Source organism: Leiobunum rupestre, chromosome 8, assembly GCF_980474605.1.
Source record: "Leiobunum rupestre chromosome 8, qqLeiRupe1.1.hap1, whole genome shotgun sequence".
NCBI classification, from domain to species: Eukaryota; Metazoa; Arthropoda; class Arachnida; order Opiliones; family Sclerosomatidae; genus Leiobunum; species Leiobunum rupestre.
In genome coordinates, this window is record NC_143391.1 from 28,078,278 (window position 1) to 28,366,635 (window position 288,358).

The 288,358-nt window shown below is 37.4% G+C and overlaps 14 protein-coding genes and 1 long non-coding RNA gene across 21 annotated transcripts; 5 read left to right on the forward strand and 10 right to left on the reverse strand.

The window, feature by feature from the left end:
• Positions 1-30,252: 30,252 nt before the first annotated feature.
• Positions 30,253-34,049, reverse strand: Ntan1 (N-terminal amidohydrolase 1). Of its 2 annotated transcripts, XM_090155309.1 has the most exons (11): positions 33,918-34,049; positions 33,369-33,465; positions 33,177-33,279; positions 33,044-33,109; positions 32,867-32,975; positions 32,721-32,794; positions 32,603-32,656; positions 32,263-32,423; positions 32,085-32,198; positions 31,809-32,022; positions 30,253-31,753 (listed from the first exon to the last, which is right to left on the reverse strand). In XM_090155309.1, the coding sequence occupies exons 2-10, from the start codon at positions 33,450-33,452 to the stop codon at positions 31,852-31,854; spliced, it is 936 nt and encodes a 311-aa protein (XP_090011435.1). In that variant the 5' UTR covers positions 33,453-33,465; positions 33,918-34,049; the 3' UTR covers positions 30,253-31,753; positions 31,809-31,851. The 2 variants fall into 2 exon arrangements, with proteins under 2 accessions (XP_090011435.1, XP_090011434.1); XM_090155308.1 differs by having other exon boundaries at positions 30,253-32,022.
• A 423-nt stretch (positions 34,050-34,472) lies between these two features.
• Positions 34,473-35,854, forward strand: sta (stubarista 40S ribosomal protein SA). The gene is made up of 3 exons (XM_090155163.1): positions 34,473-34,605; positions 34,779-35,560; positions 35,619-35,854. Exons 2-3 carry the CDS (start codon positions 34,811-34,813, stop codon positions 35,799-35,801), a joined length of 933 nt encoding a protein of 310 aa, XP_090011289.1. The 5' UTR covers positions 34,473-34,605; positions 34,779-34,810; the 3' UTR covers positions 35,802-35,854.
• A 2-nt stretch (positions 35,855-35,856) lies between these two features.
• On the reverse strand, positions 35,857-91,612 carry LOC149933001 (uncharacterized). Its single transcript, XM_090155162.1, has 5 exons — positions 91,390-91,612; positions 77,156-78,694; positions 38,014-38,199; positions 37,696-37,882; positions 35,857-37,618 (listed from the first exon to the last, which is right to left on the reverse strand). Exons 2-5 carry the CDS (start codon positions 78,507-78,509, stop codon positions 36,796-36,798), a joined length of 2,550 nt encoding a protein of 849 aa, XP_090011288.1. The 5' UTR covers positions 78,510-78,694; positions 91,390-91,612; the 3' UTR covers positions 35,857-36,795.
• A 1,712-nt stretch (positions 91,613-93,324) lies between these two features.
• On the reverse strand, positions 93,325-95,611 carry l(1)10Bb (BUD31-like protein). Its single transcript, XM_090157536.1, has 5 exons — positions 95,506-95,611; positions 94,622-94,718; positions 94,421-94,543; positions 94,187-94,353; positions 93,325-93,526 (listed from the first exon to the last, which is right to left on the reverse strand). Exons 2-5 carry the CDS (start codon positions 94,713-94,715, stop codon positions 93,476-93,478), a joined length of 435 nt encoding a protein of 144 aa, XP_090013662.1. The 5' UTR covers positions 94,716-94,718; positions 95,506-95,611; the 3' UTR covers positions 93,325-93,475.
• Positions 95,612-96,415: 804 nt separating this feature from the next.
• On the reverse strand, positions 96,416-98,196 carry LOC149933003 (histone H3.3A). Its single transcript, XM_090157537.1, has 3 exons — positions 98,052-98,196; positions 97,274-97,566; positions 96,416-97,136 (listed from the first exon to the last, which is right to left on the reverse strand). The coding sequence occupies exons 2-3, from the start codon at positions 97,553-97,555 to the stop codon at positions 97,008-97,010; spliced, it is 411 nt and encodes a 136-aa protein (XP_090013663.1). The 5' UTR covers positions 97,556-97,566; positions 98,052-98,196; the 3' UTR covers positions 96,416-97,007.
• A 318-nt stretch (positions 98,197-98,514) lies between these two features.
• Positions 98,515-105,546, reverse strand: unk (RING finger protein unk). 3 transcript variants are annotated; one of them, XM_090155363.1, is made up of 14 exons: positions 105,281-105,545; positions 104,981-105,190; positions 104,038-104,357; positions 103,834-103,969; positions 103,642-103,759; positions 103,473-103,557; positions 103,140-103,408; positions 102,913-103,072; positions 102,722-102,841; positions 102,455-102,645; positions 102,138-102,389; positions 102,002-102,076; positions 101,742-101,939; positions 98,515-100,127 (listed from the first exon to the last, which is right to left on the reverse strand). In XM_090155363.1, the coding sequence occupies exons 1-14, from the start codon at positions 105,352-105,354 to the stop codon at positions 100,029-100,031; spliced, it is 2,307 nt and encodes a 768-aa protein (XP_090011489.1). In that variant the 5' UTR covers positions 105,355-105,545; the 3' UTR covers positions 98,515-100,028. The 3 variants fall into 3 exon arrangements, with proteins under 3 accessions (XP_090011489.1, XP_090011488.1, XP_090011490.1); XM_090155362.1 differs by lacking the exon at positions 98,515-100,127 and adding an exon at positions 100,910-101,493 and having other exon boundaries at positions 105,281-105,546; XM_090155364.1 differs by lacking the exon at positions 98,515-100,127 and adding an exon at positions 101,453-101,591 and having other exon boundaries at positions 105,281-105,546.
• Positions 105,547-107,062: 1,516 nt separating this feature from the next.
• On the forward strand, positions 107,063-174,862 carry LOC149933005 (uncharacterized). Its single transcript, XM_090156392.1, has 5 exons — positions 107,063-107,593; positions 108,082-109,171; positions 111,847-112,160; positions 172,288-172,436; positions 172,951-174,862. Exons 2-5 carry the CDS (start codon positions 108,224-108,226, stop codon positions 173,097-173,099), a joined length of 1,560 nt encoding a protein of 519 aa, XP_090012518.1. The 5' UTR covers positions 107,063-107,593; positions 108,082-108,223; the 3' UTR covers positions 173,100-174,862.
• Positions 174,863-174,953: 91 nt separating this feature from the next.
• On the reverse strand, positions 174,954-178,632 carry LOC149933006 (uncharacterized). The gene is made up of 7 exons (XM_090156303.1): positions 178,526-178,632; positions 176,765-178,326; positions 176,590-176,701; positions 176,452-176,527; positions 176,229-176,392; positions 176,007-176,166; positions 174,954-175,947 (listed from the first exon to the last, which is right to left on the reverse strand). Exons 2-7 carry the CDS (start codon positions 178,264-178,266, stop codon positions 175,487-175,489), a joined length of 2,475 nt encoding a protein of 824 aa, XP_090012429.1. The 5' UTR covers positions 178,267-178,326; positions 178,526-178,632; the 3' UTR covers positions 174,954-175,486.
• A 997-nt stretch (positions 178,633-179,629) lies between these two features.
• On the reverse strand, positions 179,630-180,969 carry LOC149933007 (28 kDa heat- and acid-stable phosphoprotein-like). Of its 2 annotated transcripts, XM_090155560.1 has the most exons (7): positions 180,883-180,960; positions 180,780-180,799; positions 180,515-180,633; positions 180,323-180,436; positions 180,128-180,258; positions 179,912-180,063; positions 179,630-179,845 (listed from the first exon to the last, which is right to left on the reverse strand). In XM_090155560.1, exons 2-7 carry the CDS (start codon positions 180,796-180,798, stop codon positions 179,781-179,783), a joined length of 600 nt encoding a protein of 199 aa, XP_090011686.1. In that variant the 5' UTR covers position 180,799; positions 180,883-180,960; the 3' UTR covers positions 179,630-179,780. The 2 variants fall into 2 exon arrangements, with proteins under 2 accessions (XP_090011686.1, XP_090011685.1); XM_090155559.1 differs by having other exon boundaries at positions 180,780-180,969.
• Positions 180,970-181,146: 177 nt separating this feature from the next.
• Positions 181,147-186,994, reverse strand: LOC149933008 (katanin-interacting protein-like). The gene is made up of 21 exons (XM_090156888.1): positions 186,587-186,994; positions 186,110-186,291; positions 185,921-186,050; positions 185,651-185,863; positions 185,482-185,587; positions 185,151-185,422; positions 184,961-185,069; positions 184,749-184,896; positions 184,490-184,687; positions 184,271-184,408; positions 184,046-184,195; positions 183,899-183,977; positions 183,523-183,830; positions 183,291-183,463; positions 183,163-183,227; positions 182,976-183,086; positions 181,920-182,059; positions 181,746-181,847; positions 181,562-181,683; positions 181,421-181,494; positions 181,147-181,358 (listed from the first exon to the last, which is right to left on the reverse strand). The coding sequence occupies exons 3-21, from the start codon at positions 186,012-186,014 to the stop codon at positions 181,306-181,308; spliced, it is 2,655 nt and encodes an 884-aa protein (XP_090013014.1). The 5' UTR covers positions 186,015-186,050; positions 186,110-186,291; positions 186,587-186,994; the 3' UTR covers positions 181,147-181,305.
• An 898-nt stretch (positions 186,995-187,892) lies between these two features.
• On the reverse strand, positions 187,893-192,163 carry LOC149933009 (eukaryotic elongation factor 2 kinase-like). Of its 3 annotated transcripts, none has more exons than XM_090156891.1 (12): positions 191,359-191,498; positions 191,016-191,212; positions 190,792-190,954; positions 190,482-190,704; positions 190,245-190,416; positions 190,045-190,194; positions 189,715-189,975; positions 189,335-189,586; positions 189,140-189,274; positions 188,757-189,079; positions 188,534-188,700; positions 187,893-188,468 (listed from the first exon to the last, which is right to left on the reverse strand). In XM_090156891.1, exons 3-12 carry the CDS (start codon positions 190,943-190,945, stop codon positions 188,356-188,358), a joined length of 1,950 nt encoding a protein of 649 aa, XP_090013017.1. In that variant the 5' UTR covers positions 190,946-190,954; positions 191,016-191,212; positions 191,359-191,498; the 3' UTR covers positions 187,893-188,355. The 3 variants fall into 3 exon arrangements, with proteins under 3 accessions (XP_090013017.1, XP_090013016.1, XP_090013015.1); XM_090156890.1 differs by lacking the exon at positions 191,359-191,498 and adding an exon at positions 192,143-192,163 and having other exon boundaries at positions 187,894-188,468; positions 190,783-190,954; XM_090156889.1 differs by having other exon boundaries at positions 187,894-188,468; positions 190,783-190,954; positions 191,359-191,497.
• On the forward strand, positions 191,654-192,523 carry COX6B (Cytochrome c oxidase subunit 6B). Its single transcript, XM_090156892.1, has 4 exons — positions 191,654-191,812; positions 192,030-192,116; positions 192,194-192,308; positions 192,377-192,523. The coding sequence occupies exons 2-4, from the start codon at positions 192,046-192,048 to the stop codon at positions 192,428-192,430; spliced, it is 240 nt and encodes a 79-aa protein (XP_090013018.1). The 5' UTR covers positions 191,654-191,812; positions 192,030-192,045; the 3' UTR covers positions 192,431-192,523.
• A 9,960-nt stretch (positions 192,524-202,483) lies between these two features.
• Positions 202,484-203,073, reverse strand: LOC149933011 (uncharacterized). The gene is made up of 3 exons (XR_016473126.1): positions 202,880-203,073; positions 202,695-202,816; positions 202,484-202,638 (listed from the first exon to the last, which is right to left on the reverse strand). It is a non-coding gene; the product is annotated as an uncharacterized LOC149933011 (long non-coding RNA).
• A 10,643-nt stretch (positions 203,074-213,716) lies between these two features.
• Positions 213,717-215,169, forward strand: LOC149933012 (glycine receptor subunit beta-type 4-like). Its single transcript, XM_090157220.1, has 6 exons — positions 213,717-213,739; positions 214,099-214,190; positions 214,234-214,395; positions 214,453-214,595; positions 214,638-214,787; positions 214,852-215,169. Exons 1-6 carry the CDS (start codon positions 213,717-213,719, stop codon positions 215,167-215,169), a joined length of 888 nt encoding a protein of 295 aa, XP_090013346.1.
• Positions 215,170-237,130: 21,961 nt separating this feature from the next.
• Positions 237,131-238,352, forward strand: LOC149933013 (glycine receptor subunit alpha-2-like). The gene is made up of 5 exons (XM_090157222.1): positions 237,131-237,240; positions 237,305-237,387; positions 237,451-237,618; positions 237,680-238,005; positions 238,068-238,352. Exons 1-5 carry the CDS (start codon positions 237,131-237,133, stop codon positions 238,350-238,352), a joined length of 972 nt encoding a protein of 323 aa, XP_090013348.1.
• The last annotated feature ends 50,006 nt before the right edge of the window (positions 238,353-288,358 follow it).

Consider the following 288,358-nt stretch of genomic DNA (forward strand, 5'->3'; position numbering starts at 1 on the left):
CTGGTATTTTAGGTGAACCGTTAGGGTAAAAATAAAAGTTTAAATATATAGAGTGGTAATTATGTCAGAGGAGGGTAAAATCCTAAACTGTATTTAAAGGAAGAAGAAACTAAATTATTAGCTGATCCAAATGTTTTCCCCAACTCATCTGCATTTGTTTATTTATTTTCCAAAATAAATTACCAATTTAAATTTCGTTTTCTTATCACAGATATATACGGGATATATACGTTGTTGGTCTTTTTTACCTCTTCGACGTTGCTCAATATATTTTGGGCTGTTTGACTAATACGTTTTAAAATATTCAAAACTAATGATAATCAAGTTTTTTTTTTAAAAAGAAAAGGTTTTAGTACAACTAAATATACGAGTATTTTTAGTGAAGTAAATTATATACAATTAAAATAACCACATTTTAAATTCTTGAAAATATAACGAAATGTGTAACTATGCTTAGTAAAGTAATTTATATACTATATAATAAGGGATAAATATAGTTCCGCGGATAATATGGGAGCAGCGCACAGTTTACCTAGTGATTTCCAGAAGAAAAACCACGCTCCTGCGCCTTACGTCATGCAATTGTTACCCCATTATCATCTTTAGGCGGGGAGATACTACATATTCCTTGTTAGCCAGAATTCATATATTTATATACTCTTTCTGGCCGAAAGAGTATATAAATATATAGAAAGTTTCTGCGTTGAGTTTGCAAGTTATATGATGTTATAAAAGTGGACAAATATTTGGAAATTTAACTTCAATTTGACCATAAATCGAAAGTCGATTAAAAGTGGGTCTTCTTGAAGAAGATATGTCTTATCGTTTCCACGTTTCTTTGTAGATAATTTTATCTTGTTGTTAATGGCTTTAATTTTATCAGATTTCTTTTTTTTTGTCTATTAAAAACAGTAATATATTCAAACTCTTTTATTATTATTTTAATAACAAATTGATTAGTAAATGTAGAGTCCATTTTCAGTACTAGGCCTAGGCGTAACTTTTAAAAATAACTGTGACCTGACCTCTACTAGCAATTTTCATTTATTTTCCGGTTGGAAGTGACGTGTAAGTGACGTTTCACTGACGTAGGGGGACCGACGTTAAACAAGTTGGGTAAGCGTAATGAATTTATAGAAAGAACTATTCGCTCTTACTCTGTTGATAAAATCTTTTTCATAATGGTTGTAAACACAAATTGAGAATATTTCAGGTGGGGACAAACGCAGCTCCCCTAGTAGAAAAATTAGGAGGGAACATTGTCCCCCTGGTTGCTACGCCGCTGACGGTTATAGTAAGTGTAGGGAACTGTTGGCTAGCTCACGTGGCATGAAGGGCTTGCCACCACCCTCCAACGAAATTTAACCCGGACACTTGAATTAATGGTATTAAAAGTCGCAAGATGACCTAGGCCTAGCTGATTATTATTATCATTATTAAAACCTCTGATATTATGGAATAGAAAAACCGAAGTACTCTGATGAAAACTCTAGTAACAGACGCCGAGAGAACTTGCTTTAAAATTAACATTGACCTCACAATAAAATATTTGAATTTGAATTTGAATTTTCTAACCACTCCGCCACCCCGCCATACGCGAAACACTATTATTAAAATTATTAATTTTGTTACAGACATTTTCTTCGTTATAAACAAAAATGCTAAGGAAAATTATTATATAAAATATTATTATTGTATTAATTAATTTAATTTTCAACTAGTGTATTATTATTTTTGGCTTATAACTAAAAGAATGTCTTTAGCAAAATTGATATTCTCAATTTTCATAGTGATTCCGTTTACGCACTGAATACTTTATTAGCTCCTAAATTTGCTAAATGAAGTACGAACATGTATTAAGTATATTCTGACAGCAGAGAGTAAAGTTCACACACGAACAAAAGTTTTTGACCAACTTTGTTTGCCAAAGCTTAACATTTTCTTTCACACGATCCACGAAAGGTTGCCGATGTTTTAGAACTTAACTGACCAAGGAAAACATTTTTGAAAAACATTGTTGGTCAACACGGGTTTTTCTCAAAATGTTTAAACCATAATTTTCACACATCCTTATAATTACACAAAACTAAATTAAATGTTATTAATATGAAAAACCTTTTTTAATATAAATTGACATATTTTGTAGTCAAAAACTATGCACATCCACAAAGTTGAGCAAAAATGTTGGTTCGTGTGAATAAACCTAAAATAATTTATCCGTTCATACGGATTTAACGTGTATTTTCGGCTTTTGCGTAAGACTCGTCTAAGGTTTAATAAACCCGATTTTATAGTTTCGATATACGAAATGGCGTATTACTATTTGAAATGCTGAATCGACTCTTCCTCTTTCTGAGAATATAATTTGAAACTTATATTTATTGTCTTTAAATTTAGGACACTGTTAGACTAGGGTTTATGTCATTTTTTATACATCATCGTACTAGGGTTCAGAAAAGCTTTTTTATTTTATTATACGAAATTTGTGAACACGATATATTTAAAGGAAAAAGTATTGCAGATCGAAAGGTTAAAATTTTTAGATTCTTCATTTTGATTTTGAGTTTTCGCCATGACGTCTAAAAGATTGGAAACTACTTAAATTTTCTTCACCGGTGAAGATATAAATTAAGTTGGTTTAAATAGGCTTAAATGGTGAAAAATAAAGGCGTTAATTTAACAAAAATAATTTTTTATTTCGTTGTGAAACACTGTACAAAAACTATGTATATTTTTTTGTTATTTTCGTTCTATATACAAGTAAAAATAATTTTTTTTTATAACAAAAAGAGCGACCGCGTAGGAAGAAGTTCAAAGTAGATTTTCCTCAAATATAAATTGGAAGAATGGCTCCTTTCGCAGCAGATTTGAGAATTTTTCGTCGTTGGTTGGTAAAGAATGTTCCGCTCCTCGAGGTAGCCACACCTTTCACCAACTCAATAATATCATACAGTAACACTTAGGATTTGCAATCACACTTGGTAAACGAAAGACGCTAATTTCGTGGGAAACGGATTGAGTGGATGGTTTCCTTTACCACCATCCACCGCCACCGCCGCCGCCGATGGACTTTCCGCCACCGAATCCGCCACCTCCAAATCCACCACCATGGCCGCCGCCACCGAATCCACCGCCGCCAAATCCTCCCTTTCCGCCGAATCCGCCGCCGCCAAATCCTCCTCCGTGGCCACCGCCGAATCCACCTCCTCCGAAGCCTCCTTTGCCACCGCCGCCGATTTGACCGACATTGGTCAAGCTCAAGCCGACAACGTGAACGTTTCCGCCAGAAAGTCCACCTCCTTTTCCACCGCCGAACCCACCTCCACCGAATCCACCTCCGCCAAATCCACCTCCGCCGAAACCTCCCTTTCCACCGATGCTTCCGCCGCCAAATCCGCCACCGTGGCCACCGCCGCCAAAACCACCTGTGTAGCTTCCGAATGACTTTCCGCCGCTTAGTCCTCCGCCGTGGCCGCCTCCGCCAAATCCACCTCCGCCAAAACCTCCTTTTCCGCCACCGAAGCTTCCTCCGCCAAAACCTCCTTTTCCACCACCGAAGCTTCCTCCGCCGAAGCCTCCTCCGCCGAATCCGCCTCCTCCGAAGCCTCCTTTTCCACCACCGAGGCCTCCTCCGCCGAATCCGCCTCCTCCGGAGCTGACTTTAACGGGAATAGCGATGAGAGCGACTTTTCCGCCGCCTCCACCTCCTCCCTTTCCGCCGAATCCGCCGCCGCCGAATCCACCTCCTCCGAATCCACCTCCTCCGAAGCCACCTCCTCCGTGGCCGAAACCTCCGCCACCTCCGCTAGACCACGGACCACCACCTCCTCCTCCGCTGATCCAAGGCCCGGAGCCCGTGGCGGCAGCGATCAAGTCATCGCCTTTCTTCGGGACGACTTTGGTGGCTGCGCAAGCCACGACGAGCGACGCAAAAGCTAGAAACTACGGAAAACAAAAAAGAAGGTTCATAAGTACCTCGTAACAATCGCTAAAAAAGCGACGATTTGACGCCAATTCGGGAGTCTAAAGAGAGCCGAGTTATATCAATCGAGAGTAAAAATCCAAAACACGGTTTCTCTTTGGCATCCCGAAGAAACCATCCAAATATCTCGAAAGTGTCGAGGAAGAATCGCTACCTTGAAAGGTAGCATGGTGTATCACTTGCGAGCTGAATCTTCTCAGCTTGAGAAACGATTTGTTTCTGTGGTTTCTTACCGCCGATTCCACTCCTTTTATACACAATTCGACCAGAACACAAAGAAAGGATTCCGGGGGGAGGGAGGCTTGGTGGACCACGACTCCCCCCCCCCCCTTCGAGAAAGGGGGAGTCAAACGTCTCCTACAGCACGCGGCTTTGACGGAATCCACTTTTGATAATACTGTAGGTAGCTTACTAGAGAGAGAGCAACCCTTATTAGCTTAGTAACCAATCCCCCTTTTCCCTATTTTATATTTATTCTTCCTCGAGAAGCCAGTTTGGTCGGTTACCATCCGCGATTCGATTCAGGCAGACTTCACTCCACCGTCGCCTTCGAACGAAACAGTCAGGTACGAATAATCGTAAAAATATACGAGATAAACGCCCCCACTCGTCGTTTAATTCAAACTATATCTTACTGGCGAATAGCGATGAAATATTCCCCGAATCAAATTAAAACTAAAAATATCCCTCTCTCATTCAAGTCCTACTTTCCCAGCAACGGGTGAGAACAACGAGATAAGGCTCTCGAAGAAATTTCATTGGTCACGATGCTGACCGAGGGGGCCCGTGCAATAGGTCATTAGAGCAGCGGATAGAAAGTAATCAAACAAAGAAAACGCGTGGTCGATAGTTGACGGATTAAAAAAATTGTGATCAGGATAAGCCCAGATTAAGAGTTCTCGGATGGAACCCTTTGTTTTGGTAGTTATTAAAATTGAAATGAGGAGGCAGGTTTTGACAATGTCCCAAAGCTATTGCTAAAACAGAGGAAACGTTACACGACGTAGCGAAAAAACCCACTATATCTATTTCCAGATTAATTAAAATACCCCTAAGGCTGCTACGAAATTACTGATAATCTTCGACAACAAAGAAGAGTGTCTTCCGTTCCAGAAATATGATATTTATGAAATAACCGGATTGGTTTTTAAACTTAAAAATATTTTACACAAAAAAACACCCACGAGTTAATTGATTAATAGGGTAATTTGCTGACATTGGGGTTATGGATTACTCGTCATTAAAAATATACGAAAAAATTGTAAAAAGTAACATTAAAGATAAGAAAAAACGTCAGAAAACACATTAAGATTTTCCTTTTAAATATAGTTTTTGAAGGGTTAAAAGAGATGCGAAGGGAAATTACGTAAAGAACGTGCCATGAATCCTTAAAAAAAGAACTTCACGACAAGAAGAAAAAAAAACAGATTTATAGTTTCTCTTTCGGGAGTAATATAAGAACGTATAAAAAATGATGATTCCGCCTCTGGTGAAACTGAAATATATACATCGATCGAGGACGGTATTTCATTTCCATCATATAGCCTCAAACGAACGCAGACTTAACCCTACCCGATGCGTTTGACCTACACTGACAATTAAAATATAGAGAGAAAGTGTACCTTGTAAGGCGGGGAAGTCTTATCAGCCGCGTATACTGAATAGTAATTAACGGGAAATAGATGGTGCGAGGCGCTAAGGGTCCCTCCAGAAAATCTTCACTTCCGTTTCAGCTATTCCGCAATGTAAGCCAATATTAATAAATATAAAACTAAATATATTTAATTTCAATTTTTATTTTTATTTTTTCGAACTCAAATATCAATTAGAATAATATTCTAATTCAAATGCGTTCAAAGGACTCGCCCCTACTTAATGTAAAGTTAGCGGTCTAAATATTCCCCCAAAAGTTCTTAAATAAGTACGATCTCCCTGGGTATTTTACCCGCTCATAAACTATAAAAAAATTCGAGCGTGGGTTTTGGAAAGTTACGCAGTTCATAGCGTTTTTCTCATCTCGTAAACATATCGCTGCACTGCTGGAGATACGATTTTTATTTTGGTATATATAATATCATAGTTCACAATTTAACCCAACTTTGTATCCTGTTCGTACTGGAAAAACTAAGCGCGAATAAAATAATATTATGTATAGTAATAAGGCTAAATTAGCCGTTAAGAGCTTCTTAAATGCTAATTAGCTCGTCGAGCCTATGAATGAATGAGTATATTGGGAGCCATAGTAAGATCTCGTTTATAATATGCCGCTAATTACGGTACAACTAGCTAGAAAAATACAAAAGGCAAATTATAGTTTTTACAACAATAATTGAAGGAAGTGACACTTTCTTGGTTTTACCAAGAAAACCAGCGAGACAATGAGTTGATTCAAAACTAGTTCATTGCAGACTCGCGTTAATGTTTCCGCTTTCACTAATTAGTATCAGAATTAACGGCTTTAAAGAAAGGTAATTTCCCAAGTATCCACTATTGTTAATTGGCGCGTTAATTAATCAGCTAAAATTACTACTTTACAAAGTTTTTGAAGTAAAAAAATTAAAAGACACTTTTTGAACTGGCACAGATACTTTATAACGGCAAGAACTTATTTAGGTGTTCAAGAACCTTGAACCGAGCTGTTTAGAATGGCCATGCCCTAAAATCCCCATGTGCGGGCGGGTTGCAAAAATGTTTTTTTAATTAAATGAGACATGCTGAAATCCACGTAAAAATAATAATTTTTAAATTTATTATATTTACAATAAAATTTCGATATTTTTAGAAGATATAAACTATTTTTTATTATTTTTCTTTTAAACTATAGGAAGCTAGCAGCAACCATATTCCGTTCTCTTTTCGTATCACATAGGCTTTTTCGCCCGACAATTTTCTCCCTCACCCCTGAATCGCGAGCCCCCGCTGACGGTGCGGTCTGCGGGTCGGACTGGGGATTTGCGGACAACCATATTCCGTTCTCTTTTCGTATCACATAGGCTTTTTCGCCCGACAATTTTCTCCCTCGCCCCTGAATCGCGAGGCCCCGCTGACGGTGCGGTCTGCGGGTCGGACTGGGGATTTGCGGACAACCATATTCCGTTCTCTTTTCGTATCACATAGGCTTTTTCACCCGTCAATTTTCTCCCTCGCCCCTGAATCGCGAGGCCCCGCTGACGGTGCGGTCTGCGGGTCGGACTGGGGATTTGCGGACAACCATATTCCGTTCTCTTTTCGTATCACATAGGCTTTTTCGCCCGACAATTTTCTCCCTCACCCCTGAATCGCGAGCCCCCGCTGATGGTGCGGTCTGCGGGTCGGACTGGGGATTTGCGGACAACCATATTCCGTTCTCTTTTCGTATCACATAGGCTTTTTCGCCCGACAATTTTCTCCCTCGCCCCTGAATCGCGAGGCCCCGCTGACGGTGCGGTCTGCGGGTCGGACTGGGGATTTGCGGACAACCATATTCCGACTGGGGATAATAAGTGTGGCACTTTCTTATCGAAACCGTGTTTGGTCAAAAGTAAGAAGTGTGGCACCGTGTATGGTCAGAAGTAATAAATAAGTGTGGCACTTTCTATAGCGGTACAAGTAGATTGTTAACTAGTAGTGCCCGTAAAGGCAGGAGAGATAGATCCGTTAGACATTGCAGCAGAGAGCATATAATATTATATAAAAATAATAAGTGTGGCACTTTCTTATCGAAACCGTGTTTGGTCAGAAGTAATAAGTGTGGCACTTTCTTATCGAAACCGTGTTTGATCAGAAGTAATAAATGTGGCACTTTCTTATCGAAACCGTGTATGGTCAGAAGAAATAAATAAGTGTGGCACTTTCTTAGCGAAACCGTGTATGGTCAGAAGTAATAAATAAGTGTGGCACTTTCTTATCGAAACCGTGTATGGTCAGAAGTAATAAATAAGTTTGGCACTTTCTTATCGAAACCGTGTATGGTCAGAAGTAATAAATAAGTGTGGCACTTTCTTATTAAAGGGATAGTGACCGAAAAAAAACCAGTTGGTCTCATTCGATAGAACTCTTTAACGCGCACGCAGTGCCGTTAATTTCCGCCCCCTCCGACCAACCCCCTTAAAGGGAGAGTTACCGGGAAAACAAGTTGATTTCATGAGGGTGGGCGGTGGCCACTCTTTAACATAGGATGGTGAATTTTATTTCAAACAATAGGAAATCACATGGGCCCAACAGATTTTTTATTAGTTTGCCCACCCGGGTCAGCTGATGGTGGGCGGCATCCACTCTTTAACTTAGGGTGGCAATTTATTTATAAAAAGATAATAAATCACGTAGCCTCATTAGCTTTTGTATTAGTTTGCCTACCTGTGTCTACTAAGGGTGTATATATTTGTCCACTCTAATACACTGATGTGGAACTAATATTTCGGCCTGGGCCAACTTGTTTCCTATTGAGTGTTAGCTTAGACCAAGAAACACAGGGACGTCGCACGGTAGATATTTCGCGCCCGAAGCTTCGTTGCGGCTGCCTATTTCCTATTTATCTCGCGCTGTGTCACTAGTAGCGAACGTGGGTCAATTTTTATTGGCTATTTGAGTCACGTGCACAGCCCTACAATCTGTCAGCACGTGGCCTGCAACAGCGTGGCTCCAAAAAACGAAATTTCTGGTATGTTTTTTAATATTTGTGTCCCTAAAATATTAAAAAAATATAAAATAATTTAAAAATATGTAACTCTTAGCTGATTATTTTTTTTTCAAGTTCTTTAAAAAAACGTTATTTCTATCTCTCATGGATGGCGCCTATTGACTATCTGTATCACCTAGCCCCCCTCTCCCTACCGCAGCCGCAACGAAGCCCCGCCGTAAAATAAAGCGTTGGGTATGCTATGAGCGAGACGTCCCTGTGTTTCTTAGTCTAAGGTGTTAGTTCCCTATTAAAAACTTTAATTTAATGCGTTTTCAAAATGCACGTATAAAACGTTTTAGAAACTTTCATTGCAATAAATTGTACCTAGTGAATCAGGGATTTGAACCGGGTTTATTCAAAAACAAAAGTATCCTAGTTTTGCATTATAAAGGCAGCAGGAACCTTACGTTACTAAGTTCTCGGGTAATAATAATCGGCTAGGCACCACCCTAGGCCCAAGTCATCTAGCGACTTTTAAACAGGTGGCCGGGTTACAATGCGTAGGAGGGTGGTGTCAAGCCCTACACGCCACGCGACCGAACAGCTCCCTACACTAACTATTACCGTTAACCTCTACAAATTTTTATGGAAAGGGGAAACCGAAGAAGTCGAAGGAAACCGTTTTAACCAGTGGGGAGCGAACTTGCAAACTCACCCAATGCCTCAGTTGGGAATCGAACCCGGCTCTACTTGCTACGAGGCGAAAGTGCTAGCCACTCCACCACCCCACTTTAGGCAACATTCAATCAATCAATGACCATCAAATGAAATAAAATCTCAATTGAATATGAACATGTAGAATTTTTATTCCCACGAGTCCCTTAAATTTTAATTACCCCCATTCAACCCAAATATTGCCACCTACACCATGTCCCGTCAAAAAGTTACAAAAATTGGCAATATTTCAAAAGAATATCCCCTTTTAAAAATGACAGAGGGTTGTACGGAGTGTTTGACATAAAGGCAACCAAAAAAACCCGCGAGAACCGTTACTTTCTCAGAGTAAAATGTGCCATATTTGTCGACAAGGTTCTTCCAAAACCATTTTTCATCTTTCTTTTTTCGCAGCTCATTCATCTAATCAGGGAATTGCCCTTTTTACAGAAATTGACGCGCGCTCTCTACGCCTTTAAACCGGTCGAACCTCTTTAAAAGAATCCTCTGTCTTCAATACGCCGTTAATGTATACAGCGCCAGTCCAATGAACTTCGCCTTGAAGACGAAAGGATCATCTTCTTAGAAAACCGACACTCTAAAGTCCCTAATAGGACGAGGTAGATTTTACCCTCTATCCAACCTTTGACGGTACCGTCAAGCTATATAGGTCAGTTTCGAAAAATGAGCCTAAATTTTATCCTACAATGACGTCGTTGTTAAAATAATATCATCAGTTATGTCCCATTCCGCCGCGTCTACAACGATAATAATACGAATATATTCTCGGGTTTTCGGAAAGCATTTAACAAAAAAATAAAAGCTTTAGACTCGCCGAAAAAGTCTTAAAATAGTTTCGAATAATGGTTTATTATAAGGCGGAGAACATCTTTCCGCAAACAACGAAAATTTATGGAGTGTTTTATCGAGACACGCGATGAAATAAATATAATACAATGAAATAAATGTCGTACAAAGAATAAATGGGATTCGTACAGAAACGGGAAAACATTTTTGTTTGGCGATTTGTGTTTGATATCAATCCGTTTCATTCTCGACAAATATTTGTTTTGTATTATTATTTACATATCATTCGGTATTATCCGTTAACTCAAATACATTGAAGCCTCGATCACGCGCCGAACCATTTCCCTAACAATTAGAGCCTCTGACAAACTTACGAAATTTTACGTTACTTATGATCATACTGGATATCTTATCTCCGAAAGTCAGAAATAAAAATAAAAATAAGAATTTCTAGCGCTCAAAAGTGATAAAATGGGGTTAGGTCGTACTTTAATGGATTTCTAATAATAACCGCGAAATAATATGAAACTTCGTTTAACGATCAAGGTCGTAAGTCAAGAGGTGAGGACCCCGTCGAGATCGCAGCCTTAATACGAAACAATGTCAAACGAGTACAAAAGATTCGGTAAGAGAGGGATGTCAACCACCCACAAAGAAAACCGCAAATATCCAACTGTCAAACCCCCTTGACGGTGGAAGGTCAAGGATTACGTCAAGGGAATGGTTCTTACGTACCCTACAGAATAGTGACCCAAAATTACTCTCCCTGGTTTTAAAAAGCACCTAAATTTATAGCGGGTATTAAGGCCCAAAAGGGGGGGGGGGGGACAATATTTTAGGCCCTCTGCGCTTTCAATCCCGAAATGGAATCCTTCCATCTAAAAACGTTTCCTTCGAGCCAATTCGAATACGAGGCGGGTTGTTCTTTGGCGCAGGGCCGAGCGCCCAAGAACATTCTATAAAACTAATTTATAGAGAAAAGATAAGAATGTTTTTTGAAACGGCCGGACACCTTTCGCCTTCTTATTTCTCGGAAGAAACGCTTTCGAACAAGACGCTTTTTTGGAACAGTGGAAAAACTTCGCCGATCCGTTTTAGATCGCATTCGAGCGTTGTCTAACAACCGTTTTGATTATTTGAAATCATATATTATGCAAACATTTTCGGACAGTTTTACCAAAAATGTTTTTTTTTCAATACTTAGTTATGTCGAAGATAATATGGAACTCCGTACCCTAGTTGATTGACGGTTGTGTATCGAAGCGATTACCCACTACCGGCACGTTACCTCCGAAAAATCTTAAAAGTTTAATTAGTTAGAAACAGAATTCAGAACATGTGTAAATTGGGTAAATTTTGGGTAAATATACGTAAATTCGGTAAATTTTGGGTAAATATACCTAAATTGGGTAAATTTGGGTAAATATACGTAAATCGGGTAAATTTGGGTAAATATATCTAAATTAGGTAAATTTGGGTAAATATACGTAAATCGGGTAAATATATCTAAATTTAGTAAATTTGGGTAGATTTTGTTAAATTTTGTGTAAATATAACTAAATTGGATAAATTCGAGTAAATATACGTAAATCGGGTAACTTTGGCGTAAATATACCTAAATTAGCTAAATTTTGGTAAAAATACGTAAATCGAATAAATTTGGGTAAGTATACGTAAATTGGGTAAATTTAGGTAAATATATCTAAATTGGGTAAATTTGGATAAATATACGTAAATCGGGTAAATATATCTAAATTTAGTAAATTTGGGTAGATTTTGTTAAATTTTGTGTAAATATAACTAAATTGGATAAATTCGAGTAAATATACGTAAATCGGGTAACTTTGGCGTAAATATACCTAAATTAGCTAAATTTTGGTAAAAATACGTAAATCGAATAAATTTGGGTAAGTATACGTAAATTGGGTAAATTTAGGTAAATATAACTAAATTGGATAAATTCGGCTAAATATACGTAAATCGGGTAACTTTGGCGTAAATATACCTAAATTAGCTAAATTTTGGTAAAAATACGTAAATCGAATAAATTTGGGTAAATATACGTAAATTGGGTAAATTTAGGTAAATATATCTAAATTGGGTAAACTTAGGTAAATATATCTAAATTGGGTAAATTTGGGTAAATATACGTAAATCGGGTAAATATATCTAAATTTAGTAAATTTGGGTGAATTTTGGGTAAATATAACTAAATTGGATAAATTCGGGTAAATATACGTAAATCGGGTAACTTTGGCGTAAATATACGTAAATTAGCTAAATTTTGGTAAAAATACGTAAATCGAATAAATTTAGGTAAATATACGTAAATTGGGTAAGTTTGGGTAAATAATAATAATAATAATCAGCTAGGCTAATACCCAAGGCACCACCCTAGGCCTAAGTCATCAAGCGACTTTTGAAGCCTTTTAATTCAGGTGGCCGGGTGTTGAAATATGGATAAATTTTTTGAAATGTGGGTAAATTTGTTGAAATATGGATAAATTTGTTGAAATGTGGGTAAATTTGTTGAAAAATGGATAAATTTGTTGAAATGTGGGTAAATTTGTTGAAATATGGATACATTTGCTGAAATGTGGGGAAATATGTTTAAATACGGGTAAGCGTGTTTAAATATGGGTAAATACACGTTAATTTGGTTAAATATGGGTAAATACACGTTTGTTTTGGTAAAAATGGGCAAATGCAAATAAATTTGGATATATATAGAATGAGGGAAGTACAAAATTGATAAAGTAAAATTTATAAATTTAAATGAATCATTTTATTGGGATAAGAAAATGAAGTTAGATAAACCAAAAACAGTGAAATTGCACTACAATAGAATTTTCCCATTTAATGCGTATTTGCCCAAATGTACCCAATTTACACATGTTGTGAATTCTGTTTCTAATTAATTTAACTTTTAAATTTTGGAGAAATATTTAGGGACCCTTAAAATATTCGATTTTCCCATGTTAATTTCCGTAGAAAAAATTTGGTTTTAAGTTGTCAACAACATTTTCGGTTGTCATGGCAAAACGAAAGGATATTCTTGTCCACCCTTTTCGGGCCTGTACTTATGATTATACAGTATTCGTCATTGTTTTTGTAAAGTGTCGTACTTTTTACACCAAAAGAAATAAACTAAGCGACGAGCCGTAGTTGTTGGGAAAGCGGAAACGTTTACCTATTTTTACAATTTTCTCAACTGAAATAAACAGCGTTGTTTAAAATTTGAATGAAATCTCTAATCGTTTCCATCAATTATTTTCTAGAAGAATAGATTGGAAATGATTAGAACAAATACATAACGCTTAGCGCTATTAGGTAATAGAGCTATTACTCAAAATACAGATAAGAATGGTTCCTCTTTTTCTATAAGCAATTTAATATTTCTCAATACGAACAGTATACAAATAGTACGGTTTCTAGAATTCACATCTCACGCTCAATTTAATTTCGCCCTTTTTATTAAAAGCAAATCTTTGTTTTCCGACTATAAATTGAAGATTCAAATATGGATTACACTTTTCACTCTCCGTGAGCAGCGGTGCGGATCCCGTGACACCATCGCCACCGTCAAATTGACGCTTTTTTACAAACAAGAATATAATAAATACGGAGATACGAGCGTTCTCTAACTAATACATAAACACGACGACAAGGTAATTTCGTACGAGGGATCCGAATTCCGGTGGTTTTATTTTAATTAATGTACGAATCTGAGTTCCTTAGAAAGTTTTGTTCCGAGGAATTCAAAATGTAGCGGACTCCAGTCTTTCATTTATACCAAAAGAGTTTGAATAATGAGGGCGTGTTCGGAATCAAACTCGACAGCGGAATGAAAAGGAAATACCCCGTGAAAAAACATCTCGAAATTCAGTGAACTATGAGAAAGTTTTGGTTCAAAATTTAAGGTCTATATAATTTTTATAATCCCGGTATATTTCATATTTTTTTTGGCTTAACTTTAATAGTCGATATTAAAAAGCTTGTTGACAACGCCAATTCCTAAAGTTCACGTATTTACGTAAATATAATTGCTCGTACAATCACGAAGTTCTAAAAACTCAATGGAGATTTAAATAAATGTAAAACATTAAGTTGTTATTTAAAAGGGTTATTGCAAAATATATAGCGTACTTCGTAATTTCACGGATCCCCAGGTTCAATAAGCATAACCATTTCGACGAATTCTAAATCACGGGCAGTTTTATTGTTATTTCCAAGCGTAAAATATTGTGAAAGTAATATGTGAATATAATCCTCTAAAGGCGTATTATTCGTTTTATTATTGCGTTAAAAAAGACAAAAATGGACTGTAAAAAGATTTGAAAGGTTAGGAGAACGACAGAGTTCGATTGAATAACAACCCGAAAAATTGAGGATACTAATAATTCCTCTGTTGAATAGAACGCGCAAGAAAAAAATCAGAGTATACAAAACCTTAATTTTTACCTCTCCGAGGGGACTTTGTACCCTAGGAGGGGTTATACAACCACCGTGTCTGTCAGGCCTGCGAACGCGTTCGCATTTCCGGGGCAAAGGGTAATCACTGCGTACCCAGTTTCTTAGAATCAGGGAAAAGGTTTTTCCAAAAGCGCCCTGTTTTTGTCATTGGGTGTAGTATAATTTTTTAATCGGCCGGGATTCGAACCCGAGCCTTCTTGCACGACAGGTGAGCGTTCTACCGCAGAACCACGGATACAGTTACGCTTCACTGAAAATTAAAAACTCTTCCGAGGAGAGGTATATTTTGGCTTGCCAACTTGTTCTTTAAAAGAAGTGTTAAACCCTACACATCTTCATTCCCTTTAAAAAGTTAAATCTTTCGAAGGAACCCTTTTAAAAGTTAAATTATAGGGTCGGGTTCGTTTTAGTAGCGGACGACAAAACACAGCCCTTCTACTCCAAATACAGTTGAGACGTAACAAAACAAAAACTAAAGTTCTTTCCTGATGCAGACCAAATCATTATAATAACGAGTTCGACTTTGCGGTATAATTTTAAAATATTCCAGATACAATGAATTGATAAGTTAGAAGAAAAAAAACACCAGCGTCTAGAACGTAGACTTCAAGTCTAAATTTAGAAGAGCAGCTTCGCTTTGAAATAGGTGACAATCGGAATTTGTAAAATGAAATCGAATGAAAGCGATAGCCTAAATGAAAATGGCAAACTCTACTTTATAAAACGTAAATATAAGTTCTAAATGAAATGCGTAACCTCCAAAACCTCCCCTAAAAAGATACCGAGTACTTTTAAAATTTCGAATAAAGAATACATTTTCTAAAAGATTTTTTTGGTAGGGGCCAACTACGACCTACATTCAATAAAAAAATCCGCAGGGAGCTAGATAGGCCGTAAATAAATACATTTCTGACACCTTTTACGACCCTCTGAACACGTACCGTATAGACTTCACCTAACCTTCGAGCAACAGTGTATATAAATCCATTTTCTAAGATGGGAGATTATCTCGGAACACTGAGGAGATCCCACACAGCGGACAACCATCCCGGACAGCGTCATCGCCCTACTTCCGCTCTTCTCCATTTGACCCATCTTTTCGGAAAACCGAAATTTCCGCATCTGGGAATCAACGAAGGTGAAGAGACTATATCCAAGTAAATTAGTATTATATAGTTAAAAATTGACTATATCCATATTTTCTTCCTGATCTCCAATATTATCGCAATCAAAATCGTAATAAAAATATCAAATAAATCGTAGACTCAGACCCGAGGCTAAATCTGATATTTAGCCGGCAATTTAATAAGCCTCCTACTCTCTCGGTTTGTATCTCATTAAGGGTCTAGTTTTGGGGGGTTATTAGTGTTTCACTTTTTCTTCGATCGCGTTATCTCTCTTACTGGAACTAATAACGTCTTTATTAGACGAAGTAGGAAGTGTTTAAAAAGAATACAACGGAATAATTGGGAAATTATTGATGAAACTGGTCGGTGCTCGTTCATTTATATAATTACAAATTATAATGGAACCCCTGACCTTATTGGTTAAAATTAATTTTGTTAATTTATCGCGTATTCATAAATACCCGAAAATTGGATGCCGCGTTCAAATTGTTTTATTTTTTTATTGATATTTTTATATCAAATTAGTAAATGCACAGTTTAATATAATACCTGTAAACGGACATTTGAATATAATATTAATAAACGGACATTTGAATATAATATTAATAAACGGATATTTTTAATATGATATTAATAAACGGACATTTGAATATAATATTAATAAACGGATATTTTTAATATGATATTAATAAACGGACATTTGAATATAATATTAATAAACGGATATTTTTAATATGATATTAATAAACGGACATTTGAATATAATATTAATAAACGGATATTTTTAATATGATATTAATAAACGGATATTTGAATATAATATTAATAAACGGATATTTTTAATATGATATTAATAAACGGACATTTGAATATAATATTAATAAACGGATATTTTTAATATGATATTAATAAACGGACATTTGAATATAATATTAATAAACGGATATTTTTAATATGATATTAATAAACGGACATTTGAATATAATATTAATAAACGGACATTTGAATATAATACTAATAAACGGATATTTTTAATATGATATTAATAAACGGACATTTGAATATAATATTAATAAACGGATATTTTTAATATGATATTAATAAACGGACATTTGAATATAATATTAATAAACGGATATTTTTAATATGATATTAATAAACGGACATTTGAATATAATATTAATAAACGGATATTTTTAATATGATATTAATAAACGGACATTTGAATATAATATTAATAAACGGATATTTTTAATATGATATTAATAAACGGACATTTGAATATAATATTAATAAACGGATATTTTTAATATGATATTAATAAACGGACATTTGAATATAATATTAATAAACGGACATTTGAATATGATATTAATAAACGGACATTTGAATATAATATTAATAAACGGTTATTTTTATGTGATATTAATAAACGGACATTTGAATATAATATTAATAAACGGACATTTGAATATAATATTAATAAACGGACATTTGAATATAATATTAATAAACGGACATTTGAATATAATATTAATAAACGGTTATTTTTATGTGATATTAATAAACGGACATTTGAATATAATATTAATAAACGGTTATTTTTATGTGATATTAATAAACGGACATTTGAATATAATATTAATAAACGGACATTTGAATATAATATTAATAAACGGATATTTTTAATATGATATTAATAAACGGACATTTGAATATAATATTAATAAACGGATATTTTTAAGATGATATTAATAAACGGACATTTGAATATAATATTAATAAACGGACATTTGAATATAATATTAATAAACGGATATTTTTAATATGATATTAATAAACGGACATTTGAATATAATATTAATAAACGGATATTTTTAATATGATATTAATAAACGGACATTTGAATATAATATTAATAAACGGATATTTTTAATATGATATTAATAAACGGACATTTGAATATAATATTAATAAACGGATATTTTTAATATGATATTACCACTCTCCCAAGATTAAGGAAAGAAGACGTTATGGCGTAGGGGAAGTGAATCTTCACAAGATGGGGGAAGGGAATTTACACCAACTATCTTTTGCAATAGCTCTATAACAGTACTATCCATTCAGAAAACTATAAGAGCCTACTGCACTTGAACGTTCTTATGGACCTAAAAACGTTCTTGATATTAATAACGTACACAGGGAGTTTTAATTTGATCGCCCCGGGTATTTTGCTCAAAAACTATATTACCTAGAAATGTGAAATTTTAAGGATGCACACTATCGGGGAAGATCGTTGTTAATTGTAAATGTCAGCAAAATCATGACTTTTTCCACAGTTTTTAAATTTTTATTTTGTTAACGCTAGGTGGTAGACTAAAACTGTCAATGAACAAGTTGTAGAGCATACTCGAAAACCCTAAGTTAATTTTGGTTTGGTCGGAATAGGTCAATTTGTCACTGAAATATTAGGTCATGAAAAATAACAAGTTGCTAGTAGGCGGCCCAAACCTTTACATAACTAAATTAAAAAGAAACCTATCATAATTGTAATGTTTGTATGACTGCTAAAAACGAACGTTTATTAAACTAAATTTTTAATTGGTAATTGATTTTGAGAGAAAAAAGCAGTCTAATTACACACTTGAGTATCATAAGGATTTCAGGGCTTGGCTATTCAGAAAAGCATAAGAGCCTACGGCACTTGAACGTTCTTAGGAATATTAATAACGTATATTTTAAAACTCTCCGTACTACATATTATACACTTGAGTATCATAACGATCATGATATGATCCCGCACATTTACCCCTATTGCCTCCCCCCTCCCCCCGCCTGTGCAAATCGCACCAGCACGTACTTTATAAAACTCATTTTATAAAACTGGATAGTCTATTTCAGTAGTAACAGGAAAATATACTTTCCGTTACATTCGAGACTACGGCTGCAGATCGTTTATTAAAGGTTGAAGTTAAATGATTTGGGTCACAAGCGAGAGGGGGGAAGCGTGGGGGGCGTGCGGGGTAGTTTTTGCGATGGGAATAATAATAATAACAGGCTGAGCAGCCCCCCTGGTCCACCCCAGAACATCCTCCAGGAAGGACTCTTCGAAAGGAAAAAAAAAAACAAATTCCTTTTTCAATTTTACACAAAGACTAATCTTTTTCGGGTCCTTTTTGTTAAGAGTTTTATTGAATAACTGGGTCTATTTTAAATAGAAAACTGCACCCGAAAGATATAATATCACCCACGATGACTGAATAGAAGGCGTAGCGTCAAAATCGGTGACAGACAACAACAAAAAAAAACAGAATTATAAATATATATGGGACATATCATTTTTGGTCACGATCTACAGATAAGGATAATATCATTCCAGTTTGTCATTAAAAAAGAAGTAATACTTTATACGGTTCTCGAAATTTATTTTAATTGAAGACGAATGTTTAGTTTCGTCTCCGCGGGTTCCGGTATAAAAAAATAAGGTTTTTCCAACGAAAAATGAATCTACCACGAAATATCGTGACGCCACAATCGCGTTGCTTTGCATATTAATAAGACTAATATGACACCAATTAACGCGTCTGGATACCTTTGACATCACCGAAGATCTCAACCTCTAGTGCCTCTAATTACGGAAAACCAAATTAACGTAAACGAGTTATATCTTGATTTTTTATTCAAATTCGTCTAATGGATAATTTGCCCCTATAAACTGGAATGACGGGAAAGCTAAAATTTAAAACTACCTCGACGGAGAACTTATTTTTTATTTATTTTTTTATTCTTTAATTTTTCAAAAACTACACGATCTGGATTATTTTAAGTCTAGATAATTGGAAGAGTAATATTAAGTTCCAAAATTTTGTAATCGTTTGAAAATGAAAACCGTTTAGGTATACACAGAAAATAGAAACGAGAGAGATAATAAACGAAAACATTTAAGTATCACAAGGTCTATAAATAAAATACAGATTTTTATTTATTTTACGTTTTAAGCCTCGGGAAAAGAAGACCAAATTTATTATAAATTCCGTATTTCTTCCTTCCCTTAAATTAAAATACTCTCTTCTTTTCAGTAATATACGACTTTATTAAAAACAAACAAAATATAAAAAATACATATTTTCCTTTACAACGTCAGACAGTTAATAGCAAAAGTAAATGGAGAGTCGTATTTGTGGTTACGTGAGCTTGATATATATAAATCATAAGAAGGTCAATTAGTGTAAATGAACGTTAAATTTCAATTGCGCTGTATCATTACCGTATATTCTAATCATTAAAAGATAATTATAAGCAGTAAAACTATTATCTCATTTAAGTTTCCTCTTTCCCAAACTATTAACTGGACAGTTTGGGCAGCTTGCGTTAAAAAAAAACGTAAAAGACTTTTGTTCAAACAACTATCAAGTAATTTTATTATAAAGACACGCAATGGAAAGAAAAATAGGAAATTGAATATCTAATGAAATGTTGTTTACAAGATACCCACATCTGCAAAGTAATCACGTAGCGTGAAGTTTTAATAGAAGCGTAAGTTACATAACATGTAAGTATGACACTGAATGATTTATGTTAATGGTAGTCGGTCACTGAGCGATCGCGTGACTGGAAGTTCTCGAACGGTGAAAGCGGAGTCAATAGCGTTTACCCACTTCCCGCCGGAACTCCGAAACAATTAGCTCCATAGTTACCAGGGTAACCAACTATAGATAAGACTACGGCCATGATAGTACAATGGCAGCGACCGATGGAGGCCAATTTTTCGGAGGTCACGTGACGGAAGTGGGTAAACGCTTCGTTACAAAACCGTCAATCGGAAAGTTCTCAGAATTCTAATATAGGGTACAGAGTTCTATATTATCTTTGGTCTGATAGCGATAAATACGAATGAAAATGCGATTCGGTCTCAAATTCCAAAAATAATATACCTATATCAAACCGAAGATATTTTTTATTATAGTAAATTTTATGTTCCGACCCCACAATTCATCATTATATAACCCAAAGTAAGTTTTTTTTACTTTTGAAAGCATTTCAATTTTCAATAAACCTTGGATCTGCATTCAAACAGGCAGAAGGTGGAGATTTCTCACTTAAGATAATGTGTCACTTAATATATTAAGTTACTTATGATAATGTGTCACTTAATATATTAAGTTACTAATGATAATGTGTCACTTAATATATTAAGTTACTTATGATAATGTGTCACTTAATATATTAAGTTACTTATGATAATGTGTCACTTAATATATTAAGTTACTTATGATAATGTGTCACTTAATATATTAAGTTACTTATGATAATGTGTCACTTAATATATTAAGTTACTTATGATAATGTGTCACTTAATATATTAAGTTACTTATGATAATGTGTCACTTAATATATTAAGTTACTTATGATAATGTGTCACTTAATATATTAAGTTACTTATGATAATGTGTCACTTAATATATTAAGTTACTTATGATAATGTGTCACTTAATATATTAAGTTACTAATGATAATGTGTCACTTAATATAATAAGTTACTTATGATAATGTGTCACTTAATATATTAAGATACTTATGATAATGTGTCACTTAATATATTAAGATACTTATGATAATGTGTCACTTAATATATTAAGATACTTATGATAATGTGTCACTAAATATATTAAGATACTTATGGTAATGTGTCACTTAATATATTAAGATACTTATGATAATGTGTCACTTAATATATTAAGATACTTATGATAATGTGTCACTAAATATATTAAGATACTTATGATAATGTGTCACTAAATATATTAAGATACTTATGGTAATGTGTCACTTAATATATTAAGATACTTATGATAATGTGTCACTTAATATATTAAGATACTTATGATAATGTGTCACTTAATATATTAAGATACTTATGATAATGTGTCACTAAATATATTAAGATACTTATGGTAATGTGTCACTTAATATATTAAGATACTTATGATAATGTGTCACTTAATATATTAAGATACTTATGATAATGTGTCACTTAATATATTAAGATACTTATAATAATGTGTCACTAACTATATTAAGATACTTATGGTAATGTGTCACTTAATATATTAAGATACTTATGATAATGTGTCACTTAATATATTAAGATACTTATGATAATGTGTCACTAAATATATTAAGATACTTATGGTAATGTGTCACTTAATATATTAAGATACTTATGATAATGTGTCACTTAATATATTAAGATACTTATGATAATGTGTCACTAAATATATTAAGATACTTATGATAATGTGTCACTAAATATATTAAGATACTTATGGTAATGTGTCACTTAATATATTAAGATACTTATGATAATGTGTCACTTAATATATTAAGATACTTATGATAATGTGTCACTTAATATATTAAGATACTTATGATAATGTGTCACTAAATATATTAAGATACTTATGGTAATGTGTCACTTAATATATTAAGATACTTATGATAATGTGTCACTTAATATATTAAGATACTTATGATAATGTGTCACTTAATATATTAAGATACTTATAATAATGTGTCACTAACTATATTAAGATACTTATGGTAATGTGTCACTTAATATATTAAGATACTTATGATAATGTGTCACTTAATATATTAAGATACTTATGATAATGTGTCACTAAATATATTAAGATACTTATGGTAATGTGTCACTTAATATATTAAGATACTTATGATAATGTGTCACTTAATATATTAAGATACTTATGATAATGTGTCACTAAATATATTAAGATACTTATGATAATGTGTCACTAAATATATTAAGATACTTATGGTAATGTGTCACTTAATATATTAAGATACTTATGATAATGTGTCACTTAATATATTAAGATACTTATGATAATGTGTCACTTAATATATTAAGATACTTATGATAATGTGTCACTAAATATATTAAGATACTTATGGTAATGTGTCACTTAATATATTAAGATACTTATGATAATGTGTCACTTAATATATTAAGATACTTATGATAATGTGTCACTTAATATATTAAGATACTTATGATAATGTGTCACTAAATATATTAAGATACTTATGGTAATGTGTCACTTAATATATTAAGATACTTATGATAATGTGTCACTAAATATATTAAGATACTTATGATAATGTGTCACTAAATATATTAAGATACTTATGATAATGTGTCACTAAATATATTAAGATACTTATGGTAATGTGTCACTTAATATATTAAGTTACTTAAGATAATGTGTCACTTCAGATAATGTATCACTTAATATATTAAGTTACTTAAGATAACGTGTCACTCAATATATTAAGTTACTTATGATAATGTGTCATTTAATATATTAAGATACTTATGATAACGTGTCACTTAATATATTAAGTTACTTATGATAGTGTGTCACTTAATATATTAAGTTACTTATGATAGTGTGTCACTTAATATATTAAGTTACTTATGATAATGTGTCACTTAATATATTAAGTTACTTATGATAGTGTGTCACTTAATATATTAAGTTACTTATGATAGTGTGTCACTTAATATATTAAGTTACTTATGATAGTGTGTCACTTAATATATTAAGTTACTTATGATAATATGTCACTTCAGATAATGTGTCACTCAATATATTAAGTTACTTGTGATAATGTGTCACTTAATTTATTAAGTTACTTGTGATAATGTGTCACTTAAATATTAAGTTACTTATGATAATGTGTCACTTAATATATTAAGTTACTTATGATAGTGTGTCACTTAATATATTAAGTTACTTATGATAGTGTGTCACTTAATATATTAAGTTACTTATGATAGTGTGTCACTTAATATATTAAGTTACTTATGATAATGTGTCACTTCAGATAATGTGTCACTCAATATATTAAGTTACTTATGATAATGTGTCACTTCAGATAATGTGTCACTCAATATATTAAGATACTTATGGTAATGTGTCACTTAATATATTAAGTTACTTAAGATAATGTGTCACTTCAGATAATGTATCACTTAATATATTAAGTTACTTAAGATAACGTGTCACTCAATATATTAAGTTACTTATGATAATGTGTCATTTAATATATTAAGATACTTATGATAACGTGTCACTTAATATATTAAGTTACTTATGATAGTGTGTCACTTAATATATTAAGTTACTTATGATAGTGTGTCACTTAATATATTAAGTTACTTATGATAATGTGTCACTTAATATATTAAGTTACTTATGATAGTGTGTCACTTAATATATTAAGTTACTTATGATAGTGTGTCACTTAATATATTAAGTTACTTATGATAGTGTGTCACTTAATATATTAAGTTACTTATGATAATATGTCACTTCAGATAATGTGTCACTCAATATATTAAGTTACTTATGATAATGTGTCACTTAATATATTAAGTTACTTGTGATAATGTGTCACTTAATTTATTAAGTTACTTGTGATAATGTGTCACTTAAATATTAAGTTACTTATGATAATGTGTCACTTAATATATTAAGTTACTTATGATAGTGTGTCACTTAATATATTAAGTTACTTATGATAGTGTGTCACTTAATATATTAAGTTACTTATGATAATGTGTCACTTCAGATAATGTGTCACTCAATATATTAAGTTACTTATGATAATGTGTCACTTCAGATAATGTGTCACTCAATATATTAAGTTACTTATGATAATGTGTCACTTAATATATTAAGATACTTATGATAATGTGTCACTAAATATATTAAGATACTTATGGTAATGTGTCACTTAATATATTAAGATACTTATGATAATGTGTCACTTAATATATTAAGATACTTATGATAATGTGTCACTTAATATATTAAGATACTTATGATAATGTGTCACTAAATATATTAAGATACTTATGGTAATGTGTCACTTAATATATTAAGATACTTATGATAATGTGTCACTTAATATATTAAGATACTTATGATAATGTGTCACTTAATATATTAAGATACTTATAATAATGTGTCACTAACTATATTAAGATACTTATGGTAATGTGTCACTTAATATATTAAGATACTTATGATAATGTGTCACTTAATATATTAAGATACTTATGATAATGTGTCACTAAATATATTAAGATACTTATGGTAATGTGTCACTTAATATATTAAGATACTTATGATAATGTGTCACTTAATATATTAAGATACTTATGATAATGTGTCACTAAATATATTAAGATACTTATGATAATGTGTCACTAAATATATTAAGATACTTATGGTAATGTGTCACTTATTATATTAAGATACTTATGATAATGTGTCACTTAATATATTAAGATACTTATGATAATGTGTCACTTAATATATTAAGATACTTATGATAATGTGTCACTAAATATATTAAGATACTTATGGTAATGTGTCACTTAATATATTAAGATACTTATGATAATGTGTCACTTAATATATTAAGATACTTATGATAATGTGTCACTTAATATATTAAGATACTTATGATAATGTGTCACTAAATATATTAAGATACTTATGGTAATGTGTCACTTAATATATTAAGATACTTATGATAATGTGTCACTAAATATATTAAGATACTTATGATAATGTGTCACTAAATATATTAAGATACTTATGATAATGTGTCACTAAATATATTAAGATACTTATGGTAATGTGTCACTTAATATATTAAGTTACTTAAGATAATGTGTCACTTCAGATAATGTATCACTTAATATATTAAGTTACTTAAGATAACGTGTCACTCAATATATTAAGTTACTTATGATAATGTGTCATTTAATATATTAAGATACTTATGATAACGTGTCACTTAATATATTAAGTTACTTATGATAGTGTGTCACTTAATATATTAAGTTACTTATGATAGTGTGTCACTTAATATATTAAGTTACTTATGATAATGTGTCACTTAATATATTAAGTTACTTATGATAGTGTGTCACTTAATATATTAAGTTACTTATGATAGTGTGTCACTTAATATATTAAGTTACTTATGATAGTGTGTCACTTAATATATTAAGTTACTTATGATAATATGTCACTTCAGATAATGTGTCACTCAATATATTAAGTTACTTGTGATAATGTGTCACTTAATTTATTAAGTTACTTGTGATAATGTGTCACTTAAATATTAAGTTACTTATGATAATGTGTCACTTAATATATTAAGTTACTTATGATAGTGTGTCACTTAATATATTAAGTTACTTATGATAGTGTGTCACTTAATATATTAAGTTACTTATGATAATGTGTCACTTCAGATAATGTGTCACTCAATATATTAAGTTACTTATGATAATGTGTCACTTCAGATAATGTGTCACTCAATATATTAAGATACTTATGGTAATGTGTCACTTAATATATTAAGTTACTTAAGATAATGTGTCACTTCAGATAATGTATCACTTAATATATTAAGTTACTTAAGATAACGTGTCACTCAATATATTAAGTTACTTATGATAATGTGTCATTTAATATATTAAGATACTTATGATAACGTGTCACTTAATATATTAAGTTACTTATGATAGTGTGTCACTTAATATATTAAGTTACTTATGATAGTGTGTCACTTAATATATTAAGTTACTTATGATAATGTGTCACTTAATATATTAAGTTACTTATGATAGTGTGTCACTTAATATATTAAGTTACTTATGATAGTGTGTCACTTAATATATTAAGTTACTTATGATAGTGTGTCACTTAATATATTAAGTTACTTATGATAATATGTCACTTCAGATAATGTGTCACTCAATATATTAAGTTACTTATGATAATGTGTCACTTAATATATTAAGTTACTTGTGATAATGTGTCACTTAATTTATTAAGTTACTTGTGATAATGTGTCACTTAAATATTAAGTTACTTATGATAATGTGTCACTTAATATATTAAGTTACTTATGATAGTGTGTCACTTAATATATTAAGTTACTTATGATAGTGTGTCACTTAATATATTAAGTTACTTATGATAATGTGTCACTTCAGATAATGTGTCACTCAATATATTAAGTTACTTATGATAATGTGTCACTTCAGATAATGTGTCACTCAATATATTAAGTTACTTATGATAATGTGTCACTTAATATATTAAGATACTTATGATAATGTGTCACTTAATATATTAAGATACTTATGGTAATGTGTCACTTAATATATTAAGATACTTATGATAATGTGTCACTTAATATATTAAGATACTTATGATAATGTGTCACTAAATATATTAAGATACTTATGGTAATGTGTCACTTAATATATTAAGATACTTATGATAATGTGTCACTTAATATATTAAGATACTTATGATAATGTGTCACTAAATATATTAAGATACTTATGATAATGTGTCACTAAATATATTAAGATACTTATGGTAATGTGTCACTTAATATATTAAGATACTTATGATAATGTGTCACTTAATATATTAAGATACTTATGATAATGTGTCACTTAATATATTAAGATACTTATGATAATGTGTCACTAAATATATTAAGATACTTATGGTAATGTGTCACTTAATATATTAAGATACTTATGATAATGTGTCACTTAATATATTAAGATACTTATGATAATGTGTCACTTAATATATTAAGATACTTATGATAATGTGTCACTAAATATATTAAGATACTTATGGTAATGTGTCACTTAATATATTAAGATACTTATGATAATGTGTCACTTAATATATTAAGATACTTATGATAATGTGTCACTAAATATATTAAGATACTTATGATAATGTGTCACTAAATATATTAAGATACTTATGATAATGTGTCACTAAATATATTAAGATACTTATGGTAATGTGTCACTTAATATATTAAGTTACTTAAGATAATGTGTCACTTCAGATAATGTATCACTTAATATATTAAGTTACTTAAGATAACGTGTCACTCAATATATTAAGTTACTTATGATAATGTGTCATTTAATATATTAAGATACTTATGATAACGTGTCACTTAATATATTAAGTTACTTATGATAGTGTGTCACTTAATATATTAAGTTACTTATGATAGTGTGCCACTTAATATATTAAGTTACTTATGATAGTGTGCCACTTAATATATTAAGTTACTTATGATAATGTGTCACTTAATATATTAAGTTACTTATGATAGTGTGTCACTTAATATATTAAGTTACTTATGATAGTGTGTCACTTAATATATTAAGTTACTTATGATAATGTGTCACTTCAGATAATGTGTCACTCAATATATTAAGTTACTTATGATAATGTGTCACTTAATATATTAAGTTACTTGTGATAATGTGTCACTTAATTTATTAAGTTACTTGTGATAATGTGTCACTTAAATATTAAGTTACTTATGATAATGTGTCACTTAATATATTAAGTTACTTATGATAGTGTGTCACTTAATATATTAAGTTACTTATGATAGTGTGTCACTTAATATATTAAGTTACTTATGATAATGTGTCACTTCAGATAATGTGTCACTCAATATATTAAGTTACTTATGATAATGTGTCACTCAATATATTAAGTTACTTATGATAATGTGTCACTTCAGATAATGTGTCACTCAATATATTAAGTTACTTATGATAATGTGTCACTTAATTTATTAAGTTACTTGTGATAATGTGTCACTTAAATATTAAGTTACTTATGATAGAAGTTATGAGAGATCTGTTACGAAGTAACGCTCGACTACCTTAACAGGGAAAGTAAAGCCACCTAATTCGTCGTTCAGAACACGTAAATTTTCGGGCAAATGTCAAATGAGAGTTCCTGCGTTTTTTAATTGAGCCGAACATGATATAAATGAGTCGTGAAAAATTAAAAAGATTGTCTTCCTTGGGCGCAAAAAAGATAAGAAGACTACAAGTGGGGTCGCTTTTAGTCCTAGTTACTCCCTGACCCGTGTGAAAGAGTCGGGACGACTTAAACTAACTAAAAAAAAAAAACAATTTAAAATTTTTGGGCGAAAAGATTATTTATAGACATGAGCTCTTTTTACGTTTGCCATTCGTTATGTCAACGGGTCAACAGCCGCCCTTTTTAGGCAAAGTTTAATTATTATCTTACATAAACATTCGTACATCGAACCGGTTTACCGTTAATTAAATCTTGGAGTAAATAACCGATCTATTTGAAAAAACTCGCTGGGAAGCCTACACTTTCACTTGCACAGACGAGGTATTTAAAGTAAAGGTTATGGTCGTAAGCTTAAAAGCTGATAGACCATTTTGGATTATTTTACGAAAGATTGCGAAATGGCTAAAATTTTATCAAACGGGGAAGCCGTCGCCATCTTGTGGCGTTTAAAATCAACCCGACCACCCGCTTGCGTTCTCGGCTTCCGGTGATTTAATAGAAGCTTAAATAAAACATCTTCAAGAAAATCGTCCAGAAATAATATTTACAAGAGTCAGGACCTGCAAGTTATTGTTTGTATAAAATTAATGGAAATTATTAAAAAGTTAAAAGTCAACCAATAGGCCGCCGGAGGTTGGCCGTTTATTTCCAACGAAATCAACATTCGCGCCGCTACTGACAAATAAAATTACAAATGAAATTAGATATAATCGAAATTAACACTTCACTTATTGCTATCATAAGTCTATAATATATTAATAAGTAAGACACTATCAAGTCTTCATAGGTTAAATGTTTACTAAACGTTTTTCACGGCACAGACACCCACCGCACCCCCTAGTGACGTCGCTTAAATAACGGGTAACAAATTGTGGAGAGATGTCAGTTCTTAGCATAGAAATCTTATACTTTCTATGGTTCTTAGCAAAGTTATGATTATAACCTGGCCACCTGAATTGATGGCTTTAAAAGTCGCTTGATGACTTAGGCCTTAGTTTATTATTATTATTATAAACACTCGGGCTCGTCTCAGGGCAAAAAGATAGTAAACGCCAATTTTGAAAATTTCTAATAAGTAATAAATTTAAGTACATATGGGAATCGTACACCTACTGGAAAAAATTTATTTTGCCAAAACAAATTCCTCAATAAAATATACCATAAGAAATAAAAAATTAAAATCAAAATAAATAAACTGAATGTTTACTATGCTGAAAATGTTATGTGTATTTCTCCGCTTAACTATGTAAAATTCAAAAATTGCACTGCCCAGAGATATTTATTTACTTATAAACCATATTCTCCCTCAAGAATAGTTTTAGGAAATCATTAGTTCTTCTGAAACGTTTTTAAAATAAGTAGCGGGAGTCAATATTATAAGCACTATAGAAAGACAGTTACTTCTCTTTAAGATTATCTTATATACTTCTGGTAATCCTTAATAATTATGTTACTTTTGCTAAATTGTTGTCCATGGTTCATCCATTCCCGATTATTCAAACCAAGAACTTCACTAGAGGGAGCTCATGTTTGGAATTTAAAAGAATATTTTTATTGGCTATGAGAATGAATACAAAAATAAAACAAAATAAAATACCATTATGCCTATTTACATAATATGAGGGGAAAAAGCTTTTTATACAATCCATACTAAAAAATGACGCAAGCCATTTTCAACACCATTAAAACTATGATAAATTACAAAGCAAAAATAAAATGTCAGCTAAGATTTTAATTGTACACTTAGACAGTGGTGATAAGGCCTTTGGTCGACACCATAAATTATTTCTCAAAAAAAAATGGTGAAAATATTAAGAACTTTAAACAAAGCCATTTTACCATTTCTTAAGGCACATTTTTATCAACTTTCCGATTAAACTTTCATATTTTTCATAAAAATTCTTTCTCGTGGACATTAACAAGTGAATTGTGGTGGACATTATTTTGATTCTTTTTAGAACTTTGCATTCTATCACTATTTTTATATAGATTCTTATAAAGACCTATAAGTACCAACCGATCGATCACAACTTAACTGAAAGGTATTTGAACTGATCAATTTACAACTTTTCTTATAAAGATTCATATAGAGATCTACAAATACTAATTTTTTGATCACAAATTAACCGAAAGATATTTGAACTGATTAATTTACAAAATTTTCTAATTACTAATTGAACAAATTAAAGAATTACATTTGCACAGAGCTGCACTGCCAAAAAACAGGCATTTTCATTTGTAGATTTTACAAAATATACCCTAATTACTATTATATACAAAGTAACTTACACATGTGATGGTCGACCCTTTTAAATTAATTCAAAAGAACCTGAAAGCCGCTAAACCTAACAAAAAACATTGATTGAACTTCAATAGTTTTTAAATTTACTGGCATATTGAACCACACAAAAACCATACTCTTTTTGCCTTTTTGAGACTGTCAGTCGTCAATTAAAGCTACGCTTCATTCTCGATGTTGGGGCGTGAACAAATTGTTATAATAATAGACTAATGTTAAATAATAATAGACTAAAGACTAAGTACGATAGAGGGCGCTAGATCAGTAGGTGATCACATGGTGGCTAGAGGAGTGAGAGAGGCAACCGGTGAATACCAGCAGAATAACGATGTAACTAATACTGCTGGGGATAACATTAGTCTATTATTATAACACAAATTAGTTTGACAACTTTGAATTTAAATTAAGATACTGGCCAACAAAAAAATAATAATATCATATACAAAAGCTGCCAATTTTGGCTTAAAGCGAACATAACTGAGCATTTTGCAAAATGGGAGAAACTTTAGGGCGGTAAATACTTTACAGTAAGTTGAAATATTGCGAAAAAATTTACCTTATTTCAGGTGATCTATTAACTAACAATCAAAGTGTCCGTTCTAAAAGCAATTTAGCATAGTAGTTTAAAATTGTCTAAATGTATTATTCCATTGTCAAAGAGAGTTAATGAATTATTTCAAGAATATTGTATGTAAATGCCCAAGTATCTCCCAAAGACATTAATCTCAATATTGGGTGTTGCTACGCAAAAAAAAGGTATCAACATTTCACAGCCTTTTCCAAAAATACTCAATTCACTCAATTTAAAAATTAGAATAGTGCATTTAAATTAAGTCACTCTAAAATGTTTACGGAATAAATCAGTAGCAGACAGGAACCCAGATTCCATGCTCATCTTTTCGGAAGAAATGTGGCCTATTATCTGGGAAGACCGTCACTCCCGGAAATGGATTTTGCTGGATGAATTTTAACGTGGCTCTAACCTGCGAGGTAAAACTAGGAGGCTCGACTTCTGGTGATGTCGACAAATGCTAAGAAAAATGATGACTTTTAAAAAATCCCAAGTAAAAGAAGCGACGTAAAAATTACTAACTTGTCGTATAAAATCATCACTTTGGGCTAACCATAAGTCGACTCCTCTTAGAGGCTCGTAGTTAAAGGGACCAATTCTAAGTAGAGATAAGTTACAATCGTAGACGTCTAACATCTAGAGTAAAGAAAACTCGTATTCAAAATGTCCGTCATAAAAATAGATAAATAAGCTTGATTACCTCAATTTCGTAGCACCTAGTGAAATGCCTGGCACATCTTAGCGGCGTATCAGGGCCTTTATCCGGGAAATTGGCAGGAAACATTTCTCCATTCTTAACATTAATTCCAATTCCGTATATTACTGGCCAATTAATGTTGCCTCGTAGAGAGTTATTTAGTTCTATAAAAAAAATATGGGTAATTTTAGAAGACACAAAAAGAGGGGGTATTTTAGAAGACACAAAAAAGATGGGGTATTTTAGAAGACACAAAAAAGATGTGGTATTTTAGACGACAAAAAAGATGGGGTATTTTAGAAAACAAAAAAAAAGTAAAAACTTATTATTAATATAATATAACCTCCTATACAAGCTGTGACTAAATGAACAGGAATTGGTTGTTTCTGGAATGAGTCTGAAAAATGACGAAAACATTTATTATAATTAAACTTATGTAGGAAAAAAAGCTTGATAATTACAAATTAATTGTAATGAAAGCTCTTCCGAATATCGTCTATGATCTAGGAAACCTCCAATTATATGAAGTTCAATTCTTAAAGGGAATAAAACAATTATTAACATAACTTCACAACACTTTTAATAAAAAAATGGCATTATATTGTACCTGCCCTCTACATTATTCATAGTTAACTCCTGTACCCTTCTGATCATACTATTAACACCTTGTTCCAGACCAGCACCATCAAAGTGGCCAACAGCAACAGCACCAGAACCTTAAAAACGGGGTTTCTTTATCTTTAATAGGCTTTATTTAGAGCATTTGGTTAAATGTTTCATTTACCAGAATGCCTTAGCACGATCATGTGACATGTTGTGGCATCATCTGTGCCTATAACACTAACATTTTCTGTAAATTGTAAAGGAAGTGAGTATATAACGAATCAGTTGAAAGTTTATGATGATGGGAGACTAACTATCATGAGGAATTGTCGCAGCGTATTCTCTTTGAGATAAATACAGAAGTCCCACAGGACCAACAACTTTTGGAATTTGAGCAATTAAAGCAGCTGCCGCATCCTGTCAGTAGGTAAATAAATAAGTTTTATTGATTTAAACTAGTGAGCTATTTTGTTTTTATGTTATGCAATATTAAGTGGAACACTCACTTTAAGGTGGGGATAGCCTTCAATAAAAGTTCTTGTGTCGGGAGGGACACTTTCCATAACCACATTATTGATTAAAAGAGGCATTTTTATTTTTTGGCTAATGAAAAAGAATAAAATTTAATTAGACAGTTATACTTTAAATAAAACTAAATTATCCTAAGCGTAAGTAAATATTTCACCCATTACAAATTTAAGTTTTTACAGCTGAGAAAGGCTTAATCTGAAACTATGTATATTAATGCTTTAGGTCCATAAAGTCATGGGAAAAGGAAGAACATAATGATCATGACACAAAGAGGTCATTTCTTAATCTTCAGTATTTTTCAGCTTTGAAAGAAAGGTCGGGAGAAAAGTAACTGAACTGGTTTTGAGGCCAATTTCCAGGACTTTACATGCGGTAAACAATCAGGTTGGGGGAGGTTTTACTAACTTGATCTAAGGTACATAGACCCAAGAATTTTGAAATCTACTATCAAATAATAGAGTAAGCCTTGGTCGCGAATAAAATCCTATTTAAATTTAAAACAAGAAAATACTAATTAAACTTACATTTCAAATGCATAATTATGTCATCACTTTCTAAATGCTTCTACTTCACCATTTATTTGAGTACTTATTTTAAATGAAGTACATAATTTTATAAAATTAGTACCCATAAATCTCATCAATTGTTAGTTACCAGACTCACTATGAGTATGAGCATGGACGGAGTCGGACGAATAATTATTAGTCCATGCCATAGACTAAACAAAACCACCGAAACTTACACTGCAATTCTTTAAATATAAATAAACTATTTTAAATTAATTACCTATTTAATTAATTACCTCAAGAAAAATTAACTATTTGAGTATTTGACTATATTGCTTTACCTGAGGGCAAAGGTCAATCAAGTCTAAAAACTCCTATTCGGAAAAACAGATTTTGGTTTTAAATCCACAATTATGACAATAGCGCACTAAAAATGGAACTTATGGAAGTATACGAATAGAAGGCCACTTAAAAATACCAAAGATAATATAACTACGTAGTTATATTATCTTTGAAAGTGTGTAGCGATAGATTTCGCCCTTTCGATGTGCCGCCCTTCCTTAAAAAAGGTTTTGAACCCAGTGAACTGAACTGAAGAGCTTCACAAAGCGGCGAAAGCGCCCTCCTGTAGCATTCGTAGAAATATAAAACACAATTTTCTCCATTCCACCACGTCTCTTTACTATCCCAATTGGCATCTGCTTCTGTGAGTTCCTTCTCCTCAAAATATTTATAATTATATTATAATATGTAGGTTAAAATGTTTCATTAGTTTTAAAATTTAAAAGCAAATTCTTTTTGTATTAATTTTAGTCTGATTTTAGGCCGATGCAAACAGATTTGTGCTTGTTATTTCTTAACCCTAATTTCCCGCATTAGGTTGACCACCGTTACTTAAGGACAACTGCAAGATGTCGGGAAGTCTAGGAGTTTTATCGTTGAAGGAGGATGATGTATCCAAGCTTTTGGCCAGTAGCACTCATTTGGGTACCAATAACATGGATTTCCAAATGGAGCAGTATATTTTCAAAAGACGATCTGATGGAATTTACCTGATTGATTTACGTAAAACATGGGATAAACTCCTGTTGGCTGCCAGGGCAATTGTAGCAATTGAAAACCCAGCTGAAATATGCGTTATTTCTTCTCGATCATACGGCCAAAGGGCTGTCTTGAAATTCGCTTCGGCAACTGGAGCCACTCCAATTGCTGGCCGTTTCACTCCTGGTACATTCACCAATCAAATTCAAGCGGCCTTCAGAGAACCCAGGCTTTTGGTAGTTACAGATCCTCGCATTGATCACCAACCAGTCACTGAAGCTTCGTACGTAAACATCCCAGTTATTGCTTTCTGTAACACCGACTCGCCTCTGCGTTATGTGGATATCGCCATTCCATGTAATAACAAGGGTGCTCATTCCATTGGTCTGATGTGGTGGATGTTGGCTCGAGAAGTTTTGCGTATGCGTGGCTCAATAGCCCGAGGAATACCATGGGATGTTATGGTAGATTTGTACTTTTACCGCGACCCTGAAGAAGCTGAGAAGGAAGAACAACAACAAGCGGCCCAAGTTCAAGAGAGACCAATCAAGGAACCTGGCGAATTCCAGTCTGATCAATGGGCTGGAGATGTACCCCAAGTTGCGGCGGAAGTTTCAGATGTATGCCTATAAAACACAATTAAATAATGTAGATTTTATAATATTTTTGTTCTCGCAGTGGGGTGCTGAAGTTCCGGTTGCAACTCAACCACCGATGGGAGCTTTCCCTCCGACTGAAGAATGGGCCTCGACACCAGCAGCAGCGGCTCCAGCACCTGCGGATGACTGGTCTACTACTCCAGCTGCACCCGTGGCACCTACTAATGATTGGGGTGGTACTAGCAATGAAACTTGGTCTTAAATACAAAATTATTTTGTACACCAAAATGGTAAAATAAAAATCACAAGAATTCATTTTGTCTTTCATATTTTATTTTAGTAATTGATAAAAAAATGTTTGTCTGTACAAAATATTCCACCAATAATGGTAATACAGTGGCAAATACTGTAATGGTAGTGTTGACAATTTTACTGCAAGAATAAAACTTTTGGTAGGAGTGTGTATGTACAGTTCTATTTACAAGAAACTGGATTTGTTTCTCCACAACTTGTAGCACAATATTAGGTTCTCAAAAAAATTTTAAAATGCACATTCACGCTAAAAGGATTTTTTAAATGTATTTCTTTTAAATGGCACAAAAACATTGTGTAATAGGAGAATTTAAACTCCCCTTCCGAATTATTTTGGAATTCCGTTTAATATTAGTACACACATCAAGATTTTACTAAGTAAATTAAACGCGAGTCAGAAGGGGTCAAAGGGGGTTGTCTAAATATCATGGCTTTTATATTATGATATGTAGGAAACAAGTTAAATTTAAGAAGCAAAGAGATGTTCTCCCGAATAACCCTGTTTCCCTAGCTAGGAAAAGGAGATTCAAAATGAGTTTTTGGTTAAAAGTTTGTATTAATTTAAAACGTTAAATATTTCTATCAAAGGAATAAAACTTGTAAAAATGCTATTGGTATAGAAAACTAGTAAAAGTTTGTATCATATTTATCAGGAAGAAGTAAAGATCGGGAGCGTAAACGGAACCTTAAATTTTTAACATTAATAAAATTTGGGCAATGTCATTTTTAATCTTTCCTATCATTATTAGCTACATTAACCAATAATGTTAGGACAGTGGGAACGGATTTTTCGTACTCCCACTCCAATTTATATTCTCCCCAAAATATCACCAGGAGGAAGAACGCCAAATAAATAGTTCAGTTTTTGGGAAGAGAGTGAAATATTTGTCCGTATTGCGTTTGCTATTCGTGGAAAATGATCGAGCTATACGCGGGGATCTGTGTCATACTTGAGCTAGTATTTGCACTTCGTTTTTACTAGCTTTGTAGCCATCGGGTCCGATCTGCATTTGCACCGAAGGCAGCGCGTTTCTCAACCCGGAACTTCGATTCGGATTCGGGATGACTTGTTGGCTGCCGGTAACAGCCACGATAACAGTGTCCTGATTGCGCACTTGCGAAGAATCAGTCGTTTGAACGATAGTCACGGTGTTGATGTCCGGGTGTTTATTACCCGTTCTGACTATAACTTCGGGAGAGCCCGACCCCAAATGAAGTTCGGAAGTGACGTTGGTGCTAGAAGGCGAAGTCCAACAATCTGGCGGCGTTATCACTAAAGGCATGGCTACAGCCACTGGGCTATCGTCGCTTAGACCAGCCGTCACGGAAGTCCTACTTTCGCCACTGGGAGACGTCAATAACGGAGGCCGCTCCAAAGTAGAACGATCTAAAGTCGATCTGTCCGTAACGGATCGAGCAATGTCCGCGCTGCTCAATGGTAAGGCTGAATGAGCGGAATCGTTGAACATGAGAGATTCGTGAGACAAGTAACTTAGCGTCAGAGACGGGTCTCTGCTATGCGAATGACTAGGAGGAGTGCCCGGCATAAACGCCGAGCTAGGAGTATTTGTTCCTGGTGTGTTCGCGTTCCTGTTCGTCGGGCAGGAATCTGGAAGATCACCGATAGTGTCGTTTCGAGTGAGTCTGGAATCCAAAGTGTCCGAAGAGGCGTGAGGCGCTCCGCCCCTCAAAATCGCGACGGAACTCGCTCTGGACCTGTAACTCGGCGGCCGGCTGTAGTCCCGATCCACGAAACTCAGCGGAGGTCTGAAAAGGAAAACAAAACGGGCATTTCGTTAGGGACACTCGATGCCATTGTGCCAGTACCCCGGACAGTTATAAACCTCGAATGAAGCGTGGAACTCGCGTGAGACCTATAGGTTGGAGGAGGAGAGACCGGTGACAGGGCGTTTGCCGGTACAGTTGTCCCTTGTTGTCTGTCCAGCAATAAGAGACGCAGCCTGTATTCTTGCATAGAGGCTTGGTACGAAGGCGGAGGTGGCCTGTATTGAAATTCCGGATACAACATGGCTATACGAAAGAAAAATATACTTTGTTAGAATGGCTGTCGTAAAACTCTCTAGGAAGCGAGTACGAAACTAGAAGAGGCATTTTATCATATCCCAACTTCTAATTGAATACTTCTTTCGAAAGCAACTTACCAGCGTAAGGATGCGGAGGCCTTCCGTAGGGTGGCACCCTGGGTAGAAAACGCCTGTTCAGATCTGGATTCGCCGTGGCTCCGGAAGAACTGGGTTGCAGGCCGAGCATGGCACGACAAGAAGGCGCGTCGTGGGAAGTCAAACGCCAGGCAATGCCACTGACTGTGATCAATACGATCCCAACGCCTAAGGGTGCGACAAAAAAAACGTTACTTTCACACGAGAGCCATTAAACAAACAAAAGGATAAAGAGCGTCTTCAATACGAAGCCGAAACAATAGAGTCCCATAGCGCGCTCGAAATGGGAAAGAGGGGGGGGGGGTGGAGGCTAAAAGGGAGACGAACCATTTAGTGACCGCGGGGTGTTCCCCCAAAACGTGATAAAATTATGAAAATGGAAGCGAACCGAAATGCAAATTTATCGAGCCGGAGCGTTCTCGGTTCCGTAAACGTATACGGTGGTAGGTCTGCCAGAGAGGTGTCGGGAGAGAAGAAAGGCGGGATTCCCAGCCTCTTCCACCGCGGAGAGCGAGAGAGAAGGGAAGCACTTACCCCGAAGGAATAATTACGCCGAGTCTTATAGGCCTTTCACGGGGGAATAATAACGAGTCCGCGGGAATCTCTCCTCAACTGCGACATGCCCGCGAAACCAAATGGAGGAGCTCGGCCCGGCTCAAACCAATAGGGTTCTCGGCGCGTCGAGAATCGCTGTCATTTATCATTTCGAGAGAAGACACAGTCACGGCGAAATCCGCGCGTTCGCCGGAAGAATGTCTTTCGGGGAAGAATTTGCGCCATTATATAACTTCGGAGATTCAATTACTCCCGAGTTATTATATATATACCGGCATAGTTTCTCTCTCGACCAAAACCCCGAATTCATTATCATTAACGAAATGGAATACGCCGTTCGTTTTATATCAGATGCCTTCAATTCGGACGCAATTATTATTTGGAATTTAAATAAGCGACGTTGCTATTCGGAATTTCGGGGGCCGCCGAGTCATACGTCACGGGAAGACGCGTTGTCGCGGCCTTCCAATAAAGGCAATTAATTATTGGTCGGATACGAAACGTTCACCTCGCAGCGGGTTTCGCGCGGCACCCCTTTCGCGACCAATAGCGAGCGAGAACGCGCTGTTACCGCGGGGATGATTTACCGATCGGTTCGAGTAATTAACTACTAAAAACAAATCTTGGACAAATAAACTATTGGGGCAATTCTGTAAAAAATCGACTGGGAATTCGATCTCGATACCCTATACCATGTCGAAATCGACTTCGACAATTTGCATTGATTTATGCTTATTCGAAATCTATACCGAATACCATTCGTCGAGATCTCGAAGTTCGAGATCTAATTTTCGATCGAAAATTGGATTTCGAATATTTACAGAATAGGCCTCCTGGACCCGTATCTAGATTGCGCTTCTTTTAGGGCTGCGACGCTCCACGGTGCGCGATATTGGAAAGATTTCCACCCAAATATTAAACACGTGTCTATTAATCTTTATCTCGTCGTCGAAAGTTTTTACTAGGGCTGAGCATCGAATACCCGACGATTTTTGAATTCAGATACTCGAACTCGAATAAGAAAATTTTAAATACTCGTCGATTATCGAGTATCAGAAATTTGCCCTAATCGGGTACTCGAATAAGCCACCTTACGAATTGTTTTTCCCGCCGACACTATATTCGGGTAATCGACCACTCGTCGGGTACTCAACAATAATCTCTTTGTCATAGCCAGTCGCCCGGTAGAAAAACGGGGAAAATAAATCCAAACGAACATCCCTTTATATGTTTTTGGTTTTGAAAGGGCTCGGAATTCACTGTGTGGTGATTGCCTGATTAATATTCTTAGTAATTAGTAACTAGTAGGCTATTTAAAAAATTTCTTAATTACTCGACTACCCGAATAGAACTCGTTGATTAATCAAGTACCCGAACGATTTTACTAACTACTCGAGTACTCGAGTACCCGAACTGGTTTTTCTGACAACTTGACTACTCGAAGTTCGGACTCGAACAAGGAAAATTTTTAAATAATGGAGTACTCGACTATCCGATGAAAAATGTATTAATACTCGAAAACCGACTCGATCGCGTAAAACCACTACTCGCGCAGCCCTAGTTTTTACTCAAGTGCTTTTAATTTGGGTGGAAAAGATTCGCGCTACTCTCGGTAGGAGCGCTGACAAGCGATGTAATTTAAAGAATGGGGTTTTCGCTTATGATGCCAGTCCATTAGTTTATTTGTTCAAGCAGAAACGTTTCGCCAGAAAGAAAGCCCGTTTCCTCAAAGACACGTATAGGCCTAAAAATGGGTTCTCGATTACCACCACAGTCATAAACTGGATTTAACATTTTCCCGCCGCTTTCGGTTCTTCCTATTTACGTGGGAATGAAATGATGGAAGATAACCAGACGATGACCTAAAATACAAATCGTATTTTCATTTATTTTATTTATTCTCTTTTCGTTTCTGGAACTCCTCTTTATTTATAAATTTTTCGTGGATAAAAGCATTTTTTTTTCTTACGCCGCTGGCCATTCGTTCAACTTTCGCCCGCCGTACAAAGTTAAAGAAAAAAATATATATTGGAACTTTCGTGGCCCCAAATGAAGACGATAAACAAGTCTCTAGGACGTAGCTGTGTGTGTCAAAATATTTAGCTCGATTGTGGGTTTATACGTCCCATTTTTCTGGCGAAACCGGCCACGCGCATTCGCCCTCCGGACGACCTTGGTGCCCGTTTCAGTTGCCTGTCACCACCAGTCTCACCGTCGTTACGGAAAAAAACTAATACCATTTTTTATTCTCTCCCGAAAGTAAAGACCGGTATCTTACATCGAGAGCCGCGTAAAACGTGGCTCCAAAAATGAACTAATGAAGCCGAAACATAAGTAGACCAGGTGTCACGGACATTTAAATACGCGCAGTCCCCCGATGTATTAAACATATTTTAAATATGAAATTTAAATTTCAACCAATTTTCAATCATCTTGTACTTACCTGGTTTTAGAAATAAGGTAGCGAAACGCGAATACGGTTATTTAAATATATTTTTAGACAAAATGAATTTTTCGAGTTACCTGCTTTTGGAAATAAGGTAACCATGTTTTTTGGAGTTAGATGGCGCCTGTATCAATTGGTACGAAATTCAAATATCACAATAGCGCGTACGTGGGTTATGTGGTTCCGCGAAGTGGCCAGAAATCTCACTTCAAACTAAAATTTCTTAATGCAACCGAAACGTAGTTCAGAAATGATCAGTACTAACTTTAAATATAATTTTCAACCAAGTCGGTCTTCATTTAAAAAATATTAAAATAATATAGATTTAAAATCGAAAATCGCGAAAAACCAATTAAATGGAAAAAGGACTAACTTTGGGCTACGATATCAAATATTCATAGCGGGCTACCGAGGGCGTGATATTTCCTTTCGATTAAGATATCATCGACCCTTCTAAGCCTAATTCTTGTATCGGCTACCACCATCCAAATTGCATCGCCCGAGAGAATCGCGAAAAAATTCCACCCAAATACAAAGAAATCAGGTAAAACAGTTTGACGTCGTGTGTAATCAGGGTTTCCAGTTTTGTTAGCGCCCATAACTATTTTTGGACTTTGCCGGGTTTCCCCCGCCCATTTCCGGAAATTTTCCCTATCTTATTTCATACCAAAATTAAGTATATTTTAGTAAAAGTTTAATATTTGCGACCAACATTAAATTCCCCGATAATTCCTTGAATTTTATACTTATTTTTGAAATTCCTCGACTTTTAGAGCCATATTCAAATTCCCTGTCATTGGCAGGAATTCGAATTTGAGGTTTACCAGATACTGTAGCAACCCTGTATGTAAATTCTTTTCAATATTGGACAGCGTGGCGCTACAAGCGTCGCTGATCTAAAAGAACAAAATGCGCAATCTAGTTTCTGGTCCAGTAGTTTATTTGTCCAAGGTTAAAAGTTGGCCATTCAAAAGAAAAATCGAAAAGCTAAAAAGCCAACGAACACGATATTACCAAACTGACCAGCGAAGCTTATTCTGTAGAAATCAAAAATGACAACGCGCGTGTGCAGAAGAGGCTGCTATCGAAATATCAAACTATCGATAGTATTGGTCCAATTCAAAATCGTGGCCTTCTGTAATGCCGAAGTAAGTGATCTTAATGAAACGCTTCGAACTACCGTCGATGGCTCCAATTTAAGCCTTCTGCACCAGAAATAAACAGATATTTGTCGTCCGCTTAACCATTTAGTTTATAATTTCACTCAAATACCGGACATATAGTGTAACAGACTGCCACTACTTAAAATTGAACTTACACAATTGATAGTTTGATATTTCGATATCCGCCACACGCGCATTGCCATTTTTGACGGATCGATATATTTTTGTCATCCCAGCGCGAACCAAATTTTATTCCTCGCCACAACCAATACTATCTACAACGGATTTAATTTTATATAATAGTTAATCTTACTTTTAAATCTGAATTCGAAATTTTCCCCTTCTTTTTTCTGGTTTATTTTCGTTCGGTCTACTAGAGAACCGGATTCTTAACAAAAAAAAAACCTGCCGCCCCCCTCTGAGTAATGCTCAAATGGCTGACTAATTGAGGACCCAAATTCCTGATTAAACTCGAACCAAGGTCATACGCCTTTTGCAAGCAGTCGCGTAGGCAACTCGATCGGTGAATGTGCCGAAACATATGGGTATTTGTAACTCCACGGCTCGAAAAAACCAGCCATTTCGTAATTAGCATAACTCGTTAATAAAAGCACCTATTCAACCGCGAAGAGAACCGATTTATTTATAATACAAAAAAATTAAGACGCTTAATTATCAATGATATACTAAATATCGCGTCCATTGTCCGATAAAAGTTTTTTTAATGGATCTTTCTCGCGATCTAAATTCGCTTATTTGGCGTCTAAATTTCAACAGCTGATATTATCCGAGCGTCGATACATGGGGGTTTAATAAAGGCCACGGATTACAAATTACACGGTCCCCACTCAAATCGATAGGAAAAATAGGATTATATTTCTAAACATATATGACTTTCTAGGACTATATATGCTATTTCGTTTACTAACTTTATGCATTTAAAAACAAAATCTTTATTTAGTGAAATAAATCTTTGATTTTCACTTAAAAAATATAAATTATATCACCATTTTATCATAAAAATATACTAGTAGCTAACCGGACTAGAATGACTTTGTATAGGAATTTATCATATAGATAAATCTAAAGCAATTTAACCGACAAAATTATAGGATTTTATACGACTTTCTGGGGATTTTGATAAAAATATTGGGTGTTATAGGCCTTTTTTTTTTTTTAAATATAGGATTTTATACGGCTTTCTGGGGATTTTGCTAAAATATGAGATGTTAAAGGACATTTTTGAAAATATAGGATTTTATAGGAATTATGCAGGGTTGCCACAATATTTTCAGATTCAAATTCCCTGTTTATTTTAAGAGATTTTCCCTGACTTTTTAAAACAAAATTAGCTTTATATTTTACTTTTATCAGAAGTTTATAAATTGAAATCAACCTACATTTCAGTACAAAAGTATTATTGCAACGTAAAAAAAAATAATAATCATAGAATTTGTCAGATAACTAGAGTAAAATTGCCTTCAAAAAGTGTTAAGATAAAATTTTATTCCCTTACTTTTCCCCGAGTTTTTACAAATTCTTAATTTTCTGCCCTTTCCCTAAGTTTTTACAAATTCTTAATTTTCTGCCCTTTCCCTAAGTTTTTACAAATTCTTAATTTTCTGCCCTTTCCCTAAGTTTTTACAAATTCTTAATTTTCTGCCCTTTCCCTGACTTTTTAAGCCCATTTATCAATTCCCTGGTGTGTGGCAACCCTGTTATAGGAAAGAATTGTTCTAAATATCACGGTCGATAATTATTGGCATTCACCGAACAAAAAGTATTTCCAAACCCAAAAAGTGCTATTGCAAAATTTAATTTCGGCTTTGATAAAAACCACAAATTTAAATTCCCAACATCTGGTAAGAGGGCATTTAAAAGATAAGAATGTTTATGGCAGGAAGAGTCCCGCAATTATTTCAGCCCCCCCCCCCCCCGTGTGACATTGTTTAACAAAAAAATATATAGTGGCGGAAGCGAAAATAAGCTGAAAACAACTCTCTCGCAGTTCAGTGTGAAAGAAATAATGCTGGTGAACAGTGAACGGAGCAGACTCCCGGAAGTCGACGGCTTCCTCTTTTAATTGGTACTTTTCCAACCTTGAATTGGCCGCGCCCAAGGACAATCTTTTTCACGCACATGCGGTACGCCCGGAGTTTCTCGCGTATTTCAATTCTCGGGGCTCATTGCGGCCGACTGCTAATGGTCGCGAGTACGGTCAAGGAATATCTAAGAGGAATTTCTTTTGTAGTTTTTATTAAAGACGAACCGAGAGATTCGTGAAGGTGACCGAAAACAGGGATAACGATACTACTGTTACGTAGAAGGGAGACAATTAATCAAACTCGAGAAAAAACTTGTTTTCTCCTTCTATACTCAAATGAGCATTTTTTAATTTTAAAATATATATCTTTTTTTAAAATACAACGGGTTTGTCAGCCTAAAAGTAACCTGAATATCGCTTCCCTATTGCTAATAATAATAATAACGATTGGTTTCCAAGCTTTGAATAAGCATTTTTTTTTAAGTAGTAAATTCAAATGAAAAATTTAGAGCAAAGGCGTAAATATTTTCAATCATAAGGCGCTCAAGATATTCGTAAACAATACTACGGTTTAAAATAATTATTTGTTTACGTTTCCTATTTTAGGAAATTAGGACCGAACGTATCTCGAAATTGGCGGCGACCCTGAATTAAATAAGCCTCGGGGTACAATTGGGGTGCAATTCCAATGTGAGAAAAGTCATTTCTTTGTGTAGAATAAACAAAAGAATTTCTGCGAAATAGCTGGCGTACATAATAGTTTCGTAAAGAGACGTTTTTCACCTTGGCCCATTGCGCCAAAACAATGAAGCGCGGTGTATATTTTTCACCAAACTAGGTATACGGTTAATATTATTACTACAACACCATTCAGTCATATTTAGTAACTCACTTAAAATAACCTTGAAAATTTAAACAGGTAAAAACCTTTTTTCAAGAAGCAACTCTTCCGAAAGTTAAAGTTCAAACCGCGTAATGAAAAAAAAACAGGTTTTATATACATTGAATATATTTTTTCCGTGATAATTTCGACCTTAAAATATAACCATAAAAATACACCCGTTGAATATGAATAACAGCGGATTATCGCCTTGACTTTATTAAAAACAAACACCGATTTAAAATTGTTAAAAAAATTACAAACGGCGCTTTAAAGGAAACCTTATAAGGTTATCGAAGGGTCAAAATCGAGGGGGTCACCGTCATATAATAAATTTCCGCGTGATTAAAAACGCCCTCTAGGGGCGGAAATAAGAAACGGAAATCCTGGAAAGTAGGTTGCGTGCTTGACTTTTTATTTATCCTCCCTGACCCCAGAGGGCGTGACTAGGATTTATTTATTTATTTAAAAAATAAATATAGGCCCCAACTCGAATCTTCAATTTTTTATAGGAAAAATAGGATTATATTTCTAAAAATATAGGATTTTATAGGACTATTTTTACAAAATTATAGGATTTTATAGGACTATTTTTACAAAATTATAGGATTTTATAGGACTATTTTTACAAAATTATAGGATTTTATAGGACTATTTTTACAAAATTATAGGATTTTATAGGACTATACATGTTATTTAATTTACTAACTTTATGCATTTAAAAACAAAATCTATACTAAGAGAAATAAATCTTTAATTTTCACTTAAAAAATAGAAACTATTTAACCATTTTATCACCAAAATATACTAGTAGCTAACCATGCTAACAATAACAAAAGTATAGACTAGAATGACTTGGTATAGGAACTTATCCTTTAGCTAAAATAGCAATTTAACTACAGAGTGGTTGGATTTGAAATGGGCAAAATATGAAAATTATAGGATTTTATAAGACTTGTGGGGGATTTTGCTAAAAATATAGGATGTTATAGGACATTTTTGAAAATATAGGATTTTATAATAATTATAGGACCTCTGGGGGCCCTGTATTTATTAAAAAAATTATTTGTCGGCTATGGGAGACTATGGCAAAATACGTCGCGTAAATCGATACCAAACTATTAAGCGTATTAATATTTCGTAGCGAAACGAAAATGGCAAACTTGAACTGACTTGTATCCCCGATCCACTACAAAGACGTCAATCTTAAGAAGGAGAGTAAACTTAACGGGTCAAACCGTACGTTAAACCGTGGACGGTTGACTCGTTCGACGTCTCGCTATGTTGACTGAGGATTAGGATGGCAAATTTTTTTATTATTTTTCACGGAGAAAAAGTGCCATTTTAGGCTAAACAACGGAGTTTTACGGAGCGAGTTTCGCTTTGTTGACTGCCTCCTTCGGCACGAAGTCGCGTCGACAAATTCTCTATTGTTCAGTGACTAACTAGGCTTATGAACTTTCTTGGTACGGGAAGACAAATAATGGACCCCAATTCTCCCATTATATTCGTTCGCTTTGGACCGACAATCTTGTCAATAAAATTAATTTGTTTCTAATAAGCGGGATTCGCTATCCGCTCAATAATATCGAAAAGCCAGCCCAGCTCTCATTAAGCACGATTAGGAAACGTTGCTCCCGTGACTAGACATTTTTCTATTCTCAGCCTATTGGTTCAACTAATTGGGAATGCGTTTACACCGCGTGGAAGGGTGATGAGAAATCCCGAGACTAAAAGATATTGGAGTTCAGTATTGCCAGTCTAACTAGTCTACACGGCTGGAAAGCGCGGTACGAGCGCACACAACGCGGCTCATAACGTCCGACTCTCATTCTATTTATGTTTATTATATAGTAATTAAACTGGAATAATCAAATTAGATCCGCGTGAACAGACCCGAACATAATCCATATTTCAATCGGTTACATAGTGTATTTAAAACTTCGTCGTGGAAATGTGTTCACGCCGTTTTTCCTATTTGTTAAATACTATGTATTCCAAATATTTGATGGTTAAAAATGTACCGAGTCATCATAGGGTTATAAATTTATCGTCATCCACGCTTATACCTTAAGATAAAAAATTGCACCCCCAAAATGGCGGTCATGGCTAAAGGCTGCGGAGTACTACTACTCTATCAGGGTTGCCACAAAATTTTCAAATTCAAATTTCCTGAATATTCCCCGACTCTTTTTAAGGGCAAAATTTTATTTTATACATTTATTAGAAGTTAATAAATTTAAATGGACTTATATTTAAGTAAAAAACGCTATTGAAATGTTGAAAAATTAGACAAACTTTCAAGGAAATAAATGATAATCATAGAATTTATCTAAGATCTAGAGTAAAATTACTAGTGTTGTAACTTTAAAAATTCCGCAGAAAATATTCCGTATTTATATAAATAAAATAAAAAGGTTTCATTCCATGATTAGTCTAATATATTGTTTGCAAATTTAAATAAAGCGGCATTTTCGCCCATTTTTTTCGAATCTGAAAGTAAAACTAAACCTCTTGACTAGTTTAAACTGATTAACATGGTAACACTATTAATGTTTTGTAGTATGTTTACTGATATTAGACATTTTATATCAATAAAAAGTTAAAAACATTAAAAACCCTTAAAAAGTAATTTACGTTTAAATTTGCGGAAAATTAACAACAATAAAAATTACCTTCAAAAAGTGTCGAGAGAAAATTGAATTCCCTGACTTCTCCCTGACGTTTACCAAATTCTTAAAATTATCTGACCTTTCCCTGACTTTTAAGGCCCATTTTAAAATTCCCTGACGTGTGGCAACCCAGACTATACATAAATGCACGCCCCGAGTCTGTCTCGAGCTCAATGTACACAATAAAATTCCCTGACATTCCCCCGAGCTTTAGACCAATATTCAAACTCCCAAATTTTCCTATGAGGTTTAAACCAATATTCAAATTCCCAGATTTTTCCCTGCGTTTTAGACCAATATTCAAAGTCCCAGACTTTTCCCTGCGTTTTAGACCAATATTCAAACTCCCAGACTTTTCCCCGAGTTTTAGACCAATATTCAAACTCCCAGAATTTTCCCTGCGTTTTAGACCAATATTCAAAATTACCAAAATTTTCCCTGCGTTTTAGACCAATATTCAAATTCCCAGACTTTTCCCTGCGTTTTAGACCAATATTCAAACTCCCAGACTTTTCCCTGAGGTTTAGACCAATATTCAAACTCCCAGACTTTTCCCTGAGGTTTAGACCAATATATTAAAATTCCCTGATTTATCCAGATACTGTGACAACCCTGTAATATCTTTCTATAAAGTAACATGGCACTCTTACTTTAACGTTTGGGTTCTAACTTCTACAATGCTACTTGTACTCAGCCGCCATAATAAAGGCCATTTTTGAAACAAAACCTCCAGCTCTCCCACCGAAGATATTAGTCTCATCTCGGGATCATAGTTTTCCAAATATCACGCAATTTCATATATTCTTTGTGAGATTTATAAATCACAGTACGGTACTGAAATAAAGCCAAATTGTAGAGTTCGTATATTCCATCTATCCATAGCGTGACTGGTAGGAATAATTCCCTCAGTCATCTCCGGCCAATCAACATTAGCGAGAAGGGCCTCGGACGGATTAAGTCCTCGCCGTCGATTGCTAAGTGGGGCTCAAATTCGTTAGTCCCTTTTACGAGCTAGTGAATCCAATCCAATCGCCCCCTACTTGACTACCGCTTCTGCTGGCTGGCCAAATACGAGTACAATCACCCTAAATGTCTTTACTTATTACGTAACGACCAGTAGCTTCTCGATATTGCTATCCATGACCGTGGGTAGGCGGTATTACCCCTGAGAGGTTCGCTCAGCCGTCTAGCGCGATAACCCGAGGGGGAAGGGAGAATATAGGGGCGGATAAAAGCTAAAAAAATTATCGATTCGCCGAAATACGGTAGTGGGTCAATACAAAAACTGCAAAGTTTAAAGAACAATATTCGAAGCTTTTTACTCGGATTTTTTTTCCTCCAAATAGTTTTTTTTTTATTTCGTGGTGTTTTATTTCAACCTCGTAATCTAACTTTAAACTTACTATATAAGACTTCGTAACAAAAATTAATTTTACCTAAATATTTTAAGGGAATCTGAGTTGATTTTTCCCTAAAATTAAAAATTGATTTATTTTATTATATAAATTGTATTTTTAATTGATTTTATTCCCTCTTTGTCTTGACAAATTGATTATTAATGTAAATACATCGGTAAAGTAACCTACATTTTAAATTAATTTCAAATAAATTAAATTTTCATTAAAATCTAAATTAAAGTTAGTTGGCTCCGAGTCTAAATTTAATAATAATAATAATAATTATCAGCTAGGCTAATACCCAAGCTGATACTATTTCAACAGCTGATACGATTATCCTAGCGTCGATATAAGGGGGTTTAATAAGGACTACGGATATATAAGTAGAAATTCAGCTGGAAATAATTGTTCTAAATATCACGGTCGATAATTATTGGCATTCACCGAAAAAAAGATTTCCAAACCCATAAGTGCTATTTTAAATTAATTTCTTATGTAAAATATATTGAAGTATTATTGGTGATTTAAATAAATGATTTATAAAAAAAATCACTTCATTTATGCTAGACAACAATCAGCGAGATGTTACTAAAATAGTATTTCAAATTATGTAAATATTTCAAAATAATGAAGTCAGCGGGAAAAACGTTTTCGTGATCTACTCTATACTCACAGTTCAAAGCGTTTAAAAAAAACTCTTATAAATCAAATTTGAAACGAAAAATTGCACTTAAAAGGGAAATTTTATTTTGGTCGATTGAACCTCTTTGGAAATCAAGGATAAAGACCACCAATTATGAAGCACGAAATTTCCCTCATATTTTCAATAAAAATTGAAAACAAATTTAGGAGGAATGAATGAAGTCGACGTTTTCTAGTACATACACGTCTCTAAAAATACATTACCACCAAAAAATAGAAAATACATTAGGTGTTGAAATAGAATCTAAAAATGGCCTCCATCGTACAATATCAAAGAGATCAAAAAATTCATCAAGCGAAAAAACACAAAAAAAAGTAGAAACTACGGGGCCATTTGGTAAGGGGAGTATTTTGGAGTAGTTTATTCCCCAAAAAAAAAACCCCAGCGATATCCAAGCCTTGGTCTCGCATGGACGAATTCCCAAAAGTTTTTATTTCGATTCTGGGACGAGGTTAAGTCGAGAGCCGATATCGAAATTCGACGCAGACGGTACCTCTTTCCCCGCCTTCGCGCGCTCTGCCGACTAAGCTATATAAAGTCTAGAAAGAAGAAAAAAAAATTACGATTGTAAAATAAAAACTCCCCGAGTATATACTTTTTGAACGCTCGTAAATAAAATAACTCTCTCGGATTCGAGTCCCTTTTTGAAGACGAAGTGGAGCGAAAATGGTTTTACTACCCTAACACACACACACACACACACACACACACACACACACACACACACACACACACACACACACACACACACACACCCTCCACCCTTTCGCCCCCGCCCAACACGATAAAGTAGTAGTTTTAATTTTCAAAGTAAAAAGGCCGAAAGCGCGGATTAAGTTATAATACGGGTGGTCAGAATGAGAGTAGACTATTTAACGGCTTCGCCGAAGCGCGCAACATCATCCAAATCGGTTTAATCTTCCTCTTTTGTTTATATTTTCTTCTCATATTCAATGGACTTGCAAAATCATTTCACGCGTTTTTAAACAAAAGACGTCAAGACCCGAAAGACATTTTTCGAGTCTGCTTAAATAAGGCAATAAAATCAATTTACAAGTTTTTTTGGTTGTAAAATGTACTTCGAATGAAAAGTAAATTAGGTTATACGTCATTTAATTCTACGCTCGGTTGACTTTAATATTAACTTTGCGTTATTTTATTTACTAGTATTATTTTTAAAATTAGTGTTATTTTCGTACAGATATACGCTATAACGAAATAAATGGTTAAGATAGTTGGATTGAATCAGAAGTTTACATTTTACATCGTTAGTTGGAGTCCATAATGCTTCCAACAAATTCTCAGAAAACAATCGCGTTATTTAACCCCGAAAAAATAATTCAAAAATATTAGATTATCCGTATTTACACTAAGATATACAATCAGTTTATACTAGGGTTGTTAATTTTCCGGAAAAATAAAATGCGGAAAAATTTCCAGAAAATTTTCCGGATTGCGGAAAATTTTCCGCAAATCGGAAAAATAAAAAATTAAAACATAAACTAATTTTCAAGGGTTTTTAATGTTTTAAACTTTTTATCGATTTAAAATGACTAATATCAGGAAACATACTACAAAACATTAATAGTGTTACATTTCAACCAGTTTAAACTAGTCTATAGGTTTAGTTTTACTTTTAGATTAGAAAAAATGGGGTGAAAATGCCGCTTTATTTAAATTTGCAAACAATATATTAGACAAATCATGGAATGAAAACGTTTTTAATATTTTTCGGAAAAATACGGAAAATTTTCCGGAAAAAAGGCCTCACTTACAACACTAGTTTATACGGATCAAAACGCAAAACAAAGTTTAAAAACTAAAACTAATTTAATTATAAATCGACAGACAGAAGCGGGTTTCAAATACCTCGCAGCTATAGATTTTGCATATCCACCGATTAAATTATTTTGGAAATTTTGATTTGCTTTCCAAAAGATTATATATACTAAAAACAAATCCGTTGAGGTGAATTATAGGATATCAGTTGAAATCGGATTTTTGGGATAATAAAAAAGATACAATTTGAGATCAGATTGCTGAGTAAGGGGAATATAAACGATTAACCCATTCTGCCTAACTTCGGAACGTCTGAAACTTACGACCTGAATAACTGATCAGTTGCACGTTGGAATCATTAGGGAGGCAAATCCACATTTTATGGGATTATCAAAAAAAGCCCCAAGCCTGAGAAAATTAAGTACATGTTTAATTTTTACAGACAATCCTAAGGATTTGTGTGTATTAGTTTAACGTACAGAGTAGCCGATGCCGATGATGCCGCCGTGTCGCGCATATCATTTCAACGGTTAGGGCTAGAAGAGTCAATGATATATCTCGTTCGAGTATACATAAATCGCCATGGATAGCCTTTCATAATTTTTTTAAATCGTAGCCCAAGAAGTTGGGCATTTGCCCAAATTACCGTTTTCGGTAGTTTGGCTTTGTGTGGTTGATATTTTGTTAAAAATTAAGTCCGATAACGTAAAATATTATTGGATAGGTTAGGATTCATTTAAAGTACAACTTCGGTTATATCAGTAAATATTAATGTTAAGTATAGTTTTCGGGGTTATTTACCGGACCCCAATGTTCGTGGTTTTATATTTCCGCCTGAAAATCGAAATAACGTTCCTTAATTTAAGTCCGATTTTCATGAAAGTTATATTTTTGAATAGCTGTGGTTTCCATATAACCTAGAATTGCAATTACGTTGCTTAATTTTAATTCTAAGTAAGCTTTTTTGGACAGCACCCCCCCCCCGCCCTTGAGCTTCTTCGATGGGCCCTACAGCTACGGGCCCTCCTCGTGGGCCCTTTTCGCCCGGGCCCCGGGGATTCCCCCCCCCCCTCTGCACGGCCCTGCTTTCAATGCAGGTCTGTCTTAAAAGTGATTTCACAGGATTCGTACCAAATTTCCGGAATTAAATTCCCTGACATTTCCATTTTTTTGGACATCTTAGGCCTAAGGTGGTGCTTTGGGTATTAGCCTAGCTGATTATTATTATTATTATTATTAATTTATTTGCCGCATTTTTTTGGGGTCATTTTAAAATTTCCTTCCTTTTTTGGACCATTTTAAAATTCCCTGACCATTTGGAAACATTTTCAAATTCCCTGACTTTTCCAGGTATTCCAGGTCGTGTAAGAACCCTGTTTTAAATGAAGATTTCAGTTTACCAAAAGGAACGCTTCTACAACCTTTAACGCGTCACTTTGAACCACCCTGGACACTCATTTATCAAAATTAATTTAAACTAATTATATTTAATAATAGTAAAACGATAAGAGATATTTTATGTATATTGTAAACAAAAAATGACAACATAAGCAGCCGACGTTCATAGACCAATAAAAAAAAAGGTTGGTAGTTGTAAAAATCAGCCGTAAGATGTCGCTAATATCACGTGACTGGGCTGGATAACCCCCATTTTCTTCCCCTTTTTTCAAAATACCTTCCACGTGAAAATTGAAGAAAAACTTTCAAACAATTTCTTTACTCGTCTATTCGTATTATATACTTTTGGTAGCACTAATACTAAAAATAGAATCAATGTTAAACTACACATTTAAAGAAACAAATAATTATTTTTAGTAGTTAAGTAATGTTTTTCCTGGGAAATGTGAATATTAATTACAAAGGGGCGCGTATCGCTCGAGTCCATCTCCGGAAAAATGAGCCATTTCGGGATAAAAGGAAACGCGCGCCTCATTAAAAGAAGACTACAATAACAACAAAAAGGAGAAACCCGGCTCGCGATAAAATACTGGCGACGAGAAGAAGAAAATGTAGAGCGAAACATTGGCGTGGTCGGGAGAGAAGTAGGTCTAAAGCAATTAACGATATTACAGAGGGACAGTATCCTCCCAACGATATTACAGAGGGACAGTATCCTCCCAACGATATTAATCTCGCTTCAAATTTAAAAGTAACGTATCCCTCTCATTAGTATAAAATCATAAAAGGAGATACACGCCTAAGCTCGTCTTCCAAGCGGAGAAATATAATGACGCGGACGGTATAAACTTTACCTCCCAAATAGCCTGAAACCGAACCACCCGGTAAACACTCGTAACGTATTCGATAAATACGAAAAACAAGTTCCGCGAAATAAAAGCTAGGATATGGAATAAAGAAATGTTAATCCTCGTACTAGAGTTGTTTTCGTAATTTTTCAAAAGATACGACTGGGGTCCGTATACGAAACCAGTATTTCGCAATACGGTTTATCGCGGCTTAGGACGGGGTTATCGTAACGACCACGATAGGGTCCTCCTTCGTAACACCCCCATTTCTTTCGAGAATAAGGAAATGGCGTATGGGTTTGGCTTTTTCCACTTTATACGACCTGGAAGCGGGTTTTTTTTCGGCGTAGAAAAGAGAATACGGCGTACCGTATCGGGGATGAGCCGAAAGACGCGTTGGGAACCCCGCCACTTTAATTAAACCGCGCTAATCGTCTCCAATGAAACTCTTAATTATTACCGTTCCCCCGAGAAGGATTCGATCAAATATCATTCGCCGTAGTTGAGGTTCTCGCCTATATAATTTACATCCTTAATTGGGAAGGTAATTCTGGTTTGAATCGAGACTCGATTGACATCTTTGTATCCAATAATGCCAGGGTGAAAGAATCGCCCGGGTCAAGTTACCACTCTCATTAGCTCCGAGGCTAGTTTCACTTGGCCGGGTACAAACCTCAAAGACTGGTTTAAGATTGGATTAGTACAAGTTCGTTAACAAACGCGGTAAGAGATGGTTAGGTTACGCCATCAAATTTCCCGACCATTACCAGATAATTTCCCTGGCCTTTCAATTCAAAATTAGGTCATTAATATTTTAATAAATTGCTTCGAGCTAAAATTAAATATAATTATATTTCCCCGGCAACCTGAAGTTAAGATGGCGTTAATTTATTGAAGCGTCTAATTACTGATTTTTAGTAATAAAGACACATCGATTAAGAACTATATTAAGGCATAAAATGGTCTTAAAATGTTAATAGTGAACGCTTTAAAATGATGTCAAAATCAATAGATGGTGTGTTGATACTTAACAATTTATAATTACTTACGGTATAAACGCGGTCGTATATATAACAAACCAAGTTAGCCGAAACTGCCGAGCTTCACGATTTACGGCTACTAAACCAATAACGTACGGGCCATTTCCAAGGTCCCGAAATCGTGACTAATATAAAGTGAGTGGCCAAAACAGGCTGCCATCGCGGATAATGAAATGGCGAATTTATTTTGGAACCTTCCAAATTTTTATTTATTTTTTTGTTAGACTGTAATATTCGAGTGAATAACAAAAAAAACTCTTTCGGGGGCTAGGAATCTCGCGGTCTACCCCGGAATGTTTCGGCCGTTCTTCTCCGAAGAAACGAACGAGAGAATGCATCCAACAGCGCGTTACCGCGGCAAAGGCACCCCGAGGGGACTCGAAAACGATCGAGGAAGCGGTTCTGGCCGCGACTCCTTAATTACCAAACAGGGACTAAAAAAATAGCCGCCGATTAAACGTTGGGTTCGCTTCGGCGAATCATAGCGCATTCGCTACGAGCGAAATGAAACCGAACCCCGGGAACAACGCCCAAAGAAAGAGCGGACATGACGTTGTGACCGGTTCGCCGACGCTGAAACGCGCCTGGACGAAAGAACCCGAAATCATGTCGCACCGAAGGACCTTGAAAGATACATCGGGGAGAGCGTTTCTTCGGAATTACCACGACGCCGATTACGGAGACGCCCCCTGGAGGTTCACTTCACCCTGGCCACGAAATTAATCTGGTTGGAAAACTCCTCGCGCGATAAACTTTAACCTTTTTATTTCACCGTAATTATAAAATATTTCGTAAATAATAGATTTTTTTTTAATATTGTTAGGGCAACTTTATTTCGGATTTAAATATGTATTCCTCCCTGTTTTAAAATTTATTTGTACAGCACATAAATAAATTAATTAATTCATTCAACCTCGGACCAATTAAAGGCCGACTACATAAATCTTCGGTTTACTCTGTCTTTCACTGGAAGTAGGCTGACTGCAATACACGTGTGCCATGCAGTCAGCCTACTTCCAGTGAAAGACAGAGTAAACCGAATATTTATGTAGTCGGCCTTTAATGGTTTCCTACCCGACTTAAACAAGATTTGTAAGTTTACAAAGAGCGAATAAATATTGATTCGTGATAACTAAATTATTTGTGGCTACTTGCGCGTAAAGAAAGTAAATAAATGTTTAAAAAATCAACGTTATTTATTGTGCACAGTATTTAAAATTTTACAACCTATTTTAAATACTGTGCACAATAAATACCGTTGAATTAAAAAAATAATTTAGTTGATTGATTCACGCATTCAATCTTTGACGAAATAATAACTAAAAACTCTAAATATTATAAACAGCCGTAAATATATTTATAGGGATGCACCGATATGGGTACAGCCGATATATCGGCTAATCGTGGCCGATAATATCGGCCGATATATCGGCCGATTTTATCGGCCTAGGATAGCCGATATATCGGCCGATATTAACAAAGTTACCTATCACAATATTATGCTTTTTTGTTTACTCTCGTAACCACCTGTTAAATAGACTAAAGCCGAGTGTTGTGGAAGAACTGGCCTTTTTAAAAGGAAATGTAAGGTTGTGGCAATAAATGTTTTCCATTAATTAGTTAGTTGAGTATCGCCTTTTTTTAAATTTTAATGTTTTTCTAATACCAGAAGTATCGGCTAATATCGGCCTCGCTTAAGCCGATATTGGCCGATACCGATATTTGAAAAATTAGCCGATATATCGGTTACCGATATATCGGTGCATCCCTATATATTTATTAATAGTTATGAATAATTACTATGTTGAGACGATTATTAGCGTTGTTCCTAATCAAATCACGCTCGAAGAGCGCACCCCGGTGACAGTTTCATCGAGTACCCGAATTCGACCTCGAATAAGTAAATGGAGAATACTCGTCCATTACCGAGTACCAAAAAATTGCATATTCTCGAACACTCGAATAAGCCGCTCTCTAAAATCGTCGAGTATTTGTGTTTTCTATTCTCGTGGCTTCAAAGTTCAAAGAGGGGTTTTTACAACTTTTGGGGGCAATAAACGGTACCTACAAAGTTGCGGAAACTGTGGTTCATTTAAATTAAAGGAATATTTTCAGAATTAAAAGTAACTTTAAACTCCTTTTAAATTTAATTTCATAATTTATTGAATAAAACTAGCTCCTAATCAAGTACTCGATAACCCGACTCATTAAAAATATTTATCGAGGTTTTTTTAGTTACTCGAGTCAAATAAGAGAAAGTTTCCCCTTAATCAAGTACTCGATTACTCGACTTCAATATTACTCGACTCGAATGCTCGATGAAAAAAACTTTGATACTCGATAACCGACTCGATTGTCTAAAACCACTAATCGCACAGCCCTATATGATTCTCCGTACGCATAATTAAATACTTTATTGAAACAGCTAAATACAGTAAATATTTTAAACAAAAGTGAATTTTAAAAAACGTGTTATTTTATTCATTCTTTAAAAAGAATTTCACCGACACACTATGCTTTCTCGCGCAACATGAATAAAAATACCATTTATTCATTCTTCTTAATACGAACTTTACAGCCAAGTTGATCAAACTAACAAAAATGGTAATTTACCTAAAGTTCGTAAATTTAAATAAGACGGGGTAATTTCAAATAAGCGTCTACGATTATAAAAAGGAGTATTAATTTCAATATATTATCTAATATTACGTCAACACCGTGAATAGTCCAAGTGCCAGTTTGTTCATTTTTCGAGAAAATGAGCCCAATTTCTGTATAAATACATATTCCTTTTTATTTAAAAAAAGACGCCTTAGCTGCGGGTAGCGAAAAAGAAACCAAATACCTGTATAATAATTTTCTTCGGGTATAGAATCGTCGACGCGTGAAACCCAAACCCCCGGCCGCCTTCCTCCCAAATGTTTGGTATCTCGGGTATAACGGAATGAATGAAGCAATTAGAAATTCGAATTAGGAAATTTCTTAATAGAAGCGACAAAGCCAATAGTATAATTGAATAAGGGAGCCGAGACACCCTAGTTACCTCGCGCGATTGTAATACACTACCGGGTCCCGCCTCAATTGACACTTACCCATTACAAAGAGGAAGGGGTAGAGTCTACGCTTTCCAAAAGGAACGCGAAATACCCGTTAAATTCGGGGGGAAAAGACGAAAATTGGTACGAACAAAAGAGAAGGACTTTAAAAACTACACTCGAATACACACGGCTGACCCAAAAAAAAATCACGTCGGGGAGGGGGGGGGGGCAGGGACACACATTTTTTTTCGAGCCACTGATAACTTGGTTCATTAGAGTGCAAAGTCTCTTGGCCGACAATATTGACTGAGTGCAAACGCCAGGGGGCAGCAGCGGCGTCTCTCGCATATTTATGAACGAAAACAAAGTTTTCCGAGCTCCGATCCCGACTTAGCGCTACACACGGACGAGAGTCGCTAGCGAAGCCATTAGAAGAGTTCCTATTAGCAGCCATTTTCCCCCAATATAATAATACCCGTAAAGATTTCAGCTATCGAAATTTAATAATATATAAACTACAAAGTTCCGAGGCCTGAGCGGGTTTCTAAGTTTGGGCTCAAAACTGGATTTGGGGCCAGACTAAACTTTCGTAATGAAAGAGGGGGAAGGGAGCGAGTTTGTCGCCCCCCCTCATCTTCTCTTCATTTGCATAATACGTTGTTCCGCGCAGCTGATATCGGGAGGACCATTAATAAGAGGCAGCAATATCTGTCTCCGAGAATACGCGATATTCCACGACCAAAGACTAGAATCGAAAAAGCTTTATCAAAGTTAAATAAATAAACGTGCATAGTCAAACATTTGAAAATTAATCAATTTTGTGGTATAGAAATAATAAAAGTAATTTTTTTTTAAACAACGGTCAAGTCAATTAAATAAAAATAAAAAATTATATTTGGTTATTTTAATTAATTTTACCATTATGCTATAAACACCGTTTTTTTTTAAATTCGTTTATTATTTTATGAACAAGTAGCCATAATAACTTAAGGTTTAGAATTAAGTTAGTTAGTGGAGTTATAGTTGTTACATATGAAATTAATAATATTTACAAATTAAATGATTTAATGAAATATATATGATACGAATTGTGATGGTCGGAAAATACGTGAAATATAAACAATAACCATTCTACGAAATAAATTAATTTAAAAAGATGAATATTATAATGTGATACAATTAAACGAATTTGCGTGACTTTGAGGATGATGTACACCCGTTTGTACGAACGATCTGGGCGGAAATGGGGCACTAAAAACTAACAGTGACACATGGGCTGTGGGAACTATCCTAATAAATTTGAGATAAATGTATTGACGTCATTCAGAATGGTCAGAAAGATGTTTAGGTGGAAGACTTTACCCGCAGCTGGACGGTAGGGACAGTCCTTTGTCGGATACGTATAAGGGTCAAACTGAGTCAAATGACGTAAGCGAGTACAGTAAACGCCACTGTGTGGTATCTTAAGTACTCTTTCTGATCGTGAAGGCTGTGTCAAGGCTTCCAAATTTAAAAGATTTTAGAGCGGGAAGATCAATATTGCCCATAAAAAGCCTAAAACGAAAAGCTTAGTTTAAATGTTTAAACTATTTATTTTAGAGTATAGCATTATACTTGAATAGGGTAATGACACTTTTAGCAATGTTGGCAAAAAAAATTTATCTATAGGAAAAAGCATGGATTACGTTCTATGACGTTACAGTCCCAATAGTTCTTTTTATAAAATAACCTTGGCCATCTTGTTGAAATGTTGCCTCCCCGCTTCAGCTGTGGATCCGTTTTCTCTCCCACTAAATAGCTTATGAACTCATTCTTAGGCATTGGCTGAACTATTCCGGGGCAACATTTCAACAAGTTGGGCGAGCGTTAAGACATTTTATAAAATCAACTATTGACAAGAATACTACAAAAATAGTTAAAAGTACAAATTAGGTTGCTAAATCTTTAATCTGATTTATAAATTTACGTATTTTATTTAATATTTTTTTTATTGTCCACTATTTGCCACATTGGCCAGTAAACTCATCGTCCAAATCAAAAGGCGGATAAATCCCAAATCAAGAAAGCCGGTTTATCTAAAACGTCGAGAAAGGTATCAAGTACGGCTTTTTGCCAGGTTAGAGAGAGTCGGATTCTAGGGATTCCGGATCGAAGAGTACCATGACAGAGGATATTCCTAAACCATTGAACAGTTCCCAAAAAGACGAAATTTTGTCGGATGTATAGAGAGCTGTTGGCTCGCGTGGAATGAAGGGCTTTGCCACCTTGTAATTCTAACCTGGCCACCTGATTTAAAGGCAATAAAAGTCGCTAGATGACTTGGGCCTAGGGTGGTGCCTTGGGTATAAGCCTAGATAATTATTATTATAGTTTAGCGCCGTGTTATTAGATAGGACTTTCACATCCACATTTTCTAGAGAAAGTGTAAGTTTACAATAGTCTTTGGGGTAATTCGAATGACAAGAATGCGGATTCTTCGTTAGGAACCGGGTTGCCAATAAATCGATTTTTTTTTAAATCGGATTTTTATTGATTTTTTTTTGATTTTTGGTTTTATATAATTTAGTATCATAATTTTACCTAAAACAAATGTTTTAATTTTTAAAGACTTAATCTATATATATATGTATAATGAATTTGTTAAATTTAAGCTAATAATCATATAGAAGTTTTTATTTACTAAAACCTATTTTGGTACTTTACAAAAACAATTCGGCAAAATCTCCACCCACAGGTAGAATACAATGCAACATAAGATTATATTTAAACCTAAATTATAGCAATTGGCGACGTTTTTCTTTCTCAAAAATACTATATAAAAATTGATTTAAAACAATGATTTTTTTTGAAAATAAAAAGGAATATGTATTTATACAGAAATTGGGCTCATTTTCTCGAAAAATGAACAAACTGGCACTTGGACTATTCACGGTGTTGACGTAATATTAGATAATATATTGAAATTAATACTCCTTTTTATAATCGTAGACGCTTATTTGAAATTACCCCGTCTTATTTAAATTTACGAACTTTAGGTAAATTACCATTTTTGTTAGTTTGATCAACTTGGCTGTAAAGTTCCTATTAAGAAGAATGAATAAATGGTATTTTTATTCATGTTGCGCGAGAAAGCATAGTGTGTCGGTGAAATTCTTTTTAAAGAATGAATAAAATAACACGTTTTTTAAAATTCACTTTTGTTTAAAATATTTACTGTATTTAGCTGTTTCAATAAAGTAATTATTTATGCGTACGGAGAATGGGTGTTGAGATTATCGACGGGCATCATATCGGGCTGGGCGATTAGCGGTTTTAGACAATCGAGTCGGCTATCGAGTATCAAAGTTTTTTTCATCGAGCATTCGAGTCGAGTAATATTGAAGTCGAGTCGAGTAATCGAGTACTTGATTAAGGGGAAACTTTCTCTTATTTGACTCGAGTAACTAAAAATACCTCGATAAATATTTTTAACGAGTCGGGTTATCGAGTACTTGATTAGGAGCTGGTTTTATTCAATAAATTATGAAATTAAATTTAAAAGGAGTTTAAAGTTACTTTTAATTCTGAAAATATTCCTTTAATTTGAAAGAACCACAGTTTCCACAACTTTGTAGGTAACGTTTATTGCTCCCCAAAAAGTTGTAAAAACCCCTCTTTGAACTTTAAACCAACGAGGATAGAAAACACAAATACTCGACGAGTTTAGAGAGCGGCTTATTCGAGTAATCGAGTACCCGAATATGCAATTTTTTGGTACTCGGTAATCGACGAGTATTCTCCAATTACTTATTCGAGCCTAAATTATAGCAATTACCGACGTTTTTATTTTTCAAAAATTATATATAAAAATTGATTTAAAACAATGATTTTTTTTGAAAAAAATCATTGATTGAAATCGCGATTTAAATCAGCCAACCCTGGTTAGGAAATGGTGAGTACACGAATGGGAAATCCGTGTGGGCAGGCCGTGATATGATTGGGTTGGGTGGGCGCAGATTATCAAAGATTAGCAACGCGAAAGCCGCCTATTCTGTCCGTAATCGAGACTATAGGCAACTTGCTCTGGGATTGTATCCAGTGAACTTTATCCCAAACGAAACCTAACAGAAGATTAAAAACGTTTATTTGTTTTTTGTAACTGGTGATGAGTAACTTGTTGGTATAATAGTGAGTGTAGGGAGCCGTTGGTCCGCGTGACGTGCAGGGCTTGCCATCACCCTCCTAGTACGAATTGTAACCCGGCCACCTGAATTAAAGGCATTTTTTCCTAGCTGATGATTATTATTATACATTTTGGTTAACATTACCAATTCACGCAAATTATCGAAAAGCCCAAAGGAAAAAAAGGAGAACAAAAATATTGAAAAGTCAATTAAAATCAGATTGAAATTGAAACATAAAATTAACCATTTCATATTAAAATGACTATTTGGAATTTCGGAAACGAAAAAAGAAAACCCAATGAAATAAAAAAATCAATTGAAACCAAGTCCAAAAAATTACAGCCAAAACTATTTCAATTCGTTCTGCAAATCCTTTAAGATTTCCCGTTCCCGCCGAGAAATCTCTTTCTTTGTCATCCGCCGGGAAGGGGACTTTTTCTTGAGGAGACACTAATACTCCTACCGAAATAGAGAGAGGACCCCCCCACCAAAATAAAAACTGGCGAGTTCAATTTGGAACCATAAAAAGGTCATTTAGAATTTATTATAATCGATCTAGTTATTACGAATCGTATAAATGGACAGAATGGGTCATTAACCTAATTGTCCAAATAGCCTTCCCCTTTCAAGGCCCTTATTCTGATCTGCCTTTGAGCCATGGACGATATCTTGACTAATTTGGTTTTTTTACGAAATTTTATTAATTGTATTTTCAGGGTTCCCATTCAATAGTGCTCAAAAATAAATAGCAATTATTATAGGATAAACATTTCCAAATTTTAAGATCATTATAGGACTAAATTACCAATTTCAATGAGTTTTATAAGATTTATAGTGTATTCAAAAGTAGTCATAACAATGTAAGGCCGATCAGAAAAGAAAATTGGAAATATTTTCGAATCTGCTCCTTCATGATTCCAATTTTGCACGAGAAAATTGTTAAATTCGATATTTCCTGTAGGTGTATAAATCTTTTTAAATTTTATAAGTTGGGTTGTAACCGAATATGCAAAAAATATTGGAAATAAATGATAACAATGAAATTATAGGATTTTATAGGACAATTTCAGAATTATAAGAAACTCTAGGAATTATAGGATCGCTGGGAGTACTGTATTTTTACTTCCAAATCATCATCATATAGGGTGTATTCTCGTGACGTCATCATCACTTTAGTGGAAGGCATAACTATCTACCTTAGAGCAATGGCCGCCATCTTCTCGTGAATACCACCTATACGTATTTTACGGAGTTTCTTATTCACTATAAAATTATTCTTCAATGAGCGGATGATTAAAATTTGCTAAGCGACGAGTTTATAGCTGGTCGGAAAACTATCCTATTTAATGTAATTATACATATGACCATTTTTTCTGAAGAACTAATTTCGGGTTTTCTCAAGAGAGGGTTTACACAATTGGTGTTTCCCGGAACATTTGACTAAATTAGCGAGACAAAACGGGAAAACCTACAAGTCATTTCTAACAGGAGACCAGCGCAGACATACTGTCACCGCATTTAAAAAAAGAAAAAGGTTCGGAAAATATTGCCAAAAACATGGAATAATATCCCCAAAGTCCCTGATGCGACTGAAATTTAAATCTACCTCTACATAATTACTAATTATCAATAACAGAAAATGAAAGTTTTCCGCAAAATAAAATAATTTTTCAATGTGAATTTCCCGGTGAAAATTACCCAATATTACACACAGTCACGACCTAATAATTGTTACTCGACTAATAAGTAATAAGGAAATTAAACGAGCTGTAATTTCCCGTATTTATATCCAGCTATAATAGAAGAAATTAAAAAAAAACGATTCAATTTTATCCTCGTCCGTCCACTAAATAGCGTTAAATTGATTTTAAACGCTTTATGGTAATGCGGGAACAAATACGAATACCCATATCGTATCGGAGACGTCGCCACGCGGGGAAAACCCAGTTATCGGAAGTAAAAAAAATATCGTTTCTAGACAATGCGTTTAATACACTTTGTTTCTCTACATTTAACGTTGTCAACGGAATTAGAATTCTATTGCGTCACACTAATCAAAAACATATTTAGTTATACTTTTAGGAAAATGACTAAAAATACAATCCTTCCCTAAAAAGTTAATCAATGATATACCGGACCGATTTGATTGCAGGGCTCCCACCTTATAGGACTATTTTTTCAAAATTATATTATTTTATAGGACTATACATGTTATTTCATTTACAAAATTTATGCATTTAAAAACTAGATCTATATATAGTGACGATTTTTAATTAAAAATCAAGGTTAGTTTGATAATTATCCGGCGAAAAAAATCATTGTTGGCGACACATGTTGAGCTGGATTTGGCAGTACGAGTTTAATTTCAAGGCAATACTAACAGATTTTAAGCAGTATATACAGCAGTATTTATATTTACAACTATCCAAATAGTCTTAGTCGATAGCTACGCCGCAAAATTTTCGTTTTGAAAACGAAAACATTTGAGAGAGTTGGCCGTTTTCGGTCTATCGAAATCTGGCAGCCTTGCCTGCCTTCCGGCCTGTATCTCCATACCGAAAATGGCCGACGATAACGCCGACGAAATTATTTTACTAAACTGATCGGCGGCGTTTTTGACCGTTATTTTGAATTATCGACTAAGACTATTGAATTTTATATACTTTTAAGTTGTTTTCTATGTAATTAGTCTCATTTCGGAGTGAGGGATAAGAGTTTAAAGTGTCATTTTTATTTATAGGAAGAAACCAAAGTATCGTTTTACTCCACATAGAAATGTGAGGACTCACATCGGACGAAATCGTACATAAATGCGGTTAAAAAGGCGCTGATTTGTTTTGTTTTTTTTTTTAAATCGGATAATTATCCTATAAATCGGATTTTTTTATTTTTTCCGATTTTTTTTTGCTAACCCTGTTTAAAATAGAAACTATTGAACCATTTTAACACAAAATATACTAGTAGCTAACCGTGTTAACAATAACAAAAGTATAGACTGGATTTAATTTGTATAGGAATTTATCCTATAGCTAAATCTAGCAATTTACCTGATGGGCGGGATTTGAAATTAGCAAAATATCGAAATTATGGGATTTTATAGGACGTTTTGGGGATTTTGCTAAAAATATAGGATGTTATAAGACATTTTTGAAAATATAGGATTTTATAGGTAATTATAAGACCCCTGGGGGCCCTGGATTAATGAAAACTGACGTCTTCTCGCAGAATCGTGTCGACACGTAGTCATTCTCCAGAAGTATAAATAAATTCTTGGTAAAATATTAAAACAAAATTATTCTTAATGATTAATGCCTTAGCAAAGTTTCTCTCGAAATAAATTTGAGAATTATGTCAAACGCGCAAGTTGTAAATGACTAAATATCAACGAAAGTGAAGGCGCGAATATAAAGGGCATCCTTAACCAACATCAACAATTCCATCGGAAACTAATCTGACAGTAAAGCCGATGACGAATGGGTAGACAATCGGGCCGTCGTAGGAAGCGTCGGGTGAGCGCCTTAAACTGGAAACGCGCGTTACCATGGCGACAAGAAGCGCGGGAGCAACAGTGGTCTTATATCGGGTTTCTTTTTCGTTCGGTTTCCTCGTATCGTTATCTCCTTCGCGAAAGTGGGTCAAAATGACGTCACGACTCGGAGGGGTCACGGCACCCCCGGGCCGCCCTTGGTAGTACAGGCCACTTCCGGATGAAAGCCAATGGGATCGGGAGAGGCAGTCGCCTTGGTAACGGGGGGGGCTCTCTTTCCAATCTCCATCCTCCCGAATCGCCATCGAGATCGCTCAATGACATTTAGTGGGCGCTAAATCCAATTGATTTGGCCGTTTTCATTTCGCGCCACTCCGAGGCCTCCCCCCCATATACAACGCGTTACTACGTAAAACGCGCGCCCTGCCCTCTATTACGCGCGTCTATTCCGATATCCTTTTCATTTCTCCGGTTAACATTGAGGGGAAAAAAACCGCTTCCGTACTAAATCGACGAAGCTATTTGGAAACGAGCCGACGATTCATTAAAACCCGCGGATCGAACCCGGGCTTTGGCCGCGATTGCTCTCCGGATCCATTAAAATGAAACTAACAAAATCCGAAAAAAAAACCGTTCGCTTTTCCCAAATGACTTTTCTTTCCGAAATCGCCAAGAAATATAAGCCTATTTCTAAGCCTTAATCCGATTGGGAGAAGTGAGCAAGGTTAAGGACAAAAATACGTCTAAGAATCAGGGTTGCCTGAACTTGATTTAAATCACTATTTGAATTTAATTTTTATATAGTATTTTTGATAAAAAGATAAAACCTCGCCAATTGCTATAATTTAGGTTTAAATATAATCTTTCTTGTACTTTCCCCCTAATGTTGCATTGGATTCTACTTGTGGGTGGAGATTCCGCCGAATTTATTTTGTAAAGTACCAAAATAGGTTTTAAAAATAAAAACTTCTATATGATTATTAGCTTAAATTGAATAAATTAATTATACATATACAGGGTTCGTACGAAAATTTCTGATTTAAAATCCCTGACTTTTCCAGGTTATCCCTGACCAATGTTTCCTAATATTCCTGACCTTTTTGGTTTAATTTTTTTTATATTTTTTTTATTATTTTAGGTCAAAAATTCTTTGTTAATGTGTGGTTTGGTTGACTAACTAAAATCCCTGACTTATCCCTAACTTTCTACGAAATTATTTAAATCCCTGACTTATCCCTAACTTTCTACGAAATTATTTAAATCCCTGACTTATCCCTAACTTTCTACGAAATTATTTAAATCCCTGACTTATCCCTAACTTTCTACGAAATTATTTAAATCCCTGACTTATCCCTAACTTTCTACGAAATTATTTAAATCCCTGACTTATCTCCTCTATTTTACAGATCCCCGACTTATCCAGGTTTTCCAGGATATCCAGGTTCTGTACGAACCCTAATATATTAAGTCTTTAAAAAATTAAAACATTTGTTTTAGGTGAAATTGTGATACTAAGTTATGTAAAACTTTGAAATTTTAATTAAAATCAAAACAATTCATAAAAATCAATAAAAATCCGATTTAAATAAAAAAAATCGATTAATTTGATTTTTTTTAAATCAAAAAATTGGCAACCCCGCTAAGAATATCGGCCTATTTTAAGTAGATTCCTAAGCGTAACACGAGTCGCTATATTAGGCTTAGGAAATAATCATCGTATTTATTAGCCTTCTTACGAAGGAGGGGGGGCTTCCTTTCAATAAACGTAAACATTCGCCAATTTGTTTGGATTTGGGCGATCGACTGTTTACTTACGGAGATTTTACGTAAATATTCTTAACGCGGCAATAATAACATTTATTTCCGCTTGACGGAGTTCGCGGAAGAAACTGGGTTATTAGTGAGTATTTCGGAAGCGTTGCCGCCCTAAACGCGATAAATGCCTAATCGAAGAATCAAAGCGAACGGACGCTAAATTGTAAGGATGAAATTAGCGCTCTGTTGCAAGCGGAAGCGCACCTCAGGGTTTCTCTCACTCGAGTATTCAGTATGAAAATCCAGCTACCACCGTGACCCATTACCTACGAGCGTAAACATTAAAACAAGCGCTAAAACTGAAGGTCGTTTTCGTGCCATCTTGCGCAAATATATCGCGAAACCACAGTTTTTCACAATCACAGGGCCCCCACTCAAATCTTCAATTTTTGTACAGGAAAAATAGGATGATATTTCTAAAAATATAGGACTTTATAGGACTATTTTTACAAAATTATACAAGTTTGCCACAAAATTTTCAGATTCAAATTCCCTGACTATTCCCTGTTTTCCCTGACCATTTTAAGAGATTTTCCCTGACTTATTAAGGCCAAAATTGTTCTTTTATATTTTACTTTTATCAGAAGTTAATAAATTTAGATGGTTATTGCAATGTTGAAAAAATTAGGCACACTTTCAAGGAAATAAATGCTAATCGTGGAATTTGTCATACATCTAGAGTTAAATTACCTTCAAAAAGTGCCCAGATAAAATTGAATTCCCTGACTTTTCCCTAGATTTTTACAAATTCTTAAAATTCCCTGACATTTCCCTGACTTTTTAGGCCGATTTTTAAATTCCCTGACTTTTCCCTGACGTGTGGCAACCCTGTTATAGGATTTTATAGGACTGTATATGCTATTTAATTTACTAACTTTATGCATTTAAAAACAAAATCTATACTAAGAGAAATAAATCTTTGATTTTCACTTAAAAAATAGAAACTATTTAACCATAATAATAATAATAATCAGCTAGGCTAATACCCAAGGCACCACCTTAGGCCTAAGTCATCATGCGACTTTTGAAGCCCTTAATTCAGGTGGCCGGGTTACAATGCGTAGGAGGGTGGTGGCAAGCCCTACATGCCACCAAAATATACTAGTAGCTAACCATGTTAACAATAACAAAAGTATAAACTAGAATGACTTGGTATAGGAATTTATCCTATAGCTAAATATAGAAATTTAACTGTGTGACAGGATTTGAGATAGGCAAAATATCAAAATTATAGGATTTTATAGGACTTTTTGGGGATTTTGCAAAAAATATAGGATGTTATAGGACATTTTTGAAAATATAGGATTTTATAGGAATTATAGGACCTCTGGGGGCCCTGCAATCAAATTCCCTGACTTTCCCAGGTTTTCCCTGACCATCTCCGGAGATTTTCCCCGACTTATTTTGTGTCAAGATTTTGTATTTTTAATCTATATTTTAATAAAAGTTTCCTATTTGCAACCGAAATTAATTCCCTGACATTTCCCTGATTTCTAGACTAATTTTTAAAATTCCCTGACTTTTACCTGATTTTTATACCCATATTCAAATTCTCTGACTTTTCTAGGAATTCCAGGTTTCCCAGGTACCGTGGCAACAAGCCTGTAGTCAAGCCAACATTCCTCAAAACTATATAGGAATTAAAGGGCAAAATTTATTAATTTATGGATTTTATTGGAGTAAAATTACTTATTTATGGATCTTATTGGAGAAAAATGACCCATTTATAGTATTTTCTCGAGTTGCTAATTTTCCGGAATAATTAAATTTTGACTAAATCGGAAAAATAAAAATTGAAACATACATTACTTTTTAAGGATTTTTATTCTAGACTAGTCTAGAGGTTTAGTTTTACTTTTGCATTCGACAAAATGAGCCGAAAATGCCGCGAAATTTTAATTTGCAAACAATATTACGCTAATCATGGAATGAAAACTTTTTTTCCTTTTTTTTCGGAAAAATACTGAAAATTTTCCGGAAAAAAGACCTCTGTAATTTTCCGACTTACAACTCCAGTATTTTCATAGGAGTAAAATTACTTATTTATAGTAGTTTTTATTGGAGAAAAGTAACCTATTAATAGTAGTTTCATAGGGGAAAATAACCTATTTAAAGATTTTATAGGAGTAAAATTACTTATTTATAGTAGCTTTTATTGGAGCAAAATTATTTATTTATAAAACGTTTTATTGCAGTAAAAATTTATAGTAGTTTTTATAAGAGTAAAATAACCTATTTATAGTAGCTTTTATAAGAGTAAAATTACCTATTTATAGTAGTTCAATCGGAGTAAAGTTACATATTTATAGTAGTTCAATCGGAGTAAAATCACAGATTTACAGCAGTTTATTCGGAGTAAAATTACCTATTAATAGTTAAAACTATCGAAATATAAAGATTTAAAGGATATTTAAAATACGTCAGACAGGAAAATTTCAGTAATATTTCGGAATTTTGTCGGTTTTCAAACCAATTTGCTATCATCATACGAAATAAAGAACAATAAGAACAATATTATTTTCTAGGAACATATGAGAATTACAGGATAATTCGTAGGCTATAATTCCGTTTACGAAATCAATTTCAAAAAGTCGAAAGTTGTGATACTAAATTATATAAAACTTTGAAATTTTAATTAAAATAAAAAAATCAAAAATATTAATAAAAATCCGATTTAAGGGGGAAGAATACAGTAAAAGCCTATTTTTCGTTCAAGCTGAACGTTTCTGTTTTAACAATTACAGAATTGAATTATATTTTTCTTATTAGGCTGAACCTTCCTCTAGTGCTTAAAATAATTTTGATAATTCTAATATTAATAGTTAACGAGATATAAGGTCCTAACTAAAGGGTAGTTTGGGCGCTTGCCCAACTTGTTTAGCTCCGGGGGTCCGAATTAAAACGTAATAACTTAAGTATTTAAACTTTAAAATTTTAAAAATTATTTTAGTAACTAAACAAGAGGCTGTTCTACACTTAAATATTAATTTTATAAGTTAAAATACAAAATTAAAAAACTTCAGCTTGAAATAGCGCGAAAGTAGGCAATGACCACTGTAGTCTTCTTCCTTAAATCAAAAAATCGATTTATTTGATTTTTTTTAAATCAAAAACTTTGCCAACCCTGCCACTTTCGCAGGGGGGTAACGAAGTCAGCACTTTTAAAAACTGTACCCCTTTTCATTTTTAATGACAAGGTAAAACCGGAGAGGGGGTTTTCGTATTCCATAAAATCCCGAAATTAAAACAATTACAAGAACCGCGATTCGGGTCACCCATAAAACTTTAGACGCGGCGACTTCGGCCCAAAGCGAGAGCTCTGTTTGATAAGGCGCGCGAAGACGGAGCGACGGTTGAAAAAAAAGGCGAAAAGCATCTTTCGGCGTATAATCTAAAGGAAGGCAACGGAGCAGCGTGGCGCCCTAAGCACCTTGGCTTCGCGTCGAGAGAGAACCTGAATTAAACGAGGAAGACCCGCTTTCGACGCAGACCCATATAATATGGCCCAAAGCGCTTTCCGCTCAAACTTCGTCGACTAACCCAACACGTTACCGCGAGACCTTGAACGGGGGTACAGTTTTCGTCTAACCAACGTCAATCCAACTCTCAATTAATCCCTCTCTCGTCCCACGTCTTCGAATACCGCGGTAGGTATAAATGTCTCATCTATAACTTGATACGAAAATAGTACGACGCGTGATTCTATGGAAATTTAATACGGTAAGTGGAAGACCAAGAATAGGCGATGATCGTTAAAAACGCCCAGCGTTGTCAGACGTACGATAATTATCGCGCAGTGCGATAATTTCATCGACATTTTTAGGGCATACTATAATTTTCATGGCGTACGATATCGTACCATTATTTCGTTAATTCTGCCTCAACGTACGATAACTTTTAGATTTATATAACTTCCACTTAAAAATGAATGAGATACATTTTCTGCCGAACGTGCTGCGTAATCCTGAGTGTGTGTTTATTACTCCTAGCCAGTGGCGGCGCTAGGGGGTAGGCCAGGTAGGCCACTGCCTACCTTAAAATTTTGAGGGGCCCCAAAATCACCCTATAAGGGGCCCCAAATTGATCTAGAAAGGGTCTTAAAATTGTCCCAAGAGATAAAATTATTTATAAATAACAATGAAACAACTGTCGATAATGTATTTAGAAATTTTTTAGGTATCTCCTAGTAAATAAAACCAGTTCTGTTATATTTGGACTCGTTTTACTGTTGTTAGAATTTTTTGTTCGTCATGTACATCAATACTTTATTTCATTGAAGGATTTCGTTGAGAAAAGGGGGGTCCCGGGTCGGGGGCCCATTTATTTGGTTTGCCTACCCTCGCGAAAATTTCTGGCGCCGCCACTGCTCCTAGCTGTTACCGCAATTTTTTTAATACATTTTTAAACATATTAAGTTTGGTTAATAATGATAATAGGCATTTTGTTTATTTCCCTGAAATAAAACTCCCGTAGTGCTTTCAAAATAATCATCTAAATTCAACGCATTTGCGTATGAATTCAAATTTAGCGCCAAAAAGAAATGTATGATAATTTTCCAGGAAAATCGATAATTTTTTGGCTTAAATACGATAATTTAAGATTTTAAGATTTTCGATCTGGCAACGCTGTTAACGGCACTAGTCTCTGTTGGGACTGCGAAGACACGGATCCCATCGGCCGCTGTACTTCTTCAGAGTCATTATTCCAGCGCGTCGCTCGATGTCGTCCAGACGGTCTCTGGGGGGGGGGGCGGCTGTTTTTAATGTGTTTTTCCATTTTGCGCGTATCGCTCCTTTGACAAACGAGCTTCGTAAATTCTCCGCTCATAATGATTTCATCGCTCTCAGGGACGAAATTTCGCGTTGCAAATTTCATTTCCAATGCTAATAATATTTGCGAGGATAAAAACGAATATTTTCCACATTTATATTTTCGAAATTATTTTAAGTCGGGCATGGTCGGCTGATTTTTATCAATTCGATTTAAAGCGCGATGTAAAGAATAGAAAAATTGCTTCTAAAACAGTTAGAATACGAAACAAATTCGAGTTTAAAACAAGTAACAGGGTTGGCAATCGATTTTTTTATTTAAATCGGATTTTTATTGATTTTATTTTTATTTTAATTAAAATCTCAAAGTTTTATATAATTTACTATCATAATTTTACATAAAACAAATGTTTTAATTTTTAAAGACTTAATCTATATATATGTATAATGAATTTATTAAATTTAAGCTAATAATCATATAAAAGTTTTTATTTTTTAAAACCTATTTTGGTACTTTACAAAATAAATTCGGCGGAATCTCCACCCTCAGGTAGAATCCAATGCAACATTAGGGGGGAAGTACCTAAATTATAGCATAAATACTATATAAAAATTGATTTAAATCAATGTTTTTTTTTTATAAATAATTGATTTAAATCAAGTTGATTTAAATCAGCCAACCCTGAACAAGTTATTTCAAAAAATCATTGATTTAAAACATCTATTATTCAATGTTATTATGGAAATGTTGCAATGTTAATTCTGATAAAATTTAATTTATTTTTAATTAATAATAAAAATTATTGGAGATTAATTTACATTACCGTTGCAATCAAACTATTAAAAAATAGTCATAAAACCTTAAAAATAATGATAATCCCATTTTAATCAATGTTTTTAAAAAAATCCCTGAATTTGAGCATACTAAAAAATTAAAAAGTAATAAAAATAAATTGAAATTGCATTTAATTATAGATTATACATCCGATAGAAGCCAGATTAGGTACACTGGAAATGAGCCATTATTTAAAAATCAATAAAATTCGAAAACTAATTCGGTTAAGTTGATGTTACAAAAATAATATAAAAAGTGCCTATCCACATTAATTCATTTACTGTACGAGCATGATGTCTCAGTTGCAGATAATATTGATCCCTAATAAATGTACCAGTGCAGCGTTGCCACAGTATTTTCACCGATTTTCACAATCAAATTCCCCGACTTTTCCAGGTTTTCCCTGACTTATTTTGTGCCAAGATTTTGTATTTTTTCACCTATATTTTAGAAAAAGTTTCCTATTTGCAACCAAAATTAAATACCCTGACATTTCCCTGATTTTTAGACTAATTTTTAAAATTTGCTGACTTTCAGACTAATTTTAAAATTCCCCGACTTTTAGACTTATTTTTCAAATTCCCTGACTTTTCCCTGATTTTTATACCCATATTCAAATTCCCTGACTTATCCAGGAATTCCAGGAACAAAGCATCCCGAACCCGATTTTTTGTTGATACTAAAGGTATTCTGGAATAAAATGTATTCGTTGACCTTTAGGATATTGGCGAGGGGCTCAATTTAAAAGCGAAAAAATGTGAAGTTCGCGCCTCTGCCTGTAGAGAGTAAATACGACTTCAGAGTCTGTGTAATATTTCACAACACACGAGGGCCATTTTTAGCCGGGTTGGGCAAATAGGCATCAACGCCGGAGTTTCAAAAGGAGGAAATAAATACAGCGCGAAAATGGTTCGACTCAAGAACGAGTATTTTTAACGCGAGTGGTAACGGGGGGGGGGGGGGGGGTTATAAATTGGCCACGTCAATATAGCAAAAAAAACCCCAATTTTATCCGTTTCCTCCCGCAGACAGGAACGTGCGGGTGGGGTGTCTGTGTTACGAAATCAAGGTTGAAGTCATTTTCGATCGACAAGGCTTGCCCGTTTGTCAGCGCAATTTTTTTTATATTAAAATATTTCATTATTTATTACATCAATGCCATTCTATTGAAATAATTTATAACAAACTAAATTGTTCCTGGATTCGTGGTAAAGGTAATTGGAGATTATAAACAAAATAGTCAATAACACAAACAATATTCAGAGTTAATGCAAAATTGTTAGATTCAAATTTTTCCCCCGAGATTTTAAAGGTTAAAAATAACAAAATTTTTCATTTTATATTTAACTTATAACAGAAATTAAGGAAATAACTTTAGCTTGTATTGTTGTATAAAGTTTATCAGTGGCGTAGCCAGAAATTCGTAAAGGGGGGGTCGAGGTACATGGATGTTAAGAAGGGGGTCGGGAAGGGGGTGGAATTTTAGTACAGTCAAAGGTACACACAGGGGGGTCTGGACTCGGAACCCCCCCCCTTGTCTACGCCACTGAAGTTTATGTTTCAACTAAAAAGTTGCAGTTTACAAACTTTAGATTTCTATAGATAACCTCCAAAAAAATTGCCAATGTAAATTTTAGTTCTCCGACTTTCCCTAAACCTAAATTCTTAAAATTCCCCTAATTCCCCGTCTTAATGTTTTCCCTAATCTGTGGTAACCCTGTTATTAAGCCGCATAAGCTTTAAACTTGGTAGAAAATAAAAATAATATCGATCATTGACGAGGAAAGCTATCAATGAAAATGTACGCGTTTAAATTTTTAATTGTTACCTAGCCAAGTTAGTTCCGCGTGAACGGGTTCAATGTAGGATTATCAGGCGCCTTAAACCCACGAGTTTACTTACTACTAACCAATTCAAGGTTTCAAGTGGAAGTTCAAAGCTTAAAGCTGATAATTTAATCTGCGAGACGAGAAGCCAAATGGAAAGTCGAAAGGATCCCATTTTGGAAGCGAATGAACTCGAAACATTATCATTAAACTAGACGTAAATCACTATCAAAATGTGGTATAGGCGGCCCAATGAAAACATACTCTCCGGGGAGATATAGTCGGTGACACTCTTGCAGGGAGCCGATCGGTTCGGGGGAGCTACGACCATCAAGAAGTAATTAATGAAAGCCCAAAGCCGGATTATAATGGTACAACAAAGCTTTAATAAACCCATCGTTAAGAGGCGGCCCATAGCGCGTCGTTGAGTAATTAAATCGGCCCAAACCCCTGCGGATAAGCGAAAACCATCTTTTGTGTAGAAAAATCAGTTTAGAAACGGCCTTCAACAAAAAAGGTTTTACAATGAAATATTCATTTCTTGTTTGAGATATATCGCGCGCTTCTACTAAAATAATAAATTTAACCGTCTCCGCTCCAATAACGACAGGTTTTTATTATTTAGTACGCTATTCTCGAATAACAAGTCGAAAAATTAGTCTGTGGTAGAAAAATTGCTAAAATTGGTAGCCACCATATTCTCAGATTCAAATTCCCCGACTAATGTCTAACCATTTTGAGTTATTTTCCCTGACTTTTTAAGGTCAAAATTAGACAGTTTTCAACTATTTACATTTATCAGAACTTAATAAATTAATTTATATTTCAGTACAAAAGTTATTTCAAGGATCTAAAAAAAACAAGAATTTGCTATAGATCTAAAGTAAAATTACCTTAAAAAAATGTCAAAATGAAACTGAATTCCCCGACTTTTTAAACCTTCTTAAAATTCCCCGACTTTATAGGCCCATTTTTAAATTCCCTCCCTTTTCCCTGACGTGTGGCAACCCTGTAGCCTATCTACGGTATGATTTTAGGATTAAACTTTTTATCATAAGAAACAAAAAAGTTAAATATTGGCGAATGTAACAACAAAGAAAAATAGAAAAAAAAAGCTTTAAAACGCTAAGCCTCGGATATATAAACTGTAAAGGGCAGAGAAAACTGGTTTAGGCGTTTCTAAAACGCTCGCGAACCGGAGTACGTATGCGTGCGGCGATATTACAGGAAGAGAACAGGGCGAAATATCGTGATGCGGCATAGATGCATTTTCAGATTCTTTTTAACGTATTGTAAAGATACGGAGATGGAGATAGTCAGCGGGGAGGGAGGGTATGATGAAACTTATTTTACTCCATCTTCGCGTTACGGGGGTGTCCAAAACGAGGGGGGGGGCGAAAGAGAGAGATTCGTAAGGTGCAATCTCAAGTCAGTAAAGGAATGAGCTGGTACTCCAGTACTCGCGAATCCAGTTTAAGCTCCTCTACAATGGCCAGAACCAGGGCCAAAAGTTAGGCCTACCCACTTATAGTTTTTTCTCTCCTCTCTTTTTTAGCAAAGATTTTTTTCTCTCGCGAGAACGGGCTCGCTTTTGAGGAGCGTCGTGGTACCTGTTACCGAATCTTCGAAAACGTTAATGTCTTCGGCGTGAACCTGCCGTTCTTCCGTCACTCTGTAATTTTGATAAGAAGCCCCTATTTTTTCAAAGCTCTATCACCCTTCATTCTATCAACGAAAAACTAAAGTGTGATTGTAGGGCAGTGAGGGAAACGATTTTTGATGTACATTTTCAGGTTGGGGGGCTCTTGACTTTGAGTCGAAAAAGAAAACAACGAAAAGCATAAGTTTCCCTTAATCTGTCTAAGACAGGATATGGCGAATCTTTTAGGGTAGCTTTAGAAGTTATTAAGGCGGTGGGACAAAAAAAATAAAGGGTTTTAGTTTTCCTGTCTCAAACCCTCCCCTCCATCGTTTCCGTCTAAATTCGTGGTAAGGTATGGTGGGAATTCTAAGTATGGCTTCGCCTCAAAGACTATAATATTTTACCGATTACTATCTTCTCGGCCATTCTAAAGGGGGGAAACGTCCGGAATTCAATGGATAAATCATTTGAACGCGTGAAATATTTGAATCACGTGACGCGAATAAACATTTTGGGCCAAATAGACGCGTTTTTCGAATTGAGCGGAAAACAATGATAAATTGGGCGTTGGGGCTTCGTATTTTCGGGGGAATGGTAAAAGATGGAAGGAAAATTGCAACTCACCGATCATCAGAAGAGAAACGGTGAGATGTTCACGTCCAGTGGCCTTCAAGGCGCCCAAGACGGTGCCCACGATGGCGCAGCAGAGTCCGACGAAAGCGATCATGACGATAAACCATCTAATGCTGATGGACTGCGTGACCATCACCCCGCAACAGTGCTTGGGTTCCTCGCCCTCGGAGCTGACGCCGCCGCCGTGCAGAGGCGGGTGGTGGTGCGGAGCTCCGTGGTGGTGGTGGTGAGCGGCCGAAATCGCGGCACTGGCCCGAACTGACCCGGCCGAAACCCCTCGCGGACGTCCGCCGTTCCCCAGAAAGGGGTTGAAAGAGTTCCCTCGCCCGTTGGCGTTCCGCGCTGACCTGTTGCGACTGGTGATGGGTGGGGGCGACGGCGGACACTGCCCACCGTGGCACGCGGGTTGCGGGGCCAGGTGCGGGGGCGGCGGCGGCGGGTGGGCGGGAGGGGGCAGTCTCCTGGCCCCGGGGTTATTAGTCCTGTCATTGGGGGGCAAAGTGGAGTAAGGCGGCGGAAGGTGAGAGTGCAGAATATCCGGTAAGGCGTCCGAACGCTGACGAATCCCATTATCCAACTGAGTTATTTCCTCCTGTTGGTGTCCGCCGGAGTTGCTGGTCATCCCCACGATGGGTGGGAGCTCGGTTCGAGCGGGACAGCGCCCGGAACCCCCGTTTCCGACATGATGACGCCGTCCCTCGGCGCTGGGCATACTCGAAGACGCTAAGGCCGAAGCGGGCCTCGGATCGGCATCTCCATTCTCCGAGTTCCCGGTTTGACCACTCGGATTGAGCGACGGGCAACTTCGCGAATCCGGATTAGGCCTCGATCGGCGATTTCGTTGTTTCGACTTCAAACGCACCGGGGCCCGACGAATGAAAAAATTTCGCGCGGCTAAGGCTGCCGCGGGACTGGCGCGATGGTTTCGAGAAGACCGAGGCCTACTGGCGAAATCCTCGGCGACGGCGCTGTTGACGAAGCAGGCGCTGCTTCGGCCGCGATTTCTCGGCAGTAAAAGAGTCGTTCCTCGCTCGCTCTCGGGCAAACTGACGCGCGACAAACAGCGAGAAAAAGATCGCGCTTGATTGGGAAGGGTGGAAGACGCGTATTCTCGATAGCCACTAATCGATTCCCGACTGGACTTTTTAGAATTCTTATTACGACGGTCGTTTTCCGAAGAGACGAACCCCGGATTAATAAAACATCGAGCGGCGGCCTGGCGTTCCGCGGCTAATCCGACTTCCACTTCTATCTCTCCGCCGACGGCTTCTGAGCGTAAAGAGGACGCGACGTTTTCATTGGAGGAGCTGGCGCCATCGCCCGCTCCGTCGTTGCTGGGCGCCATCTAGATGTCTTAATTTCCCCTATTTCGGGTTCGATAAGTGATATTCCGCGGGGACCGAGAGATGTCGTCGACTACGGAACGAGGTCATTCAACTACTTTTTATTATAAATTTGGCGGTAACGCCGAGGGCCGAGAAAGAGATTCCATAATATCCTCCTCGGATGTCTGCTTTCGTTCGCTAAACGCTGCCAGAGAGAGGAAAAAAGTCAATAACGATCATGATCAAACGCACTTAAAAAAACTTCGATTCATTTAAAAGAACTTTAATATCAAACGCGTACAACGTAAACCTTTTAAAACCAAGGATCCTTCGTTAAAAAAACTGCCCGAAATTACGAGGAATCCAAACGAGAGGAGCTAGTTATTTTTTTAACGCCGCGGAAAAACACAGCCTCCCACGACGGTAACGTGGGCTAACTTGATTTCTTCATTCTCAGCTCCGTAAACATCATCTCAATTAAAACTAGTATAACCTACACTCGTCCCAGAAGTTTTATTTACGCGGACAAATACGTGATTTGTAACGAAATAGCAGTTTTTAAAACTAGATTTTCGAAATTAAATTAGATTTATCTTAAAACAAAGAAAACGTTGATAAATTATAACAAATAAGGTAATTCAGAAACGTACAATAAACCGTTTTTGGAGTATCTAACTCCCCATTTAGCCTATTTTAAAGGCCTTATAAGCTTCGTCTATATATTCAAACCAAGCTTTAGAAGTTTATTTATCTTTATAAATGTTCTTTCTTCCTACATGGTACAATTAAAAACAGGATTGTCTAATTTCAGTGCTTCAAATCCTTCAATGTATTTATGAAAATGTACGACGGAACAAATTTTAGAAAAGAGTAAACTCAATTAAATTTAATGGAGATTAATTAAAATTTTAATTTAGATTCCGCTGTACTCAAAATATTAATGAATTCTTCAAGAAAAACCAGGTATAAAACCTTAAAAAATAAATAAATTCCTATTTAAATCAAATCAACAACCCCGATTAAACATATTTACTTCGTGGTTTAATTTTTTTATTTAAAAACTTTGGGAGCTTTAGTACCGCTATTAAGTCGAGACTGACGAAGGACCATGGTCCGAAAGACAATTAAACAATTTTAAATTATTTCTCATTGTTGACAAAATAAGTACCAGGTTACCTTGAAAGGTGATAAAAACGCGATTTTTATTTCAAATTTCAAAATACGTTCTTTCAGAAACAAAACGAGTGTTTACGAAATTCAATTTTTTCAATTATATTAACGAAGTAAGCTTTATTTTTTTCTTTTGGGAGCGCTTTAATTTTCAATAAGCCTTCGTTTCAAGCAAAAATTAGCTGGTGAAGCTAGGCTAATAATCAGCTAGGCTAATACCCAAGGCACCACCTTAGGCCTAAGTCATCAAGCGACTTTTGAAGCCAGCTCATTTACGGCGAATATATGAACTTAAAAGCTACTCTGTAGTGATATCGAATTAGGAATGTTTATAAACTATTCCACTTGAAATCTTAAGAAAACGGAATTATTGACGCCCTATTTTATGGCCATTTCACGGCCTTTTTTTCAATTACGTACTGTCAAAGGTAGCTCGTCTTCTCGTCTGCTACTCTGAAGTAATATATGAAATAGGGATTTAGATAAAATAATAAAATAAAGAGTCTAGATACTTCATGACTAATTTTTTTATTTTTTTTTAATCTAAATTCTAACGCCATGACACGTAAAATATTTCAAATAAAAGATGAAATAGGGATGTTTATGGTCATATAAACTGAATTTTGTATCCATGGTTAAAATTTTTTTATAATAAAATTAAAATAACACGACTGATACTTCATGGCTTTAAAAATTTTAATGTTATAAACGTTAAAATTGCGAGCTTTCGGGTACGTGACCCCTTGTCAAGCACTAGGTTTACGGATGTTTATAACTATTCCACTTGAAATCTTAAGAAAACGGAATTATCGACGCCCTATTTTATGGCCATTTCACTACCTTTTTCAATTATGTACGTCCACGAGTTTCAGTCCGTAGAAACGACGTTACAAGAAAAACTTGTAGTTTGATGTCCCCGATGGGGAGGGAGTTATTTTCTAAACCTCTGCTATCTCTAACTAAACCCAATGAATGACTCGGTTAAATTGACCGAACAACGAAAAATTAGCTCGAAAGAAACCAAATCACATAGGCCTACTCTTCAATCGCAATTAGTAAGAAATATATGTTTCTTTTTAACCCAGTAAAGCTACAAAAATTCTGTTTAACTTGAATCGATTTAGAGTAGCGAGAACTTTACCAAAAATGAAATCGCAAAACACGGTAAAAGGGTTCAAAACGAAACGTCACCTACTTCCCCCTTTTTTTGCGGTATAAAACGACGTTTTCGCGCAAGAATTGTAAAGCCTAGTTCGCGTTATAAACGACCTCCCACAACGTAAATACTTTCGATTTTACATTTCCCGTTGGCCAGCGGGGGAACAACACTGTATTTTTAGTCGCCAGAGACTATTAATCTTGTCTGCCGTGTCTACGAGGAGGGTAAGGGAGTCAACGCTGGGGTGCACAACACTCTCTTCAAAACCCCGAAACATTCCCAAATAAAAAGTTAACTTTACTCAGTCCGAAAACCACGATTAGACTTCGCGATAAAATTAAAAAATAATAATAATGAAAAGCAAATTTAATGATTATTACCAGAAATGGAACAAATTTAGGCTCCCTACTTCGCAATCCCCTTTTATTTTCAAAAGTTATTCATCAAGTTAATTACAGAAACTCTTCCCTCCACCTTCTATCCAAACAAAATAAAAAATTCACTTTTACTCGAGGGAAGTTAGGGAACAATATATTAATCATTTTGGTTTTTTGAACCCTTTCCGCTACGTTATCCAGAACGCGCGTGCGAAGCTTGCCAAAAAATAATATTTTTCCCATCATTACGAGGATTGAAAAATTCCTGAGGGGGATTCCCCCCCCCTCGTACGCGTGGCGGCATCTATCGGACGTAATTTGTTAGCGGGCGTTAAAACGTCGCTTTTCGGCATTGCACGTTGGTGTATTTTCTGGAAAAACACCTATAAGGCGAAGGGTCACGAAAAAGGTCGTGTGTCTACCCCCCTTCCCCCTTTTACTAATCGCGTTAAAACGCATTTCCTTAATTAAAGAGCGTCCTATCATATTGGATTTTGCGCTTTCGGTCGGAAGCGAAAAATTAACGCATGTATATACTATGTCGTCTGCGGGTCTTGCCCCCTAGATTTGCATATTTGCCCAGAGAGAGAATCGGATCGAGAAAAAATAAGATATAATTAAAAAAATATCGGCGGTGTTTTTTTTGTTACCCGGGAGATTTTGTCATTAATGAAGGACTGAAGATTATAAGGCTACTTATAAGAAAGAGGCAGGGTTAACCTGGCAGCAGATGTTTGCGAAGTCAGCCTGCAAGCTTCCGCGATAAATCAAAAGCATATGCTAGAAAGAATTTGGCACGTTAGCGTAACCAGCCAGCCGGAACTATAAGCCGAACTTAGCTTACAACGTACGCGGATTGTACCCCTCCGGTGACCATTAGTACCCACTATCAAGTTGGAACGACGCGGGAATCGAAAGTTGCGGGCGAGCGAAGTCGTATCGGTTGTTGGTGTAACGCGCGGATTGCAAATGGAGCGTAACTGTCGATGTAAACGTCGATATTAGGCAAGGCAGCGCGCTCTCTGGATGACAAACTTTTGACCCCCCTCCCCCCCGCCACTGCATTATTATAATGGCGCTTGTCTACGAGGTCCAGCCTCTGTAGGTAAATGAAGTGCCAATTAGCCCGACGAAAACCCGAACTGTGTGCTAACACATCATTTATAAAGATATTACGCTAAGATATTAACAATGACAGAAGAAAGATAACCCTTCCAACCCAATATTTTCTTTTTACGAGGCTAGTGAGGAGGTACGACTGGGATAAGGGGTTTTACCTCGAGCTCTTCGGTTTCCCCTTCCATAAAAACTTGTTGAGGTTAACGGTTTATAGTGAGTGTAGCGTGGCTTGCAGGGCTGGCCACCACCCTCCTACGCATTGTAACCCGGCCCCCTGAATTAATGGCTTCAAAAGTCGCTTGAGGACTTAGGCCTAAGGTGGTGCCTTGGGTATTAGCCTAGCTGATTATTATTATTATTATTATTATTATTCGAGGAAATATTTTAAATCAGAGGTATTTAAATAATTTAATTATTTAAGGGCAAACCCGGCGAATGTCACGATTTCCTGCCGTTTGGTTCAGAACTTCAGAGTAATTTTCTGATTAACCCTTTAGTTATTTAGTTTAAAAAATATTAAACTAACTAATAATAATAATAATAATAATAATCTGCTAGGCTAATACCCAAGGCACCACCCTAGCCTAAGTCATCGAGCGAGTTTTAAAGCCTTTAATTCAGACATATATTTGGTCATTTTTTGATTATGAGAATGGCGTAAAATAAATGGATGGGGTTTGTTTTATTTTGTTAAGTGGGTCAGCGGTTCCTAAAAGGTGTTCCGCGGAAGAGTCACAGGGGTTCCGAGAATTCGCAGCGCGGCCATCTTTGTTTGTGTCAAGAGTCTTTTAAGATCAGTAAAAAAAATGAGTTGGGGTTCCGCCAGAATTAGGTGGCTGATATGGGGTTCCATAGCAAAAACAAATTGGGATAATAATTAAAAATTTGTCCAAAGCACAATTCCAATTTACACATCTGGTGGCAGAAAACGGTACTAAACATTCACATGGTTTCCCCTTGATTTGATAAAAAAATAGATGAATTAATAAAAAGTAAACGTTCTTTTATAAGGTAATTTCCCTTTCATTAAATTTATTGATTTTTAAACAATAGCTCTTTTTCAATTTGATTGGTATATTACGGGTTATAATCTAAAATTAAATTATTGTTTATTTAATTATCATTTAATATTTGAGTATGTTCAGATTGGTTAGGTTTTTTTTTGTTATTTGGTATTCTTTTATAAATACGAAATATTATTTAAATCAATGTTTTTTTTTTTTTAAACTTCACTCGATATAAATCAGCCAACACTGCGTTACGATTACGTCTTACAAATTTACGAACTAGATAATTTAAAATGATTAGGAAATTTACAGTAACCCAATCATACCACCACGAATGAACAAAGAACACTTAATTACGGACAAGGCAAACCCATTAGGTTGACGACATATATGTAGCGCGTCCTTGAGTGATACGGGTCTGTCGTAAATGGCTTTCGGGAAACAGAGCCGCCGAAAATATCAAAACAAAAGCGTCATCTAACGCCGTGACCCATTATCGGCGCATTTACTGTCGTATTAGAATAACAATACGATAGAGAAATAACTCCCCGCAAGAAAGCATTGTCACTTCTAGCTAGGAGCAACAAACACAAGGAGAGCGCAGCGAGCCTTTAAACCCGCTAACGCCGTGTTGTGTACAAATTTCATTGGACGAGCCTTTACGCTGAACGTTATAGGGAAAGGGGGAAGACAATTTCCGAATTTTCCCCTTCCGACGGCAGCCGGCGCTAATGCGTCTATCCAATGAAAAATGTACGACTTTTAATGGGTTGCGTTATCCTTGTGAGGGGTGCAGTGTTTGTTACTCCTAGCTTCTAGAAATAAGTGAAAGGTTACGCCCCCTCACCTCCCCCCCCCCCCCCAAACTCTAACAAAGAGTATAAAGAGTATATTAGGAGGAATTTCCAACTAATTCAGCATTAAATTTTCCTGATAGAAATTTCTGTTTTGCTACTAGACTATACTTTTCCGAAAATTTACCGAGAAAAGAGGTTCGTTATATACTTAAGAAAGGCGGAATAGTCCATAAATATTCCGGAGAAAAAGAACGAAGAAATGAAAATGACAGTGTTTCCGCTGAATTTTGAAGCAATTCTTTTCTCCGTCTATTTTCTTTTTCGTATTTTCAGGAGCGTCAAGAAATAAAATAAAATAGGCACAAGCGAGGAAGCCACTATATTTATGGCTAGTGGCTCGATACAACTCCCTAACGCCTAAAATCGATACGAGGGCCACGCCCACTTCCGCGAAATTTGACTCTCGGGGTGAAAGGCAATACGGTGACGCGTTATGGATTTGCAGCTTTCTTTGTCTATGTTTCGGGCTGCGTGGAACGACTCGGAAAAGATTGAAAAGCTTCCGAGAAAAAGACAATTCATTATTTTATCGGAAATATTACGGTGATGTATAGTAATTGCTTCCAGGTTCATATTTTGAAATGGCGATTCCTTCAAAGGGAAGGAGTGGGTTAAGGCTGCGTTTGTATTAACGGAGAAGCTTTACGTGTCGAATATTATTAATTATTACTTCGATCACAGACCACCTACCCCAAGAAGGACTCGCGTCAACCTCGAAAAAGGTGTCTAAAAAGTGACGCGGATTTTTTTACAGAAAATAGCGCGTGAAAATCGTGAATTTTACGAAATTAAAATAAAAAAGTCGGGCGTGAACCAGCTTCTACAACATGATTTTTTAACGTCGCGCGTACTTACCTTCATACCTATAAAACTGCCTCTACTTTCCGTGAGATGGCGCGCTGTTAAAAAAGCCGCATCACATTCGAGAGATTAAAAAATTAAATTACTACCGGCGATACATGTCCCGTTTAGGGTAGGTGGTCTGTGCTTCTATTAAGTAATAAGTAAATATATGACCATACATAATGGTGCAAGTATGACGAAACCTATTTTCCCAACGCAAATTTTCTGAATGTCTAATTTACCAATAACCATACCAATCAGTTCGTGGCCATGTTCTGAGTTGTGTCTAGTCTTTGGACCTGCCTCGTAACTTGAAGAATTAACTTGCATTAATTACGTTTTGCCGCCTTTTGACAAATTATAAATATCCCACAAAGTTTTAAATGTTAAAGGCCTAGTTTCAGATAATTTCATCCCCCAGTGTCGAAAAAGGGTTCAAACATCTTTTTGCTTTTCCCTTCGCTATCCCCGTATTGATAGCGACGGTCACCTCGTCATTCGGACTTCGCGGTTCTCAAGGGCATTGTCACTGCTGACAATTTTGACAGCGCTAACAATGCCGGACTTAATCCTTCCACATGGAGAGGTCGGGAGAGCGAGCTGACCCGTCGCTATCAATGGTGGGGTTTCGAGGGGCAAGTAAAAAGGATGTTTGAACCCTTTTTTGGCAAAGAGGGGTGAACCTAGGCCTTTAAAGGGGTAATAAACAATTTCCGATCACTTAAAATAATATTTTAAATATAAAAAGGATGGAGCTACTCTACTTTCACTTTGAAATTGTTATTAAAAATATCATAACTTAAAGTTACTTTAAAATAAATGAACTTTCTTCAAGCAAATAATCTCCATTATCATTATGAAAAATATCGAAACTGCAGCTTAGGCAATTTCTCCGCTAAAAACTGTGATTAACCGATATGGTTTTGTCAAAAAAGTATTTATTTATACTTAGGGATAATGACTAAGTTGAAAAGTTTTTTTTTCCTTCAAATCAGCCCAAGTCGCCGGGAGTAGTGGCTCACTCCTGTAATCCCAGGCGTCCGGGAGGCAGAGTTTGTGGATGGTCGTGTGAGGACGACTACCAATTCCCCAACTTCCGCCACGGGTGTCCCCACCCCTGTCCCCACGTATCCCCCCGTTGGCGTGGCCGTTACACATATCTCGCCCTGTTTAATCAGATCTTCGCCGGGCTCGCGGTCTTCTCAGACTCAATCAGCCTTTCTTCCTTGGATTAAAAAAAAAAAATCAGCCCAAGTCACCCCCCCCCCTCTAGTATAAATAAATACATTCTTGGTAATATCATAAGTATATAAAAATTTTACATAAGTGTGACGCTTCCTATTCTTCACATGTAAAAGTTTTACTGAGAGCTATTAACAAGACAGACTGCATTACGCGCTTCGTCGCCGTTTTGCTAACGCGTCACGGGTAACCTTTGACAGCGCCTCGCAAGGGGTCGATTTTTGTCTAGTGATGACGTCACTCCGTTACTAGCTCACAGTAAAATATTCCCCAAAGTGACAAACAACGTCACTCCGTTACTAGCTCACAGTAAAATATTCCCCAAAGTGACAAACAACGTCACTCCGTTACTAGCTCACAGTAAAATATTCCCCAAAGTGACAAACAACGTCACTCCGTTACTAGCTCACAGTAAAATATTCCCCAAAGTGACAAACAACGTCACTCCGTTACTAGCTCACAGTAAAATATTCCCCAAAGTGACAAACAATATTATAGACGTATGGTAATATTTATGTTTATTGTGAAATGACGAAAAAAAATCTTAAATTAAGTTTAAATTCGAAAATTTAAAGAAACAAAAATATGAAAACTATAATGGCAATATTCCTTCCATAAATTACAGAGAAATTTGTCCCTACATGACGACGCAGCTGCGCTTAATATGCTAATATGGGAGAGAGAATTTCCGATGGACTTGTCCTAGAGCGGAAACAGATGTAAAAATGTTTTAATTAGTCGGAAGAAACAAGTGTTAATAAGTAAATTACTTCCAAACATCGCGGCGAGAGTTGGAAAACGGCATCCGCCATGTGTGATATCCGCGAGAACTTGGAGCAGCGCGTGCCGCTGTTAATTACATTCAGCCGATGCCAGACTAGCCCGGCTACACCCATTTAGCGCGCCCCGCTGGCACGAGCGGGATCGCGCGACGGACGAGGAACAAACCGTACCCTTCTTCCGGCCTTAGGGTCAACTATTCAGTAAGCCCTTGGGCGCGATACCACCAGCGCCGCTGATATATTTCGGGAAACTTACCAAGCACGTGGATTTTTGAGTCTAATTAATTTTTTGGCGCCGGTTGCCCCAAAACACAATCGCGAGACGAAATATCCTAGAAAATATAGCAACCCCCCCCCCTCCGGATTCTCTTCTAAAACAATCAATTTATGGTAAATGACGGACGAACGGGATTTGTCGAGCCGCCCATCCACCCAAGAGACGACCTTGTGGCCCTCTTCCCTGAATTCCAGATTTTAACCCCATCGTTATATGTTATACGCTTCAGATATTCCCGTTTCAACATAATGCGTCAATTAAAAATAATGTCCCGTTTGCCGGAATTAAAAAAAGTCATTATAATTAAGGCATTGTGTGTGTTTTTTTCCCCAGATATAAAAATACTGAGAAAAAACTACTTGATTATACTTTCGAAAGGACTTTTTATACTCTTTGGGGTGGAAATAAAGCTCACTACAATTTATTTTATATTTTAAATATCGCAATTAAATTGAGTTCAATTTTACATTTCTACTGGCCGGTTTAATAGAAGATATGGGATGGTTAAAACTTATATCACTCATATCCAACGCCACTGGTCAAACTCAACACTAAAAATATTCGTTACCTTAATAAATTTTGGTAGTGGTATAATGTTGATACCTTTTTATTCATAATAATTCTTAAAATATTTAATATTTGAACTAAATATTAATTAAATGAGAATCTTCAAAGCTATTATTTGTCTAGTACCTTCAAAACACAGAAACTTACAACAGATGTCGCTTCACTAGTCGCCTTTCCATGAGGATAATTTATCTATGACAGTTTCAACTAGGGATTTGAAAACTCGATCCTCCTAGGTTTCAACTCCTTTTAAAATTTAACCACTTATCTGTAAACTCTGTGTATGACGTTTATAAAACTGACCATTTCGAAAACGTTTTGCAGCGGAGCGAGCGAAGCAACTAAATCATATCTTGGAATGACAATTTTTGGTACATAACGCTCAGAGTCATAACGGAACTCATATCGGAATTAGACCCATGACCGAAGATATTCGAGGTCAAAGATTGTCCTTACGTATACGTGTATGGGTATATTAGGAGCTTCAACTTTCGCCTCGCAGCGAGAGGAGCCGGGTTCGATCCCAGCTTGTGGCACTGGGAAACACTCCTGCATTGAGTTTGCAAATTCGCTCCCCCATGAAAAATTGTTGAGTTTACGGTAATAGTTAGTGTACGGCGCTATTGGCTCGCGTTGCATCTTGGAGTTCCTCCAAGATTGCACGAAGGGCTTGTCACCACCCTACGCACTGTAACCCGGGTACCTGATTTAAAGGCAATAAAAGTCGCTAGATAACTAAGATGGTGCCTTGGGTATTAGCCTAACTCAGCGGTTCCCAAAAGGTGTTCCGCGGAACCCTGGGGTTCCGAGAATTCGCAGCGCGGCCATCTTTGTTTATGTCAAGAGTCTTTCAAGATAAGTAAAAAAATTAGTTGGGGTTCCGCCATAATTAGGTGGATAATTTAGGGTTCCATAGAAAAAAAATTGGGAACCGCTGGCCTAGATGATTGTTATATAAGGCAAAATATATCTCTATTTGACCAAGAATTATTTTTGCACACTTACCAATTCGAACACCATAATTTTGGAATTTTCAACCCAAGATAAATGTTAAATATACGGAGATTATATTTCTGTATAATTGTAAGTCGCTATACACCTAACTAATGAGCTAGTTGATATTCTCCCACCTTTGGGCCACTCAATGACTTCCTACCGATAATGGAAACAATTTAGTTAAAACGTCAAATAGAGACGATGTTGCTAACGGTATAATTACAAAAAGAAGTCGTGCTTTTATTTCGAGCCATTTCAATACGCGGAAACCGAGTTCTTTCGTAAGAGTAGCGACGCCCATGCCGAGAGAAACGCCAACAGCCCGCGCTAAGAAAAAACCATTGGGCAGCGGGTTTTATCTGAAATGAATTATATTGTCGGAAGCCCGAACCATTGTTTCGGATTTTCTTTCCCCCCTCCGCGCGCGCGCAACACGGGACTCCGTAAGGAGGGAGGGGTCATAGTTCATCCGGCATTGTAGTCTTTAAATGGAGAAACCATTCTATTTGGCTCCTTTAAAGAGTGTGTTGGTGAGTGAGACAAAAAAGAAATACATTGTTGCGTAATGGATGGGGAAATAACGCCGGGGTAATACGCGAACAGCCAGAGCTTCGCTCCAAATAGCCGGAAATCGTCGGTATTTAACCCGTTGCGCCATCTAACGGAAACGATTCCAAGTTCGCTAAACAACAAAATACGAGTTTAAGCGGTTGCTTTCCGCCCCTACGGCAACGAACGATAAAATGATTAAAAGCGACACCCTAAAGAGACTTATCCGAGTCTAGAGACATTTGACGCCCAAATTTTTCAATATTTCTCAAATTTAGTGGAGTAAGATGACAACAATTGAGGGACTAAAAAATATATATAATACGAAACGCGAGACCCTGACAACAGTGGCGCCATAATCAACGGACAGAAATATCTCGAAATTCTTCAGCGTCACGTTAGTTAACTGACAGTTTAAGGAAAGGTAAATAAAAGGTGAAGTCGGCACTGTACTGTCGGAATAGCCGATTTTTGGTCTCACCTCGAAAGACGGGGGCTACCCTCGCGAGTACAATTGATAACAGCCGAGAACTCCCTCGCCTCAGGGGCTAACGCGCGCCCCCCGAAATACCAAAAGGACTTCTGAGGGTTGCCCCGAGCGACTTTGGTTCTCGCTACACAAAAGCCTTCTCCCCAACGTCTTTTTACGCATCCCCAAGTAGTCTCGAAGCAACGGTTATAACTAGAGAAGATAACCGCTTCTGAAACATCTTGGCCCTTTCTTCCCTCCCTTCTTCGTGGAGTCGATAAAAACCTTCTCTAAAGCCTATTCTCATCGAACGCTCGCCAAGACGAGCCCGGACAAGAATTACAGCCACAAATATAACACCTTAAAACGCGAAATCAACTTACACGGAAAATCGGTACGGAAATTACAGTTGTTGTCGTTAAATTTCACTTATTTTTAACCGATTTCTGAAAATAGCAAACACGACGCGGCAAAAATCTAAGGTCAAAACGACGGTAACAAAGGACCCACAGTGTCAATGACTTCGGGGCATTTTTATTCGTTAAATTATTAAGATAATATCTCGAATAATCCGCCCTAAAATGAGGGGTTAACCTTGGTGACAAACCGATATTCCGCAGCTGATCTAACAGTACCGCTTCAAAATATTATATTTGTCCGAGTCTGGAGCGAATATTTTCGAGAGTATAATAGGATCGGCGCTATTGTGGCGCTTATTCAAAAGGCAGCCGGCTATTCAAAGTAGACCGTTTCCATCCCCCATCGCGTCTCTTTCCGCGGTAATAATAATCCTCAGCATCCCGACACGAGAGGGCAGACGATACAGGAGAGAGATGCGGATGATGGTGACTCACGATGAAACTACAAACAGATTTTCACTCCCTCAGTGGCGTCGACGCGGGCCTCTTTCGCAATCGGGCGCGGGCCGGTTGGAATTTACATTTTGACGACTAGAGACCCCCCCATCCGTTCCTCAAATCTCAAGCCGTTATAAATACACCACCCTCAAGTTCAACAAATTAGGGCGACCGCCCATCCGTCGCCCACGCCGTTTACAAATTAACCCGAGAAAATCTCGGTTTAGGTAACTACTTTTGTTCGTGAAATACCGTTGTCAGCTACAACCGATACTTTAAAATTACCATGTAATTCTGTCCCGGAAATTTCAAAATTTTTAAATTATTTATTTTCAGTCAACTAAATCTAATCTGAACATTCGCTGACTATTTATTGTTTCATACATAACGCCCTTATTTGCATTATCTTTAGATACGCGTGTTTTAAAATGCATTGTATTGAAAATGTCCATGTCAGCTACGTAACTGTTTACGAGGTAAACAAGTTTAGTTACGATTCGTCGCAGAGGACAGAAATATGAATATTGAGTTTCATAAACTATCGCAATGATTCCCTAACCTTAAAAGTCTGGCGCGCAGTTAAATACAATGACAACTAAATCCAAGTTAATTAAATTTCATAAACTTACCACTTCTCCAAAAAAAACTTAAGTAGGCGTGTCTTTTTCAACGTAGAACGGTTGTTTACACTTTGTTCCTACCCCCTATTTTAATCGGGGAAAAATCGTACGCGGCTACATATCAAAAAACTCTTCTGAGAAACAGTATCGATAAGGAAAAAGCGTCGGTCAGTTCGGTAGACATAAAAATACTTCTTGCCCGTTGGTTTTTTGGCCTACGAATGACGAAACGGTACAGGCACATGTGGTCTCTCTCCCTTTCTCACTCTCGCTTGCCTATTTTCCCTCCAATTTTCTATCGGCCCCCGATTATATATCACGTGTCGGGGGAAAACCGTAACGTGATTGGTCCATTGACCAATTAAACTGAAAAGGGAGCAGGGTAGGAGGGGGGGGCTTTGGAAAAGGGCCCGGGACGCCGAAGGAAAATAGATACAAAGGCCTTCGGGACTTACCGAACTCTGAACCCCCGCAGCGATAGAATCCCCGGAGGTGAAAGCATAATAGCGTACTTTTTCGGAAAAGATGAAATCGATGTAAAAAAGAAGCGTTCTTTTTTTCTACGACTTTTTTCTTTTTCACACAAAAATCGCGACTGGCGTTTTTTCGCGTTAACTGCCCACCACCCCCGTCCAGGATTTACTCTAAAAATTTTCCACCTTCAAATTCAATCGTTCAACAAAACGCAGATCCATCGCAAACCTTACAGTTTCCTTCTCTCAACCTAAGTGTCAGGTGAGAGAGTTAGAAGACTTTGTTACCTGACATTTTATAAACCTATTTATATAGAGTGGAGTAAACGAGCTAGATAAAATGATAATATAAATGGGAAAAATAGATAAGTTAATAGTTTTGCTTAGGACTATTCACTCTCCCCAAACAAGCTGTGCTTATAGCCGCGTAGCGAGTAAACACTGCAGTAAATGATACAGCAGACACAGTTAGAAATTTTTACAATTAACGTAAATTATAAAAAGTCGCCAGATGGCGTAGAGATAAATTATGGTACAAAAAGGTAGTAAAACTAGAGAACGCAAATCCAAACAACCAACTAATGTCTCTTGATATTAATAATCAGCTAGGCCAGGGTTATAAATAACCCTGGCTAGAGCAACTAAGCTAATCAGTGACGTAGCCAGAAATTAGTCAAGGTGGGGGGGGGGGGTTGAATTGGCGCACCCAAGGGCCCCCCTAGGCTTTGTTTCATTAAAAGTCTTAAAATTTTCTCAACTTAGTTCATAGATTAATCTGGGCCCCCTCCATAAAAAATTATGGGTGCGCCACTGGGGGTCGAAGTATGTGAATGTTAAGAGGGGGTTGAGAAGGGGGTGGGAATTTAGTACAGTCAAATGTAGGCCCAAGGAGGGTCTGGACCCGGAAACCCCCCCCCTTGTCTACGCAACTGAGGCTAATACCAAAGGCACCACCTTAGGCCCAGTCACTGAGCACAGTGTTTCAATGCGTAGGAGGGTGGTGGCAAGCCCTTCCATGGGAGCCAACAGCTCCCTACACTTACATGAGCACATTGATTAGTTCCATGGAAAATAGGTGGTTTCTTTTCGCAGGTTCTCGGACTAAAAGTGTACTCTTTTTACTCTAAAACGTTTTATTCGCCTGTTCCGGGGATGAGAATTACTCCGCCCCACAAACTATTCGCTTGTTCCATAGTATTCGGGCTACTCTTTTTACTCCTGAAAAGGAGGTGTAAAGGAGTAAATTGGATTTTGTCGTCTGCAAGCCAGAATTTATCTGCTATAAGGGCCAAAAGCAGCCATCTTGTAAGAACGTTTTTACTCAGAGTCAAACTATTCGCCACCACAGAATCCCAGTGAAATGACGTCATAACCTTACTTTTCTTACCCTACTCCGAAATCCCAGAACAAGCGAAAAGAAACCATCTGATCCATGTTTTTTTTTGGCAAAAATAAAAACTAAAAAACTTACTTTGAAAAAGATTCAATTTATATACACAAAACCAAAATAAAAGTTACATGGTAGACAATTACTGTTTTAGTACATTTAGTTATGATTATAGGTAGCTTAAACATCCAGAAAAGATCTTTATACACCATTTTGAAGAAATTGAAGCTTTACATTAGCCAGAACAACCTCTGCAACCACAGTGAACACATTCAACAATTTTGCCCTAGAAATAAAATTTAATAAGTCTTATGGTAAAACTGTGAAATAAAAATTAAGAGATATGCGAAATATGGTTTATACAGGGTGACCAGGGAAAGGCTTGGAAAATTTTATAGGAAAATTAGGAATTTAAGAGGCGAATTATAGGAAAACATAGGAATAGAAATAAGCGAATTATAGGAAAATAATAATAATAATATTTATTTCGCAAAGAAAAGAAAACCATGCAGGCAACCACGGAGGCAAGGCCTATATGTGGTGGTAATTACTGCATATCGGTATACTTTGACTCGAATCACCTTGAATATTGATAATTTTTTGTACACTGCTTTCTTGCATTATTGGATCACTTAGCGGATTTCAAGATTTTGTTCGAAAGTGGCAGTTTTTTCACTACATGTTCTATGACAGGTACTTAAAAAATTATCTCATTTTCAAAAGATCGTGAAATTATAGGAAAATAGGTGAAAATAAAGGAATTTATAGGAAGGCATTAAAAATATAGGAAGTCTGGTCACCCTGTTTATATTTACATAGCTCTTTTGAAACGTACTTCTAAATATATATGATTAATTTTTAAATTAAGCACTTTGCGCATTTAAATAGTACTTTTCGCATCTCTGATTCTCATTATTAATTTAAATAAAAAATATTTTAAATTTACCTCTTCTAGCTTGCTTTTTGGTACTCTACATATGCAGTTTGTGCCAAAATTTGTATCTCTCGCTTGTATGCAACGTAAACAACACAGACTCTCGTAGCCTTGCTTCCTCCATTTCGCAATAAGGTTTTTATCAGCGTAGCCTTCTTTGGTACAAAAGTCATAAAGTTCTGCAAATAGTTTTAACACTCAATAATGGTACATTTATTAAAGACTAGTAGGAGTTCAATTTATTACCTCTACTAATTGCTTTTCTTCTGTAAAAGAGATCGTAAATGTACCGAGATTTCTGATGGTGGATTTTGAATATAGGCCACAAAGACTCAACTTTTCTCTTGCCTTCGTGTGATTCAGTTTCAGCTAAAAATATATTGAACTTAAAATTTGGTTCGATAGTTCCAAGTTTCAAGTTCTAAAATTAAAATTTATATTTTTAACCTTCTCTCATTTTTCCATCTAATTCTTCTAAAGTTGGTTCGATTAATTCCCATCCTTCGGGTGGAGGTTTTTTGCTTCGTCTTACTTTCGGCATTACCTAATAAAACATTATTATCTTGAAAATTAAATATTTGGTTTTGTTAATTTTTGATAATTAGTAAATTAGGCAAAATTTAACCATAGCAATTTTTTTTCGGAAATTAATACATAAGAAGATATAGTTAATTAAAAATTGTCCAAAGACTATACATTGGCACCTGACAGCGCCGAGCACTGGCTTAGCTCGAGCACTGGGGGACCAGACCGGCGCCCCCCAGCCCAGTTCTTTATAATTATGGGTGCGTATATAAACCCCACTTACTGACATCGTATTTAACGGCAATAATTCCTTGTAAAAAATGCTATAATATTGCACAATCAAAACAGATATATAGGAGGGGACCCTATTCTTGAAAATAGCCCAGATATCAACGGTACTGGTAAGCCTTGCAATACTAAAATTTATTTAATTTTTAAGAATATTATTATTAATTTCCGCCATGTTAATTCAACGCTACTATCATTTCTACATATCAAGGAACAATATATAAAATATTGGACATATATAACGGGAGGAGCTAGTATTACATTTAGCCGTAATTTATTAGCCAAGTACAGATTTCTTCGAAATAGGCTAAACATGGAACTAATAATAATAGGCGTTAAGAGTTCCATAGGGCTAAATACTAAAATAAAGTTAACATTACAAGTTATTTTTACCAAGGCTTAGTAAAATGCTATTCGGGTGGTAATATACTCTAATTACATATGCATAACTCTAGTTAATCAAATATTAAATATTGTTTTCTACTATACTTTTCATCTTATTAAATTTATTAACTTACGAATTATTTCTTTTAAGTTTTCAAAGTTTTTATGATAAAAAACACAAATGACACAAAGTAGAGCTAAAAACAAAATGCAATTTTGCAAACGTTTTTCTGCTAAGTGATAACAGAGCACAGACTCGCCTTCTAGCGGCTAACATTTGCATCAAACAAAACTACAAAAAACTTTTACTTAAATAAGAACTACAATCTATCAATTTTGCTGCACTCATGAAGACTACATAAAAGAGTCATATTTTGCTACCTTGGTGTCTTTTGTCATAAATATAAATAGCGCATGGTGTGAATGCCTCGATGCCATATGCACCAACCTACACTTTCAATTAAACAAAGCCAAAAAAAATGGTAGCCGCTATGCTTTTATGTAACACTTCAAGAATTTTCTAATTTCAGTCAATTTAGAATGTCTGTACCAAAGATACTGCGCAGGATTAGTATCGTCAACTATAAATTGTTTAGTAATATTCGCCAAATTAATTATCCAGCGTATCATTTCAGGTTAATGCAATTAAGTGGTATGCTTTAAGAGATTTTATAATTAATTTCATTTAGATATATTGGATATACCCAAGGAAGAAAATCGTTTCCTAAGAGATGGTTTTCAACTGAGAGTGAAGAAAAACCCCTTTCCTACAGCGCAAGTAAAGCTGCACAATGGAAAACTAAAGACTCAATAGCGGGTATTGCAGTAAATAATGACCCTCCACCAAGTCAGCAGTATGTTATACTAGCCAGTATAGCAGTATTTTTAATATATTTCTGTATTCTTCGGGAAGAAAACGATATTGATTTAGTGCTAGACAAGCAGTTGTCGGAACACATACAAGGTTTAGATAAAACCACTGTGCAAAAATAGGCTTAAAGGAGTTAGCATCAAATGTATATTTATAGTGAAATAATAAAATAATTACAAATGAACGAAAATTTAATTCTCACACCACTACTAGAGATACATTCGAATTATGACTTTGAATAAAGATCAAAATAATATACACAAGTGGTATCTAATACCAACTACATTTTATAATTAGAACATTAATTAAAGCAAAACTCGTTGGCAGTGAGTGATGAAGTTGCCAGAAAAATATATCAAAAATTGCCACAAATGTTTGGGGAAATTTTACACAAAAGGACTTGACCATCATAAAAGAGATGGGGAACAAATTTTCAGGGGGACTAACCAAACCAGATGATGAAACCCCACCTACACCCAAATGAAAAATGGCTGCTAATTTGATTTTAGATCCATCAGTAAAGATTCTTTATACAGGGGATAACTCAAAATAAAAAACTTGACAATTAATTATTAAAGATGGTGACTATCTAGCAAATGAATTGGTCTGTTTTGTGAATATATAAAAACATTCTGGATACAAATGACCCTTAAATTTTGATGAAAATTTGATGTTAAAAATGAAAAGATGTTGAAAACTATTCCTCCTCCATTCACAGTTTGTGTATTCTTTTAAAATTAAATGAAAGAACGAGAGGGGGCAAATTTATGCCCTTTCACCACGGATTCGTCTTGCCAGTTGGATATCTTTAGGCATGATGGTCACTCGCTTGGCATGAATAGCACACAAATTGGTGTCTTCAAACAATCCTACCAAATAGGCTTCACTCGCCTCCTACAACAGAAGAATACACAGTTAATATTGTATTAATAAAAAACTCAAATGCTTAAGAATCTAATTTGACAGATAAGGCAAGAGCAGGAATAGTACCTTAACTTTTAAAATGGAAAATCTGTGGAGGATATACTCACTTGCAAAGCTCCAATAGCAGCACTCTGGAAACGAAGATCAGTTTTGAAATCCTGGGCAATCTCACGAACTAATCTCTGGAATGGCAACTTCCTGATCAAAAGCTCAGTGGATTTTTGGTAACGACGAATTTCTCGAAGAGCGACGGTACCAGGTCTATAACGATGAGGTTTCTTAACACCTCCAGTTGATGGAGCACTTTTCCTGGCGGCTTTGGTTGCCAACTGTTTACGTGGGGCTTTACCTCCAGTAGATTTACGCGCAGTTTGCTTTGTACGAGCCATTTCTTACAAATCTGAAATTAGAAATTGAGTAGGTATGAGGTCAACGACTTATTAAAGCCTAGGACCTACGACATGGAAAGAGTCGCTAAGCCTATCCTCATAGATTTATATAAATAAATACCAAAACTACGATATAAAAGCAGCTACCTTCGCTTATTATCCTACCAATGTTAATAAATATATATTTAACAAGTTACGTGTAAAAATTTGAAAGCTGAAGATAAAATCCACTGACGATAAAAAAAAGGCGCTAAAATTAAGCCTAAGCCTAACTGTTCTTCGAATATTTTCCCTTAGCAACAAAATGGCGGAAAAAGTTGAAACGCAATTTACGGAACGGTTTTAGAAGCAAGGGAAATTTTACGAGGAAATCATTAAGCCTAATGGCAAGTTAACTGACAAATACTCGCGAAACAAGCCCAATCCCGAAAATAAGTTAAATTATTTAAACTATATAGTATGTCGCTATAATAAAACTTAACCAAGAAATTCTTACCGAGGTAAATGTAGAAATCAGATACTTCCTTTTCTGTTCACACAAATAAAAACAAGGGATTGCTGTCAAGAGACTCAAATAACGAACGATATGCTATGGCGCCACTTCACAGACTGAACATACAATTTATAGTACGAATTTGTATAATGATGTCTTCGAATCGCCACTCACAATTGGTTATTGTTTAGCAACGCGGCATGCTTATTGGCTAGAGATATACTTCGATTTTATTGGATAGTTCACTGGAAATCCTGGTACCTCATTGGATAACGTCCTCGTCGTTCATTGGATTTAAAAGTTGTCTTTCAATCCGCGTTGCTCGAAAATCGAAAAATTTTGTTAAAGCGCAAAATACGATTGACATTATTTAAGAGACAAAATTAATTATAGGATTGAATAATAAAAATTGAGTAAGGTACAAGGTTTACAATTTATTTAGTATGTTTACATTCATTTGCCAAGCCCATTTAATTGACTGATATTCTCTTTTTTGACACTTTTATCAACAATATTTGAATGTTTGATTTTTTAATGCTGGTACCCAATACAGAAATTTTTAAAAAGCTTTAAATTACTAAAAACCACAAAATACAACAAATGGAAACATTTTTTGCGTATTGACAATGAAAGAAGTGTATAACTTAAATGGTTCTACCTAAGTTATTCCCTAATTATAAAAAGTTAAATTAAATAATACTAAAATATATACCTAAATGACAATTTTAAATTAAAACTCCTAAATAATGATCGTTTTACTAAATTGTTTTAAATATAACTTGCAAATAGGGTAGAAACTCAAAAGTTTTTTATTGCTGCCTATTTAATTATAATATATTAATCAATCAGTGAGAAAAAGGGGCGCAACATCGTCACAAAACGTGTAAAAATAGTTTATCATTAAACAATTTTTATTTAGTACCTTAAATCGTATTATTTTGACTAAAGGTTTGCGTTAACTATGCTATTACATTATACACAAAGTTATTCTGTCTATATTTATTAGACCTAAAATATTTTCTGCTCAATCTCAACCCAATAAAAAATGAAATTTCTTAGATCTGGGTTTAAACAACGGGGTAGTTTACAAAAAACTTCTACAAAGATTTGGTGTCACTAAAATATTTTATTTAAACATTCCTAATTTAGAAAATACTGCTCCCACCTCCTATTTCTTGACTTTGTTTCCTTTTTTTTTAAGATTCAATTATTTTATCCTATTTTCATAAAAAAGTATTTAAAACAGATTTGATATTTTGAGCAGAATTAGTTTTAGTTTCATTTGTACCAGAATACAAGTGTAATTTAATTTAAAATTTTAATAGAAGGTAGAATGTTCTTTTAAAAACTGCATCACTATAGGCCTATTGCCTTTAAAATTGGCCAAAATTCACCAATTCAAATATTACAAACCAATACATTTTCAGACCTCATTATAAGGGTAGCCTAAGATAATGAATCGCATACATTCTTAGTCACATTTTCTGCGCAATTGGTCAATTTACAAAATAATTATCAATTTATTGGTCAATTTAGAGAATTATTCCCATAGGTCCAAAAATGCAATTGAATTTATTTTTAAATATCTATTGATTTTATTATTTAGGCAACAAATTTGTGTAAATTATAAATCGGTACTATATGTTATAGAAACGTTTTGCGTGTATACCTAAAAACTATATTTAAAACACTTTAAATTTTTTTAACCTAATAATAAAAAACTGCAGTGCTACTATTTAATAAAATTGTAAAATTTCTAAAGAGATATTTATCTAAAAGTTTAATAAAAACAATATAAGCTAAACCACCTCGATACGAAAAATATTTACAATAATTCTTTTTAAAACTAGATTCTCCTTCAGCGTTAAAAAATAATGTTTTGACATTTCTTGATTGGAAAATACTAGACAATTTGAATATAATCTTTTACATTTGTTTGTACGAAATGGGGTCCTAAAAATTCAAGAGTGGGTCTTTTGTTTACTCTTGAAGCAGATTGTAGCTATTGAAGGGGTCAGTTTTCCTAGTCAAATGCGTCAAAGGAACATTTCCAGTATTCATAGATCCTCCACAGCATGCCTGAAAGTAAGGGAGCCCTTTCAATAATTTCAAGATTTTTGACAGAAATGCCACTGATTCGAGAAAAGTGGGAATAATTTTTCATAATATTACGGAATAGTTAAAAAAAATAATTAAAATTTAAAAGCTCTGATTACAAACATATTTATTTGAAGTTACAAATTTGTTTTGGGTAGCCTAAATTTTATACACAAAGTACTAATCTTAAAAATTCTTCGATACCATATATGAAAATTGTATTAAGCCATTATGACCTCCAATTTAAAAAAAAAAAACTAAGTATACCAATACAGAACAGAGAAAAAGTGAAGTAACCAAAAATCTATTTTCTTAGAGCTAATTTTTTTTATTACTTTCATGCTATAAATAAAATTATAGCTGTAATTTTTTTTTACCATTAATGGGAGGTTGAGAGAGATTTCAGAGTTATCAAATGTTTCATTAAATTTTAAATTTGTCAGGACATAACATTATAGCCAAATTCTAACCATACAAAGATAATTTCAAATGAGCAATTAACTCCCTTGGAAAAGGCCACTGAAATCCCTAACTTAATCACATTAACTATTCCCACAAAATAGTGAAAGAAAACAGTATTTTCACAAACTATAGTATTAATTTCCAAAAAAAAAACAAGATAATTCCTTACAACTTGTATAAAGTATGTACTCTATAATATTTACAAAAATGAAAACATCTAATTTCAAACTTTAAGAAAGTTAAGACAACCTCTCTTGGTTGGTTAAAGAATTTAAAATCAGTGTGAAAAAGCCAATTCTAGAACTTCTTTATCCCTATTTTAGCATTATCCACTATTTTTTAATTTTATTTACATTTAATTTTTTAAATTTTATAAACGACAGGGACAATTTTAAATTCATCCTATACAATTTTACTTATTTTTAATATTTTTTTTATAATTTGTATAAGTTAGGTTTGTTGTAACTCATTTTTAGTCCTCAAAAAAACTACCATTTTGTACTTTTGTAAGACAAAAACTTCTCTATCTCAGTCTATATAACACTACAGGAAAATAAGTGTCTATACCAACAATCGGCAACAAAAACAGAAGACAAAAGTGTATTTTTTTAATTCAAATGCCTATATTAATATCCTTAGTAATTAGAACCATTTTGATAGAGTAGATTAGAATAAAGCCTATAATTGGAATAGATCATAGCGAGGTTACATTCGTCGTTGGCATGGAGATCTTCCAGCTATTTATAAATGTACCACAACTGGGGCATTGTTTCAGGTCTAACACGCACTTAACACAGACTACAGCGTGGTTGCAAGGCGTTAAGAGCGCCCTTCTATCACCTTCCTGGCAAACTAAGCACTTGGATACAGCCTGATGAACCAATGCCTGAAGAGGGAAAACCAACACGCACATTTACCTTCCCATCTAACGGTGTTGCTGGTTCTTATTTGTTTTTAACTCATTTTAAGGTCAAACAAGGTTGTCTATAGGTTTTCCACCCATATAATAAAGTATCAAATCCTAGTCAAGAAGCAAGGGATAGCTGCTTTTTCACGAAGGAGGGTGCCAAATTGCGGTAAATTCCGCTATTCAGCTATCCCTTGACTAAGGTCAGAAAATAACAGAATACCAACCTGATCAACTTTATCCAAGTCGCTCCTTAATTGTTCTTGAATCTGCTTTAAATGGCCCAATGAAAGATTTTCTAAATCACCGACGACAGGTCCAACACCAAACAAAAATGGATTATTGGCTTGAACCATATTCGACGTAATGTTGTTACCACCAGAGTTACTTAAGCCTTTTTGCAAATTGTTTATTTTGGCCAATGCCTAAGCAGAATATCAATGAAGTTCTTAATCATTATTTAGAGAAAGTGCCAAAAACCCTGTACCTCGTCTCTTTGTTGCTCCGCTAACTTTTCTCTCCTACTGGCTTCCTCAGCCTCCCTTTTCCACGCTTCGCAAGCCTAAAAAGGAAAACTCAACATTGAAGGCCCTATCATTGATGATTGAATTCATATAACTTACACTCCTTGCCTGAACAATTCCTTCCTCCCAAGACGCAATCTGGGCTCTACTAACAGCCAGTTCGTCTCTTAATCTCTTGACTTCAGTCAGTGAAACAGGATCGATATTTCCAGAGCTAGACAAGCCAGAAGGACCTGATGAAATTGTTCTAGGAGACATGCTTTGCGGCAGATCGTACATGGCGGGAGAAAAATGCGAATAATGAGCCCCATGACTTCCGAATGAATTGTGACCGTAAAATGCTGCTGCAGTCTATAAATGTTTGTAAAAATTTCAAAGGTTGCACTTTCAACAGCTGCTAAAAAAGAAAAACAGACTTTATCCATAGTGGAACTGTCTTGTCTGCTTCCGATAGAGCCTCTATGAGTTCCTAAACTTGTACCAAGTCCCATACATTGCCCTAAAGATCCTAATGGAGAATTCATAGTTGGAGATAGGTTCCCTAAGCCAGAGCTGTTATGTAACGACGAGCCAGGTATCGTTACTGGCGCCGAAGAGCCTAACATTCCTGGAACAGTAAAAGAAAAAAAATTTGCACTTCCTAATTTTAAATGAAATACGATAAGCTTGGGAGCTATATTTACCAGAACCGGTTAAAGAAGGTGGTAAAGAATTACTAAAAGAATTTGGATCATTGTCTAAATCTTTGTCTATAGAAGCTTCAATGTTAATGTCATCTAAGCTTAAATCGTCTAACGCATTCCCTATGGGCGTTGAAAAGCGTGGTTAAGTTCCAAACCTTCAAAAACCAATAAAAAATAGGATAGATACTTACCAACAACAGATTCAACAGTATCAGACGCAGGGTACAAATTTGAAGAGAAAGAGTTCATGACCGAACTAGGAGTCATACTGAGACAATGGCTCATGAACATGTTTTTCCTATCTACAGTGTTTCCCGATTCGAAAATTTGAAGATGCCTACGGATATTAGTCTATCGGAAAAAAATGAAGATGTTAAGAGTTGAGGTGGAGAAGAAGGATGGATTGTATGACAATTACTTCTTTGTCTTCTCTTTCACAGCCTGGAGCTTTATGGTATTGCAATAGCGAAACCGATGTATCTATATTTTGGGGATGTGTAGAGGTGCTGTACGACCGTGGTCTTCCCACAGGACCAGGAGGAGCTGTGAAATTTTCACAGTCCAGACTGGCTGACAACGGTTGTTGAGATTGGGAATTTCCACTCGATGGCAAGGCATTTGACAGAATTGCGGCTAAACTTGTATTACTATTTTCAGAACTGATATCCCTTATCGCAGACATTTCCTCTGTTTTGAAAAAAAAAGTTAGAGCCACACCAAATGCTAAAACCACGATGGTTGTTGAGCTTACTGTCAATATGGGCAAACGCACAAAAAGGTCCCCTTGGACAATACCCAGTTTGTTGAATATCATTACATTTTGTTGATTTATAAATCTGTATTGGGAAAATTATAAAATTAAGCCAATAAACCAAAGCAACTTCAGCTAAAAACTTTGAAGTGTGTAAAGACATAAGTACCTCTGGATGAAACTGTTGTTCCGTTCTAGTATGACAATAAGGACAGTTATCACCGTTGTCACAATTTGCTGGATCACCCCATTCATCACTTTGTTTCACATTTGGACACGGTGTTGATCTAATTATAATTACAAAGTCCTTTTTAAACTGGTTCGCAATTTATCATTATTAATTATTATTAAACTGAATTACCTATATTTGAATTTTTTGGGACTTCTTCTCCTATCTCTACTATTATGAAACTGAGGGCAAGCGTAACCCTGCCTACATAATCGCGGAGGCCGTTTACACGGTTCAGTCTTATAATTTGCTAAAACATAATTTGTATCTGCGGGTTAAAGAAAGAAAACATTAACCAACAGATTCAGCAGATTTTATGGATCAATGTTTTAATACCTTGCCACTTAGGGTCTTCATTTAAAGCGTTTCTTTCTTTGTCTAAGCTATTTGGCCCTGTGGCGATTCCATTTAAACCATCTTCCAATCCTAAACCACCCATTGATCCTCCAGTCCCACCCAAGTCCAATCCTTGTATCTCTCGAACATCATAAACTGGGTTACGTAGGTCATGAATACCATGTGCGAATGCGCAATGAGGCCCATTTTTAACACAGTACCCTCGGCTGTCAGTGTCATAAACACAAACGCCAGTTTTATAGTATCTTAAATGGTATCTGCGTTCAGTATCACCGGCTGTCCTATGCAAGAAAGGACACCTAGAAAAATGGAGATAATTATTTAACAACACTCGAGGGATTAAATATAGCAATATGTATTTGTTAAAAATTTATTTCATTGTAAGAATATCCGTCAAAGTTGTTTACGGTTCAAGTTATATTTTGACAACTCTGAGCATGTGATTTTTATGCTAAGAAAAAATTGTTTTGGTTGCTTAAAACCACACCTCCCCAACAGATAGGACTGCTAGCAGTCACCTTGGAAACAAGAGCCAGATGACGCGCGTCATTTTTCGCAATCGCGATTGGTTGAGAAGTGAAACGTCATCGGAAAAGGAGAAACATGGCGCGAATGAATTCATGGCCGACTTTTGTTTACGAGGGAAGCTAATGCACATGCTAGTAACATATACGGAGATGTCTGTGACCTTAAAATGAGAGGGTCACGCCCAAAAACACATCCAAATTTTCGGATTAGGTTTTCGAGAAAATAAATATTAACTAATATAGGCAAGGACGAGCTTCCTTACGTAACTACTTTGTTGAAATTAAAGACCCGGGGAGCGGGAGCTCTAGGGCGGGAAAACATGGCTACGGGTGACGCGTAATCGACTGGAGCCGAGGATGCAATTTGACAAGTGAAAATTACTAAGCCTACTCACTCTTCTCCTTCGGGACATAGGCCTGTCGTTTCGTCATATTTGGTACAATAGACATCAGGACTGTAGTTAAAAGTTCCGTCTCTTTTCCGAACGGGCCTACGTCTTCTCTGGTTCATAAAATGCCAATAAAAACACGTAAAGGGCTTGTGCTGTGTACACTTGTGTTGAAGGAACAGCGGACATTGATCCACACGAAATTCTTTTAAATATCTAGACCAAAAGGAAGTGCGACACCAATCAAAATCGTTAACTAAGGGTAGATTAAACATTTTGGAGAACAATCGCGATGAAATAACGTACGTGTAATGTATAGGTTTTTCAGTCTGAGGCGCTCCAGAAGTAGGCCCAGTTTTGGAATCCATCGAGGAAGGCATTTTTTGGATTCAATACAATCTTGCGCGCGCGGCGCATTTTACGTTTTCCGAGAGAGAAAGCCACGATTGGTCCTTCGCGGTCACGTGGCACTGCTGTTTCCATCCTACAGTTTCCCGCCAAAAGATGTTCGTGTTTCGAATCCTTGACATTGAAATTTTTTTTCGTGCTTTTCCTTCGTCTCTCAGACACCACAGACCTTTTAATTTTATCAACGTCTACACAGTTACAAATTACATGATCCAACACGAGATATTTCTTTTTCCCAGAAAAATTTGCGATTGGGGATCTTCAACTTTGTTTACACGTAGAATAAACGTTGTTGCGAAATTTTGGATAGCACAGTTTAGCACTTTCAGTCACTGAAATGAAACTATCGTTACACTACGTATTTGTGTAAATTATATCACGTTATATGAATTCGTAAAATAGATTTTCCACACAGAACAATGCTTGCAACAAAAATATGGCATTAAATCGCAGAATTTGTCTAGGGTGTTGTTTTCATCTAGTGGCTTTGTAGTCCTTCGGCGTAGCCAACTATTAAGTTTTTCAAATAAAACGTTTTGAAAATAGACTAGAATATTGTGAAATATGGCTTTAAAAATTGCTACATTTGATTGGTCGCATCTGCTATCACGAGGTATCGTATCTACTATTCAGGCCGAATTTTTCAAATGATTCTGTGACCTTTTAAGTAGAATAACTTTATACCGTAAAATAATAAGACAACTACAGAGATTTGAAATTGATGACGTTTTTAAAATCTGGCGACGTCACGGTGTTCACCGTTATATAGAAATTATATTCCCCGATGGTAAAATAACGTTAGTGACGTCATACGAATGAAGTAAATGTTGAATTCTCCCCGCGGCAGTATGTAAAAATTAAAGGATCACAATAATGGAAAAATTGCGAAAGAAAAGTTAACTTCCGGGTTCGTTAAACATTATGATTTTACTCATTGGCACTGACTGTTCGGATCCAACCCCCCCCCCCCTCACCCCCGAAAACCATTATGACGCGATTCTCTCTCGCTCTCTTTTATGGCAGTTGGCGCACCCCATTTCCAACTTTTTTCCCTTTTTGTTCGAAGCCCTAAAAGTCCCAGCTGCTGAGGGCCCCTGAAATAACCGTTCTCCTCCCCTCCCCCCCCACCACCACAGCTGATGGAGGCGCACGCGCTCTCGCCGCGCTGAAAAAGTCCAAACGAACAATATCTCTCAAGTGGCGAAAGAGCCCATTAATTACATTTACAATGGCTAAAAAAGGTACAAAATCGCTCATGCAATCGAATTCACCCCCCCCCCCCCCAAATAAAACCAAAGGAAAATCGAATAAATCAATGAACGATGAATGGCCACTAATTCGGAGCATTTGAAACCATTTACGCCATTGTAATTCGAACGAGAAAAGTAAGTGGGGTATATTTCAGCAATAATCCCAAATCAAACTAATCATTGGATAACTCATTCGCTTACGAATAAAACTAATGGCATCTCCTAAATTAAAAATTGAAGCGGATGAGAAACAAAGTTTCGAGGGAAAAATTCGTTTAAAACAATGTATTTTTCTTATTAAATAAAATAAGAATAAAAAGTATCCGCAATGGATGATTCCGTCGTCATGGTAACGCTTTACTATCGATCTTCTCTGTCGCTTGGCGACGGAGTGGCTAGTGGCGGATGGCGCAGACGCCGTGCCAATCGCGTCAGCTCTCTACGGCAAAGCGACGGCATTCGCAAAGATTACGGAGCGAGAGAGAGAACTGGTCCAGCCAAAGCGAAGGCCGCGACGACGAGCGGGAGAAGTCGGAGACAAAAAGAGAGACGGAGGAAGCGGCGCTCTCGCTTGGAGCGTACTATAAAGGAAGGAAAACTACAGCGACATTCGAAAGGAAATAAGGAAAAGTTGCCACCACCCTCTCTCGTCAAACTTTACGAAACTCGAGCGCGGGAACAAAACGGATGCGACGTTCTTCCAAATTGGCGACGCCCGAAAGCGGAGAATTACGCTGAATCTCCGCAGTCCACCAACTAGTGAAATATCGCGGACTGGAGTTCGAAGAGATTACGAAAAAAACCAAGCGTTTCTGGTCGGGAAGAATATGATTGGGAAAAGAGGTCGCGGAAGAATCGTGAACCGCGATCCCAAAGAGGATTTGGAGAATGACCAGATCGAAACGACGTCGGACACTAATAACTGACCCGTCCCCTCAGACCAAATGGATCGAGTCTAAAGGTACGTGCGTTAACTTTTTTTCGCCCTCCCTTACAATTTTAATGAATTTAATACACCTGGATATAATTGGAAAAGTTTGATTGAATCGAGGGTTGGCGAGGGAAACTAGTTCTTAATAGAAAGTAGACGAGTGCGCGGGGCGAAGGTACTTCGCGCTAGATTGGACACGATTCGAGCCCATTCGCGCGGTTCAGTAGACGCGTACGCGTGGCGTTCAATCGGCTGCATGAGCGACTACGCCGGCGGTTGACTGTTGTTTCTGCGCGCCAAAAACCCGAAGTGTACGGGCTAATTTACTCGAATCCACGGGTTGTTGGGTTCGAGCGCCACTCCCCGTCTAAATACGACTCGATTTTGTCATGTCATTAAACTTCGCGTTCGATTTGGCACGCCGATGATTTCGGGCGGCCGCTGACTGCATTCTTTCGACAGTCGGCTTCGTTCAAGAGAAAGTTTGAGCTTTCTAACTTTCTTTTTTCGTTTAATAGCTTGAGATCCGATCGGAAAGCGAGGAAGAAATCTGCTCAGCCAAATATCGACGCGAAAAAGTGGAGGTGTCATGTCCTACTCTGGAGAAGAGACCACCGGACCGTAACCATTTCCTTCAAAACAAAAGGCAAACATAGCAAAATGTCCGCCGAAGTTAGCTTCACCAAGAGAGCGGCGGCCGAATTGAGTCGCTGCTTTAACGGTTTGACAGTTCGAGGTAAAGGGTCAGCTGTGACGGCCGGACCAGGAGGAGTTCCGACCGGGGCCATGGTGCCGGGAACGGGTCTCCCTACGACGGCCAACGGGGGCCCCGGCATAAGCGGCGGGAGCCTGGTCGTAGGCGGCGGGGTCACCTCCGCCAAGACCATCGGTGGCGGGGGTCAGTTGACCATTCGGACGGACGGCGTTGTAGGCGGGGCCAGTAGCCCGGCGATCTTGGAACGCCGGAAACTGTCCAGAGGCGAAAAGTCCTTTCGGGTTCGCGAATTCTGGGCCAAACTGGCCAAACCCACCAGCGCCCGCGAGTTGTGGGCGGACCAAGCATTCCTGGAACACTTCTTCGCCTACTTTCCGCTGACGGAACGCTGCGGGTTGGCTCAAGTCTGCAAGGCTTGGAGGGACGTCTTGTACGCGACGCGCTTCTGGCGCCACCTGGTGATAGTGTTGAGGTGTCGAGAACTCAAAAGCCGCATCAACGGGGACTTGGCGGCTACGGCCGAACTCAGGAAGAGACTGTACTCTAGCCTGGAACGGAGGTCTTTCGACGGGGTGTGTCTCTTCGGGGCCAGCGACGACGACGTGTACGACCTGGTCAGCAACTGCCCCGTGCCCTACCTGCGCCAGATACGACAGATGAGTTTGCGCTGCTGCAGCGTGACGGACAAGGGCCTGGAAACCTTGATGGAGTCCTTGCAAGGGACCTCGCAATTGGAGTTGGCCGGATGCAACGAGTTGACTGACGCCGGTCTCTGGGCCAGCCTCGGACCCCGAATCGTCTCCCTTTCGTTGTCCGACTGCATCAACGTGGCCGACGAATCCGTGGCCGCCATCGCTCAGCTCTTACCTTCCCTCTACGAACTCAACCTACAGGTTAGTATACGCGGATACGCCTCTTATTCTAGGTATAAGTATACTCGCACCGCGGCTACAAAAATAAAAACCAATCTGAGCGAAGTAGGACGCAAACTACGCGATAGAAACAATGACAGACAATCAGCTGACAAATCAATGAAAAACCACGTTCGAAGGAAAGATAAAGTAGGCCTAATGATATCCAGCGTATACCTTTGACTAGTCTTTCGATTAGCTCCCGTATATAAACAACATCGTGTTATATTTCCTTACCCGGAAAAGCAGAATCAATACACTCAAAATACGCTAAAATTTGCATTTATTTCGCATTACCTCCCACAAACTGTCAATACCCAGGCGTTAATCCAGTTCAAACGGTGTTAAAGCCATGTCCGCGTCGAAATTCTAAGTTCTTCTACCTGGAATACAAAATTACTGCGAGCACCACGAGAGGGCGCGGAACGCGTCTCTCGAAAGAAAAGAACTGGCGAAAATATAGACGATTATAAAAACTGTATTAGGGCCCTTCAATTTGCTTAATTTATTTGAAACACACTTTATTTAATGAAGATACTTTGCCCAGCCGTAAAATAAAAAGGGGGAAGAGTATAATACCCCCCGCGCGTTTCTTCCCTGGCATTAAAAGCGTAGCGACCTAGAGAGAAAGTGACTCTAATAAAAAGGGAAGATGATCCGACTAAATTGGGGGAGGGAAAAGGAATCTGGAGAGACTCTCAAATTGACGGGGATAGACCCCCCTCCCGTCCAAATTTCATTAAGCCATTATTATAGACGAAAGTCGCGTTTTCCCGCTCCGCCTTTGAACTGGCTTTTTTTGAATTAAGCCTATAGGCCTTGGCAATATTCAAAAAATTTAAAAGCGATACATTTGGGGGATTCTCCGGCTTGAATAGCGAAGGAGAGGTTAAATGGTAGCGGTCGCTTACGCGTACTCGGGGCCCGGGCTGCCTCAATCGATTCAAAAAGCGCTGACCTCCTTTACTTTTATATCAAGCTATAAGGACTAGAAAAAAGGGCGGAGATGTTCGAGGTCCCGCTAGTCACCTTCGCTTCAAACGGCCTCCTCCCTCTTTGGGCCTTGTACCAAACTTTCATCCGAATTGCTGGTAGCTTGGTAATTAAGCGGGATTGGACGGTAGTTACTTTTTTCTTTAGAGCTCATGTTTTTAGGTACTTGAATTGTCAACAAACGAGATAGCTTACAAAATTAAGTCTAATTTAATTACGGTCGCGAAAGGTGTAGTCCACGACATTTAAAACCATTTACTTTTTATTCCGGCGAAAATAGGCCTACAAAGGGACTTTTGGAACAACTTACCTTAAGAAAAAACTTGTTAACGACCAATTTGGAAAATTTCGAGTTAGTCGTAAATTCAAGTACACCTACTTGAAAATATTTTCACCTGCCAAAAACATTCTTGGATTAAATAAACCAGTAAATACCACTTACATTACCATTATAAATAATGTTAATCAAAAGAAACTAGATTCTACTAGTGTTGTAAGTCGGAAAATGACCGAGGCCTTTTTTTCCGGATATTTTCCGTATTTTTCCGAAAAAAAGTTTTCATTCCATGATTAGTCTAATACATTGTTTGCATATTTAAATAAAGCGACATTTTCATCTAATTTTTCTGAAAGTAAAACTAAACCTCTAGACTAGTTTAAACTGATTAACAATGAAACACTATTAATGTTTTGTAGTATGTTTACTGATATTAGACATTTTATATCGGTAAAAAGTTAAAAACATTAAAAACCCCTAAAAAGTAAATTATGTTTCAATTTTTTATTTTTCCGATTTGCGGAAAATTTTCTGGAAATTTTTCCGCATTTTATTTTTCCGCATTTTATTTTTCCGGAAAATTAACAACACTAGATTTTACTATGAGACAGAAGTGTTATTGAAACCTTTAAAGGGCCAGAATATAATTTTGAAAATTTATCCTATATTTCGGGTAGCTCCTCCCCTTCCGTGACTACGAATTTTGTCATTTTTACAGCCTTAACTCCGGAGAATAGCGGGATAAACTAGTAAAGTTCAAACTAATCTGCGGTTCTTTAAATAATCTTAACATAAACAGTTGAACAGGTTTAAAGAATACCCCTTATAGTCGACTCTCCGAAAAGTCCCGATGTATTACCGAGAAACATCCTCCTTTTCATTATATAATTTGAAAGTCAACCCATAAAGACAGCGCGTACGACAGGGGATTCTCTCCATTCAGCAGTAGCTTTAGAATATAGGCACTGCAAGCTCGCATTCGAGCGTATATATGAGGACTTCTTGGTAGATGGAGAACGACTAATATTTCTCACAATTTTGTCAGTATCGGGAACGCGGGACACGATTAGCGAGGGTGAAATATAGCCCGAGACGTCTTGATAATATAATCTCCATATATATTAAAGGGAATCATGACGAGCGGAACCGCGTTGCTGGGAGCATCTTGTCGAATTAAGAGGCGGTACGGGTGACAAGTAGTCCGAAATAGAACTATTCCTTATAATATTGGCGGGCCCTGAAAATTGCATCGATTACCCGCCAACGGGGAATGCGTCGATCGATAATGTCCCAAAATGCGGGTGTCACGGGTATATGTAATGGGAATATAAATAATAAAACGTCGGAGAGGGGGCCATTTTCTAATGGTGTTTTCTTTTTCGCGCAGGCGTACCACGTGACGGACGCGGCGTTGGCCTTCTTCGGCCGTCGCCAGAGTGCGACCTTGTGCGTCCTGCGTTTGCGTTCGTGTTGGGAACTGACCAATCAAGGCTTGCTGAACCTGGTCCACGCTTTGCCCCATTTGACTGTCCTCTCACTGTCCGGCTGTTCGAAGGTCAGCGACGACGGAGTGGAGCTAATCGCCGAAAACCTCAAGCAGCTTCGCTCCTTGGATCTCAGCTGGTGTCCTCGCATCACCGACGCCGCCTTGGAGTACATCGCTTGCGACCTGGCCCAGCTCGAAGAACTCACTCTCGATCGGTGAGTGGACTCATTTTCCGTAAGCGAGTCGGAGCCATCCACGCTATCGCTATTAAATCCGGCGACTATTTTCCATTTATTTGGGAATATTAATCTAGAGATCCAATCAAATCTGCTCCCCGCGAAACAAGTTTTTGAAAATTACGAATGAGCCGTCTCCTCTAAAATGACGAGAAAGCTTTATCATATGACCCGTGGCGCCATCCATTATTTTTGAAAAAAAAAATTGCCGGAAAACGCGTCTTTTTTTTTCAAAAATAATAAACTTTATTTTGGTGCACATGACAACTAGGCCTTCGCACCATACACACCCTGATACAGATACTCAAAAACAAAAGAAAAAGAAAAAATATATATACAGAAAGATAAAAGTTGGCAGTCCTTTCTACTGTTTTCTCTTCTGTGTTTTTAACAAAAAAAAACAAAAAAAATGACTATTTATGTCTGCTTTGTATTCTACTTGCGCTTTAAAAAATACTGGCCGCGCGAAAAATAGCACAGATATCAAAAATGATTGCCATGTCTCCGTTTTGGACCGCGGTTTTCACCCCTTGTAGAGTTGTATCATATCTGCCTGTGTTTAGGGCATGAAAAAGTCTTGGCCTAACTGGTTGACCACGAACACAGGAGAACGCGTCTTATTTGAACGGTTCATTGAGAGATAGACGGCGCCACGGGTAGAATTATAAAGTTTTCTCGTCATTTGGGAGCAGACAGCAGTATTCTTATTTTTTAAAAACTCGTTTCGCGAAATACTAAAATCCGTGGTTTTGGGATTAATATTCCCAACTCAATGCTATTTTCCAACCTCGAGACGACCCGGGTCAGTAGGTCATCCGCGATTTCTCCCACCACGGTTATGTTCGTTTAAATATAGGCCAACGAGGGCCATTTGTCCTCTTACCTCCGGTCGCGTGGGGAATACCCAGTATCTCGAAGACGAGGCGATTCTCTCCTAAGAGACTACTCTCTTCTCGAAGTAGTCGCCGGGGCAGGGGAGCTCAATTCGATAAAACGTGTAACTCGTCACAAAGCCGCCTTAGTGACGTGAATGGCGCGGCAGCGGCACGTGACCGCGTCACCGTTGAAAGAAGGGATGCACTGCCGTGCAAAGCACAAAAGCATTAACGACCAAAACCAAAATATGGAGAAAACCCGCGAAATTCAAACTTTCTTTGCCTTAAGATTCCCCAACTTACTTCTTTCAAGTTTATATAGTAGACTTGGATTTTTCAACTCAAATTCTATTCTGGTACTAAACAATTTACAAGCCAAACGATATTTCAGAAATATCATTAAAAACATGTCTTAAAACGCGAAAAAAATGCGTTTTGATTTGACTTTTAAAGAAAATAAACACATGGTTTGAAAATAATGCAAAAACCTAAAATAATGCGTTTTGCAACAAGTCATTTCTCTAAGAACAAAAATTTTAAATTCGAAAATTAGTTCAAAATTGAATTTAACGTATAAAATAAGGAGAAATAAAACCAAAATCTGTAAATCGAAAATTTGGTCGTTAATGCTTTTGCGCTTTGGACGGCAGTGCATCGCTACCGAATAAAACAAGTTCTCCGGAGACACGAAGAATTTTACCCTTCCCAAGCGCTTACTTTAATGGTTCACCTTATTCGGAATCTTTATAGCTTTCTAACGTAATTAACGCAAGAGCGCGATGCCGAAATGATAACGTAATTACATAAAACGTGGAAGATAATTTTGTCGTCAGTTGGACGTTCGCGTCGGAAAGCGGCGAGCCCAATCTCTATATCGTTGGCGCGATCCATTAGAGACCGATGAGACATAAATTGTCTTCGCTGACAATCCCCGTGGAAACCGCGCTTTAAGTTATAAACACCCCGTAAAGGTCAAAACTACAAATACGTACAACGTATCTCTTCTCGCGTTAAATCGCCTTCCAAGTACAAACAGGTACATTCCGAGAAGACGTTCTACTGGTCGATACTTCGAGGGTAAAGGGCTGATACGAAAGAGAGCCCGGGAGAGATAGAATCCGCTCTATATCTCTGGCCAAAGCGCGTTCGAAGGGAGGGAGATCCTTAATGAGTTCAAGTCGCTAATAGTTTCCCGCTAATGGTTCCTTGATGCGCCCTCTACTTCGTATCATCCGACTCATTTCTCCATCCGTAACGGTGAATAAAGTCAAAAGGAGCCTCGCGGAGTAAACGACTGGGACTGCCGATTGAAGTTTCTCCCTCCCTCCGATCGAATGGACATACAAGCAATCATCTTTTCCCTCCGCGAATGGGAATCGTACGAAACCATACGGTACTCGCGAAGTCTCCATCGTTTGAGAATTGATTTGTAAGACGTAAACTTCACCTAATCTTCGCCTTCAGTCGTAACCGTCAGCTAAGTTAGAGCGCGGAAGGAGAGAGGGTGGTTGTTCCGTTCCTTTATGACGTCGGGCCGCGGTCGCGTCTGGCGCGAGCTACATTCCCAACCACCCGCTCTTTAATTTAGCAGACGCTTGCCAGAGCCAAAATGGCCACGCGGTGCCACTGGGGAGGCGAAGGGACCTTTTCGCGTCCGGAACCCCGACCGTGAATCATTCGCGTCGATTACGGACGACAGCTCATTGCCATTCACCAAATTCGCGCTCGATAATTTATTCGATTAATCGACTTTCATCTCACCTCGATATTTCTCTTCAAGCCCGAACTTGAACTTCGGATATAACGGCGCGAATGTCAATCGTTCTAAACGTTCCGGAGGGTACGTAAACTTCAGACTGTCGTACCGCGAGAAACGAATCTCGAGACGTTATTACGTTTAGTTTGAAAATAAAATAAAGGGATCTAACAATCTTTCGCGACTTATATAGACGTTTTGACTTTATTTTTGTCAAATAAGAAAAGACGCCCAGAAGCAAAACTCGCGGTCGACAGTGTAGTTGTCAACAAAATATCACTGGGCGAATCGCGATCCGATCTAGACCAGGCGAAACCTCACGACGCGCAGAGGGTCCCTAGGCCACGAATTTGGCTATATTTTCTGAAAATTATTAAATCTGCCTTCAATATGAAGCAATTACCAACATTCTAGTCCACTTTTTTAGATTTTTTTTTGTGTTTTACAGTACTTAGTAATAAAAAATAAAAGTATTGATACGTTAAAATTTCAATTTAGATTATAGTTGATATTAGGGCAAAATATATTTGTGGTTCTCACTTTAAAATAATCTTAATTACTTGTGTTCGTAGAATTCAAAAAGAAAAATTGCACATATAATCAGCTAGGCTAATACCCAAGGCGCCACCTTAGACCTAAGTCATCGAGTGACTTTTAAAGCCTTTAATTCAGTTGGCCGGGTTACAATGCGTAGCAGGGTGGTGGCAAACCCCGCAAGCCACGCGAGCCAACAGCTCCCTACACTAACTATTACCGTTAACCTTAACAAGTTTTTATGGAAGGGGAAACCGAAGATCTTGGGGGAAAACCTCTAAACCGGTGGGGAGAGAACTTGCAAACTCAACGCGGAAGGAGTTGTTCCGAGTTTTCACCCAGTGCCACAAGCTGGGATCGAACCCGGCTCCTCCTATTTGCCCCTTTATTAGAAAAACACCTTAAATGATCCCCCTATAGAATACGTTATGTTAGAAATTTCTTTAAGGCTTAATTATAAAGAGCATAAAAATTAAAAAAAACATTTATTATCTGGTTATTTTATATAAAAAGCCATTAATTTTTCGCCACTGCGCGACGAACGAAGTATAAGCGTAACGTTAGTCAACCCATTTTACAATAAAAATTCACGATCATTAGCAATCGAATGATTTTTACGAGGCTTCGAAAAGGAGATTACCTTCGCCATTAGGAAGAGTCATTTCTGACGCGAGTATACTTTAAATGACACGACTAGATCGAAGAGGGGCACCATCGGCCAGTTGCGCTCGGACCTCGCCTTTAGTCACGGTTCCTATAATCGAAATCGAGGACGTATAACGGATGGCCGTATCGACGCCTCTTACCGAAAATATATAAAAAGAGGGGAAAATGGGGATTTTCGAGCTTTCTCCCGGATTGAGTTTCTTTTCTTGAGAAGTGAAGGCGGCGAAAGGGGTGGCCCGAGAAAAAGACATTGCCGAAATACCGAAAAGAAATGGCGTTATGGGAAATATAATCCTCCTTCCCGAAAGAGTAAGAAAACCGTCGAGAAGACGCGAAGAACGAGGGATGAACGGCGCCGCTTCCGAACGACTTTAAAGTTTTCCGGGACTGCGCGGGCTCAACGGCCGCTACTTTTGGTACAGTCCGCGAGCCGAGGCTTAGCGATAGGTTCGAGCGAAGCCCAAAGGGGCGAAGCCTTTATAGCTCATCACTTATCTCTTCGTTCTTTTTGACTCGCGTGTCTCCACTACGAAATAGGCGAAAAGAAAATTCGCTCGTTCCAATTTCGGTCAAAGTTATCGAATTGGCCGCTGGATTCGGCGCTATTTGTTAGATTTGAAATTTTCTCGCCTGTCGATTTCTACGTATATATATATATATATATATATATATATATATATATATATATATATATATATATATATATATATATATATCTATATATATATATATACTGTGGAAGAAACGTAATAGGATTTGTTTGATTTCCTGCTGAACTCGGATTGCGATTTCAACAAGACTCGAAATGGTCGACATGATTTACTCAAAGAATGGATTGGTTCACCGCTTTCTGTTGTTCAAATTAGGCTTCAACAAGGACGATCGATTAAAAAAAACATTCAACTCAAACTAAAATTTCAAAGCTTTTGAAATATTTTCTTTAACTCGAAACATTACGGTAGATGTCACCCGCCATATTTGAAATTTTGAATTTATGAGCGAAATTACGTTTCATTAAATAAATTTTAAGCGATATTTTTTTATTTATCGGCGTTGGGGAGTACTTGAAAGCTAAGGGATTTTTTTAAATCGGTGGAATTCAAACGTAAAAATCAGTGGAACCTCAAAACCTCAAAAATTTGTAAAAATATTAACGTTAAACGAAGTAATTTTTCAAAGCGAAAGTAAAATTTCCAGTTATTTAAGTACTGACGCCTGGTAAATCGCTTAAACGTTATACGCCTCGACTTTTGGGAGAGTCAACTTCCAGGGACCAAGCTGTTGAAAGCGAGGTTGAAAGAGAATTGTTTAAAATGATTTTTTTTAATGTTAATGTCCTCAGGGTTGTTTGATTTAAATCGGGAATTAAATTAAATTATTTAAGTTACTTAAAAATACTTCATTATATTAACGAAAATGTAAAAAAATAGTTTATGTAGCAACGACAATTCAGAGCAAACTATATTACCAGTAGTAATTTTAATTTAAATTACCGACGTATGTAAGTTACAAATTAACTTGCCAGGAAAAGTAAATGTTTAAAGAAATTAATAAACTAAAGAGTAATTAAAAGAAATAGGTTTAAACAGAACAAATATATTTTTCTACTTAAAGAAAAAATCAACAAATTTGAAATTCATCCGTTTACCTAATTTCTTCGATTAAGATTAAAATCAAGATGTTTGCGAAGAGAAATTATGCAAATACGACTGAACAAAAAGGGTTTACTTTTTCAGTGAAAGGAGCGGATCATTCCGCGCAAACGTAGCTGGAAAGAAACGCGCGTAGAAGAATATACAGGGTGTTTCAAAAGGTTATGCAAAAATTTGAAGGAGTTGTAGGGGGTGAGTTGAGAAGTATGCCTGTTTTTTCCCCGTTTTCCTACGACGAGTAGGCTGCAACAAGCGCAAAACCAAGCAGCAGGGACTTTAAATACCGTTTAAGTTTACTTTTTTACGCTGGTTACCTCGATTTGTTTACAAAGTCCTTTTTTACTTATCACACGAACCCAAACCTTAATGTTCGCGTTTCCCCGCTGCTTGGTTTAGCGCTCGTTGCCGCCTACTTCCAGGGGCTAGTAGGCCACACTTTGAAGCTCTCTGGCGCTCTTTTAACTCATCGTAGGAAAATGGCGAAAAAACAGGCATACTTCTCAACTCCTTAAAATTTTGCATCACCTTTTGAAAACACCCTGTATGTAGGATATTAAAATCTATAAAGACCCAGTTTCGTGACGAATCAACTTTACCCGGCGCGTGGCCTTTAAGCTGCGGTCTCGATCATTTCAACCGGTAAAGAGCAAACGTAAGAAAGACTGTTTGTTGAGACGTCGCGTCGGTTCGGAGCGAGCTAATTTACGCGCGCAGGCAGAAAGAAGCGGAGACGGGATCTGTCAAGAGCTTCGCTTTATTGACTAGGCTGGGGCCCATTCGTTACACCGAGAGCAACAAGAGAGAGAGAGAGAGCTGACGTTTGTTTTTATACTTTCTTCGAAGGAGACGGTGCAAAAAAGAAAGAATGCTCGTAGAGCGGAACAAACTGCGACAAAAGTCCCCAAATTTCTCATCCGAAGGTAGAGATCATTCCGTCCGTTGACAGTCGCGGCTGACGGTTGAAGGGCGGCATCCGTAATCCCTATCCCGTCTTTCATTTTAAGGTCAACTCAAAATGACCAAAGTCGAAACAATGAGACGCATTTCGCTGATTCGGTATAGCGAATGATAAATCGCCCCTACAGCGAGGACAAAATCGCGGAACATTAAACTGAATTAAGCGCTGTAACACGGGATATTATTTCTCTCGCTTTTAGATAAATGTGGTTCTCGTTAAAATCTAGATTTTTAAGAATATTTTGTACCAAAGAAGCATACGCTTATCGATGGTCAGTCGCACCAAGTAGCTTACTGCAGTTGATGCAAATTTGCATACAGTAGCTTACTTTCGTTGATGGGCATTTGCACAAAGTAGCTTACTTTCGTTGATGGGCATTTGCACAAAGTAGCTTACTTTCGTTGATGGGCATTTGCACAAAGTAGCTTACTTTCGTTGATGGGCATTTGCACAAAGTAGCTTACTTTCGTTGATGGGCATTTGCACAAAGTAGCTTACTTTCGTTGATGGGCATTTGCACAAAGTAGCTTACTTTCGTTGATGGGCATTTGCATTTGCACAAAGTAGCTTACACTCATCTATGGACATTTGCACAAAGTAGCTTACTTTCGTTGATGGGCATTTGCACAAAGTAGCTTACTTTCGTTGATGGGCATTTGCACAAAGTAGCTTACTTTCGTTGATGGGCATTTGCATTTGCACAAAGTAGCTTACACTCATCTATGGACATTTGCACAAAGTAGCTTACACTCATCTATGGACATTTGCACAAAGTAGCTGTTGTATAAATAAAACATATGTAAACGAAGTTAGATAAGTTAAATAAAAAACTAAATTAGCTAGATATATAAACGGCCACCGAAATATCAAGGGCATTCCCCCTTGAGTCTTGATCAAATGTAGTACTTTTAAATGTATATATCTGTAATTAATAAAAGTGATTTTAGACTATAATGTGCCGTCTCATCAATCGACTTGGACATAACAAAATGGCGACGGGGATGGGATGCTGAAACCTTTACGTTGGATGTACATGAGTGGAGAGGAATCGACAAGAACAAACCAGACTCAACAAAATCCAAACGAGGTCCGTCGGCAACAATTTAGAAACATGGCCACGATAGGAAGATTGGAGATCTTCGATGGTACAACAGAGCCTTGGAATCAGTATGCAGAGAGATTAGAGGCATATTTCCTGGTGAACGACATCACATCGATGGAAAAGAAGAGAGCAGTACTTATGACCATTCTGGATCCCAAGACGTACGCACTTCTACGAAATTTGATCCTGCCAGTAGCTATAAAGGACAAGCAGTACGGCGATCTAGTCGGAGAGCTATCAAATCATTTCAATCCAAAACCATCAAGGATGGCCGAGAGATTGCGATTTCATAGGCGAGACCGAAAACCTGGAGAATCCGTGGCAACTTACGTAGCGGAACTAAGACGCTTAACCGAGCACTGTCAATTTACCACCAGATTAGACGAAGAGTTACTGGACAAGCTGGCATGGGGCATAAATGACGATGCAATGCAGAAAAAGTTACTGGCCGAAGAAGACGGGTTAACTCTGGACAAGGCAGTAAAACTACTTCAAGCAATGGAGATGGCCACAAGAAATACCAAAGAGATGAAAACTTCGAATAGTGACTATCAGGGGCAGAGCACCGTCAACTTCGTGTCACAGAGGCATCAGGGAAAGAAAAGCTCAAGTTTCAAGGGTCAAACCCACAGTTACGATCAGCGGAAATCTGAGAAATGCATAAGATGTACCGGATCTGGTCATAAGAGTGCAGACTGTCGATTTATAAAGGAAGTTTGCCACAAATGTCAACGAGTCGGGCACATTGCGAAAGCATGTCTAAATCCAACAAATCCAAAATCGCACAAGAAAGACGATACAACCAAACGGAACAATTTCAGGAGCGGAAAAATCAATCAAGTCAAGGAAATTGGCGAAAAAGGGTCTACATTGGCGGAATACGATGTTCCAGTATACAACATATCGGTGGGAGACTCTGACGAAGAAGTTCCTCCACCAGAAACCATATGGCTGGATATCAACGGGAAGAAGATCCAATTTGAATTGGATAGCGGGTCGGGTCACGCTATGCTCACTGAAGACGACTTCGCATTACTACCGTACCAGCAAGAAGTCCAAGCGTTTTCAAGGAAACTACGATCGTATACTGGACATGCAGTTAATATTGTCAAACGCACAAGAGTCGATGTCAATTTCAAAGGAAGATCAGCTGAGCTACCAGTACTGCTAGTAAAAGGGAGCGGTCCGAATCTTTGTGGACGAAAATGGCTCCAATCATCATTGAATATTACAACGCCAGTAACCCAGATAAATCACCTGGAATCCAACCAAAGAAATATATCTCTAGATCAAGTCATGGGGAAGTATGAAAAACTATTTTCACCTGGTCTAGGGAAGCTGGAAGGCGTAAAGGTCCACATCCATGTCAAGAAAGATGCAGTCCCGAAATTCTGCAAAGCAAGAACGTTACCGTTCCACATGAAGGACAAAGTGGAAGCTGAAATAGAGCGCATGGAGCAAGCGGGAATCATCAAGAGCGTCCCGTTTTCCGAATTTGCATCACCGATCGTACCAGTACGGAAAAGCAACGGCGAGATTCGCATATGCGGAGACTTTAAGACTACCGCAAATCCGATCGTCGACACCGAGATATTCCCTCTGCCACGTGCTGAAGACATCTTTTCTAAATTGGCTGGCTGTACAGTATTTTCGCGATTGGACTTGAAGGAAGCGTACAATCAACTGGTTTTGGACGACGAGTCAAAGAAGGTCACAGTCATCAACACCACCAGAGGACTATTTCAATACGAACGGCTACCAACAGGAATATCATCGTCATCCGCAATATTCCAAAGACATATGGAGATGCTACTAAGAGGACACAAAAGGGTATCACCGTTTCAAGACGACATCCTATTGGGTGGAAAAGACAATGAAGAAAATCTACGTACTCTGGATTCTGTGCTGGACATTCTCTGCAAGAACGGGATCAAGCTAAGAAAAGAAAAATGCAAAGTTTTGCAAAATGAAGTTGAGTTCTTGGGCCACAAATTGGATGCTGATGGTCTACATCCACTAGAAGAGAAGATGATCGCCATCAGAGACGCACCAGACCCAGAGAACATTGGCCAGCTACGATCCTTTATTGGTCTTTTAAACTATTACCAACGATTTCTACCCAATAACGCCACAAAGCTGGCACCATTGTACGACTTACTTCATCAATCAACACCATGGGAATGGGCAGACGTGCAGAAGAAGGCGTTCAGAGATGTCAAAGAATCAATTCTGCAGTCAAAAGTCCTAACACACTACGATGTATCCAAAGATGTATACCTCGCCTGCGATGCGTCACCAATTGGAATTGGAGCTGTCATTTCCCACGTACAAGGCGAAGAGGAGAAACCCATATCATTTGCGTCAAGAAGTCTTACAAAAGCTGAAAGGAACTACTCTCAACTAGAGAAAGAAGCCCTCGCTCTCATATTTGGGGTAATCAAGTTCAAAGACTATCTATACGGCAAAAAGTTTTACCTTTTCACAGATCACCAACCGCTTGTAACATTGTTGGGAAATGACAAACCGATCCCTCAGACAGCAGCAGCAAGAATCCAGCGTTGGTCGTTACTGTTATCGGCATACAACTACGAAATCCGTTTCAGGAAAGGAAGTTTGAACGGGAACGCAGACGCACTCAGCCGGTTGCCACTTCCGACCTCAGACGAGAAGACACCTGTTCCGGTCGAATACGTATTCCTAGTCAAGGAGTTAAACGAAGGTCCGATCTCAGCGTCAAAGTTGGAATCATATACCAAATTGGATTCGACGTTAAAAGAGGTCCAGAATTACATGAAGATCGGTTGGCCTACACAGAAAATGTCTCCTGAATTGGAAGTCTATAGGAAGAAGAACTCAGAATTGTCAAACTTTAATGGGACGATACTACGAGGAAACAGAGCAGTTATCCCAAAAGCTTGTCAACAAGAGTTACTGAGGGAACTGCACAGTACTCATCAGGGGATTGTCAAAATGAAGGCGGTCGCAAGATCGAGGTTATGGTGGCCAGAGATCAACGACGATATAGAGAGAGTAGTCAAAGGTTGCGCCATCTGTCAAGAATTAGCACCAATGCCTAAATCACAACATCAAGCATGGCCAGCGTCAACCAAGCCCTGGCAACGAGTACACGCAGACTTCGCCGGTCCAATTGAGGGGAAATACCTGCTCATCATGGTCGATTCATTTACTAAATGGATCGAGGTCAAGATAACATCAACAACATCGACAGAAGCTGTCACTACGACCTTAAGAGAGAACATTGCAAGATTTGGCATCATGCAGGTCCTCGTAACCGACAATGGTACCTGTTTCACAAGTCACGACTTTCAAGAATTCCTCAAGCAAAACGGAGTCGAGCATTTTCGTACAGCACCATACCATCCTGCATCTAATGGACAAGCAGAGAGGTCAGTCCGCACCATCAAAACAAGCTTAAAAAAGATCAGTGGTGGAACGAACGAAGCTATCGACATGATCAATGAAGGATTGGGGACATTCCAGAAAGGAAGCCTTCACACACGCTTGGCAAGAATTCTTTTGAACTATCGTAGAACTCCAACAGCAAGGGGACTATCACCAGCGGAGATGATGTTTGGGCGCTCAATTATTTCACGAATCGATCTCTGCCATCCAATGAACAAATTTCAACGAAAAACAGAAGTTCCTCATGCGCTAAACTTTGAAGAGAAGGAGGAAGAAGAGACTGGAAAGCAGATTAAGCAGGAAACTGAAAAGCAGACTGGAAAGCAGACCACTAAAAGAAAGCAGACGTATCAGATCAACGACGCCGTATACGCACGGAATTTTGGAAATGGTCCAAAATGGCTGGAAGGAACAATCCTTTCAACTCTAGGACAAATGATGTTCGTTATCGAAACATCCACATCAGAGCTCCGAAGGCATCGAAACCAGATACGACATCGTTTTCTGTCGCTGAGAGAAAAGACAACGTCGGCAGCTTTTCCAGATCTGATCACTCCAACACCAAGCACCGAGGAAGATCTATCTTGGACACCAGAATTTCAACCAAAAGTTCCTGTCCCGATAACCAATGCCGTGTCATCAGACAACGTTCCAGAACCTTCTCAAGCCAGAATCACCGGATCGACAACGAATAGCAATCCATATCCTGACGAATCATCACAGGGAGGACAGAGCCAACAACGAACTCTTTCTTTACCCGAAGAACTGCGAGAACCGAGTCAATTACAACCATCAACGGACGTTCAACAACAACGATCTACTGAACCGATCAGCAATTTAAACCCTCAACGTCCGCAACGAACTCGAAGTAAACCGCTTAAATTTGAAGATGAATTCCCACAAAGCATCCACAAAAAGAGGGGAAAGTAATGTTGTATAAATAAAACATATGTAAACGAAGTTAGATAAGTTAAATAAAAAACTAAATTAGCTAGATATATAAACGGCCACCGAAATATCAAGGGCATTCCCCCTTGAGTCTTGATCAAATGTAGTACTTTTAAATGTATATATCTGTAATTAATAAAAGTGATTTTAGACTATAATGTGCCGTCTCATCAATCGACTTGGACATAACAGTAGCTTACACTCATCTATCGGCATTTGTACCTAGTAGCTTACTCTCATATATGGGCATTTGTAACAAGTAGCTTATACTCATCTATCGGCATTTGTACCAAGTAGCTTACTCTCATCTATCGGCATTTGTACCAAGTAGCTTACTCTCATCTATCGGCATTTGTACCAAGTAGCTTACTCTCATCTATCGGCATTTGTACCAAGTAGCTTACTCTCATCTATGGGCATTTGTACCAAGTAGCTTACTCTCATCTATGGGCATTTGCTTGATGGCCATTTTCATTTGTCGCGAGTAAGTTTGCGAGGGACTTTACTTGGCTTTTGAATAACACCCATAATTTTCGCTTTCCGCGTCCATCTGTTTCCGCTTCCACTTATCAAAACCCGATAAATTTTAGCGAGATACGCCTTGGATAAAGCCCCATTTTCGCTAGTAATAGAAGCGAATTTTACGCGCTGCTAGCTATAGCGTAGAAATGACTCTTAAGCCTACACTTTCACGTGAAGCCCGATGCTTAAACTTTATATTATTTATCATTCGCGTATAGTTATAGTTCTCCGGTGAAAAATTATGGATAGTACGCGAGATTAACTATATACACAGTCTGACCATTTCTAAAATCATTCTTTTTAGTTTTAAAGCAACTGTCGGCTCTATCATTGCCACCTGTATTATGAAAAGGCCCCTGTTATTAGAGATGGCCATGAATCTATCCGATTCTTCGAAAAAAAAGCGACTTTAATGGAGAGCGTTGTGCCATCTATTAATGGCAAAGGAAGTTAAATTCAAAATAGCCAAATGATAACGTCGCCAGAGAGCCTTTGTGGAGTATTATATTTAGATAACTTATACTTTATTTAGTGGGCTTTAACCTAAACTATATATCCTAATGTAAAAAATATTGTTTAAAATTACTGTAATTTACGTGATTGACCAATTTACAAACCATCCAATGAACGCGAGGGGTTGAGTACCCGGGTGGGGTGCATTTGGCCAACTCCGCATTTGGCCGACTCCTCATTTGACCGACTTTTCATTTGGCCGACTGCTCATATGTCCGAATGCCCATTTGGCCGACAGCTCATTTGGTCGACTTTTCGGTCGGCCAAATGAGCAGACCATATGGCCGACTACTCATTAGGCCAACTACTCATTTGGCCGACTACTCTTTTAGCTGAAATTCTGGTCGGCCAAATGAGCAGCCCGTTTGACCGACTGCTCATTTGTCCGACTACTCATTTGACCGACTGCTCGTTTGGTCAACTGCTCGTTTGACCGACTGCTCGTTTGGCCGACTGCTCGTTTGGCCGACTACTCATTTGACCGACTGCTCATTTGACCGACTGCTCATTTGGCCGACTGCTCATTTGAACGACTGCTCATTTGAACGACTGCTCATTTGAACGACTGCTCATTTGAACGACTGCTCATTTGACCGACTGCTCATTTGACCGACTGCTCATTTCACTGACTCTTATACTATAGCCTGTCCTTATCTATGTCTTTAGTGTTAGGTTGACTTATAGAACGGGCAATGTATTCTAAGTATTGGCGCCTGACGGCGCCGCGCACTCGCTTCGCTCGAGCGCTGGGGGGCCGGACCGGCGCCCCCCCAGCCCCGTTCTTTATAACCAAGCTGGGCCTTCTAAAACGCGACCTAGAGGACAGTACCTAGCCAAACACACCTAGTATCGTCTAAATGACATATGAGCAGTCGGCGAAATGAGTAGTCGGCCAAACGAGTAGTCGGCCAAACGAGCAGTCGGCTAAATGAGTAGTCGGCCAAACGAGCAGTCGGCCAAACGAGCAGTCGGCCAAACGAGCAGTCGGCTAAATGAGTAGTCGGAAAAATGAGCAGTCGGTCTAATGCACTGTCCATTTGGCCGACTGCCCATTTGGCCGAATTCTCAGTCGGCCAAATGGACAGTCGGACAAATGTTCAGTCTGGACAGTCGGCGTAACGTGTATTTTGTGGTCGGCCAAATGAGAAGTCGGCCAAACGAAACTCTCCCGAGTACCCGCCTTTTGGGTAAAAATGTAGCTTAACTAACTTGTTTTGATTACGACGATAGCGACATCCGTTGAAAAATGGGCTACTTGACGTCGAGCCGACATTTGCTTTAAAGGGAAAATAATTTTCGCACGAAAAATACTTTTCGGAGTAGAACGTTGCTTTAAAGCGCGTTTATCGGGAGCCTGACTATAGCTGTCATCCTGGGAAATCTCCTTGAAAGGCAAAAAGGAAAACGCCGTTTAGGTAGATTTCCCAGGACGATGAATATCACTTAAAACTTCCACTCGCAGTACGGAATCACCGTTAAAGCCGCTCTTCCCAGCTACCATACGCACGATTTTATACCGAGTTAAGGCCGGCCAAATAAATAGGCCTACCAATGAGAAAAAAGGGCGAGGGAGACCATATTCTCCCATTAACCTCAACAAACAAATTAGCGCCAAGCCCGACGCGTACCTAGAAATAAAAAAGGACTTACTCTATACCCCAAAAACAATCAAGGCCTAGTTACAAAAAGGATTAGCGGATTTGGAGATGACGGGCCGGCAGTCACCCGCGCGTCCGCCGTAAGTCCAGAGTGTATACCTTGTGTTTAGCGTCGAAGGCGCCGCTGGATGTAAAGTTTGCGTAGCCTCGGGCCAGTTTTGAATAATCCGCGTCTAATATCCGCCGGTGTTACTCTTAATCCTCCGGAAGTGGAAAGGCTTAACGGAGAGGCTTAACGAGAACCTCTTTCGACGCTACCTTATTTAATCATTCGTCTAATCGAAGCCCTATCTATCAACTCGAGGGAATCACGCTTCTAAATCAACTCTTTTTTTTCGCTCTGGATGTAACCGAGCTCAATTTCAACTTTGTATTAAAATTTTTAAAAATTTAAGGTCACGATATCGGGTATGAAGTTTTCACAATGAAAAGTAGATTTGCTAATCCCTTTGGTAGCAATCTCAAGGACTAGATTATGGACAAATACGTCAATGGCGGCACCGTCCTAAATCTGGGAGATCAAAACGCAATTAAAAGCAAAGAATTATTTAAAAGCTAAGCTTATTAATTCTCCGTCATTCTCGCTATACGTGTATTTAAAAGCATCGAAATTTCGAAACTGATCTCTTTAGAAGGATAATACATTAAATTTGAATAAATTTAATAAAAGGACTCGAATATGGGGCGGGAAATTGCAAGGGGCCGAACAAAACGAAGAATTCATACACGGTTTAGAAAATTTGCGGGGTCAAAATAACTATAGGAACAAAAAAATAAGAAAAACTAAAATTGTTTTCTTTGTTTTCAATAAAAATTCCAGCGCGTCTCGTCCCGGAATGAAATAAGAACAAGTTACCAAACGGATGAATATAGTGCGGCGCTTAAATCCCCATCTACATTCGCTAAGCCGAACATTCGACAAGAAAAGCACATTTTAATTCAAATTCCTAGAACATACAGCGACGAAGCGAAGTGAAAAGCCCTCTATACATTCTCACTGTATACACGAGAGTCAATTTGTAGATATACAAGGGTCCCTCTACCTTTGGCAATGGTGGCAACTAAAACGAAATTATTATTTTTTTTAATAAAATTTGGAATTACACCTTCCGCTTTGAGTTTGCAAGTTCTCTCACCTCTGTAAAAACTTTTAGAACTTAACGGTTATAGTGCATGTATGGAGCTGTTGGCTCGCGGGGCACGAAAGTCTTTCCACCACCCTCCTACGCATTGTAACCCGTTCTTCTAAATAGGCCTTTCTATAAAATAAGCTACGCTTGCTGAACTTGTTTTTATGTAGCTCATTCGTCACGAAATACGTAGAAGTTCAGTTTATGCTTAAGAACAGGGTGCCTCGTCGAATTTACTCTTATGTCCAGGGCTTTTCGTAGTGAAAAGTCATGGATACGTCATCCGTGACGCAGCAGCAACATTAAAACAAGAAAGCCAATGTTGCTTTATAGAAAGGCATTAAAAGTCGTTATCTGACTATTATTTTATTATTATAAAATTCGTCCCTTTATCAGAGAGTAATTCTGGCGCCATAGATGGCTCCAGACTAAAAAGAAGAAATATAACAAGAAGCCGCGGAGAAGGAAGACTGTTTTTTTAAGCGGAGATAGAATGATGCTCCACACGTATTATTTTGCCTTTTGGCAAACTAGTATTTTCGCCAGTAATGAACGACGGTTTCCATCTGCCTTTTTTCCCCAACAGCGGTATAATGCTCCTTCGCTTTTTTCAATGTTTTATTCCGTATATTTTAATAAAAGCGGTGCAAAGATTAAATAAACGGGCGCGGAGAGAACGAGGAGAGGGAAGAGAAAATTTGATTCCATGCCAGCGGAAGAAAACCAGAAAATACGTAGAAATTAAATGACTGAGACCATAAGTAACATAACAAACATAAGTATGACACTTTCTATTCATCCAAATGCCATTTTTTTAATGATAGTCTATTTCGCCAATGACAACGTAAACCATTACGTACCGACGGACTGACAACTCTCCGCGAACTGCTCCTATAGGAGGATGCCCATAAAATCGCCGACGGTCAGCCGGCCACCTTTTCGACGGACCAGCCAAGGCCTATTGAAAATTGAAATGCTTTCAAAGGTGTAAATAACGCTTACTTTCGGAAAAGAATGATGAATTATTGAATCGGAAGATAGAAATAACTATTAAAAACACTGGCTCCATTTCAGAAGTTAGTTATTTTCGAATTTCAAAGCTAAACGCGTGTACGCTCGTATTTCTCGCCATCAAACTAACCAACTATTTTGCCAACGGAAAGAGTAGGAAGGGATGAGTTCCCTGTTCGGAAACTTCCTATTTCGCAATCACTCCGCGACAGACTATCATTAGTAGAGGTCGGTGATGGTTAACTTTTATTCAATAGATAAAGCTCTCAAAATTATTCGTAAAACGTTTTGATCAAGTAATTTATATTTCTGTATTATCCGATTAATTTTTTGATAAATTTGTAAATTTAATCGAAAAAAACGAGGTTTTTTTCGATAAAAAAACTCAAATTTTACGAATAATACATGTTTTTTAATTATTTTCCGAAATATTAACCGGTAAATTTCTTTGTTTACATTTTTTTCACCGAAAAAAATCAATTTAATCATGGATCAGTAGCGGCGCCAGAAATAGGCCGGGGTAGGCCTGGGCCTACTTGAAATTTTGGTAGGGGCCTCCAAAAGTCGTCTTAAGGGGCCTCCAAAATTTAATATATGGGCCTCCAAATTATTTAATATAAAAAAATTATGTAATTTGTTTGCGAAATAATTTATTTATTTATTAATTTTCCAATATTCAACGCGAGTGATTGGCTTAACGGCACTGCTGTTTTTATTCCTTTTAAAGGTACGGGTAACTTTTCTTTGACAGTAGTTCATTTTTTAGTTTTAATTTTTCGTGAGCGCTACTATATACAAATTGTACCTTTAATTTAATCTTTACAAATAAATGGTTCTTAAACTTACTTTACTTAGTGTACCTACGTACATTCATTTTCGTAAAGTTGTAAGTTCTGATGTAAGGGATGTACATGCGAAGTACCGAAGGAATGAATGTAAATTGATAGACTAGAATTCCGTGGTAGAAATATGTAAATAACCACTCATTTCTTAAGTGTTATCGGTACACAAAAAAGGATCAACACAATCAGTTTTTAGTAATGTTTAAATTCATAATTTTTCGTCGCGTACCCATTTTACCCAAAAATTTCACCACTTGCTTCAAAAAAATTAAATAATCCACGTGGATGGATTTGAAAAAATTGTGGTGGGGCACCTCCATAATTTTGGTGGGGCCTCCAAATAGTTGGCCTACCTCCCCAAAAATCCTGGCGCCGCTACTGTCCCCGACCTCTAATCATTAGGCAAATTCTTTCTGTGCCATACTTATGTTTATGATGTTACTTATGCTGAGAACTATCGCTTCCAGAGAAAGAGTGCGGGGTGCAATCCCTTAAACATTCGAAGAAGATGCTCGTTTAGAAACGTCGAAATACCTCGAAAGAAAGCGGCGGGACGTGATGATGACGAGCTATTTCGACAGCGCGCTTTTAATCCGCGTTTTAGCGCGGCCGATGACGTCCTAATCTTCCATCTTTATCGCGATGATATCTTCTTTATTACGTCAAAACGAGTCGAGCGTATTGAAATTACTCGTTTGTTAGAGGTGATTGCGAGCTAATTTTAACCTTCCACGTGTATAATAATTAACCTGGCTTTGGAGTCGTAAGGACTCGAGAGTAGAGGTCGGCGTTTGAATAAGAAATTATACGATTGTTTATATTTATCCATAACCGAGAATTATTCAGAAATATTCGAAAAAAATGATTAATTTTGCATGTTAAATCGTTGTTTAATCGTATAATTTATTCGTATAAATCAAATAATACTAATTTTAATGATTAATTGAAATTTTTGCAGTTAATTTATTTGTTCCGCTGACCTCTACCCGAGAGGCGAGCAAGCCCGGCTTCGCGCCTAATTTTAACAAAACTAATTTTAAACGGCAGATGATAGATGATAGTCGTGACGTCAAAAGTAGACTTCAATGAAATATACCTTCAAACGTATACAAAGCGGTACCGCCGCCATCAACTCGTCCAGGGGTCAGGGGGAAAGGGTTCAGTCTATGTAAAATTTAAGGGAAGGTTAAAATTTGGCACAGGCAAAGCAACATCCCCTCCCTTTACGCCCCTGATACGGGGTAAATGGTGAGACAACCCAAACCACGAGGTCGTCGCGCTTGTTAACGCGTCTGATAGTTTCTATGGCCAGTGGCGGCGCCAGGAATTTTCGCGAGGGTAGGCAAACCAAATAAATGGGCCCCCGACCCGGGACCCCCCTTTTCTCAACGAAATCCTTCTATAAAATAAAGTAGTGATGTACATGACGAACAAAAAAGTTCTAACAACAGTAAAACGAGTCCAAATATAATATAACTGGTTTTATTTACTAGGAGATACCTCAAAAATTTCTAAATACATTATCGACATTTGTTTCATTATTTTTTATAAATAATTTTATCTCTTGGGACAATTTTGAAACCCTTTCTAGATCAATTTGGGGCGGTGGGGCCCCTTATAGGATGATTTTGGGGCCCCTAAAAATTTTAAGGTAGGCAGTGGTGTACCTGGCCTACCCCCTAGCGCCGCCACTGTCTATGGCAACCACTATTTAACTAGGTCACTACCAATTCAAACCAGGGTCGGGCACTTAAGAATATCATTCGAAATAAACACTCCCGGTTACGATATCTAAATATTGGATTTCGTAGGTTTATTTTATAATATCTCTGAAATGCTAAAATGTCTGAACTAATCGATTTTTCACCGTCTCCTCAGCCCTCAGGCCCGTAGAAGGGAAGCCCGCTAGAATTACGAGGGCTAGTGCAGTTTGAGGGTGGGTTTGAACCCTTCTTTTACGATTCTCCCTGAAAAGTATAAGGACTTTCTTTTGGCCCGTAATTAATGTTTTACATGGGACCCGGTGCCAGATCCGACAACGTCGCGATTTCTTTAAAGTGTTGGTTGCATACAATTTTAGCTATGGATAATTAATAATTAATTAGAAAGAGCAAACATTTTAGAGCAAGTACAGAAAATTTCATCCAAATCGGTTAAGCGGTCTTTGAATTATAATATAAAAAAGTCAAAATGGTGGAAATCGAGTTTTTCGGCTAATTTCCAGACTTCTAAAATTATTTTCGGTACCCGTGACGTCAGAAAATGCGAAGCGTATTATTGGCTAATTGTCTGTAATAAATTTATTTACATCTGGGATTAAAAGTAGGTTGATTTAACACCCAGGAAAAATTCTACGCAGTAATAATTGAAATAGGCATACACAAAATTGATATGAAACCGAAGCAAGCCTTGCAAAACTGTAACTATTTTTTATTTCGATACTAAGCCTAATATTATGATTAAAATCTCGGGTTTCAAAACTTCTACAAGTAAACCTAATCCCTCCAATTCAGGGGGCCTATTCTGTAAATATTCGAAATCCAATTTTCGATCTAAAACTACATTTCGAACTTCGAGATCTCGACGAATGGTATTCGGTAAAGATTTCGAATAAGCATAAATCAATGCAAATTGTCGAAGTCGATCTCGACATGGTATAGGGTATCGAGATCGAATTCCCATTCGAATTTTTACAGAATCGCCCCCCTGTTCCTTCTACAGCTTCGATTTGTTCGTGCTACAGCGGAGAAAGATTAGCGCAAAATTTCAGGATTTTGGGGAGCGAAAAAGATCAGTTTCCGACCTAAAATGAGTACACGGCGGATGCACACATAGCCTTCGCGCGCGAAATTTCGCTGGCAAATCGCGTCGCGTCGCGTGACTTAAATAGAATGGAAGTCATGGCGCATGGGCGCGTGCGCGAAGGCTATGTGTGCATCCACCTTTAGGCTTGAAATTTGTTTCGACAATGACATTTTTGAAAAGAGAACTTCCATGGCTTCAAAACAAGCCCTCATTCGTTCGATTTTATTTCTATCGACTTTTCGCGCCACCAACACTTTAACACCTTCCAGACTGTGGGGACTTGCTTTTCTAGCGGCGCACCAGGATCACATCCAGAAGAAGAAGAAGAAGGCAGGCAGGAAGAGACTCGAATCAAAAGAAGAAACCTCGGGGAACCTTGGCAAGCCGCAATTACTCCCTATTCAGTTTTCATTCCGCATTCTTTTCCCATTAGCAAGACTCCTCTCCCTCTATCGGCGCACCATCCAAGAAGGAAGTCTCCGTGTCTCAGCCGTCGCAGAATCCCCGACGGAATACCTTCGTCACTTATGAAGAGCGAAACTTTCGAGCGCCAGGCTCTCTTTCTTTCGAACCCCAATAAACCACTTTCTTTCTTCGAACCGATAAAAAGTCGATCACTTTTTACGAGAAGAGCAAAATCACGGAGTAATCGATCCTCTCTCGGCCTTTTCTCTAAGTTCAAACGTCTCCCCGAAAAGTTAATTCTCTGGTCCGCCGCTAATAGGGGATAAAATAGGTCAAAGGCTGTAAAATATACGAATCTGTTCCATTGCGCCGAATCCCATTCGACCGAAAAAGCCGCACTTCTCCGGGTTTAGGATTCGGTTTTACCCGTTTCAGCATTTGTCAGAACAGCATGCAGTGTTACCTAACCTAACCTAACCTAACCTAACCTGAAGGAGTAGAAAGAAAAACTATTTTTTTTTGCGGTCGCTCATTTGTTAATATTGCGTCGGTCGATTAGAAAAATACAAAACCCGCCTTTGGGCTAATTTCATCAAAAACATTGGCGGAATTCGGTCTAGTGGGAATTCGGTCTAGTGGGAATTCGGTCTAGTGGGAATTCGGTCGAATGGGATTCGGCGCAATGGGAAGATACCAAATATACCCGAGCCCATCGGTCACTCGCGGACTTCACCCTCTAGAGTCGTTCTTTAAGCCGGACCAGTCCGCCTTTGACGCGTGCCGGATAAACAACGGTGGAACATCCCTCGGAAAGGATGGACAAAGGAATTTAGGTTTCCAGCGAGATAAAAGCGAGATGCGGATAAGGAAAGGCAAACGTGTTCCAAACAGCAACGGCGCCGTGTCATCTTCATTTCTGTCTATTCGGAACCGGACACAAAGGCTCTGGTGGGGTTGCTATATCCAAAGACACGCTGTTATCCGTTTTCTACACGCATCTATTACGAAGAATACCAGACAAAGGAATTTTATACGCGAGTACGCGCTGTTGAAATCCATATATGAGCTCTGAATATACTTTGATGAATTTTTTTCTCTTCTGGCTTTCCATTTAAATTGGATTCTATAGCAGCGCCATTTTTATGGAAATTTCGATGGTTGAAATGTGGGGATATCTACGCCATATATTTATATATTTACAAGGGTTCGCTGCAATCGTAACTCGGAAGGGGGCGTGAATTGGGGAAAGCTGGGTTCGTAAAAATGATAACAGTGTAATCAGAAGTAAATGAACCGAAGTTATCAGACTGCTATACTCCCCATGTTGGAGGCGTTTTCCTTATGAAGTTACATTTTGACCTCGAATTTGAAATTTTGCGCGCTCCTAAGCCAAAAAAAAGCTTTTTGTTTTTATGAAACCATTTTTTATACATAGAAATAGCTATACCCACAATTCCCGAGTGCAATTTATCGCGTCAAAAGACGGGGAAGGAAATTATCTTTTATCTGGCTCGATTTTCTCATCATTTTCATTAGGAAAACGCCCTCCGACTCTGAGCGCTATTTCGATAACTTCGGTTTATATTTACTTCTGGTGTAATATAATCCGAATATTCACACCAAGAACGTATTCGTGTTAACAGAGAATATGTAGCCAAAGCTATAATCTCTCATTTCACGATGCTTACGAGAGAAAGGCGGAGGGGCGTGGCCTTCATCTTCTCCGTTAACACAGTCTCGATAACACTCGACCAAATTTCTGCGAATAAGCAAAATTCAATAAATTATGAATTTCGCTGCCTTAAAGGGTGCGGAAAGAATGAAAATTTACTACCTTATTTTATTTTCTCAAAAAGCGATTAATTTCAATCAAACGCTCGTAAATTGACGTTATACGCTTTCGGGAATACAATTACGTAATTTCTTCTTCCTGCGGCCACAAATTGAGCCTTACGGGTTGACGTAGGCGGAATAAAATATAATAAAATAACAGCGAAGAGGGCTCAGTACGGGCTCTTCTCGGCCCTTACCCGCGAATACATTCCCGCCAAGTACGCTTTAAGTGTCTCATAATCTCGAGTAAGGTCCCGGGGAACGCACCATTGACCCCCCATCCGAAGGAACGTGTCGGCAACAAAGATTTTACGACCTCTCAACTACTACATAAGAAAATGGAAGTTAGCGCCTCGTGCATAAAGAGAGCGGGAATTATGAATAAAACCCCCCGAATCGGCTGACGGTACGCCGACGAACTAGCGACGCGGTACAGTCTGCTGACCAAGAGGGTGCTCTTGGAAAAAATAATTCCAGTGCGGGGGGGGGGGAGAAGGTTTTTAACACGAGTGAAATCGATAGTAACGGGCCTCGGCAAGAACGTAACGGCCGGCGCGAGAAAAGTCGGTCGGACTCGCCGAGATACGAGAAAAATTGCTCCTGAGAGTTGTACAAAAGAGCCACGGTCACACTAGAGCTAAAAACCCAGTTTAGGTCGGTTTGAATGCCAGTCTTGACCGCCGACGATAATTCTTGGCTCAAACTGGCGAAATCGCTTCACCCCGGTTCGCGTATAGCCAAGGCTTAACGCCATTTCAAATTATGACCAGAATTTTGGAAATACTTAAATGTATCCCAAAACAATTAGTTAATCATGATTATTATACATACACTAATATTATTTGACATTATTTCGATATTTATTCCCATTATTTTTGAAAATCCGAGCAATTTTTCTTCCCTGCCTTGCCGTTTTGAAAGCGAACCAAAACCAAGCGATTTCTCACGCTGGTTTTTAAAACTAGTCATCTAAAACGAAGTGATTTTAGGGGTAAGTGTGAACCTGGCAAAAGAACGAGGAGTACACCCGGGCTGATAGGACAAAGCGGAATGCTAGGGGCTACTTTCCCTTCTGCCCTACCATCCCTTTCTTTCCATTTTCGGCCGATTCCCGATGACGTCATCGAAAGCTGTCATAGCCACATTTGGTGGCGAGATTTATTCCCTGGGCCTACGTCAAATAAATTCACCTCCATGACGCCATTAAGAGGTCGCTCGCCGGGGTATTTTAATTTTCTTTAATTTTCGGGACTTTACTTTCTCATCTATAATGAGAGAAGATTCTCAGGTCCGTGAACCGACGAACCGTTCTCTTAATGAAAACGACAAGGCCCCGCCGAAAATATATCGCCGACCAACGGGTAATTACTGGCGGTAAACCTTATTATTCCGTATAAATTTCCCAAAGAGTCGATATCGAGGCTGCTTCCCAGAATGGTCGCTAATGTACGTACGAGCTAATCACAAAGAGCTACTCTGGGCTTTCTCTGTAATTGATAATATTACTTAATTTATACAATTATGTTTAATCGGTTTAAAAATCTCAAATTTCATTTTGGAATAAATATTAAGATTTGTAAAAAATTAAAATATAATAATAAATATATTTCGTATTACATTTCCGAGTAAATTTCTAACAAAATTTCCAAAATACATTTATCGCAAATTTCTAACAATTTTCAAAATACATTTATCGCAAATTTCTAACAAAATTTTCAAAATACATTTATTGCAAATTTCTAACAAAATTGTCTAAATATATTTATTGTTAATTTGCAACAACATTTTCAAAATAAATTGGTCATAAATTTCAAACAAAAATTTAAAAATATATTTAAAAAAATTTTAAAAATATATTTAAAATAATTTTAAAAATATATTTCTTATAAATTTCAAAAAAAAATTAAAAATTCATTTTAAAAAATTTCCAAAAAATGAAAAATACACATGTTGCAAATTTCTAACAAAAAAATTAAAAATACACATGTTATAAATTTCTAAAAAAAAAATTAAAATACATTTGTAATAAATTTCTAAATTAATTTCTCATAAATTTCTAACAAAAATTAAAAACCCATTTATAGTATTTCTAACAAAAAATTAAAAATACATTTATAGTAAATTTCAGTTGTATAGGCAAGGTGAGATTTGGATTTGAAATTTCTTATAGTATATGGACTGTAATAAATTTTCAATCCCAATAGACGCTAAAAGAAATTATTCGCTCCAAAATAAAAACCGTCAAAAGGAAGGGTTTTTAAATTAAAAACGCGTGAATCTCGATGATATCGCCCATTTTTTCGTCGCACGTGTAATTATTTATTCTGATAATAAAATAGAATCACGTGGGCTTAGCAATATTTATCTGCATTTGTCTTAGCCAATAAGATTATCCCTTCCGAGCAAGCACGCGCCAATTTACACAATGAGCCGATGAAGATTTTCAAATCAATTTCTTTTAAGATCTATTTCGACCTAGCTAATTTCCTTTAATGTCAACAGGATCTTTTGAAAAATTAGGGTCGAATTTCGGGTTGTTCCTTCCGACGCGTCACACGGGCGTACCTACCCGCTACGAAAAACACGAGATTCCGTAGTCCCACCCTCAAAATTCAAATGATTCCGTGGCCCTTTAAATGACTAATAAAACAAAGATGAATCGTTACCATGACGACGAAAGCCCGTACAAAAGTAGCGGCGAGTGAGGCCAAATCAGAGCATAGCGCCGATTTGATTTGGGGCGGCGGCGGCGTTTCACGAAAATCACCCGGCGGCGGCGCGGCGCGCTGATTTCTCAAAAATCCTCGGCGGCATTAATTTTTTTCGGCGGCGTCGGCGCGAAGGGGTAAAAGTTTATCCCCCCTTTTGAAAATTTGGAAAATAAATTACAAAATTTTTTACATATAAAATCTCAAAATAAATCCGGCGACGGGATCAAAATTTATCGGGGGCGCGCAGAAAAGTAAATGACTCGGCGGCGGCGCTAGGCTCTAGGCCAAATGTCTCGCACCGACAAGCCTCGAAATACGTAGTGCTCGGAATTGTTTATTCATTATCCACAAATTTTCCGATTTATTTAAAAACGTTGGTAAAAAGAATATCATTTTAACTTATTTAATTATGTTTTTTAACGCAACCAAGCTTTCATTTGAATAAAAGTGGCATTTATTTGAATAAAAGTGGCATTTATTTGAATAAAAGTGACATTTATTTGAATAAAAGTGGCATTTATTTGAATAAAAGTGGCATTTATTTGAATAAAAGTGGCATTCATTTGAATAAAAGTGGCATTCATTTGAATAAAAGTGGCATTCATTTGAATAAAAGTGACATTTATTTGAATAAAAGTGACATTTATTTGAATAAAAGTGACATTTATTTGAATAAAAGTGGCATTTATTTGAATAAAAGTGGCATTTATTTGAATAAAAGTGACATTTATTTGAATAAAAGTGACATTTATTTGAATAAAAGTGGCATTTATTTGAATAAAAGTGGCATTTATTTAAATAATTGTTTGTTTTATTTAAATAATAGGCTTATTCACTTTCGATAATTTAAAAATTTTACAATTTTTATTCAATTATTGGTTATTTAAATAAATATTATTTAAATATCGCCGAGCTTATTTTATTCGTGGATAAAAATTAATCGAAATCCGAGCACTAGAAATACGGCGTAATATCTATTCGCGACTGAATCTTAGCGAATATTAAAAATATATGAGAATTGGAGAAAAATAATCCTCTTTTCATCGGCGGAAGGCACCACCCCTAGATGGCGCTTTTCTAAAGTATTCTCCGCGCGTCAAAAGAATCGTCTGCTCAGCGGTTTTCGGGCGCGGACATCGTCTTTAGTGCTCACCCGCAGATGTGGTCCCCCCCTCGTGCACTCGCGAACGCAGAAAGATTTCTCTCTTTTGAAAATCAAATAATAGCGACCTACTTTTGGGCGAGCGCCTCCGCTTCTTATTAAAATTTCCTCGACTAGAAAATAAAGAACGGAATTTCCAATTAGAAGAGCGATAAATGAGGCGACGCAGCCACGTAGACACCCCAAAACAAACAAAGCGAATATCGAAACCTCACCTGCCACTAATACTAATCGAACTCGACCGCATCCCAGATACGACCTACGACTATCGGCTGATTATCCCGACGCTAAGAAACGTTCCGAGTAAGAGTCATTTGGCATTGGGATCAAAACGCGGGTGAAGTTATCGCGTTCGAACCTCTCCGAACAGGCGGAGAATATCACCCGGAAGTCCCGGAAAAACAGGCAATATTCTCCGTTAACAAACATTAGCCCGAATTCATTCTCGGTCGGGTTCATTAACAGCATCGGTTCCTCGAACCTCCGGAAGGCGCACTTTCCCTCGTCGCTGGGAAAATATTGTTCACGTCGCGAACAAACGTAGTTCGAATCGCCCACGGGACATTTAGTTTTAATAACGCGCGACTTAATATTCTTCAGTCTAATTGGACGGATTAATTTAATGGAATAAATACATACGTAGATGAAGGAGTTACGCTAATTCCCAATCCATTATTACAAATTATTTCTACATTTTTTTGGATTGCCTATGACGAGTTAATAAGGCTAGTTCCCACTTGGCGAATTTTCGAGACGAATAAAATTTTCATGCAATGAAAAAAGACGCGTTTTTTCGGTCGCTGGGGAAGCGGTTCTCACTTTAGCTTGAAAATTTAAAAACGCTGAAAACAACTCGCGCGGGTTTTTAGTAATGTTTTAGGCCTAACATAAAACATCAGTTCAAAATGAACCAAATGGATGTTCCTGTTGATAATTTCAATAAATAAACGATTCTATTCGTGAGATAATTACCTTTACTTCAGTATCTTGGTCAAGTTGGCCGAGCCGCTTTTCTAAAGACCTAGGCTTAATAAGTGACGGACGGGAGCGGAAGAGATCGAGGGAACGCGTTTTCTGATTGGCTGAAGCTTTTTATCGCCAAGGTGTGGACGTCAAAAAATAGAACATTCGCTAAATACCGCGGAGACGCGACTTTAGCGGCGAATTTGAAAAAAATCGCAAATTTTATTGGCGAGCGTCAATTTTCAGCGCGAAAATTGTTTTTTTCGCTAAGTGGGAACTAGGCTTTAATCGGATTAGAAACGCCGGATAACGATACTCTTCTACGTATACACGCGAAATTATTACAAATCGAATTAAATCCGAAAAGGCGATTTCAACAATTAATATATTCACCGTCGATACGTATTAAATTTCGTAAGAGTATTTTCCACCGGAATAAAGCGACTTCATTTACATATCCACCGAGAATATAAGTTCCGTCATAAGTAACGTAATAACTTTAAGTTTGACACTCAACGATTTCGTAAAGTAAAGCGTTATTTTACATTTGAAAGCTTTTTAATTTTCGATAAGCCTTGGCCTATCCGTCTGAAAAGCTGGAAGAACCCTTCTCTATCAGAATCTCCGCGGAACCACTGTAATTTTAGGAATTAAACATTATCTCGGGGGTCGGTGGGTAAAGCCCCCCTCCCCCACGTTTTGAAAAATCAATTTTTGAAAGCTAAAACGCCCCAGATTTCAAATATATGTTTTTTTATTTATAAAGAAATAAATTATTATTTATAATAATAATAATATTTATAATTATTTATAAACAAAAATGCTGAATTATAAATTTATTAATCAAAACATCAAAAACATATTATCTATTATAATATTAATAATAATATAATATTTATATATATATAATATAGATGATAAATTTGTTATTTTAATTTTTGAACTTTTCATTTTTTTTTTAATGGTTCCTCGAAACCCCAGTGTTCCGCTGTACACAGGTAGAAAACCTCTGGACTAAAATATAGTTTTCAGCCCTGGTGTAATTTATATTTGGTCCATTGTTGAAACGAACTATCTATAAAAAAATGAGCGTTGACTTATTGTTATTACGTTACTTATAGTTCCATTGCTATGTAAAGTCAGTCACGAAAATGGCAAGTTTTAGTTTATTTACATTTTTGTCGGTTTTCCGAATCGCCGAAAAGCGACCGTTTCGTCATCGAAGGAATCCAGGGGGCGCGACAAACACTCGTTAGCCACTCGATAAAAACCGTGGCCAGTCTACCGCTGCACGATTTGGAATTGACCAGTGGTTATTACAGTTTGTCCTTCCATACTCGGTAGTGTAATTTCAGTCTGGGAAAGAAGTAAAGTCTACGCGATAGAAAGGCAGGGCTTAACTCCAGGTTGACGTCGCTTGACCGCGCGAATCGCGTTTCCAAAGCCATTAAGCTAGAGTTATACTTCTCCGCCATTTCTTCCCGGGATATAAAAAAAAGTATAAAAAAATGTGCATTTTTGCGAACGCGTGTCCCCATAGGCTGGTCCTCGGCAACCATTAGCGAAAAGTCCCCGGGTCCACTTGGCTAGCTCTACTACCGTCTCAACTACTACTACTACTTTTATATTAAACGGTAGCCCGTACTTCCCTGCCATACCGCATTTTTACGTGTCACAAAAGCGCTACGCTCAGTTGGCAGTGACACGACGGAGTGTTCCTAAATCGCCCGCGCCTCGGCCCAAACTACCAGGTGATAGAATAACGGGCAGTAGACGTGGCGTGTCTCCCCCCGCTGAAAGGAAAATGTACCTAGACCAGATTATGGAAAAGTAGGCTATAAAGGTGGTACTGAACAGGAGCGGGGGAGTAATATCAGTCGTAACATTGGGGGATTTTGTAAGGCCCCTCTTCCAGGGTGCCTCCCTCCGCCGCTACCCTGGAATACGTTCCAGCGCCGTTGACTCACACTCGTTTTTTTCGTCATCCCCCCCCCCCCCCTATGGATATCGAAGTCGGAGTGTTCGTTTCTGATACGTAAAGAGTACCTGCTGGCGCTGATAAAACCATTGAGTTGGGAATATTAATCTAGAGATCCAATCAAATCGGCTCCCCACGAAGCAAGTTTTTGAAAATTACGAATGTGCCGTCTCCTTCTAAAATGACGAGAAAACGTTATCATATGACCCGTGGCGCCATCCATTATTTTTGAAGAAAAAAAATTTTGCCGGAAAACGCGTCTTATTTGAACGAACCATTGAGAAATAGACGGCGCCACGGGTAGAATGATAAAGTTTTCTCGTAATTGGGGAGCAGACGGCAGTATTCTTATTTGTTAAAAACTTGTTTCGCGAAATACTGAAATCCGACGTTTTGATTGGACCTCTAGATTAATATTCCCAACTCAATGGATAAAACCTATCAATCGGGAACGAAGGCTGCTTCCATGAAATTCAATTTATACAAGAAAAGATATATACAGGGCGTCGCTGATAAGTGTGGCCTTAGACCAAAAAATAAAGGACAGCACACTCAATATTCAAGGACCACGGAATCGTTTGAAAAATTCAGCGTTAATTTTAGGTTGCTCCTCCCCTACCACGTGATAGCGGATCTAATGCTAATTATAATTTGGCATTTTTCAAACCCTTTTTCCAAAATTCAAATGGTTTTGTGGCCCGTTACAAATTGCAACGCGTCACGTTCGTCCTTTGTGGTAGGGGTTTCAAATATATTTACTCTCGTGTCACGTGGTTAACTCCGACGTCGTGAGGATCAATTATTTAAGTAGATGTTTTACCAATTAAGTGTACCGTCCCTTATTTGTTGATCTTAGGTGTGGTGCTAATTCCATGTCGCGTCAAATTAGAAGAGAATAACGAAAATAATTAACGAATAGCAAGTCCTTCAGTACTCGGGGAGATGGCTCCACAAAAACTAACCCTAAGCCACGATATAGTGAAATCCGTGAAGCTTCGAATTTTACCTCTTAAAGCGAGACTGGGCTTGTTTTTGTGGTTTCCAGTTCCGCCAAATAGCGGTTGTACAGTGGTTTGGGGAAACATTATTCCGTAAAATGTGAAAACAGCGGGAAAGTTGAAAGAAACCGAGGCGATAGCGGCATCGCGAAAGTCCAGGGAGTAAAGATTACGCGTGATTATCCTAATTGTAGACCACAATTGCTAAAAACAAAATTATATATTTTGGTTTTTTATTCTTTATTTATAGTGATAATTCGCGTTTTTATAAAAATTTTCACTATTTTGTGAAAATTCGCCTATAATATGGGCAAGAATTTGGGATATTTTTCGACAAAACCTTTTGACGGTGGTCGTTTTTTTTGGCTAGTCACTTATACCTGGCAACTCTCGAGTCTAACCGGAAAAGAAAACGAATCGTAACTCTTAAAAAACACATTATCTACTACAATCTCTGTTGATAAAGAAAATTTAGGTGTGCACCTTTTCATATATTAAAATTATTTCTTAAGAACTTTGCGATCCCCAACGGTCAGCCTTTGTAAATTACACACAATAATCAAACCAAAACTTTTAAATTTAATTTCCAAAGTATAACACAGGCCTACTAGATTTTTACTGACAGTGATTCACTGTTAGGTTTAAGAAATTGTTGGTACAGTAGGATACGCGATGTGGCGATGAGTCAAATTACTTTAGAAGTAACTAAAAGATACATAACATTAAATGAGCATAAATAATATTTACCAACTAAAGGCTGTATGGCTGGCCTTTCCGGGCCCCGAAACTGGTTGGGGCCCTGGGCAGTAGCCCATTTAGCCCATGCTTTAAGACGACCCTGTTTAACTTACTTTTGTTCAATCTAAAACATATTATAATTTACGATTAAAATTTACCGCCAGGCCTCGGTCATAAGATGGTGAACGTGTTAAATTCGTGAAACTAGGACTGGAATAGCGACGCATAAAAGGGCCGTTCGAACGCTTCGGAAATCTAAACCAATCGAAGAGGAGTTGCCAAAAGCGACATCTATGGTGCCATCCAGGTACTACATTACAGCCGCCACTTACTTTAAATTGAAATGAGTAAATATGCCGGGAGTAGTGGCTCACTCCTGTAATCCCAAGCGTCCGGGAGGCAGAATTTGTGGATGGCCGTGTGAGGACGGGTGGTTGGAATACTTCCGCCACGGGTGTCCCCACCCCTGTCCCCACTTATCCCCCCGTTGGCGTGGCCGTTACATATATCTCGCCCTGATTAATCAGATGGACGAAGAGGACTGATCTGTCCCACACGTTACAATCGAATAAAAAAAAAGTAAATATTCAAAATATGTACTTCAAAGAAATCTTGTTTGAAATTCAGGGTTCCACTCCGAAATCTGGGATTTTTCACGATAAAATTAGGGTAAAATTATATTGTACCAAGAATTCATTTATTTAAAGTATAAATAATTATATTCTGATACCATACATATACATTAAAGAATATAGTCCAGAACAAATATGTGTAAAATAAGCTGAACACGGGCAATTTGAGATTCAAGATGTAACAAAAATTATAATATAAGTCCTCTCTAAGTCACGTTTTCCTTGTCGATACTTTACAATAATTTTCATTGCAAATTTAGTAAAAATTATATATTTTCCACGGGATCCACAAAAATTAAAATTCCAATGGTAAATACTACACTTTTCGTATGCTTTTTTCAACACCATTTTATAAATATGGCGTTCATTTAATGAAAATTTTGTACAAAAATATCTTTTCTTTTTTTAACGATAGTCGCTAAATTTTCTTGGCCAGAAAACCCTGTTTCTTGACCAGGTGAATCGTTTTCCTGATTAAAATCACCGTTTCTTGACCAGGTGAATCGTTTTCCTGCGAGGGGCTGATCACTCCGCGTAATCGGTGTACAGAGCCGTACCTTTGACTGTACTAATGGGATTACGCGCAATCTTTGAAGTCCCTGCCTTTGGCAGTGCTAATCTAAGCGTAATCCGGTGTACAGATTTTCTAAGAGTGGTTAGCCCCTCGTTTTCCTGATTAAAATCTCCGTTTCTTGTTCAGAGATCTCGGTTTTTGTCTAACCAAATTTGATTTCTTGACTAAAATACTTCTTGGCTAGAGATCTCAGTTTTTGTCTAACAAAACTTGGTTTCTTGACTACAGATCTCATTTTCTTAGCTAGAAAATTCGGTTTCTTGTCTACAGAACTCGGTTTCTTGGCTACAGATCTCGGTTTCATGTCCTAAAAAACTCGGTTTCTTAGCTAGAGATTCGGTTTTTTGGCCAGAATAGCGTTCACCAAATAATTAGTAGTTTTACACAAATTGGGAACAATCTTCAATTTTTTCAAGGAATTTTATTAAAATGGGTAATTTACTAATTTTCAACATTTTTTGGTGGTATTAAGTAAGTTTAACAATTAACGGCGTTGGCCGATTTGATTGGACGAATATGACAGGTAATTTGTTAAATTCTAATAGCACAGGTCTGGTTATATTCGATAATTTCTGACAACTGTACCCTTTAAAGGAACACAGTACCGTTTGAATTTCAGAAGTTTCCCGCGCTAGTCTCTAGAATTTGATTGATTCGGAGAGGAATCTTGAAATTCGGGTCGAAATTTTCAAATGATTCGGTGGCCCTTTAAAGATAAACTAATAGAGTATTTTGCAAGTAGTAATTTAAAAATCATTAAATAGTCAGCCATTTTACCAGATGTATGCAATTGTAACTATCGTACCTCACACATTTCTTTTCCTACGTTAAAAGGGTGTATTAACCGTTGAAATTTAGTAAAAAAAAACTTTACCTTGAAAAGTCCACCATATTGTAAAATGGCGTCAAAGCACGCGTCCGAAATTTTTTCCACATTCAGATCAATAAGAGGATTTATTTACAATTTTAGAGACTATCGTTGGAAATAGATAATTTTTAACAAAATTTTGCAAGAAACGGCCGCATATTGAAAAATGGCAAATTTTTTTTGTAAATTTCGGCTTTTATTTTTAACTGCCCCGGCTTGGTCTATTTTTTATTTATTGGTCCTAAGTAAAATTCCGCTTACATTAGGCCTATAGCTTTTGCTATTAACGTCTGTTGTATAGAGCAGGGTGTTTCAAAATGTGATGCAAAAATTTTAAGGAGTTGTGAGGGGTGAGTTGAGAAGTATGCCAGTTTTTTTTTTCATTTTCCTACGATGAGTTAAAAGAGCGCCAGAGAGCTTCAAAGTGTGGCCTACTAGCCCCTGGAAGTAGGCTGCAACAAGGATAAAACCAAGCAGCGGGGAAACGCGAACATTAAGATTAGTGTTCTTGTGATAGGTAAAAAAGGACTTTGTAAACAAATCGAGGTAACCAGCGTAAAAAAGTAAATTTAAACAGTATTTAAAGTCCCTGCTGCTTGGTTTTTCGCTTTTTGCAGCCTACTTCCAGGGGCTAGTAGGCCACACTTTGAAGCTCTCTGGCGCTCTTTTAACTCATCGTCGGAAAAAACTGACATTTTTCTCAACTCACCCCCTACAACTCATTAAAATTTTTGCATAACCTTTTGAAACACTATATTTATGGTTACATCAAATACTACCAATGTACAAACTTTAACTGGTTTCTGTTATATGTCCGTGCACAGAAACGGCCTTGTACCAAAATGTCCTACACCCTATTCAGAAAGCCCTTGAAACACCCGAATGAATGAATATTTATACAAACCCATTTTTTAACAAGTCTGAAACCGTTTAGCTGCGATTCGCGTGTACAAACAAATTTAAAAAAACCAAAAACTACGAGAACATTTCAACACATTGTAAAATTGCGCAGTCACACGAGTTCGCGAAGAAGCCGCTTTCAGAGGCTCGGTTTGCGCCTACGCTCTCGCTTTTGCTGGCGAGCTCCCTGATTAGGCGAATACTTTGTAACCGTGAATGAAATAAGCTCATTATCGATAAACACGTGACCGTCGGCCGAGTTCATTGAGAAATAGCATCACGAATGGACTTAATAGGGCTTCCATTTGGAATTCTTCGCGCTAGGAGGCGATAAATCTAAACCTCGCTTTTTTCGGCGCGTAAAGGCTAGTTCCCACTTGGCGAATTTTCGAGACGAATAAAATTTTGGCGCAACGAAAAAAGACGCGTTTTTTCGGTCGCTGGGGAAGCGGTTCTCACTTTAGCGCGAAAATTTAAAAACGCTGAAAACAACTCGCGCGGGTTTTTAGTAATGTTTTAGGCCTAACATAAAACATCAGTTCATTAATGAACCAAATGGATGCTCCTGTTGATAACTTCAATAAATACACGATTCTATTCGTGAGATAATTACCTTCAGTATCTTGGTCAAGTTGGCTGAGGCGCTTTTATAAGACCTAGGCTTAATAAGTGACGGACGGGAGCGGAAGAGATCGAGGGAACGCGTTTTCTGATTGGCTGAAGCTTTTTATCGCCAAAAAATAGAACATTCCCTAGATACCGCGGAGACGCGACTTTAGCGGCGAATTTGAAAAAAATCGCAAATTTTATTGGCGAGCGTCAATTTTCAGCGCGAAAATTGTTTTTTTCGCTAAGTGGGAACTAGGCTTTATCTTTTAACGCCCATCACGCGGTATTTATAAATGGTGGCGATTATTAAACGCCCTTTAGCGAGAGGCCACTTTCGACGTTCAATTTCGTCAATAAAGAAGCCCTAAAAAACTACAGAGCTTAAACCAAAAAACGCAACTTCGTAACGCCAGCTAATCTTCATTATAGGATACTGCAGACACGTATAGGCGATAGGGGGGTTAAGACTAGGGGAGGGGTCTTAACCGGGAGAGTGTCATGCACTGGATAAGAACAAAAAGAGTGGGTGGGGAAAGGGTACGCGTGGGCAATATTTGATGGGGAAACCGTGTATTCGCGGTGAAGAAAAGCCTTTCGTTGATACAAGAACTTATTCGTTTCCGGCAGTGGCGCGCGATTATCGAGAGCAAAGTTTCTGCCGCGATCGTGTTCCAAAGCGTCTCCCGAAAAAGTATATATATAAGTCTCTTCTCTTCCTCGAGAAGGAGTGAATAAAATGAGATCCTTTTCGGCAGAGTTCAAAAAGCCGGATGAGCTCGCTAGTAACAAACTTCGAAACGAAATGGAGAAACGAGATGAGGGCTTAAGCTTGGAATCGATTTTAGGGGAAATTCGCTGGGGTCACCCCGAAGCCGAGACCTTTGGCTTATGTTACCGTCATTCTAGACGCGCCTTTAAATTAGCCACGGACTTTTAAAAGTCCCTCAATTAACCAACGGCATACGCTGATTTAAATTTACCCTGATTTAAATTTACGCAAAAATGCTACTTTTCAGTTCGAAAAGCCTTCTACTATTTTTGTATTTATTCTCCTAAAAACGGAATAAAGTTGAATTTAATACATTGTAGTAGACTTTTAAATAAAACCGGTTAGGCGATTGCCTTGAAGTAATAAAATAGAAAGCCAGGACATACTTGTAAAAGCGTTATATTTGAAAGCGCGCGCCGCTTAATATTTCAATACAGAAGGGCTCGTTCAATTTCGCAAAAACAATTCACGCACGCTATCAACTTACGCCTTACAAATAAAACTAACATAAACAAGTGACTATTTTATTCAGTGACTCGCGCATGCGCGTAGGGGAGTAATGAAAAAGAGAGCGACATTTATTGAAGCACCTATATTGGATCAATACTTTCGATTGTAATTTTCGTATTTGGATCTTCCCAATTTTTTAAATCATTTTGGAATTAGATTTTATCCACCTACACGTCGAAAACAAAACGAATGTAGGTGTATTAAATTTTAATTAGGGAGATTTCCTCGCTTATGACGTAACTCCGTAACTAGTTCTCAGTTCAGGGTCACACTTACCGATCAAATAAAATATACTTACGATGTAACTCATGGTTAGAGGCTACGTTTAAAATCCTCCGATGAAAGTCCGTCTATATACTTTCTCATGGACGACGTGTGATTTGTCACTTTTCGGGAGTGAGTTTTTGAAACCGTAAATATAGAGCGAAAAACGTCGCGGTATTGCGAAATTGTCGGACCTACATTTCCGCTATTCCCTTCACCAAAACGCTATTTCAATCGGAAACCACCAGCCCCGAATTTTAAACAAGATGCCCCGGACATTTAAGTACACACAATCCCCCCGATGTATTAACTATATTTCAAGTATTAAATTTAAATTTCCAATCATCTTCTACATTAACTTAATAAACTCAAGACGAATTTTACCGAAAATGATTTTTTCAAGTTACCTGGTTTTGGAAATAAAGTAGCGAAATTCGAACACGTTAATTTAAATTAATTTTTAGACAAACCGAATTTTTCGAGTTATCTGGTTTTGGAAATAAAGTAGCGAAACGCGAATGAGTTAGATGGCCCCTGTATAAATTGGCACGATATACAAATATGGCAATAGCGCGTACGCGGGTTGTGGGGTCCCGCGAATTGGCCAGAAATCTCACTTACAATTAAAATTTCTTAATGCAACCGAAATTGTAGTTCAGAAATGACCAGTACTACCTAAAAATATAATATTCAATCAAGTCGCTCTTAATTTAATAAAATAAGTACATTTTAAGGCGAAAACCGCCCAAAATCCCTGAAATGTGCAAATGCCCCACTTCCGGGGCCCCGATCTCACAAATGTTAACAGTGCCGACGAGGGCACAATATTTCCAACGTACACCGGCGGCGCTGACGACAGCGGCGGCGGCGGACACCATACGTGAAACTAATACACACAAATCCCCAACGGATTGCGAGTAAAAAACCTTCATCTTCCGGGGAAGGTTATAAGCCGTCAGTTCGGGTATGGGCCGAGAAAGGGTGAAATCTGCCCGTTATCAGGTAGAGCGCCGGTGGCTGGTAAATAACCCCCAAAGGAGGCACGCCAACATCCAACCATTCACGCTTGACGCATTTTTCCACGAATGATAGTGGAAAAAAGTTTCTCTTTCTAGCATTTTTTTATCCCAAAACTGGGGAAAACGTTGGCGGAATCGACAAAGGAAAAGATTGAAATATGAGCATTTGCGCTCATTTTTCATCCCTTAACGCCACCTCGCAGCGAGACCGGCGCGTTTTCCCAAAAAGATACCTTTTAAAAAATGGACCAAAGGAATGTTACGCGTGGAATATTATATCAAGAGGTTAAACGTTGGACGTTACGAACGTCTCTAGAAGTCGCCGTTAAAACGTCAAAGGGAACTTTACTTAATCTCTTTTCGATGTTCTCAATGTCGTGTCTGAATTCCCGACTAAACTTTCCGGTAGAAAAGTTAACTCGGTTTAGTTTCTTGATATGACGAGATTAAATAATCCGTGAAAAGGAAGAAAAAAATGGTCGTCAAAAAAAAGCGATCAAAAATGTAAAAAAGTTAGATTTTTCCCGTAGACTAGATTCAGTGTTCCGAAGTGGTAAATGTCAGGTGTCAAATAATGTGGCAAAAAGTGGTAAATACCGACATGGCGAATAATACTTTTTCTGGCTAAAATGCCAAATAGTGGCAAATAATAAAAAAAAAACATACCAAAGAAAAAATTTATTTGTGCTAGAAACTCAATTATAGGCCAATCTAGTTATTTCTTTTGGCTTTTTTTAACGATTTTTCCTGAGTTTGAATTCGTCTGCTATATATCTTAACGGTGTTTTTTTAAAAATGTTTAAACTGTTTGCAATATTAAATACTTTTGATGATAAAAACGTTTGTGACATAAACTTTCAATTATTTATTTACTTTATTTAAATGCATTTACTGATTATTAGTCACTATTTGTCACTTTTTGCCATATTTGCCGCTTTTTGCCACTGACATGGACTTTATTCTAAAGAAGTAACATTTAGGTAACACTGACTAGATTGACCTAGTACAGCGGACACCGTTGAAGCATTCCAAACCGTTTGAAATAAACGTAATTCGTATTTGTAACAAGAAATTTAAAAAACTTTAAGTCTCATACAGGTTGTAAACCAAAAACATATCCAGTGCTAATAAGCTCAAATCTATTTTTAGTACGGATTTTAAATTTTCAGGTCACGTAGTTCGTGCAGGGGGACATTTGAAACGGAAAATTTCAATGACTTTCAACAGGAATCCAAACCTCTACTTGGAATGCTTATCGCGGCAGATTTTCGTCTCGATGTGGCTGACGGTTTTTTTGACGTCACAATGTTAACTTAACAAACAACTGCGTGAGAGGGGAGCACGCTCAGAATGGATTTTTTTCTCTCGTAGGCGGGGCCAAAGCCGTCAGAGTGATCTTACCATACGCGATACGGCCGGATAAGCATTCCAAGTAGAGGTATGGATTCCTGCTTTCAATCACGTCTTCAAGGTCGTTGAAAAATTATCTTGAGAAATATCGAATTTAGAAATTTAGTTCCAATTAGAAAAATGTGCGTCATAAAATGTTAAGGTCAAATGGCTTTAAACGCGTGCAAATTGGCCAATCAGAAGCCTGTAAATTAAACGCAAAAACAAGAAGGTCATGGTGAAAATAATGGCCAAAAGGCAAAACTGAAATATTAGCAAGTAAGAAACAACTCGCCTAATTTTAAAAACATTCAATAAAATAAGAACATAAAATGTCGTGGCACCTAGGAGCAACAAACACAGCACCCCACACAAGGAGAACGCAACCTGTCAAAAGTCGTGGATTTTCTTGCGTACGTTTTTCATTGGTTAGACGCTTTAGCGCCTGCTGCCGTCGGAAGGGGAAAATTCGGAAATTGTCTCCCCCCCGCCCGTAAAACGTTCAGCGTAAAGGCTCGTGACGCCCGTCCAATGAAATTCGTACACAACCCTTCGTTAGCGTGTTTAAAGGCTAGCTGCGTTCTCCTTGTGTTTGTTGCTCCTAGGTGGCACACACATTTCTTATTGGAAATAATTTTCTAACCTCAACGGTCCCCGAGATAATTTTTGAATGACCTTGAAAACATGGTTCAAGGCCATTCGACATTTCATTATCAAACGTCCCTTATCGTGATAATTTTATGATTTAAATTTCGATTAAAAAAGAGAAAGGTTTCTTAGTTATTCGGTCCAAGCCATTTGGCCTTAAAATATCATGGCGCACACTTTTCTAATTAGGACCAAGTTTCTAAACTTAACGGTTCTCGAGATAATTGATAAATGTACGCCCTTGAAGACACGATTGAAGGTCATTAAAATGTTCCCTTTCAAATGTCCCCCTGCACGAACTACGTGACCCGAATATTTCAAATTCGTATTAATAATAGATTTATAACTTGCACTGGATCGGTTTATGGTTTATATCCTGTATAAATTGGATTCGTTTCAAAAACATTCGTCTTAATTTTCCAAAAGATATAAACAAAGAAAATAAAAACCGGAATATAATTTCGAGAACATTACGCTCTCTCAAAGTATCCGCTTTAAACGGTGTAGTCGAGTGCTACACTCGAACCGCGTTGATGCGGGCTTTTTTGTGACGTAAATCAACGAATTTTGACGTATGACGACACTCGGAAGCCTCGGCGAATCGGGACAGACCAAAAAAATGAGAAAAATGCGAAGGAAAGGGGCGGAGCGTCGTCATCGACAAAAGACGAAATGGGCCGAGATGCTGTTTTGATTATCTCGAAGGAGAAAGCGCAATGCGCTCTTCAATGTTGGATACAACGATATATTCGAAACGGTTTCGACGTAAAGTATTTTCAATATGGCGGCCATAGTCGAAAGGCTCTTACGTGGTGAGGGAAAGGGGGTGACGCTAGCGATTGACTACAGACGCGATGAAAGCGACGTATAGTCTTGTTCTTTTCCTCCATTAAGAAGAAAAACAACAGTTAAGAACGATTTGAAATTTCCACGTAAGGTTTTACGAGTTGGTGTTTTTATAACCGAGGTTCAATTCCAAATATTTCAATCTAATACTTTCGTACGCATCCCAGGGCCCCCACTCAAATCTTCAATTTTTTAAAGGAAAAATAGGATTGTATTTCTAAAAATGTAGAATTTTATAGGGGTATTTTTTCAAAATTATAGGATTTTATAGGACTATGTATGCTATTTTATTTACTAACTCTATGCATTTAAAAACAAAAGCTATATTTAGTTAAATAAATCTTTGATTTTCACTTAAAAAAATAGAAACAATTTAACTTTGAATAGGAATTTATCCGATAGCTAAATCTAACAATTTCACTGACATTGTGAGTGGCGGGATTTGAAATGAGCAAAATATCAAAATTATAGGATTTTTTGTTGGTTTTGCTAAAAATATAGGATGTGATAGGACATTTATGAAAATATAGAATTTTTTAGGAATTATAGGACCTCTGGGGGCCCTGGCATCCTTTTGATTGAATGAAATGGAATTAAAATATCAATCTTGGACACCTATATTAAAGTAAATTTACATATTTTGTAGTAATAATAATAATAATAATAATCAGCTAGGCTAATGCCCCAAGCAACACCTTAGGCCCAAGCCATCTAGCGACTTTTAAATTCAGGTGGCCACACTGGCCAGGGTTAAATTGCGTAGGAGGGTGGTGGAAAGTCCGCGAATGCTGATGATGTACATGATATATTATGATTACTTAAACTATTATATCGGAAAATACGATTGATAAATAAGCAAATATCCTTACGCACTGTAATTTTTACCTTCCACATCGTCTGACGGATTCCGTAAAATTACGCCCATTCGTGGGGTAACTAGGGTCGTTACCCTCCACCCGCGAAACTCGTTTCACGGGCCCTTTTTATCAAGGGCTCCATTTTTTCGGAATCTTTTGCGGGCCCTTTGCATCAAGGGCTCCATTTTTTCGGAATTTTTTGCGGGCCCTTTGCTTTCGGGGACGGGCCCCAAGAGGTCCATCGGAAACTACCTCGGGCCCTCGAAGTTACACGGCGTATTTCGCGAACTCGGGCTCAGCAACAAAGTTAATAAAAAATGTTGTCTAGAGTGAAAAACAGTGGTCTGGGTATACGCGAGATTTAGAGGACATAAGGGGAGTGGGAGGGGACCCATTAACCGTATCCATCGACGGAGTAAATCCGATAAAAGCCAGCGTCGATTGAGATTAGTCGGCAGTTTCCCGGGTTACGGATCTCTAGATATTACGCGAGAAAAGACCTTGGAACAGCTTATCGTTTTATATTGTTGGCCCAAGGAAAGATTAGTCACGGAAAATTACGAGATTTACGTCAATGGGGTTCAAAAAACAATAACAAACGGATTAATAGCGAATAAATACCTCGGCTAAGACGAAATAATTCATCTAAAGGATTAGACCAATCGATACTCGTCCGAATGTATTCAGTTAGCGCCAATATAGGAGTAAAATAAAATATCCCTAGAGTATATAATCGGCGGGCCCATGTCTAATTCAAATATAAATGAAACGGAAACGAACCAGACAGCGGGTAGACATTCAAATTACGCGCTGCCAGAAGCGAAAAAAAAACCCATTGTGTAGAAAAGTAAAAAGCCTCCGATGATAAAAAGGTGCCTTTAAAGATAGAGTGAATGAGATGCGATTAGAAGAGTGTAAAGCGTTGCAAAACGAGCAGGCGAAAGTGGTATAAAATTCTTGTATAATGAATGAATGACCACACTTTTGGGGCGTGTGTTACGTATCTTTGCATTGCAATCCATAGGTGGTTCATGTAGGATATTTCCAGGCCTTTTTTACTTATTTTTCGTAAAAAAGAGGTTTAAAAATTTCCTTGATTTACCTGTTTTACACAAATTATTTGGACTTGCCCTGATTTATCTCGGACCTAATTGTGGGCAATATATTTCCCTGATAGTTCCAGGTTTTCCAAATTTGGTACTCTTTGCTCGTCGTCCCAGTGAGCTCGTGCCTGGTCACAAGACCCCAGTATTTTAAAGTGGCTTGCTAAAGGGCCCTTATTTTAATGGGCATGACGTCAAATACACGTCACTTCACACGTAGTTGCCAGTTAATATATCGACTAACAAAGCCATTTATGGAAAATTACTATAGACTTACAATATTCCTTTTAATACGTATTTTTCTTAGGCCATTAGGAAAAGTACCGCATTTTTTGCTACGTCGAAGATTCGACGTTTTTCAGCGCTGAAACTTGGGGTTCTTTTGTCTATCAGTCTTTAACGCGTAAGTTAAGCGGGTAGCTTTCAAAAGCGGCAGTGGCTCCGACTTTGTCGCTAAAACTGTCCGATAACGGTCAAACTAAAACGGCCGCGACAAAAGGGAGAAAGAGACCCCCGCCGGATCAAAGTGGTCAATAGAGCGATCGAATTCCTTGATGGACAAGAAAGTCGCTCCCCCTCCCGCGCTTCGACCGAGTTAAGCGGGTAATGTTTATCCCGCGTATACGCTCAAAGGAACGAAAGGGTGCTTCGATTCGAGAAACCGTCTGGGAAGGAAGTACATTACGGATGAGAGTCGAGAGCGACTTCGAATTTCGTCAGGCGTTGATTCCGCGTTTCTTCCCGTCACGGAATCGCAACGAGATAGTCGACGATCCTTCGATATAAAATTGGCACTGTGCCAGTAGCGGCGAGGAAAAGAGACCATTCGGGAGAGTAAAGGCAAAATGAGACGAAAGAGAGAAAAAAGAGTTCGTAAGCGTCAAAAGAGGAGGCGTACAGCCCGGAGAGGAGATGGAAGAGGCCGGAAGGTGACGGGAAATCGGGAGCGCGGAGAGAACCGCATCCGGATTCACGAACGCCGGAGAATGACAGCGACTGAAAAAATCCTCCGGTCGTTCTCGTAGAGAGAGAACAGCGCGTAGATCCAATATTTTCGGCGGAATTAACGAACAGGGTTATGTCTCGTTTAAATCGAATGGAAAACGGAGAAACAAGTTGGACAGCGACAAAATATAGTTTCGCCGCGCGTCTCCGGCTGAGATAAGGCAATACCATAAGTCTATAATATTGTTCCATAAGTTGGTCACTTTGGGGAATATTTTACTGAGAGCTAGTAACGAAGTGACGTCATAACAAGAAGAAAATATCTCCCTAGCGAGGCGCTGCCAAAGGTTACGCGTGACGCGTTAGCGAGCGGACGTAAAACGGCGACGGAGCCCGTAATGCAGTCTCGTGAATAGCTCTCAGTAAAACTTTTGCGCAGGGGCGTAGGAACCGGGAGGGGCAATGCCCCTCCCTAGAATTATGTTGGGAGGGGCAACTAATGTTATTGCCCCCTCAATTTTGGTCAGTCGAAATTTTCAAAAGGCTCAAATTATCATTTTAAAAGCGTATACAGATTATAGAACCTCAACTGTGTTTAAATTTCAGTCTTTTCCCGCCAATTTACATAGTAGTAAACAGTACACACGCATTCGGAGAAGCTACACCCCATTAAAAATTCAAAACCATTCTCCAGACCACTTTTCGTTTCTCTTTGCCCCCTCCAACTTCTAGAACGTTCCTACGCCCCTGCTTTTGCGTGTGAAGAATTGGAAGTGTCACACTTATGTAACACTTATGGCAATACGTAACGGTGCAACTACGACAACAGTCACGATTCGTAACTTTCCTCGTGAAAATTCGAAATAGATGGGCCAAAGACGATCTCTACCGGCAAAGCGGCGTCGTAGTTCCTCGGGAGTCGCTAGTGGCATTGGCATACCAACATTTCTCTTCGAAATTAGAAGCTCGCCCACCCGCTTAAACAAAGACGCGGATACCCCGAAAATAATCATTTTAAACAGCCCGACTAATTTTAAAATGTTAAAAAAAACTTCTAAGCCGAACAGACTCCAATTAAAATTTTAAACGTAAATCAACAGAGTGGAGTTAAGGGGTTTAAATAAGTTACGAATTATTTCAAAGTACAATAGTTCTTTTTATAAAATAACCTTGGCCATCTTGTTGAAATGTTGCCTCCCCGCTTCAGCTGTGGATCCGTTTTCTCTCCCACTAAAGAGCTTATGAACTCATTCTTAGGCATTGGCTGAACTCAAAGACTATTTAAGCTATCGCTACATAGACTGGCGTGTTCTGCGGAGAAAAGGTTGACCAAGCATCAGCGCCCTCAAGTTGTCGCGGAAGGAACTTTTCGTTAAAAAATTGGCTCCCGGCGCCGGTAAAATCGTCTCTTTAGTCTTCACGTGTTGTTGTTTTTAACCGCGCTTTACTTTGTCTCCGTTGTTTTTTTAAGTAGGCTTAATATTTTTCAAAACTTTTGGTTTTCTTTTGAAGCGATAGCTTATATAGTCTTTGGCTGAACTATTCCAAGGCAACATTTCAACAAGTTGGGCAAGCGTAAAGTCATTTTATAAAATCAACTATTATAACGTCATCTAGCAGCGAAAAGAAAGAGAGACACTCGGAATGACAGATGGAACAAAGAGTGACGTTGTTTTCTTAATTTTATCGTTGTCTCTGGCAACATCGGCGGAGACACTGAAATTCGAGTCGGAAGTGGCTGCAACCGGAGTCTTAATTAGTGTCCTCGCTCGCTAACTTCGAAAATGCTATAAATGCGGTGGGCGGGAGGCCCCGGGGTTGGCAAGCACCGCCAGAGGGCGTGACGAAGAAACTGTCAATTCAATTAAGCAAATAAAGGAAAGCGGAAAGGCTCGTATACGCGTACGAGGTTCGAGAAGAGTTGAACGGGATTTCAAGTCAGAGTGATTATAGGAATCTTGGCACCAATGTTTTGTTCGAGGGGTCCGACATTTGCAAATTTTGCGTATGGGATTTTGAATCTCAAAGTTATTTCAGAAATCAGAAACTGATTTCGAGATTTCAATTTTCGTGTTGATTTCGGGGTTTTTTTAAAATGATTTCGAGGTGTTGGAACTGATTTTCAAGTTGATTTCCAAAATCATTTTTCTCAAGAGTGTTCTTTTTACGAATGTCGGACCCCTCGGTTTTGTTTCACACCGTTATGGCAGCCAAAATGGCGTCGACACGAAACGAGCGAATAATACACTGCAATTTACGAATTCAAATGTAAATTTAATTAATTAAATTAATTAATTAATTAATTAATTTAATTTATTTAATTAATATTTATTCGCGCTTTGTAAATTTACAAATCCCTTTTAAATCACTGAGGAAACCATTTATGGTTCCACGAGTAGGTTATATAAAATTTACTATTCATTGTCATTTACGGAAACATATTTCCTAACTATTTTAAAGGACACTATGTTTGCCAATTTTTTTTAAGAAAAAACCAATATTAAAATTAAAAGAATTGGCATAAACTTTAGGAAAATTAGAAAGACAACATCAAGAGGGCCACTACGTTTCAAATTTCCCAAACGAGCCAATATTCGCTTTGTCACCACCATATCCACCCACTCCGCAGACCCCAAGTCGGTAAATCCCCCCCCCCCCCCCCCGGGAAACGAACCGCCCGTCATACACCGGCGCCAAGCGTGTAGAACACTTCTACAGGCGTTCAACCTATTTTGGGTCTACCACGGAAAACATGTTTTTATTTGCCAAAATGGATTTTTAAACATCTTTCACGCAAATATTACCAGAAGTTTATCACTTACGAAATAAGTATCCTTCGAGGTTATTTAAGTGAAACACGTACCTTCGCAGGCTTAGCGCTGATTCAATTGGTCACCAATTTTCGACAAAATGCCGATGCGTATTCGGCATAATATTACCAGAAGTTTATCACTTACGAAATAAGTATCCTTCGAGGTTATTTAAGTGAAACACGTACCTTCGCAGGCTTAGCGCTGATTCAATTGGTCACCAATTTTCGACAAAACGCCGATACGTATTCGGCATAACGATTTAATATGTAACGCGTGTATTACTTATATAACATTAGCAGTTTATACTTTTCAAGTATTATATACTTTTGATATTACGTATATATGCGCGTACGAATTGAGCAACAATATTCGTTACATAATATTCATAGTCGAAGATAAGAAAATTTGCATACCGAAAAACAAGCCACGACGTTCCATTAAAGATTTCCAGGAAAAATGAAACTAGTCTATTTGCGTATATTCCCCGACCCTCGGTATATAAGAGAAACGAATATTAGAGCACTGTGAGATGATAAATAAGAAAATTAAGAAGGTGGTGGCTGTCTGACAATTGTCAACCTACTTAGCTAACAAAGAAATCGCGGGGAAAACAAGACGTCACGGACATTTAAGTACACACAATTCTCCCGATGTATTATCTTTATTTTAAATATTAAATTTAAATTTGAACAAATTTACATTCATCTTCTACATTATCTTAATAAACCCAAGAGGAATTTTACCGAAAATGAATTTTTCAAGTTGGCTGGTTTTGGAAATAAAGTAGCAAAATTCGAACACGTTAATTTAAATTAACTTTTAGACAAACCGAATTTTTCGAGTTACCTGGTTTTGGAAATAAAATAGCGAAACGCGAATGAGTTAGATGGCCCCTGTATCAATTGACACGAAATTCAAATATGACAATAGTGCGTACTCGTGGTTGTGGGGTCCCGCGAATTGGCCAGAAATCTCACTTACAATTAAAATTTCCTAAAGTCACCGAAAACGTAGCTCTGAAATGATCAGTATTAACTAAAAATATAATATTCAACCAAATTTATAACGGGCTACCAAGGGCATTACATATGCTTTCGATTGACATATCACTGACCCTTCTAGACCTAATTGTTGAAAAGTTATGTGGAATACGACAGCGGCGGCATAGGCATCGGCTACACTGTACGTGAGCCCAGTACACACAAATCCCTGAAGGATTGTGTGTAAAAAGTAGTGTGGTGTAAAATAAACGCGAGAAGGGGTACTATTAAACACGCGAGAGATACAACGCGTAACAGCTGCGTTGGAGTTTAGTCAGTTTTTAATTTCTCAAAGAGGGCGTTGCGTGTAAGAGACAGAAGGTCAAAAGGTCGCATGTAGGAGGAAGGAGGAGAAAGGGGGGCGGCGGAGGGCGCGGGAAAGGGCTCTCCATTTTGCTCCGTAATTCCGCTCACTTATTAATTTCTCTTCGTGGAAACACCAGCGAGTAAAGGCGCCTTTTATCGCCAAATTGAGAATTTATAAGACGCGAAAGAGCTTTAGTTTATCGAAAGAGAATTAAACACCACTATATCTTTTTTAATAAAAAAAAAGCAGATGACGCAATGAATTAAAAACAATGGCGAAACTAATTGAGAAGAGCGAGCTCTAGATTGTGAGAGTGATTCGCGTTTTTGTAAAATGATTAATGAGCTTGGAATGTCTCCCCTTTAATCTATTTTTTTACGTTGTGTACCTTCAACTTTAAACGCGTTTTTTTTCAGGAGGAACCGGAGGGGTCAAATAGACGAAAAACAATAGCCCCCCCCCCCTCCGTTCAGAGAGGCGACTGGCATCCCTAATGCCCTCAATTGACATTCACAAAGACAAAAGGGTATAACTCTAAAATGAGATTATTTCAGTCGCAGCTTTTACCTCGAGCCCCGCCTTCGACCAGAAATTGGGCGAGGCTAAAATCCGCTATCCGGATCTTCCTCGATGAGTCACTGCCAAAATAATTAGTTTCACTTCGGGGTAGCGGGTGCCTGGGTTCATTTCCTATCCCTTTCTCACTTCCCCGAAAAATGTTAATGGCGCTTAGACCACTTATCTCGACTTACTGCAAACGGCACTCGTCACCTTACGGATTCAATTTAGTGGCGCCATCATTTGTACGTTAATGTAAACTTATAAAGCTCCTTTTAAACATAATTATTCATAAAATTTTAAAAAAATGAGGTACCTTCAATTCGGAAACGTTAATATTTTAACTAACTATTGCTTCGTGAAGCACCTTTAAAGCTTATAGATACTGACAACAGATGTCGCTGCAAACGATCTTTACAAAATGATCCGCGTTTCTACGAGAAGAATGTCTCTGTGTACCGCCGTTAGAGATACAGTGTCCATGGTACCGCGCTCTGTGTCAGCTAACAATAACACCATTTGAGAAGCAACGGTCTAGGTTTTCTATTTGGCCCTACCGCCCTGGTGGGTAGAAAATGAAACGGAAGTAGAGTTCGGAAATAAGCGGGCCGATAAAAAAAGGAAAATAGCATAGTCGGAGAGAAAACGAACTCTTCCGTTGAAAATCCACTCTTTGTCGTAGCGCTACCTACCGTGCAAAGGCGAAACTAAATGGAACGCGTATCGAGATAAATATAAAAATTAAACCAGTCAGAGCCCAAATAGGCTTAGGTAAATGACGATAACGACCGTCAAAATATTTATATCGGAAATATACTAAAATCTTAATATTAAAAAATAACGACTACAAACTGGGAGATTTCGACCATGAAAATGGCCACCTTTTAATTTGGAAATTTGAGCACCCCAGCTCTTACAGGGTTGCCACAATATTTTAAAGCCCAAAATTAGATAAATTTTATCTTTAAATTTTACTTTTATCAGAAGTTAATAGATTTAAATCAACTTATATTTCAGTACAAAGGTTAGTAAATAGTTCAACTCGATATATATATATATATATATATATATATATATATATATATATATATATATATATATATATATATATATATATATATATATATATATTATATCAAGATAAAATTTAATTATCTGACTTTTTACAAATTCTTAAAATTTCCTGATATTCCCTGACGTGTGGCAACCCTGTCTTAAAAATTTATCAGTTACCTTTAAATTTTACCCACAAACCAACGGGACAGAAACGAAACAAGTCGGTCGCAACCACATGTCTTGACCCCTTTTTGATTCCCCTCATTTACATTTTTAATTTTTAACACGTATCCCATAGTAGCCGTTCATATTGTCGAATATTTCTGGCTTGATATACTTTTGTCGTTAATTAATTTGTTTCCGCCGTTTCTAGTTGGAAGATCCCTCAGGGTCGATTAGCGTTACGTTTTCCTTAAGTAAACGGACGAAGTTGTCAGTGAATACAGCCGGGAGCGATGGACAAACTTAATTTCGTTCTCCACAATCACACTGAGCGTCCCAAAAAAGGGCCAAAGTTTCGGGCAAACGTTTTAGGCTTTTATTACATCGCCAAAAAGTGAGGCGACGTAAGGGACAAACGTCTCTTTTTCAGTTGTCCGGAATAGGCGAGCACCCGAGGGAGTAAACACCGCGCCGATACAATCTTAATCTCGTCATCGTCGGATTCGTAATCTACTGCCGCCATAATTGATTAGGCTTCAACTCGGGGAACAAGAACGACGATTAGTTTTATACCCCTCGGGTTCTCGTTTAGCGGTTTGGGCTAAAGTTTGGTTCACATGGGCAGTGTTTTCCTGATTTTCTCTATCTTATCGATGTCACCTATTCCCGTTGTTCTGGCGCACGGGAAAACGACTGTACACACGCGCAAAATTTGCCGGATTTTACCGCCGCCAGTGCGCCTGGTAAACGAGAAAACGGTTAAAAAAATTTTGAAATATCTCTACTTAATTTTCCCGGTTTTTACACACAATCCCCAGTAGCGGCGCTAAGGGTGGGCTGAAGTGGGCTTTAGCCCCCCTGCATTTCTGAGAGGGGCCACTAATTTATATTAAAAGGGCCACATAGTTATAATTAAGAGGCCACATATTTGAATTTAGGAATTTTCTTTATCTCTAGAAATTGGTTTTATTGCCAAGAAACGTTTTTCTGGGAAAAAAATCTTTCAAAATCAATTCGTTTACTCAAGAAGATAGTAGACCATAAAGAGATAGATTCGGGAGGAAGGGAGCAGAAATAGGGACTTGGCAGCATGACGTAGATAATACGTCACCCATGCTTTTTCCAATTGGAAAAAATGGTATACCAGCATGGCGGCCATGGCCAAAGGTACGGCGTGACGTCATGCTGCCAAGTCCCTATTGAGAGAAAGTTGAATGGACAATAGAAAGAAAAGAAAAGGGGAATTTAGAGAAATACCCCAGACATGCTCGTGTCCCCTCCACATCGGATATAAGGTCAGTAGGGGGTCCAGTAAAGGTGACGAGAGCTGCTTGCTCTTCTCGCTTCCTGGAAAATTTTCGTTTTTTTTTTCGGTTTCACCACTTTTGAGAAATATGGTTAATCCAAGGTTCCCGCTAAGGGCCACAAAATTGTTAGGGGCCACAAAATACTTAGCCCACCTGTGAAAAAACCTTAGCGCCGCTACTGAAAATCCCTATGTCACCTGCTATGTATATAGGGATGATACGTTCACGTACAGTGTAGTCCACCGCTGCCGTTCGTTCGAATACTCTTGAACCGCTTGCAATACAAAATCAAACGATACGTCGGTCGATTAGACTTAAAAGGAGACATCCCGAAGTGTAACCCACCGATTTTGTTCAAACTCGGGGGATTGGTAGACCTTCATGTATCATGAAAAATCCTAAAGGGAATTTATTCAATGGGCAACCGTTTTGCCATGGCAACGAAAAATGTTTTTGACAACAACAAATGAAAATTTTCCCTTTGAAAATAACATGGGATTCTGACCGATTCCTAGCCCCTGTGAAAAATTTCAACAAATTTAAAAATTTCGAAAATGCCAAAAAACGAAAAAATAAATAAAAATTGACAAGAAAAACATCAAAATTGTTCAACTTTTGATCAACTTTTGATAAATTTGAGGTCAAAATCCCATGTTATTTTCAATGGGAAAATTTAATATTTCGTATTGTCAAAAACATTTTTCGTTGCCATGGCAAAACGGTTGCCCATTGAATAAATTCCCTTTAGGATTTTTCAAGTTACATGAACGTCTACCAATCCCCCGAGTTTGACCAAAATCGGTGGTTTACACTTCGGGATGTCTCCTTGTTAGAAAACCCTCGTCACCATTGCCAATTATTTTTAAATCGGGTGCTAAGAAGTTAGTCATTTGCCCAATTTAGTGGCGATTAAAATTTGAACGGATTTCGCGTTATTACTCTTAATCCGTTTGCGTTAAAAAAACACCAAATATGCCAATCGAAGGGGACTATTAAAACCTAGCTGCCACTGTTAACAATTTTGAAATTGAAAAACACTTTCCAATGGGACAGAATCCAAATTTCATCGAATTTCGAATTTCCCGCAACACCCAACATAAACCAGATAGCTTTTAAAGAGGTATCAATTAGGTGTTACTAGACTCTTATTTATTTCACGTGTTCCTGTTAATTATTTTATCCGTTCTAAAGTTCACGTTTGCTACTATTTTTGTTTTTGCTATACACGGTTGTTGTGGGTGAATGAATTTTTTTCTTTCAATTTAATAGTCTGATTTGATACATTTTTTTTCACAGGGTGAATGTTTTGTATCGAGCTGTGATTATTTACTATGTTGTCGACTTTCTGATAATTCTGGTGCTAATTTTGATATAGAGTGAATGTTTTATTCCCACGATTTTATATCGGACTATGATTATTTATTATGCTCGAAACTTTCAGGTGCTAATTTTGATACAGAGTGAATGTTTTATATCAGGCTTCATTATTTACTATGCTGAAGACTTTCAGTTGCTAATTTTGATACAGGGTGAATGTTTTATATCGGGCTTCATTATTTACTACGTTGGACACTTTATGGTGCGAATTTTGATACAGGGTGAATGTTTTATATCGGACTGTGATTATTTACTATGTTGGAGACTTTCTGATGCGGATTTTGATACAGGGTGAATGTTTTATATCAGACTGTGATTATTTACTGTGTTGGACATTTTCTGGTGCGAATTTTGATACAGGGTGAATGTTTTATTCGGTCTGTGATTTTTGGAATCTGGGACAGGGGTGAATGTTTTATTCGGACTGTGAGGATTAACACATCAGCGGGATTGTGTGTACGGAAATGTCTTTGACATCTTTTTCAAGCACTTTGAGCTCGACCAATCTATCACGTGACGGCATAATGCTCGGTGATTGGTCAAGCCCAACGCCCCTCAAAAAGGTCCTCGGTTTTCTCGTTTACCGGCAGCGCTCGCGGCGGTAAAATCCTGCAAATTTTGTCCGTGTGTACAGTCGTTTTTCCGTGCGCCAGAGCAACGTGTAAAGGCGGTAAAACTACAAAATAGAGAAAACCAGGAAAACACTGCCCGTGTGAACCAGCCTTAAGGCTTCGGAGTTTATCATTAGCGTTTTTCTCCTAAAAAAGTAACTATACGCAACAAGAGGGAGAGCGGAGAGATTTGGGTTTACTAATTTTGTTCTCGGAAAAAAAATCATGCGACCGGCAAAACTCCGGCACGGGCGTCGAGGTCCTCGTGGCAATGTGGGAGTGAGTTCGGAGGCGCCGCCGGATGAAAAATGGACCGATGGTGATCCCACTGCACCGTACTTTTACCCGATTAGGCGTGGCTCTATTCCGCGCTGCTCCGAGATAATCTCAAGCTAAAAGATATGGATAACATTTTCATGGAAATTTAACAAAAAAATATAAAATAAAGGTTATTATAAAAAATTATAGGTTATAAAGAATAATCAACTATACATTTCCAACGCGCTTTACTTTTTTTGGTCGACAAGTACATTTTTGTCAATATTTGATTGCTCCTAATAGGTAAAACTATAAAGTTGGTAGTCACGTGACTTTGTGGAGAACTTCAGAGCCATCTATTCTAATTTTATTTATTAATGGCGGTTTAAATTTTGATCGATTCATCTAAATTATCTAATTATTATTATTTAAAACATCTTGGCCGAGAGTAGTGGCTCACTCCTGTAATCTCACGCGTCTGGGAGGCAGTTTGTGGATGGCCGTGTGAGGACGACCACCAATCCCCCAACGGGTGGTCGGAATACTTCCGCCACGGGTGTCCCCACCCCTGTCCCCACGTATCCCCCCGTTGGTCGTGGCCGTTACACATACCTCGCCCTGATTAATCAGATGGTGTCTTCACCGGGCTCGCGGTCTTCTCAGACTCAAATCAGCCCTTTCTTCTTTGAATAAAAAAAAACATTTTGTAATAGAAAGGTGGAAGTTAAATAGCTGTCTGCAGTATCTGAAAGGAATATTTTTTTCTTTACCGTCACACGGCCAACTATGAACTCGAGTTACCGAATCGAAGTTAGCTGTGATATGGTAGTCACGTGATTTGGTTTTCCTATTTTAAGAAGTTGGTTAAGACCAAATTTACTTTATAGTTTCGCCTATTAAACTACATAAAAGTAAAAGAGTCAAACATTTATTTGGGTAAAAAACGCGAAACTTGGTTGGAAAAATTTGTGGTATTTTTTACTTAAGTCGCGTTTGCCCAACGGTAGTTCCCGTTTTTACCCTTTTCAATTAAGCTGCGTTCTCCTAACCTTTGACACGTTGCGGGCGCTCGCAACGTTTGGATCCCGTGACCCCGTCGTGTGGACAGTTACCGTTGCGCGTCCCAGCATTACAGATCGCTTCGTCGACCGGGAGAGTTTCGTTTGGCCGACCACAAAATACACGTTACGCCGACTGTCCATTTGGCCGACTGTCCATTTGGCCGACTGATCATTTGGCCGACTGCTCATTTGGCCGACTACTCATTTGGCGGTTGGACGATACTAGGTACGTTTGGCTAGGTACTGTCCTCTAGGTCGCGTTTTAGAAGGCCCAGCTTGGTTATAAAGAACGGGACGGGGGGGGGCGCCGATCCGGCCCCCAGGGCTCGAGCGAAGTGAGTGCCCGGCGGCGCCCTCAGGCGCCAATACTTAGAATACATGGCCCGTTCTATAAGTCAACCTAACACTAAACACATAGTATAGGACAGGCTATAGTATAACAGTCGATCAAATGAGCAGTCGGCCAAATGAAAAGTCGGTCAAATGAGGAGTCGGCCAAATGCACCCCACCCCGTCGACCATTTTGAGAACGACTCGTGACGTCATCGAGTCGGTTTTTGTAAATCATGACCTTTTATAAGAAAATCGAAAATAGTGGATTTTTTGTGCCTGATAAAAATGTTATGAATTTTTTAGAAGCAAACAAATTTCTTCTGGGTGCATGCATTTTTAATTTTTAGAACGTAACTCAAATGCGTGAGCGGACGAACTCCTAAATAAAACATCCTTCAAGGAAATCGCCATGGAGTAATATTTCCGAGAGCCAGGACCCGCAAGTACAGTGCTTGTTGAAATAATGAAAACCTTTTAGAACGTCGTGTTTTTACTAAGCCTCAATATGTCAAAAAAGCTACGTGGTTGTAAGGTAACACTGGTTGCGTACCGTATATAGGGTTGTTTGATTTAAATCAAGTTGATTAAAATCAGCGATTTAAATCGCGATTTTAATCAAATGATTTTTTTTTTAAAAATCGTTGATTTAAATCAGTTCCTATAAAAGATTGTTTAAAAGGTATTGAATTTCCATAAATGAGAGATTTACTATTGAATTATTATATTCTAGACCAATATTGTCATTATATACACTATTACCTATCACTACCACGATCCCTTCCCCACCTCATTTTTGGTTCTTTGAAAATAATGGACTCTCCCAGGCTGAGAAATAAGGAATTGTTTTAAACTGGACCTGTGGCCAGTAGAGCCTAAGTAGTTTAATTAAAAAACTGGACACTGGCCACTTACCATTTTTAACCTTCAAAATCAGGCTTTCATCATTTATGGTCAAATTATCTACTCTTGAGTCTTGACAATATGTGCTAGGGCATAGGCTTAGTAGGTTAGTTATTATGGGTATTTCAAAATTTTGGAGTGTTAAATAAAGAACTATAAATCTTGAAGGGAAGAACTTAGAATTAATTAAGTGGTCACCAGGGCCACTAACACCCCAGGCATTTCATTTTTAAACTGGCGATTGGCCTGTGATAGTGCCTTATTTCTCACACTATAATTAGTTTTACTTTTCAAGGTTACTCCTGTGATACAAATATACTTATTTCTTCGAATAAATATTTTTTGACATGATAAAACTGTCTACTATTGAACATTATTTATACAAAAATAAAAATTATATCAATAAGCTTATATATTGCTTTTAAAAAGTGACAAAAACCTAAAAATTAATAAAAAAAAAATCCAAAAATCAACAACCCTGACCGTATAGTTGAAAAGTTTCCATTATTTTTACAAGCACTCTATAAACAGTGACTTGTAGGTCCTGGCTCTCGGAAATATTACTTCTTGAAGATGTTTTATTGAAGCGTCTACTGTACGACTACACTAAGCGTGCCCAATTTCTTTGTAAATTGACTGGAAATCGAACGTCCAAACAAACAGATTTCCAAACGCTACGAGCCCCCGCGAGATTAAAACGAGGCAAAACGTTTCCGATTGTACGTGGTTTTACGCATTTTAGCCGTGACTCTTCCGTATACGAACACGCGAAAGGTAGGATGTCTGGTCATTCCGATACCTACACAATCGTGCCGAGTTTGCTCCTACGTGGGAAGGGATTCGATTCCACTCTGTGTCACTAAACCGACTCTTTCTATCAACAAGAGTTGAAACCTCGGAAACAGTTCCCTTAGAAATGATATCCGCCATAGAACCTCGTTACGGAATTGGTCGCCAGTTATATCGCGGCGATACGAGTGGGTGTTTATAAGCCTCTGATTCCGCTCGTAATACCGGAGGCTTTATACAACGATATTCCCCGCTTGCGCGCGAACGGATTTCAGACATTTTGACAGAAGTCTTTAAGGAAAAGCGCCTTAGAAGGGGGATCCAATAAAGGTTTCGTCGCTCAGAGTTTCAACGCGGAGTAACTATACGAAGTTCAAGGACCCCAGCCGACTCTATAAAAAGTAACCCCAAAAAAGCCCCCATCTAGACTTAGGTGTAAAAATAAATCACGCAGCCCCGGTAACACGCGGAGTTCTTCTACCGTTATGACATAATCTATCCATCTCTCCGTAGAAAAAAATCCCGAGAAAGATCGGAAGAGTCCCTAGGCTCCAGCGCGCGGGTCCCCTCTCAGAGCCGACGTTCCCCGAGGTACCCGAGACGAAGTCAACTAATCTATTTGGCCAACGAAGGGCCGCTGAATAGGCCATCTCCTATTCATAGAGATTTAGGCGGACTCGGAAGTCAACATTACGGGCGCCACGCCCCCCTTTTCAATTTGGAGGCGTATGATGGCAGAGTCAACATCGGACTAACGTTTTCGTAGAAAAGCTATTCTTCGGCGTCCTCGGGGAAGGCGTCGGAACTAGGCAGCGGGATTTGTCCAAAACATTCCCTTCAGACTCGACAAATTTGGCCAACAAACGAGCCGGGGCGTTATAGTTTTAAAAGTGCCGGCCGCTTCTTTTATAGGGAACTTTAAATAGTTCGTTTTCCAAAAGGTCTCGTCTTTCAAATTGAACGGAGAGGAAATCCCGGGAAAGGGGCCCCGGTTGCCATGGCAACGACGGAGTCTCTCTCTCTCTTCGTAAGAGGGGTTCACGCTCGCGGTGGTTGCCGCGGTTGACAAGTTTCTGGTGGCCAAAAAAACCGGATTCCCGAGTTTGGATGAAAGATTTTACGCTCTCCCCACACTTCGCTAACGGAGGAATCTACCACATAAAAGACTATTTATTGTCGCCTTCCTGGCTCTTTTTTCAGTCTATGGTATTATATCGTAGGTAGATGGTGATAGGATCTCCACAGAACGACGAAAAATAAAAAAATACACTAACTTTGACCAGTGCTACTTACAATTAGACTAACCGAGGTGGTTATCTCCGATTTGGTTCAAACTCGGGTGGTAAGTAGACCTTCGTGTAACTTGAAAATCCCTAAAAGGGTGGACAAGAATGAGCTTTCGTTTTGCCATGGCAACCAAAAATGTTTTTCGCAACTTAAAAACTTATTTTCTCTATGAAAATTAACATGGGAAAATCGAAGATTTTAAGGGTCCCCCTAACAATATTTTTCAAAAAATTAAAAAAGGTTCATCAATTAGATACATAATTCTGATCATGGCTAAATCTGGTACATTTGGACCAATATACGTCAATTTTGGTTAATATGAGTAAATATACATATATTGGGTAAATACGAGTAATCAGTTTTTAAGTTGTGAAAAACATTTTTGGTTGCAATGGCAAAACTAAAGCCCATTCTTGTCCATCCTTTTAGGGATTTTCAAGTTACACGAAGGTCTACTTACCACCCGAGTTTGAACCAAATCGGAGATAAACACCTCGGGTAGTCTCCTTGTTAGTTCCTCCGTTCCTCACTACGAGGCGTTATTTGTTGGTTTTAACTTCCTTCCCTTCCCAAGGCATACTTTCCCTTCTCCCCTCCCAACTTGTATTTCGCTCGTAACATTCATTAAGAAATAGGTCCGAATGACACACTTTTGGTAATTATGCCACTTTTGATGCCGATATACAATTGAGAAAATATAAATTCCCCGTTGATGAACTCTCTTTTTACTTTTCCCTCCTTGGCTTTATTAAAAACCAATATTAGGTGGTTTCTTTTCGCTTGTTCCGGGATTTCGGAGTAGGGTAAGAAGAGTAAGGTTATGACATTATTTACTCCGATTCTGTGGTGGCGAATGAGTCGGAGTAAAAACGTTTTTCCAAAATGGCTGCCTGTGGCCTTCTTAGCGGATAAATTCTGGCTAGCAGACGACAAAATCCGATTTTACCCCTTTACACCTCCTTTTCAGAAGGAGTAAAAAGAATAGCCCTAATTACACCGCAACAAGCGAATATATTATGGGGCGGAGTAATTCTCATCAACGGAACAGGCGAATAAAACGTTTTATGGTAAAAAGAGTACACTTTTAGTCCGAGAACAGGCGAAAAGAAACCACCTACAGGAAGTTGGAATGTAATAGGGAATAGCGGTTCTAATGGGAACGGAAAATAATAACAACATCATCTTTATTGAGCGTATCTTAGTTACCAATAACAATTTTACACCATTTCGTCACTTTAATTTAATTTAAATTACCAAGAATTTAGTCACAAAATGATAACGCATGGTCGCGAAAACACGCATTGTAAAACATGTTTGTTCATATTTCCCAAAAACCCCTTCCAGGGAGCCCAGCTACAATTTCAATTCCTTATAGGAATTATTTTTCTCGAATTATAGGATTATACTGGACACAAAAATTTACTATATAAGATAATATCATCGTACAAACTTCGTGTAAAAAATACCCTTAAAGGTTTATACAGAGAAACAACGATTTTCGCGACCGAAATGAGTATAGGTGTCGCCAACTTTCAATAGGCCTTTCTATAAAGTAACATCGGCCTTCTTGTTTTGATGTTGCTGCTGCGTCACGGGTGACGTATCGATGACGTTTTACTACAAAAAGGACTGGACATGGTTAATTCGATGAGGCATCATGTTTTTAAGCATAAACTGAACTGGCGAATGAGCTACAAAAAAAAACAAGTTCAGCAAGCGTAGCTTATTTCATGGAAAGGTCTATTATCGATAGTAGTTAGCTACTTAAAATGGCGTAAAATACGTATTTGCGAATTATACAGGGTGTTTCAAAAGGTTATGCAACAAATTTAAGGAGTTGTTGGAGGTGAGTTGAGAAGTATGCCTGTTTTTTTCCCATTTTCCTACGATGAGTTAATAGAGCGTCAGAGAGTTTCAAAGTGTGGCCTACTAGCCCCTGGAAGTAGGCTGCACCAAGCACAAAACCAAGCCCGATTTGCTCATGCTACGGAGGAGAAAAATTCGCGCAAAATTTCTGGATTTTGGAGAGCGAAAAAGGACATTTTCGGACCTAAAATGAGTACACTTAGGCTTGGAAATTTGTTTCGACAATGACATTTTTGGAAAGAGAACTTCCAGGGCTTCAAAACAAGCCCTCATTCGTTCGATTTTATTACTATCGACCAACACTTTACTATTAGTTTGTTCTTTTCACAACAAAGGAAAGCCTAAACTGCCGTCATAGTTCCCCTCCTTGTCTGCTTTTCGGCCTAACCGCGTCACATTGAAACTCGCTTATTAAAAGATAATATAGGATTTTATAGGAATTACTATTACCATATTACCATATGTAACATAATTACTCATAAGTATGCCATAAAGCATTTTCTTTAATGAAACCTTGTTCACGGGATATGACGTAGATTACGTCACTTATAACTCCGTGACGAAATACGCGTCATCAACTTTACTGATGGGAAACGGAAGTTAGGGAGAATTCCTCGCGCGTTTCTGGCTTTGCCCATGTCAAGATTAGCTCGTGCCTCGCGATTACATGATTTCATTTCCATGGTAACCTTTTCAATAGCGCAAGGATTATAAGCATTTTTGCACTTTTGGGTCCGGTCATTGTATGTTCCGTGTGAAACAAAGTCTCATTGAATTTTATTCAATGGAAATGTTATACAGAGGCATACTTATGAGTAATTATGTTACATATGCTATTACTACTAAGCGGGGTAATTGTAAAAAGGACCCGCCAAAGTGTCCGTGGAGACATTCCAAAGACTTGAGATCACGATTTTGTAAAACACAGAGCGGCTTCTAAGTAGCTCTCTCGCCGGAGTACGTAGATAGTTTCGGATTTTGAACTTGACACTTTTGGCTTCGAATGCCGGATTCTTTAGAAATATAAGTTCCTAAAAATGGATGCTCGAGTCAATGACCAAATATTTCGCGAGTTCGCGATGATGGATGGACTTCTCCATCCGCGAGGAATCCCCGGCTCTGTCTCTCTCCTCTTCCGCTTCCCAAAATACTTTTTACTAATCTATTTATAAAAGGGCCGAACTTCAATAGCAAGTGCGCTCCGCCTCGATAATAAATAAAGTAACTATAAACGACATTGTATTTACGTCTTTCTTTTTACATAGATGCGTCCATATTACGGACATAGGACTGGGCTATCTGTCTACTATGGTCAATTTATGCGCTCTGTATTTGAGATGGTGTTCCCAAATACGAGATTTCGGACTTCAGCATCTTTGCAGCATGAGAAGCTTACAAATTCTTTCATTAGCGGGTGAGTAGTCTAGTCACGGCGTAAAATAAATTTGACGTCACAGACCATAGCGCTACGGTGCGAAATTACTTAGTACTTCCAGCAATTACCAGAAGTAAATAAGAATTATCTAAAAAGAAATTTCCATCTTCTATTTACTCAAAAATACGTTTAGGAAGAAAAATACGGTGGAAATACTTCCTAAGACAAACGCATATAGGAAATATGATTTTTTTAAATAAGTGAATATTTTTAGGCTGAGTAATAAACGAGATACATTTTTCGCAAACATTACATTGAAGAGCATTTTTTACTTTTCTGGTTCAGATGGATACTTTTTTCATTAAAGATATTATATACTTCTGATAATATAAAACTAAAGAGAGCCCGTATTGATTTAATCAACCCCTACTAGCGGACATACTCTTGTCCACCCACTTTAATAATTGCTGGATGCACATAGTTGCTAATATCTCTGTCATTGACGTCATGTTCCCTCGAACGTACATAACGTAATATATTTAATTCATTTCAGGGTGTCCCTTGCTAACTTGCAGTAGTCTTTCATCCCTGATACAATTGCGCCATCTACGAGAGTTGGAGTTAACTAATTGTCCGGGAACTTCTCGCGAGCTCTATGATTATTTACGCGAAAATTTGCCGAACTGTTTAATCATAGAGTAAAAAGTTTGATGAATTTTCTTTTGACCTTCAATACGAGGAATCTGTAAATTTAAACAAATACGACTTGAAACTAGACGCGAGAGAATATAACGACGAACGCGTAAAATATATATATATATATATATATATATACATACATAAAACTAATGAAAAAAAGAAGTTTGGGCCAATATATATAAATTGAATTATGAAGTTACGCAAAGTGAAAGCGGAGTTTTTACACTTTCAAAGACTGATCTCAAATGAACTGTGCAACAGGCATAAGAGAGAAATACGATACAATTTAAATATTATAAAAAGGGAAATAATATATAAAAATAAATACTAAACGGGTTGGGGTAAGAGTCAGCGCTTTGGAAAAATAATAATAATACTATATAGTGCCGCTTAGGAGATATAGCAAAAAACGCACGATCTTGAATAAACAATAAAATAATTCAACACTCATTTAAATTAGGCATTTCGTAACTACCAGCCAGCCAGTACAAATAAAAAAAATTTATCAGCTAGAAAAAACTGTAGACCAATTTGAGAATAGTATTCATAGCCCTTATAGAAAACTCTCATAGTTGCCAATGGAAAAATAAAGTTTAGTATTAACGAGACTGGTACCTATACAATGTAGATTTTTATAGTTTTTGACTAGAGCTATAAATAAGATGTATATTTGAATAGTGATAAAAATGGCAAAATCTGGGAAAGCCAAAAGGATTTAAAGTTGAAAAACGCGTAAAATTTCATACGCAACAGTCCAATAATAAAAAAGCGTCTATCTTCCTTCGCGGTTTTTCAAATACCTGATTTCGTAAAAACAAAAACGAATGAAGTGTCCTTTTTCCCATAATTTTGCCCCGCAAATAATGATAGCACTTTCCATAAAACTACTCGAAAGCTTCTTTGCTCATTTGTACAGAAAATAAATATACAAAAAATTATGGCTTTAAAAAAAAAAGAAGCGAAACTAACATGCGTCCCTAAAAATTTGACAAAAGCTCTTAAAAATAAAATGCAAATAAAGAAACGGAAAATACGAAAAAAGACACTCCATGTATAAAAAATGAAGCTATTTTGTGTCCTGAGAGAAAATGATAAAAGCCGGTAGATTTGATAGAAAATGCAAAACAGGGAATAGTATGTTTAGATCAACAATACGACACTGGCTTTTCATAGCAAAATAGAATTTAGGCTACTTTAAAGGGCTAATAAAACGAGACTTTTGTATAGAAAACGAAAAACGCTCAGATTTTTGCCTTTTTTTTCGACCAAGGCTTAGGTCTATTTTACTTTTATGAAGTTAGACATTATACGGAAACATTGTCTGTGATTGTTATCTATTAGAAACTTTTAAACTTGCATTTGTCCATTTTTGTGGTGTTGCGTCGTTTCATCGCTATCGTTTAAATATAATTTACTAAATTTCTTTAATAATGAATTGTACGTATTCGGTAATCTCACGTTGACTTTCCGAGTTTGGAATTCAGACTTCGCAGCTGTAAAGCAGACGAAAATGCAAACCAGTCACGAAAATGAACTTTACCAGTGACGTCATCTACAAGAAAATTAAAAACAATAAAATGTAATTTTTAATTATTGAATTAATTTTTGTGATGTATTTCGGTGAAATGCCAGTGTCGATTGGATTGAGAGTGTGTTCTAGGCTTTAATAAAAAAAAAGCTTACAATGCCTGTTACAATACAGACAAAATGCTTGGGTTTCTATCTTTCACCAATTATGTCTAAATACAAATTCTGTAATTATTAAAGTGATCAAACCCAAATTAACAATCATTTAGTAAATTTCAACTATTATTTAATATGAACACATCAAATATGTACAAAAATTCCAACATAGACATTACATGTAACCTAATATCCACGCTACATGCAAGAACATCAATATTACAAATTTACAGTTAAAAATAGTACATTCTTTAAGCAGAAAAACAAATACAAATATCACCAAATTTTTTGAGTGTGTCAAAAAACAAGTGCTTAGCGACTTCTGAGGTCCGTAAAAATATATCTAAATTTAAGATTTGCAATTTGCCTTATTTAAAAACATAACACAATTATATTTTCTTTTTAATACTGAGATCAAGTTCAGTAACATTATAATTCCAAATTTAAACAAAATACTGTTTTTCGCAATGCACTTCATATGGTCTTTCAAACAATATTTGTAATACTGACCCAAAATAACCAAAAAAATGGTGCTTCACTAATTCAGTAAAACTTAATTGGCAATATTTCAATTTTGTGAAATAAAAAAGGTCAGGTTATTTTTAAGAGAATCTTTTGCAAAATTGGCACTTCATGGGGAATAAGTTATATTAGTTATTAGGAATAAACCGGAGTTCATGAGTAAGGAGTCAATGTAGGATATAAAATTATTCTCCAAGTTTCATTGTTGAAAGCTGTTTAGCTACGCTGTTCATTTTTTCTTTTTGAAGGGCATGATGTAAAATTCCCACTGTACATTTGGCAGGTCTCCGTTCCTTCCACTGCAACAACATTTGGTAAGCGCATTCCCTAAACCCAGTAGCCTTGTATGTATGCTCAATATTTAACAGAACAGTTTCTTCCAGGCCTAATGTCCGACCTAAAGCTCTCCAGTTTTGGGTGTTCATAAATTCTGAGATTCCCCACATATCCGTGTCTTTCAACTTGCGATTGTTCGCAGGATCATTAGGGTCCAATGTGCTTGATTCTTCAGAGCTCGACATAGTTTCTGATACCTCAGAATTCTTCCTCTTCCTCTTGGCTGCATTTGCCAGGTTTCTCTTGGCTCTTCCACTGGAGCCTCCGCTATTATCATAAGATCTTTTCCGAGAATTTGTACTAACTGATGCTAAAGAATTTTGATACGCATTAGTAACTAATACACTACACTGATTGAAATGTTCCTACCGACAGATACACTATCGGAATCAGAATTATCATCTCTCCATCTCATAGGTTTAAAAATATTAGGCCATCTGCGGGAAGTAGAAGCCCCGCTAGAGCTCCCTGGTGAACTACTGGCGTTAGAGCCATGTATTCTGATCTGTCTACTTACAGCGTACAAAGCCTATTTATTTAAAATTAACTGATAAGTTACGAAAGAAAACTTTCTAAACTTTGAAAAATTACCTGAACAAACTCTTCAGGGGTACCGCCTCTAGATTGATAAAGGTTAACCATAGCTAAGAAAGGATCAGCGGAGTATGTAAGTTTATGGTTGATTTCATTCTTTGTGAAACCAATATGCCTAGCAAACTTTTTCCAGTTATTATCTTCCGTTATTTGAAGAGTTCCTGGTAAAATTAAAGTTGATGAGTTGGCGAAAACATTATAACAAAACTTGGAAATGTACCTGCAAGTTCAGTAATGGCAACAACCGACCAGCGATCAGTGCCTTCCATTGGTACAGGTTCAGTTTCATGCCCAGTCTATACAAAGTATGAAAAAATTAACTTCCCCACAAACTTTTCATTTAAATTCTCAATATTACCTTATGGAGGTTGAATTCAAAAAGAGGTTCATTTTTACCAGATTTAACTCTTCTCTCCACTACCACTTTACCAAATGTACCCCTTTCAACTAACTGTTTATTCTGCTTGAATCTACATTGGAATTTAGAAAATTGCATATATTCGAGTGTTTGTTAATGAGTGTCAATCAATTACCTGCATGCAAACTGCTTTTCAAATTCTCGCCCACGAAAATCTGGCTCTTCTTTTGTCATTTCCACATCCTCTCCAGCTTCAACATCAGCATCAAAAAGCTCGGATTTCAACCGTATGACAATACAACCGGGTCGTACCAATTTTGGTTTTAAACTGCTTCCCACTTTATACTTATAATTTGTAGCTTCAGGTAATTTGTTATCAGATCTGTAGCAGATGACCTCTAAGCCAAACCTTTGAGTATCTTTATTCTCTTCCATCCATGCTTGACACATCATGGAAAATGATATATAAGGGTAGAAAAAGGCTAATCCAAGTTTTGCTTCGTAAAGTGACGAGCTTAAAATGTCCCAAATGGATTTGAAAAAACTGAAGTGGCTGACAGGAAAAGTTACAGTGAAGAGTCCGCTATTATCTTGTTCAATTAAATGCTCCACATCTAATCTTTCCCAGACTAAAGGTTCATTTTCCAACGTTGAGCTTTGCCACACAGAAATATTAGAAGATCTTCCAAATAAATCTTGGATCTCTTTATAATGAGGGATGGGCAATTTAACTGTTACTGGTTGACTGCCATGTTTGAAACAACACCCGTGAGGACCAACCATGATCACTGGTGATGCCATAGCCATAACAACGTCCTGGTTCAACGAGTGACCAGGATCCCAGTCATATAAAACCCTGACAACAGCAGTAACATCACTCACAAGAGCTTGAGGTGGGAAATTTACTTCAACACCTGGTACCTCGGGTAATCTAAGCGAACCACCTGCAACAGAGTCAATTTTCCTACTAAACTCTGGAAATGGCCTCTCAACTACCACCGTGAACAGGCTAAAATGATGAGCTTTTATGACAATTCGTCCATTTTTGAACGTGTAGTTTTCTCGTGGCAATTCTTCCCATTTCGGAGGAATTTCTTTCGGTGTGTTACTGCATAAACATATTATTTTGTCCTCGTCCTGCACTTTTTCAGTGAGAGGTAAATAAATAAGAGCTGGTTTGTCCAAATAGAAACGTGACCCATGAGGCCCAATGGACACAATGTAGCTGACATAAACCATTCTGGAATCAACAGATGGTAAGAAAGCCGGGTCTTCAATGAACTCCAAATAGAAATCATCACGACTGACCCCTGATAAGTTTTCTTCAGGTATAATAACAGTAACATTTCGACACTGAAGTGTTCTTGTTCTTCTGGTGTTTATTTCCCCTTTTTTATTATCAACTTCATCATTTTCGAAGTCACTGGTGTCTTTGTCACTAGGGTATAATATACATTCGGAGCTTCCCAAAGAGCTATTATAGACACTGTTTTCCGATAAAGATGATAAAGATGAGCACGAACTGTAGTCACTGGTGATTATGTTCGATTCTCCAAGCACTTGCCTTAGGGAGAGTTTAGGAAGATTCCCATAGTCACTAACCAAGGACGAGGATGTTTTTTTCCACGAAAAGCTACCTTTCTGCTTGCACTTTCTGGGTTTTCTTGAGCAACTCATGGTTACATTGACAAGTTGTCAAAAATAAATTAACTTACATTTTACAATTTTTATAATTATCTGTAAGAAAATAAAATTATGTAAATATACGAAAACCGGAAAATAACCCTCCCTTCCCCCATGGCACAAACGCGACGCAAGGAAAAATGGGAGGTCATTTAAAAAAAAATTGACAAGTAAGCCTTGGACTTAAAATCAGTTCTATAATAATTCGCAATACGTATAATTCTTTTCGAATAGGAAAAAATACTTTACTTACTAAATTTTGAGGCTGTCACTCACTACCCCGACATGTCATTACATAATAATACATACGAAAATACATTTTTTAAGGAAAAACATTTTAGGTCATAATAAGTGTTACAAAGCCCTGTTAAGCTGTTACCGAATTATTTTGTACGCGCCAGCGTTGCCAGATCGAAAATCTGAAATTATCGTATCTAGGCCAAAAAATTATCGATTTTCCTGATAATTATCGTACATTACTTTTTGGCGATAAATTTTAATTCATACATAAATGCGTTGAATTTAGATGATTTTTTAATGCACTACAGGAGTTTTATTTCAGGGAAATAAACAAAATGTCTATTATCATTATTAACTGAACTTAATATGTTTAAAAATGTTTTAAATGTTGAGGTAATAGCTAGGAGTAATAAACTCACACTCTGGACTACGCGTACAGAAAATGTATATAATTCATTTTTAAGTAGAAAAGTTATAAAAATTAATAATAAAATAAAAATCGTTCGTAGGTTTTTAAAAAAATCTAAAGATTATCGTACATTATAGTACGTTGAGGCAGAATTATCGAAATAATGGTACGATATCGTACGCCATGAAAATTGTAGTACGCTCTTAAAATTTTGATTAAATTATCGCACTGTGCGATAATTATCGTACGTCTGGCAACGCTGGTACGCGCACAGACGCGTGGTGCGAGGGCGGAGCTTCAAAAAGCGGGAAAGCGTCGCTTTTCCGCCCAACGAGCATCATCCCCAAATTGACATACGTTTAACAGGTTTTTTACGGTAAAAAACCTTTAAATCCGAATGGAAATTGGCACTCAATAACGCTGGGACTCAATTGAAATAAAATGGATTACAAAAATAGCTATTGAAATTAGAAAATTAACACAATTTTTGTTCGATTATGACTCATATCAAGGTCGCACTTCTCCATCATGTCACCCTCCCACCACAACATGCCTTTTAAACAGCTTTGCAAAGAAGCTAGCTGCCCCTTAAATTTCCATTTAATTTTCGCCATGATGCTACCATATGCAAAATATTTTAAACAAGCAAACTTGGTTCTTTATTCAAACCAGTTGAGAACTCAAACATGAAAAAAATTTAAACAAAAATAATTAAACAGTTACAAATTTTAATTACTCGAATAAGAAAACATCTGTAAAGAATGGACAGTTGTTTTCCCATATGCAGGCACAACATTTTTACAATTGTAATGTTTATTTAAAAGCATTAATTTTCATTATAATATTGCCTTTAAATTTGTCATGAGGACTTTCCCAGTGCCTTATTAATTTCTTCTGTTTTAGAAGTCTTTAAGGATTCTCTCACTAAAAATGAAATCAAAATTAAGTCTCGAAATACATCTTTCATTGTATTACAAATTGGTATAATACCTAATTTTTCATCTTCTCGTTTCTTAGCAGCTTCTTCTCTTTGCTTTCTTATCAGAGCAAGTCTAGCTAAATCTTGCCTAGCTTCATCCGTTTTACCAGCAGCGTGAAGTTTTTGATAATTTGCACGAGCTCTCTGTTTTTCTAATTCCTCTCTTTAAGGTGAAATATAAAAATTTGTTGACGACAAAGATAAAGTTTATAACACGGTAATAATACCTTTCTTTACGCGAAAGTGGTTGAGGATTTTTTGCATCATCTAAACTTAAATGTTCAACTTTCTTAGTTTTCTTGACTATTCGATTTGGATTTTCAACTTCTATTAAATGCTGGATTCCCTTCGCTTTAGCCTATTACAAAAGGTTCTCCTATGAAACATTTTTTTAACTACTGAAATAAATTAAATTAGAGCACCTCTTGGTCTTCATCACTGGAAGATTCATCAGATTCCTCTGAACTAGATCCAGATTCCTTTTTCTTTGCTTCTTCCTCATTTTCACTTTCCTCACTTTCATCTCCTCTTTGTTTCTAAACAATGGTCATTTGTCAAATTTACCAACTAATTTCATCAAATTTCACGTAGGCCAAAGCAGAAACGATGGATACCCTCCACTGCCGTTCACGTTCTTCTTTTTCTTTAGTAGCTTCCAACTGTTCTGGACTTGTAAAATGTCGCCTTTGACCTTTGTGACCACTTTTGGACCCTCTTCCACCAGAACCTCGACCTTAAAATGTTTAAATAATTTCAGCAAAATACCAAAATATTTTATGGGCTTAATGCTTATCTGAAGTTATCATAACAAGTGCAGAAACTAAAGAGTCACATATAGGCCTTGGCATATGTTAGGCTTAACAAAAATCGTTCGCTTACCAGGTTTACCTCTGGGCATTCTAAAGGGAAATTATGATATAAAATCAATTTTAATCTTTAATTACAATTCCTATTTCTACTTTTTAAAGCAAAATTGTCTTACACAATTACGTAAATTAACAAGCGAATGTTTAGCTCTTGCCAAATTCCGAAACGCAAGACGAAATGTCAACGACACTTGCGTAACAAGGAACAGCCAACTTCACAATTACGGGATGGAGTTTTTGGATGTATGCCAACTTTTTCGCCAACTTCACCGAAAGGGAGTAATTCTGAAAATCATTTTCTGCTAAACTTGAGGGAAACGTAACGAATTAATTTCTCTAATACATATTAACAATAAAAATTAAAAAGAATGATCATATCTTTATTTTCCTATTCATGATTCAACTGGTATAAAATAATAACTAACACTAAAATATCATAAATACAATAGTTATTTTAAAATTATAAATCATTTGTTTTGGACGGATGAACACATTTTATAAAATATCTTAATTTGATTAAATCATTGTACACTACGATGCTATTGAAATTTTTTTCTTGCAGAAGCTGTGACACTGGTGGTTGGTCTCAGTGCTAAAAGAATAAAAAAATATATGAAGTAAAAATAAAAGTGAAAAGAATAATATTGAAAATACCTTGATCCACTCTTTTATTTCCAACTTTTCCGGACATAATTTCATTAATTGATTGAGCATTATTCCCTTGATACCTTTAATAATAGAAAATTTGCTCAAAATAATTAAATAATCAATAAAATAGTCGCAAGTGGAAATTACCTAAATGCTATATCATCTTCATTCCTATTAGACTGAAAAGAAACTGTGTGACATTGAATTTTCTCCGAGACTTCAGCTTTAGGTAGAACGCCATTATATAATAAAAGATCATCAACCAAAATCTAATTAAAACATTAGATTTTAAAATCACATAATACCAAAAAATACACCGATTTCATTATACCCCAAACTCTTTGACTCCCCTATTGGGACTTTTAACATAATTCCATAACTTTATTCTTGAAATAGCAACTGGGATATCAAACACAACGTAAATGCGATTCAACTGAAATTATAAAAAAAATGCACAATTATACAAATTACAGTGCATATTCAGATTAATGAGATTATCTCTTACAATTCCTGGTAAAATAGGAGCTAGCCACATGTGTTCCGGATCACTTGTATTATTAACACCATCAACTAGTTTGTCAGGGGTCCTAACATCATCCATGACATTGTCTAGAACATTCACACTATCGGGGTAAGCTGCTATATCTGAAATTGTAAAATTAAAATGTTTACCAGCAGAAGTTACATAATAATTACTAGTGAAGCCAAAAATCTAGAATAACCCCCTTTGGCGAAGTATGAAAGCTGAGTTTGACCATGGAGCTACATATCTGTGGGAGATGAGTACTGCTTTTGGATTTTGTCAATTGGAAGGTTTTACATTCAAGTCTCTACTCTGAAAATTATTGAAAATTTTTCATTTTCATTTTTCAAAGGTCTTTAAAACTTTATTTTAGTGATAAAAACATGTTATAATATACATCATCACCACAAATGGGACACCCTAGCTTTGCGCCGCTGTCTTAGCATCTCATTATTGTAAATAGCGTGGTTCATTGCTCCTGTGGTGCCCTCGCCCCCCTCTTGGCAGTCTTGTCCAACTGGTGTCACCCCGCAAGGGGAAAACGGGTCGCCTCTCTGATCTTCCGTGGCTTCAGACTTGCCATCCGCAAACATTCATTTTCCTCCTCCTCCGTACAGGAGTGGAATTCCCTTACGGAGTACCTAAAGGACATTCCCGCCCGTGCTCAGTTCCAGAAGGCCCTTGCTACGTATTTGGACCAGTACGATTAGCGCTACTCTTAGTCTCAACGTGATGGGTTTATAACCCTTTGTCGGGCTTCAATCGAACTAAAGAACTAAAGACATAATTGTTATCATGTTTAAAAGTTATCATTTTAAGTTCTCTAGTTGCAATTTTTCTTTCGATAATAAAAATGTTCAGGCTGCCACCAGGATTTGAACCTGGGCTATTCCATTAGAGAAACGCTTTCGCTACAGCTATAATGAAGAAACAAGAGATGTTGCTACTGCTAAGAAAGTTACAATTTTTAATAAGCCAGCTATACTTTCATACTTCAACCGAAGAGATTTTTCTCGATTTCTGACCAAACGACTCAACTGTTTTCGGTTAATGGTATCTTCTCTCCAATAGCGTCATAAAATTCAATACCATTTAAACCAATGTAATATTGATCACCCCAAGAAGAAAGTAACTGAAATTGAAATATGACTGCCAAACATTAAGATTTCACATAACTTGATTACCGAGGAACTCAAAGTAATATTAATATTCTGAAAAAGGATACAGCCATAAGGCATCAAAGGTGACTCATAATCACCCATGGCAGATGACTCGCTACTTTGATAGCTTCTAAAAATTACGAAATAAGTGAAGAAAGATTGAGAGTTATTATCTATGCATAAAAATAAGCACCTATTTGAGGAATAATCCAAATTGGGAGTGTATATATTTCCCAAAAAGGATGGACTACAGAGTGGAATTTCTTGTACATAATCGAAGAAGCAGCAGCCTGGAGCCCTCCTCAAAATGAAACCGTCAAATGTAGGAATTGGCGAATCATCTAGAGTTACTGACACACATTTGGCCTTTTCATAGAAAAATATATAAATACAATAAAATTAAAGCATTGGACACGCATTCTTACTCCCATAAAACTTTCTTCTTGACTAGAGTTGTAGTTCCAAATCCTGATTGAGCCAATTTGAATAGCCTCTTCGAATGAGATGGTAAATTTTGGTGCTGAATCATGACTAGATAGCCACATGTGCTCCTTCTTCGTTGTTATATTGACCCCGTCAAATAACCTGAAAATCTGAGAGCTGGGATTGGAAGAGGAGCAAACTTGACTAGAATCTATAGGTACTGTTTTCCCATTTTTGTCAACAATTTCAAATCCAGTTAATCCAATGTAATTAGGGTCGCCCCAGTTTTCATAAATATTGACAGTCAAAACTAAAGAGAGAAATCAAAATTGTTTAACAAATATCTCGTTCAAATTTTAAAATATATACTACATTTACCTTTTCCAGTATACTCGGAGAGTCCATTAGGAATGTTTTCTTGAGCAGTTCTCGCCGATGTAAATGGCCTTTGACTAGACTAGGGTACAAAATAGGAGTAAATTAATAGCATAGATATGATCAGAAATATAAATAAGATTAACGTACATCGGAAATACATTGACCCGTACTGGGCCTTTTGAAAATAGGTTGCACAAAATCAAAATGACAAGTGGATGGATCTAACGTATCGTTGAATGATTTGTCATAATGTGATATTGATTCCAAAATATCCCCATTAGTGGTGAATAAAATTGTCTACAAGATTATACAAATTATAAAATCATCTCCAGCAAAAGAGTGCAAATATATAAATACAATACAACTACATACATCACCAAAAGCTTCCGTCCCTCCCTGAATATCGCCACAAGCTCGAGCAATTTCCCCTTTAAATATGGGTTTCCCATCTAACATCAAATCAACTAAACGTACACCTCTGAAGGAATGAATTCTGGATTTATTGTAGTTCTAATAAAACAAAAGGGAAATCTATTTTATAAAAACCAACTAAAAATTTAGGTAAAATTAGGATTATTTGTAGTTTTTTACCCAAACTCTTATCATGGCCACTTTGACCCTTCTAACAAATTGGATAAAGATAATGTGCTTGCTGCCAAGCGTGTATGGTGTTAACCAAAGATGGGCATCATCTTTTGTCCGATAAACACCATCTATTATATTCTCAATTACTCTGGGATCATCTGAATATTCTGGTAAGACATTTATGTTGGAAGGCTCAGCTGAAATCTATTAATAACAAGTTATTTAAAACAAAATCAAATAATATGAAAAGCATAAAGTAAATTACATGTTTTATTTCTACTGGCATTCCATCATCACAGAAAACTTCAATTCCATTTAAACCAACATAATGTTTATCACCCCACGTTGTTAAAATGTTCAAATGTAATGTATCCCCTTCCGGTAGCTCGGGAATTATGAAATCAATATCTTGTCTATAAAAAAATATCGTAAAAAAATATTATCATATCAAACTAGTTAAAAATTAAATGTTTTTACATATTAATATTTTCACAATCTTCTTTCAATAAAAGAGCCTTAGTGTCGTTTCTTCCAGATGTTTTTCTGTCGCTTTTGTTATTTTGAAGATATAAATCTAATATATCGGCTATTAAAAATCGAACACAACACAACTTTAAGCAACATCATTACAAAAATGTTAAATGGCTTTAAAAATCAATAAACATACATTCTAATTTAACAGCTGTAGATAGCCTGCCTTTATGTGTTTTATCAAAATCATTTAGAGAAGTCCAAAAGGCCTCTAATTTGGAGTTAGAAGAAGAGAATTTGGCAGTAGAGCTGTTTGCAAGCTCGTATTTCTTGGTTGTATCATTTTCCATCAATTTGTTAGAGGAGCTTACATTGCTCAGCTGACTTGCAGCTCTTCTCCCATATTTAGCAGAATTATCTTTTCTCTCGAATTTACTCTCAAAGTCCAAAAGAGGAGATTTATCTTGACTAAAAATATTTGTTTAATGTTAGATACTAATCAGAGAATTTGTTATTTCAAATTTTACTTTGATTTATCATCATTTTCAGGTAAAAGGCAGCTTAGGAAACTATCACTACTTTTGCTACTACCAAGTCTTTTTGGAAGACTTGACTGAGAAGTCTTATGAGGTTCTGAAATGTAATTATAATTAGTTCAAGTATAATTTATGAAACATAACTTGATTTCTATCAAACCAATTGAATTTAAGTCAGATTGAAGCCATTCAGGTAAGTTGACACTTGAACGAGAATCTACTTCCCGAAAAGAGGAATCATTGACGAAAGGGGCCTTTGCTTGCGGAGTGGAAAGTGAAGAAGATATTGGTGAGACTTTGGCAGTTGGATTTAATCTCTGTGCAGAGTGCAATGATAACCAGTTGGAGAGCGATACATCTTCAGAATCATTTCCTAGGATGGGAAATAATTTTAGTTATTTCAAAACCACAATTTGATTCAAACTCTTACTGGTATCTGAAACAGGGCGAGATCTACTGCGAGTTGGCGGAAATGAACGCGATTCTATAGTTGGTGATATATTACCATGGATGATATTACTCATTTTGAGTTTTAATGTATTTTACATTATGAGCCAAGGCTTAGAGAAATTATAAATGTTACAATCAGAGCTACAAATAATTATATTCTTGCCATTACCTGTTTGTAAAATTAAACAATTCAATCCGATAAAACCGTTCATAAACCAATTGTTTCATGCTTGGACATTATTCCCGATATCTCATCAAAACTTACTTAACATATTCGCTTCATTGAGCAAAGGGTTCAAAAACAAAAACAACAGAGAAGCAGTCGATCAATAACATCCAATTTTGCGCCATCTGTCAGAAAAAAATAAATTGATTTTACCGGGAAAATGCAACTTTTGAAATGTAAAAAGTCAGGGTCACGGGGATAATGCTTTAATTTAAATAAATTTAAAAACAATTTAAGTATCTCATACGTTCAATAAATGTTTTTTTTAATAAAACATATAGTATTAAGTGTAAGAAATTTTAGATTAAGTTCTCTTCGCCAATAAAATATCTCATAAAAAATGATAGGAGACTGAAAGGCGCGCGATTTAGTGAGAAGGGAAGAGAAGAAGTGTACAAACCACGTTACTGAAAACATAGCTGAAAATAGGCCACCGGAATAAATATACAGGTTGTATATCGGAACACTGCGGTCGCGTCTATGGAGAAAAATAACAAGTTTTCCCTGTTCGTTGTATGTCACTTTCGCTTTAAATAGTTTTCGGTTTCTAGACAAAAACGCTAAACTTCAGACACGAGTGGTTTTCGTAATAAACGCGCTTATTTTGAAAGAAAATGGAACGAAAAATAACAAAGGAGTTTATTATATCCGTGAGAAACTAGAAATAATTCGTGAAAACACGAAAAATGTTCAGTAACATACGCCGCGATGAAGCCCCGAACCTGAGACTGAAGTTTACTCGTAGGATTTGGATTAGTTCCAAAAGTTAGATTGGCGAAGAACGATTAAAAATATAGAAAACGAACTTGAAGATTCATTCGCTTCCATTGACTTTGAACCGGGAGTTCGCGATATGAATGATTAAAAAGAAGAAAAAAGTATATCCGAACTCTCTATGCTAATTTTAACGATAAATAAATAAGGTGGTTTAAAAATGTTCGCTTCTTCAATCGGAATAACAACTTTCCTGTTGTTATTTGTTGCATCGGTCGTGGGTGCTTGGACAATGCCATATCTGACTGTGCCATGCGTATCTTTCCTGATATTTTCAGTTATAGTGTTTGGTGCCATCGTTTTCAGTTTGACTTCAGTGTCTTGTTTAGGTTTGGTTTTGAACGCGGTGATGACATCATCCAACTTAGGCCTGCTTTTAAGTTATATTGCCACCGTATCGGCTATCGGTATTATAACGACGTACTTTATCAGCGTCTCTTGTTTCAGTTTAGTTTTGGACTACGTTAGAGAACCTCTTAGCAGGGGGTCGTTTAATTAAGAAACCTGAGTCCGGCGGCCTTTTATAAGAACCAGTTTTTTTGGTAAGCGGCTAGTGCATAACAAAAAAATAGAAAACCTTGATAAAAATTTGTAAACAAAGTGCCAAAAAAAAAGAAATGTTACAGACAAACAAGATTCCGAATTGTGAACTTTTCTACGAGTATATTTATAATCTAGATTTAACGCTCTTTTATCCATTTTATTAAAACGCGATCGTAATTTATATTCGACGTGACCCACTTCAGGTTTGAACTATTTATTTTTGGAAGTGATAAATTGAAATATGTACCTATGAACTTCCGCATATTCCGACGAATTACGCACGCGCTGCGTAAGAAAAAAAACGGGTAATAGATTTATAAACAGCATTGTTTTATTAAACCATAAAAAAAAAACCTTCCATTTACATGTTCTAAAATTTTCTTCGAATTAAAAACCTTAAAATCAAAAACCAGGAAGATGTAAAAGTGCAAAAATATTAAAGTAAATAAAATTTACATGGATATAATAAAAGTATATTTTCTCCATGATACGTATAAAAAAGTATTTAAAACATTCCCAACTTCAGAGATGTAAAATAATTTTGTGCAGAAACCTGCCTAATAGTAAATAGTACACAAATATAGAAAAACCAAGAGAAAATTGTAGGTTTTATCATTAGTGGTTAACTTACGATTGGAGACGGTTTGTGAAAAATCTAATTTAGAGAAGTGTTATTCTACGAGTACTTTAAACAGCTAGCTGATATTTTAGCATTAGAGATAGTTAAAATATCACCTTTCATAACCATATTAAAACCAAAACTACTTTACACAACAATATCATATTAAAATATCATATGGTTGGGCATTCATGCCTCCCCGTCCCCTCTCAATAATAATAATAAATATCATACACTCCAAATAAGAACATTATTATGAGCTTTCCATTTGGCTCCAAGATTCTTCGGCTAAGGCAAAAAATTGGTTGGCCAAACGCCCTTTCATAGCAGCCATGGCCAATTCACCAGCTTGCGTAAACAAATCACCTAAAATGCATAAAAGCTAAGGTTGTTAATATTAACTAAAATAGTATTTAATAATTAATATTTACCGGAAAGTTGTAGATTAATCTCCAGGTCAAATCCTCCGTTTTTATACATTTCAGCTTGTCTGGCTAAAATATGATAATTGCTTTCACCTAAACTATCATTTCCGTCTCCATTACCGACTGTCTGTGCCATTTTGTACCATTTCATGGCTTCTTTCCAGGATCTTTGCCTTCAAGATTATGAAATACAGTAACGTGTAAAGGTGTATCAAAAAAAGTTAATTACCTAGTTATTCCTAGTCCCTCTCCCGTGTCAAATCGTTTGGCCAACTGAATAATAGATTCTCTGTCACCCAATACAGCTGCTCGGGTGAGGTAGTCAATACCCCTATCCGTATTGACCTCAATTGGCAATTCCATCCCAATTAAGTGATTTCTTTCCAGTCCAAAATGAATCTGATACATCGTAATCAAAGCCTCCAAACAGCCACAATCGGCTGCTTTTAGCAAATGGTAAAAAGCACTCTCAGTGTCGTATTTGAAGTCATTTAAGACAATATCAGTGCTGAAACGACCTTGTTGATAATATGAAACCAAATCTAAATGAATCTGAAATAAAGGTATTTATTAAAAAAGGTAAGAAACAGTTTGGTGTATGATATAGTGTACTTGGCCTAAAATAGGTTGTTGACTCATTTGGCCAGAAGAAATAATGTCGGCGAGCATTTCTTCAGCTTCTAAATAAACACATGACGGTCTGGATTTTCCAACCAATCGTTTCTGGAAAGCGTGTCGGTCTTCCTCCTAGTTATTTATATTTCATTAGTTTAAAAATAAACATGTTCTGTCCATTAATCAATATACCGTATTTTCAAAGCTGCTTTCAGATTCATATCGAATACGAATGTGGGGTTTTGTGAAACAGTTCATGCCAAATTCAACCCCAGAATCGGAGCCGGCAGATCCAGGTTCAAAACTATCGCGGCTATCTTCAGAGTCCTTATATTCATAGTCGTCCATGGAGCCAGCGCTATCTAGGCTGGCCTCAGATCTTCTAAATATCAAATGTCTCGGCACTCCTTCACCTTTGCTTCTAATCTCCGTTTTACAACTTTTCTGAGTTTATTAAAAGAAAAAGAAAGAGTAAAGTACCCTAAACCACAATTTCAACAGATATGTTAGAACGGACCCCTGGTGAATTAAGACTAAATTAAACCCCATTAGAAAACTTGGAGAAAAATTACCAAAAGTTCAGAGACATGATGATTCAAATCCTTTTCAGACTGAGACAAATCAAAGGGAGTCAAGGCGAGTGAGTGACAAATGTGGTTGCAAACATGAGATTTGAAAAAAAGAGCCATTCCCCGAGTACCCAAATTCCCCTCCCCATAGCCTATTCCGCAAGCGGTGTGGATTTGGGGGTCGGTGTAAAGATCTCCCACACCTTGAACATCCACCACTATTAACTCGTGACCAGACTGCTCAAAAGTAAAGTGACTAAAAGCCTATTTCACAAAAATAAGTGTATAATCAATTAAATTTCAATAAGTAGTTTTTTCTTTTAGGGGTCTTACTTGCGGAGTCAAACGAACGTTTTCGCAGCTAATAAAACCAGAGTTGGAATTATATTTGACGTAGTCTCCCTCGATGAAATGTTCCAGGTGGTACAAGGGACTTCCAGTTTGGTTTATCAGTTCCAATACACTGACTTGCACTATGTCAACCTACGGATTATACCTCTTAGATTATGCTGCATCATGGCTAAAAATTATACCTTTTTTGGTGGATTATGCCTGTTATACTCTTCACTCCAAAGTTTGGCTTCCATTTGTAGTTTGACATCTTCTAAATAAACATCTCGTGAAACCGATGCCATGTATCTCTTAGCAACGTAGTTGGATGCATTTTTCCAGTCTTGATTGTGAATGAAATTTGAGAGTTTTTTGCTGAAACAATAAATGTTTAAGTTGATATATTTAAAAATGGAGTTCATTTTGTGGCCTTTTCATACATTCTGAAACACTCTCTCATTGCTCCATGACTAAATGGATCTTTAGACATCTTAACTTTGACCTCATCCTTAACCCAGCTTTGTTTCAATGCGTTATATCGATAGCGAAATGCAGCCTGACATTGTAGTTTTTCTAAATGAAATTCTTCCCAGGGATCTGCCAAATGAAGGGCTTTACTAGCTGCCAATCGCCAATGTTCTCTTGGTGGAAGACGTTGTGTGCCTGGAATTGTGGAAAATTGTTTGTTAATGTTTGGAGCTATATTTTCTGATTTTCTCAGTTACATAATAGAGTAACAACCTGACACACTTATAGGTTTGGATTTTTTCTGATTTAGTTTGTAAGAAAACAGTTGAGGTTTGAACTCTTCGTTAGAATCATCATCATTGTCAGAAATACAATTTCGTCTTACAACATCGTATAAATTTAAAGGGTAAAATTCAAAATCTTCATCATCATCCATAATGGATTACTACAAATGATATGTGTTAAAGAAATGGCGACAAAATAATTTATAGCATTAAAACAACTACTTTTTAATTGTCTCTTTAAAATGGGGTTAGTTTGATAAAGACAAGTGATTTCAAAAGATGGGACGCCTTTATTTCTGCATAAGTTTGATATTTGACTTTTCTCAAAAATATTGGCATTCCCGCCTCCATTTCCAAATTAAGAGGTCTGGTCAGGGACAGTCAGTCAATCAACTGACCTAATTTTCTCTCTTCGCTTTCTATTGAATAAAAACGCAAATTTATAGCGATATTAGTGTATATTTGTTAAATGACAGTTGGTAAATCATTATGTTACACAATTATCAAAAATTAAACTGATAATTTATCAAAAATTAATTTTAAATACGATCCTACGTGAGCTTACCTAGAACAGAACTGCGAGGAATAGTCGAGTAGATTTGGGAAATAATCGATTACCTTCTTGAAACTATTCACGTACGATGTTTTTCTGAATTTTACAATGATTTCGGAAATGAAGTTTATCATTGACGTTTCAAAATTTCTATTTTGTTTACTAAATACTAAATCGGAAAACTACATTTAAACCACTTTACAGAAAGATTATCAAAATAATTAAAATTAATTAATCGAACAAAAGGTTACTCTCTAAGGTCGTTTGAGGGAATAGACTATAGTTCAATCACATGTCACAAAATTAGCTAAAGCAATTTGTAGAAGCTTCTAGCGCTTACAGCGTTATACTAAACTAACTATACACCATTTCTCATTTTCGAGAAGAGCAACTCGGTGAATTTTATTGTCGTGAATCGTGATTATTACGTATAAAAGTGAAAACTTTCAACGTTATTCATTGAAAGGTACTTCTTAAAACCATTTATGTTTAGAAACAGATATAAACGAATGGTGTAACGACTACTGTGAAGATTGAACACTATTTAGTCAAGATTTTATTTTTAACTTAAGCCTTTGCATTGAGAAATGATAGAATCACCCCAAGAATTAGTTAATCCATGCCCTAAGCAAGGGCACAAGGTGAATAAAACGTTCATTTATTTGATATTTTATTACTTTTAGGCAATATAGTACCAAAATGTCTGAAAAAATCACACAGTTGTCCACTGCTCCATTTGATGCAAGATTTCCAAACCAAAATCAAACAAAGTAAATTAAGAAATTTACTAATGTACCAGTGCATATTTTATTGAAACGTTCGATAAATCACTCATTAAAATTTCCAGGAACTGTTATCAGAATTATTTGGATTACCACAGATGCAAGAAAATTAAAGGAGAGGATTACGCTCCCTGCGAGTATTTCCAAAAAGTTTATAAATCACTTTGCCCTAATGCCTGGGTAAAAATCTGACAATCATGAGCAAAATATGTCAAAATGCTATAAAATTAATCTTACTTTTACAACAGATTGAACAGTTTGATGATCAAATGGCTGAAGGGCGATTTCCTGGCAAAATTTAATTTTTTTTCCATAACTTAAAAAATATAAAGTATGTACATTCTACTGTTAAACTTTTGTGATTTAAAATAGTAAATAAAAAATTGAAAAAGGAATTTTGTTGTTATTTAAAATTGTAATCTTTGGATCAAAATTTAATTTAGAATATTATATAAGGGAAGAAGTATTGTAACACAAAACCTAGTTCGACTATGAAATTAGGCAATATTTGTTAACATTAAATTAATGATGTAGAATATTACACCAGGGAAGAATTATGGTAACACCCAACTTAAAATTGTTAGTTAAAATCAGGAAAGTTTTGTTAATATTTTATAATTTGAAGTAGTAAATAAAACAAGATGTACGACGGTCAGAATACACACAATCCTTTTATGTGTTAAGTTTGTTTGAGCTATTCACAGCAACCTGCAACACTGGTATCACAACCAAAATATATCTACGGTCACACTTATATACATATTTCCCTTCCATAAACTGCAACCTTGTACCTCTTCGTGGTGGAAGGGAGTAACAGGTGGAGGGGCAACCCTTCATGCTAGCCAACTAAGGCTCTGCTTCTTCCTTAAGCTAAGGTGTGAGGTATCGTGCTGAGGGCTGAGTGGTACTGGGGAAGCGAAAATACGGTATCGTGAACGATCCCCTCGGGGAACCAGGCGACACCCCGTTGTATTTTAGCTTCCGCCCGGACAGAGGATTAAGGGCGGTGACCTTCTACTTTCCTCTTTTCTCGTGGGATCTTTTATGAATTCCAATAACAAAAAAAAAAACAAACAAAAAACCATCGGGCGAGGGTCTGTCTTTGACAGCACCCTGCTCTAGCCAGGGGAAGGGTGTATCTCAGGATACTACCCTCCCTTCCACAAGTTCAGGTCGTGGGTCTGTCTTGGAAGATACCGAGCCCATGGTGCTAGGGTCTGCCTCCGGTAGTATCCAGCATCAGAAGCCAGAGTCTACCAAAGACAGTACCCCGACGGAGGGAAGCAAGGTAAGTGCTTCAAATGCCCGTACTCGCAAGAGGAACAGGCGTCGTAAGACAAACAAGAAGGAGGTAGACGACTCTTCAAAGGGTAACTCATCTTCAAACAAGAGAACAAGGGAGTCGGACCAAGACTCTCGAAGTTCTCAACAACAGGCTGCCAAAAAGTCCAAGCCACTGACCTTCAGCGAAGCTGTGGGTTCGACGCGGATGGCCATCATAAAAGAAGGCTTTCCCTCGAACAGCTTAACCGAGGCAGAAATGGGCGCCATCCAGCTTGGAGTTCTGGACCACTCTACGGCCTCTCATTGGGTGAAGGTTCAAGGCGAACTGGCGTCAAGCTCGGCCGTAGGCGGCAGCATTCTAGTTACCTATGAGATTTCTATGGGTCCAGTAAACGCGACGAGAGCCGCACCAAGAAAACGACCTTGCACTTCTCGCTTCCTGGAAAATTTATAAGGGGTCACTAAATTTGTAAAATGGAGTGTAGCTACACTCCATGGCTGTAAGGGCCACAAAATTCTTAGGGGCAACAAAATAATTAGCCCACCTGTGAAAAAACCTTAGCGCCGCTACTGACGACTAGAGGACCTAGAGCCTCTGCTCAGCGATTATTCGGAAGGGGATACGCTGACGGAGGACATCAAAAACCTCAGTGTCTCGGACGGTGAAGAGGTCCAAGACATGGTGGCTCAGCCAGATGGAGCAATGGTGGGGGAGACTGGTGGTGCTAACCCAACCAGCGGGAGTGGTGTGGTCTCCACACCCCCCGCTGGGGGGGGGGAGGTGACACCGGTCAACCTCCAATCTAGGCCTGTCGCCATGAGCATTAAAGTGGTGCAGATAAATCTTCATCACTGCAAGGCAGCCTCCGCTGTACTTTGTCGTAGGCTTGCTAAGGAGCAAATTGATGTTGCTCTTATTCAGGAACCTTGGATTGCCAAGGGTAAAATCCTTGGTCTTAATAGTGCAGGTAATGTCTATTATGACTATAATTCCGTCTCACCTAGAGCTTGTGTATTGGTACGTAAGGAAATTCATGCCCTTCCGCTTTCAATCTATCTCTCTAGGGACACTGCCGTGGTTAAAATCATTTCCCCTATCGCTGGTGGGAATGATGAACTGACGCTGGCTTCTGCTTACTTTCCTTATGATGATGCTCTGCCCCCACCATCACAGGAGGTAACCAATCTGGTAAACCACTGTGAGAGGTCGGGAAAGAAACTCATTATAGGTTGTGATGCGAACGCTCACCATGTTATCTGGGGCAGCAGTGACTGCAACGATCGTGGTGATAAACTAATGGAACATGTGGTTAGTACAAAACTTCATATTCTTAATAGGAACAATGAACCAACTTTTGTTACTCGTAATAGAAGTGAGGTCATTGATCTCACGCTGTGCACAGAAAATGTCGCAGCGCTAATTAATGACTGGCATGTGTCCAGTGAACCATCACTGTCGGATCACAGACACATCTGCTATAAAGTCAGGATGAATGTGGTTCCGGTTTATACCGAACTTCGCAATCCCAGGCGAACCAATTGGCCTGGTTTTAGGGATGATCTAAATCTTCATCTGAAGGATGATGAGCCTAGGCTGTCATCGGTGCTGGATTTTGATTTGGCTGTTGATCGCATGCAACATGCCATTATCGACTCCTACCACCGCAACTGTCCGGTGAAGTCTGCCAACCAACCAAGGTTAGTTCCTTGGTGGAACCATGAGATTGGCAAACTTCGCAAAGAAACCAGGAGGCTTTTTAACAAAGCTAAAAAGGCGGTGATTGGGTTGCCTACAAGAACACCCTCACTGCGTACCATAAGGCCATCCGCGAGGCCAAGAGGGACTCGTGGAGGAATTTCTGTGAAAATATCTCTGATATTCCCAGCACGGTAAAGTTAATGAAAATTATGGCCAACGATAAGACTAAACATCTTGACACTATTAAGTTGAAAGATGGTAGCCATTCTTCATCGGGTAAGGAGACTCTAACCCAAATGTTAGATGTACACTTTCCTGACTCCAGAATTACGAACAGTACTGATTCTGACCTCCTTCCCTTTAGGGTTGCACGTACCAAAAGGAAGGATTGGGCGGTGGCAAACAAAATTGTCACACACTCCAGACTTATCTGGGCAATAAAGTCTTTTAAGCCCTATAAGTATCCGGGGCCGGATGGGATAATTCCCATTCTGCTGCAAGAGAGCATAGATATTATCTGCCCGATGTTGAGTAGAATCTATAAGGCTTGCATTGCCCTTGGATATATTCCTAGCACCTGGAAACTTTCTAGGGTGATTTTTATACCAAAGCCGGGGAAATCTAATTATCTCGAGGCTAAGGCCTTCAGGCCAATCAGTTTGACTTCTTTTTTTCTAAAGATTCTGGAGAAATTGGTAGACAACTATATCAGGGGGGAGGTTATTCCTGATTCTCCTCTCTCAACGGCTCAGTATGCCTACCAAAAAGGTAATCTACTGAGACTGCCCTTCATGGCATAACTAATTGCATTGAAAGGGCTCTCAACTATAAGGGTTAATAGCCACACCTAGATCTATCGGGACATTTCATGTCAGTTACCTGTCTACCTAATGGGTTCTGATATGATGGCTCATAGACATAATAAAGAAACCTTTATTATGTCTATGTGATGGCTACGAAGCTGCATTTTAGTAAGTCTTTCAATACTTTTTATTCAAGCCGTACGGATTGGGCCAACCATAGTACCAGAGAGGGTAAAGTCGCTTCGCTACTGAGAGGCGTCTCTCGTTCAAAAATCCGTATTTATTTTTTGCCGCGAAAATGCCCATAGGATCCGAACGTTTGATGGCGCTGCAAGAGTATCCGGAAGTCCTAGCGCGCGATTCAATATTCAGTTTAGGACGACGCAAAAATTTATTCGTTTTTAATTTACATTTTAAGTAGTTTTTAAATGTGCCCGGACCATCGTGTTCCGCCGTAAATTGTTCTAATACGAAAAATAAGAATTCTCGATTATCATTTTTCAAGTTTCCAAGGGAAAAAGAACGGTGAATACGTGTTTTTTACATGGGTTTATTTTTACTTTAACTTTCTTATTGAAATTTCAGTTCCCTATCATAGTTGAATAATGTAAAAAACGAGAAACTGACAAATAAAACAACGGAATACCTACACTTTAACCATAGGTTTTGCTCTAATCATTTCACTGACGATAGTTTTATTAATATTAAAATTAAAAATAGTCTAATACCATCAGCTGTGCCAACAATATTTTATGAACACTACTCATTTTCCAGTACAGTTAGTGAAGGTAAAGAAAAACATCTAAGGGCTCTTAATGTCGTTTAAAAAATTTACTGACAATTAATATACTAAAATGTATAGCATATCCATACGCCACATATGAACATGGGTTGGAAGAAAGCGCGTTGGTCACAAACGCATCACAACCAATTTCAGAGGAAAACACACTGAATGTTCTAGATGAACATAATTACACTTTGTCCAACAGTATTTCATGCGAAAATTCAGAAAATGGTAATTGAAATTTGAAACTGTCTATCTCAATAATAAATAATTTTAATAAATTACATTACTTTAGTTGTTAATCACAATGGTAAAAGAACTTTAAATTTAAACACACAATTGTCATCATCTTCTAAACACATTCGAACAGAGCATATGCAATTAAATTGAGAGTCCAAATCTACTTAAACAAAATGTCCTTAGCTATATATCAGGATATTTAATCCATCGGTTTTTCAAACCACCAATGCTCCTCTTGCCTCAGCCAACTCAAAAAGAGCGATCCAATTATTAATCCTTTAAATGTGCTCTTCTTCTTCAAGTTTTTCAAAACAACAAAGAACTCTTCTTTTGGTAGCCTTATAGTACCTACTGACAATTTTTTAAAGATTATTACAGAAACAAATGAGGTATTTGATACTAGCTTTAAACTACTATCTCACATGACAAATGTCAAAGAGCGTATGGAAAAATTTATTACACTTCGAATTGACAAGACTTGGTTTCAAGCTTCAATAGATTCAACATGTCCGACTGTATTTCAAAACATGATAAGTTTCTTCGTTGAGTTTTACATACACAGTGCCCTGAAAAAACAAGATCCCGATCATGATTACAAAAAGACACAGAAAAGAAAAAGACTGGACAGGAAATTGATGAAGATACCTCATATTCGTCCTTTTTTAACTACTTCGAAGCTTTATCTTATATATTTATTTCTTATTTATTTTCATAAAGTTATTTGATATTATTTCATTTCCAATATATTAATTTCGATTGTTATTGTTGTTAGGCCTTGGCTATTTATGTTTCCCATTATTTTAGGCTGTTAAAAAGAATTGACACTTCAATATTCAAATATAATATTTAAAAATAATTAGTTGTACTTACTTGCGTCATAAGTTCACATGAAACAACCATTTCACATTTTATTTAAATTTTTTAGTATCAGAATTCGGAAAATAATCGGTGCCACATTGCGGATGTAACAAAAATCTTCTAAATTTTTTTAACTAACGACACCCTGTAGCACCCTGGTAGTGGGATCCTGAACTTCATTTGTAATTTCTTCTATTCGCGCGTGCGTCAAAAACTGGTAACGAAATTTTAACATTGCGGGAATAGGAAGAGACGCCTCTCAGTAGCGAAGCGACTTTACCCTCTCTGATAGTACCCTCGGGGCCAGAGGAGAAATCGTCTGGTTTACCGATGGGTCTAAGACCCGCTCTGGATCTGGGGGCCTATTCTTGTCTTGGCGATACGCATGTCGTTATGGCGGAATCGATAAAATATCGCCATAACGACATCGACCGGCGAAAACCGTATTCTTGTCTCCAAAACTCACTTCGACATCGCCGTATCGCCAGCGAATTATAACGACAGGGCTGGGGATGTCGGAATCGCGTTTCTTTGTCGTTATGACGTCATTTTTCGCTTCGAATCGCGGTATTTTCAAAATGGCTACTTTACAGCTCGCATGTTTTGAGTTTTGGCGTCTGTCAGAAATGGAAGAAACGAAGAGTTTTGGGTGGGAGAGAGTTCTAAGAGATAGATCAAAAGCTTTTGAACTTTCGGAAAATTAGTTTAGAAGTTTATTTCACCTAGATAAGTATTTAGTAATAGAGATTTGTGAGCATCTAAAAGCGACGTTAGAGTCAAACGCGTCTAATGTAAGAGTTACGGATCTCCCTGTAGATTCAAAGGTGAGCCATGAATTTAAGAATTAAATTTCGTAATTATTAGCGTTTTAATAATTATATGGTTCATTAGGCGTTAGTGGCTGTTCGATTTTGTGCGTACCAGAAAGCAGCTAGTTGGCAAAGATTTGTTTCTTGATGTCAGTCAGGCCACGGTCAGTCGCTGTCTGCATCAAGAAACCGATGCAATAAATAGCATTTTAATGCCAAAATGGATAAAATTTCCACTGAGTAAAGGGAAGCCACAAAGTTGAGGTAATTATCAAATCTTCTCATAGCAGATAAATATTATATTATTATATTATATATTATATATACCAATTGTGATTTGGTAATTTTGAATATCAAAGCCAAGTTTCCTGGGCGTACTCATGATGCCCACATATACAAGGCATCAATGGTTTCAAGATATCTTTGGAAAAAGTTACCTAGCAACCAAGAACTCTAGAGATCATTCCTAAGGCAAGTTTTGAGTATTAACTTCTCAATATAAAGGTAAGTATGAGGGTGTATAGGTAACAGAAAAACAACTATTTTTCTTTTCAAAACTTTATTAGTGAAATTGTAAAAGATTCTTCAAAAATAAAAAATTTGAATTTTTCACTTACTTTGTTTTAAAACTAAGCATATGAAACTCAAATAGTTTTTACAATACAAATTCTCCTTTGAGAACTAGCTATATGGCACCAAGTTTCCAACTGATCTTCCATTATCTTAGTTTGCTTATCAAGATTTGAATTTATTTTCTCAAGAAATTGTTGAGCCCGCGCATATGGCCCTGTTGCCTTTGTTGGTTGCGACCTTTAAACGGTTTAAGCCAAATTATCTTTTCCAAATTTTAAATATTTTAAAAGTAAATGATTTTCTACTTACCTCGTGCAGCTGGAGAAATATTTTTACCTTGGGAGTGATTAGAACCAAAGAATATAAAGCCCCAGGCACGGCCGTCTCGAGATCTGCTTCGCGCTCATAGCGGCCCAGGCAAAGATTTCCTCTCCTATGTATTTCCGCGAATACCTTTTTTTAACACTAGGAGCGCTGTCCGAGCCCCCCCTTAAATGTAAAAAATCAGCGGGATATTTAATAGTTTTCTATGGCGGTAAATTCAACTAGTTAATCATTTTTGCATTGTTTTTCAAAAACTTCTGGAAAGTTTGGGATATACAACTTATGATTTGATGTTTATCTAATAAGTTTTCATTTAAAACATTTATTTAATTAAAGTAATATGCTTATATTGAGTTATATTAGTTAATTGCTAAGCCTAACCAAAGTTTATTTTGTTTTTCACAGGTTTCAAGTTTTTAAGTTTTCAAACCAGTATTCACATTTATTTTATCAGAATTTTAAATAAATAACCAAAATATTATTCATATTATTTAATAAATAGCTTTATTATTCTTTAAATTAAGTTCACATTTCTCAAACTTTAGTTTTAAAATCAGAACAAGTGTCCATTCTTTGCTAGAAAATTATTTTCCTCAATATCTAGAAAAAGTTCAAACCGATTTAGTGAAGAAAATATTGACAAAGGAAACATATGCATCTATTAGAATAACTTCATTGTCTACAATATCTTGCGTGTCATACCTCCTTAAATCTGGTTTCCAGTTTGTCTTGACAAGAAATGTAATGAGCGATGCTATTGAAATGTTTTTCAGCATTCTCAGGCAAATGGCTGGAGGGAATGACATGCTGAATGCAAGAACCACTATATTCAGTTTGGAATCCATCCTTAAGAGATGCACTATATCATTATTTATTTATTTAGAGGTTATCTACAAAGCCGCATAGGCCAACTTATGTGTAGACAGAATCGCAGGATTAAAAATGAACAGAATATAAAAAATTGTATAAAAGTAAGCAAAAAAAAATAATAATAGTAATAATAATGAGATATATACAAATAATTAAAAGTAAAAAGCAAAGCCAACATTAAGAAAACAATGAACAAACGAGTAAAAAATAATTACGAGATCATGACCAGGCAGATAAATGTTCAGATAATAAATAGCGGATTTTGTGATAATTAGATTGTGTCACAATATTTGATGGCAAAGCATTCCAATCGGTAATGAAACTATGGGAAAAAGAATTTAGTCAAAAACCTAAAACATCTAACGTTCCCCAAGACAGCTTCACAGATCTATCAGCCATGATTGATACTAGACTCGATGAATTTTCCACTATTTTTAACGGCAATGAAGTTACATTACCATCTGAAGTTACTGACATACTAAATGCTTTGGACGGCTAGCAAGTATCGCATACTTGGCTGATTATGTAGTACAAATCCTAGAAGAAAAACATTTTTGCGAATTGTGCCTAATTCTGACTCACCATTTAAATTATCCGACAGAGGAAACCTTAGGTATCCCCAGCAAAGCTTTATCATGTTAATGGTTAATATTGGATATAGTAACAACATTCTAGAGAGAGCTGTACCCTATCTTTGGGATTCACCTGCAATTTTAAAAAACATTGAAATCCACTTGTGGCCAAAAATTGCTCTATGCCCTTACATCCAATGTGATTTGAATAATAATCACCCGAATGAAATTGCTGATTTAATTTGTAGAAAGGTCGTACCCCTAATTATCACAAATATTACCAAAACTCTGTCCGCAAAATTTTAGAAAGTGAAAGAACTTGTGCATAAGCCTCTTTCTCAAAAAGTACTCAAGTTGTAAATTCTAAATTTTGCCTATCTATTGTTTAGTTGTGTATCATTCAGTGGAAAATCCACCTTGGTTTATTATATTTATCAGATTTAAATACCTTCCAAGTTTCCATAACTATTTTCATTCATAGAGATCTTCCAAGTGACAGTTAGTTAATCCATGCCAGTATAAATCATCATTTTATGTTAACTCATATTCCACCTAGTCAACACATATAAATTATCACACGTTAACCCATATTTCAGCTAGTCAATATTTGAATAAATAATCATACTATGTTAAACAATATTTCAACTAGTCAATATTTGAATAAATAATCATACTATGTTAAACAATATTCCAACTAGTCCTGTATAAATTATCATTATAATACATCATCCTATATTCTAACTATTAAGTATTATTAAACTTATTTTGGCTCTTAAAAAAACAAGTTAATACCTTAATAATAAACTTTTACATAATCTTCAAGAGAAGTCACATTTGTTTTCTTTTAAAATTCATTTATTTTACTACTTTAATTCAATTAAGTTTTTAAACATTAATACAAAACACAGGCCTCTGGAAGTTACTACATAACAAAAATACAGCTGTAAGGAGAACCACGTGTTTATGTTTACATTTTTATACAGAAACGTCGACGGTGACTTCTGGCTCCAGAATGACCAAATTTTAATAACGTTTTTCAAAACTTTACTTTGCGTTAAAAAATCTGAAGAGGTGTTTAAATTTTTTATTATTAATTAACTTAAATATTACTAAAAAAATATTTTACAAAAAATTACACATTACGCGATAATAATTGAAATTCCAAAGTTCCGCGCCGTTCCTCCCATTCGATAACATGGCTGTGAATTTTCTCAAGGGGGGGCTAGACTAGCGCCATAAAACGATGTGAGAAGTTTTTGAACTAATTTCCCATACGCGATTTTCGTACGATCGCCTGGGCCGCTATGAGCGCGAAGCAGATCTCGAGACGGCCGTGGCCCCAGGAATGGAAGGATTGATATTATTGGCCGCGTGTTTTGGCCGAGCTAGAAACTTCCGGCAAAGCAAATCAGAGTAACTGGAAACGGTTACCACAACCAGGTCTCCCTTTGAAAACGAGAGGTGCAAAAGTTCCACTAGACGGAGCTACACCTTCCATTCCTGGGGCTTTATATTCATTGTTAGAACTCACAGACGCTACTGGTAAACTATGATTAAATCTTGGAGATCTGCGGGAATGGGAGCCAGTGGGAGAAGAACGGGCGATAGTGACTGAATATGGAGGAGCCATTGTTGAAGAAGCTGCGGGACTTTGATCTAAAGTAGCCAATGCCGCATCCATTTTCTTCAATTATCTGTTGTTAAAATCAAGAAATGTTAGCATGAAATGTATTCATGAAAGAATACTTACCCCAAAACCAGCTTCTGGTACTTCGTAGTGGCCAAATGTACCCCCTAGGCCGCTCAATAAACGAGAGCTGCCCTTCCTCAGTTGTTTTAGTTCTAGTTTGGGAAGTTCCAGTCAGCCAAACTCTGGAACATTAATGCATAAGTAATAGAAGTAACAGTATTTCTATTACAAAAAAATTACTGCACCTCCAGTACGGTCCACCACAAGCATTACGCCTTTGGACAAGACTAATGCACATCGCGGTGTACTGTACGCCTCGTTTGTACAGTTTGCATCAAACTTACGGCTAACGAAACGTTCATTAGCCTCCATGTATTCTAAAATTAAAACCTTTAGATTTCCGCAGAATTTTGTGGCGCGACTCAATGTTATTTTAAAAAAAACTACCAACGAAGAACAAAAATGACAACTGCGAAAACGTAAACAAACGCAAAAATATTACAGCAGCCGACAGAAATAAATAAGTGCGATTCGTATTGGACGATTAGAGGGGCACGTCACCGGATGTTGACGTCACAACTCGCCTGGCGGTATTTTCGTTTTTACGACATTTCTGATAGCGACAGGGGGACAAGAATAAGGTTCCAAGCGAATGTCGTTATCTCGAATGTCGGTATGGCGAAGTGATAAGGCGGAATCGTTATGTCGTAACCGAGACAAGAATAGGCCCCCTGGTTCGGGTATGTATCGTCTTACTAGCAATCTCGGCTTCTTTGAAAGCCTTGGTGTTTATGCTAGCGTTTTTCAGGCGGAAATTGTCGCTATCTGCTTCTGTGTTGACTTTTGTCTCAAAAAGAAGCTTCATGGCAAGGTTATCCAAATTTATTCGGATAGTCAGGCAGCCCTCAAGGCTCTCAACCAGTTTCAGGTTTCTTCAAAACTGGTGTTCAGCTGTTTGAATCTCCTCTCGGAGCTAGGTACCAACAATAAAGTTCAACTCTATTGGGTTCCTGGCCATCGGGGGTACTATGGTAATGAGAAGGCTGATGTCCTGGCCAAGAAGGGGGCAGAGGCTGGGTTCTTTGGTCCCGAACCTGCCGTTCCTATCCCCTCTGGCATAGTTCGCGGCCTTATCTCTAACTCCATGATGGACCGTCAACTCAAGCTTTGGCTTGAGATGGATGGCCAAAGGCAGGCTAAAGAGTTTATATCTGGCCCCTCTAGGCAAAGAGCTAAGGAGCTGCTCTTGCTCTCCAAATCTAATATCAGGCTGGTCGTTGGCCTACTTACAGGTCACTGTCTCCTTAACAGACACCTTTACCTGATTGGAATCAGCGATGATCCAATCTGTATTGCTTGTCAGCTAGGTTGAGGAGGAAACCGCCTCTCATGTGCTTTGTAGGTGCGATTACTACGTGGCCCAAAGATTCGAGCATCTTTCTACAATATACCGGCCAAAAGGATTCTCCGTTTTGTGTCGGATATCGGGCTTTTTAAGTCTTAAGGTTCGGGGTTGCACAATGGACCTCTGGTCGAAGTGCGCGAATGGGTCCTTAGCCCTTCACCCCTTTCAATAATAATAATAATAATAATATATACTTCTAGTCATTCTTTGAAAGCATCGAAGATTCCTTCGATCAGTGTCACTCTTATTTTTTACTTCTGATCACACTTATTTGTTACTACTAGTCAGCCGTTGAGTGTCACACTTATTTCTTCTGGTTATACGACAAAGACTAGTTTGATCCGTTTCATTGTTACTTCTGGTCATACGTTGAAAGCGCGGCGCACTATGAACGGCCTTGAAAAACGCTAGAGGGAAACGGGCGCGTAGACCATAAACACGCGGATTTACAATGTTGGAAATTGCGGGGGTCCGTATACGCTGCAGGGTTGTAGCAAGGGTGGGGCGGACGGGGCGGCCGTCATGTTAGGGTATAGGGGCGCCAAAATATTATTTGCAAAAAAAATAAGCTTATATTAGGGGCGCCAAATTTTCACTAGCCCCGGGCGCAACTTTTTCTAGCTACGCCACTGATACGCTTAGAGCATAGCGCCGAACCAATTTTCAACGGCGGCGGCGGGAACGATAATTAGTTCGGCGGCGGCGTGGCGCGCCGATTTTCAGAAAATAATCGGCGGCGGCGGCGCCTAAGGGTAAAAACTGCCCCCCCCCCCTCAGAAATAGCGCCAGCCTTTTAATAGACCGCTAGAACTTAAATTGTTAAACACATTTAAAAAAATACATGTTTAATAGAATGTATTTTATTAAAATAGGAACCATTTGTTTCCAAAACAAAGAAGAGGTAACTTCGGTTACATACTATCAGATGTAACTTATTTAATCATAAGTGTGCCTGAAAGAATTTTTTCATAATGATACCTTGTTGCAAGGATATGACGTTATTGACGTCACTTCCCAGTCGATGACGGTTTTATCACATATGATACTATTAAACTAAAACATTTACGCTAGTAATAACAATACTGTACTAATTTACTACCATTTCACTAGTATTATTATCTATACACTCTTTTTAGAAACTTTTGCTGGGCGCCGCCATTATCGTACAGACAACCAACGAGCCAGCCCTCTACCGCATAAATTTCATCCCCCCAAATCCGGTTTTTCCCCGCGCATTTAAGTCTATAATCACAAATTATTTTATCTTTGTATCAAAGGAATTTTTAAAATGAAATAGAATAGTTATTGCTGAATGCAGCCAATGCAGCTGATACGTTTCTGTACTTATTACAAAATACGAGGCGAGGCAACTCCAAAGCCGTTTTCGTTTCTCTCTCTCTCCTATCCCAGCTATCTGCTGCTAATCTTGGTGCGCGCGGTGCAGTAGTGCCAGATCTTTTGGAAATTATTAATTATTTTTAATTTTATAACGCTAGTACGGTGCATAAAACAGCCTAGGAATCGTAGCACTACCAAAAGAAAAATCTATGTAGTTTAGATCTCAAAACGTAATTATTATACTTTAATAATGGAAATGAATTCGGCGGCGAAATGAAAATGTTAAATTAAATTTATCGGCGGCGGCGTTTCGGCGTTATCTAAATAATCGGCGGCGGCGGCGTTTGATCGGCGGCGCTATTCTCTAGATACGCTGCCCAAAAAACCTCACTTAGAATTAAAATGAAGCAACGTATTTGCAACTCTAGGTTATATGTAAACCACAGCTATTCAAAAATATAACTTTCATGAAAACCGGACTTAAATTAAGGAACTGTATGTAGATTTTTAAGCGAAAATATAAAACCACGAAAATTGCCTAATCAATTACAAATGTTAACCTCGAATTCTAATTGTATTTGTTTAATTTTGGTATTTGCAAATTCTTTGTGTAAATCCATGGACGGGAAAAGCTGTAGCTTCCACCATACAAAATCACCGGCCGCCGCCACCGTCTCTCTGTAAAGGGGGGGAGGTTCAAGAATTTTGAAAGTTTCGGGTTGTCAAGGCCATATAATTCATCATGTGGTCGACAAAACGTTCCGTTTGAAATGGGGGTTTCCATTCTTTCGAATGACCTTGACGGCCCTGCGAATCGAGTACGGTCGACTATTTCCGCTAATACGAAGTAGGACGCAAACGGACAGTGAGGGGGTACCTCTTTTAGGGGTCCGAGAAGCCCACCCTACGGGCTGGCCCTCAGCTAGTTGTGTGTTTCGAGGCCCTCCACCCCTGTAAGGCCCTCCTGCCCCTTTTCCCCATGCCATAATTACCCGGGAACCCTTTTCCATGGATAGTAGATTTTAGAGGATCGGTAAAAAGCCTGGTTTTTAGCCCCCGTAAACCAATCACACTAAGGGAGTCAGCCAAGGTTATTTGAAAAAAAAAACAAGTATCGCTAAGAGTGGACGATACTGTTCGAAAAAAGAAAAAAGATAAACACGAAGTACATTTTTACGCCAAAAGGTATTTTTTCACGTTTTTATTGATTAAATATGATATACTAGATATCAGTTGATAGTTTTTATTGAATTAAAAAACCAAAATTAAAAATTACTAAAATATAAAGCGCAAAATATTACGTAACAATATCAACCGCATTAGATTGCCATTTTGAAATTTTAAGATCACGTGGTACAAACGACGTTGCAAGACTCCCTCGCGGCCTTGAGTCACTCGAGCTGATTGATACGCGGGAAGAAATAAAATGCACTGTGGAAGGCTATCGAAAACCTGTCCTCTTAATTTACTGTCCATGCCTTTCCCCCCCGCAAAAATAACATAAAAACTCGTCTTTCTCTCTCTTTCCCCACAAAAATTAATCAAAAACTTGCCTTTCTCTCTCTTCTAAAACCCCCTGTACCTCTGCAAACCCCCTGTACCTCTGCAAACCCCCTGTACCTCTGCAAACCCCCTGTATCCAATGGCAGATTTGCTCCCCCCTCATGACGAACGGAAACAAATACGCTTGTCCCTGAGCCCCGATTCCCCTCTGCCCCGAATTGTTTATAGTCGAACCACCCGAGGAACCACCTCATCAGAGATAGATAAAAACTAAAACTCGGGCTCTTCTCTTAAAATACAAGAGAGGGAGCCCGCGCTCGCGCTCTTCTCTTTAAATACAAGAGGGGGAGCCCGCGCTCGCACTCTTCTCTTTTAGTACAAGAGGGGGAGCCCGCGCTCGCACTCTTTCAAGAGGAAGAGCTAGAGCTCGCGGTCTGTTCGTAATGAGAAGCGCCCTCTCTCAGAGAGCGATAGATTCTGGGAAATTCACATTTAGAAAAAGCACCACGTGATGTGATTCGTGAAGAATGGCGGGAATCAATTGTTTTAAATTTCGCTCTCCTCTCTTAAGGCCCAAACACACATACGGTTCACAAGCGATTTCGCCCCCATGCGCCATGACTTCCATTCTATTTAAGTCATAGAAATCTTATATAGAATGGAAGTCATGTCTGATTTCGTGCTCGCGGTCTTCTCTTTTATTCTTAGCGGCTGAGCTTGCGCTCACGCTCTTATCTTTTATTCTTAGCGGCTGAGCTCGTGCTCGCGCTCCTCTCTTTTTTCCCGATCTCTGTCATCCAATTTTACAAACTTGAAAAACTCCCACCATAATGAGTTTGTCTAGCAAATTTCGATGTAACACGAATTGGTTTCGAGTTATGTGCGTTTTCTTTCAATTTTCATTTTAACGACCTTTGTGATTTTGAAAAACAGCTCCTCGACTTCCTATTGGTCAAATTCGATCAAATCAAAGCTAATTAGACCTACAATGTGACGTGGAACACTTTTCTAATTGGAACCAACTTTCTAACACTTACGGTTCTCGCGTTAGTTTTTGGATGACCTTGAAGAGAATGTTCAAGGTCATTGAAATTTTTAAACTAAAGACCCTCAATCCTGATGAGGATGTGTAGCAAATTTCAGTACTCGAACACGAGTATCTTTAGAGTTATCAGCTCCCGAACCTCGCTTTCGACACGTTATCAACTTAACGACCTTCTTGTTTTTCATCTAGCATTTATCGGCTTCCTATTGGTCAAATCCGATCAGGTCAAACCTAGTTGTACCACGGACTTTAAATTTTAGAGGACGAGTAGAGCGTAGCCTTCCCCTGTATTATTTTAGTTTCCCCGAGCATCAATCACTTCGAACTAGAGAGAGAGAGTCCGTCAAGGTCATTTGTACCACGCATAGAGATAGACCACTCCCAGCATCTTATCTGGAAATCTGGCCGACCGAAAGACACGCGCTTTAGTTTTTTTTTATGACCTTGAGCGACTCCCGTCAGCCTGATCGGTGAACGGGGCGTAAAATACCTCGGGAATACCGGTCCTCTAAAATTTACAGTCCGTGGTTGTACTTAAAAAGTCACGTGGAACACTTTTCTAATTGGAACCAACTTTCTAACATTTACGGTTCTCGAGTTAGTTTTTGGATGACCTTGAAGACATGGTTCAAGGTCATCGACATTTTCGAAGTAGGTTTACCCTACATCTTGTATACAACTTAAAAATTTCAAAATCGTGCCTAAAACAGATTTTGAGATATTCGCCCTGGTTCATTTTTTAGTGGACACCCTGTATGCTAATGTTTCTAGAAATTATCGTGTACGGTCTTGATGGCAAGACATAGTACAGGGCAGGGCATCATTATTTATAAAAAAAATAGTAGAAAAATAATTTCGATGGTACTGGTTTACCCACCTAATTAGGTTTATTTAACTTTAATTTTAGAAAATACAAAAAATAAGTAAATTTAATTACTTTAATGAATAAATACGTTTATAGGGGTAAGAAGTACGTTGAGAATGTTCAATATTTCAAACAACGCCAGAGAAACAAAACACTATTTTTAAATCTCAATAATTGTATACGTGCTTATTTTTATAGAATATAATACTAGCGATAATGTTAATATTTATACACGAGTAGGGGGAAAAGAAAGACGTTACCGGAGCTGACCGGAGTGCGATCAATAGCATCGGAAGACGTATGTTTCAGCGAACCACCGAGCTGATTTGATGTTCTTAGAAGGAGGGGCTTACTGTTCGAGCGTGAGAAGGATTTTGAGCTACGATAAAAATTGTTTTTTTTTAAATACATTAGTTAAGTAATTTTAATTTAAGTATTATAACTACTTATAATGTTTCGATAGGTATGGATCAAAGGGTAGATCACTCTGTTACATTAACAAAAATAAAACAAATAAATAAATAAATAAATAGGGCAACTCTGTTTCAACTCTTATCGGTGCAGGAGTGTCAGGTTCCTAACGCGAAACATTTTTAACAATGATATTTTCCCTGGAAGCCTGCTCCTTTAAATAGAGAGCCTAACGTTATGAAAGGACGTGTACGTTTCCATAGTGCTTGATAGGTGTTTCTTCAAGCTTTATTGGCACTGTTTTGCCAAACATTTTGAACTTCTCGTTAATGTATCCTCGAACCATTAGCTATTCGGAAAACGCGTGTTAAATGTCTCAATCGATATCAGCGCGAATTATGTTCCCAACAATGTTGATATCCTTACTTTCATTCCGTTCTTTGTTATGGACATTAGCCATGCGTCTGACATGGATAACTCTGGAGATATTATACTGCTCTTGGATCGCTTCGCAATCGTGAGTATAGATTTAGCGATATGTTATTTAAAGCGTAATGGCGAAGAGCGGCTAAGCCAAGTTTTGGTTCGAAAACCAACTTTTCAGCTGGGCTGGTGTCATCGATTGGTCGGTGAAGAAACCGAAGGTTTGTACGTTTGATGACAGATACAACAAGCACGATACTGGTGCGTACATTGGTTACAACCTAATAAGCCGATCCTCCTGTCTAGGTTGCTCAAAATTAACTACAAATTCAACCTAAGAAATATAAGACCGAATTTTTAATAGAATTATAATTGCGTTACTTCGGCAAGATATGACTTCTTCGCGAAAAAGAATAAATTATTGAAGTAATATTTAAACGCCGACTTATTACGTTACTTACGCTAAAATTAAATTATTATTCAAGTCTTTCAAGTTTATAAGTATATAAAATAAATAACTTTAGTGGGATGAATTTGTATTTTTTTGGTAGGTTTGTAATAATAAGAAAATCTTTGGTTAGTCAATTGAATCTAGTTGCGTATAATTTTAAAAGTACGAAGCAAAACAATTTTTTTTGTAATTACAGTACCGCCAACTTTAGATTCATTGCTGTACCGGTGTTGGTCCATTTGATCGAAAAATATGTGATCGACAGTCGATCATTATACGTTGCAATTGATCGAAATTCCATTTGATCGAATCCTATTTGTCATTTGTTTCATAAGATCGAACCTTCAAATGATCGAATTCAAAAGTATTTATAGTACCAGTTGGTATGTTTTTATTTTACCGAATGTCAATATGAAGTGCAGAAGGAATAATGATGGAATAATTCATTGCTTAAGTGCAGAAAGAATAATGATGGAATAATTCATTGCTTTAACTGTATTAAGCCACAAAGATAAAGAGATTTTTACTTTATACACTATATGATGGAATTTTTTATGACATCGACGATAATGGCCCGTTGTTTTTGATATATATAAATAGGGTCAGGTTAGGTTAGGTTAGGTTGATGTACGCGCGCCAAAAACTAGTAGTTTAACCCTACACTAGCTTTCGATCAAATTTCGGTCGATCAAATGCCATTCGATCAAATGCAATTCGATCAAATGGAAATTCGATCAAATGGGACCCGTTCGATCATTTGGGAATCGATCAAATAGACTCAAACCTCTGTACCACCATTTAGCGGAGTATGGTTTCTAGAATCCCGAGTTCAGTAATGAATCTAGGAATGGCACCACGTTTTCCGTGATAGTTGCCATGACACGGTGGGATCGGCCTTTTGTTTTTAAAAAGAAGTTAATATATGGTACTTGTTTTCGTAGAACCCACGGAAGTGGCCGTCAAATTTTTCCTGGTTGACTTGTACGACATTAACGAAGAATTAATGGTTATACCCTATCATCATAAGTAACATAAAAGAATAAGTATGGCAAATGGTTATATCGGTTGACGATAGTTCGTCGTACAGCGATCGCGAAATCCGAAGTCACTGCCACCTAGGAGTAACGAACCCAAGGAGAACCCAGCTAGCCCTGAAACACGCTAACGTAGTGCTGTGTACAAATTTTTTACACTGAACGTTTTACGGGGGGGGGGGGGGGGAGACAATTTCCGAACTTTTCACTTCCGACGGCAGCAGGCGCTAAAGCGTCTAACCAATGAAAAACGTACGCAAGTAAATGTACGACTTTTGACGGGTTACGTTCTCCTTATGTGGGGTGCTGTGTTTGTTGCTCCTACCTGCCAAGCTATTTGTTATCAATACATACGATCAAAAACGCTTTTAGGTAACAAATTCGAAAATGATTCCGATTCAATAATTTATCATTATTTTCCGATATACCAATTAATTGGTCACCCTACGCTGTTCGCACTTTCCCACCAAACAATGCGTTACTTTATATTAAATGTTTGTGCGTCGCAATAGCACGACAATTGCTCACACGAGCGCGAACGATTCGGCTTCCTCCAATGGGATTATTCGTATTTTTTATGGTTATCTGCTTTAATGTTTCCGGCCTGCTATTTCGATAATAGCAATAGTATATAGTAAGCAGACGACGGGTCAAAACTCTCGCGTCAGTAACGATACGGAATAGCAAATAGTTGGATATCCCAAACAAATTCGGCTGCCCCATGGCAAAACCTTATAACCACCAAATTTTTGAAAAATTAGATTTTTACGCATCAGTTTTACTAAGGCATGTACAAAAGTACTGTAAAAGTTTCAGGTAAAAGTCATAAATATTTAACTATTTATGACTTAAAAAATGGTTTTGGATTTTATAATTTTCGCATTAAAAACCACGTTAAAATCTTATAGCTTAGGTTTTGAAAAAGTCAAATATCTCAAAATAGGTCACCTATCCGAAAAAGGTTGGGTGTTGGTCCACGAAAAAGTGTACCAATTTTTCCTATTCATTCTGCTTAATTCACTGCCAATTAGTTGGACAAGATTGGTGGCCAAACTAATTGACCTTTAAAAGTGGTATAATTTGATCTCCCCCTTTAGTCTGATTTTTTCCTTGGAAAGCGGCCGTCTTAGATTTCTTGAACCGGGAGTTTCAAAGCAACTAAAACATTTGGGCCCCAATGCAAAATGGGCCCTTATTTCTTATTACGCCACTGACACTTCACACGGATGACTGTTCTTGCAGACCCCTATGGGTACATTGGCCTAGTTACGCTACCTTCAAACCAAAAAACATTTAGAACAATATGGACATCGTTTTTGTGTAATTTCGTGTTATCTCAGCTTGAAGTGCATTGCGTATTATCACGAAAGTACATAGGGATAATGACTATATTCAGGGCCGGATTTACAAATTTGCCGCCCTAAGCACTAATGAAAATGGCGCTCTTAAAATAAAATAAAAACACATTTATTTGAAGAAGGAAATTTTCCACCCCTGGCCGAGAAATTTTTCCACCCCTAGACTAGAAATTTTCCGCCCTAGAAATGTGCCGCCTTGGTGTGCCTAATGGGAAATTCAGTACTGACGATCCGTGTGTATCACAGTCTAGGTTACCCCCGACACGAGTGGGGGGGGGGGGGGAGGAAAAATGTCACCAGTGGTGACTCACCACTATAATTAGACGTCAGTTTTAGTGTTGTAATAAGATGCCGGATGGTTCTGTTTTTTTTTGGGGGGAGGGAAGTAGCTTTCTGTTCGAACATGGTATTAATTAAAAGCGATTTTTCTAGAAGAATTTCTCCCTTTCCAAGTCTATAACTGAGTATATTGAAACTAGCACAGTTCTCTCAACGATCCTTTTTAAACACGCTGTGCTTTAAATGGTCTGTATTCAAACAAACTATTTCTAGAAAATTAGAATTTCAATTTCCTAGAATAGACCAGGCCCGGTTCTCGAAAATTATTCTTAAGTGGGCCCATACTTCAGGAAATAATAGGGGTGTGGGAGGAAGTCGAATGGTGGTTTATATAAATCACAAATTTTGGGTGGGCACGGGCCCATTGGACCATTAACTAGAACCGCGCCTGGAATAGACCCTGCCATTCTTATAATTACTGCGTTACCGTTTATATCCCGTTTATGGTTTCTTATATATATTAATACTGATTGATTTGGTAGCAATTTGGTCTTCAAGTGTTCTTATCTAACATCTGGAACGACACCCTAATTGACACAAACGACCTCCATTTAAATAAAACCGAAGACCTACCGGAACACGTTTTAAAGTGTACGCGTAAAAACATCAGGTAAAAACAAGAACGTTACGGAATCAAACTAAAAGAGTGGTTTGCAGGTATTTGGAAACCGGACATCATTTTCTTCAACTGTAAAGAATCCATACTATTCACGGCGACAGTTCCCAATACGGTCTATAAAATACTGCCTAATGGTCTCATCTACCATTATAGCAGGTAAACCGCGTCCTTTTCAAAGAGTGCGAAAGGGGAGCAACGATTCGCTTAATTTTGCCATATCTTTTCTAACAGATATCACATAACGATAAGTTGTCAAATGCAGTTTAAAAACTATCCAATGGATACACAAACATGTTTCCTGACTATCCAATTTCGTAAGTTCAAAACCAAAAATTCGAAGTGTTACGAGGTTTTGGGCGCAATTAGAAAGATTTTTAGAAGTAAACTCGTATTCTTATATACGAGCCAATATTTTCGCAAAACATTGATTGGCAACACGAGTCGCAAATCGAGTTGCTCCGAGCGAATGGAGAAAAACTTTCCACAAAGTGTTGGCCACAAACGCTTTTGTCGGCCATGTATTGAAGAACGGCTGATATTTATGACTGAGGTTCAGAATTTCAATCGAACACTTTTCGCACGCACCTTTTTGACTGAACAAAATTAAATGAGAATATTAATCTTATCAACTTTTATTAATCTAAATACGAGTTATTTTCTACTCCGTTTAAAGCGCAAAATCTCGGCAAATTATCGAGGAGCTTGTGAACGAAAATGCAACTCCTTTCGCGAACTCGAGTCAAAAACTGGACTTACCCACAAATAGTGAGTCGTATGAAAAGGCCTTAACACTTAACTGTTTACGTAGTGTCGAGTCGAAACACGGAAGCGTACTTAACTTGGATGAGCCAATCCAAAGTAGAATTTTGTCGAAAATTAAGCGACGTGGACATTTTTGACGGAGTCCACCCTCAGCAATTCTGGATAGACAACATCACCTTTGATAAAAAGGACGTATTCTACCCTTCCGGTAAGTTCAAAAGTGACCCGAATCGGTTCGAATCTTAAACATTTCGCTTGACTACAGGAAATACGAGTCAATTAATTCTAAAGATCAAATTCAACCGTTATTTGACGGCTAGCGTCATCAACACGTATATCCCAAGTTTCTTGGTCGTCTGTCTTTCGTTCGTCTCATTTTGGCTGGACGTCAACGCGGTGCCGGGACGGGTAACTTTGGGAGTCACCGCTCTTTTAACCCTCTCCACTCAGATGGTGTCCGCCCGAAGCGCTTTGCCGTCGGTCAGTTACATGACCGCCATGGATGTTTGGCTTTTTGGTTGTCTGGTACTGGTGTTCGTGTCCTTGATGGAGTTCACCATCGCGAATTCCCTTTCCAGAAAAATGGAAAAAACTCGAGAGGTAAAACTTACTCTGTAACCCGTAACAGCTTTCTATATCGTATAAGCCTATTCATTCTCAATAGACGTTCTTAAAGAAGCAATGCCAAGTTCAACCGACAGAGTACCTAAACGATTGTGGCTACCAAATCAACGTCGAACTCGAACGCAAAGGAATTCTAGAAAGGTGCGCTTCTAGTCAGGAAGCATTCAGAAGTCGAAAAGGCCAATTCAAACCCAAATCTACCGAATCTCAGCAACAGACCAAAATGAACATCCCCGGGAAAATTGGTTCGCAAATATGGAATCTCGACCGCTTCGCCAGAATTTTTTTCCCCGTAGCCATGATATGCTTCACATCCGCATATTGCACCTTCTTCCTCAAAAGATCACAGGGCGTCTAAGAGGGATAAATTCTAAAATAAAAAAATTCAGTCAAAAGGATAAGCAACCATAAGTTGAAAGTCATCCAAGTTTGCAAATGAGAATATCTAGCAAATTTTGATACTCTAGAATAAGTACTTGGACATCTCTAGTAACATTATTTTCATCGCAACCTTATTGTTCTGTCTAAAATCCTTCGACTTGTTTTTGGTCAAATTAGCTATTTAGACCTAAAATTTGACGGGCAACACTTTTCTAATTGAAATCAACTTTGTATATCTAATGGTTCTCGAGAAACATTTTAAATGACCTTGAAAACGTGGTACAAGGTCATTAAAATTTTCCGTTTCAAATGTGCTACGTGACCTGAAAATTTCAAATCTGTACTAAAATTAAATTTTGACTGGAACGTTTTTTAGGTTTACATCCTGTATAAATCGGCAGACTGACGTTTCCGGTGGCGACGCTAACGCTACCTATTAATATATGCGTGGAATAACAAATTAAATTCGAAAATCAATGATATCGTCCCGTGTAGTAATCAGAATAACAAGAGCTCAAGCCTAGGATAGAGACTGAAAAATTTTGTTTAGTAACATTTTTTTTTAAATTAGTTGAAACTTAGAATTAAAACTTTAAACACATTTTAACTACATTTCTTTAGTATGTTTAAAAACTTATAATTTGAAGTTTGAACTAAAAAAATAACGGAATAATTAATTGATGGGGCACTAACCCGCGCCATTCTGGTTCCCTCGCGTCGATTTTCAAATGTAATTTTTAAATGCGCCGGGGCCAGATAGCGCTAGCGTCGTAATCATAAGTTCAGTTTGCCGATTTGAATATCGAGTTGAGCAATACGTAGTCTGTAACCACTGTATTGAGCTACACGCTAAAAAAATCACCGTGTTAATATCATTTTATTTTCGAAAGCCCATTTTAATTAAGAAGCGAATGAAACGATCTCCCTCGAATTCGAGTGGTCGATATTATTAAAGATTAGTCGCCGGCGTCGTTCCAAACGCGTTTGAATCGAGAAGAAAGAGCACGAAAACATTCAAATGATCATTTGTGTCAGCTATAAAAATGATCAATGTAAATGGAAATGGAATGCTCCCAAATAGGTCCAAATAAAAACGTCGCTCAATACCCCATTTTGCAAAAGAAGGACAACGCAGGAAAATAGACCGAAGCGTGTAATAATGGATTGAAAAGTGGCAAAAGGTATTACATGGATATTGGGGTGGGCCTTTTGATAATTATATGAATTTTAATTAAAGTTAAGGCACTGAAAACGAATTTTAAAGAGAATTATTGTAAATGAAAAATACCAGATGGCGATACTTCTACCGCTGCCAAATTTTTAGCATTATTATTCTGACCGGAATGGTTTTATTTCGTAGTCCATCAATAATCACAGGAATCCATACCTCTACTTGGAATGCTTATCCTGCCGTATCGCCTATGTTAAGATAACTCTGACGGCTTTGGCCCCGCCTACGAGAGAAAAAAATCCCCTCTGCGCGCGCTCCCCTCTCACGCAGTTGTTTGTTAAGTTTACATAGTGGCGTCAAAAAACCTTCAGCCACATCGAGACGATAATCTGCCGCCGTAAACATTCCAAGTATAGGTATGGATTCCTGATATTTGGTCTTTTTTCTTGCTGATTTTACCACAAATTTATCCATACTTGGGCTTACAATGACTTGATTAATCTCATGCGAGCCGATAGCGAAACTAAAATAGTGTATTGGGCGTTGTTCCTATTTCCCTCAAGCGGCGGTTTTCGGAAGCTTTCGTTTGGAACATGGTGAAGCAGACGCTATTTTAACAGGGTTGCCATGAATTTTGCGTTATAAATTATTTATTTTGCATCGAAAATGTATGGCAGCCCTGTTTTCCAGCGACTTATTAACAGGGTGTGAAATAAATAATTTAGAACGAAAAATACATGGCAATATTTTACTTTTTATCATTCCACCTGCTACGTCACATTACCCTTTAAGAAACCAAAATATTGTTAGAATAGTGTTTTACTGTCTACGGATGTAATCAGTGGCGTACAGAAGGGGTCGTATTGGGGGGAGCGTAACTCATTTACCAAGTTTACCCGGAATTTTTCCAAGTCACAAACTAGACCTCAGTCGGCCAACTATTAAAAACTCGGGAGGATGTGAACTTCTGCCATCCCCCAAGGGACGCCCCTGGAAATAATGATTATAATATAATAACTTATTTTCAGGCTTTTACAATGATTAGAACCCTTCAATATGTTTTTCCAATTCTAATATGTTGACTCTAGCAGGTTGCCCACAAAGTTGAAATGTATGCTTTCAGCGTTTTTTATATTAGGCTATATGGATACACGAAATTTTCTGATGGTAATATCGCTGTGGAAATTTTACACCTGCATCGTCACTTACAGGCTGCAAAAATAACCGTAAAAGAGGCAGAGAATTGGACAACTTCAGAAATGTTGAGGTTTATTGTCAAAAATGACTTTTCTGATTAACTGCTTTATGCGATTTTTTTTAACAATATGTGTATCAATTGCAACTCACGAAAGAAGCCAAAGAAGTTTCACGAAGCTAAAATTGCTCAAGACATTGATTTTAATGATGTAATTGTAACTTTCAGTACCATTAAATTCGTGATTTACTGATTTTGTAATTAAATTTATAAACAAAATAATTAAATAAATAACAAGTTGGCAAGCCAAAATATACCTCTCCTCGGAAGAATTGTCCCTAGTGGTATTATTTTCTCGAGACGTCCCTTAAAGATATCTCCGCAATTCAGAGTTATTTACTAAAAACGTAATCCCGGTTCAATCCCGCCCGGTATAAAATTTTAATTTTAATTAAAATAATTGAGACGAAACAACCGAGTTTAATTTATTCAGAATAATATAAATTAAGTAGTTACAACAGCGAGTTAGACGTACTAAAACAATGCACAATTGAATTTAACCCTATTTACAGAACAAGTTTATCAGTTAAATATAATACGAAGGAAATTTTAATGAAAGAAATATCTACAGAGGGTATTTGTATTTTTCTCGCTTACGACATACTTGCCACATCTTTAACGCTCATTTTATTTCAACACTCCCCCTTGATGAAGATACCGCAGAATAGCTATATTCGACATCTGGTAGTGGACGACGTTGTGACACATACCGCATGAAAAAGACCAAAACCTTCCAATTTCCAATATCATATAATGACTCTCACACCCAGGAAATCAATGACTGCATTGGGAATCGTAGATGTCCAAATATCCACACCAATAAAATGAATTAACAAGAAGCGAAAAACTTACCATTCACAAAGCACGGAAAGCCACTTGACTAAACGACAGCTCGTATATCAATAAATGACCGTAGACGGAATAGTTAGGGCTCTTTATAAATAAAACAAACGAACCCAATTGATGAACTGCATTAAGCATCTTAATCAGTCGAGAAAACGTTTAAAATAAATTACGAAGTAATGACGACCCAGTTAAAAACCCAGACCAACATAAGTGTAAGAGCACGATGTAAACAACTCGATATTTTCTTCATAAATTAAATATTACCCTTGAAATATAATAGGTAACACACAATAGATAACAAAAGACTGAAAAAACGAAATAAATTACAACTAACGGGTTCTACCCTTTAACCATCTTATCTGCTGACTGCGCTAAAACAAGATTTGACCTTTAAATTTTCATACGTAAAAATTTAGACTTTAACAAGTTCAAAAAAATTAAAAAACAAAGTTCAATAAACAATATCCACATATATTGTATTCATCCGTTTAGTAAAAGAGCCCGCCTTATCATAATGGTCCCTTTAGTTTAATATTTTCCCTAAGGAAGGCAATGGCTCGGCGGTGAACTATCCTCATGGTAACAATGCGACCCGAGTTCAATTCCTGATCACCGTCAAATTTTACTTTAAAATACTTAAATATTTAATTAAATATAAGATTAATATAATTTAAAAATATTTAATTAAATATAAGATTAATATAATTTAAAAATATTTAATTAAATATAAGATTAATATAATTTATAAATATTTAATTAAATATAAGATTAATATAATTTAAAAATATTTAATTAAATATAAGATTAATATAATTTATAAATATTTAATTAAATATAAGATTAATATAATTTATAAATATTTAATTAAATATAAGATTAATATAATTTATAAATATTTAATTAAATATAAGATTAATATAATTTATAAATATTTAAAATGATGTAGAATAAATTATAGTACCTAACGTTATAACTTCGTAAATGACATTCGCCAAAGCTGTTTTCGAAAAACACCGTAGCCTACACAGAAAAAAAGGTGTTTAGATACTAAACACTTTCTTAAACACCAAAATGCAACAGAATATTTATCATGTTTAAAACCGATCATGTTTAGGCGATAGTGGTGTGCAGCTTTGCAACATCATGCGTTTAGAAATTAAACGTGTTATTTATTTATTTATCGTTAAAACGTGTTTAGATAGATTACGTTTAGAGATTAAACATATTAAATGCTTTTGGCGCTGACAATGAAAACTCGTCTAAAGATTTTTAAGATTAGTTTCGTAACATGTTCAAAGGTTCGGGTGTTGAGGTTTAAAGCATGTGTTAATTTGTCGTATACGCCTTCTTTGAGTAGCCGTATACAGGGTGTTACGGATAAGAGTACCGAAACTTTCTATATGAATTCTATGGGTCTCTATGAGTACAAAATTAAACATAGGTCCTAAATTGCTTCGTTTCAGAGATATGGGCTCCCAAAAAACTACCCCAAAAAACCGGACACAGCCTTAAATCTGACAAACAATATTCTTCCTTGAACCAAATTGTTTTCATTAAACTATCAATTGTTTTATCCATGAGGCGAGAAACTTTAATAACAAGTGGCAAAAGTTCATTTATGTCCTTTTAGAAGTAAAATGAGTTTGAAGACAAAGCCATTTTAATTTAGTGATACGATTTTAATTATTAAATTTAAAGATACAAATGTCATAAAAATTCTAAAGGAATGGTTTTAAAATTGTCCAATTCGTTTAGTAGCTAATATGGCACATTGGTCTAGGAACGCTTATTGCACGGACGGGCTCAAGAAAAATGGGTTAGAAGCTCAAAGATTCAATCAGCAGTAGATTCCTAAGAGACTGGTGTCAGATCGACACAAAGTTTAAACATTGTTTTTTTATGATTGGCATGTAACCTGGAGAGAGATACAAATAATATTTCGACAAATAGACGAACGATTGAATCTTGGAACTTCTAACCCAAAAAGCGTTCTCGGACGGGCCATATTAACCACAGAACGAATTAGACAAACTTAAAAGCATACTTTTAGAAATCTTATGACATTTTATCTTTAATTTTGATAATTAAAATCGTTCGTAACGACAAAATGTTTTTATTTTATTTGGAACCGTGTCAATAAAATTAAAATGGCTTTGTCTTCAAACTCATTTTACTTCTAAAAGGACATTAATGAACTTTTGCCACTTGTTATTAAAGTTTCTCGCCTCACGGATAAAAAACAATTGATAGTTTAATGAAAACAATTTGGTTCAAGGAAGAAAATTATTTGCCAGATTTAAGGCTGTGTCCGGTTTTTGGGGTAGTTTTTTGAGAGCTCATATCTCTGAAACGAAGCACTTTGGAACCCATGGTTATAAGACATTTTTTACTCATAGAGACCCATAGAATGCATATAGAAAGTTTCGGTACTCTTATCCATAACACCCTGTATTTGAGTTGTTTAATTACTATCTAAAATAACATTAATATTAATTGGCTACGAATTAATGAAACCTATACTGTCGATTTCATTTCTTTAACTGCCTGATTGTATTTTAGCGATATTTTAAATAATATTTGTGTTAATAGGGCCTTAAATCACATCAAAAGTAATTAATGTTATTTTATTCATGTTTAGTAGTTCATGTTCAATTATTGATTTATATGCATTAGTGTTATTTAATTAGTCTAAATTACCAATAACTTAAAATTATGAGATGATATACGAACCCGGTCCATATTGTATATAGTTAACAGTTAATATAACGGTGGTTAACGAAAGTAATTTTTTTTAGAAAAATAGAAAACGAAATTAAACGAAATATATAGACAACGCGAAATATACATTGAACTTGTAACGCAATATACACTTATTAAACATCAGTGTTTAGCATTATGTTTAAAAACCACGAAGTTTAATTTCTAAACATGACCTCTTACCAGCTGTTCCAGTTTGGAACACTCCCGGAAAGATCTTGGAAGATTGTTTGAGAAACTCGTTTGATTTAAACAGATGTGATTAAGGAAACAACACCAACTCTTACCCATGTTTAGCTTTCAAACATGTTTAGATGTTAAAAACCTAAACACCTTTTTTTCTGTGTAGCAAGCGTCGGTGGCTCAGATGTTAGAGTAAATCGTTGACACGCAGCCGACCCGGGTTCGATTCCTGACCGGCGCCAGTATTTGACACTAAGACGAATACCGTGAACAATTGATGCTGCCATTGGACGTTGAGAGGTTGCCATAACACTCAGCACTCGGTCCGTCCCAAAACTCAATAAGAAGAAGTAGAAGAGAAAACGCCCGTACAAATATAACAAACACAAACACAACACCCTCAACACCCACAACCGTCATAACACAAACTCAGCACCCGCAACTGTCATAACACAAACTCAACATTCACACCTTACGCAATATACATAAACATTACAATAACGAAATATCCAATCAAACTGTCGCGACGGTGAACGTTGACGAATAAAAAACATCCAAACCAAACCGAACCGCAAATTAATCCGTTAACGCTCACCGTCGCACGGTGGTTTTGCCAACCCTTCGACAGTCCTAGCAACTGCGAACGCAGAGATTTCGAGGAACTGCGTACGCGTTCGCAGGGCAGACAGACAGACACGGTTTTTTTCTACACAGAAAAAAAGGAGTTTAGGTTTTTAACATCTAAAAATGTTTGAAAGCTAAACATGGGTAAGAGTTGGTGTTGTTTCCTTAAACACATCTGTTTAAATAAAACGAGTTTCTCAAACAATCTTCCAAGATCTTTCCGGTAGTGTTCCAAACCGGAACAGCTGGTAAGAGGTCATGTTTAGAAATTAAAATTCGTGGTTTTTTAACATAATGCTAAATACTAATGTTTAATAAGTGTATATTGCGTTACGAGTTTAATGTATATTTCGCGCTGTCTATATATTTCGTTTAATTTCGTTTTCTATTTTTCTAAAAAAATTAATATTCGTTAATCACCGTTATATTAATAGTGTTAACTACAATATGGACCGGGTTCCTATATCATCTCATAATTTGGAGTTATTGGTAATTAAGACTCATTAAATAACACTAATGTATATAAATCAATAATTGAACATGAACCTCGAAAAATTAATGAAATAACACTACTTTTGATGTGATTTAAGGCCGTATTAACACATAATTTAAATTAATATCGCTAAAATATAATCAGACAGTTAAAGAAATGAAATCGACAGTATAGGCAGTAGGTTTCATTAATTCGTAGCCAATTAATATTAATGTTATTTTAGATCGTAATTAAACCACTCAAATATACGGCTACTCAAAGAGTGGCGTATACGGAAAAATTAACACATGTTTTAAACCACAACACCCGAACCTTTGAACATGTTTAGAAACTAATCTTTAAACGTGTTTTCATTGTAAGTGCCAAAAGCATTTAATATGTGTAATCTCTAAACGTATTTTATCTAAACACGTTTTAACGATAAATATAAGAAGCAAATAACACGTTTAATTTCTAAACGCATGATGTTGCAAAGCTGAACACCACTATCGCCTAAACATGATCGTTTTTAAACCTGATAAATATTCTGTTGCATTTTGGTGTTTAAGAAAGTGTTTAGTATCTAAACACCTTTTTTTCTGTGTAGTAGCTCCTGTGATGCTGACGCAAGCCAGACCACAGCAGCATAAGAGAGCAATGGTCATATGATCATGGTGGATAGCCAGTAAGTCACTTTGGGGCTAAATCTCCATGACCTGCTTATTCTGGTTCTCCAAAGTAACATCTTAGCCTTCTTAATTACAAAGTCAAGATGAGGCTTCCACATTAGTTTGCTGTCTAGAATAACACTATCGTACTTTACCTCAGTGCTTTTGCTTAAGATAGTCCCAAATAAGGAGATATCATTAAAAGAGTTTTGTATCTTTTACGAGTAAAAGGAACAAGAACCGTCTTTTTAAGATTAACCGTAAGATCAACTTACCTGCACCAGAATTCCACTGACGCAAGAGCAGGGCCATCTTAAGGCATGGGCTAAGTGGGCTACAGCCCAGGGCCCCCAGCCAGTTTTGGGGCCTCGAAAAAGCCAGCCATACCACCTCTATTCTAGGGATAAGGGTTTAGTTGGTTAAATATTATTTCTGCTCATTTAATATTACGTATCTTTTAGTTACGTCTGAAGTAATTTGACTCATCGCCAACAATTTCTAAAACCGAACAGCGAGCCACTGTCAGTAAAAATCTTATTTTCAGTAGCCCCATGTTATACTTTTGAAATTAAAAGTTTTGGTTTGATTGTTGTGTAGTTGAATTTAGACAACGGACATACAAAGGCTGACCGTTGGGGATCGCAAAGGTCTTAAAAAATAATTTAGCCCAGGGCCCCAAAAAGTCTTAAGACGGCCCTGCGCAAGAGCCCTTCTTACTAAATCAGTAATAGTGTTGGGGAACTTTCCCGTGAAGAGGATGGCGATATTGTCAGCATAACCGAAGCAGCGGCACCCATCTCTGTTTATTCTCACCAATAGATCATCCACAACCAGGCACCACAGCAATGGTGAAAGAACACCACCTTGCGGGTAGCCACGGCTAGTGGCGACCATAAGTGATTCACCAAGCAGGGAGGATACCACCACACGATTCGTCAGCATAGCTTTGATCCAAAGACACAGAGTGTCATTAATGCCAAAGCGCTTTGCAGCCTTCATTATGACTGCACTAGATACCAAGGCCCATAGGCAGATAAGAAGTCTGGGCCCCCTTTTCACGCGCTGCATTTACTCTTATCCCTGTAACTAGGCTGTGCCTGAATTTCCCTGATTCAGCGTAGAAGTCGGAGCTCTACGGTTATATTACTAAATAAAAGCTCTTAACAATCGTCGACTAAATATGCGATAATTATGCAACATTGCTATTTAAGGCTGCGTCCGTAAACTGCCAGGCAGAAATTTTGGTAATTTTAAAACTACCTAGGAATTTCTCCAATATAAATTACGATTGATATTATAGATTTATGCCTTCGAATACAGTAATTACGGTCACTGGAGGGCCCCTTCCAAGGATGGGCCCCTAGGCCACGGCCTAGGTTGGCCTAGGCGGAAATACGGCACTGCTAGATACCTTATCGAAAGCGCCCGCAATATCAAGGAAAACCGCTAAAGCGATCTCCTTAAAGTCAATAGCCCTTATGGAGGTCAATCTCAGTAGATTTGCCTTTTTGGTAGGCATACTGAGCTGTCGAGAGAGGCATTTGAGAAATAACCTCCCCCCTAATAGAACTGTCAGAAAAAGGAGGACAAACTGATTGGCCTGAATGCCTTAGCCTCGAGATAATTAGATTTCCCGGGCTTCGGAATTAAGATCACCCAAAAAGTTTACTGGTGCTTGGTATATAACTAAGGGCAATACAAGCCCTTTAGATTCTACTCAGCATAGGGCAGAGAATGTCAATGCCCTCCTGCAAAAGAATGGGAGTAATCCCATCCGGTCCTGGAGACCCCGGACAGTTGCTGTGGTAGGAGTCGATAATGGCGTTGCATGCGATCAACAGCCAAATCGAAATCCAGCACCGATGACAGCCTAGGCTTATCATCCTTCGGGTAGAGTTCTGTGATCCGATAATGACGGTCCAATTAGAGCTACGACATTTTCTGTACACAACGTAAGATTAATGACCTCACTTCTGTTACGAGTAATAAAAGTCGGTTGATTGTTCCTTTTGAGAATATTAAGTTTGGTACTAACCACGCAATCCATTAGTTTATCACCAAGATCATTGCAGTCACTGCTGCCCCAAATGACATGATGAGCGTTCGCATCACAACCAATTATGAGTTTATTTCCAGACCGCTCACAGTGGTTAACTAATTTGGGCACCTCATACGATGGTGGGGGAGAGCATCATCGTAAGGGAAGTAAGAGGATCCCAGCGTCAGTTCCCCATTCCCGTCAGTATTAGAGGAGATGATTTTAACCACGGCGGTGTCCCTAGACTGATAGATTGAAAGTGGAAGGTCACGAATGTACTTGCGTACCAATACACAAGCTCTACAGAGAAAAAAACCACGTTTAGAACCTAAACGTTTTCCTAAACGTCAAAATGCAACGCGTTATTAAACACATTTAAAAGCTAAATGTGTTTAGGTCTAAATCTTTTTATCTAATACACATGTTTAGGTTTTCGATATGATTACAATCATAATGTTTACTTTTCAAACACGTTTAATAACCTTTGTGTTTACCATATACACATGGTTATTGCTTTCGTAATTAGTTTTTAAACATGCTTAGGCTTGAAGCTGTATAGGTTTCAAACACATTTATATATTTAAATGTATAACGTATATACGTGTTTAGCTTGCTGGATTGGATGTATAGCTTTAAAGCGTGTTTAGCTTGCTAAATGTATAGCATTTAAATATATCTTTCTAGTTCTATAATTATTGATATAAAATCTTATTATTGCATTATATACCAAAAATATAACTTATCTTTTTTTGTTTAGCGTGTCACAAATTAAATTTACTTAAATTGATTGTTTTCCATAAAAATATCTAACTAAACCTTTTAGATTAGTGTGTTTCATGAGAATTTTTCCACCAATTCTTAATATTTAAAAGATTTCTTATTCATCATAAAATTAGATTCTAAATGACAGATTAATATTTGATTAAGAGTAAGCCTTAAATTTCCAATACTATATTATTTTTTCAAAGTTAAGAAATTTCATTTGCTTAATTTTTATTGTATTTATTAACATCGTTATCATTATAGCTGGCCAAGGCTTAATGCTTACCTTATAGATTAAGGCTTATATATAAAAATCAGAAATGCACTTTATAATTACTGACATTTTCTCCAAATGTTAAAATCAAGAGCTCTTTCATATAAAATTTGGTAATTCACCCACTATTACTAATTTATTTAATAGGATTTAAAATCAGAGTACTTACCAAGTAAACCGATCCTGAATGAGTAATTTCAAACAGAAAAATGGCGGTTTATTTACCTGTACCAAAACTAAACCTTAAAGACTAAGCACTACATTTCCCCCTAAACATAGAAACGGCAGGTTTAGAAAAACGTTTAATTTTCTTATCCGTTTCCAAAATAAACGTTTAGCGGCGCATCATAAACACTAATTAATTGTTTAAAATTTTGGTGTTTATATAAAAATCATCTATGCATTTAGATTTTAAACGATTTAAGCAATGTTTCGAAAATATGTGTTTAGGTGCTAAAATTGTGTTTAAAAGCTAAACGTTGTTTTTTCTGTGATAGGTGAAACGGAATTATAGTCATAATAGACATTATCTGCACTATTAGGACCAAGGATTTTTCCATTGACAATCCAAGATTCCCGAATAAGAGCAACATCAATTTGCTCATTAGCAAGCCTTCGACAGAGTACAGCGGACGCTACCTTACAGTGGTGAAGATTTATCTGTACCACCTTAATGCTCATAGCGACGGGCCTAGTTTGGGGGTTGACCGGTGTTACCGCCCTCACCAGCGGTGAGTGTGGAAACCACACCACTCCCACTAGTTAGATTAGTTATTGCTTCTTCTGGTTGAGCCACCTTAAGGGTCCAATAGGCTGAAGACTTTGAGGTCCTCTGTCAGCGTGTCCTCTTCCGAGTCATCGCTTAACAGAGGCTCTAAGTCCTCTAATGCTGAAATGACCGAGTCGTTAGGCTCGGGTACAATTACATGTTTGGGATTAACCACACACTCTGCAACACTTACAGCTCCGTTTTGGTTTGAATTGTTTAGCATCTTGAAGATACCCCTGTCCAAAGCTGCCTCGACGACAAATCGTTCCTCCTTGATGGCGTTCACCGACTCTCCATCCATTTGGAAAATCCAAGACAGTCGGTTCTTCTGTCTTGCCAAGAACCTTTCAACAGTTGGTTGAAGGTTTGAAGACACCTTGCACGGAAAGCGACCTTAAAAGGTTTTGGTAGGTCACCGACTTTTCCCCCCAAAAGCGTCGTTCCCTGAAGAACTTGTTTAGGTCAAACTCCTTACATAACCAATTGCCTGCGAATTCATCCTTACACAGGTAAATTAAGGCACCCCCACTCAGCTGGAATTGCCAGAATCGAGGAAGAGGGTCAACAATCTAGCCTCTCCAGAACCCCTCGCTGGATGGTGCCCATCTACTCCTCAGTTCGAGGGAAAGCCATCTTTTATAATGGCCATCCTCGAATGAAGGTCTGAGCTTTGGACCTTTTGGGCGCCAGTTGTTGAGAGTTTGGAGAGTCTTGGTCTGACTCTCGTGGTCTTTGGTTGGAAGAGGAGTTACCCTTTGCTGAGTGTTCTGCCAACTTCCTAAGAGAATTGCGACCAGTCCCAAAACATTTTTAGGTAATGATAAGCAAAAAACGTTTTATGAAGGCTTCAGTCATGCTTATTTTCTTCTTCTTCGTGGAGGGGGGGGGGGGCTCCCCCCCCCCTGGGTGCGCCACTGCTTGCGACGCTCATTTCTCTTACGATTGAGTGTTGTATTCGGTAAAATATTTGTCTTTTTGTACGAGTTATCTATATAAGGCACCTCAATATGTTCTGATTTTTTTGATAAATTATTCTCATGTCATAGTAAATGCTATCTTTACTACTGTGCTTAATTGGCTAGTCCCTCAAATATTCTATCGGCAAGAGGTGGCCTTCGCCCCCGAAATTTGCGTTCGACGAATTGGACCGTGATTGGTGTTGTTCCCGATGAATGTGTTCACGTTGAGTCGAATGAGAACAACCGTTTCCGAGTTTGGACCGAATTTGTACTGAATTTCGTGATTTTTTTTCTAATATGCAAAAAAAATCCCCAAATTTTAAATTTAACCATCGGGTTGAATTGGGTATCGTTTCTGTAGTATGTTTTACAGCTGAGTCGAATGAGAGACCCACCGCGGGTCGCTAGGACTAATAGTGTCGGAGTTATGACCAAAAGTAGGATGAATCGTTTCCGAGCTATAACGGAATTAACGTTAGAAAATGGACATTTAATCCTCCAACAGTGTCTGAAAATGTTTCTTTCTTATATTTTAATTTATTTTTAACCGTATTGTTAAATGTTTGCTACAAGAATTGATGAAGAGATGTTTAAAAAACAGATACGGAGCTGTTGCAATCAAACACCCATGATTTAAGCATGATTCTGGTTGAATAAAATACTGTTAAATATAAATTAAAAAATAAGAAAAAAACGGCCCCCTCTTGCCCCCTTTATCCCCCCAAAACTATGTTGTCCACCCCGCATGGCTGCGGACTAATAAAGTAGACATCGAAATGGAATTTTTAGGCCCCATTGCAAGTACTATTATATTACTCATCAACTTTTCGCGTAAAGGCCGGGGTAATTGCAAACTCAAATTCTGGATCCGGTTTTTGATTTTTATATTAAACCAAAAACTGTTTCTAATGTTTATAAGTAAAATTTTATTCAAAATAAAAATTCCTTTAAATAAAAGATAATTCATAGCCGATTATAGAGTTGGTGCTGGTGCTACTTGACATACAGGTCCAGCTCTGGTACTTCTCCTAGTACACCAGAGTACTGCGGGTGGAACACTTCTACAGGCACTGGTAGGCCAAAAATAGACCAATGGGATAATTGGAAGCCTCAGCCGTGGTCCAGCCTCGGTACTTTTGGTAGTCTAAAAATAGACCAATGGGAGAATTAGAAGCGCATCTTCCAAATGCTTTATCGGGCGATTGGATAAAGATGCGCTTATAATTATCCCATTGGTCTATTTGTGGAATACTAGGAGAAGTACCGAGGCTGGACCACGGCTGAGGCTTCCACTCTGTATAACCGGTTTGTCTATGGTTTCTCTTTTTACTGCCAAAGCTGAGAATTTTCTATGCATAGATCTGGCAGCATTTTTCAACCGGGGGGCAAGACAGTCAGAGAGGGGTTTATTTAAGCGCCTATTGAAGCAAAGCTTCCTTATCGCCGACTGAAATGACGAAATGTTTGTCATGAAGTAGGCTTAGTAAAATCGAGGGGCTAACCACTACCTAAGCCGGGAGTAGTAGCGTACTCCTGTAAACCCAAGCGTCTGGGAGGCAGAGTTTGTGGATGGCCTCCCTACCCCTGTCCCCACGTATCCCCCCTTTGGCGTGGCCGTTACACATATCTCGCCCTGATTAATCAGATCTTCGCCGGGCTCGCGGTCTTCTTATTTCTTCCTTCTTTGAATAAAAAAAACACTACTTAAAATACTGTACACCGATTACAGGCATATGAACATGATTACGTGTATGATTACAGCCTTAGGTAATGCTAAATGTGTAATCAGTTACGTAATCATTCTAGTACAGTCAAAGCTACAGGCTTGTACAGTGATTATGCAAAGTTTTTAACAGGCTAGTCTATTGGGACCCGCGTCAAAAAAAAAAGTGACAATCAGCAATCGCGGTGTATACGTATTTTACGTATACATCCACACGATTTGATTGACGTACTTCACTTTTAATGTCTGAAAAAAGGTCGTATATTAAAAATCCTTTTCCACTGGCCTATCTTATGGCGGCGGATTAGGACAGGCAGTTAAGTAAGCGGCGTTATAGCGTGACGAAAAAGTTCAATACGGGTATAACCATAAGTATCATAATAACAATAAGTATAACTCTCTTCGATCTGTGACTTACCGTTTTGGATGACTACTTTTTGATAAAAATTTAAGCCTAATATCGGAGAGCACGTTCTGAAGTCGCGAGGGGCTTTGGCTTTGTTTTGAAGCCCGCTCGCGAATTACGCCGAGAAAAACCTTTTTTAATTTTTATCGTTTAACCTAATATTCCGCTTATATATCGGAAACCAGATATTTCGGCTTAGCGGAAGTCTCGCGTATTTTAGACACTAGAGGGCTCTGTGCTGAGAAAACATCTTGATTACGCAATAGCTATGGTTGTAAATCTCGTTAATTGTCATATTTATTGTTATTATGTTACTTATGATATAACGTACATCGAACAGACGCGGCTGCGAGTCGTCAAGAGTTGGCTGGTGTCGATATCGGTTATCCAAAGAGGTCAGCTCTATTTATAACTCGATTGAGTAAACAACACGTGCTTGCCCATTGTTTGAGTTTCTGGCCTCGCTGACAAATGAAGAAAGTTTTCCCGTCGTATTACTCCACATAAGCCCCCCCCCTCTAAATTAAGGGTTAATATGTAATGGGGAAATGACAGGGTTCGTTTCACCAAGATACATTCCGGCCCCTTTCGGAAAACAGGAAATTACATACATATACACTTGGAATGCCTAAGCATTCATTGCCACCGCGCCGCGAATTCTCCTTGAGAAACAGGCGGGGTTTAAACTGCCTCGAATGTAAGACGTTGCCCATCGTCGCGAGCGAAAATCTCGGCTGTAGACCACGCCCGTTTTTAAGATAATCATATTCTTTCTTAGGCATTCCAACTGTAAAATATATATACTTTCCCGCTCTAATTTTTCCTAAGAGATACTTCTATATTACCATTGAAAAGCGGACCGTTTTCGGCAGCAGGAAGTTTCTACTATATCTTTGGTTTTTTTTTACTCTTAGCTATAATTATTAACTAAATCTATAAATCGATATGGCTTGATTTGAATAGTATAAACAGTAAAACTCTAAAGCCACGTTCACACTTACCCCTAAAATAATTTCGTTTAGATAACTGGTTTTCGAATCCAACGTAATAAATCGGTTCGTGTTGGTTCGGGAAGCTGCTTGGTCAAGTCGGTTCACTCAAAAACGCTTTCAAAACCCCAAGGCGGGGAAGTAAAATTGCTCGTATTATCAAAAATAACGTGACTAAAATTCGAAATTACATAAAATAATATTACTGTATGTATAGTAATCATGATTAACTAATGGTTTTGGGAAAAAATTTCTTATTTTAAAAAATTCTGGTCCTAAATTGAAATGACGTGAAGCCTATAACCGAACCAGCATGAAGCGATTTCGCACGTGCGAACCAAGAAAAAATGGAAGACGCTTCGAACTGAGTTTATAACTGATTTTACCCTCAAGTGTGAGGTAGGCTTAACAGATGATCAATTAAAAAGTTATATTTCGAAATGAAGGCCAATCAACGAAGATAATAATTTTGGATTATTACACGAAAAAATATAAAACGATAAAACAACTCCCATTCATAAATATATTGTAATGGGAGTAACTACCCTAATTGTATTTTACCTCGAGCTACTCCCATTACAATATATATATTTTAATGGGAGTTGTTTTATCGTTTTATATATATATATATATATATATATATATATATATATATATATATATATATATATATATATATATATATATATATATATATATATAAAATTTTGGATAACTTTGCTATAGTGGTCAGTTTGAATACACATAAATCCAATTACGATACAATCATTTCTGAATGCATCCGGTTTAAATAAATAGTATCTCGATTTTTGAATTAGTACGACCATAAGTAATATAATAATTATAAGTGGCAAAGTAAAAAAGGTTTGAAAATTACTGATTTCGGTTAAAAACTTATCATTAATGACAGGTTAGTTTGACTACCACCAATACGAGGTTTCAAATTCGAAAATAGTCATCTTTATAATAGCGAATTTTACGTTTATATTCGGCAGTTCATAATGTCGTGGCCAAAGTAAGTGTTATTATAAAGTATTTTCTATTTTAATAAGCTTGGGCTGATCCGTCAAAATGGCTGGTCACGCGGTCACTTCTCGGTCATCGTTCTTTGGCAGTTCCAAAGACCAGAACGACTTACGGAGAGTTATCAGCCCTTAACCACGAAATGATTAATATTGTCATTGGCGAAATAATAGTAATTACGTTACTTATGGCATGAGTTACACCAACAATCGATTTATCTGTACATTGTTATGTAAATCGGGTTTCCCTCCTACAGTGTATAGAAGGCAGAAAGTAAACCAAATTATATTTTTTTCGCCGTCAAACCTTTTCTTTGGCCCCTCCAACATCGTGTATCCGCTGGCCTGGCCGTCAATGTTGCCAGAGAGAGCACTCGGAAATCCGAGCACAACCGGAATCAAAATCGATAATAATGAGTTTTACTTTATCCCGGATGAACCAATTTCAAAGTACCAGCCCAGTTCGTTGGAATAATCTCGTCTCATCCAGAAACTCAACCGGAGCAGATCTAGAGCGATCATGTAACTTCATGGCCCACGCCCGCTACCTCATGTCCTTCGTGGTTTCCCTTAAACGCTTCATTTTTGGGTCTTCCATTTTCATTTTTCATTCGTTACTTCACGGGTTAGAAGATTTACAAGATTTAATCCCGATTTCTATGATTGTGGGTGCAAATTTACAAACTCAAAATTATAGGATTCGGGAGAAATTGCGGCTCGTATATGGCACCATTTGCACGCTCGCTAGTTGCGGATAAAACGGATATTTTCCACTTGCCGAACCCGCTGAATTTCAAGTTATCCGCTAGTAGGGTTAGGTAAAATTTTCATACCAGCAACTAGTGAAAGCGAATGTTTCGGTTGTTTCTAGCAGCTATATTAGCGGGCGTAAAAATGGGGCTTTAGGGAGAGAAGGGTAGTAATAACATTTTCAGATTTTTCCCGCGCATAGAAATTGTGGCGTTGTCAACTGGACGAATCATAAGCCGAATGTTTGCGTGTACGATGACAATTTCACCCGACCAGGCGGGGGTAAGTTACTTTTGAACTTTCCCACGTATTTTATTCAGGAATTCTTTCGCTTTTATCGGTTTTATTATAAATAAATATTCGAGTTTAAGCGACGCGAAACGCGTAGAGATAAACGTGTCCGATACTGCGTTCAATCAGTGTCTCCCATACACAGAAAAAAAGGTGTTTAGGTTTTTAACATCTAAACATGTTTGAAAGCTAAACATGGGTAAGAGTTGGTGTTGTTTCCTTAATCACATCTGTTTAAATCAAACGAGTTTCTCAAACAATCTTCCAAGATCTTTCCGGGAGTGTTCCAAACTGGAACAGCTGGTAAGAGGTCATGTTTAGAAATTAAACTTCGTGGTTTTTAAACATAATGCTAAACACTGATGTTTAATAAGTGTATATTGCGTTACAAGTTCAATGTATATTTCGCGTTGTCTATATATTTCGTTTAATTTCGTTTTCTATTTTTCGAAAAAAATTACTTTCGTTAACCACCGTTATATTAACTGTTAACTATATACAATATGGACCGGGTTCGTATATCATCTCATAATTTTAAGTTATTGGTAATTTAGACTAATTAAATAACACTAATGCATATAAATCAATAATTGAACATGAACTACTAAACATGAATAAAATAACATTAATTACTTTTGATGTGATTTAAGGCCCTATTAACACAAATATTATTTAAAATATCGCTAAAATACAATCAGGCAGTTAAAGAAATGAAATCGACAGTATAGGTTTCATTAATTCGTAGCCAATTAATATTAATGTTATTTTAGATAGTAATTAAACAACTCAAATACAGGGTGTTATGGATAAGAGTACCGAAACTTTCTATATGCATTCTATTCTGTTGCATTTTGGTGTTTAAGAAAGTGTTTAGTATCTAAACACCTTTTTTTCTGTGTAAAAAGTTACTAATTTTTCCAAGCACGTTTCCATCCACGCGTTTTGCCGTATACTTAAATTCACTATGAGGTAAAATAACCGATTTTCAATTTTCCAGATAAGCCGATTAACGTTTATGTTAGTTTGATCATTAGCGATCTCTACGATATAAGCGAAGAGAAAATGGTGAGAAAAAACGCTTTACACTATGACTAGATTTATTCGAGTTTTATATTGTAGGCCAAAACGCGTGCAGAAATGTTTTCACACAGGCACTTAGGTTACCATAGTAAAGTCAACCACTAGGGTTTTGGCCTACTTAGGGGGATATAACTAAATCTAGATTCTAAAAATGTCAGGTAGCCTTAATCTATAAAATATTTTGAAAAATGTTGGAAAATATTGAAGGAGTTCGCGGTCCAGTTGTATTTCATCGAATTTTGGAAAGATCCAACCCTTAACATGGAGAAAGTGAGCCTGAAGATCCCGGAACGAATTCCACTACGGATCAGCGAGTGTATCTGGACCCCGGATACGGTTTTCGTCAATAGCAAAGACGCCAAACTATACGACGCGACATTCCCAAATATTAACTTCAAAATCATGCCGAAGGGTTACGTTTACCGCTTAACTAGGTAAAATTGGGAAACAACTACGATAAATCCGATTTTGAAGCAACGTTTCGAAACGCAGGTATCGTTTGCTACTAAGCTGCCATATGGACTTCAAGTTTTATCCGATGGATACCCAACTATGCTACATCGCTATTACATTTCGTAGGTACATTAATTGACCTTCAAATCCTTCGCGAGTAATAGGTTTCATAGTCAAATTTTATTTTCCGCAAGTGTCCACAATGTTAACCGACGCGACGCTCAGTTGGACGGGAGACGAGGAGGCTCCAGCCATGCTGGCCAGAATTCCCGGAATCAGTATTTTCGACAACGTCAAACCGTTGCAATTTTACATGAACGAGCCGTATTCCGCAAAATACAACCTCACTGCTCTCACGGGTACATGGTCGTACCATTAGCACCTTCAAGATATAATTTTCACCACTTCTCTATTGATTGTATAGGTAGCACTAACGTACTGTTGTGCTACATTCCGTTGCACCGCCACCTGACGGCCAGTCTCGTCAACACGTACATTCCCAGTTTGCTAGTGGTCTGCCTATCTTGGGTCTCATTTTGGTTAGAAGCCAATGCCATCCCCGGGCGGGTGACCTTGGGAGTGACGGCCCTTTTGACCTTGGCGACGGAAATAGTGCACGCTAGAAGCGCCATCCCGTCCGTGGACTACATGACCGCCATGGACATTTGGCTCTTCGGATGCTTAGTGATGGTATTCCTATCTTTAGTCGAGTTCACGATGGCGCAATCGTACGCCAGGAAATCCAAATCGAAAGTAAATCATTTCAGCTCCGGACCGACGTTACGACCATTCTAAAAGATTACAAACGCTATCTCTGTAACTTTATTTGCAGGTGTCATTGGAAAAAAATCAAGCTTCGGCTTGGTCAGCCACGCGCTCGAGCGAGCCGAAACCGGCTCCTTCTTCCGCCGCGGAGCGATTAAGCGGCAACCCCGGTTCGGCAACGGCGAACGTCAACGGCCTATTCAATACCAAATGGGTCCGATTGTTTCAAGTTTTTCAACAGGCGGAAAACAAAAGGGAAACTCTGGTGGCGGCAATGAGCAATCGAGACAACGCGCTGGATCGCGTGTCCCGCTACCTTTTTCCCAGCGTCATGGCTCTCTTCACAACCACCTACTGCGCCTATTTTTCGAGCAGGGAGTCCACCAAGAGCGCCGAGAAATTCTTCTACCTTAAAGGAATCAAAAGCTAATCGGTTTCTATCGTAGGCCATCTCAATATAGTTCGAGCGATTTAAATATAACGTTACTCGAACTTTCGTTACACCTCCCTAAAAGTTTAGTTACGCGACAACTTTTCGAATCGATACCTTCAAAGTCCATTAGTCATTTGCCGCTCACGACAGGGTACGACAAAAGGAAATGTTTTTGAGCGTAATTAAACCCCCAAATAGGAGTTATGATAATACACGCGTTTTGGAGACAATAAAGTTACAAAAATGCCCCCTGTAACTACCATGTTCTCTTAAAATAAATACTTCTTCGATAGAGTCAATGATTAATATGGGTTGTAAGCGTAGTAGAAGAATAACGGAGCTTAAAACGGTGATTTGGCTGCTCGGCGTTTGGCTGGTAAATTCGAGGTAAGTACGTTGCGCTCTAGTTATAAAGTCAATTAATTTAATTAACGTGTTTATATAAAATAAAAACACTTCTCTGGAAGATTGAAGTTGCACGAAAAATAAACGAATATCTATTAGGTGTTCTCGTATCAGAGACTTCACAAGAAAATGCTTTCTAGTGAAAAACGCGATTTAACAAGGTAAGCCCGTTAAAAACCACTTCGGGGAAAAAAACGATTTATGAAGGAGTCCTCTGTAAAAGCATTACAATGTTTTCTTGAAATAAATAACGGGCAATAAGCGTACGTGGTACGGAATAACTTTGCTCAAAACAGTAATTTTACTCCTGCGTGTTTGGCTGGTAGATTCAAGGTAAGTACGTTTCGTTATAAAGTCAATTCTCAATTAAAGAACAAGAAATTACGAATAGATCCGATGAAAATAGAAAGACGGTTACCCCTTCCACATAAGCAAATGATTCTCAAATCCAATTTCCCGAGAGGGAGAATGTTCCAAAGAAAAATAATTTTGGGATTCAATATTATTTGTATATCTAATGTCCGCAGGGGAGAAACTCACATTGACTGGAGTCTCTACAAACCGCAAGCATGCCTAAACGACGACAACTACACTTACTTCAACAGTAAGCGCGCCTAATGGAATCGCAAACGAGAATCTTGATAATTGATTCTTTTAGGAGATCCGATCGAGGTGTACGTGGGTTTAGTGGTCAGGGAAATCTACGATATCAGAGAGGACAAAATGGAGTACGGAATGCAAATCTACTTTCTCGAATTTTGGACCGACCCCGGTTTGAAGTTCGATCGGATGAACCTCTCCAAGGCCCATCGTTTACCACCCCACGTCATCAAATGCATCTGGATGCCGGATAGCGTTTTCTTCAATAGCAAAGAGGCCATCCTTTACGACATCAGTTCCGTCAACAGGGATTTTAAAGTATTTCCGGGAGGACTACTATATCGCCTCAGCCGGTATTGGTCTTACGCGCGATTTAAGCTCCCAAAAGTCTCACGGATATTGTTTATGCCATGACAGATATCGTGTAACTCTAAGCTGCCAAATGGATTTCCGAAAATATCCTTTGGACACGCAAACCTGCGATATCTTGATGGGATTCAGTGAGTTGGAAACTCGCGAAAAGTAAATGACCGAGATATAATGGGCGAGAATTTAACCCGCAGTGTCATCGAAATCGACCGAAGCCCTGATGAAATGGCTGGGAGACGACGGCACTCCGAAGGCCTTGACTAGACTTCCAGCAGTCACGTTCGTAGGCGAAGTCCGCCCTTTACAGTTCGCTCTGTGTTTTCCTCCCAAAATGGAGAGTTTTAACGTCTCGCTCCTAACTGGTACCCTGTTAGAGTGAATTAACTATTCATTAACGACTTTATAACGATACTTCTCATATAGGTAAAGCGTCACTTCTCAGATGTTCTTTTCAATTTCAACGTAATATAGCGGCGCTATTCATCAACACATACATTCCCAGCTTCTTAGTTGTCTGCCTGTCCTTCGTTTCCTTTTGGTTGGACGTGACGGCCATTCCCGGAAGGGTCACTTTAGGCGTGACCGCTCTCTTGACCTTGGCGACGCAGATCGCCCACGCTCGGAGTGGTTTACCAGCCGTTAATTACATGACAGCTATGGATGTTTGGTTATTCGGATGTCTGCTGATGGTGTTCTGTTCGCTATTGGAATTTACATTGGCTCAATCCATTAGTAGAAGACGGTCCCGGGTAAGATAAACCTGGCGTTTCTATCCAAGTAGCGACAATCGTAACGGGTTTTCTTTACGCAGGTTCACGTAAAACCAAAACCGCAAAGCCCTCCACTCGGAGGCGGGAAAAGATTAGCGTTGTTCGCCGCGATGGACAAAATTAACGATCAAAACGAACCCGTTCCGAGTGTGAAGTTAAAGGAAGCTAGCGCGACCTCGCTGGATAATAATTTGGACCGGACATCGCGAATCTTATTTCCGGCGGTTGCGATTTGTTTTTCAGTCGTGTATACGCTGTACTACGGTTTCCATCAAAGCGAACTTATAAGCTACGAATACGCGCACAAGAAATTTCCTTTTAAATGACTTTTAATTGTTCACCAGAATAGCTGAAAAAGCAAATTGTTTTCCCCTCCGACGAACTTGTTTTACTGTTGGGTTCGACGTCACAAAAACGTCATAGAAACGAGTTATGCGTTTGTTTTCGAATTTGGCGTCTGCTTCAGGTATACTGGGTGATAGTGAAACAGCAGCGGCCTTTGAGAAAAAACAATTTTGGTCCTATTTAGTATTTTAGTATTTATTTTATATGATGGCAAAGTGTTGGGTGGGTTATGGACTCCATAAATAAAAATATTCCTAGGTATGTTTTATTATATTTTATATTTTTTTGTGGTGTAGTTTTAAGGTTTTCTTTACGTAGGACAAGGCCTATCGGAAATAATGGCACTATCAAAAGTTTACATATGGTACATACCTTTAGATATACAAAAAAGCAATTTATCTTATCTTGAAACGTACATACCTTTAGATATACAAAAAAGCAATTTATCTTATCTTGAAACTTTCAAAATAAGTTTCATATGTTTAACTAATAATTTTCTAGTTTATTAAATAACAATTTAACCTAAAAAGACGGTGAAACGGTCTAAGTAAAAAAACATAAACTTTAGCAGGTGACACTTTAGACGAAACCGGAAAAAAAACGGCTATTACGGCCAACTAAAAAATGCCTCGGTTGCAGGGGCGTAGGAACCAGGGGGGGGGGGGGGTTGCAAGGGGGGCAATGACCCTCCCTAGAATTTTGCAGGGAGGGGCAACTAATGTTATTGCCCCCTCCAACTTTTTGGTCAGTAGAAATCTTCACAAGTCTCAAATTGTCATTTTAAAAGCATATACAGTTTATAGAACCTCAACTGTGTTTAAATTTCAGTCTTTTCCCGCCAATTCACATAGTAGTAAAAGGTACACATGCATTCGGATAAGCTACACTCGATTAAAAATTCAAAACCATTCTCCAGATCCCTTTTGGTTTCCCTTTGCCCCCTCCAACTTCTAGAACGTTCCTACGCCCCTGCTCGGTTGGCAATACTCCCAACAATAAAAAGGGAAGCGACGGAATTACGAAAACACCTATTGTTCCGGGAATCCCAATTTTCAAGTCAATTTAATTGTATCGGCTTAAAGAAGAAATGTAATGGTACTTAATTAGATAAACTGCACCCTACAACGGCTAGCGGAATGAAGATATTACCATAAGTAATAATGATTCAAAGAAATTTACCGATTTCAGATTTTAATTAAGCTCCCACAAAATATAGTGGATCAATTTGAATCTCAAAATAAAAGTTGGGCGGTTAAAAGGAAAGGTTACGAAAGACCCCACAATTTTATGAGTATACCTCCGCAACAAAACACAAAGCACCACCGAAAATGGCGAAACACATAGGATGGAGGAAGTTACATTCCCTTTAATATTTGTTTAGTGTCATATTAAAGGGCAACGCAAGCTCTGTGGCAAAAAAAGCACCATGCTTTTTAACCCCCTACACCCCCACTCGGTACTGGCGAGACCACGCAGAGTTTACCGTAAATTTCACACTTGGCATACATAGTCACACAAATGCCAGCTCACTTGCGTTGCCCTTTAACATCTCTAGCAACTGGTTGAAAGTTATAATAAAAAGACTGCTACTTCATGGATTTATAATTGTTTATTTTGATTAAAATGTTGGGAGCTTTCGGACCGTAGTCCTTCGTCAGCCACTAGTTACAAGCTAATTAAATATTCGAGATCTCTAGCAACCTTGGTGTAGAGTGCAGCGTTGATCAATTTGACAAAATAAAATAGATTTGAATCACACATGCACGAATCACGTAGCCATGCATTTGCTAGGTGAGTGATCTTTGGCGCTAGATCATATCCTCTTTTAAAACAAACTTTCCCTTACGCTTTTTCAATTATAAGTATGACGGAATTTTATGAGTTTACTAATTATAATAATAAAAAAAAATAATAATCAGCTAGGCTAATACCCAAGGCACCACCATAGGCCTAAGTCGTCAAGCGACTTTTGAAGCCTTTAATTCATAGAGCGATTATTACAATTTAATATTATACTTGTTTAAAGTAAAATATAAATTTATATGTTGCCAACACAAAATCGTCCTTTGGACATCCGATTGACGTTGTAATAACACAAAATTATATTCAATTAATGTGTTTCTGTAAACCCCAATATTATAAAATCTCTTTCGAAAAAAGCAATAACAATAATTTTAGTTCAGTTTTGGTCAATAAACAGTGAAAAATCAATGAAGTTCATGATAAATAATAATAATAATATATTATAATAATAATATTGTGATACGAACATGAAAAACCATTAGGAAACGAATAAAAAAATTATTATGGGAAAATATTTGACGTCGGATGGTAGTTTTTAATTATATAAAAGTCCTTTTCTCACGAATGATTTAACCTTGAAACTTCGAAGCTCACTGACATTCAAACATGCTAACGTTTTTACAGCGTTTGCACAGGTCATGTCCCAATGAAACTAGTTTCTCTAGTGAGAGCGCATGGTGATAAATTGTTCGGAATTGGTAATTTGGTAGACAGCTCTGAAAATTGATATACACGAGCCTTGAACTATACTCTCGACTACCCGAAACACTCAAAAGGGATTAGTGCCGTCAACCGAGATAACTGGCATCCATCGGAGGACTATTTTGTTTGTAGTTAACATTTTTTAGACGCGAATATAGAAATATTCAATGGAAAACGGAGGCTTTTACCCAACGCAATTCCAACTGAGAATTTATTTCATGTTGAAGTAGAATGAATTATCCAAAATAATTTTATTTCAAGGGCAATAACTGCTCAGTTACCTTTGTAATTCTTGTTCATGTTACAAAAGCTAAGTTCCGAATTAATTTCATAACCAAACCTAGTAACCTACTTTTTAAGCCTAGGTCAAATATTTTTAACATTTTAAATTTTTATTTTACTATTTATTTTAATTAATTTTCATTATTTATTTAAAAATAATATAATCTACAATTTGTCTACGTTTCATTTTCTTCGATTTAATATATTTATTTGCATAATTAAAATTAAATAGTACCATAATCAGATTACCAAGGAACCATTTTCCCGACACCCGTGACCTTCGTGAAATCACGTGGGATTATATATTAGCTGAAAACTATTCGTGAGTTCTGAACCGTTAAGAGAACGGCTTAGGACTAAGCTGTGACGTCACGCAAAAGTTCTGGATAGTTCAGAACTTTTGGACGAATAGTTGTGATTCGTACGATTTGACGTACGCAGCCCGTTGTGCAGACGAATTTTAGAGATTTCAACCTTGAGTTCCGGCCAGTACTTGCTCTTGAGCAGGTACCATTTAGAACGGTTCCGAACGGTTCAACAAGAGGTTCTTGTCTGCGAATAGTTTGCATTTGGGTAGTTCTAGAATTTTTTTTGCCGAATAGTGCGCATGGGGACTGGTTGAACGGTTAAGAACTCACGAATAGTTTTCAGCTAATTTCTTATTAAATCTGGTCACGCGCTCCGTGTAAAATCGGGGGTCTATTTTATTTCATATGTCTATGGTTCGCGTAGAGTGTGGGAATCAGATATTCGGAAATTAATAGTTTCAGAACACGTGGGGAGCGTGAAGAAACAAAAATAACATTTTACACGAAACTAAACATTTATTGTTTAAAAAATTTCTCGATTTCTTCGGGGATTTGCGATTCGGTCAAAGATTTCGTGATTTGGTCAAAACTTTCGCAACTTTGTCAGAGATTTCGCGATTTTGTCCGAGATTTTGCGACTTTGTCAGAGATTTCGCGATTTTGTCAGAGATTTCGCGATTTTGTCAGAGATTTCGCGACTTTGTCAGAGATTTCGCGATTTCTTTATGAATTCGAAATCTTTTAAGATTTATAAATTTTGCGGGAAGATTTCGTGATTTTTTTAATGAGTTCGTATTTCATTTTACGATTTCTTGAGAATTGTACGTGATTTTGCACAAGTGTCCGTACCCTCGCTATTCTTTATATTACCCAATTTTGGTCTTTTTGTCCATTTTTAATCTTTAATCGAATTTTACCCGATTCTGAACAATCATATTTGGTTTTAATGAATTTAATTAAGATTTGGTCAATGTTCCTTAATTTACCAAATTTGTAGACATTTTCTCAATTTCAACTAAAATTGGGTCAAATTTATCCAAATTTCGTAAAAATTACCCAAAAACGTGCTAACTTGCGCATTTGGTGATTTTGGGTAAACTTAATTCTTTTGACCTTTTTAAAAATATTCACAGGTGAAACTTAAAAAACCCCATGCTTTTTTAAATGGAGATTTTTTTGTTTAGAGTTCTCAAAAATATTTTGGGTTGCCACGGCAACACGAATGCCCATTGAAACTTTTCCCTTTAGGAATTTTCACACTACCATAAGGCCGGCGTTAGGGGGGGGGGGGGGAGGGGTAAGCGGGACAAAATTACCCCGGGCCCGTCGCAACGGGTGTCTCACTAAAAGTTTATAACTATTTCCAAAAAACCAGATTTTGGAGTAAAAATTGCCTGGGGCCCGAAAATCCTAGCGCCGGCCTTGGGTCTATCTAATCCCCGAGTTTCAACAAAATCGGTGCGTTACACCTCGGGTAGTCTCCTAGTTAGTTGGCGTTATGGATTCCTGTTCCCACATAGAAGATCTTTTTTTCACGAAACTGATATAAAATCACGTACGACCATTTCCACGAGAATAATTATATTAAATGTTAGTATTATCCCTGTATTACGGTTTCTATCGAATAGTTAAATGACAATTGAAATATACTAATAGTGCACTTTTCTCGGGAACCATGATTTTAAAAACCACTAAATCAATTGGTAGCAAAACCACGAAACGGCTGTCACGCAAGCTATTATGTTATACGAAAATGAAAATGCTATTCGTATTTTTATATTTCTTCACTTGGCTTATTTTCGTTCCAAAACTGAATTAAGACATAATTAAGCAATGCCATTATATTTTTCATAGTAACTGGACCGTCCAACCGTGAGATTATACCCAATTCTCTAAATTGTGGCGGAGTGAAATTGAAAATGGGAAAGTTATGGCCGATCATGCTGCTTTTCCTTTTCAGTATCGGGCAAGCAAACGAAGACCCTCTGGTCGACTGGCAAAAACACAAACCATAGATACGCGTCAATTACGAAATCTTTTCGTATAGAAATAGTGAGTCGAACTCTAAGAAGTCGTCACGAGGTAAACCACCTAAAGGCTGGTTCACACGGGCAGTGTTTTCCTGATTTTCTCTATTTTCTCGTTTTACCACCTTTTCCCGTTGTTCTGGCGCTCGGGAATACGACTGTACACACGGACAAAATTTGCCGGATTTTATCACAGCGAGCGCTGCCGGGGAATGAGAAAACGGATAACCTTTTTTTGAGGGGCGTTGGGCTCGACCAGTCAGCGAGCGTTATGCCGTCACGTGGTAGACGCAAAAATTCTTAAGCCTACTTTTAAAGAATTTCAAAATCCCGTGACAGCGAAACGCTCGCTGATTAGTCGAGCTCAAAGTGCTTCAGAAAACCGGGAAAAAAAGTAGAGATATTTCAACATTTTTTTCTCCGTTTTCTCGTTTACCGGCAGCGCTGACGGCGGAAAAAATCCGTTTAATTTTGTCCGTGTGTACAGTCGTTTTCCCGCGCGCCAGAACAACGGGAAAAGGTAGTAAAACGAGAAAATAGAGAAAATCAGGAAAACACTGCCCGTGTGAACCAGCCTTTAGCGTGCCTGTCTTTCGCAAGGTCCACTAGAGTATTCATTGGCGTTAATATTTGGCAGCTTTTGTTCGTTATTTTGAATTATCGGCTACAACTGTTCCCAGAAACCTGTTGTCCGGGTGACATAAGATAGACTACTTTTAAAATAGAGCATTTTGTATTTGTTTCTGCGCTAATTTTTTGAGTCTATAATATAATATAATATAATAGGTGGTTTCTTTTCGCTTGTTCCGGGATTTCGGAGTAGGGTAAGAAGAGTAACGCTATGACGTCATTTTACTCCGATTCTGTGGTAGCGAATAGTTTGAGTCGGAGTAAGAAACGTTTTTCCAAATGGCCTTTTTAGCAGATAAATTCTGGCTAACAGACGACCAAATCCGATTTACTCTGTTTACACCTCCTTTTCAGAAAGAGTAAAAAGGGTATCCCTAATAATGCGGATCAAGCGAATAGTTTATGGGCCGGAATAATTATCGGAACAGGTGAATAAAACGTTTTAGGTTAAAAAAATCATTTTAGTCCGAGAACAGACCAAAGAAAAAACATGTATAAATGTGGTATTTTTGTTGGCACGGGCTGTTTAATTCTTTAATATAAATTGACTCGCGCAATTTGGCACGCAGTCTCGGAAATTAAAACAAGGAAACAAAAATACATTTATGTAGTATGAATCGTGTACCGTGTCCGTGTCGTACTATTAAAGTTACCAAGAATAAAAAAATTAAAAAATAACTTTCTACTTTTATGTCTAATAACACTCTCTCTCTCTCTAATTTTGACCATTGACCTCCCATGTATTTCATTTTGTTTGTATTTTGGTAATCTTTAATTTATTTGGGTGGGAGGTCGGATATATATTTTTATCTTATCTCAGGTCTCTGTAGTCTTCTGACCATAGCCCCCCCCCCCCCAGAACTCTGGAGAAAAAAAGGTTTAGCAGACTGCTTGCTTCCGATCATGGAACAGTTTATTTATTCCAGGAAAGGGGGGGGGGAGTGGTGGAGCCAAAAATGCGTTACCTATCTATTGTTTTTACCGTGAAATATTTTAAACTGTTTTTAAAATTTTAAAATAGGCTTTTTTTGCCAAAAAATATACTAATTTACCCAGAACTTTTGTAAACTGCTTCTCAGAAATATTTAAAAAAGTTTAATTTTAAATTTTAAAATAAGGTATAATTTCTGTTTTGGATACAAATTTGTCCTTATTTCGCAAACTATTTTTCCAAATTGTATTTAGTCATGATTTTATTATAACCAACATATACAACTCACAATATATACATAACCAGAGATAACTTACAAATTGATTTTTCGTTTGCCCATAATTTTTCTACTCTGAATAATTTTACGAATTTTTCCAGGTTTTAATTAGTTGATATTTTAATCTTAAATTAGATTAATGATCATAAACCCATAATTTAATTAGAAGAATAAACAATTACACCAAATCTTAAAAATGTAAATTCGTTTTATTTTAAATGTTAGACATGCTCATACATTGTTTTTATTTATTTATATTTTAGTGCTTTCTATTTTCTCAGTAGGATAATTCTTTGGGCTTGATTCCATAGTTGTTTTTCGTCTATTCACGTTAAATTTAGTAGACCTTGTACTGCTTTTCATTGGTTTACCCCCTTTACCCTTTGGTTTTAACTCATTTAAGTTGAAACACTTATTTTTTTCTTCAGTAAAGCTGGTTTGTCTCAAAATTTCGAACTTTGTACATTTCGGCTGCTTTCATGTGATAGCAATTTGGAGCATGTTTGCATGAGCAATAATCATGTTAGATATTGACTAACAAGTAAGTACATTTTATCCCCCACGGGGTTGTGGACCAAAAAACATTTGTTTATCGATTCGTAGCTGACTGTGTTGTTTTCAACACACAAAAGGGCCATATCAGTCATAATTTCTGTTGGCTTTTTATTTTTATTGATTTCGTCTGTAAACTTTCCGGACTTAACTAATTGAACAATATTTTATCGTACTTTGGTAGTTTCATTATTAGGTTTGGTTGACTTAATTTTCTCGTAGACTTCATTGAACACACATCATTACCAGTAGCGGCGCCAGGATTATTGGGGAGGTAGGCCAACCATTTGGAGGCCCCACCAAAATTATGGAGGACCCCCACCACAATTTTTTCAAATTCATCCACGTAGATTATGGTGAAATTTTGGGTAAAATGGGTACGCGACGAAACAATTAGAATTAATTATGAACTTAAACATTACTAAAACAGATTGTTTGTTGATCCTTTTTTGTGTACCGATAACACTTAACAAATGAGTGGTTATTTACTTATTTCTACCACTGAATTCCAGTCTATCAATTTACATTCATTCCTTCGGTACTTCGCATGTACATCCCTTACATCAGAACTTACAACTTTACGAAAATGAATGTACGTAGGTACACTAACAAAGGAGAGTACCCGAGGTGTTTATTGCCGATTTAGTTCAAAGTCGGGCGTAATGTAGACCTATATGAGATATGAAATTTCCCAAAAGGAGACGTTGCATTACCCATTCGATTTGCCATGGAAACCGAAAATGTTTTTGACCACTTACAACCAAAATAAGATTTTTTCCTTATTTTACCCAAAATTACAAATTTACCCTAAAAATGTTTCAATTTACCCAAACTTGATGAAATTTACCTAAATGTGGTCCAAATTACACATTTCGTGATTTTCAAAATTTTCGTAGCTAGGACCCTGTGAAACCGAGAAAATCCCATCCTTTTTTAAATGGAGATTTTATTGTTTTAAGTGATCAAAAACATTTTCGGTTGCCATAGCAAATCGAATGGGTAGTGCAACGTCTCCTTTTGGGAAATTTCATATTTCATATAGGTCTACATTACGCCCGACATGAACAAAATCGGCAATAAATACCTCGGGTACTCTCCTTAAGTAAAGTAAGTTTAAGAACCATTTATTGGTAAAGATAAAATTAAAGATATAATTTGGATCAGTGGCGTAACTAGCAACTCCGGGGCCCCCCGCGATAAACGACTCGGGGGCCCTTTTAAATAGCACCGATTTTAATCATAAACGTTGGGAGGCCCCCTAGTTCTCGCCCCCTCCCCGCGCGGCGGGGTCTGTGGGGGCACTATTTACGCCACTGATTGGGATATAGAAGAGCTCGCGAAACATTAAAACAAAAAATAAACTACTACTGCAGCCGATCTTTAACGACTTGTATAAATCTAGTCTATCATGTAAAATTGTAACGTGTTTTGCTAATTTTTCCAAACCCAACAAAGGTATTACGAATAATTCAAGAAAGTATTTGTCTGTCTTGACAATAGATTTTTCCTGTAAAAAGAAACAGAACTGGAAACTTTGGTTCACTAGGCAAATGGGTGTTTGTCATTGAAATACCAGAAATTGTCAAATTTCCCAATTCACACATCGTATTAAGAGTGAAGAGAAGAAATTCTAATGAATGATTTAGCTTTCTCTAGACACTCAGGAAAACCAAATATAACCATAAGTTGTCCTTCATAAAATGCAACCTTTTTAACACAGTCTTTCATAGACCTTCAAGCTAAGCCAATTATCCTCCCAAAAGACTCAGCGGGAATATAAGATTTACAGATAAATTAGATTTTTGACAATATTGGCAATTTCCTTTTCCTTTAAATCAGTGTTGCTTCCTAATAACAAAGGTTTGCAATTTTTTTTTCACAAGAGTTTGTTTTAGGCTTCTTTCGTGAGACGCGTTTCTCATCTCCAAAATATTCCCTCACCTAGGAATATGAAAACCCTGTAGCTTGAATCCTCCTAGCCCTCACGATAGGCACTATATTACATTCAGGCTTCAGTTTCCTTCAACTTTAAATCCACGATCAAACGTTAAACCTTTCTGTGACCTGAGGTAATAGTACGTTTGCAACGCGAAATACAAATACGTCGCCACCTGTCGGTTCAACTACTTCCGGTAGTGGAGTTATATATTGCCGTCTAATTTCCCGTTTAAAGCAGACTCAAGAATTAGTTTCAATTCCTCGAGAAATTGGTATGGTAAGTGCCACGGTCGTTCATCGAGCTTTCAGTTTTTGAAGTCGAAATTACACTTCTAGAGTTTCTCTTTGGCAGATTTGGGTTTCTCTCTAGATTTGGGGCTAGAGAGATTTTTCGGAAGCTCGGATATTTCGTGTATTTTCCGTTCGTACAATTTTTCTAACTGGAATTTTTATGTTTTGGTTCAATATCAAGATGAATTTCAAAAGGTGATTCATTACATAGCAGGATTTCACATTGATTCTCTGTATTTTTACGTTCTAATTGCATACAAGATTGTTTCTCGGGGTGATTTTTAAATCGGGATTTGTCGCTTTCCACGAATTGAACTTTTTTAATTTCTTGTAAACTTCATTACGGTGGCTAGTATGTTGTTTTCTTAATTTCATCAGTTTTGCCGTCATTCATGGCAGTGTTTTCATAAATCGCTTCTCGTGGAAAATCTTTTGTTTTTCTTAAATATTTAGTTTCCTGCTTTAGAAGTGCTAAAATCGTTTTCTTTTTCATAAATCTTATGTGCTAGTGAAATCCACGTTTCATTATAAGCGAAGTTGTTGAAATTCAACGGGTCTAAAACTGTTTTAGTTTCACACGCAAATAATTATAGCAAAGAATCGTAAAATTCTGACGCCACCTAGTGTATTTTAAACTGTACGCCAGGAACACTTGTGTAGTAAAATTTTGGATTTTTTAAAGAAGCTGCAAGCTAGGAGCAACAAACACAACACCCCACACAAGGAGAACGCAACCCGTCAAAAGTCGTGGATTTTCTTGCGTACGTTTTTCATTGGCTAGACGCTTTAGCGCCTGCTGCCGTCGGAAGGGGAAAATTCGGAAATTGTCTTCAGCGTAAAGGATCGTGACGCTCGTCCAATGAAATTCGTACACAACCCTTCGTTAGCGTGTTTAAAGGCTAGCTGCGTTCTCCTTGCGTTTGTTGCTCCTAGCTGCAAGCACTTCTGGTCCGAACATATTTAATATAATATTAATGTCTAATTTAGCAAACCAAGATATAAAGGTTTCTTTGTGGACAGTGTCAATGTAAATTAAATGTGCGTTCCCAAGATTTACGTTTTCGGACTAGTTTCTTCGGTTTAACCGAATTTCTTTCGAGAATTGGGCCGTTGAGAAGTTCTTCAACAGTTGAAACTAATTTAGTGGCACAAACCTTTGTGGGTGAAACTTGGTACACTGTAACAGCTTCCTTGTGCATTATTTCACAGTTCCCTCTTACAGTTTCCCGCATTCTCGTAAGCTTCATCGGAATCAAAGAAACGTCTATTATCGATGAAAATTTTGACAATAGAATTTAATGTTTTATGTGAAACAAAACGTTTTTAATGCTCATTTTGAAGTAAAACATTAGTTTTTGCATGAAATAGTTCGGTTAAACCCCCGAACAATAATCTCATAAGTTGAGAAACAGCATTATCAAGACCAGAGACTGTTTTCGATTTGTGATTAGGATTAAGAACCGGGGTACCCATTTTACCAGTTACGGCATTGCTAATATTTGGGACGAAAGCATTCAGAAACAGGACGATATCAGGTTTATCTAACCAATTTTCAAAGATATCCTAAAAAAAATACATTGAGCAATGGCATACGGTTTCGGCCATAATCTTGTACTGTTGTTGATTCAGACGAATTATCTATTTTTTCATAATCAAGAGCTATCATGATTGTGTCTTTAGGTCTCTGTTACTAGGTACACCGGGCTATAAATTCTGACACACTGTCTCATTAGGTTGGTTATTTGATTCATCGTCAGATTTTTTCCTGGCAATACACTCTTTTAAGAAACGTTTACTGGGCGCCGTTATTATCGTACAGACAACCAACGAGCAAGCCCTCTACCGCAGAACTTTTATTCCCCCAAAACCGGTTTTTTTCATCACCCTCCCGTAGACTGTAAGGTAATGGCGGTCGATTGGGAAGGCGCGTTTAAGTCTATAGAGTTTCGATTTACTAAGTTTACGGTTACGTTTTGAATTTTTCTGTATTTCTAGTTTTTTTTAAATTCTGTAAATCGTCTTTCATAATCGTAGCTTCGAAGCGGTTTACTTAAGTGAGCGTATGGAGTACTGGACATTTTCCATATCTTTCTTGTTGATTCCAATTTTGTATCAATATAGGGTCAAAAACGCTCATCTCAGGATTTTGATTAACCACCAAAAATGTTTGCGTTTTCCAAGCAATCCACATTTTTTACCAAAATTTTTTATCGCTATGATTTTCTTGCTAGTAGTGACATCCATGGACGCTTTAGGACACGGATTATCTATGAGTATGTTTCCTAAAAAATCGTTAGTGGGACCATATGTAACATAATTACTCATAAGTATGCCTCTGTATAACATTTCCATGGAAAAAAATTCAATGAGACCTTGTTTCCCACGGAACATACATTAAGCGGACCCAAAAATACAAAAATGCTTATATTCCTTGCGCTATTGAAAAGGTTACCATGGAAATGCCATCATGTGATCGCGAGGCACGAACTAAATTTGACATGGGCAAAGCCAGAAACGCGCGAGGAATCCTTACTAACTTCCGTTTCCCATCAGTCACGGAATTGTAAGTGACGTAATTTACGTCATATCCCGTGAACAAGGTTTCATTAAAGAAAATGGTTTTATGGCATACTTATGAGTGATTATGTTACATATGGTGAGGAAGCTGCCCGTTTAGGTGCCTATAGGCTTAACCAAAATGGCTGGTGGAAGGCTAATAATTGGGAGCATAGCCACACGAAGCTCTTTCGAGATATTTCCAATCAGATGCCGATTTTAACAATGGGTTCTGATCTGATGGTTACCAAACTTCACTTTGGTAAACCTTTTGAGGTCAACTTCCCTAGCCGTGTGGAGTGGAGTAACTTGACCCTCGGCACCAGAGGAGAGATCGTCTGGTTCACTGATGGGTCTAAGGCCTACTAAGGCACTGGTGCGGGGATGTATTGCCTTTCTTATAATTTTGGCTTTTATGAAAGCCTAGGGGTACACACTAGTGTATTCCAGGCGGAAATTTTTGCCATTTGCTCCTGTGTTGCTTACTGTTTACATCAGGGGTATCATGGGAAGGTTATCCAGATTTATTCGGACAGCCAGGCCGCTCTTAGAGCTCTCAGGCAGTATAGTATTCTTTCTAAACTGGTTCTTAGCTGCTTAGATTTCCTCTGCACTCTTGGGTTGCACAATAAAGTTCAACTTTGTTGGGTGCCTGGGCATAAGGGGCATCTTGGGAACGAAAGGGCCGACGCCTTGGCCAAGGATGGTGCGAGGGCTGGGTTCATTGGACCAGAACCTGCTCTCTCCATCTCCCGGGGACTTGTGCGCGGCTTGATTCTTCAAGTTTATGTCAGATCGTCAACTCAGAGATTGAGGGTCAAAGGCAGGCCAAAGGGTTTACTCTTGGCCCTTCTAGGGAGAGAGCCAGAGAATTACTCTCGCTCTCTAGGGCTAGTATTAGGATTGTTATTGGCCTACTTACAGGCCACTGCCATCTAAACAGACATTTAACGCTTATTGGGGTCAATGATGACCCGATTTTCAGAGCTTGTCTAGATGAGGAGGAAACTGCTTCACCTGTACTCTGTAGCTGCGAATACTATGCAGCCCAGAGGTTTGAGCATTTGGGTATGCATCGGTTGGAGACGTATGACGTCTCTAATATCACGGCCGGGCAGATTTTAAGCTTTATGTCGGCAATAGGACTTATTTAAGTCACCCAGTTTGGGGATGCACAATGGACCTTAGGTCGAAGTGTTTGGCCTGCCACCCCACTCAATAATAATAATAATACATATGGTGGGACCCATATTATTGCAGGGGTCTAGCATGTATTCTGGAGTGGTAGGGTTTGCTCTACTATCTGTGATAAAATACGCGAAAAAGTAGATTAGTCCATAATTAAAAGGGATAATATAGCTAAATCCTAAACAAATTGGAAGAAATTAAAAAACTTACTAGTAACTCGTACCAATAGGTCTTCGAGCAAACAAAAAACGCGAAACTCGGATCAAATAGATCTTCGAGTAAACTTAATTAAAAATAAATAAAATAGCCATAAATTCCAACGGTAGACCGGTTTCGTTCTATTTTTAAACTCATCAGTACCGTGCGGGAAATATGGCTGGCGACTGTCAAATCTAAAAGATAAACTAAGCCTAAACATTAAAAATTTCAAAACGCGTTGCATATAGCAACGGAAAGCCGAAAAGGGGGAGTGTGGTGGAGAATAGTATATACGATAAGTTAAGTTAGAAGAAACCACCTATGGACTGTGAGAAGGATGATAAAATACGCGAAAAAGTAGATTAGTTCATAATTAAAAGGGATAATATAGCTAAATCCTAAACAAATTTGAAGAAATTAAAAACTTACTAATAACTCGTACCAATAGGTCTTCGAGCAAACAAAAAACTCGAAACTCGGATCAAATAGATCTCGAGTAATAAACTAAATTAAGAATAAATAAAATAGCCAGAAATTCCATTTAGGTATATTATCCCTTTTAATTATGGACTAATCTACTTTTTCGCGTATTTTATCATCCTTCTCACAGTCCATAGGTGGTTTCTTCTAACTCTACTATCTGTGGCTTGTTTTGTAACAAGGTTGTCAATGGGTGTGTTTTTTTCTGAGTGTTATATTTTGTCATTTGAAATAAGTTTATCGACCTCTTCCGTCAATCGAAATTTTTTACAAACCGCAACACCAATAAATAAAAAGAAAGCCATAACAAAAAACTCGTAGTAAACACTAACGAAAAGTCAATTAGTGGCCACTGGCCAGATAAAACACCTGTTTCGTAAGAAGTTTTTACGACAAATTCTGCGACTTTCACCCACTTTTATACAATCGACGAATTTTTATATCTTGAATAAAGAAATAATCGGCTTGACCTAATTACTGGATTAGTAGGGTAATAGAGTATTGGCAGTGATGCGTCACACGACGTACCCCATGCTTTTTCTATTCATAAAAAATTCGCGACCACAATGGCGGCCATGGCCAAAGCTACGGAGTGCTACTACTCTATACTTGAAGATTAAAACATTTTAAACGCGATTTTTGAGATCCCAGGGTGACTACAGTCAGAACCGTCCCTTGAGTAGGGCGAGCGGGGCAGTGGCCCAGGGCGCCAAAGATTAAGGGGCGCAAAATCAAAGATTTTCATTTAAATTGGATATTGAAAAATTAAAAGTTCTGGGGGCGCCATTTTTTTTTGGCCCAGGGCGCCATTTGGGCTAGGTACGGCTCTGACCACAGTTCCTAAATTTCCTATGATTTGATGTCATTCCTTTTTCCTCTTATAATTTCATGAAATTTCCTATAATACCGTATATTTTAACTATAGACGAAGAACGGGTAAACCCGTTCTTTGTCTATTTATGTTTTAACTCAAGCCTGACGAAATTAAAATAATTGATATTACAGTTTTAGAAGTCTTTAAAACGTCATAGTTTTTCAAGATGCTTATTTCTAACCCTGTTCGGTGATACTATTTCTGTTATATATTGATTCGCTTTATTTTTTTTAAATTCCTTATTTCCTACCTTGTTCAGTTATCCCTTGTGAGCCGCGAGCGTCAGCTTCGTCGTCTGCTTATTGTATAATAAGTTAATAAAAGATTTATTCACTTTAAGCACTTAAACAAAGTTACATAGAATGTTTATGGTGAACCAAAATAAAATAAATTAGCACAAGGTTGCGAAGGGGGAACGAGTTAAGAACTGATGCTGCGTTCCCTCTTTGAACCGCAATAGCAATTCTTTGCGTGAGAAATTCCACCGATCGCGGCTAGCCGGTTACCTCACGAATTCGACGCCCGATGGCATGTATCAACGCCAAACCGTCCCGACCGAAGGAGCCGAGGGTTTCGATGGCGACGGCCTTCGACTCTCGAGGCCCTCGCATTTGACTTTCTTCTTTTGTTCAGCCTGGGTAGCAGCCCAAAGGGGGGTTGATGAAGAAGAGGCCAAATAAGAGGACGCTAGAGGATCGGTACAGGTGAAGTCCCAGACGAGGGATTTACCGCCCGACCAAGGGAACAGGGTTAATCCATTGTATAATTAAATTTCTCATATTTTTCTCTTTCCCTCCAATTTTCTTCCTATATTTTTCTATATTTCATTGTTAAATTAACTATAATTCCTTTAAAGGATTTTAAAATATTCTGTGGCCACCCTGTGATCGGCAACAAGTTCTCTATGATTGATAAATAGTTATCTATAAACGATTAAAAGTTCTCCATAAACAGGGCCGGATCAGGGGGTAGAAACGTACGCGAAATGCGTTGTCTCATGCGATTCCCTAGTGGGAGAGGTGGGGGTGGAATAATAGTCTGAAAAGTTTCTGCGGGTTCGTCTGCTTCGGTAACTGGACCTCGTTCGGGCCTCGGGCTATAACGGGATCACGGCATCACGCTTATATTGTCAAAAGAAACAACCCAAATCTAAAAAGCCGAATGGTTAGTATTACAATTTTAATTATTATCGATATAGTCATAAATTGTTTGTTTTAAATATAACTTCAGGGGTAAACTTTAAACAAGTTGGCAAGCCAAAATATACCTCTCCTCGGAAGTATGGTCCCTAGTGGTATTAATTTCTCGATACGACCCCCAAAGATATCTCCGCAATTCAGAGTTATTTACGAAAAACGTATTCTCGGTTCAAACCCTGCCCGGTGTAAAATTTTAATTTTAATTTAAATAATTGAGACGAAACAATCGAGTTAATTTATTCAGAATATTATAAATTAAGTAGTTACAACAGCGAGTTAGATTCACTAAAACAATGCACAATTGAATTTAACCCTTTTTACAGTACATGTTTATCAGTTGAATATAATACTAAGCCAATTTTAATGAAAGAAACATCTACAGATGGTATTTGTATTTTTCTCGCTTACGAAATACTTGCCGCATCTTTAACGCTCATTTTATTTCAACTTCCAGTTGACGTTGTGACACATACCGCATGAAAAAGACCAATGCCGTCCAATTTCCAATATCATATAATGACTCGCACACCCAAGAAATCATTGACTGCGTTAGAAATCGTAGATATCCAAATATCCACACCAAATATATTTACTAGAAGCAAAAACCTTACCATCAACAAAGCACAGAGAGCCACTTGACTAACCGCCAGCTCTTAAAGCAATTAACGTTAAATTATCTCCTTTGAATTAACACAACTATATATAGGTCGTTAAGAACACCCGTAAATAAATTAAAAAAAAACTAACAAAGTGGACCACCCACAGGGTCTACCCTTTAACCCTCTAATCTCGGCTGACTGCGCTAAAACAAGATTTAACCTTTAAAAAAAACCAGATTAGGCCTTCATAAATTCATTAATAAAAAAAGACTTTATTACCTATTATGCTTACGATGCCTGTCTTAATTTAAGTGAATTTAAGCAGCTATCGGTGGTTCTGTGGTAGAGCGCTCGACTGCCAAGCCGAATGGTCTGGGTTCGAAACCTGGGTGACGCATTTGTTTTTAATCAATAGAGAAACGCTAAATTAGAATTTCTTCGATGCAATAATTTCAATTTCAATTCTATTTCAATTAAACCAAAATTTCGTACTCTATTAAATACGCTTCCGATAAAGTTGAAGGTCTAATTTTCAATGACGCGTAACAAGTGTCGGTGGTTCTGTGGTAGAACGTCCGCCTGTCAATCAGGAGGTCTCGGGTTCAAATCCCGCCCGATGCGTTCGCAAATTGATACTAAGACGAATACCGTGTACAACTGGTGGAAACCCTGCCATTGGACGTTGAGAGGTAGCATTACACTCAGCACTCGGTCCGTCCCAAAGTCATTAAGAAGAAGTTGGAGAGAAAACGCCCATATAAACACAACAGACTCAACATGCACAACCATCAGAACACAAACACAACAAATTCAACACTCACAACCTACGCATAAACATTACAAAAACGTAATACACCAAACCGTCACGACGGTGAGCGAAAAAACACCATCCAAACCAAACCGCAAATGCTCACCGTCACACGGTGGTTTTGCCAACCCTTTGAGAAACTGCGTACGCAGTGATTACACTTTGCACCGAAAATGCGAACGCGTTCGCAGGCCTCACAGACCCACAGACCCACAGACAGACACGGTCGTTGTATAACCCCTCCTAGGGGACTTTGAAGTCCCCTCGGAGAGGTAAAAACGCTTCAAAATTAATATCTTTGCCCAATGAAGAGATTGAATCTCTTGATTTACCTTTTGTAAAAATAAGTTTTAAATGCTTAATTTCAAATGTTTTTCTATATTTTTATTGTTTAAACCGCTATGCTTAGAAACAAAATTAGGCTAGAGGTCAGCGGAACGAATAAATTAACCGGCAAAATTTCGATTAACCATAAAAAGTTGGGTTAATTGTTTTTTATGAACATTTTATACGAATAAACAACGATTTACCTTTAAAAAATAATCGTTTTTTTCGTATATTTTTTGGATAATTTGCTGTTATGAATAAAAATAAATAATTGGATAATTTCTTAATCAAACGCCGATCTCTAATTACGGCAAATCCAATTAAAGGCACCAACGTATTAATAAACTTCGCTACAATTTCAATTTAACACAACTTATGATTAAATATGATTTGTGATAGTTCTTACAACTCTTGAATTGGCAAAATTTTCCCATGTTTAGTTTACACCTTGGTAAAATAAAATAAACCTTAGTTTAATATTATTGAGCGTAGCTCTCTTAGCAGCGAGTTCAATGGGAAAGTTTTGTCCGTCCGTCCGTCCGTTAGTCCGTTAGTAAGTTTCAAAGAAGGGGGGGGGGGCGCAAGATAAAGAGGCATGGTATGAGCCACGGGTTGCGAGAGAGAGAGAAAGCGAGAGGGTAGGGGGTGCTAGACGCGGATAGGAACGGTCGTCCGTTAGTAAGTTTCAAAGGAGGGGGGGGGCAGAAGAGAAAGAGGAATGGTATGAGCCACGGGCTGCGAGAGAGAGAGAGAGAGAGAGAGAGAGAGCCGAGGGGTCCGTCACTTAAGGAAAATGTGTACAAGATTCGGAATCAAGGAATCTTCGAGTTGATTCTCGTTGATTCCAAAGATTCGTGATTCCATCTGGATTCCGTGATTCCACGAAGATTCCGTGATTCCACGTTGATTCAGTGATTCCACGTTGATTCCGCGATTCTACTCTGATTCTATGATTTCACACTGATTAAGTGATCCCGTGATTCCACGCTGATTCCGTGATTCTACTCCGATTCTGTGATTCCTCACCGATTAAGTGATTCCATGATTCCATTGTGACTCGGTGAGTGTACTTCGATTCGTGATTCGACCCTTGATTCCGTTGATTCCTCATAACCTCAGTCGATTTTTAACCAGGGCAAGGTGTTTTTTGGGGTTTATTAAAGGCCCTCCTCAACTCGTCCCTCCAGCTTTTGAAAAATCCAGCTCGAAAATATCACGTGAACCAAGTAGCAGACGACTTTTCGTACCTTTTCCTGCGTTAGAATTTTAGAAATTCGAGCTGGGAGGCTGTCATAATTCAAAAGTTGGCGGGGCCACTCGAGCGGGGCCACTCGAGCGGGGCCCTTTAACACAAAAATAAAATGATGGCGTACAACAGAGGTTTGGACTTCTTCGGGAGATAACGAAGAAAAACAGTGTTAATCTCCAAAATCGTTTATTAATTTTCAATTATAATTTACACAATTGATTTTAAATGTTCGAATAATTCTTTTGACACTTTCATTTTTTCATCTTCAAACAAAATCAACTCTTTTGAAATTGAGGTACGGTAGTTTTTAATATCCAGATATGAAATTGACCTAGATGATAATTTTAAATCGTAAAATCCTTCGTCGGTGCTTTTTTCAAATTGAAAAAAATTACAGAGAGCGCCAACTGGTTTCTTTGGAGGTGGAATTCGATTAACATAAAGACTACTGTAAGCTGTTTCGGTTTTACTTTTTCCGGTCAAATATCGAAATTGCAAAATACGACCAAGAAGAAGGTTCTCTTCTGGTCGAAAAATACAGAAATCGCCGACGTTAAGGGTAGTTAAGGCTTTAACACCTTCATTGCTTTCGTGGTAACAGTGATCATTTTTAACTGCAGAGGATCGAACCCTTATAATTCTGTCGCTAGACAATCGATCTGGATCTTGTAGAAGCCAGAGCGCGGTAGTTTTCCTAATCACCGTTCTTTTGTTTTTAAAAAAGCATTCTACGAACATACCGCTGTTATTTATGCTGACCTCCGGAGAATCAATATTATTTTCGGGAACTGTACTTGTATTAAGTAACACAATGTCATCTTGGTCAATTTCTTCTAATATATTTTGCGGCGAGCTAGCAATTTGAAAATTAGATTCCGTGACCGACTCCAAATCCACCGATTCGAATTCTGAACTTTCTAAATCTCTTAACGCAACTTTAATTCCGACGTTATTCAAATATTCCATTGCTCTGACTTTACTCTCGGCGATAATTAGGTGCATTTCAATTAAATCGGGAAAGATTTTGGCTTCTTGGGCTTGCATTGTCGATATTTTTTTTTTGTCTTTTGGAATTACCAAATGATCATTTTCCGGTATTTCCATTTGGACATCCAATCTTCGTAATCTATAGAGTAACTCGTTCACTGAAAAATTTACAACCGTGGAAAAAACCGACGACAAACTTCTCGCCGCTCTGAAAAAACTCTCGCACTGTTGACTTCCCAACAGATTTGGGAGAAAACTGTCGGTTTTATCTTTGTATAATAGATCACTATACAAAATGAGCAAAGAATATGCATTTATTTCAACGCAAAGATGAGCGTTTCTAGAAATAAAATTATCTCTAAGGGTATATTCTTTTTGCCCTATGAGCCAAGCTTTCCAACCCCGAAAAAAATACACTGCACACCATAATATACTAATTCTACGCGATGGCGTTAAAGTTGCGTCCAAAAAGGGCTCAACAGAGAATTGCGCCATTTTGAGATAAGTGGAAGTTGCTAGTGACTGCGGGATTCCCTCAAGACATTCAATAACTCTATTTGAAAATATACGTTTCGCGGCATTAAAGTTTTGACGATCTTTCACGTCTAAGTCAGAGGCTCTTAAGCCATGATCCATTTTCGAGTGACCGTCGAATAAAATGTCTAAATAACCTCGACTGCATATTGAATTACCCATAGGAAACACTGCGCTAGCTTGCAAAAGCCTAGTACGCATTTTTGCAGCTAAATGTATAGCGTCTTGAAAAAATAGCAACGGTATGTTGTTTTCGCACAATGTATTGGAATCTGCGCTTAGTATTCTTTCAGTCAATACGGAGATGGCGTTTGCGTTATGAATGTCGCTCATGACTTGCAAGTACTTCGGGTCTCCGTCGGAACAAAATGCCAAAACCGTTACTCCATGGGCGTTTAACTCACTCGTAAGATACGCCCATCTTTTTTTAATAACGTCTTTTCCATACTTATTATCTGTTCCAAACATTGTTAAGCAATACGGTGGTACACCTATTTTTAGACTTTGAACCATTATGGTGTGTATTAGATCAGCCTTTTTCTTACCCAACATAAATTCTTCCACATTTTCAAAGGAATCGAAAGGAAATTGTCCCTTAACCGGTAAGCCATTGGAATCTAGTGGGAGAACAAAGCCTATGCATTGGTTAGTTAGTTTGTCGTACGCAATCTTAGCTACACATCTGGTTGCATCTTCGCTTATGATAACCAGCTTTGAATTATCTTCATAGTTGTTTAAATGTTCGATTAAACCCATAATCCGTATTTCCCCTTCCTCAGTCTTTTTTGTACATGACAAATATCTTTCGACCTGCCTAATACTAGGCAAAGCGCGACACAAATTCTGAGATATGAATGTATAACAGTTTGGTCCACCCCAAATGAAAAGTAATTTAGCGAAATGCTTAAGTCCATTGTCATGCCGATTTGAAGAAGGGTGTCCACCTGAGTTTTTCAAACTATTTTTATACAAGAGGTGTAAAATATTCTCTGTGGGCAAATGATTTCTGTTCAATAGTCCATTTGCATTGAACTCATGGTCTAATTCCTCTCTTAGAGTATTGTTTTCTTTAATTAACCGTCCTATTTCGTCTAAATACGGGAAGAATGATGTAATTTTTTTAATAGTTTTTGCAGATTCCGAAAGCTTTCTTTGAATTCTTTCCCCTCGTGACACAATTTTATAAGACCTGAAATAGTAAGAAAATTTTAAGTACTTCTTGGCGGAAATTAAGAAATTCAGAATTTAGCACTCGAGCTCTAAATTTATTGTTAAAGGGAAAATAGCCTCTAAGCCGTTCTTTATACCATAAAAACCTTTAGAAAGTGTAAGCAGCGCTAATAATATCTGAAGTAGTGGTAGGAAAAAACACCTGAATTAATGGCTTTAAAAATCGCTTGATGACTTAGGCCTAAGGTGCTGCCAAGGGTATTAGCCTAGCTGATTATTTAACACGCCAAACAGCATGAGGTTATATTCCCTTTAAGCGACTGTACCAAAAATACATGCTCATCAGACATGTTCCCCGTTACAGGCGTTTTCTCGAGCGATTTCCTTTTGGAGTTACTCTTTAATATTGAATTTTGCGGGAGCTACTCTTTATTAATTTCTGAGTATATTTATTATTGAAAGGAGATATGTTTTGTACATGGATATAAGTGCCGCTTCTTTCTCAATAATTTTTATTTTTATATATTTACATCAAATAAAACCTACTTCGACGGGACAATGTTTGGTACTTTGGACTCTGCAGATTGTTCTTTGTTCAATTCATTCCCATTTCCTTGGAATACGCCAGGAAGTACTTGTTCTTTGGCTAAATTACATAACCGTAATATAAAAAAATATTATAATATATTATAAGTTAGGTCCCAAAAATACGATCCTCAAACAAGGGTTAGTCCCTCAGTTTAAAAAATTGTTATGAAAAATTAAACTTACCGTTTTCTTCATTAACTCTCGTGTTAACCAATTCATTTATTTGGAATGGGACGTCCTTTGGTATTTCTGAAGACGTCATGGCACTCGCGTTACAACTGCTTGTAGGTTCCTTAGTAACTTTGGACACTTTTTCTTTGTCCGGTTTCGATATCAAATTTAATAATGTAAGTTGCGTGGTGTTTTCCTTCTTTTTCAATTTCAAACAACTTTTCAAATGTCTCGTAAAATTGGACAGTTTTAATGACGGTGGTGCTATCTTATTGGTAAAACCACATGCAAGGCAATGTAACGTCGGTAGGGCCGAACTTGTTGATAAACGGAAGTGAACTTCATCAGCAAGAAGTTTCAAATGCTCCTCAGGTTGCTTCGCGCACCAATTTTTCAAATTCGACACAACTTTGTGGTTTAAATTAGTAAAACCATCTTGTTCACTTAAAACCATTTCTGTACTTATACTCGAGGGGGTACCTTTTTCCGAGCCGAGTTTCTTTTGTTTAGAAAATGGTAGTTTTGAAAAATATTTCTCTGAATTTTTACATTTTATAGCTTTTATAAAACTGTCCAATTGGCCTTTATGACCAGGCAAAAACATAAAATTTTCAGGACAATCAGCAAAAATTCCTAGAGCCACTTTGGCATCATATGGTTTTACTGATAATAACAACTTTCCATGTTGTTGGAAAAAACTTTCGATTTCTTTACAATCCTTCAGTAACGAAAACGATTTTTCGTTATCAAATCCAGATAGTTCAAGCCCTTTCAAAACTTGCTCCGGCAGTTCGTTTTTAAGCTCCTCAAAGGCTTTATCCATTACGTCACTCATATCTAAAACCGTATTTCACTTAACTACGAACGCGATAACGAATAATTACAACAATCGTAAGTCTGAATACCAATGCTTGAATAACCAATCTGAAAATTCCACGCGAAATACCTTGGGAAACCCCAAAACACGTGAAATGCGCCGAAACGCCGAACTGTCTCGAGCGAACTGTCTACTCGCCTATATCAAAACCTGGGGTCAAAGTCCAACATCATCTCCCTTTGAAACCATGCCCCGCCCCCGCTCACCGGGCTTGAAAAACATACGACCTTCCCTCCCTCCCTCCAGTAGGCCGGCCTCGCTACGTATAAACAAGTGAATAATAGTCGAAGCGCGATTATGATTCATATCCACATATAACGTTTGGACTCTGGTTTGATTCCAGATTTCAAAATCGATTCCATGATCTTGGTTTGATTCCAGCATGATTCGGTATGATTCCAGCATGATTCGGTATGATTCCATGATATGGGTATGATTCCAGATTCCAGGTATGATTCTACAATTCGAGGATGATTCCTGATTCTAGAGGTGATTCCATGATTTGAAGTTAATTCGACTCTGATTCCATGATTCGCTTATGATTCCATGATTCAAACACGATTTTTTGATTCTGAAAAATTTATGATTCCCGCCAAGATTCCTGCGATTCGGAATCAAGGAATCAGGGCCTGTACATGATTCCTTGAAGTGACGGACCCCTCGGAGAGAGCGCGAGCGAGAGGGTAGAGGGGGGGGGGGGCGCTCGGCGGGGATAAGAGCGAGTTGTTCGGGAACGTTTTGTAGAGAAGTGGAGGGGGATGGGGGCTGTGATAATTCGCAGAAATTTCGTAATATCTCGAAAACAGTACCTGCTGAGGGGAATCCCTTCGAGGGTTTTTTTTATTGAGAGATAGGGAAACTGGCAATGGTACTATAGGCTGGGAGGACTGCTATAGGCTGGGAGGACTGCTATAGGCAAAGTCATTGACATTATCTATATTTCCACCGATACTCGCGAGTATTGAAACGAGTTGCCACTTTTTGTGCTTGTTAATTTTCCAACATACTCAGGTCCGTCGTTATACAACAATCTGATACCGATCCCACCAGTCACCGTTTCGTTTAAAAAGGGGGTGGCCGAGGAGCTAACCACTCCCTGAAAATCTGTACACCGATTACATAAATATAAAAATGAGTACAGCCTTTGGTAGTGTTAAATCTGTATTAACTTACGTAATCATTTTAGTGCAGTCAAAGCTACAGGCTTGTACACCGATTACGCCAAGTGATCAGTCCCTTGGGGGCGGCCACTTGTACTCGTAAGCAATTCCCACTGCAACTTGCTTACGCAATCAGCATTCATCGTTCCCAGAGCTTAACACTTGAGCAAGCAGTTGTTGATCTCGGACCCAACGAATTCGCTGTTGGCATGTCATACGTTGCCGTTTCGCGCGTAAAAACATTGGACGGCATAATTTTCGATCCCGGATTTAACGTAGAACGACTTTTGAAAGTCAATAGTAAGACCGGGCTAGCTTTAAAAAAAAGAACTGGAGAGGCTGAAATCGGTTTTTGTGGCAACAATTCAGGAGGATATATACATAAAATATTTTTGAATATTTGGATTCTCCAGAAAATGAAGATGACCCCTGCAGTAAAATTTTCAGTTACGCCCCCTAGCGGCGAAGATCGTTTCCTACTGCGTTTTATACTATTTTGGTTATGGAATCGGGTTGGCAATACGATTCTTAGCAAATACTAAAAACTTGATCGAAAAATCTTATTTAGAAAACGAAATATTAACGAAAAACCGCCAAAAATCGTACCAAATCTTCGATCTTTAATCGATTTTTTAACAAAGAACGGGCAGGTACAGATCCAAAATTTCTTTTGAAATAGTTAGAGGACAAGTCTCTTTATTGTTTACCGCTGAGAAACCTTGGTGACTTTTCGTAGTTTTCCAGTAATTTACAATCTCATTTGTAAAAATATTTCCGAAAAATAGCCCACAAATAGCCCAACATTTGGCTATTTTTGGGCTAGAAACGAGAAATACCAAATTACTTTACAAACTTGATACATTTATTCTAAAAAATCTGATTTACGTTTTTTAAGCTAGACTTAGGTAAAATATGAAAAGTTTTTTACCAATGTTTTACGAATTCGAAGCAAAATACTTTTAATAAATCAGTTTAACAGATTTAAAATACAGATTGCGACAATGGAAGAGCTGCAGTCAAAAACGAATTTTTCAATCAAAAAGTCAGATTTGGTCCACATATTTAAATCGGAAAAAGATGTTGATAGTTGTGTACAAAAAGTACTTACTTTAATGGGCGATAATGTAAAAGGTAATTTTACAGATATGGAAATTAAATGTCTTAAAACTGCTTTAAAAAAGAAAAAACCGCTTTGAAAAATGGTGGAAAGAGTCTAACAGGACTATGTCTAACTTCATGAAGAAACACGCGTCGTGGCTGCACACAGAGTTTTCATTTCCCAAAGAGGTAATTGCATCTAGCCTCGAGGAAGAAAATCTAGTCGAATGTGGTTCTTCATCACCGTCTACTTCTACTGTTGGTAGACCAACGCTAGAGTCAGGGGCGGCTCAAGGGCCGGGCAACCCGGGCAACTGCCCGGGGCGCCGGTTTGAGAGGGGCGCCGAAATTGAGTTGTGAGCCTTTTGGTTTACCAAGAATCGGATTTGTTTATAAAAATTTTAATGAAAGCATAACATAATTTGAAAAATCTTTAGCTAATTGGAAATACAAATTGTTTTACCAACCAAAATGTCCAACATCGTCGATTAACGTTTTTTGCGACTATTTTTTACAATAGTAAATAAACCATAAAATTACGGTGCATAGTTCTGACGGATAAAGCATTTTCCTGGTATTTTCATTATAAACCAGGGTATATAATATGAAGAAGAAAAAGTGGTTGGGCGATAGTACAAGAATAGAAGGGTGTCAGAATTTTTAGCCCGGTGTACCTAGCAACAGGGGCCATACCACCGGAAGCCTATCATCATAGTGCCCTACGCCAGCGTCCCCAAGCCCGGACAGGTGACAAATCCAGCGAGGGGCTAGCCAGTAAGAATTTGCCTGTACACCAATTACGTAATCAATAATGAGTACAGATGAGTACACATGATTACGATGAGTACAGACCGATTACGATGAGTACAGAATGATTAGGATGAGAACATAATGATTACGATGAGTAAACAGGCAACCCAAATCTTTAAAATTGTTACAGATGAGTAATTAAGTACGGGGTAATTCCAATGAATACGCGTGATTACAGATGAGTACGAAAATTACAAATGATTACGGGATTACAAATGAGTTCAAAAGATTACCGAAGATTACAGTTAGGGTGAACACCGATTACGGGAAGTGGTTAGCCCCTCGGGTAGTAGTACCCTACTACTGATGGTTGCACCTTTGACGCAAACCACTCAACCCAGCAGAAGGTGCAGCAATGGGTGGACCAATCCTCACTTCGCACACAGCCGTGGGATTAAGAGTGGATGCTATAGCAACTCCAGCCGACACCCTACCTACGTAGGTAAAGAGTCATACCCTTTGGAGAGAGCTCCTAAAGGGGAACGACGGGAACACAGCGGTCCACATAAAACGGGCACAGCTGGCACCGGAGATCCCGGTGCGACTCCAAAAGGCCGAGAAACAGGAACAGAATTATCAAAATTATTTTAAGCACTAGAGGAAGGTTCAGCCTAATAATAAAAATATAATTCAATTATGTAATTGTTAAACGTTGAACGAAAAAGAGGGTTTTACTGTATTCTTCCCCCTTAATCTGTCGTGTGTCCGTGGTTAGCGTTAGTCACTTCTATTTTAAGCGCACGCGCAGAAAGCCATTTATTAGTTTCAGTTAAATAGTTTTAGTTAGATAGATATTAATTAGAGACACGTTGAATTGAATTAAGATTATAAAAAAAGGAAATTAAGAGAAGCCGTTGAAGCAGAAAAGAAAGCGACAGCTTAAAAAAAGTTCTTAAGTGTAGGCCTTAAAAAATCCCGCCAAATACTGTTTTAATTAAGTTGTTAAAGCAATAAAGCGTTCTATCAAATAGGCCCAAAACCGGCCAAACGTTTCATACAGGCTATAGAGCTAGTTCATCAGGACTAACAAAGTTTGTTATTCTTTGGTTTAAGAGAATTTGGCTTATATCCTGTCTTTATATGAATATTTTAGAGACGTACCTTTAAGCATATGTAACATAATTGCTCAGTAGTATGCCACTGTACCTTTATTCCATTCAAAAATCTTCACTAACGGTTTGTTTCACCACGAACCAGTAAAAAGGTGGACTACGTTAGATTTTAACCTTTTTATTCATCCTAGTAATTTTGGGAATCACACTATTGGCTACTAACATATTTATTTAAGCCAATGGAAAACCTCTAAATTGAGAAGGAATTTTTTGCGTCGGAATTTTAGTCAGCCCAATGTAGCTTTATTGAAATTTATAAACTCGCTCGGTTTGTGCGGATGAAGTTAAATACTGAGTAGTTTAGAAAAATAAAAGGAAAATGACCAATACGGTTCGGTTCAGAGATCACTTTCCGAAAATGAAATAAGTAGTCGAAGTGGGATATTCCACCAGCGTTATTAAATCCCATACCAAGCCTAGAAGAGTTAGGCCTAGGCTCAAAAGAATCTGCAAAGACTCCAACCTTATAGTTGCGCCAGAAAAGATCAACCTGAATTTCAACTATTTTTTCCAATAAACCTGCTTCTTTTATTTGACAATGCAAATTTATTTTAGAACGTGAGTCTCCGAGAACTTAATTAATTGGCAAAATAATTACATTAGCAGAACTTGACACTATATTTTAGCTCCCAAGCCTTGGTTGATCAAACCGGTTTGTTTACTAAAATAATGGCGACGGTATTATCGGCATTTGAGATTCGATGACGTCAAATATGACATAAAATATGATATCAAATATTACGTGGGTATGTATGACGCAATATCTGTGAAACAAACCGTTAGTGAAGAAATAATGCTAGTGGCATACTTATGAGTAATTATGTTACATATGCTTTTAGGAGTGGTAGCCTGTAGGAGGGACCCTAGGTATTGAAGTACGTTTGGGGGTAAGAATATTTTAATGATCTAAGTTTCTTTTTAAACCCATGGATTTGAGACTAGTATTTTGCTTATTTACACAAAGTATTGAGAAAGTGATTAAAGGGATTATTTATTGTTATGAAAACGGTAAATTTATAACATGGACATGGTTATGTTTTTTACCGGGGGGGGGGGGGTAGTTTAATTTAGTCTCAAAATAAAAGGGGCGCCAAAAATCCCCCTTGCCCGGGTGTATAAAATTTCTTGAGCCGGCCCTGGCTAGAGTACTCAAATGCGAAATCAAGAGCTAAAAGATTAAAGGTCAGTGCTCTAGCGAGTGAAATGGCGGAAAAACCCACAGAGCAAATTTTGAAATCAACGAGGCTTGCTTTGAAGATTCAAGGCGAAAACCAATTATCTAATGTTTTGGAAGAATTACTTAAAAGTCCAAGTCGGGTTACGAGAGTTCAGCAGTATATTAATAATCCGACTCCGACATGTACAGCTTGTACTGCGGACGAAGCGCTGTCCCTAATTATAGATGGCAATTTATCGGTCGCCACTTATCAAATGTTACGCCAAACAGCCATATTGCATGGATCTAATTTATTTCCGCCATATTACCAAGTTCTCGAGGCTAAGTCACATTGTAGGCCACAATCTATCGAAGTGTCAGACACTGTCGCTTCAGTACCTCTACAGGTCTTGCTAGATCAAACCGTTCTCAGAATAATTAAGCTGCAAGAGGAAGTTCTTCAAAATTACGCCAAAGCCTCAAACATTGAATCCGTCCGCTTTTTGCTTCGTGGGGTTTCGATGGAAGTACGGGTCAATCGCGATACAAACAGAAATTCGACGGTGTGGACGAAATTTCGGATGCCGCCTTATTTGTTACAACAATGATCCCCTTACGTCTTAGCTCTAGTACTGGACATATAATTTGGAACAATCCAACTCCTCAGTCAATTAGGTTTTGCAGGCCACTGAGGATCCAATTTATAAAAGAAAGTACAGATTCTATTTTAAATGAAAAAGACTTCATTGAAAAGCAGATTGACAACCTTCAACCTTTGACTTCACAATTATCGAATGGTTTAAGTGTAACCATCAAATATAAACTTCATTTAACGATAATCGATGGAAAAGTTTTAAGTATTATATCTGGGGCGAAGTCTCAACAAACTTGCTCAATATGTGGTTCAACACCAGCACAATTTAATCAAATCGTTCGCGAACCAAGACTCAACGCGGATAAATTTAATCACGGAATTAGCCCTCTTCACGCGTGGATAAGATTTTTTGAGTTTTGCCTGCATTTGGGATATCATAACGCCGAGGGATTAAAACATGGCGAATTAAAGGTGGTGTTCACAATTCGATATTTATCCAAAGGAAAAAACTTATCCAAACTTTAATGTGGGAAAAACTGTCACTAAGAGTTGACTTTCCTAATCCACGTGGCGCGGGCACAAGTAACGACGGAAATACTGCAAGAAGAGCATTTTCACTAGAAAATCAGGAACTGGTTTCAGAAATACTTGGCATAGAGAAATGGCTTATACAAAAATTACACGTCATCCTTTGCGTTATCTCGTCTGCACTTCCAATAAACCCCACCAAATTTGGCCAGTATTGTCGACAGCTGGGAGAAATGTACATTCAACATTACAAATGGTTTTATATGCCGGTAACACTTCACAAAATACTAATTCACGGGGAAGACATTGTTAAAACTTCCGCATTACCGGTAGGAATGGTAAGTGAGCAAGCCGGTTTAATCCCGAAACAAAGTGTATCGTCATGACAGGCAGGGGCGGATTAACCCTTTCGGCGCCTTTAGGCACAGAAAAATTTGGCGCCCCTTGGCATTGGTCAGCTAAGGAGGGGCGTATCGGTTTTTAATAAATAAATAAATATATTTTAGTTTCCCCAAACCTTTTCGGCGTTGTTTTGAGTAGGGGCAAGCCAAGTACATGGACCGTGGGGCTTTATCAGAGTTTTGGCGCCCCTAGAAAAAAGCCGCCCTATTCACGTGCCTACTTTGCCTAATGGTTAATACGCCCCTGATGACAGGGAAAACCATGCTCGAAAGACTAGTCGAAAGGATAATTTAGAAGATGTATTTTGTCGAGCTCTAGATTCTTCAGATCCTATTTTATCCGATTACTCTTTGAAAAAAAGACTTCTAAAAAGAACGTCACAGTCATTTCCCAAAGAAGCGCTAGAACTTTTTCAAGAACCGGAGATACCCGAATTGTTGACGAATGTACATTAGATAATCGAAGTAACGACGAAGACGTTGTAGCAGAAGATTTCTTAGGAAATTTGAACTTAACTAATTTGGACTCTGATTCTGATACCAGACCTGAAGACCCAGAAATATAAATTTGTGGATAAATAATTTAAAATCTAGCCCAAAAATAGCCAAATGTTGGGCTATTTTTCGGAAAGATTTTTACAAATTAGATTGTAAATTACTGGAAAACTACGAAAAGTCGCAAAGGTTTCTCAGCGGTAAACAATAAAGAGACTTGTCCTCTAACTATTTCAAAAGAATGTTTTGATCTGTACCTGCCCGTTCTTTGTTAAAAAATCGATTAAAGATCGAAGATTTGGTACGATTTTTGGCGGTTTTTCGTTAATATTTCGTTTTCTAAATAAGATTTTTCGATCAAGTTTTTAGTATTTGCTAAGAATCGTATTGCCAACCCAATTCCATAACCAAAATAGTATAAAACGCAGCAGGAAACGATCTTCGCCGCTAGGGGGCGTAACTGAAAATTTTACTGCAGGGGTCATCTTCATTTTCTGGAGAATCCAAATATGCAAAAATATTTTATGTATATATCCTCCTGAATTGTTGCCACAAAAACCGATTTCTGAAACATAGTGCGTAGGAATCTCGCCGCATTTCCAATCTAGCTTATCTAGGGTACGTAGTCTAGATTATCTTTGGCCGGATTAACCAATAGGCCGAATAGGCCTGGGCCTAGGGCATCAAGCCTACAAGGGGCACCAAGAGGGTTAGAAAAAATAAAAGTACAAAACTTTAATCATTTGCTTTCACAAAATATTTTCCGGAGTAATTTTAGTAAATGCGTCCACCCCTATGAACCAAAAACGTTTGATTGTCACAATCTCTGACGGACTGCCGTCTAGCCCCTGACGACATACTAAATCTGACAGCAAGATGAATTTTCATTCCATAAATTGAGGAAGCTCGCTATTGAAAGGGGGCACCCAAATTAACTTGGGCCTAGGGCCCCATAAAGTCTTAATCTGGCCCTGTCCATAAACGACTAAAAGTTCTCCATAAACGTTAAAAAGTTCTCTATAAACGATGATAAGTTCTCCATGAACGTTAAAAAGTTCTCTATAAACGATGATAAGTTCTCTATAAACCAACGGTAAAAAGTTCTCTATGAACGGTAAAAAGTTATCTATAAACGAAGAAAAGTTATCTATGACACTTCATTAATTATGTTTTGTTTGAACTTATGGCCGCCCAATTGTCCAAATTGATACCACTATCGAATTAAGGCCCTGACACGGTTACATTTTTGTCGAGTGCTGTTAAAGTGTTGGTTGCACGAAAATTCGATAGTAATAAAATCGAACGAATGAGGGCTTGTTTTGAAACCCTGGAAGTTCTCTTTTCAAAAATGTCATTGTCCAAGCCTAAGTGTATTAAGTTACTTTGAGTCCGAAACTGACCTTTTTCGCTCCCCAAAATCCAGAAATTTTGCACAAATTTTTCTCCTCTGTAGCACGAGCAAATCAATGCTGTAGTTTTATTCTTAATGTAGAAGGAACTGAATTAGAGGGATTCTGTTTACTTGTAGAAGTTTTCAAACCCGAGATTTTTAATAATAATTTTAGGCTTATTATCGAAATAAAATATTGCTAATTTTCACCAATCCAAGAACAAATTCCATCACGTGTTTCGACTTCTGTTCCCCATCGCGGCGTTCGCTTTCGTCCTCATTTATTGCACTTATTATTTTCGGCACTCAGCAAGGACTACAATACCAAAAATATTAGGGATTGTCAAGATCAGGAATCAGTGAATTTAAGTTACTTAAAGCCATGTATTTTAGTTACAACAATATTTCACTAATCCTAATTTCTTACAACCTAATCTGAAATTTAAAGAAATATAGTTAAGATAGTACCATTGGTTTGGGTCCAATTGCGCAGTTTCCACTTGCGCACTTCCCATCTGCGCAGTTTCCGTTTGCGCAGTTTGTCAATTGCGCAAATTACCGTTTGCGCGGTTTTCCCGTTCGCGCGATTTTCCGTTTGCGCAGTTTTCCCGTTATCGCAGTTTTACGTTAGCGCGATTTTCCCGTTTGCGCGATTTCCCGTTTGCGCGGTTTTACCGTTAGCGCAGTTTTCCGTTAGCGCGATTTCCCGTTTGCGCGGTTTTACCGTTAGCGCAGTTTTCCGTTAGCGCGATTTTCCCGTTTGCGCGGTTTTCCCGTTAGCGCAGTTTTCCGTTAGCGCGATATTCCCGTTTGCGCGATTTCCCGTTTGCGCGGTTTTCCGTTAGCGTGATTTTCCCGTTTGCGCGATTTCTCGTTTGCGCGGTTTTACCGTTAGCGCAGTTTTCCGTTAGCGCGATTTTCCCGTTTGCGCGGTTTTACCGTTAGCGCAGTTTTCCGTTAGCGCGATTTTCCCGTTTGCGCGGTTTTCCCGTTAGCGCAGTTTTCCGTTAGCGCGATATTCCCGTTTGCGCGATTTCCCGTTTGCGCGGTTTTCCCGTTAGCGCAGTTTTCCTTTAGCGCGATTTTCCCGTTTGCGCGGTTTTCCCGTTAGCGCAGTTTTCCGTTAGCGCGATATTCCCGTTTGCGCGATTTCCCGTTTGCGCGGTTTTCCGTTAGCGTGATTTTCCCATTTGCGCGATTTCTCGTTTGCGCGGTTTTACCGTTAGCGCAGTTTTCCGTTAGCGCGATTTTCCCGTTTGCGCGGTTTTACCGTTAGCGCAGTTTTCCGTTAGCGCGATTTTCCCGTTTGCGCGGTTTTCCCGTTAGCGCAGTTTTCCGTTAGCGCGATATTCCCGTTTGCGCGATTTCCCGTTTGCGCGGTTTTCCCGTTAGCGCAGTTTTCCGTTTGCGCGATTTCCCGTTTGCGCGGTTTTCCCGTTAGCGCAGTTTTCCGTTAGCGCGATATTCCCGTTTGCGCGATTTCCCGTTTGCGCGGTTTTCCGTTAGCGTGATTTTCCCGTTTGCGCGGTTTTACCGTTAGCGCAGTTTTCCGTTAGCGCGATTTTCCCGTTTGCGCGGTTTTACCGTTAGCGCAGTTTTCCGTTAGCGCGATTTTCCCGTTTGCGCGGTTTTCCCGTTAGCGCAGTTTTCCGTTAGCGCGATATTCCCGTTTGCGCGATTTCCCGTTTGCGCGGTTTTCCCGTTAGCGCAGTTTTCCGTTTGCGCGATTTCCCGTTTGCGCGATTTCCCGTTTGCGCGGTTTTCCCGTTAGCGCAGTTTTCCGTTAGCGTGATTTTCCCGTTTGCGCGGTTTTCCCGTTTGCGTGATTTTCCCGTTTGCGCGGTTTTCCCGTTAGCGCGATTTTCCCGTTTGCGCGGTTTTCCCGTTTGCGTGATTTTCCCGTTTGCGCGGTTTTCCCGTTAGCGCGATTTTCCCGTTTGCGCGATTTCCCGTTTGCGCGGTTTTCCCGTTTGCGTGATTTTCCCGTTTGCGCGGTTTTCCCGTTAGCGCGATTTTCCCGTTTGCGCGATTTCCCGTTTGCGCGGTTTTCCCGTTAGCGCAGTTTTCCGTTAGCGCGATTTTCCCGTTAGCGCGGATTTCTCATTTTTGCCAGTAGCGCCACCAGGATTTTTTCCTCTACGCAATAATTTCAATCGATAATTTCACGTTTTTTTTTCTTCTAACTAAATTCTCCGTTTTGAAAGAGTTCACCGTGTTTCTTATTGCAAAATTATGTGAAGCTAAAATTAAATTAATTTTTTTCACTAGTCCCCCAGTTTAACCAACATTTAGATATCCACTATCCCCAATTCCAATAATCCCTTATTTTAAATATTAAAGTCGATTTACTCAATGAATGACACTCTGCGATTAGAGCTCTTCCCAAATTCATCAACAACTAACATCGGATGTTCTTTTAAATGATTCTATAAATCTCGATTAATGGATAATATGGCCAGTTTGGAAAGTCTATCCTCTCGGATTGTTGTCCGTAGACGCGTTTCAATTCTATTCAAGGAACTGAAACTCCTTTCAGAAATAGTATTGGCCACGGGAATACACAGAACAACTTAATAGTACTTAACTAACAACTTGTAAGACGGGAAAGCCACCTTCGATCGTCAATAGATAGTGAAAACAGTCTGTTACGCTTTTAAAATATTTCGATTTTATTAAATTTCTGGCTATTTTAATTTGACCTAATGAATCTAGGTCTAAATTAAAGCGAGTGTATATTTGGCAGTGGGCTAGGACGTCATTTTCTACGAGAAAGTTTTCCGAGTCGGGGTCAGACGCAGTTATTCCTTTAATTAGGATTTTATTTTCTAAAAATTGATTTTTCATTTCTGATATCAATTTATCGATTATTTGGTAGTAAGTTGGTCTCAAGTTCTCAACTGTTCATTTAAGCCCCATTTTCATGCTCGCTGGTAGCGGATAAAAATCGTCAAAATTCGCTTCCGCAACTCGCAAGCGTGAAAATAAAGCTAAAATATCTGTTTGAAGCAGATCGACGCGGAAAGTGAAAAAGTGTATAGCTGAAGCGGATTTTGTCGATTTTTACCCGCTACCAGCGAGCATGAAAATGGGGCTTTAAGGTCTTTGCTTCAGTGTCTCGGTTTCCTGTTGTACACGTTACCACACTATGCTCTAGTCTTTGATTAGGGATTATTTTTCGTTTTCTTAAAGCTAAAGGTGCAGTGTTGCGATCGGGAACCGTGATAAAAACGGATTCTGCTAACTTAGAAGCTTCGTCCCAAATTAAGTCGAATTTCTCGGGTTTCCTTACTTCCTCTAAGCAAGTTATGGTAGCTTTGCAATTAGCGATAGCTTCGGTTAGAATGACTCTCGAACTTTGTAAATATTCCGACAAGGAGTTGGGAATACCTAATATTTCATCTAAAGCCGTAATCAAAATCCAGTTAGTGAGGTTTTGTAATTTCAATATGTACCCTCGACACTCGGCAGCTTCTTCGGGCTTACCATTTTCTACCAAGTTCTCCAATGCTAATAGAACATAATCAAATCTACTTCTGAAGTAATGAAAACCTTTTTTTTTTGCTCCACTATGCACCTAGTATCGCCGCTTTGCGGCATTTTAAGAACTATTTCGTAACCCAGCTCTTTTTGAGAATTATCAACACATTCACTCCTAATAACTGAATTGCTTTGGAAATTATAGATCGCTTGAACTAGTCCGAGTAATTCCCTAACCGCGACTATATTGGAGCAGCATTCAACCAAAACTAAATTTAAACGATGGGCATAACAATGGACGTACGGACAAATTCCACCTACGGCCTTCTCTATTTGAACCCTCACCCCTTTTACGTGCCCACTCATTACACTGGCCCCATCATGAGTCTGAGCAACGCAATTTTTAATTTTCAGTCCATTCTCCGTCAAAAGGGTAATTATAGCCAAGCTGATGCTTTCGGAGTCGAACTTATGCAAATCTGTGTATGCTAAAAATCGCTCTACCAATTTCCTTTCTAGTATACCTAAAGCAAACACTCAGCTGTTCTATTCCCGCATTATCTCTAGTCTCATCGGAAATTACGGAAAAGAAACCACCTGATTCATTAACCTCCTTTAAAATCATTCGCCTAACTAAATTTCCACTAAGGTTAATCAGTTCATTTTGGACAGTGCTATGTGTGTATTTAGCATTATTTGTCATACTTTCGCACTTGGCTTTTAAGTTGGGACAATTTATCTTTAATAAATCTAAAATTTCTACGAAATTGCCCCGGTTCCCATTTTCATCGTCCGACCTATAAAAAATGCCGACTACAAAAACAATAAACTTTATCGTTTGCTACAGAATATTGGAGCATTTGGTATTTGGTATACCAAGAAGAATTGAAGCCTCGGTTTTTACCACCCATTGGGGTTTTGGGAAAAGACGCGAGGTTAGGTTGAACGGGCAGACAATCCTTATCTAAACTAATATCTAAAGCAATTAATCGTCTTACGTTTGAATTGGCTATCTTTGCACTCGAGGCTCTATTAGAGGATTCAACAAAAATTTCTGATAACTCAGAATTTAGAACTACCTCCTTAACCGGACTGACATCGACATTGGGTTAAACGTCAACAACATTTTTTTTACTGTTTTCAGTCTCTGTAAAACCTAGAGTCTCCCCTGAATTCAGTGTATTTATTTTAGCTGACGGTTGAAGAAATCGTTCTATTGCGTCTTTCTGACTACTAACTATGCTCGCCTCTCTCTTACATGTTTGGCGTTTTTGGGTCCATGACATAAACTTTCGGGAACTCATTCTGGTTTTAGTTTTTGAAGTAAAAGCTCCAGATATTACGCATTTTAAAAATGGTACCACTATAGTCTTAAAAAAAACTAGTTTTAAGAATGGTACCACCCTCGGCAACACCAATAGTTTGGTTCAAAATATCTAGCTACTAAAAGCTGGGAAAAAGCCAACCTTATTAACTACCCCGAATTGTTTTTTATTTAAAACAAGCGCAGTACGGCTTCTTTAAACATCTAGGAGGTAGAAGTCGGCACTTGCCAAAAATATTTAAACAAAAAGGACACTAAATTAACTGACTGAGAAAGACTCGAAATGTAGAGCACTGCTTTGAAGAAGCGCACAAAATGAAATGAAACTCTGGTAAAAATAATGTCTTAACTTCGTTAAGATATGAGTGACCACCGGCCTTTCGAACACGTGACCCAGTGGGCGAATCACAAACCCCCAAATAAGCTGGAGCTTTCCAGTTTTACCCCCATGGTGGAGGCCTACCCCTTCTAGGACGATATTGCGCTTATCAACAAACGACATTCTTGAAAACACGGTAGCTCTCGGACGAACAGGTGTCAGGTGCGGGGGCCCCCTTTCTCGATTTGCATCTTGTGGGGGGGGGGAGACATTTCGCTCTTTGAACCTGCGAGGAGGTGGAGGGGAGCTAAGGTCCGAGGTTATTTTTACGTTTTACGATAACGTGTGCGGCTTATGGAAGCAGCTGTTTTTTCCCCAAATTACAATGATCCCTCTTTACAAATAAACTCGGAATGTTAACGCCGCTTAACCTACCCCTTTTCGGCTGTTTTCGGCTGCAGGGGGCCCTGAGGGGGCTTGTTTTCTAAAGTGGAAAGCAAAGATTACCGGCCGTTCAGGAATAAAAAAACTGGTAGTCAACTAGTCATCTTTTCAATGAATTTTAGGCCCCAAGAAGGCACCTTTTTCTTAAATTGGAGGCCCCAAGTAGGCCTATAGTTCTTAAAATGGAGGCCCCCTAAGTAGGCCCAAACTTTTTCAACGTAGGCACGTGCCTACTTGTGTCTACCGCTCGCGGCGCTACTAATTTTTGCGGTTTGCCGTTTGCTGTTTATCGTGGTCGGGGCTTTCCAGGAAAAAAAGTCGAAATGTCCTACCCAGATTTGAGTCGGCCGACTTTATATAAAGTGTTTTTTGACGACGTCATAAATGGTGTCGAGCCGACATCTAATCGTATAGCGATGTTAGAGTATATAGTATTAGTAACCGACTTCTTTTGTTCTAGCTCTTCCACAGTAGGTAATTTTCGCTTCCCCCCCCCCCCCCCCTGGAAATGATCTACTCGATTTACCTTAAAAAATAAACTTCATTTTGTACCAAATCCTTTGTACTTGTAAATGAGCAGCATTATCTTCAAAAAATAACTAGTTTAGATTAAAAATATATTTTACAATGAGAGGAAAAAAAAACAAGTTTCTTAATTTTCTTAAACTTATAAAAGTTTTATCACATTTTCTTAGTTTCATAACTAACACAATGAATTTTTAATGTTAGTATTATAAAATTAGATAAAAAAAGAAAAACGTTTGGCTTCTATAGTATCACAACCATTTAACTGAAATATTATAATTATTTTTATGTTCATTTTAAAATTTTCCTTGGAATAATTAAAATAAACCATGAAAAATAAAGTTTAACTTTGTGTAGTAGCATAAACATAATACTTATGAATTTTATCAAGTTAAGCTTAAAATTTCTTCTTTCTTAACTTCTTGTAGCAAATTAAAACTAGTTATCACACTTTTATTAGCTAAATATAAATTTTTTACTTGTATGAGCATTATGTAAGGCACCATACATTCAACAAAAATGAGATCAGTTCGGTTAGTAGGTCAGTTGAGTCTCTAATTGTCTGAATTCAAGATTGGTGTTTTTTATCCACTTAACTCTTCCACCGTCGTGGTCTAGTTTATGCTTAAGCCAGTTTTTAATTACAGACTCTATTTCGAATTCTTGGCAATTTTTCAACTTAGGGTTTTTGCGCACAGCACCTATAATTATAAAAACAAAGCTATAATATTTACTCATTTCAATGACTCAGTATTAATACCCTTACCATAAATCAAATTTTTCATTTTTCATTTGCAAAATGAAATTTTATTGTTCGCCCCATTCCAATTCATCTGTAATACCAGCTTGTGATCAAATGCGTTTTTAGTTCCACATCGAGATATATATATCGAAGTGGGACTATTGCTATGGACGGAATGTCGTTAAGTGTTGTGTGTGGTTTGTTTGTTTGGCGTGGAAAGCAACGACACGGTAGATGGAGCTGCGAAAAACAATATATTAATATAATTTATATTATTGGCCTCACCGAGACTAGAACACAAATAGCTGCGGGTCGCGTAATCTCCAAAAACCGACACCTCTACCAACCGAGCCACACCGTTCTCTTGCATTTACTCTCGGAACTTCTAGTCCTTTTTAGCGACGCGGGAGGATTTGGCTAGTTAAGTTGTCGCAATTGTCGTTCCTTTTTCCGCCTTATTTTACGTATATTTACGGCGTTTAAGGTCAAGTGAACCTCCAACTTCGCCGCCCCCTCCCCACCCAATGGATTTGCAGGAAGGGTGACACGGGCGTGGCGGGAAGGTGCAATTACAGTGTGGGGCTACACAACTTTTACCGATGGCCACTTTCAGGTCTGTCAGGTAAACAGGGGGCACAATTTTGACCCCCCCTTTAATAACAATACGTTAAAGTCAACTCTTTAACTTAGGATGGTACTTTTTATATCAAACGATAGAACGCGCAGTGCCGTTAATTTCCGCCCCCTTCGACCAGCCCCCTTAAAGGGAGAGTGACCGAAAAAAACAAGTTGGTCTCATTCGATAGAACTTTTTGACGCGTACGCAGTGCCGTTAATTTCCGCCCCCTCCGACCAACCCCCTTAAAGGGAGAGTGACCGAAAAAAACAAGTTGGTCTCATTCGTTAGAACAATAAAAGTAAAAGATTGGAATCGTCTACGCTCGCGTCTACGTGAAAGAGTGAGACCAAAAAATCCAAAGCAGTCGAACTTAGGGCCTGTTGCAAAAGTCTGCATTGCTAGAATCGCACATGTTAAATTCAATGGGGCTTTTGCAACAGGTCCTTAAGCTGCAAAGTATGCGACCATGGGGACAGAATCTCCGTCTTGCCATATTCTTAGTACATAAATACATTCTTGCAGTTGTTAATAATCCATGTTAAATATCTGCTCTAAGAAAATACCAATTTAATCACCGAGATAATATAAAATTCGAGAATAACATATTCTATTAATATCTCTTCTGCAAAATTACATTAATGGGTATTTTTTTATGAATTTCCGAATTTACATGACTTTTGGTGCCTAAACTACCCAAATGTTTGATATAAATTTCCCAAAATAAACACATTTGAATCCAAATTTAAGAATTTCTTTAAATCATATTTCCACTAATTTCAATAATTTAAAAGAATTATGTTCGTCGTGTTTTGCTTACCTATTTCACCTTTGATACTTTCCATCTATCTAACGATAGGAAATCACATGGCCTCAACAGATTTTGTATTGGTTTGCCCACCCAGGTATCCCGAAGGTGGGCGGTGGCCACTCTTTAACATAGGATGGTAAATTATATATCTAACGATAGGAAATCACATCGGCTCAACAGCTTTTGTATTGCTTTGCCCACCCGCGTATCCTGAGGGTGGGCGGTGCCCACTCTTTAACATATTATGGTAAATTATATATCAAACAATAGGAAATCACATGGGCTCAACAGCTTTTATATAACTTTTCCCACCCGGGTCTCCTGATGGTGGGCGGCATCCACTCTTTAACTTAGGGTGGCAATTTATATATCAAACGATAAGAAATCACGTAGTCTCAACAGCTTTTGTATTAGTTTGCCTACCTGTGTCTACTAATGGTGTATGGGTTTGCCCACTCGAATACACTGATGTGGAACTAATATTACGACCTGGGCCGACTTGTTTAGAATTCTGATTGTCGTATCCACCACTCCTCTCCCTCCCCAGGATCCAAGCATGTTGACCTGTGAAGGAATTGGTATTTTAGGGTAATAATTAATTAAAAAAATTCAGTTTATCACTTACAATTTTATTGCATTCATCTTGTTAATCAATCAACGTCTCTAACTCAACTAAATTTTCCTGTTTTTAATCGGAAAATGGCCTCCTCCATCAATGGGCAATTTCAAGAGAGAGTCTTGTTCAACTTTCAAGAGTTGATCTAGCTTGCGGTTAACGTCTGAAAACATGACAAAAACACTTTTTTGGAATACGTCGTAGCTATTAGTTTCTGTAAATAAATATTGAAAAAATGTAAACATAAGTTGAGGCTTTAGTATTAAACAATGGTAAAAAATTGTAAAATTAAGATAATCTACCACGATTAAATTGCTATTAAACCAAAAAATAAAACTGCATATAAAGTGATATGGCCTTATTTCCTCAATTTGCAGATATTGGTGATCGTCAATGACACAATTATTGATTATTGAAGATTCTATAAATTAAATCAAGACCATTAAGACGGATACATTGATGAGAAAACTGGTGGAACCAGATTCGCATCTAAGGGAAATCATTAAAAAAATTACCAAAACCACTTATTTTAAATAATTGATGCAATTTAAAGGTAAAAATTGTTTTATTTTTAAATAGTGCATATTTTTAACAGAGTCCACTGGACCCGGACCCCTCCACCGATCCATTTTTTCGACGAGTCCAGGACTCTTCCCCCTTCTTTCGCCCCCTCGTTTAAATTTATATGTTCTTTAATCTCTCTTTATTTCTCTATTTTATATGCGAAAATAAATGTCACCTAACCAGGCTAAGCCTATAACATTTTTATTGTAATTATGGACGAGACAGTCAGAAATCGAACGGCAGCATTATTTCGTTATATATTCTCAACATCAAAGTTAACATATTTTTATATATATTAGCACGTGATCGGGTAAATTAATTAGAAGTTTCATTTAAATCAAGGAAAATAAAAATGCTCGTAAATATTTTCACGACTAATTTAACTATTAAAGTTTTCATTTCAAACCCTTCGGACTTAATTTTTTTCTACCTTTATTAATTTTAATAAAACTAAATTTTATTATTCAATGGCACGGGCCACTAGGGATGCAACGGTTCCACATTTTTGGACTATCTCGGTTCCGGATCCGGTTCCGGTTCCTAAATTTTTACTTTATCGGTTTCGGTTACGGTTCCGGTTCTTAAAATTTTAATTTAACGGTTCCGGTTTCGGTTCCGGTTCTCAAAATTTAGAACCGATCGGTTCCGGTTCCTAAACGGTTCCTATACGGTTCCAGTGTGTTTAGTATTAATTAAAGTGAAATACACAAGCAATTCAAATGAAGTCAAAGAGAAATAAAACCCACCACATTTATTTCTTTAGAATATAAAATTTGTTTTTGATAAATTATATTATAAAAAAAGTAGCTTTCTCAGTGACGTAGTGATGGGTTCGGGGTCCTCCCGCGAAACTGTTTTTGGGGTCCCTTATAATCATTAAGGCTGAGTCGCGATTATCGCCATCTAGAGTTAGGGCTAACATGTACCGCCTTCTACAATTAGATTTCACACGTACTTGCATGTTAAATATATAAAACGCTTAAAAATGGCTTTAAGCCCTAAGTGAAACGATTAAGATAAATCACGGCAATCAGCGTCTGGTGCATTAAAAACAAAGGTTCTGGTAGAACTTGGAAGTCCGACTATAAAAAAAATTATTGCTACTATGCTCTCGTAGGGAATTCATGTAAGCGCGTTATTTGTTTATTCAATAAAGTAGGGTAAAAATGAAATCTTCTGTTTGAAAATTCCCACGGTGTCATCCAGGGGCGGCTCAAGGGCCGGGCAACCCGGGCAACTGCCCGGGGCGCCGGTTTGAGAGGGGCGCCGAAATTGAGTTGTGAGCCTTTTTGGTTTACCAAGAATCGGATTTGTTTATAAAAATTTTAATGAAAGCATAACATAATTTGAAAAATCTTTAGCTAATTGGAAATACAAACTGTTTTACCAACCAAAATGTCCAACATCGTCGATTAACGTTTTTTGCGACTATTTTTTTACAATAGTAAATAAACCATAAAATTACGGTGCATAGTTTTGACGGATAAAGCATTTTCCTGGTATTTTCATTATAAACCAGGGTATATAATATGAAGAAGAAAAAGTGGTTGGGCGATAGTACAAGAATAGAAGGGTGTCAGAATTTTTAGCCCGGTGTACCTAGCAACAGGGGCCATACCACCGGAAGCCTATCATCATAGTGCCCTACGCCAGTGTCCCCAAGCCCGGACAGGTGACAAATCCAGCGAGGGGCTAGCCAGTAAGAATTTGCCTGTACACCAATTACGTAATCAATAATGAGTACAGATGAGTACACATGATTACGATGAGTACAGACCGATTACGATGAGTACAGAATGATGAGGATGATAACATAATGATTACGATGAGTAAACAGGCAACCCAAATCTTTAAAATTGTTACAGATGAGTAATTAAGTACGGGGTAATTCCAATGAATACGCGTGATTACAGATGAGTACGAAAATTACAAATGATTACGGGATTACAAATGAGTTCAAAAGATTACCGAAGATTACAGTTAGGGTGAACACCGATTACGGGAAGTGGTTAGCCCCTCGGGTAGTAGTACCCTACTACTGATGGTTGCACCTTTGACGCAAACCACTCAACCCAGCAGAAGGTGCAGCAATGGGTGGACCAATCCTCACTTCGCACACAGCCGTGGGATTAAGAGTGGATGCTATAGCAACTCCAGCCTACCTACGTAGGTAAAGAGTCATACCCTTTGGAGAGAGCTCCTAAAGGGGAACGACGGGAACACAGCGGTCCACATAAAACGGGCACAGCTGGCACCGGAGATCCCGGTGCGACTCCAAAAGGCCGAGAAACAGGAACAGAATTATCAAAATTATTTTAAGCACTAGAGGAAGGTTCAGCCTAATAATAAAAATATAATTCAATTATGTAATTGTTAATCGTTGAACGAAAAAGAGGCTTTTACTGTATTCTTCCCCCTTAATCTGTCGTGTGTCCGTGGTTAGCGTTAGTCACTTCTATTTTAAGCGCACGCGCAGAAAGCCATTTATTAGTTTTAGTTAGATAGATATTAATTAGAGACACGTTGAATTGAATTAAGATTATAAAAAAAGGAAATTAAGAGAAGCCGTTGAAGCAGAAAAGAAAGCGACAGCTTAAAAAAAGTTCTTAAGTGTAGGCCTTAAAAAATCCCGCCAAATACTGTTTTAATTAAGTTGTTAAAGCAATAAAGCGTTCTATCAAATAGGCCTAAAACCGGCCAAACGTTTCATACAGACTATAGAGCTAGTTCATCAGGACTAACAAAGTTTGTTATTCTTTGGTTTAAGAGGATTTGGCTTATATCCTGTCTTTATATGAATATTTTAGAGACGTACCTTTAAGCATATGTAACATAATTGCTCAGTAGTATGCCACTGTACCTTTATTCCATTCAAAAATCTTCACTAACGGTTTGTTTCACCACGAACCAGTAAAAAGGTGGACTACGTTAGATTTTAACCTTTTTATTCATCCTAGTAATTTTGGGAATCACATTATTGGCTACTAACATATTTATTTAAGCCAATGGAAAACCTCTAAATTGAGAAGGAATTTTTTGCGTCGGAATTTTAGTCAGCCCAATGTAGCTTTATTGAAATTTATAAACTCGCTCGGTTTGTGCGGATGAAGTTAAATACTGAGTAGTTTAGAAAAATAAAAGGAAAATGACCAATACGGTTCGGTTCAGAGATCACTTTCCGAAAATGAAATAAGTAGTCGAAGTGGGATATTCCACCAGCGTTATTAAATCCCATACCAAGCCTAGAAGAGTTAGGCCTAGGCTCAAAAGAATCTGCAAAGACTCCAACCTTATAGATGCGCCAGAAAAGATCAACCTGAATTTCAACTATTTTTTCCAATAAACCTGCTTCTTTTATTTGACAATGCAAATTTATTTTAGAACGTGAGTCTCCGAGAACTTAATTAATTGGCAAAATAATTACATTAGCAGAACTTGACACTATATTTTAGCTCCCAAGCCTTGGTTGTTCAAACCGGTTTGTTTACTAAAATAATGGCCGTCGGTTTATCAGACGTAAAACTATTGGGAGAGTTTCGTTTGGCCGACTTCTCATTTGGCCGACAACAAAATACACGTTACGCCGACTGTCCATTTTACCGACTGCTCGTTTGGCCAACTACTCGTTTGGCCGACTACTCGTTTGGCCGACTACTCGTTTGGCCGACTACTCGTTTGGCCGACTACTCGTTTGGCCGACTACTCGTTTGACCGACTACTCGTTTGGCCGACTACTCATTTGGCCGACTACTCATTTCGCCGACTGCTCATATGTCATTTAGACGATACTAGGTGCGTTTGGCTAGGTACTGTCCTCTAGGTCGCGCTTTAGAAGGCCCAGCTTGGTTATAAAGAACGGGGCTGGGGGGGCGCCGGTTCGGCCCCCCAGCGCTCGAGCGAAGTGAGTGCGCGGCGCCGTCAGGCGCCAATACTTAGAATACATTTCCCGTTCTATAAGTCAACCTAACACTAAAGACATAGATAAGGACAGGCTATAGTATAAGAGTTAGTGAAATGAGCAGTCGTCCAAATGAGCAGTCGGCCAAACGAGCAGTCGGCCAAACGAGCAGTCGGCCAAACGAGCAGTCGGCCAAACGAGCAGTCGGCCAAACGAGCAGTCGGTCAAACGAGCAGTCGGTCAAACGAGCAGTTGGCCAAACGAGCAGTCGGTCAAATGAGTAGTCGGACAAATGAGCAGTCGGTCAAACGGGCTGCTCATTTGGCCGACCAGAATTTCAGCTAAAAGAGTAGTCGGCCAAATGAGTAGTCGGCCTAATGAGTAGTCGGCCATATGGTCTGCTCATTTGGCCGACCGAAAAGTCGACCAAATGAGCTGTCGGCCAAATGGGCATTCGGACATATGAGCAGTAGGCCAAATGAAAAGTTGGTCAAATGAGGAGTCGGCCAAATGCACCCCACCCAAGCTATTTGGGCGACGGTATTATCGGCATTTGAGATTCGATGACGTCAAATATGACATAAAATATGATATCAAATATTACGAAGGGTATGTATGACGCAATATCTGTGAAACAAACCGTTAGTGAAGAAATAATGCTAGTGGCATACTTATGAGTAATTATGTTACATATGCTTTTAGGAGTGGTAGCCTGTAGGAGGGACCCTAGGTATTGAAGTACGTTTGGGGTTAAGAATATTTTCATGATCTAAGTTTCTTTTTAAACCCATGGATTTGAGACTAGTATTTTGCTTATTTACACAAAGTATTGAGAAAGTGATTAAAGGGATTATTTATTGTTATGAAAACGGTAAATTTATAACATGGACATGGTTATGTTTTTTACCGGGGAGGGGGGTAGTTTAATTTAGTCTCAAAATAAAAGGGGCGCCAAAACTCCCCCTTGCCCGGGTGTATAAAATTTCTTGAGCAGGCCCTGGTGTCATCGTTCAAAGATGGACGGGGGGGGGGATATTGTACTTTCAAGTTTTGGGGAGACATTGCCTTCCCTTCCGCTCCTCATTTCAGGGGCGTAGGAACGTTTTAGAAGTTGGAGGGGGCAAAGAGAAATGAAACGGGGGTCTAGGAGCTTAGCCCCCGATGTAGAGTGAGTAATCGGTCGCGAATGTCATTAAGGCATTAACAGTAACAACAGTTATCATAAGAAGTGTATTTAAGTCTTTAGAGTCGTTTATGAATTTAAGATACACAAATCCACAATAATAAAATGAGAATGGTTTTCAATTTTTAAAGGAGTGTTGACTACTATGTAAATTGGCGGGAAAAGACACAGTTGAGCTTCTATAAGCTTTATATGCTTTTAAATTGATATTTAAGCTTTTGAAGATTTCAACTGACCAAAAAGTTGAAGGGGCAACAACATTAGTTGCCCCTCCTAGCAAAATTCTAGGGAGGGGCATTGCCCCCCTGGTTCCTACGCCCCTGCCTCATTTCAGGAAAAAATATAAAGACTTCTATGACTCGTTTTCATTTCAGTTGAGTATATCGTTCTAAATGGAGTCCATATTATTTCGTTCAATAAGCATTGCCATTTGTAAAATGAATGCAAATGCATAATTTAAAATTTTCTAGACAAAAACTACCCAAGCCAGCCATTATATTATGCGAACGAATTAGCCTTACCTTAAAAACTTTAAATTCAGAAACACAACTTCGTTATTAATTTACAAGGTTTAACGATCTGCTATAAAACACGTGTCTCGATACTTTTCAAACTTCAGTATGTCACTTTCATTATGTACGTTATTTAGTTATTTATGCGACGGTTATTGTTTTTGTATGTATACAGTTTTGGACGTGCCTGTTGAAACAAAGAAATATTTCAAGCAAGTAAAACATTAACTTGAGCTGACAGGAGAAAAAACTAGACGAGGCCTCGCGCGGTTGGACTGTACACAGTCCCATATTTGGGGGACCATCGATGGCAGACCCCCCCCCCCCGCACTGTGGAGTCTGCCGGGGCGTTATTTACGCCACTGGTTTTCTGCTGTTTCACCTCTAAGTCGGTTGCGAGGGTGATAAAAAATTATGCTTGCCCATTGCCCCACTAAATAATTGCTCGGAAGGCACACTAGTAGCAGTAGACGACAAATATTTTTTTTGGCCTTTGCTACAGTTGTGAAATTGTGTCGAGTTTTTCGACTGAAGAAAATAAAACTAAAACTATCGCGGATTTCCGGATGATGCCAGTTTTGAAAGACAACATTTGGAGGACGAGAGCCCATTATCAATTGGGAATACGTAAGGGTGTGTCAGTTGACAGTTACGTAGAAACCCACATAGAGTTATCTGATATAGGATAAAGATGAGCTTATATGAAAAACTAATTGTAAATTAGGAAGTTTAATTACTACATTTCAACATGCGCTAAATGTTGGTAAATAAAGTTATAGAACCGTTTAAAAACCGTTTAAAACAATGAAAATCTCGGTTTCGGTTCCGGTTTCGGTTATCATTTTTTTACAAATATCGGTTCCGGTTCCGGATACGGTTATCAAATTTTTATATTATCGGTTCCGGTTTCGGTTCCGGTTTCGGTTCCGGTTCCTAGAATTTACTCGGTTCTTCTCGGTTCCGGTTCCGTTTCCGGTTATCCGTTGCATCCCTATTGATTATACTAACTAGAGCTTTCTTCAATCACGGGTGTTTTAGGCTGGGAGTATTTCTTAGTGGAAGCTGCCAGAGACCAAATGATTTACTAAGCAACCACATTAACCAAATAAGACAAAACTTACACTCTGGTTTTTAAAATAAGGTGTGAATTCTGGGGGTTTTGGTAACTCTATTTCTATTTGTTTGGAAGCTTCCTCTATATAATTAAAGAAAAATTTTGAAATACACTAAGTTATTTCAATGAACATACTATCTGAATCTGGTTTACTATTTTCATTATTCTTACTACTCACACTTTTTGTCTTTTTCTTGGTTTTTTTTTCTTCTTTAAATTAAAATGAACTTTTAATCGCCAAGTCCTAATTAGTAACTAAATCAATACCTACCACAAAACTCTCCATTGTCACTATGTTCAGAGCTGCTGGTTTCTTCTTTTACCCTTGCCAGTTTCAACTTCACTGGCCAAGTCCGAGCTTTGTTCAGCTCTAATACTAAACTCTCGTGCCTTTTCATAAGTCACTGTTTATAACGATGTTTTACGGTAATTATCCAGAATTTTTTTAAACCCACAAATCTCCTATTCTAAAAGCTGGTTAAAGTCAGTGGCGTATATGGGTACAATGTACCTCCTTGAAATTGGACAGGGGCGCCAAATTAGTTCAAATAGGGCGCCGAATTCTTTTACAAGAGATACCAAAAGCTGGCTAATGAGGGGGCGCCAAATTCAACATCCAAGCTGTACGATATTCCAAAACGTTCCTACGCGCCTGCATGGTTAAAGTAATAACCACATTAGATCACATATGCACATGTAATCTAATGTGGTTATTACTTTAAGCAGCTTTTAGAATAGGAGTTTCGTCGGTAGGCAAAATCTAGGGCCCAAACTTAAGATAAGAAGTTTCGTGCGCTTATAATAATGAAAGTTCAAGCCTATCAGGGTGAAGGCAAGACGTACTTACATGTTTTCTTTAGTATTTTAACTAAAGATTTTTCCCAATCCTTTTCTAGTTTTCTACACGAGCTAGCCAACGTGGTAACTTTCATATTAGATTTGATGGAGGATGGCCATGAGGCATGTGCGATCGTTTAAGAGCCAAGATAAGGGTACTACTTCCACAGTGTCCTCCCTCAAAAAATGTACTACAGCAAACATCTTCCCGCACCAAAGTTTGTTATTTAATCTAAACAATAAAATAAATGTGCGGCTTCGAGCGATTAGAAAAACAGTTATATATAACCGATAATAATTCCAGACAATCAGACATGAATACTGAACCGCTAGTATAATATTGGTATATAACATCCTATTTACACTTGAACTATTTAAAATGTATGAATTATTCTTATGAGACCTCGTTTTAATTAGGTGAAAAAAAGAATATTGAGGAGTCTTAAAATAAGCCTATATAGGGAGATTCAAACTCAGTATAAACATTTTGGGGTGTGTCGAGGTTCAACGGCAGTCGTGTTTGCCTTAATCCCCTGTAAGTACGCCACCTTCACACGAATAAAAACCCCAGATAGAAAAACTGATATCAGGGATATGAGGAGGCTGCAAGTTTGGTTAAAAAAAGTACTTTAACACCGAAATGTAATCGTAAGAAATAACATTTTACAATTCTTTAAATATTTGCTTCAAAAAAGAATAAAATTTACTTATTAC

Bases quoted from the DNA above. Each gene is read 5' to 3' on its own strand.
- Ntan1 (XM_090155309.1), bottom strand. From the start codon at position 33,452: ATGCCTCTTTTAATCAATAATGTGGTTATGGAAAGTGTCCCTCCCGAC. The intron at 32,424-32,602 runs GTTATATTATAT...TTTTTTTTATAG, and splicing joins AGTCACAGCTTGTATAGGAG to AACTAAATAACTCTCTACGA. The intron at 32,023-32,084 runs GTTAGTAATTTT...CATTTTTCTTAG, and splicing joins GTGATGATTTTATACGACAA to CATTTGTCGACATCACCAGA.
- sta (XM_090155163.1), top strand. From the start codon at position 34,811: ATGTCGGGAAGTCTAGGAGTTTTATCGTTGAAGGAGGATGATGTATCC. The intron at 35,561-35,618 runs GTATGCCTATAA...TTGTTCTCGCAG, and splicing joins TTGCGGCGGAAGTTTCAGAT to TGGGGTGCTGAAGTTCCGGT.
- LOC149933001 (XM_090155162.1), bottom strand. From the start codon at position 78,509: ATGGCGCCCAGCAACGACGGAGCGGGCGATGGCGCCAGCTCCTCCAAT. The intron at 38,200-77,155 runs GTGAGTTGCAAT...TCGCACCCTTAG, and splicing joins CGTTTCTCTTCTGATGATCG to GCGTTGGGATCGTATTGATC. The intron at 37,619-37,695 runs GTTTATAACTGT...TTTCCTTTTCAG, and splicing joins AGTTCCACGCTTCATTCGAG to ACCTCCGCTGAGTTTCGTGG.
- LOC149933003 (XM_090157537.1), bottom strand. From the start codon at position 97,555: ATGGCTCGTACAAAGCAAACTGCGCGTAAATCTACTGGAGGTAAAGCC. The intron at 97,137-97,273 runs GTGAGTATATCC...CTTCTGTTGTAG, and splicing joins CTGCTATTGGAGCTTTGCAA to GAGGCGAGTGAAGCCTATTT.
- unk (XM_090155362.1), bottom strand. From the start codon at position 105,354: ATGCCTTCCTCGATGGATTCCAAAACTGGGCCTACTTCTGGAGCGCCT. The intron at 103,970-104,037 runs GTATTAAAACAT...TTTAACCCGCAG, and splicing joins TGAAGACCCTAAGTGGCAAG to ATACAAATTATGTTTTAGCA. The intron at 103,558-103,641 runs GTACTTATGTCT...TTCCCAATACAG, and splicing joins AACAACAGTTTCATCCAGAG to ATTTATAAATCAACAAAATG.
- LOC149933005 (XM_090156392.1), top strand. From the start codon at position 108,224: ATGTCCGCCGAAGTTAGCTTCACCAAGAGAGCGGCGGCCGAATTGAGT. The intron at 112,161-172,287 runs GTGAGTGGACTC...CTTTTTACATAG, and splicing joins GAAGAACTCACTCTCGATCG to ATGCGTCCATATTACGGACA. The intron at 172,437-172,950 runs GTGAGTAGTCTA...AATTCATTTCAG, and splicing joins ACAAATTCTTTCATTAGCGG to GGTGTCCCTTGCTAACTTGC.
- LOC149933006 (XM_090156303.1), bottom strand. From the start codon at position 178,266: ATGAGTTGCTCAAGAAAACCCAGAAAGTGCAAGCAGAAAGGTAGCTTT. The intron at 176,702-176,764 runs GTAATTGATTGA...ATTCCAATGTAG, and splicing joins GAAAAGCAGTTTGCATGCAG to ATTCAAGCAGAATAAACAGT. The intron at 175,948-176,006 runs GTAGGAACATTT...AAAATTCTTTAG, and splicing joins TTCCGATAGTGTATCTGTCG to CATCAGTTAGTACAAATTCT.
- LOC149933007 (XM_090155559.1), bottom strand. The intron at 180,437-180,514 runs GTATCCATCGTT...ACCATTGTTTAG, and splicing joins AACGTGAACGGCAGTGGAGG to AAACAAAGAGGAGATGAAAG. The intron at 180,064-180,127 runs GTATTATTACCG...TTCACCTTAAAG, and splicing joins CCACTTTCGCGTAAAGAAAG to AGAGGAATTAGAAAAACAGA.
- LOC149933008 (XM_090156888.1), bottom strand. From the start codon at position 186,014: ATGAGTAATATCATCCATGGTAATATATCACCAACTATAGAATCGCGT. The intron at 185,864-185,920 runs GTAAGAGTTTGA...TTCCCATCCTAG, and splicing joins TCGCCCTGTTTCAGATACCA to GAAATGATTCTGAAGATGTA. The intron at 181,684-181,745 runs GTATAATGAAAT...TGTTTTAATTAG, and splicing joins GGGGAGTCAAAGAGTTTGGG to ATTTTGGTTGATGATCTTTT.
- LOC149933009 (XM_090156890.1), bottom strand. From the start codon at position 190,945: ATGGATGATGATGAAGATTTTGAATTTTACCCTTTAAATTTATACGAT. The intron at 189,275-189,334 runs GTATATTGATTA...ATAAATAACTAG, and splicing joins AAAGCAGCTTTGAAAATACG to GAGGAAGACCGACACGCTTT. The intron at 188,469-188,533 runs GTAAATATTAAT...TATGCATTTTAG, and splicing joins GATTAATCTACAACTTTCCG to GTGATTTGTTTACGCAAGCT.
- COX6B (XM_090156892.1), top strand. From the start codon at position 192,046: ATGTCTGAAAAAATCACACAGTTGTCCACTGCTCCATTTGATGCAAGA. The intron at 192,117-192,193 runs GTAAATTAAGAA...TAAAATTTCCAG, and splicing joins CCAAACCAAAATCAAACAAA to GAACTGTTATCAGAATTATT. The intron at 192,309-192,376 runs GTAAAAATCTGA...CTTTTACAACAG, and splicing joins CACTTTGCCCTAATGCCTGG to ATTGAACAGTTTGATGATCA.
- LOC149933012 (XM_090157220.1), top strand. From the start codon at position 213,717: ATGTTTCCTGACTATCCAATTTC. The intron at 213,740-214,098 runs GTAAGTTCAAAA...CTCCGTTTAAAG, and splicing joins TTTCCTGACTATCCAATTTC to CGCAAAATCTCGGCAAATTA. The intron at 214,596-214,637 runs GTAACTTTGGGA...CTCTCCACTCAG, and splicing joins TCAACGCGGTGCCGGGACGG to ATGGTGTCCGCCCGAAGCGC.
- LOC149933013 (XM_090157222.1), top strand. From the start codon at position 237,131: ATGCCGGATAGCGTTTTCTTCAATAGCAAAGAGGCCATCCTTTACGAC. The intron at 237,241-237,304 runs GTATTGGTCTTA...ATGCCATGACAG, and splicing joins CTACTATATCGCCTCAGCCG to ATATCGTGTAACTCTAAGCT. The intron at 237,619-237,679 runs GTACCCTGTTAG...CTTCTCATATAG, and splicing joins TAACGTCTCGCTCCTAACTG to GTAAAGCGTCACTTCTCAGA.